Below are 288,358 nucleotides of genomic sequence, written 5' to 3'. Positions count from 1 at the left end.
GCCCATTGATCCAGCCTGTCCAGGTCCCTCTGTAGAACTTTCCTGCCCTGCAGCAGATCAGTGCTCCCACCCAACTTGATGTTGTCTGGGAACAGACTGAGGATGCACTCAATCCGCTTGTCAAGATCATTGTTAAAGATATTAAACAGGACTGACTGGTCCCAGTACTGAGACCTGAGGAACCCCACTTGTGACTAGTTGCTAACTGGATGTGGCACCATCCATGTGGGTCTCTGAGTTTTACCATCCATTTAGTTTTTTACCCTGCAAACACTACATCCATCCGAGCCATGAGCATCCAGTTCCTCCAGGATAATGTTGTGGGAAACTGTGTCAAAGACTAAATTCCAGGTAAACAAACTCCACAGCTTTTCACTCATTCACTAAGGTTAATTTTTGTTCTCCAGCAAAAGCCATGACAAGCTGCAACCACCTGTTTGCAGATACTAGCCTTCTGCCTTGCCTTCAGGAAAAATTTAGGGAGAGGAACTCTTCATCAAAAGCTACATCTATTCAACTTTTTGGGTTCTGAATGCCTGAATGGGAGCCCTCTCCTCTGCCCCTTGCTGTGATGATGGGCTTTCATTCCTAGTATTGGCATGCAGCCCCATCCAGTGAGGCTGATGGGGGACACATGCACTCTCCTCTGAAGGATTTCTTTTATTGTTCTCCTTTTTTTTTCTTGTTTTGTTATTCTCACCACATAAATGAGAAGTCCTTCAGAAAGAGCCTGCCGGAAAAGCCAAGACACATTCAAATGTTCTCTTTTCATTGTTCCCAGAAGATTAATGACACCTAGGCCAATGGGCCCACAGCCCTGTTCCTGTAACCTGCATGCCAAGGGGGAACAAATGAAAGCATGTAACTGGAATTTCCACTCAGCTTGTCTCAACAGAACACGAAAAGCTAGGACAAATCAAATTACAGCTACAGACTACAACAAAGAAGTTGCCCTCTCAAAATAAACAAACAATCAAACGAATAGGAGAATGGCCCCAGTTTAATTGGTGAAGTCAGGCAATGATAGCTGTTTCACATCTGGGCTGTGCTTGCATTTGGCTGGAGGTTACCTTTTCATGCCTAGGCTAAGCTCCAGCCACTGGTGAGGATCTGATGGACTTTGCATGTTTTTCAAGCTAGGTAGCCTGCTGCTGGCTTCCCGTGGCTGGCTCCCAGGGCTGATCACTGCTTTCATAACCCAGCCACACGAGACCCCCACCGTTCCATCCCTGCTAAGAGCAGGTGTCCATGTGCTTGTCCCAAATTCCAGTGCAGCTGTCGAAGCTGGCTGGCAGATAAATTGCTATGTGGAGGCCTGTCAGTCAGAGCCATGGGTGTTCCCCCAGGCAAGGCGGCTTCTTCATTCCCAGCTTCCAGCGTGGGGGATAGGCAGTCACTCACTTTGAAGGGTGTCAGCAGGTTGCGTCCCTCAAAAGCAAGTGTTAAATAAATATGCTGGTCTGGGGTCAATGTTTTGTTGCCTAACTCCTTCTCCCAAAACTCTCACTGCGGTTGTCAAGTTACTGGTTTGAGGAGTTGGAAAAAGAAGGACTGACAGAGCCTCGGGTAACGACAGACATCAGGTAAAACCAGCAGAGTAAAATGAAACACCAAATTCCAAAACCTGGAAAATGAAGGGAGGCAGGGTGCAGTCCATAGGAGAACCATGGAGACTAACTACTTTTTCAGTACAACTGTGCTGATGCTAAAGCAGATCACCTCTCCACTGGCTGCTGGGACCCCACTCAGCCCCTGCTCCCTGCTCCCTCCACTTCCACAACTGAACTGGAGCCAGAAATGAAAAAGCTGATTCCTAGCTGGAGCTGGCAGAAGCTGACCACTTTTCTTCTAAAAGGATAAAATTTTGAATACTGTTTCTTTGTGCTTTCTGACTAGCCCATCTCATCTTTTTCCCTGCAAAGATAGCTTTGGGCATGCAATTCAACCTGCAGTTGGGGAACAAAAAAAAAAAAAACCACAACAAAAACCCAACCCAACCCAAACCAAAAAGAAAAAAAAAAAAAAACAACAAAAAACAAACCACTAAAACAAACTCCACCACAGCTGAGCTCTGCTTCTGCCAAAGTGACTCAGGTAGTCCCTGATATGAAAAGCAGTTGCTGGCACTTAAGGTGTACCCCAGAAATCCCTCCTACGTACTGTTCCCAGACTTTGTAACCTGACTTGATGCTCTGAGAGCAATGTTTTTGGTTCATTTCTACATTATGCAGCAGTTTCCAGATATGGTGAGTGAAGCACACCGGTGTTGGGCATAGCTAATAATTCCCCCCTACCCCACTCCCCACACAAAACCAACCAACCAGCCAGAGGTTCAACATGCAGGAGGATGTGCCAATCCTTGATTTCATAAACTGTCACTCCTTACTCAGCACAACAGCTTACAGCAGCACAACAGCTATAAGTAAACCTAACAAGTCATCAGCTTTGCCTGTATTCCAGTCTATTTTTTCAATGATTTTTTTCTTTCTTTAAACATAATTTTTCGGACTTGCCATTTAACAACAACCTTTGCTCTACTTCATTTGTGGTTTGTTTGGTTTTTTTTTTAAATACAGTGTACACAAAGAATCCTTAAAATCATTCCCGTGTTAGCTTGCTTTGGGTCACATAAAGAACTAGTAGTTAAGACCTACACTGGAAAATGGCTTTACTCACACTGCATTTGCTGAGATCTGACAAACAGACCCAGAGTTAAAGGAAATCAGTTTGCTTACTTCCACTGCATTTGCTTCTGGGGAAACTGGAGTAAAAGAAGTAGAGCAATATCTGTTTGTAGTGGCTGAAAGACATCTGTCAAAAGTCAAATATTTTCAGACATGAGCGCCCACAGGCAAATGTTATCTCCCAGAAAACAACAGCGAGATGATCGCACTGATTTTTCCAGTGCTGCAGCATCAGCAGTCACTGCAGTCAGGAAGTGTCCAATGCCTGAAAATATCGAACTCACTATTTGCATCCATGACCAAGCAGTGACGTGAGGCCCAACAGGCAACGCATCTTAAAATAACGATTAGCGTCATTGCCTAACCCCTACACCAACAGATTTGTTCTGGTTACCTATGTTTCCCTCCTTGTTATTGCCTGTGATAAGACCCCACCAATCAAACCAGATGGTGTTTCCCTTGCCACAGCTGCAATTGGCAGTCCTGGCTGTCAGAGGACACTGCCTGTACCCAGCAGCTGTGCCAGGTGGAACACAGCACTGGTTCATGCATTGCAGATGCCAAAGGGTGGATTAGTGCAGTGGTCCCTCTGCAAGGGCTGCCTGACACTGAATTATTTGTTGGTTTTTTTCATGACGAAGGCCCATGTTTTAATAAAACATCCAGTCTGGATGTAAAAATTGCTGGTGTGGAGAAGGTGTTATGCAAGAAGCTACTGCAGGAGCTGTTTGTTCCAAAACACAGTGTGGGGAATACATGTGTACCTCTACGTGTGTGGGATGTGTGCACGCCACACACAACAAGAAAACAAGCCACAGCACTTAATTGCTTTGGTACGTGTGAAGGCTGAGTGAGAGGGTTAGCAGAACAGAGAGAGAGAGAGCAGTAAGAATATAGCTATTTTGAGACATTATTCAGCTTCAGCCACTGCTGATTTCTCAGTCTCTCCACCACATGCTCCCTAAATGCAGTGTTTCCAGCCCTCCATTTTCTCACAGCACAGGGATGCCCCACCAAAGGACAGATCAGAGGGGGGGCTCTCACAGCTCACCTGAGGACTATTTGCCCTTGGGAGGCACCTGAGCCACCACGATCTCTGTGCTTAAGCATCAGCTGTCTGATGCAACAAATGTCCAGAGCAGGTGAGCAAATATTGCACGCATGTGTCCCTATTCCCACATGTCATTGTTCTCCAGAAATAGCACTGAACGTTGGCACATGAAAGTCTGTGCTGAAATTTATTTAATTTTTCCACCTCTTTCCTTTTTTTCCTCCTCAAAGGAGGTCTCTGAGCATGTTCCGGTGGTTATTGTTCTCGGGCCATGCAAGGGCAGCACCCCAGAGGGGCCGGGCTGGAGCCTGACACGATTCACACCCACATTCCTCACTGGTGGGAGACAGATGTCTCCTCGTGGCCTATATTTGCACAACTTACTGTATATTTCCATAGAAGGACAATGAGCTTTTACCTAAGCGTAAGAAGCGTCCCGGATGGAAAACGTTGTTACATACGCACCCAAAATGAGACATTTGCGAAACACAGGAATTCCCTGCGTGCTTCTCCTCTGAGCTTTTGTGGGGATTTTTTTTTCTTGCTTTAAGCGACAGAGTCATTGTATGAGCCAGGTGGGCGTCGGTCTCTTCTCCCAGGCAACCAGCAGTAGGACAAGAGGGCACAGTCTTAAGCTCTGCCAGGAGAGGTTTAGGTTGGATATTAGGAAGAAATTTTTTACAGAGAGAGGAATCAGACACTGGAATGGGCTTCTCAGGGAGGTAGTGGATTCTCCGTCCCTGGAGGTTTTTAGGATGAGACAGGATGTGGCACTTAGTGCCATGGTCTAGTAACCACGGCAGTGTTGGATCAAGGATTGGACTTGATGATCTCAGAGGTCTTTTCCAACCCAGTTGATTCTATGATTCTATGAACATTTTCCTGGGATTTTTTTGTTGTCACTCATTTCTGCTTCCTATGATTTTCTTATCAGAGAAACTTCCAGAGTTCTGGAAAATAATTTGGGCACAAATTGCTTCTTTCATGGATGCATAACCTCTTGAGCTCTTAAATGAAAAAGCCACACAAGCTGTCATTTCAGATGAAATTGAGATTTGCTATGAGATGCTTAAGCATGTTCCAATTTTACAAGATGGGAGCGGGCCTACTGGCTTGAGGGTCCAGTAGACAAGTGCCTGTGTTAAAACCACAAGTTTATCTCATTACAGGCTTAGCATGCATTCTTCCCCCGAGATCAAGGTAACAGTGCCTTTGTAGCTGCCTCAATGGTGCGGGGATAAGAGGCAGGGAAAGTTTATAGGCAGATTCAATCTCTTTCATTGGGCTAACAGATAAAGCAGGAAAAAAAGCAAGCAAACTTTGGGGCATGCTCTGTCTGCTGCTACTTGCTTCTCTAAAGAGAGAAGTAGACAAGGTCTTCACAGGTACAGATTAAAGTCTAAGAGCTGAAATGGAGAGGAATACAGCTATAGGACATTGCTGACTTCAGCTATGTACCTCTGAAGGCAGCCTCCTCCCTCTGGTACACATGCCATTTATTTTGTTGATAAAATATAGGTTTTGTGCTTTTGTTGTTGCTGATATGAGCACAGTTACCCCAGGAGGGAGATTTATCTCACTTCACATGAGCTGTCTCAGGGTTAGGCAACTGGTATGGTCTGGTGTGTCTGGGCTCCCATTGCAGTCAGTGGAAAAGGATGAGCTCTTTTGGGGATGATTCAACTCATTTTATGACAGCTATCAGAGACAAGAGGGATGAATTGCCCCATAGTCAAGCTTCGGTCTCTCTGTTGAGGATATAGGGACTCTGTATGACTAGGCCTAGTCTTAAGCAGCTAAAATTAGATTAAATTAATCATGCCCAAAGGTGATTTTTTTATGCTAGAAGTGCAGACATTACCCATCCAGCAAAACAGTGAGGCAGCAATGTCTGTCAGCATAAACCCAGACCATGTCTTTGCAGTTCAGGAATTTGAAGAGTCATCTCCCAAACATCCAACTCCTCCTACACACTCCTCTCCCTTCCTGGGACCTATTTTATCCACAATTTCCCTGTGCAGACTTGACATTGCAGAAACCTTTGCTGACCATTCCCTGTCTCCTTTGTCTCAACAAAATGGGCCCAAACCACTAAGAAGAGCACAATTCTTGTTTTCTATGCATTCACAACCCTTGTTTTCTATGCATTTCCAGTGGGAGCTAAAGCTACTCAGAACATCAAACCAATAGACTCCAGGATTTAACACCTTCAATGCATCAAAGCTGAGGGTTAACATTTAATATGGAAGTTTAATATTTAAGGCTCTCCCATCAAATCAGGATGAGATTCCAGTAAGACAGTATAGTTGTAATGACCACCACTAAAACCTTTTGGGTGATTATATGGGAAACCCACAAGAAACTGCCTTTGCACTATATACCTTTATGTTACACAATCACACTTCTTTCCATTAGAACAGAAGTTATCAATAAAGGTCTCATCCTAAACAGCCCTCTCCAAACCTACGTTTGTAGGATTACATGATAGAATTACAAATATGCTCATCAGCAGTGTGCATTCCCAGCCCTTTCTGACTCTTGATAAACTCCTGACCTCAGTGACAGCCCACAGGAAAGCGTCTCATACTTGAGTTGTATCACACAGGGGAAAGTAGTTCCTTTTTCAGCTTTGAACTTGCTACCTTTTAGTTTCCTCCAGTGTCTTTGGATAGCAGCTTGGGCACGTTAGGAATTTTACGGTGAAACAGATTGGAAAAGGCAATTCAAAGTGAAAATGTCTTTGGGAAATGGGTCTGTTTTAAAAATTTCTGATAAAGCCTACACAGGACTGGGTCCCAGAGGTGTTTCCTGCTGGATGTCCGACATAACACTGGAAAGCTGAAGGCTGCAGAGATCCCTGCTCCAGGCCAAGTCATCGCTGGGCTGGCCACAGCTAGAAGACCAGAGGCCTTGTGAACTGTGGCTCCTCTGGATATCTTAGAGTTTAGATCTCACTCTTCAAGGGAGGTTTAAAATTTTCCTGGACAATGCGTTTCAGTTCTGAAATTTTTGTGGAATTCCCATTTTCCAGGAATTTGCAAACCACATATTTCCCTACCCCTGGCCCCTGACCAAAGACTGCTGCATTTCCTCCCTCATCACCCAAACCCAGCAGCTTTTGACCCAGTGTCATGCCATTCAGTTCTTTTAATTTCTGATTTTAAGAATGTGTTTGCCACCTTTTCAACTTCCCTCCTCAGGGTTTGCAGACAGCCCTCTTTTTCTTTTCTTTTTTTTGCTGTCTTAAAAAATTTCTCCAATTCCAATGTCTTTTTGAGCAGCAATCAGAAACAAAACTCTCAGTGCCTTTACAGGGGGACAGGACCAGTACTTCCCATGCATGTGAATGCAAGGTAATCACCACCCTAATACTTGCAACCTGATAGTCACCACCCAAGGGGTGTGCAGGGAGCACCTTGGTGTGTAACAATGAGCAGCATTTGGCAGTACCTGAAAATCTTCCTTTCTCCCTTTTGGTATGTCTCTGGCATGTAACTGCAACTCTCCAAAGTGCTTACTGAATGCCAAGTATGGGAAAAGTGACTCGCTAGGTTAAAAATGCAGACCCCTTTCTTTGCAAGAAGGAGAATTTCAAGATCCGCTTCTGTCTGGGCTGAGAGAACAGACCTGAAGGCACATTTAGAGATACTTCCTTTAAAGGTTGATTTCAGCCAAGTATGGACCTATCACTACAAAATTAGACAAAAAAATTCCCACACAGAAAAAACAGAAAGGGCCAAAAGATCTTCTAATGGACATTTTCCTTTGGTGTCCTTCTTCTGAAGCAGACTGAGATTACATTAAGGCATACCTCAGTGAAAAAGAAAAAATAAAAGATTCCCAAACCCTGACATCATGAGCAAACCAAAAAAGAAGCATGGTAAATTCATACTTCTCATAACCTTCATTTTCTCGTATTATTCTTTCTCATTCCACCGTAGGGAGTGTAAAACAGAACAGAAATAGGTGTAGATGTAAAATTATTCTAGTGAGCCTGAAGTCACTGTATTAATAACATATGCTGAGGTGCACAGTCCATGTCACCATGCTGGAGATGGAGAGAGGTGAAAGGATTTGTTCATATGCAACAGACGTAAAAATAAGGAAGTTGGTGTAAGGATGATGAATCTGTGAATAACAGACCTGGGCAGTTCAAGGCAACTTAGGCATCCAAGACAACTGTTCCAGTTGCAGTTTGAAATTCCCAAACCCTGGAAGATTTGAGAGCCACAGCTATGGCTGATGGCTCACCTCTTTTCTGTTTCATGATGCCTTGTGCAGCCTGACCTCTGGCAAGTGTTGGGCTGGCGATCCTCCTTCACATCCACATCTCCATGAAACTAGGCAGAGGCACAGGAAACTTATCATGGTATGCTATCATAGCCAACAACCACTGATGAGTGCACGAGCTTTATTTACTGCCTCTCTTCAACTATACATAGAAAGCCAGACCTGGAAAAACACAGGTTGGGTCATCCACTCCAGTTGCCCACACAAAAAAGTTTATTTCCTTACTTTATTCTTGCTATTGTCTTATCCTATCTAGTCTCACCCACCCATGTCACTGCCTCTGCTACAGTTTGACAGTCTATTCTAAGCATGCCCAAGGTTATGAATTTTTTTCCTTATGCCTAGCCTGATTCTTTTTCCATTTTTAATTTTCAGCTAAAATCTGTTCAGCCACTTTCTAGATAATCCAGATAACCCCCTTCCTTTCTTTCATGCAATTTCCTTTCACTTCTTTATACTGCTATCATCATGTCATTACTCCCTAGCCTAACTTTTTCCAAGAGTTTCTGGCTGATGCACTCTCTGTTCAAGTGTACGCATGTACTCTTCTCAGCTACTCTTCCAAGGATTTCCAATCTGCTTTTCTACCATTACAACAGTTTCAGCTGTCATGCACCATTTAGGAAGGATAGCTTTCTGCTCTCATTTAGCATGTCAGTACTAAAGGCTAGTAAATTTACACACTCTATTGACATTGTGTTAGTCCTTTAGGCCTTTAAAGGTATTCTTTGCTCTCAGCATCATTTACCATCTTCATGTGAGATCACAAAATGTACAGGTCAAGTTTATACCCGATACTTGCACAAATCTATGAGCTTGAAGGGGAATCAGGGCCTTGCTCTGTTTAAGGGGTCCCTTAAAGGCTGCAGTCACAATAGCGTTAAAGATCCTGACACAGACTGCGTAACAAGAGAAATATCAGATGCTGGGAATAGTAGCAGTGAGAAGATTTTTCATTTGGAGAAGAAAGATTTCTTTTTCCCCCAGTGGCATAACAGAAAAATCAGAATCCAATATTTTTGCCAGTGTCAGTAGGATTTAGACTATTTCACGTGTAGCCAAAAAACTGCTTACATGGGGACAGTTGAAAATTCACTGTTGCAAGAAGGACCATCACCTTTCCAGCATATCCTATTGTGGCTTAACTTTGCTTTTCACTAGATGATTTACAACTGACCTACTACCTGCCCGTTCCTTGCCAGCCAATTTCATGCATTTGTGCCTTAATCTGTTGAGATAACACATTATATTTTTTTAAAGGGAAAAATATTACGTGATTCTTACCTAAAGATCTGTTTATAAAATTGTTACTTCCATATTATTTTCTTCTTCTAATCTTCAAATATATAAATAATGTCTTACCAATTAACTCTCTCCCTTCCTTGCCCCTGTCATTTCTATGTTGCCTCTCAGTGATCGGAATTTGAGCCTTGTTTTGAAGACACTGCATGCTGTAGTTATTGAAACACTAAGCTTGCTGTCACCACTGAGAGCCCCTCCTATAGGTTTTAAAAATCATAAATGTTACTTAGACCACGACTTTTATCACAGAAAGGCAAGGTATGTAATTGATATTTTATTTTTGAAAGCCTATCCTCTCACCTGTCCTTGTATCAAGCTACTGGAACCTGATGGGCAGGTTGTATATGTCTCCACGATTTTCAGCATCCAGTATGACAAGTGGGGAAAAATCTCTTTTCTGTCAAAGAGGAGGATTTTCTGGTGACATAGCTGATGGTATCACTGTGCTCCTGAAAAAGCTAATTTATCCCAGATACAAAACAAAGGAGTTATGATGGGAGTTTCCGAACATCAACATTTCTGATTCAGGACTGTATGGGATCATCAGGAGAGATGCTTTAGATGATCCTGACTGTAATCAGGTGGTTTACCCACTCAAACCTAGGGGGGTTTTTTTATTCTATGGCTGGGTCATCCCAGCTCGTTCAACACTTTGGAGCAGACTGAAAACTACACTTCTTTTGGTATTTTCAATTGGCTTCACATTCGCTCGAGTTAGTGAAAGGAATGGAGCATAAACACAAATGCAGAGAGGCACTGGAGGGAGTGAGCAAAGCAGGAGCGTGCTGGCCCCAGACTGGACCACAGTGACTGTGAAACTGCACCGCATGTTACGGGCCTCAGGACAGGACTCTCCATGGCTCACGTTGTCAATCACAGGTTCAAATGGGTGTATTCTCTGATCTCCAAAGTACACAAAGCTTATTAATTGTAGTGTAGTTCTCCAGCTAGCAATGAGTATAGCTGTTGCAATTATAACACTCACATGAACCACTGCATTTATTACATAGTAAAGGTCCCTGCTCCTGCACGACCTGTTCTCTCCACTACTCTGTGCCCCTAAGGCTAGTTTCTCTTCTACATCAGGTTGACTCACAAATACTTCTTACTCCCTATGATCTTGGCAACATTTTAAGGCAACTCAATTCCTAACATCCCTTAAATGAGAGACTTGTCATCAGTTAGCATTCTGCCATGGCTCTTTGGGGGATGGGGAAAGGAAATTCTTGTTTACCTACCAACCTCTTGTTCTGATATTTTGTTATATTCTGTCTTAGTGCCGTATGGAAGCACTAGGGAAAACCCCAGGTGAACTTACAGAACCGAAAAGCAAGATTACCCTAGTTGTCAAAATAGAATTAAAGGAGTCAGATGCAGACCTAATTTCTCTCTCTACCACATATGCAGTTTAATCAGGCATCCACCAAATGCAATCTCTCTATCAGCTTATACAATGCTAAAGTGAGGCTACTAATTACCTTATTAAAAAGAGTGGCTATTGTAGCACCAAGTTAGAAGAAGCAAAATTAAAGAGACCAGGCTGCTGAGAATATAATTAAAGAGTATTCGCAAAACACTGTGATTATTAAATAAATGGCAGGCTTAGGAACACTAATTACTACAGTCAAACTGCTTTTGGTGATGTTTTACGCAGACAATTAGTGTGATGACCCCAGAGACTAGGGATTTCATGCAATGTCCCCCCTATAGTCCCTAAGATTTCAGCAAAATCAAATAATTCCTCCAGAATTACATTTTAGTTCTTCTAGCAGCTGTGATGAGTAATGAATAAAAGCCAGTCAAAAAGAAAGATTAGGACATGGTTTCCAAACTGTTAGGAAGGAAAGGTCTTGTTTAGTTACAGTCAGAAGCATCTTTGAAGGGTTAACCAGCAAGCAGAATTAAAAATATTCAACCTGGGGATAAGAAATATTAGGTTTTCCATAGAACTATTATTGTAGGAAAGTGGGTCAAAGAGTCCAGAAATGGATTAATGAATAGGGAATAGTATGCAAGGCAAAAAACAAATATCAGCATTTTTGTGCCTTGAAGCTGTTGATAACTTGAAGCTGTTTCAATAATGATATCCCAGACTGATGACAAAGTTTCCTCCCACCATCCGACACTATCCTGTTGCTTTGTGTTTTTAGGGGCTGTCAGTCACATGGAAAACACGGAAGAAAGGTCAAGACGAGAGGACAGGATATGAAGGAATGTCGCGCAACAAAGTCATGGGGTTTGACTGTACAGAAGCCCTGCACAGGCCCTCACAGCTTGATCCTGCAAGCCTTCCCCCAACAGCAGCTTGCCAGTGTTTGTGCAAGCACCTGAGGGAAGCCAGCAGGCTCACGTGAGGTGCTTCTGTAGACAAAAGCACGGCAATGGCCATACGCAATTCCAGTGCAGTGCATGACAAGTAGTTTACACCTTGGTCCACACTTTGGGACCCTAGATACAGTGGGGAAACTATATTTACAACGTGATACACTCCCTCTTCCGCCCCCTTTTTTTTTCCTTCTTATTATTTTCCTTTGTTTGTTGATTGTTGTTTGTTTGTTTGTTATTTAAAATTTTTGAAAGTTTTTATAACCTGACATCTTAGCTACTTATCCAGAGAGTGAATAGAGTGAACATTCTTGTGCTTACCCCACACTTGGTGGCAGTTGCCCTCTTCAGTAGAAGTGAGAAAAAGCAACAAAACCTCCAAAGGAAGCCCAAAGGAAGTTTACATTTTAAGCCCAGGGAGAAAAATATTCTCTGTGGTACTGAGCTTTTACAGCAGGCATGAAGGTCTCTGTATGCCACAGAGATACTCACGTGCATCTTAGAACCATAGGAAAGGGTCAAATTCACTATCCTTAAATATCAATATTGTGCATGTTCTTTGAAACAGTCCAGATTCATGACCATGCCCAGAGTTCTCAGTGCTTACAGCCCAAAGAACAGCAATCCAAAGAAGTCAAGGAGAGTAAGAAATGGGAAACAGTACCCGTGTGAAACTGTGGCAGAGCAGTACTATCCCTGGGAAAAAAAGACCACCAGCCCAACAGCCTTGTCTTGCTGAAAATTACTGTTTTGGCTACATAACGAACTTCCTTTGGGTCCAGTCTTGACATCTGTGCAGATTACAGAAACACAGTCCCTGAAACCACATGTTGAGACACAGTTTCCTCACATCACTTTGTGTGACACCTTTCCTCAGGTCAGAATAAGGATACAAGAGACATACTTTTGAGTCAGAGCACTCCTGGGCCAGCGTATTTTATCTGGGCTGTGCGTCTAAGGATCTTGAGCATTTTGTCTCTTTGATAGCAGTCTGTTATTAACACACTATTTGAGAGAGCTCATACCAGGAGGAGAGCAAAGCATCAAGGACCAATGAAAGCCCTTGGACAAGTCTATGCAATTTATGTTAATTTTACTGTTGTCAGCATCTAGATGAAAGAATGGAAGTGACCAGCTGACAAAGGTGGGTTTCTAAAATTCAGGGAAAGCTACAATCAAAAGGCCACATTCTGCAGCAGCTCTGACTCCTTTGAAGACAGAAGATTAAGACTGAGCCTCTCAAAGCTCACAGCTACTAAACTGTTAAGGGTCAGTGAGGAGTGTAGCTGTGTAAGTAATGTGGACTATTTAACAGACTAAAGCTGTCCAGCTGCCTTTTTAGGTTTTTTTTTGGCTAAAGGAGTCAGAACAAAAGGGCAACCTCAGAAAGGGAAGAGACCACACACACCTGGTAGATCAGAGTAACTGCCAGGAAGACGCAAATTCCTTCTTAACAGCTACTAGAAGTATTGCTTAGAATTTCAGAAGTGTAAAGACTTAATGAAGCTCACAAATCTGCCTGGCCTGTATTTTCTACAAACACTCAGAACTGGCCTGATAGTCAGTATGTTTAATCTTCTACTTTGTCTCATATTTATATATATGGCCCAGATACATTGCTCATATGGCTTTGGACAAAGGGTTAGATTATTTTGGGCAACAAAAAAATCCCCCAACATTTTAAGTGGTGTTTTTTTGGGTGGGTTTTTCTGGTTTTTAAATTTTTTTTTTATGGTTTGCATAACTCTCAGTGATAACAAGTCCAACCCTTAACAATAGCAACAGTAAGTCACGTAAAATATGAGATCATCAATATATTTTCAACATGTTGTAACTAGAACGATGATCTCGACATTAACTTTAGATCAAACCTAAATTATTGCAAAGTTCTGGTATATTTAAATTCAAGAACTTACTTCCTTCTGCTACAACAATATTTCACTATGGTAAAAATTACTTTGTTAAGACAACAAATAAATTTTTTTCTGCTTGGAAACTGAGTATCAAACTCTGACTTCAGGATGAGATCTGACCACACTGATACCACTTTCTGTGGACTGAGACTTTGTGAGCCACAGTGTTGTCCTGCAGGTAAAATCAGCCTTTTAAAGCTGGCAGTACTTTCACTTACTTGCAAGAGCAATCAGAGCTGGATATACATTTTTCATTGCATTGAAATAGTACTCAAGGTATCCTTCCTCTGTGCCTCTAATAAGCATTTTAACCCAGCCCCTCTTTCTTTTCACAGGAACCATGCAAACATTGAGGAATTACATTGTAAGGTACAACCAAAGAGTATCTTAGGACTGCCACAGAATGCAGAAGTCACTCTGGGTGATAATAACAATCCCAAGGATGACAAGAAAAAAGTAAAGCTACAGCCATAGAGAAAAGTCCAAGGTGAACTTTTAGGTCCAGAAGACAGTTTGGTCCTTACCAAACTCAAGCACCGTTAGACCCTTAGCTCACAAAAACCTGTGAGATCACCCTCACCCTGATCCCTTCCAAAAATTTCTCAAATAACAATTGCCTGTCCTTAAATTGTGTAGTAATTAACTACTTTTACTGCTAATTGAAGTGCCATCTCACTTCTTCATTCTTTTGTATACTCATGAAATTCAATGATATTAACATGTGCAAAAGTAAATTAGAAGAAAAACTATTTAAGTGCAGCAATACTCTTTCCCATTACTCCTAAACAGAGAGTCTTTGATACAAGGCCATTATATAATTGTGGTGCTGCATGTCAGCATGTTGATGAGGCCTTTCTGCCTCCCTTATTCCTGAAAAACAATAAAATAATTTTTGAATTTCTGAATTGTTTCATACTAAACCCCCAAAGAAACCATTTTAGCTGCAAGTTGATAGAGAAATAGTACTGTGCAGCTCTTTTTGCCAACTAAATACTAAGTGGAAGCAAAAGAACGGGAGGAAGGGGAGCAAACCATAAAAAATATGTTCAAAGACAGCAAATGGGCCTGGCCACTTTTCGTGGTCTCTTCTGCTTGTTCTCCTCCAAGACCCACAATGATGATAGGGGGCAGTTTCCTTTGGCCTTCACTTGTGGATTTACTGTCACTGAGTTTGTCTGGTCTCTCTCTGAACCTTCACTGTGTACCTGGAACTTTCTGTTCAGCAAATCCCAAACTTCGTTGCCACTCACGTGAGAGAATTATGCTCTTTTATCTGCGTTAAACTGATTTCTTGCTAGTTCCAGTGAGTACCTCCCAGTCACAGCATTAAGGAAATTGGTAAATAACCCTTCCACCTTTGCCCAATCACCATGTTTGTGATTCTGTAAGGTTTTATCATCTCCTCTCTAATCCCGTTTTTTTTCTCTCCAGATTGAAGAAATTCCATCTTTTTAATCTCTCTTCACAAGCTACCATTCAGCATTTGAATTATAGATCTGCTATATCAGAGGTATCTGAACTTATTTTCCTTGCCCTTCTCTGGATCTTATCTAGCTCTGCTATATCCTCCTTGAGATGCAAAATTCCACAACATTCTCCAGGTATCAGTTTTCTGTAGCTGGAAAATAACACTATTTCCCTCATTATCCATACCCCTCCTTGTGATGGCCAGTGCTTTGCTGGCTTTTCTGGATGCCACTACACACTGAGCAGATGATGTCTAAGAGCTGTCACTGATGATGCCGAGGTCTCTTTCCTGCACTGGAACTACAGGAGTTTAGCATCATGAATGCATGGTTTAGACTATTCCTCCAAAGGTGCATTACATTTTATATATCTACCCAGATCTCATCTGCTCCCTTTTTGTACACTCACATGGTCTTTCTGAACCTGGCATGCATTTGCATTTGGAGAAATGCTTACTATTATCTACAAACTTGCACATTTTACCATTCATTCCCTTCTCTCCTCTTCATTACTGACCCAGCACCCACCCCTGGGAACTCTCCACTGCTGACTGTAATCCTCTGGCCAGTTAGTTTCTTCAGTAGCCTTTAGTGTGGTGTCTTGTAAAAGACAGATGTTTTGAAAATTCTTTTTTTTTGAAAATTACACAGATAAGATTCCTTTCACCCTTGTGCTACCAACACCCTCCTAGAGACCCAGAGACAGGTGCTCCCTTTCCCACAGGTGCCTCCTTCCCAAGCGGTACATGGTGCCATCTGCCACCTTTCCAGGGATGGAAGTCAGACCTGCCTGGCTTCCTAATCCTAGTCTGTAGTTTCCAATTCTGAAGGCAAATAAAACAAAAGGAAACATTTTAAGTCAAGAGAATTTCCTTCCCCACTTAAAAATAAGTCATGTCTGTCCTATGTCCAATTCATATAATGCTGCCATTAAGGCCTAGCTCAGTATATTAAAGACCACAAACACTATTTTGTCTGTTTGTTCAGTAGGTTTTTGGTTGTCATAGACTGTAGAAAAAAGTGCAATGAAATCATTTTGGAGACTTGAAAAAACAAGTCAGACAATCCCATGGGTCCTTGGTCTTGCACTCCAAATTCTTGAGTTGTAAGGCCATTTTCTAATTCAGAACAACTTCCTAACAGGCCATTCTTTCACTCCTTTCTGCAAGAGGGCACAAGCATCCTGCATGTTTAACTGCAAGCATACAATGTTATCTGCTCCTTCTCTCTTATGTAAGTTTACAGGAATGCTGAAAGACTTTCCGGGCTCTGAGAGGTTAGGGGTAGGAATCAGGTCCCTTGTATATCACTGCATTGACTTTTTGGGATGTGAAGTTATTGCAATTAAGATACTGGCCGGATGTGTGGGCTAAAGAACCAGACTGATATCACAGGCATTTATTGATAATGCAACTTCTGAGGAAGAAATCTGGGTAATTGTTGTTCTTCATGTTTTCCCCTGTAAGCAAGCAAACCATATGGATTTATCAGAAGCACACAATGCTTTATCTAGCTCAAGAGAAAAAAGAATAGTGTTTATTTTACTGTGGAGGAATGTTCTCTTTCAGTTTTGAGAGCCAGTTGCCTGAGCTGGCACTGTGTACCTTTTGGCCTCCAATAGACATATTGCTCTGGTTTAATTCAGTGTTATCTTTAACTTGATTACTATTTACTATTTGTGTTGTGATAATGACTCCAAGCTGCAGTCAAGGAGAAGGGCTTCGTTGTGTTAGGTGCTGTACAAACACACAACCGAAAGATAACTCTTGCCTTGAACCACGCAACTAAGCAGCTCCTAAGATGAGTGCTGGCACACAAGGAGGAAAACACTAGCTGCAGGCTGGGCTCAGGGCTTCGGTTTTGCTTCCCTTCCTCAGCTGTGCAATCTCAAGCAACTGGCTCTCCCCAACTCATTTAACTGGTGCACTGCCATACAGAAAGCCCAGCTGAAAGGGAGTGAAGGGTAGTGGGAAAAGCTTCCTACCTCCTAGTTCTTTCTTTCCTCTTGTGGCACCTGGTATTTAAGCAGATCATCTCCAGCTGCCTTCTCCCTATGCTGGTAGGTGCACAGGAAGAAAATGCTGAAAAACCTGAAAATCAAAGCAGTGCCCTGCCTGACAGTCATTCTGCAAAGTGTTAAGAAAATCGTTCTGTGAAGAGTATAATCCTTTCCAGAAATCTTAACAGATTCCTAAGAACATTTGGTTTGGCAACAGACACAGAGTAGCCTCCTGCTCTGATAGTGTTTTGGGCCCTTTGTTAATGCTTGAGGACAGCATCCAAAAGGCCATTAGGAAGGGTAGTGTTTGATTTTGTCTCTCCATTTACCGCACCAAGGCTGAGGTCTTAGTGGTCTTGCAGGATGGAGCTTTTTACCAGAAGAGGTTGGTTGGGTCAGTGTCCACCTGTCTGGGTCTGGCAGCAGGGATCCAAGTCTTTCCTCCAAGCCGCTGATTGCAAGACCACCCTTGAGAAATGGACTTAGACCGAGACCAGAGTCCTGGTAAAACTGTTTTCTTCTGTGCCTTGGAGTGAGTCATGGTTCCGTAAACCCACTCTGACTTTCCAATGCATGAACTTAAATTCCAGGAGTCTGAAACAAGTGAGCAACTATGCTCGACATGGGTTTCAGGTGACCCAGGGGAAGGCAAGGGAGAAGCAAGAGGACTGGCATACTCTATTCTAGAATTGAACTAATTTTCCTGATTTTATATTACATGTGTCTCACTCTCTCTCTGAGTCACCAATATTTCAGCTCTGTCTAGGTTTTGATATTCCCCAGGTGGAGATTTATCAAGTCATTCCCATCTGTGCTGCAAGGACAAGTATGAGAAAATGGAGCAAAATAACAAATGGAGGGGAGTGCATTTCTGTGGCCTCTCCATGTGGAGTTTGGACTCTTTCATTAAAGTGCAGCAGCACCTTGCTTTTCTTGAAGTATTGACCTATCTTATGCTAAAACCTACTACTGCAAATATCCTTGCAAATAACCCTGTGGAAAAAAGAGACTTATGTGAGATGGTACCTTTGGTAATAAACTAATAAAAAAATCTGTAATGTGGCACACAAAGTCCATCTTTACAGGGTCTAGTGTATATACTGTGCAGAGTATACACCACTACTACACACAAAATTCAAGAAAGAAGTTATAAAAAGCTTCTTTCTATAGAAAGGAATAGAAATAGCTATAAAGCTATTTCTTTTTTTAGAGAACTATGTCAAAATGACATCATTTCTGGAAGAGATGATAGCAAGTCAGCAACTGATGTTTGCCTTTTCACTTACGTTACTCTAATTTAAGAACAAAATATTTATAGTAGACACGATAATTATATAATTTCTTTGTATAGATCCTAATAAATTATATTCAAGACTGTGACATTTCTCAAAGCCACACTGATCTCCCAACTCCTGCATCCTTCTTCAGTTGTTCCCTGCTGGCTTCGTCTCTGTGGATTGCAAGCCATCTTGGGAGAATTGGAGTAGGATAGAGAGATCTCTTCTCGTACTTCTGAAGTGGATAGCATGTTTTTAGCAGTATTCTAATCTCAATATATATATAAAATTATGAACATAATCGTGTCCTGATAGGACTTTCATAAGTAGCTTATGGTACACTGCCCTTATTGTAGAAAAGTACGTCCTTGTAGACAAGAAATGTCAATTAAAATTTCCTCCTTTGTGGAGGACAGATAACATAGTTTTATAGATAAATAAAAAAAAATTAGTACGCTTCTGTGTTTTGTTGATTTTTTTTTTTAAACACAGATATAAGTGGTTAAGGAAAAGTAATGTTCAGAAGCTGAATCAGCATATTGTACAAGCACAGTAAATAGCATCATAATACTGTGTTATCTTATCTTAGTGGTGCATAGTTTTGTATGCAAATGTTACCTCAAATATGGTCACCTATCAGCAATAAAGAGCATTTATAGTAGAAAATGTAAGAATAATTCTATGTTTCATTATTACAACTGACTTTCAAAATAACATCATAAATCTCCACAAATCTGTGCCCACATTAGCAGACGCTTTCACTAGCTTATGGTTTGCTGATTGTGTATTGGATGTCATGCAAGACTTTAAAATACAACAGAGGACGTGAGCTGAATGAGGTGGAAGCACAGTTACACACTTCCTTGTGCCAATGTCATGGACCAGCAACAGAGGGCAAGGGGGGAGCTCATGCAGCTGCCCCGGTGCCATATTTAACAGCTATTTTACAATAATTTGATTTCTGGGCCAGCCAAGAAAACACCTTCCTAAGATGGCTACTGTCTTGGGCACTTTGAGAAATTAAATTCTGAATCTCTAAAGACACAGGAGAACAGAACTGAAAATTATTTTCACAGCCTTTACACTCTAAAGGAAGTAGTATTTGCTTTTAATGTAATTTCAGAAAAGCCACAGTTGAGCAGTTTGTGTGGTAATAGCATAATGCTGGGGCTGAAAATGAACCCTATGTTTGTATTGGCCATATAAAATTTAAATGCTTATAGAGAAGAAAATTTTGCTCTTCCCATCAGACTTCCATTCAAAAAAATTACTTATCTAAAATCCTTCATTTAGCAGAATTTCTGCCTGAGATGGGCTGCTTTTCCCCTTTCTGAGTTCCAGACACAATATAAATCAAGCTAATTCAAGATAGCAAAGCCAGGAAAATCATTATAATCTCAAAACCAGCAAAAAGGTCAACAAGAAGGAGAACAACAATAGGATTCTGGTAACTGTTTGGGAAGAAACTATTCTTGCTTCAGTCAAACTCACTGTTTTCATAACAACAAATCAAATACCAAGGTAATTCCCTAGAGCCTTCAGCAGCTTGGTTGTGTGGCAGCAGTAGAAGCCACTCCAGCACAATGCACATTGTCATTAGGAAAACCTGGCTGCTGAGCCACTGCGCAGCTCAGAGGTGTTTGAAGCTAAGCTGGAGCCCAGCCTATCTTTTCAAAGCACTGCATTGTTACTCTCCTTTTCCTCCTATTCCTGTCCGTTTGCCCGTTTTCCTCTCTTACTGTCCCCTGTCAAGCAGACATATTTTAGAATCCATTCATAATAGGAGAAGCTAAGTTTTGCCTCACCAGTGCAGATGGCTGGAATGCTGGCTTCACTAGTGGGGTAAGAGGGACTTACAGTTGCACCTCCTTTTTCAATAGTTTATTTGCTTATTGGTGCTTGATATGTACACTAAAAAAGTGTAATTGATCGGGTGTAAGCTGTTCTCTTACACTCAAACGGCACAGGAGACAGGTCAGCAAAGTGCCTGCTCCGCAAACAACCATTCTGAAAAAGATTAGCATTTGTATTCACTTTGGCTATTCAACTTTGGAGAATGAGAAATCAAGGCTGGCCTTTCTGAGACTCCTTTTACTCATCTATAAAATGTAATTTGATATATATTAAAGTGTTTCAATGATACCAAGGAACTGCAGGTATCAAAGCAACTTTGTTAATGTTTTGCACTGGGAAGCTTAGATTTTCCTGACTAGTGTGCAAAAATGAGTATATTTTACCACTTACTGGGTGAGTAGATGTGTCTACATAACTATGTCAGTCTTCCTCTGAGCAACAGGCAGTAACATAACTGATAAATAGCCAGAGTGTAACAGAAAGAGAATCATGTTTACAAAAAAATCCTCCCAGTTAAATGTCAGATAAAAAACATGCTGCAGCAATGCAATAGTTCGGGTTATTGGTCTCTACCAATCACTAGATCTAAAATAAGCATTCTTATGCAATAAACAGCTATAGAAGTTCCACCATGTAACAACATAATAAATACCCATCTAAAAACAATAGGCAACTTTATCAGCCAAAACCTGTTCATCGTGCAGCCTGAAACTTGGTTTGTAAGGTCTAAAATATGTATGTTCAGTGTGTTGTTTCATGGTCTTTTCAGGTAAATTCCTGTTACCTTACCTTGCAGACCAAGCCCAGTATCTCCAGTCCTTTCACTGAGGTACCCAGCTGATGTAACCTCATGATTTCATGACAGTCACAGCACAGAAAAACGAAGACTCAGAGAGGTGGTAAAAGGGAAGTTGTTCCTACTCCTTTTCTGGGCTCACCAGTTTCTTTCTTCCTCACTTTTCCATACTGTAATCACAGGCTTACTGTCTTTGTCCTGGAGTCAGGCACTCCTGGGGTCTTCTGACACACACAGAGCTCTTCTGCAAATGGAAATAAATGGAATTGAAGGGAATTTTATAAAGATTTTTTTTCTTCAAAATAAATTGTCACACCAACATCAAAGTTTGAAATCAAGAAGCCATTTAAGAGAAACTATCCTGAAAAACTGAACTTAATCTGCATTAAATTTTAAACCCAGATATCTGGTCTGTCTCCAAAGTAGTCAATCTCTTCCCTCAAATCAGGTAGCTTCTGCATCTGGTTCAGAACTTCTGAGTTAAAGAAACTTTTAAATTATTCTCTGGATCTCTCTAGAGATTTCAAGTGATTTGTCAAATGCATAAATTAATTGTTCAGTAAATTTACTGCTAATAAGACTTTCTACTCTGAACTGGTTTTGAAAAGAGTTGGAAAAAACTCGTAGTATTTAATTTCCTACCAATGCTTTGCCATTGGAAATCACTATCCTGGTCCAACCATAGTTTTCTACAGTTGAAAACTAAGACTACACATTTTATTCCTTTCAATAGGGGAAGAAAATGTTCCAGATTAAATATCTGTCAGTTTCAAGAAAGCCTGTTCAGATTCTTTGTGTGTCATATTTTGTAGTGTGGATTCTAAAATCCACTTTAGTAAATCACCGTTTTTTTTCTGATGATCCTTTGAGCTAAAATTACAAACACAAATAAGCATGAGACAAGACTTTGCTCAACTTAATTTCAAAAAAGAGATCTGTGAATGGCTGTATATCAAGTCCTCTGGACATTTGTATGCTTCAAATGGTACACATGGGATTTTACTTCACTTGACATGAAATTCCAGGGTGGAACAGGTCGGTGAGAATATCGTAGAGGTGTGGAAGGCATCCACTGAAGAAAGAGAAAGAGCTGCTTGGAACCCCTAGTTTCCTTCTGGTTGCCTAGTACACAAAATAATAAAAATAGTGTTGCCTGTTCATGAAGTAACTTCTCCTTTTAGTTTTGCTGACTTCCTACTGGGAGTAAATTTTCTTGGAACGGTGGGGAAATAAACAATGAACTATTGAAGCAAAGAGTAGGTATTCTATGATGACAACAATAATGTGGATGAAAACACTCCCTAGACCATGATCTTTACATAAGTTAGATGCTAACCTTTTGGTGCAACATATCTTAACTTTTCCCAAACTCCTAACACACATATTTGCACAGGTCTGCTTGCCAGTGGCCAGATCAACATAGTTACTAAAGACAGTTTTATTTAAAAGGAAAAACAAGTTTGTTGTCTCTAGGAAAACATCCTCCTCCACTTCCAGGGATTTACAACACATTAAGGAGACCATAATCACCAGAACTCTGTTAAAAACATTTGTTACCTAAGAGTAGTATGCACAACATGAGAGAGAAAAGCTTCTATTTCAGGCTGATCCAGATAGCGATGGCAAAGTGAAGCAAATTTGTACTTGTTTTCTTTTTCCTTATTTATATTCTCTGAAACTCACCTCACCATGATTGTCAAAAGAAATCTATAGAGAGGAACCAGAGTGAAAATGAAGGGTTGAATATCTAGCCCTATTGAATGCAACCTCAAGATCTTAACAGTCTTTTATTTTGTCCTTTGTCTTTGCATATTATGCAGGTCACTGCTAACTAACTTCTTTCAAATGTCCTCTGACTTTACGGAAAACATTTTAACCTAAATACTAGTTTTGCTTTCTGGAAGTGAAATACTAAACTTAGAATCACCATTTAATCATATGTTTCCTGTGCATTCCACCTGAGCACAGTTGAGGCAAGCATTCCTTGTAATTACAGAGGTGAGGTAAGAACTGCTGATTAAAATAAGATCAGATTTTCCTCAAATACCATTGTATATACTTCAGGAGAGTGATCAAAGCTGCTTTCAGAGATATGCTAATTTACAGAAGACAAACTTCTTAAATGAAAAATAGTGAACCCTCTTTTTCTTGCTTAAATTTAGGAAAAAAATCCCCAAACCCAACAGCTCATTCTACTGGGCAATCCTTCTATTAAAAAACCTCTGCCTTTCTTTCAGGCAAACAGGAGACTCAGCCCAAATAAGGTTAAAGGATTTGCCAAAAGGCCTCAGGGAAGACTGTGTTCTATCTATAATTTTGTTGTCAGAATAACACCCATTGATTTTATTTTTTTTTTAATAAGGAAAAGGAGATTTTTGTGGCATAATTAATTAGCACTTGCAAAATATTTTAGATCCATGGTGAAATAATGTGTGTGATATACGTGCATATGCAGTACAGGTGCACATGCATAGGTGCATACACAGCGTTACCCATAATTTCTTTTATTTTCACTCATTTCCTGTTTGCTTGTGAATCATTATTACAGCATCTAAAACCGAAACTAAACCCAGATTAATTTGTCAGATATGCAAAGAATTCTGGTAACCCTGATAAGAGTTATGCTTCTTTTAGGAGAAGCCTAAATGAAGCCCAAAGTCCCATCGCTCCTCAGGGCACCTGGACAAGCTGATGCCTGGGAAGGAAAGGAGTGCACAGCCTATCCTGCCGTGAGCTCTGCGCTGTGTGAATGCTGAAACAGGACTAAAACCAGTCCCCTCTAAGGCTAACATATTTGCAGTAGCAGAGGCCACTCATGAGATATCTTGCTCTTTCTCTGGGGCTGGTATATCTCTTTATCCCTGTGTAGGGATATCCCTGTATCTTTAGGATCAGTCACACTTAACTACAGTGGAACTTTGCTGTGTGCCAACATGAACACATTTTCATGATAACTACAAGAGAGGGCAGTAAAGTCTTCTTCCAAAGAGAAAAGCTGACAGAAAAGCAACTCATTAAAATATCTGTAAAATGGCGAGGTATTTAGAGCTTCTGATTCACCATGAAAACGTTCGGGCATGTCTGCTCTATAGGCCACAGACATATAGTGTCACAGGTTGTTTTTCTTTGGCAATAAGTGATCCTATTGATGACTATTTGGAGTTATCCTGTGATGAAGTCATTTAAAATCAGAGTGCCTGGCTAATCATGTTCGGATCAGACAGACTGTTTTAACCATCCAAAACAAATGATAGGATGAGCTTGAACCATTTCTTGTGGCCAGGAGACTCTGAACTCACTTTGACTCAGTACAGGTGTTGAAATCACTACAGGATTATCCCTGGAGGTTGGTAATCCTTTAAAAGTTCAGAGCTTTGGGTTAGATAAAAATCTAAACATTTGGATGTTTATCTGAAACCTTATCTGGGTCATCTAAACTCCTGGAGGCTGAATGCCCATCAGTTGCACATCTACAGTGAAAAAGTAACAGGGTCTCTCATTTCTACAGACTTATAGCCTGATCCTGACATCTCTGAATAAACAAAACCTCACATGTATATAAACTTGCCTTTGAGTTGGGGTATTTATTGGGAATGGGAAGTTCCCTTTCAGCTAAAGGTGACCACAAGCATTATCTGATGCAGCTGGAGGAGGAAGTTTTGGTTACAAAATATAAGATGTTTTTTTCTCATAGAAGTCACCGATAGCAATTTTTTCTTCTAGGTACATACTGGATATCGAGTGTGTCCAGATTCATTTTACAGAGTTAGAACCATTGTTTTCTCCCCAAGGCTTGCTGAACCAGAATCATTGCTAGCTCCCACTTTGCATGCCTACATGCCCCAAAGGAAGAAATGGGGAAAGGAGAGAGGCAATTCATCAGATGAGACAGTAGCTGGAAACATAGTAGGTATAAGTTGAATTTTCTGCTCCACCACAGTTTCTCTTCCTCACCTTAGAGGACTCCTTTATAGTCTTTGTGTATTTCCTGTGGACTGTAGAGGCCAGCACTTCCTTATCTTAAGGGGTATTTCAAGGATAAACACTAAAAATCCCCACAGAATTACTCAATTTAATACAGCAATGGGTGCTACAGATGTACAGGGAAGACAAGATGCTGTACTGCATTACTACTTGGTAAACACATACAGGCACTTTATCAAGCTCTGGTCCACCTGTCTATACTGCTGTTCGCAAGCTGAGCTTTTTCCATGCTCCTATCACTTAGTATAGTAGAGAACTAACATTGTTTTGCAGAATTTTAGAGGCTGGAAAGAGAATTCAAACATTTTCCCTTTCCTTTTCCTACTGATATGCCAGTTACAGCCCCAAGTTTAAAGGGTAATTCTGTTCATTCCTGCTCTTTTGGGACTGTGTGCATAGCTACTACACCACTATTGTAACCACACTCTGGCTTTGGGAAAAGAAAAATGCCCTTATTTGTTTCTTTGGGGACTATAAGTAGGGTCACAAAATTAATGACCATTAATTAGAAGGATGTTAGTGTGACTCTTCTTTGATATGGCAATTTGAAGTTGATACCTGGAGACAAAGTGCTATTCAGAGTTTCACAGAGTAATTATTTCCTCCTGTCTGTGGCACAGTTTTTGGAAGTGAAAAGTGCTTGTATGAAAAGGGAGGGAATGATTTACATTGGATTATTACATTCTGTGGCCCAGGAGGATCATAATTTCACTTACGTGGCAGAAAATTGCCATCATTCTCACAGCATTTTTCAAGCATCATTGTGCTTTTGATAACTTATTCTCTGTCAAGCTTCCCTATTTAAGCAATACACTTGTTTTCTCTGTTTAACTACCTTTTATATCTACAGATGTTGTTTCTCATCAATGTTTTATGCATCAAATAAAAATGCTAGTTTAGTTAATGCAGAAAGACATGACTTCCTTTTTTTTTTTTCCTGGGTAGCCATGCTGTCACCAAGATGATTTCAAGTAGGTCAGGAAAATATTATTATTAAGACATTTATTACTCAGTTATGTTGCTTCGAGCATTGCTCTGAAAATCCTACTCCTTAGAGAGGCTACCCAAAAATCAGAGCCTTTCTTCCAGAGTTGCAGAGGCCAGTTTTATTGCAGGGGGTGGAGAAGGGAAAATGCATCTCAGTGACTCATGAATTCAAGGCAATCTGCCCACCTGCTCCTCAGTGAGCCCTGGGTTCTCCCAGCAGCGCTGGTGGGCGACACAGCAAGCGGGAGTAGAAGGGTGCACCACCCCTAAGAGGAACGCATTCCTCAACGGCAAAAACATTTGGGCTCCCTCTCTCACTTCATTCCCTCGCCCACAGTGCTCTGGGGGAAATTCTTGCAGGATGCTTCCTGTTTTGCACTTAATCCTCTCTCGTCTTTAATTCTATTAAACTGGGCACTATGAAAGCTTCCAACAATTTATTAATCGAGAATTGTTTTCAGGGAACTGCTGATTACTTGCAGTGAGCATTTTCCAGCCTTGTCAATACCTGAATTTTTAGCGTGAGGTTCCTCAGCACTCTGGTAAGTGGCAATGGGTCTTGCCCACCTCGTGCATCACCACAGAAGTGCTGACTCAGTTCTAGGCAGGTTTTGGCCTCCCATATCTATAAAAGACAATTGCACTTGTCTCAGTGAAGATGTCATTCAGAGCCTGCAGGTACCCACCAGACAGCAAGGAGCATGTACTGGTTACTGTGTCCAGCTCTGAGGCTCCCAAAACAAGAAGGACATGGACCTACTGGAAAGAGCCCAGAGGAGGCTACAAAGATGATCAGAGAACTGGAGCACCTCTCCTATGAAAATGGGCTGAGATCTGGGGTTGTTCCGTCTGGAGACGAGAAGGCTCCTGGAAGACCTTAGAACAGCCTTCCAGTACCCGCAGGAGAGCTGGAGAGGGACTTTTTACAAGGGTAATAGGGCAGGGAGGGATGGCTTAAAATTGAAGAGGTTCAGTTTAGATGAGATATTAGGAAGAAATTCTTTACTTGGAGGGTGATGACGTTCTAGAACTGGTTGTCCAGAAAACCTGTGGATGCCCCATCCATGGAAGTGTTCAAGGGCAGGTTGAATGGGGCCCTGAGCAACCATTCTACTGGAGGGTGTTCCTGCTCATGGCAGGGGGGTTAGAACTAGATGATCTTTAAGGTCCCTTCCAACCCAAACCATTGTATGATTCTACAAGCAGAAACTGGTTACTCTAGAACAATTCACTAGTAGAGAGGTGTTGCTCTGAAATTGTGTGCTGAGCCCCATGGCAAGGATTTGGGATTATTTCTTATTTTTCTTATTTTCTATATAAACCCATATGCTTTCAGAAGCCATAAGGGTACATATCACTGTGCTTTCAATTTAAGCTTACACCTTGCGCGTTCCATATACAAGCAATGAAAATGACTGGAGATGTCAAACACTTGCAGTGGCCTTCCACAAACAATGCTGCCAACTCAGTTACTTCCTACAGATTATTTAAAAATGATACGTTTCCCAGTTAAGTCAAAAAAAGTAACAGCAATTAAATGGCTGGGCTGTAGGTATTTCCCTGATAAGAAGTGGTGAGAATTGCTCAGCCATGTGTCACAGCAACAAGCAACTTTCTGAGTTAAAACCCACCTGATAGAAATTCAAATGTCCCAGGTATCAAACAGAACATTGGCCATCATTTCACAAGGGGTCAAAGATTTACTGCACTGGTAACATTAGTAATAAGGCTATCTGTGATATCATTGTTACATTTAAATGGAGCTTGTTTTTATAGTTCATGAGAGAGAAAAAAAACCATTTTATCCCATGGTGGTAAATAAAGGGTAGGTAAAAGATGCATTCACTCCCAGATAGGGAATACACCAAATAGAGGATGCTGTGGAAGAAACTGGAAGCACAGGGGGCAAGTGGACAGAATAGAACGTCAGGGCCAGTAACAGGCTGCTGTCAGACCATATATACATAGATATATATACACACACAGAGCTCATTCTAAATACAGACGAGTATTCTATCTCGTGCAATTCATATGGACAGGAATCCCAGTTTGGTGGATGCTATTCAAAGTATTCCACCACCCCCTAAAAAACCCAGCAGGTTTTTTCTGCTGTGTCAAGACAGGCAAACTGGTTCAAAGTACTTAAGCCAGCAAACACGTCTGAAATGCAGCCCAGCCTAAAGGCAACAACAGACAAATGGTTTAATAAGGCTGCTCCATCAGGCTTAATTTCAGCCCTTAAAACATCTTGCGTAATTGGACCTTTCAGTTAGACACATACATTATAGAAGTACATTATTTCTCAAATAGTAAATTCTTTGAGGCAGGAATCCCGAGTTCCTACAGGTCCTTATTTGCAGAGGCCTTGTTCAAGGCTCCCTCCACTTTTACAGCCCCAGACGACACAATGGTCAGAGTGCATTCCAGTTGTTTAAAATGCTTTGGATTTTACTGCTAAAGATGTAATCTTGTATTTCTTTCACTGACATGGTATCATACACGAGCACCAAGTGGTACCAGCCATCAAGCAAGCCCTGATTCAGACAGCGTATGTTTCACTGGTGCCAGCATCAGCTGACAATAATATGCTATCACAAAGCTGGATTAGCCCTCAGACTAGGTGAAAAGAAAGGATTAAATGAAATCCACTGATAGTATTCCAGGCTCTGTACATGTGAATGTGGAACAAAATGTTACATACTAACGTAAGTAACAAGATGGAAAACGTAAGGAAGCGACAAGACACAGGAGCCTGAAGGAAAACTGTCAAGCATTGTAGAGCTCCTGACAGGGAGAGGTATGGAAAAAAATTCTTGGTGTTCTGTAGAAATGGGGCTCTAACATCTTAAACTCTCATTGTGCTCACCCAGGCAGCTGCTCACAGCCACTCTTGCCTTCCCTCTGTGAGTGCCCTGGTTGACTTACACGGGTGGTGCTACCAGCTGCCAACCATGATCATGTACTGCTCAGCTTGGAGCTGTTCTGACAGTTCAAAAGAGAGGTCTCCTGCAGCTCTCATCCCTAGGTAGCTCCATCCTGCTGCCTGCACGAGTCTCACCCAGGGGGTTCAGGGCTCAGTTCACTGTGAATTAGAAGGACAAGTGATTCTATTTTCTTTTGGATCCCTCACCATCAGCTGTAAAAAAACAACCTGCCATTCAGCTCTTATCTGCCAAGCTCTGTATATGTGAATTTTGCTTCCTGTTATTGCAGCAACAGTAGGGATGGAGAAACACTCTTGATTTCCTTTTTCAGAAGAATTTTCTTTTCTAAACAATTGGTATTAAACAGAACAAAACAACCAAGAAACAGTATGCTCGTTTCACAGATTTCCAGTAATGTTAGAGCTCTGTACATTGTTTCAGTTCTTGCTGAGATGAAGCTTGATTATGTTAATGTTAGCCAGCCATTTGATTTGTTTAACTTAGGGACACTTTCACTAAAGGCTTCCTGAATATTGAGAAAGTGGCTCTGCTCGCAATAGCAAGGGTGGGCAAGGAGTGACCGTAGGGTTTTTGCCTGACTTCTAGGAAAATAACTGTGTACGTTCATCTATATTTTCATATGGGTGTGTGACTGTATTTGGCAGCAAACATACAGGTGTGTCCTCCCCTAGCAGTTTCTGAACCCACTGATCAATCTCAGCCAGCCTGATGGAGGGGCATAGGCTACAAGAATAACTAAGGTCCTGCAAACACGACAGTCAAACATAAGATACCCCTTAGAAAAGGGCCAGACAAGGGAAAGGCTACTGGATGACCTTCCCAGAGAAGACACCCGATAGAACAAGAAAAGTTTCATTCGGAGCCTGCTGCAAGTGATCAGAAACCCAGGAGCTCACAGGCAGATCCTAACAATCCCAGCGGGCTTTCCAGCATACGCATGGTCTGCTGCAGCTTGGTGGTGCTGGACAAACCAGTGGTATAACCTACAGTAACACAATCACTTGTCCTGATGGTCAGGACCTGAGTTACCCAGGAGACCCCACAACCATACGCACCATATAATATCTGATATATGTACATACGTAATATTGGTCAAATAACATAGGACTGACTGAGGGAGTCACGCTAATCCAAGGGTCCTCAAAACCAGTATTTGTGAAGAAAGTCCCAGTCCTGTCTTAGATGAATACCTCTGTGCGGTGCACTGGGTGACCATGGGGTCCTGGGTGAGCATGATGTGCTTGTTTATACACAAAAGCTTGAGGGCTTTTCCTTACCTGGTGAGATTGTTTGTAACAGATAAGATAAGCAGAGCCAGTAAACAACACCTCCTTGCACAGCAAACACTCTTTGGGCAGGCCCAGTCTTACGTGTCTCTGAAGACCTTGGGAGAGAGGATTACAACCTCCATGTCTTTCCTATGATATCCTAATCGCAGCTCAGCTTCCTGGTGCACATACTGTTACAGGAGTGGAGGATGAGAAGTGGAGATTAGACATAGACATGACCATTGACATTACGCACAAAGTGCCTGATCCAGCCCTCTTGTTCCATAAAGAAAACTGGATCAGGTCACATGAGCCACTTTCTGCAACTACAGGTCAATGAGGGACACAGGCTCTATAGCCAGGCTGCCCAGCAACAGCTCAATCTTTAAGGCAGAATTATTGGATAGCTAAGTGACATTGTGATGAAGTGACATAACCATTATCTATTCTCCAATAAAACAGCTTGCACTTCTCATGGAGAGCTCAGCAGAACTGTAACTTTTCAGTTTAAATCTTATCATACTGTATGAGCAGCTGGTTTACGTTTTGCATTGTCCATTTCAAGGAACTATTCTCCTCCGTTTATTTCTTAAAAATTAATATCTTTCATCTTGCCTTACTTTGATGGTTTGTTTTACATTTCAGGAATGCAAAACAATTGCACTATAAATCACTGGAGGAATGTACATGGGGGTTATTTGTCATGGTTATAAATAAATGAACTTTAGCAATAGTTGATAAACAGAAGATTATGGACAATTCAGGCAGGCTCTCAAAAAGAAGAGAGCATGACTTTAGCCCTTCAGTTACAAGCAATATTTTATTGTCCCATAACCCACTAGAACCTCTGCATGGGTGGTGGCCAGTTGCCTCTCCAAGCTGGCAGTTGATTGCCAGGAATAGGCTATAAAGCTCTACTTGTTCTTCTGCAGGGTGCCTCTGCCACACAGCTCTACCAGTAGCAGAGACACTCAGCACCTGTGAAAACTTGACTATCTGTGAAAATTGTGAAGGAAGTTCATCCTAAAGATGCTTAAGTTTTAGGAGCTTAGCTTTAACTGTTAAGATTAAATGAGAAAAAAATTTGGACTTATGCCCATAGGAATCAAGCATGAATGCAATTCATCACAAAAGAGATTTCAAACTGCAAATCATAATGTCCTCCAGTTCTCAGATACATCTCAGAGCCTCCATAGGGTAAAGCATTTTTTCATTTGCCGCTACTGAAATTAAATGCCCTGTTGAATGGAAATAGGATTACCCATTTATTTAAATGTTCTCTGAACCAAGAATTGAGAGAGAAAATACATTCAGCTTTCAATTTGCCAGTGCAAGTATTGAAGGCTCCAGTTTTTATGGACTCTTGTGGAGGCTGCAGTTCACGTATCTTCACAGGAACTGGCCACTTCTATGGCAATCTTAGTGTCTCTAAAAACCTAGGCAGACTTAGGTTCACTGTTAACTATAATCACATTTACTGCTACATTCACTTACAGAAGTTTAGTTGAATCTTGCTTAAATCTGCAGCTTTGAAAGTCTAGATTTCATCCAGCTCGGTGATGAAGGAAGAGACCAAAAGGATTATCTGAATTTTTACTAGGAAAGCTTATTAAAAATACCTCTCTGGGAACATGTGCATCTTTCTGAATAGAGGACCAAGGCTCAAGAATACAGCAATTAATCTAATTTCAAAACCCAGTTTGAATATATACACACTTATTTTTGAAATGCAATGATGGAAGGAATAGTAATTGTAACAGATGTGCCAATCATTCAGAAGCATATTTCAAAAGGGTAATTACCAGCAGTTACAAAGTAACTGCCTTTATGATAATAGGATGCAATTAATTCAGACAGTTCCCTATCCATCAAGGTAAAGTGCAACAGAGAGCAAAGGGGGGGAACAGAGAGGCACATGCCTCTGTGTCAGTGGGTTTGCAGTTACAGCCAGACTTGGCATTGCTCTTCAGACACCGATATCCGAATTGCTGTTATCTGCCAAGAATGCTTGTGTGCAGTACACAGCTCGTATTGTCTATTGTTATTATCTATCTAGACATCTATCTTGGGAATAGCTGAAGTGTCCTTTTCTTTTCTGTCTGAGGGTGTGGTGAGATGGCAGGACTGGGCCGATACCGAGGCTTGCAGACGCCACAGGAGGGGGGATCCACCCCAGACCACCTCCCCTCCTTGCTACCTCCTGTTGGCACTGGTGCACTGCTGACGGGCCAATAAACCAATTCAAACCAGTAATCCAGCAGGAAACTAACCTTGAGAGTAGGGGGAACAAGCCCCGTCCAGTCTAGTGGGCTGAATAAGTCTGTGCAGACAGACACGTGCCAAAGCTGGAGCAGGGAAGGAGCGAAATGGAGTTACTGAGAGGGATAGGAATGGGAACACAGCCCCTGCACTGATGTTGGATGATGTTGACCTTGCTCTGCTGTCTGACCTCACCCTCACATTCTAGGAACAGTGACCTACAGTGTATTAGGAATGGAACACAGTGGTATACTGTGCATGGGGAAAGCATCAGGCTTTAAGCAGGAGATTAGGCATGGAGAAAGACAAGACATGGGATGAAATTTGCCAGAAGACAGGGCTACTATAGCTATACAAACCAAATCCAGATTCAGCATCAGCTTCTTTCCTCATTCTTTCTTATCCATGTCCCAGCACTGACCAGCACCTTGGAGCAAAGAGAGCTGATGGAAGGTTTAACAGAAACAGGGACAGAGGGGGGAAAAAAATCTGTGAAAAGTATGTCAAAAGTATTATAGGTTCTAGTAGACAGAATTCAGTGCCAGAAAGAAAGGACATTTGAATTAATGATTAATTTTATGAATATGAAGGACATTCGGAGACAAATATGCTCCTGAACTGGAGCCATGGTCACTCCTAAAGCTCAGGTGGTAGCACCAGCAGCAAGGCACTACACCTGCCACAACTCCTCTGTGTTTGAGGAGACCCCCAAGCCAAAGCCTGTGGGCCCATTCCCCTCACAAGCTCATCACACACACACACACTGGCCTTGGAGCATGGAGCTTTCTGCAGGACAGATTAGACCAGGGCAAGGTACCAGAGGCACACACAGGTCTTTGGGGAGCTGGCCCAGCTCCAGATTTGCAGAGCCTAGAGGTACCAGGGAGTGCAGGGTGGGCAGGGGGAGCCCTGGCAAAAGCTGACGAGGAGCACTCCTGCATTAGTACAAACAGGGAAATATGACAACTATCTGCCCAAAGGGGTTTCTGGTTCCATGACAACATAGCAAACATGAAGCGCTCCCACCTTTCTCAGGGGGAATTTGCAAGGCAAGAGGCAGGTCAATGGGGAGGAGAGCACTTCACTGCTACTGGAGCAACACAAGCAGGTGCAGATCATGCTACTGCAAAACACCTGGTGACTGTCAAAACAACAGAAACTAGTCAACTGGTGTTGATACTTCATTACAAAGCATTTTTTCATTTATGATTATTAAATCTTTAATCTTTTACTAGTACATTTTTTCTCCCCTCGCATAAACAGCCTTTGGTTTCCTGGAATGGAGTGAGGCTCTTTGACACAGTCAGCCACAGCCCAGAAAAGCCACGGAAAGGAGAGTAAGCACTGAGGCATCCTCTTCGCTTTGTTGTTCTCATTTCAACTTTATAGACCTTGACTTTTCATTACTAGGAGGCTCCCAAAGCCTCCATGGACAGAAAGGGAAGAGCCCAGGAGGCAGGGGGAATTCTCAGGGTGGGGTATGGGCTACAGGAACTTTCACCCTCTAGCCATCATTAGAGACACGTCATGGTGGGTAACCAGAGCCTTCCCTGGAGAAGTGTTGCTCAGCGCAAACCCAGCTTCTTCCTCACACTACCCTTCAGCTGGACTGCACAGGGTTGTTGAGCTGTTCTGTGCAAGGAGCTGGTAATCCCAAGGTCAGTTTGTCCCCACTTGGTCAAGTCTTAGCTACTTTGGTGGGCTGCTTGGCACACAGAATGGGCTGAGTCCTATCAGCAGTGCATTCCCACAGCAAATCTTAGCAGCCAACATGGATGGACATAACAGTCACAAACATATGTAGATTTAGGGTTGCGCCCTGTGCATTTTCACACACTTCTTCACACGTTCATCAACCTCGGAATATGCTCTCTCAAGTCGGGGCCTGACTTGGAGCCATGAGACAATGTGCAGTGAAGAGAAGGTAACCCTGTACCTGCAGCACCACTGAGGTGATTCTTCTGCTGAGATTTGATCATTCTCCCAATCACTTCACATGCAGCTTCCTTAACCTGCAGTGCCTTCCCAGAGAGTGCAGTAGTATAGAGCACCTGGAATGTTCAGGCACTATAATTATAGTATATGTGTTTTGTTACTGTGTATATTGTTGTAGTGCATAGATAGTAGTCAGTTGTACATACCTTAAGAATATCATTAAAAGGAGAGCTGAAGGTTCACCCACTCCTGGATCCAACCATGAAGGGGTGCCTGCATGCAACCAATGCAGTGTCCTCTGTTTCCCCACAGTATCATTACCCATTAAGAGCTGTTCAGGTCAGAATAATAAAAATTACAAGAGGAAAGCAGACAGTTTGTACAAGAGGGCACAGTGAGAGTCTTCTGTGGCAGACTTGTATCACTGGACGAGAACAGAGCAACCATTTCTATTGAAAACTTTAAGTCAGACCCTCTGGGTGCACATGAGGTACCTGCTTTGTATCATGCTGGAAACACAGTGGAGCTTCAAAATGGGACTAAATTATGTTGGTATCCTACTGCTATGGGTTTCAAAAACACCACTAAAAACCCATACATAACATTCTTACTCGTGTGTTCTGCCTTTAAGTGGCTGGTCTGGTCCTCCGCAGCTCTCTGTGGCTGAAGATGCCAGAAACCAACCAGCTCATCAGTGCAGGTTTCTAGCCTCCTACGTCTGTGTAAACAGCTATTTGGCTCTGACCAAGCCCTTGTGGTTTCTCCACACAGACTTTGTTGCCTAAAGAGCAAAAGACTTGAAATATGTGACTAATTATGATGTTTTACCCTGTTTACATGTGCAGGACTTGAAATGCTTTGCTGAATAGACAGGGATCCTCTTTCCCAGTCATGCAAAGCACAAAGCACAATGAGGACCTGAGGCAACTCATGAGAGCTCTGCTCCAGGAAGGACAACAGGCACAACCAATTGCTGGGGCCTTCTAACAAATACTGGCAAGCAGAGCTTATGAACCCTTAATCTAGGAGAGATGCTTGGGTTTGCTTCTGACTGGAAAGCTCAGCACATAAACTTATTCACCTGTTTGTTAGTTACTTCATCACTGTATAAAGACTGATTTTCCTCTGCTCTGTCACATTTTTGTGACGTTGTTATTGTTTTCTCATTGTGCAACAGTCACCTATACTATTGGACTCATGAAACAAATGCTTGCAGATTCAGACTTAAAATGTATACCCTGTAAACTTACCAGCCAGCAAACTTTTTGAAAGCAAGCTTGAAAGAAATACAAGTTGGCTGGAACAATCTGTTTGAAGTCCAAATTCTAATGAGTACTCATAGAAAATATGTTGTAGTATACGCCCAGATTTTATGACACAACAATAATAATAGTAATACCACCTAACTTTCATCAGTAGATCTCGAAAGCACTCCACGAGATATTAAGCATCCTTAGAGCAGCTACTTTGCAACAGGCACTTTTCCAGTTGCTGACAATATTTAAATTACTGGAACAGATTAAATGATATTATTAACTAATAACCTGCCAAGCCTTTTTACGTCAAGTTGCTACCTGGAGCAAAGTATTATGCTTAATTTTGGAACAACTGACACCTATGGTTTATCAGGGCAGCTGTAAGCATAAACAATAAACTTAACAGCACAAAGGTTAGTTTACATGGCCTAATTTTGTTTTTGCCAGTTGTATACTGCATCGTTTCAGCCATGCAGATGCTATTCTGCTGAAATCAGTTGACGTCAAGTGACTTGAGGAAAACAAAGCCTTAGCTTTCCAGAGATGATGCAAAGCATATCAGAATGGGTCAGTCCAGGAATCACAAGTGTAAATCAACCAGAAGTGAACAGCTCAGACCTGGCAGGGCAAGCAGAACTTAAGTGGATCTGTCTGACAGAGAGGGGAGAGACTTAGGCCTACTCATGAGATGAGAAATCATTTTTCTTCTTCCAAACGGCTGTTAGATTTTGTTATTGTGCAATATCAGGCTCTACCAGGTGGTGGATAGTGCATTAGATAGGCACAGTGGGTGGTAGATGTGTATTAAGATATTGCATGAAGCAATAACATTTCCTAAACTTTCTCTTTCTTCTACCCAGCACACAATGCAAAAATCATGAAAACTACCCACAGGTTAGTGGTGGGTAGATTTGGAGGGCCCATATTGCACTTGAAGATATTTTGACTGTGTTACAACTAGCCAGTCTCACGGGCTAGTGATCCTATGAAGTCACACAATTCTTGTGGAGTTATTTTTCATAAAAACTTGGGCTAAGGTGTTGTTTAGACAAAGCTCTCAGACACGTGATGTGGTTCCTGGAGTTGTCTTGTGCAGGGCCAGGAGTGGGACTTGATGACCCCTGTGAATCCCTTCCACCTCAGGATATTCTATGATACTATTTTCAAAGTGCTAACTGCACCTCAAAGCATGTATTTTGCCCTCATAATGAGGCACAAATCTTGAAAATGCAACCAAGGGCTGAAATACTAAGAGACAAATGACACTTCAAGCTGTATTAAGGAAACAAAGTACCACCTGGAGAGGTGTTTTCAGTGCAGCACACCTACTTTTTATTTATCACAATTTGGAATGTGAGAAAAAAGAGATTTTTAGATTTTCTGAGAACTAGGGGAATCCTCTACTGAGGCTCCAAGAGACAACCTTGTAGGAGGATGGGTTACTCTAAGATTAACTCTCTTTGTGGGTAGCAGGTAACACCTCAAGTATTGAATCTGAAGAAGGGAAAACAGGAATTCACTAGAAATAAAGGAAAAGACCCTGAAAAATGGATCCTCTAGATTGTGTCTCTTTCACAAAATACACTTGCAGTCAAGATGCTATGTGAAGTCAAGGTAGTATTCATTTTGAAATTACTTTAGGTACCCAAAAATGAAAATACATGTTTGTGAGTGATAAACAGACCTTGCAATATAGTATAATGCTCTCCCTATCTCTCTCTCATGCCTTTCCCTACATTGTTCAAAAAAAAAAAAAAAAAGGAAAATACAAGATTTTTCTATTCATAAAGCTCATGTTTTGCCAAAGTTTGCAAAATGGCAGTGGTACCATTTTCACATGAGCCCATTCCAGTGGAATTAGGTTATACTTTATTTTGTCTCATACCTCAGCCCTAGGTGGGGCTTTTGTGTTGGTGCCAGGACAAGTCAAGCAACAATTGTCAGCTAACCTCAGACTGCAACTAAAATGAACTCTGAAACAGAAATCAAGCATTTCTGAACAGAAAGTTGTAAAAGAGAAATGGGCAGGGAAGAAATGCCTGAATTTCAACAAAAGTGAATGCAGGGTCTTACACCCAGAGAAGAATAACTTCATGCACCAGCATAGGCTGGGGTCTGACCTGCTGGAAAGCAGCTCTGTGGAGAATGACCTGGGGATCCTGGTGGACAACAAGCAATCCATGAACCAACAGTGTGTCCCTGTGGTCAAGAAGGCCAGTGGTATCCTGGGATGCATTAGGGTGCACATTGCCAGCAGGTCAAGGGAGGCGATCCTGCCCGTCTATTCAGCCCAAGTGACGCCACATTTGGAGTGCTGTGTCCACTTCTGGGCTCCTCAATACAAGAGAGACATGGAGCTCCTGGAGAGGATCCAGCAGAAGGCAACAAAGATTATTAAAGAACTGGAGAGCATCTCTCTTTTGAGGAAAGGCTGAGGGACCTGGGCCTGTTCAGCCTTGGCAAGAGATGACTGAGAGGGGACCTCATCAATGTCTATGAGTATCTGAAGGGAATGTGTCAAGAGGATGGACCCAGGCTCTTCTTGTGGTGCCAAGTGATAGGACAAGAGGAAATGGGCAGAAACTGATGCACAGGAAGTTTCACCTAATTATGAAGAAGAAATTCTTTACTGTGCAAATGGCTATGCACTGGAACGGGTTACTCAGAGAGGTTGTGAAGTCTCCCTCACTGGAGATAATCAAGAACCATCTGGACACAGTCCTGTGCCATGTGCTCTGGGATGACTTGCTTGAGCAGGTAGGTGGGACCAGACAACCCCTCTGAGGTTCTTTCCAACCTGACACTAGGATTCTGTGAACAGTTAAGCAGATGGTAGTTACCAGCAACTATATTTTAACATGGGAATCAAAATCTCACCATGATATACAGTAAGATAATGAGATTCTAGAAGACAACTTGGAGATTAGCTGTGTGATGGAATATTAGGAGGATTTATTATTTTGAAGTTATAGTTGAATGAAACAGCTTTACCTGACAATATACTTCAGTCAAACACATAAGTGATGGGAATGGGAAAGAAAAAAGTCCCAATGTTAATTTAAATATGAGTGAACCAGAGGAAATGGCTAAAGAAACTAGGAAAGGGTATGGGTTTAAGCTAATGGTCCCTGTGTCATAGGGGTCTCTCACAGTCCTCACAACACACAGAAATTACAGTTTTGCACAGTCAAAATCTGCATTTTCAGCTTAGCAGGAGCCAAGTAACTGTATCAGTTCTCTATAAATCAGAACTGACTGTGGTCATCAGCTCCAATGTGCAGATGCAGGTGAAACCACAAATTGAGCCATGCCACGCATGAGGCTTCCAGTAATCACTTCCATTAGTATGACTCCCACCTTTATACCTCCCATCCACAGCACAAGAACAGTAACGCGGCCACCACCACCACCTCCTCCGTCACAGCCTATGTCCACCAACAACCTCTGGTCAATAGAAATGCACTATGAACCTTTCTGATTCTTTAGAGACCATGGCAAGGCTTTCATATACCTGAAAGCTTCAGTACACATCCCATCAGAGAGCTGAGGGGGCAGGAATTGCTTCTATAATGTTCCACTTTTTGGAAAGCTGCTCTGACAAACTTGACTAGTTGATCTCCTAGTAGCAGCCACACTGATCTGAAGACTTGTGGCATGACATGATGTGACTCACCTGATCTGGGTGCTGTTTAAGGCCCACACATGGGCTATATTTGCTGCTCTGTCACCATTATTTTGCATCTGGAGTTATGCATTTGCCTAGCAATTAACAGCCTACTTAATTGATTTTTACCTTGTTCTCTCCAGAATAGTTTGACCAGATTGCTGGATTCTGTAATGTATTTTTTCTCTGAATTTTACTGGACTTGTTTGCTTTGTAACTTCTCAGACTGTAGCTCATTTGACAGTACTGGTGGGCACTTGAAGTATTTGATAATTACCCATCAAAACATTTTTATCTGAAGCACCGGACCAATAGCATGTTTTGCATTTCCCAGGACATTGGCCCAAGTTCTGCCCTCATATTACTGTATGTGGATAATATCCTTTAGCCTATAGATACTTTCCTCCCCCTCAGCAGATTTCCATGCCCTTTCTAGAAGGAGACAGTTTTGTTATATGCATTTTTGGTACAAGACTCCTGTTTGATGCACAGAAGTAGAATGACTCGCCTTTGTATCAGGCCGAGAGCAGAGAAAAAACCCTCTGATTTCCTCTTGCCAAGCCAGTATCCCAGTTACATGTACCATCAGTTTCTTCTAACTTAAAATGTTGTACATAATTATAAAATCTACTTTATTGGTTCCACTTTTCCAACAAAATCAAGATGAACAATTGATAGATAGTGCATTGTACTCACTAAGGATCTACTGCCTGTGGACTCAGAATAATTACACACACAGTCCAGATGCAGGGAAACAACTAACTTTAGTGAAAAGTGCTTCTTTTCTGGATTGATCTGCTTTACTAAGCAGCACGCTGAGCTGGGAAATGATCTGTCCTTAGAACTGTGAATCATTTGTATTGCCACATGGTATCTGTAAGAAGAAAAAGAAGAACCTTCAGCAAAGCTTTCCTTTTCAGTGCGCTTCACAGATGCCTCACATGCTTTACCTTCAGAGCTACTTCTGCCACATTGGCTCCACAGCTGGAGTTCCTGTATGCAAAACAAGCTAAGTGGAACAACTGATGTTGATTGTGGCAGAAATTTTGTCCTCAGATCTAGTCCTACGTTAACTCCTTTTTGGGGATTGCTTTAACGCTTCTATAAATATTTTGGTGTAATTCTTCTCCAAAAAATAGCTAAGGGTGGCCTCCAAGAGCAGAAATATCTCAGAAAATATGAGAACGAAATAAGGAAACTCTCTGTGAAAGAAAAATCATCAGATTTCACTTTGATCTTACTCTATTGTTTTGGTTTTGCTTCTTTTCACAAAGTTCAAGTATTTTCTGCCCTGTAGCAATGCTAACAAATGTAATATGTTAACACACCCTCCTGCTTGTTGCTGATTACCATATTAAGATAGCTGTCAGATCAAAAAGCAGATGGAACAATAGAGGTCTAGTTTACAAACTTTATTTAAGCAGCCAAGGTCTTACACTAACTTAGAAATACCTTGCAGACCTTTATCACTGCTGTTAATTATTAAAACATACAGACTAATTTGCATCTGCTACTGGAAGGACAATAGGGCCAGCTCTGAAAAGCTTCAAAGACTGTGCCTGTGTGCAGGTTTTGAGCACATCTGCCCTGGATAACTTGGTTTGTCTGTGCAGTAAAGATGCCCGGTGTGTGGCAGCAAGCCAGGCTGAGTCTGCCTTTGCATGCAAGTGCAACCCAGACAGAAGCGATTTTCACTGAGAATGTTTCTTGCCCCCAAAATGCTAATTTGCTGGCATAAGCTTTAAATTGGAGCTGTACAAAATCCAAAGAGAATTGCTGCAAGGCAAATGACATAAGGAGGTGTAGGAGTAAATACCATGGCTGAACGTACTTAAACACAGCCCACAGTATTTCCCTCTCTTGGCCTCCTCCTTCCAGGAGACAGTTGGAGAGTTTGCACTCCTCTATGACAAATCACATTCCAAAAAAGTTAATGACTACAAGCATTAATTGAATTATTAAAAATCATTATAAGACAGCTATAATTTCTTTGAACGAAACCGAACATACCCTGTCTGTGGTGCCTTCAGTAAGACGGCCAACCTGGCACTGCCTCTGGTCAACCCATTCTACCTTTATTCCACGGGCCTCTGGGATCACGAAGGGTTCCCGAGGATGGACTCCTGCAGCGGGAAGGACCACTAGAGGGCATTCAAAACACAAGTTTTCCAAATGGTTCAGTGCCCATAGCACCCAATAAAATCAATTGACTGGTGTTATGCGAATATGGTAAGCTGGAGAACACCTACACTTCTCGATTCATGTTTGTTCAAGACCTAATGGAGCTAATATTTGTCCTGACGCTACCACAAATGCTGTTGCCATGTAATTACAGCCAGAATTACACCACAGGAGGCTCAAATCCTATAGTAACAGGTTACTTCGGAGTGTGGAAATTCAGATTTGCATCTTTGTTTGTTTTGCTTTTTGTTAAGGGTTCCAGTAGACATCAAAGTAAATGGACCTCATCACCGTTCACATTACTCCTCCATGTATGTGTGCAAACATGTACATCCAATTCTCCTAGCTCAAATATAGGCATTCACAGGTCTCTTTCTTTGGTTGACAAGGTATTATTTAGCAGGCACCTTTCCTTATGCTACCTTTACCCTGTTATCACTTCATTCTGCAGTTTGCCTTCTCAGTTAAAGAGAAACAGGTTTATTTGGTTTGCCTATTTCTTTGGATAAAGGCTTGCGTAGTATATAATTTTCTTGCTCTTGAGCTGCAGCTGGATTTTTGAGCCTAATTCTCATAAAACACAGGTTTTATATAAAATATAAGAGTATCTCACTAACTTAACAGATGTGAGGTTTAATACACTGCCATCTTCAGATGAAAAATTAGACTAAAAAGCGGCTGGTAACACAGTTCTCTTGTTAGAGGACACAGTACAGAATTTATTGATGGCCGCAATAAATACAGTCCCTTTCTTTAGTAAGGTCAGTTGTGGCAATCCAGTCATCACCAGGACAGCATTTAAAGGAGGAACTCCGCAGGGAGTTCCCTCAGCCCCTGTTGCATTTGCTCAAAGAAGAGTTGTAAATGTGCAGTGGCTGTGCATTGTGCCTGTGCCTCGTGCCTGTGCCTCCTGCTCACAGCAAGCAGTTATTGCCCAAGTCTTTTAATCGTGAAACAATAATGTCCTGATGCAGATTTTTAAGCCAAAATCTGAAGGGAGGAACAAAACCATTGTTTGGACAAATATAGTCTATGATCATATTCATAAATCTTAAAGCCACAACATTATAATCACACTTTTGTTGTGGTAGGATTTCAGCCACTCATTTCCACGAGTTACTTTCTTTGTCTGAGATTAATTATTTTTCCTGGGTAGGACTGCTCTTCTCCTTATGGTTAAAGAATCTTCTAGGCACTGAGTGTGATGGCTCAATGGCTTAGTGGAAGTTGTTAGGGTTATCCAGCCAGCCCTCAGATTTAAGTTTTCCAGGAATAGCAATATATTTTGTTTTCCCTTGTCCTTCAGGATTGTGACTCACTTGCATTATAAGTTTTCCACTTATTTGGCATATTCAAATTTAATATGTGGGAAGGAAAACTAAGGGAAGAATTTTTATTCCACTACTTGTTCTTACTTTTCCTGTGCATTTCAAATTGTGAACTCTAATGTCCAAAAGGCAACTCACTAAATTCTGCAGCCTTATTCTGACAAATAAAAATTTTCCTGTTTCTTCTGTTTAAGCCCCCCTATCAGCATTAGTTGGGAGGAGGTAGGGCAAAAAGGAGAAGAAGGAGGAGAGGATAGAGGGACCCGTCACTGTAAAGCGGTGAGGTACCTGGTGGCACAGGCAATAAAACACTATTAGACAATCCTCCAATAAACTTGCAGGTTGCCTACTCTATAGGCCTGCTGAAGCCCTGAGAATATTTTACTTGCTGGTGTTCATGCTTTTGTGATGGGATATTTCAAGAGGTATCATCCTGAGGGAAGACCTGTGACTGAGGAATAAATTTGCTCTCTGTACCAGATTCTCGCCAAGACCAGGGATGCTCCTTGAGCTACTCCTGGTGCAAGGCACAAGACAGAGCTCCAGAGGTTGGAATTTCATTACACAAGCCCATTTAATTGTATGCTTTTTCCAATCCATCACAAATTGCCCCTCAAGATATTAACCTCCCTTTTTGCCTCATGTCCCCATCTGTAAATGCCAATAATGGTTCCTTTCTCCTGTTCATTATTTCTCTTGTGGTTACACTATGAACTGCTTGGAGGGTGGACTGTGCCCACAGTCCCCATCTGTGCCCACAGATGAATCCATTGGCCTTAATCATAACCAGTAGTAACATGGTACCAGTAAAAAGTGTGGTTAATCCAATAAGTAAAGCTTGAGGAATTCCAAGAACATTTTGTTGGGGTCATTTCCACTGACTGATGCAAATGGACACTGATGGAATCTGCATTCCTTTCAGAGCAGTCTGAAAAGCTCATCCTAATTTTTTTTTCTTTCCTCAAGCGTTGGAAAATGTAATTGCGAAGGTCAAGGATTGCTCACGGTGATATGGCTGGAGTTTTTTATAGTTTCTGACTTGATTCAACACAGCAAGATTATACTACAGTGAAAAATTTGGGGGGTGTGCTTAGTCATGTCAGGGACAGCAGGTCTGTATAGCAAAATCTCTACTCTAGGCTTCCCATAATATACCCAGTAAAAAATTAACAACTGACAAGGTTTTCCTATTTTATTTTTGGTTGCGAAGACTAATTTGAAGATAATTGCATAGCTTTTGTGTCAGCTGTTAACTTTTACTTTTAAGAGGAAACTGTCAGTATAGGGATTAGAATGAAGTAATGTCCTTTAATCATTCACCATAATTAGGATAAGTGAACTTTAGATGAAGCACATCTTACCACTTACATCTCTGCCCAACCCTGCTGCTTTTAGTTTGCTCACCTAATTCCACACACCCCCCCCCCAACCACTCACTTGGAAGAGCAAACCAAACATGTTGTCAGCTTCAGCATCAAAAAAGTGTGGAATTTTTTTACCCCATCAAAATATAAAGGGGATGGATGACTGGGACAAATTAATTTCAACTACGTTAAAAAAAAAGAATCACTGTTTTTACAGTAGCTATTTTACTTCAGTTTCTCTTTTAATTTCTGTACCATTTAAGCCTTCAGATAGCATTATTGACTCTAGGATTAATCTGCTTATTCGCATAACAACTTCAGCAGCTTGTCTGAGATAAAATGTATGTAATCTCAGGGACAAAAATTCTCTGGTCACTGCTGAGTCAAAACTTCACTGAAGATAATGTTCTTTCTGAGAGAGTAAGAATACCAGCAAGATTTGCCAGAGGGGGTAATATTTTTATCAGCCTAGCTGATATAGCTGAAAAAGCAAACAAGTGTCTGGGTACAAAAGTCCTTCTTCAAGTCAAAAATAGAAGCTGAAAAGATAGATACAAATTTGGAACAGTTGCTCTAATTTTAACCTGATTATGCTGTCTACTAAAGTCTGTGAGAAAGAAAAGATATTCCCAGCTGGTACCTACAAAGCAGAGAGATGAAGGTGCATGAGTTGTTCTCAGACAGTATTAATACTGAAAATGTTAACTTTCAAACTGGGCCTGCTTTGAGCAAGGGACATGGCAGATGTCTCTTCCAATCTCAATTATTCTTGGGGATCTGTGGTTTTATGCTGCCTCTTCCCCTAAATCTTGCCTTTTAAATGACAAAGCTCTGTTGCCTAAGTAAGAACAGCACCCAGGGAGCAGGTCACCGGCCAACTCCTTTGTCCTCTTGTAGCACAGGCCTGGGGTGATATGGACCATTTTGCAAATTTCCATTCAGGCTGTTACAGATGAATTCCTGTTGCAGGAAACACTGGACCCAAACTGGAAGAGAGAAAAAACAAAATACAGGGCAGATGGAAGCCACAGGGTCAGGGAGCCACAGCAAGAGGGGTGCAGGAGAGTGTTTTACACATACTCACAAGAATGGTCATGCACACACATTCACTGAGACATTTGACATTGAGGTCAATCACGTCTTTCAGCTATTTGGAGAACGACATTGCTGCAGGTTTCGAAAGGATGATCTGCAAGTGCAGCCAAAGCCATCTCATTAGAGCACCTGCCAGTCTTTATCTGTTGTCAAATAAAGCAGATGGATTTGGTCAGCAAACCTGTAGATAAAACATTAAAGGTTTTGTTATGCTTTTTTCTTACTTTGGGCCCCACTTCAAAGACAGTTTCTGCTTTAAAGTTCTGACTCAGTCTGATAAGTAAAAGAAGTCTAAGTTTCCAGTTAACCATGTTTATTAACAAAAAACCAACACAACTGTCCCTTACAATTTTTAGGTTAGGCAGACTCCACCTCCATTTTTTTTCATAAATGGAGGGGAAATTTACCAGAAGTTACAGTGAAATAATTCTATAAATAAAATAGTGAGTCTTAATGATAATCATCCAGTAGCAAGCATCCATTACCTCTTATCTTAGCAGTTTAAAACAATTATACCTTACAGAACCTAAGATAAGATGTCACAAGTTAAGGGAGATAATTCCCATGTGACCATAAAATTAGGCTGCTGTCCTTAGCATAAAGTTCACAAGAATGGACACAGGAGTTGATACAGGAGGGCTGCATCTCACCATGAGCCTCACAAACTACTAGATTTTACATAACTCAATGGTATACCTTTTCTGGAGCTGGCACTTGCCACCACTATGGCTGAAAGCCCACTCCCCTTCAGTGGGGTAGATCACCAAGGGGCAGATAATTTTCCTGCCCCCCTTTCAGTCCATTTGGAAGGAGGAGCAATCCTAAGTCTGGTTCACCAAGCCTTGGCTTGTGTGGGTACAAAAATCCTTATCACTCAGGTGTTGGTGCAACACAAACATTAGAAAGAAGCATAGATGCCATCAGAGAGAATTCATTAGGAAAACACAAATTCTTCTCCTTATATTTTCCTTTCAGCTTTGATTATCATTACAGAAAGCACCTCTCCCTATTCATCACTTTCCAGCAGCTACTTCCTAATCTATTTCACTGCTGTTTGGATTGGGTGTTGCTTTAGATATATTTCTGATGCTGGGATTAAGAAATGGGCATCGTTCTGGGATTATTGCCAAGATGAGATGGATGGAGAGGTGCGAGAGAGGGACTTGAGGAACAGACCTTGTCTCACACCAAAGACTTCAGGCAGGTAGGGGTCTTTTGGGGAAGTAAAGAAGTTACAAGCACTTGTCAAATATCATAGTAAGAGATTTGACATAATTCAGCAAATGTTTTCTGGTGAAGTAAGTAAGAGTAAGAAATACTCTTTCTTTCCTGGCAAAGCCCTCATTTATCACCTGGGAGCAAAACTAATTGAGTGATTCAAATGAGAATTATGAAGTGATGCTTTTAATTATCTCTTCTGTGTAATAATTCTTTTTCATGCAGACATGCAAATGATTTGCAGTTCCCAAAAGACTGTGTTTTTGACTAAAGAGAAGAAAACAGGCCTGATTTTACCTTCAGAAGCACAAGCCTACATCCACTGTAGAGTCATCAAAGGTGTTGGAATAACACATGATTTAATACATAATTGAGAGCTATTCCAGCTTCAAATCATACTATTTTATCACCGTGTGCTTTTCCTGATGCCTCAGGAGCAATATATGTTAAATCTTACAAAGAGAGGTTCCTGTTCAGTGAGGACTACCTGCAGCTGATACGGTGGCAGATTGGCATCATTTTAATATTCCAAGCAAATCTGTATGGGTCAAAACAAACCATGAAGCCTGCAATCTCTGCATCTGGAATTTCAGCTGACATTTACCTGGTGGGGAGCAGGAGGAATGGTGGGAGGGAAAGAAGAGAGGGAGGAGCAGCACTGGCTTTCGGGTGGGATTGTAATAATTCCTTTGTGGTATAGAGCCTGTGCCAGTGAAATTAGCCCACCATTGCACGGGATAAACAGCGCCTTGGTTGAGACAACAAACTTGTTGAGCTTATCTGTCGACACCGAGATCATCATCTGGGCTCTGACTTATCATCTGCTCTGTCAACAGTTCCCCCATAGAGAAAAGAAATGGCAATAGCAAGAGTAAAAGCAGCCTCCAGTATAAGATAAACTTTTTGCTTTAGCAAACTGCCAGGCCACAAAACCGTACCATTTTAAAGAAGAAAGCACATTTTTACTGGATAAGATAGCCTCTGGGCAACGATCAACAATGAGGTTATAGTGAATTCCATCTTGGACAACAGCTTGTTGATGCAGATGGCGTAGAGTTCAGTGTTTGTAATTGAACTTTCTCATCAGAAACCTCAGACTTTTAGTGATACATTGTCTTTAATTTTGCTTGGTTTTCCTTTGTGCATTTGTCTCTGTATCTAAATTTAATGGAGAAATATAACAAAACAAACAAACAAAACCCAAAGCATGATGCTTCCATTAATGAAATATTTTGGCAGAAAGCTTAATCAGCAGAACCAGGGGACTCATCACTGTGTTTCCCTCCCTTGCAGCTCATTTTTCATCTTCTGTTTCTCTTTCCTTTTTTGTCAAGCTGCCATGAGAAGATGGCCTTTTCTTATGTGAGCAACGGGAATTAGCCCTGGATGAGTTACAGTTCCTTAGCCAACATAACCTGCAGCTGCATAATATTAACTTGGAGAAGTTCACAAAGGAAAGATTTGTCTGAGTGCCCGGGTACTGATAAAAGTTCCTTACCCTATTTGAATTCCATTTACTGCTGAGCCACCACGGTGCATAGAAAGAGGCAAAGCAACGCCAGGAGTGTGAGGGAAGCCATATTTTGGGGAAGGAAGATCCACGGAGAGCTAACTGCCTAGCCACACTCTGCTCTCTGAAACATATTGTGAGAGTTCAAACTCTTATTAAAAGGATCAGCCTGTCCCTTTTAAAAACAATTTGCGCAACTGTGAAGTCTGTAACATCCTCGTGTCTTTAACAAGGAAAAGAAAAAACTACTTAAATTAAATGGCTTTGGTATAAAGAGGATCTGGCAGTGGGCAGCTTTATATTATTAACATTTCCCAGGAGTGATGTTCCACAGTGGCAGGCTGATGTAATTACCAGAAATGAAGTTGTAAGTACTATTGAAAAGACCAAGAGATTTACTAGCAACTTCAAAGAGGTAAAGATTTACGTGGATTTGCACAGGGATAGAAAATGCAATGGGTTAGAAAATCAGGTCCTCCAGTGTCTTTAATCTTTTGTGGGCTTTATCCAGACATTTTGGTCTACAGGGGATTTAAATTAAGTTGCAAAAGAGACTTCCTAAACTTTCTATCTGAATGTTATATTATGTGGGTTTTATACTATTAGCTTAAAAAATTGACCTTTTCTAAGCTTTTTGGATTAATGGCTTGTGGACAACTAATACTGGCTTAACACTGGCAAGGAATTTACTTTCATGATGTAGAGACAGATGATGATCTAATAGTGATTTGCTTTTATCCAGGAAATTCACATATATATTAAAAGATGAGAGAAATATCTTGGGATGAACTATTAAATTATCAAAAATGACAGGTCATGATAAAGTACTCTGGAGAATGCATTTGAGAGAACTTATAGTACAAAATATGCTACAGAGAGTCACTCTGAAAGTATATGATCAGATGTTTAGACCTTTTTTGGTCCTGTTTTTGTTTGAAGAGTAATGGTTCTAAAGTAATTGTGCAGGTTTGTTCTGAATTATTCAAAACTGATCATGCACCAAGTTTTGCATTGACTTGGTGGTGTTTTGCTGCCTTTTTTTTTTTTTTTTTAATGGAGGTCAGTCTAAAATGTGAAAGAGGTAAAAAAATTCATACTTGTGATTTAACATAATCTGGTGTCCATATCCCTTTGCTCCACATCCAAACCTTTTTTCAGACCATGCATTCTGATAAGATGTCCCACAAGATCCAGTGTTCTGAGGATCCTGCCTGTTGTTTTACAGCACAGGTGAGAACATCACTTCTATAAGGTAGCGAGACACATTTTCAAAAACTCTCAGCAGTGTGAAAGAGCTGTAAGTTGTCTGGAAAAAAGATCACTGCAAAGATTCCTTCACAGATAAAAAAGCATATTTTAAAAGTTTTCCAGCTTCCATTCAGGCCTTGCCATTGGTCAGCTTTTCCTTCTGGTCAGCTTCTTTCCTTCTAGATTCCAGCATACTTTGAAAATCTATCATTGTAAGAATTTTATGCAGGTCGAAGAGGGAAAAGGTTAAGGCATGCTTCACTAGACAAACAGCCTTCCATTAAAAGAAATGTATGATAGTTTCGACTCTGCCTTTGTTTCCCCCTGTATTCAATTGGAACAAAAATATTTATTTCACAGCAACATTGCATGGTTAAAACTGGCTTGCTTTTTAAAACCTCTGGAGAGGAGCTGACATGGTGGTCTGGGGATGATTGTCAACTTACCCTTGAGAAGAAGTGCAGTAATTTTGGACCCCAGTATCCTCAAAAAGGCAGGCAGAGAGAACTCAGTAGGAGCTGAAAGAAGCATGTGTTAAACACCAGCTGTGGGAGGTGGTGTCCATCCCACGCCTTCTGTCTTCGAGCCCTTTGCTGGCCCAGAACTGTGTTCTGGGAGTGCTGTAGCCAAGGCTGAAGCTAAAAGACAAGGATTACTATAGGATAATCTAGACAGACTGTGAATGCAACACAAAAACTTGTTCTCTCTGTTCACACCCAAAACCGAAAAGTACTACTTGTGACCTTCTCCCAGCTCAGACATTTTGGAGATAACTCTGTAAAATTTCTATTCTATTTGATTATTCTTACAAAAACATGAATCAACTCCGTGACTGTCTCAGTTCCTCACAGATGTTGTATCAGTCAAAGGTGTTGATGCACAAAAGGACTGTGGTTGGACAGAGAGTACATACAATTCTCTGGGTTAACTTACTCATTAGACCTGGCTGGCTGAGAAGGAGACAGAGCAGAGAAATATGGCAAACAGCACAGTAGTTATGGGAAGACCATCACCATTATTTACCTGTTCCAACACAAGATTGCCCCTGCAGATGAGGGGAGCCTTGTAGGAATGCTGTTTTAGCCAACATGGAAGAGGTTCCTTATAAACTGGAATTAGTCTGATGGAGAAATGCCTCCTGCTGCACAGTGTGCAGGTGCCCAGCGTGCAGGTGCCCAGCTGCTGTTCTGCAGTCAAGATAAAAAGTATATAGAGAGACATACCAAACCACGTCCCAAGAAGGGTCTTTGGGCAGTGCTTTGGTGCATATAACACCAGTTACTAGACATTCTTTTGAAGGAAATAATATGCTTTGCCAACACCAGCTTGCAGAGACATTTGATGCCTTTAATATTTAGGAGGATGAAATCAAATCTGCAGTTGACTCACAGAAACATTATTTCATGGTACTTGGCTTCTCCCTTGCCTTGGTCCATTTTATTGTACTTGCTGCCCTTCAAAATAATGCCAGTTGTTAAAAGGACACGCTGGTTCCACTCAAAGTAAATGACTAAGGAATTCTGATTCTGCCATATTTTCCCTCTGTTTTGTTTTCACTACCCTGAGTGTGGATTATTCTGTCTGTCCTTTGCTCAGTTCAGGACACAGACAGAATTTCACTATGGTTAACCTCGTGCTCTGCAGCAGTTGCAGCAATGAATGCCTTTAAGGAAAGTTAAAGCAGCCTCTGAACTGTTCCTCTAACACTGACAACTCTGTGTAGATACACTGCATCCATGATTCTTCTCTGTCATAAGCAACAGCTTATAAATTACGTAGTTGTCCATTTTGCCTGTTGAAATGTCCAGATGTAAGTCTGGAGCTAACTATCCATAAGAAGTAAAGTGCGGTATCTCACACTGGGCTATTCTTATCATGTGTACTAGAAATGGCTTGTGATGAAGCAGAGGTGAACTTTTCTCAGAGGCAAGAGACTGCACAAGACTGAGGTGATTTAGTGTTGTTTATTCAACCTCTATCTGAAGTGAGAAATTTAGTCAGGAGAGACCTCAGCTGGAGGAACCACATGTCTTTCTGAGGACTGCATCTGTAATTAACTTGTATTCGCCACATGCTGCACAGGTTTGCACAATGGTTATACATACTAGACAAACCCAGTGGCCAATAACCTCACCAGTATCAGGTAGCAAACTTTCACACAGTGATTGTACCCTAGAATTACAGAGCAAAATCTGTGACTGGGGAAAAAAACCAAACCAACAAACAAAAAACCCCACACCATAGGGAAAATGTGAGAAAATATGCTTTTTTGCAATATTTTTGCTCCTATTGAGGGATGTATGAAGGTTTTCTTCAAATTAAAATCTAAATTTTAATTCTACATTTAAGAAATAAGGAGTTTCTCAAATGGATGCATGCATGATTAGCAAGGAAAATCTGTCTCAAAAGGTAAATGCCTGAAATTGCCTAAGAAAATCTATAAAATAATTTTGAATGAATAATGGACACCAGATTTAATTGCAACTACAGTGAAGTCAGCCACATGCCAGCTTGTAAGCTGTCACTGTGTTAAACTGATATACAGCAGGCATGAGCTAGCAGAGCTACCCTGATTTCAGCTTCAGGGAAACACTGGGCTCAGTGAACCAATCCCAGGAGAAGATGAAGATTCAACACTGCAGTCAAACTTGTCAAACTCCTCCCAGAAGTCAGCTTCTACATATACTACTGATATGGCAGCATGTATTGCAAATCCTAGTAGCATCAAATCTTGTAGAGCATGTTGTACATGATGTCTGGATTAAGCCAAATACTTGACTGGGGGCCGAGGGAGACCACTCCAGGAGAGCAATATTGCTTTCTTCTGCAGTGTGTGAGATACAATCTGATTCCTAGAGCTATTTCAGACTTTTAAGTAACATTTTCCTACTGCATTATTGTTTCTGGACATGGGCTTCCCATGGATCTCTTCTTCTCCCTTTACATACTACATTATCTGTATGGGCTCTCAGTCTTTACCATAGGTTTTAGTTTGTCAGAGGGTATTAGGAAGCTATTTTGAAGCCTCTAATAGTCAGTGGCATGTGGAGAGGATGCTCCAGGGCTCTGTTGGGATTAAACATTTACTGCTTGGCTTGTTTGTGATGACACAGACCTGGCTGGTCTTCTCTTCCTATGTAAACTGGCAAAGCTCTGCATTTCAGCAGCTGGGAAACCCTGTCGGCACCAATTCTTTGTAGTGAGGAGCAGCTTAGCCTGAAAGCACAGAGTCTCAAAGCAGCCCTATCTGTCCTCCTGCACAAAACTCTTTGATGAGTTCTTCTACAGAAGATCCTGATAATACTAGCGAGAGGATTGCTGAGTGCATGTCTTTTCTTCACAGACCATGGAAATGGCATCCAGTGAAGTCTGGGCACTCCTTCCCTCTCACTGGAAAGGTAGGTGGTGCATAGACAGCGCAAATAAAAATATAAAAATCTGGGCACTCAGAATATCTGACAAGATAGGAACATGCAAATCAGCTGTCACCCACCACTGTTTCCCTAGCCTTGGTACATGAGGCACTGACTGCTAGCAAAGTGAGAACAGACACCATGCAAGTCATTAGTGCCACCACATCGGTTTTAATGACAATTATTGTCTCTCCGCCTGTGTGCTCAGATCTCCTCTAGCCTGCTGTGAATATTTTTGCTGTGCTGTGCTTTCCCTGGACTCACTAATCTAGCTATTTTAAGTTGCTAGCGTGTAACAGTGGAGCTATCTTATGCTCGCTTTCGTATTTTGTAATTTTTGTTGCCAACTATGATTAGATGGGTGCATCTATCTTGTATTTGGCAAGCTATCAACCAATGTGCTTAATGGCTACTGATGTCTATGGACAAGGAATAATACTTTTTCAGAGCAGAGCACTCACCTCAGTAAACTTGCCTTTACTCACCTTTCCAAAACCTCCCAAGTGAGGACTCTATCCCATTCCTACCAAGCAGAAGAGTTAAGACAAACAAAAAGTAACAAAAGAAAGTATTTCTTCTGCACAAGCACAGAAGCTCTAGAGCTCCTTGCCACTCCAGAATTTTTGACAGACAAAGGTAGAAAGTAGTTCACAAAAAAAAAAAGAAAAAAAGACAAAAATGCTTGGAACATGCATCCTGCTATGTAACCATAAACTGAAATGATTGAAGGTATAAGTATCCCAATGTGGGAGGCAGACAGCTGTGTACTTGCCTAGTTCTACGCTCTTTCCCTGAACATTTGTTGCTGGCCATGAGTGATTTGATTAACTGCATGAGACAAATTTATGTCCTTATTTTATAGCCATCTTTTAGATAAAATACAACCCAGAATAGATCCTGACTGCTTCTTCTTGTTGCAGATGTCTCATTACTTGCCTTGAGGATAATCTGTGTATGAAGCCAGCTGAAATGCAGTGGTATTCAGGGATGCCCTATGGTTTTGTTGGGCTTTAAGCTAAGTATCAAATCAACTCAAATAATCATGTTTTACCCATATATACCAAGTTTCCTCCAGTAAGTTCAACTGAAAAAAATTCCTTCACATTGCTCTGTTAAGCAGACCTTACTGCAGCAGGTTAGCTACCATGTCCTGCTCAGAATAAGTCACCAGTTGCGATGATAGGCAGTCGATCCTGTACCCACATGTAATCTGTGTTATTTTGGAAGCAGCACAGAAAAAGCCAGAAAAACAGAGATTTTTTTTTTCTGATGGATATATTCAAAAAAGTTCACACTCAATTTCAGGTTGTCCCAGGTAATAACATTTGTTCTCCATTGCTCTGAGGGTACCTATGTGCCTTTCTGGATTCAGCTTTCCAAGTGGAACTTGATCCGGGTGAGAGCAGGGAGGTGCAGGCATGCAGGATGCTTTCTGCTCCTCCCCAAGGCTATTGCATCACAGCCTTTGAGTCAAACATTTCAGACCTCCCACAGAGAGAAGTGCTGGCTCTTCACCTGTGCAAGTTTCAGCAAAATAACTTTGGGTAGCTTTCTCCAAGGCGTTTTGCTGAGGTCATACATGACTGTCACAAATATCTCCCACATTACCAAATCGTGTGTGTTGGACAAAGAATTTAAATTTTATTTTTTATTTAAATTACTGTAAGGTAAAAGTTAACTAAAAAACTAAAAATCATACAAATAAATATAATACAAAGTGATACAAATAAAAATTACAAATAAAAATCATACAAAGTGATGCCTGAGTCACTTGATTGTGAATTATTGCATTAAAAACCAGAAACACAGAAGAATCCCAATTCTGCTTCTTCCTTTTTTGTATCATAAGGCTCTTCTTGCAACATCAGCTAAGAAAGCAATTTTCTGGAAACTTCCTGAAATAAGGGAATCTCTGGAGGAGATGGTAGAAATTTGTATATTGTGAACCTTATGCGCCATGAAAAAGAAAGGAGGTTTTGTTGGAAGCATCAAACTACCTGGAAAAGTACTAACAGAGGGCTTGGCTAACTGGTGTAGTTTAGAATAGGACTGAGGATATTGGGGGGTGAAACAGAGAGCTAGAAAGCTTTTACTAGTTCCCTGATTTTATGTATAAGCTGCCCACAAGGAAATTGAGGCTGACATTTCTTGGGAGGGACTGTTAGCTGGTGAAAAGTCTCAGTTTCTGGTGAAGTAGCAAAAAAACTCCAATACATATGTTGCTTTCTTGCAGAAGACCACATACAGCAGCTATTTCAACCATGCAGGTGAGACTAACAAGGTAGCTGAGGTACCGACTGACAGCTAACAGATTTCTCAGAAGCAGCACAGCAGATCAGAACGACAGCAAAGCTCTGACGGTGTGCAAGGCTCTTGTATCTGCTGTTCACACGGGATAACACTCCTGCCAACATTTGTTGAAACTTGTATCCTTGATCAGGAATGACATTTTGTCATTTCTGCAAAAGAGTAAAATTCCTCTGGTGAAGAATTTGAAGTTTAAGCAGAGTCAAAATTGCTCAATGTCACTAGTAGGGCCCAGGCTGAGCTTTCATGCTGAAATAACAACAATTAGAGGGAGAAAAAATAGAAGGTTCAGAAAGCAGCCAGGAGGCCCCAGAAGGGTGTAAACGGTGCAAATCTCTGTTCTCTCAGTTGGCACATTGTTTCAATACTTTCCAATTTATTTTCTGCCTCCTTTTTTTATGCACTTATTTTCTGATAGGACAAACCCATTTTGGACACAGGAAAGTCAAAGTATTCTTACCTTGTTTGTGGTGCAGAATACAAATGACCCCTTTTAAAGTGTGGGACAGGTATGTGGTTAGCTGATGCTGAAATTATGTCAGGTTTTCCACAGAGCAGAAATAACTGGATAAACTAAGCATAGGTCCCTTCCTTTTGTTACTGCATTGTTGTTCCAGGAAAGCACCCATTGATTTCACCACAACTTTTACTAAAGACTAAATCTATACAGACTGCAGAACAGGGCCTTCAAGAGGGGGAACAACTGTATTTGTGCTGGTGTTCCTAAGAAATATGTGTAGCTATGATATCATCTGCTTGCAGAAGTTAACAGGTCTGAAGTCAGATTATTTAAGTGTCCTCATGTGAATGTCCACTGTTACTGTGTACAAATCAGGAGGACATGTTGAATCCTTGGTAAACAGGAGACCTCCAAAACACGTTTGTTAATTTTGGGTTGATGGACAGGAATGGCAAAATATGTTTCTAATGAAGAAGCCTTAATTTTCCTTCTATAAATGAACCTAGTACTATGGATTCCAGGTTTCTGCACTTCAACTACTCTGTCTTAGCTATTTCATAAACCCTTTGGTCACTAGTAAGTTCATGCTACAACTGGGTAAGTGCTGAATCCTGGTCCAAATGGAGTCTAAAGAATAACTGCAAGAAAACATTCTAAGACACAGAACCTTTTTCCTTCAGTGAACTGATGGTCAGGCCCAATGCATACAGTTTTTATACACACACACACACATATGTATACGTAAGTATGTATAAATGCATGCAAATGTATTTATGCATGTGCCTGTGGTTAGGTACATGCTCTGCACGTCTTCTTGACAGTGTTGACTTCCACTTAAGGGCAGCATTTGAAAAAAATATGATTATTTTTTTAATGGAGAATCAGGTCGCAACTGAGTAACAAGGGAAATAAAACCAAAAGCTACTCCTCCTCACTTCCTGAGCAAGAAGATTTCGGGTTTGAGGCTTCTGACAGGAGGAAGTTGTTAGGAGTTTTCTTCCTAGCAGATCTCAGATCTGTGCTCAGCTGTCCCGGCAGTAAGCAGGCTTGCTGCTCAACAGATTGGCACAGACAAGTGAATTTGTCAGCCTCACTTCAGACAGCAAAAGGCAAGGAAACATCTGGGCCTTCAACTAGCACTAGTGTTTCACTAGAAACACATCTGGGACATGCCCAACAAATACATCCTGGAGAAACAGTGAAGAGAAACAGGTCTGAGTCTCTCTTACATTTTTGTGGTATCATACATCTGAGCCAGCTGTAGGAACTTGAGGCTGTATAAGAAAAGCCTTATTTTTTCACCCTGCTAGTGCCAGTTAGTACTGCAGCACTATGTCAGTATATGATGTGTAAAACTGGAGTGTCATGGGGATCACAGTTCCAGCATATGCCCCTGTTTATGGGTTTTATCAACATAAAAGCACTCACTGCTAGAAACAAAATCATTTTAATTAACATCTTGGTTTGTTTTGCTCAGTAACTACATGGGTGCTATTTTGCCTTGGTGATTCTTTGGTTTCTGGTGTATAAAAATAGTATATTTCATTCTAGAAGAAGAGCTTCCTTCCTATTTTTAGAGGGTTTTGGTTTTTTCTTGGTCAATGCATGCCTTTCAGAAATGTAATTAGTAGCATGAATGAATCCTCCTGCCTGTGAACCTAGAAACTTTGCTCAGCTGTAGACTTGCACTGTAATAAAGTGATTTTGGTCTTTTGTTTCCTTCAGTTTTACATGTAGGCTCCCTGGATTTAGTGATTTACCTGAAGAGTCTCTAGGCAAGCTCGTAGATCACAGAGTCACAGAACAGCGAAGGTTAGAAGGGAAGACTGGAGGTCATCTTGTCCAACCTCCCTGCTCAAGCAGAGTCCCCTATATCATGTTACTCAGGACTATGTCCAAACAGCTTATGAGTGTCTCCGGGGAAGAAGACTATAATTTTTTGCCAGTGAACAGTGGTGTGCTATTTTCCCAAAAAACTGTTGATTTTTATACAATAGTCCATGCCTGTGTGTCCAGAAGAGTCCTCTTTTGGCAAGAAAGAGTACAATGGAAACCCAACAGTGGCATTAGAAATAATTTGGTTGAATAATACTATGTCAGGTCCAAGCTGAACTGAGAAAGAGTTAAACTGTTAACTCAAGAGCTCTTCCTCTGCCTACATAGACTGGGTTGATGATGTCAGGCACGGATTGACACTTTGTTTCCTGCAGATTGCAGAGTATGTCTTAACAGTGAGTCAATTCTTGTCCAAAAATTATGGGTAGCCCAAAGATAATGCTCTGCAGTAGCAGGCAATCTGCCACAGGGCTGCCAAAGGCTGGCCAGATTTTGAACAGCAACCGGCAGGGCCAGCAATCATCTGTGAGTCACAGTATTTTGTGGCTGGTGTCTATAAGAGATAGCAACTTTTGCTTCCCAGTTTCTGGTCAGCTTTGGGTTTGGTGGGAGCCAGGAGCTGCTGCACAGAGGCAGATGGTGCAGTACTGCTGCTATACCTCAACCTGTGCTGTAGTTGACGGCATTTTTCCTCCAGGTAAGACAGCATCTCCCACTGCACACACAGTGTCTCTTGGTATGCCTGACTTCCAAGTGTCTCTTGGTATGACTGGGAAGGAACTCTAGAGCTCTGAGTATCACTTTGCAGAAGCTGCTGATGTGTGTTATTATCTGTTATCTCTCTTCATCATTTTGAGACTAAGTCATGAACAGACATCGCGATTTATATAACTTAGTGGAATGAGTTATAGAAATTAAATGCCCTGTTATCCTTATTTCTAAATCATGTGTCATCCTGGTCATTCTTTAAAAGAAGAAATCTTCTAGTATATCTTCAATGATAAGAAGAGGTTCCTCGATCTCTTTTTGTTGCTCACATAGACACATTCATTTGTCTGTTGTGCATTCACACGCTCATCTCCTCTTCTTTCTCTCTCAAACATGTTCTTGCACCCTCCTGGAGGTCCTACTTTCTTACATGTATGTTGGTACACAAAACACAACCAGGACAAAAGACTTGCACATCCTAATTAGCCTGGATGATTTTTACTTGGTGGTGAGAGCCTTAAAACCTGAAAAGGCATTGAATATCAACAGCGTGGCAGTTTATCTAACAAGGGAATATTTGTTTTCATAAGTGAGCTACCCAGCACCAGCAGTCCTGACCTGCCTGGCCATGGGATGAACTGAGATAGATGTAAGAAAACACTCTACTTTCCCAAGAATAAGCTTAGGTTATCTTTTCTTTAACCTTCTAGTTTGTTTCCTCTACTTGTTTGTTTGGGTTGTTTTACCCTCTACCCATTTGAGGTGTGTTTCTGGTTCAATGCCCCTGTAAAGGCCAGAGGAATTAGCATTGTTGAAAGAAATCCAGTACTGAATTGCCCTTGTGTTGTCTGGACTTTGTTATGGCTTCAGTTCATTAAAACCAAGAGATGGACAGCTGGAAGATAGAGAGAGACCAGCTAGAGGGGGACACTTGGGGCTGGATTGTGGTAAATCTTCTTTAGGGGACAGACCTGTTTTCTTTTGAAAAGAACACTATGAAAAAGTCACAACTGTGAAATGGCAGGCTGTATTCCAGGCAAGCTGGAGAAAGATAGATGCTCTATGCCCTAATTTTCCCAAGTGTCTCATATCTGGTTCCCATCAGAGCTGCAACTCAATCTGTAGAGGAGTATGCTCCATCTCTGCCTCACTTCTTCAGTTCTCTGAGCTATCCATTGATTTATTCCTCCATACACCTCCCAGTCCTCTGATGTCCCTGAAGAATGATCTGAGCAAGTCCCTTTGCTGGTGTGGTGGGCTGCCTGCCACTCCTGCCAATTGTGAGCATTCCTGAGGACCTGTGGGCAGGAGCATTTCTCAATGTGGAATTCAGCCGCCATGTATTTGTTGACTCTATCCCAAACAGATGAACAAAGCACAGGATGAAGACTGCAGTAGGGGAGAGATGGTACCTTCCCAGAGACTGAGAGATGCAGCCAGCTGAGAAAAAGGGGGAGGCAAGACTGAACCCTTAGTTTGTCTCATTTTCTCCAAAAATTGACATCTTCAGAAAGCTGCATTTTGCATAACTATTCCAAATCGAACTTCCCAGGTCTCCCCTGCCTACTTAGGTAAAATCATCAAGACAACCTAAAATAGGAGTGGAGTCCTTGAGGCATGGTGGCAATAGAGTGACTTTTTCCTATCAGTTCTCTGAAAACTTGCTGTTGCTACACCAGTAATTGCAACAAGGGAGATGGTCATTGTAACAAGCTGGCCTATTTTTAACAACAAACCGGGACTGAAACTTTTCTCCCTTCTCTGTTCTCAACTTTTATTCGTGTTTCCTTCCCCTCTTCCCCCCATTTAACGATTTAATTGCTGGGGGAAAGGAAAATAGCAGGAAAATAATATAGAGGACACTAATGACATAGAAGAGAGTCCTGGAAGAAAAAGGTCTGTTTCTTCCATTTCATGCAAAAAAATTAAAAAAATGTTTCAAAAACCAAACGTTGAGGCTTTTATTTTTCCCAGAGAGTTAAATACTTAATGAAGAGTATTTTATTTAAAATCAAGCACCAGCTCTGTGAAATAAACCACTGAAAACCATTTCTCTACCTTGTAAGTGTGTCAGTGTCTGCTAAACAACATACATTATAAATAAATCAATGTGACTGAATACTCCTGTATTTGGAGGGAAACATTTTTCAAAACTCTTTTGAAGTTATTTCTGTCTGATGTGTCAGAGTTTACTAAGCTACTTCCTAGACTCTCTGTCAAAGAACAGCAGAAACCCTATAAAATATGATTTAAAAATAGCTACTTATTAGGAAGAACAGATGGTGCATTCATATACCACAAAATTGCAAATTTTTAGGAACCTTGAATATCAAGTTCTTGAGTTGTAACTCAATTGCACTGGAAACTTAGTTAGCAAGTCAGAGAAAACACAGAGAATACTGCAGAGCTGTAAAAGAAGAGAGTGCTGACACATTAAATAAAACGCGTCTATTTTTATGTCAAGTCCTGATAACAGTACATTTTTTTGTTTTCAAACATAAAGAGAAAAAGAATTCAGTTATTTCCAGAACTTGGCCAAGGCACCTGATTCACAACGGAAAATATTTTTATGTCTTATGTCAGCATTACTTTGTTCCAAATTAAGGACTCTGGTACTGAAATCTTTCTTTTATGACAGCATTCATTTCTCACCAGTTCTCTCCCGTAATAGCATTGCACATTGGAGATGCAACACAGAAGCATTTCGGCTCACTCAGCTTTGCACATCAGTTTTCATTTATATCTGAATGCAAAATTACATAATGAAATCTATCTTTGTGATGCAAACCAGCAAAACCGTGCAGGAAGAAAGAGTGAGCTTGAAACAAAATTTCCCAAACAAATTAGTCTGAATCGGACTTTAACTGAAATATTACCAGAAAAAATTGGTTACATACATCTAAGATGTCACTGCAAGCATTTAAGGGCCAAGGCTGAAGACTCAAATCTCCCTTTCAACTTAACTTATCCTTGTCACTTGTTGCTATCTGGAACAGAACGGCAAACTGTTATGAGTGTGTTAGCAATATTAAGTTCTTGAAAGATAAATCAATAAACTGAGAAAGAGAGATGTATCAACACTGCCAAAATGCTAGCATTACTCAGACAATTTTGGAAGGCTTAATATCAGCAGCTGGAAAAAAGCTACGTTAATTCTTGGTAACTGTGCATTTCACTGGGGGGCTAAGTCTGTCTAGCTCTCCCCACGATTTTGCACCCCAGTTCAATGAATTTTTGAAGCCCACATGAAAAGCCATCTCTGATATTATTTTGCAGAAGCCAAAGTCCCACTGAAGTCAATGGGGCTTGAAGAATACAACAGGGACAGGGCTTGCTTAAGGGGCTTTAGTCCCGTCATGTACAGCCAGCATATATCTCTAGTACTTTGGACTTCTCATGACACATCTGGAATCTTAGTGTGTAACTTCCATGCCATCCCTGTCTACCTTTCTCTTCTGCCCTTTCCCACAGTTGTAAACATTTCAGAAATTGGATTGGTTGGACCATGTTTTTTATCCCTCTAACCACCTTCTTTTGCTTTTTGTACCAGTGCAACCATTTACCCAGGATGTGTTAGAAGACAGTGCCTGACTGGAAAACTCACTTCTAGCAAGTGCTGTCCTTACTGTTATTCTTCATTCAATACACTGCCTCAGTGTCTACAGGCACTGCCTCAGCCTTTTCTACACAACAACCACCAATGAGTAACAGAGCTCCCTGTACCTCAGCAGAGCTCTTTGTGTCATTGCAATGCTGCAAAACACAAACACGAGTGAACTCGAGAGCAGCATCTCTGCCAGGTAAACTGCTCATTAAACAGACAGGAGATAAGCTAAACTTGCTCCACCATTGCAGCTGAATACAGGTCTCTGAATTAAGACACAAGCCAACAAAACTTTATGTGCAGTTGTTCATAAGAGTCCGAGAGATAGACTATTGTCCTCTTCCTTGTTTTCATCTTCAGTGAAAGGTCAAAATCAATTTAGAAGTTACCTGTATTTTTATCATCTCATCCAGTGAAGAGAAAAAAGTATTTAAGCTTATCCAAAGGAACAAGAGACACACATTCTCACATGGGATTGGCTGAGAATATTAGAGATCTGAGGAGAATATTTTTGCCATTACAATAGTTTTTTGCAGCAGCAGGCAGTACCCTCTGCTGTCAAACATTAATGAGAAATCGATGCAAGTCAAGGTGGCCCTATCTCGCAACTTTGTTCTCTCTCTTCAGCACTGAAGTCACTTAACTAGGTTTCACTGAGTACCCACATGGCTCAAAGCTAGCATAATTCTTCATCTACATGTTTCAGGGTAGAGCATAGTGGGCTTGGACCTGTTCTGTCCTATGTGTTTGATACTACTCTGGAAACTTCAGCTGACCCATCCTGACTTTCTCACCAGCCAAACTTACATTGAGAAATAGGCCAGTGCTGTCTAAATAATTTGACTTTCTGATGGTAGTACACATGGAATGCCTTCACAAGGTTTCTTCAAACTGAGAGTGAGTACAGTGAGAACTGATTTACAGTGAGATCCTCGTGTATACTCTGATGCTATCGAGATCGACAGTCCAGTGCTGTTTCTACATCCTTTCTAATCACACTGAAATTACTATTTTCCACTAATTTTATTATTGAAACTTGTCCTTGAATTACCTCACTCTTCTCCTTTTTTTTTCAGAGAAGATTTCCCAATGAAAAATTGTCCTGGAAGTGTGTGATATAAATAACTTCTGGGTGTTCTAAGCTCTTCAAATAGCTGACTAAGTCAGAAAAAAGCATGAAGAAATTTTCTTTTTTTTTTTTTTTTTTCTTTTCTCAGTATGATATTTGAAACTGGTAATCTCTTCCTCTTGAGTCAGCACAGCAATGTGAGGGTGATAGGTCAGACTGCTTCATTCAACATTTCATGGAAATAAAATTCTCTTCAGCCTACCTTCTCTCTCCTTTCTTCCCTCTGTCTTGTTGCCTCCTCAGGATGTCCTAGTCTTAGTTCATGGCAATGACACCCGTCCCAGAAACTCAGCTTGAGATGACAAGTTTCTTCTGCCAAGAGTTTCCTTTATGTTATTTCCTTCACCACACCTTCAATTTATTGCATAGCTGTTATACAGTGAATCTTGCTCCTGCTTACCTCTAAAACATACCAGAAGGTTGTTATTTACCTATGGGAAAACAACTGATAAATGGCTGTCCTGCTATTCTTCTGTGAGAATTTTGTGTTTCCCGTAAGAAAATTGGATACTGAATACATTTCCATCTATTTAATGTGGTTTCATCCCTTGAATGCTACTCCATGAGGATAAAGTGGATATTCCTCCATAGGTTCCTTCACAAGGTCAAAGAAGAAAGTCAGATGTCTCCAGAGAAAAATTCCTCTCAGTTCTGCTGCATCAGTGATCTATGTAAATCAAGTAGGACTAAATTAGGCATTTTTTTCCCACTGTGTCTCCACATTGCCAGTAGATCCTTCCTGTATATTTTGCTGCCATCCTATTTCTGGCCTCTCCATATCAACCTGTCCTCCTGGCTCATACCCACCTCTTTTATCGTTTACCTATAGCATAATGTCTTGGCAACAATCTCATTTTCTTGGAGAATATCCCCTAGACTTTTGCACTTAACCATTTCTCATAAAATTAGTCTGGCTGTAACTCTCCTTTCCTCCACCCTCACTGCTTGTTTAGTGGATCCTAATCTGCAAATGTGTCTGCTTCTAAACCCGTTACTCAGCTGGGAAGCATACTGGCTTCGGGTGAATAGCATACCGAGAATAAATTGCACAGTATTGAATTGCTACTAAATTAATACCTTGTTGGGAACTTTGAACTGATCACCCAGCTCTGCTCATCTTGGTGCATTCTTGTTGCCTTTTCTGTTTTGGAAGGCAGTTCTTTGTTGGTAGCTTCATGAGACCCTTAGGGTCAGAAAGTAACTTGGCGCAAGAGGCTGTGCAGACTGAGTCTCTTCAGTCTCATTTGACTCTTGCATCATTCCCACCTCTGTCTTGTTGCCTCTTTAAGGTGTAGCTCCCTAGAGTGTATGGTGGTTAGGGTTGTCCTCCAGATCAGGTTTCCCAGCCCTGAGGTCTTGTGGTCTGGAGAAGAAACTCCCTATGGATCACCTGCATATTACTACAGGCTGAAGGTCTGGAGAACTTCTAAGGCTAGTAAGACAGCAAAGGATTCGTGTGGGCAAGGGCAGGATTTCACTGTATAAGCCACGTGCATGTGCCATTTCCTTCACTCTGGTAGTAACAGCTAGTTAAAGTTGATAAGGTCTCCTTTCTTCCTTTCTGTAACAGATGCTGTGACTCTGTCCAAGTGTTCCTCAGTCTGGAGGACACCAGAGGGGAATTTCACTCTTAGGGAGCACCTCTTCTGCCTGTGGTGAGGACAAGCCTCGGTGGCCAAACCCCAGATGGCCTTGCAATAACCACCAAACCTCATTACAAAACCTCACATTTGTGAACAAGCTTTTTAGAGGAGAATGGAAAGTGAAGCATCAGTCAACACTTCCTGTAGCTCCAGCCTCATGCACACACTGGAGTTGTGGTGTTTCATTTTTCTAACAAATGCTCTCTCATCAGAGATAAAAAAGAAGCCGTCAAATGACTATGTAAGAGAAACATGACCTCTGGACTATCCTGAACGCTCTGTAAAGGGTTCTGCTGTAAAAGCACCAGCAACCTGTTTAAAAAGCCCAAGGATGAGGTTCCATTAGGTTCTTCATCATGTGGTGGTCATGACACACTCTTGCAGGATGGGTCTGGGACCAAATTCTGTGCATGAGTTCTCCCCTATAGGGACCCTATTTAAATGTTAAATATTGGCTCATTCCTCCAGATGAGAAAAGCCAGCTTTGCACTGAGCAAAGTACAGTCATTGCTGAGTAGGGTGGACTCTGGCCACATGCGGGTGAGGCCATGGCAGAGTTTTGTACCCCATGCCTCTGCCGTGCTGTAACCAGATGGCAACAGGTGAAGGAGATGTATGCTGGCAGACAGGAGCTCTGCCTCTGGGAGATGCAGCATGTCCTCTCAAACAGACCAGCCGGGCTCCCTGTAGGGGCTGGATACTGGGAGCCATAAGTAGGATTTCTATTCCACTACCACCTTGAAGGTGTTGCTATTCCCCATGATGCTGCTTATCATCCAAAATTTTCCCACCTTACCTTGCTGCAGTAGTTTCTAACAGTTTTCTCTTCCTAGAGAGACCATCCCAAGGAGCTGAGAGTAAGATTTGAGGACTGTCCTGCCTCCTATTCAATGCCATCTAGACTGACCTGCTTCTCAGATGCTTTCTCTCTCTGCCCTTACCAAGCCTCACTCCTGCAGCAATGCCTGATATTCTCTGGGCAAGGTGCTGGGAAGAGGCGGAAATGAGCATTTGCAGATACTTTGAACTGTCTCCTGAATAAATGGAAGAAAACTAAAGGATCCCCAGACCTCAAGGATTATTGATTTTATAGTTATTTCAACAGCTCCATCAGCAGTGGCATGAAAAAGGAGCTCATCATTTATAAATTAACTCTTCCAGGGATCAAAGGCCTGTCAGGGCAACAATTAGTTCTGGTAATTTATCAGTTGTTTGAGCTTGTCAGGTGGAGATAGAAGGGTAGTTCTGCTTCAGCTCCCCTGCAAAGTTGTGACTGTAGACAGGGTAGGTAGGATCTGCAGGTCACTCATTTGCTAAATATTTCATGTTCTCCAATGTTTCATTAGTCCTTCTGATACCTGATCCAATTTGATTAGGCTGTCAGGTGAAAAGGAGGCATCAATTAGCACACTCATGTCACTCCAGCTACAGGTTCTTTGTCTCCTTAACAATGTCCCTGTCAAATCCCTGCCGAGCAGATAAACAAATTGGAATGCAACAAAAAGAAGGAAAAAAAAAAAAAAAAGCAACCAAAACCTGTGGTCTGTTTTTAATTAGCCTATACACCATTCAGAGCTTCCCAACTGTGCTGTCCAGAGAGGGAAAACTGAGGACAAATATACTCTCTCCTAATAGACCTCATAGTAAAAAAAAAAACAAACAAACATGTAAGAAACATGAACTGATTGAACAGAGGAGAAGCCTGGGCAAAAGCAACCATTCTGTGTAGCAGTGCCTGGGAAGGGTGCTAAGAACAGTTGCACCCTTTGCGACATCCTTTGCAAGGGCACCCACAGAATTTTGCTATACTGACCAGAACTCTGCTAGGTTAAATAGAGATTAAAAAAAACCCCAGATATCGAGACAGAGAGCCCCTTGATTCTGGAGTTTTCTGACAGTGGGATGTAGATCCAAAATGTGTTGTACAACATTGAAAAGACCTTCACTGCAATACATTATGTTGCATGTGTACACATTTCTGTGCTTACAACTACACATGTAGGGTTGCTAAATGCTTCAAATTTTCCCTGATGTACCTGATTGCACACACACTTTGCAGTACCTGATAATGTATTAATATACAATCATATTTTTATAATAAAAGTATCTTTGTTATTTCCTATGTGGCTGGACTCAATTCTGCACTTTCCTTTGCTGACAGCTTCATTTTGCAACTTGTTTCCAAACCTACTATGCATGGCTAACCACAAGGTTAATTAATTTGTAATGTGGGCCACCAAAAAATTTCCAGTGGAAGTGCAAACTCTTCCAGGAATTTCACATATGCAGGTTGTCATAAAGCACATATGAACTTGCATCCCTTAATTACATCTCATGGTTCTTCAGGTGTTCACGGATCGCAGGCTGAAGAAACAGCTACTATCAGAGCTTCATATAGAAGCAGCTCACAAAAGTTATGTTTGGCCACAAAACCAGCACAGCAATACTTGCGTGAAAATAAAAATACAGGAAAGACTGGAGTTTGCTTAGAAAGTTGACCCCTGTGCATGTACAGACATTTATAGAAATGTCTGTGGAGGAAAATGATTACTCAGCAGAAAGTGGTTAGTTCAAAGAATAAATTTTTGCCATATAGTAATACCCAGCCAACTTTCTGACTTTCCTAAAGGGTCAACACTGGAACCAGTAATCCATAATCTATTGACAATTCAGGGCAAAGGATGGCACTCATGAGCACTTTGCTTTTCAGCCAGGTGAAAGACGTCCTTGTGCTTATGACAAACCAGACTCAGGGTGAAGTAAAATTAAATTAACAGCCTTAATGCACGTTTGGAAGCCACTGGAAAGCACATAACTGTAAAGTGTCCAGCTGAATGTGTACCGAGAATGACATAATAGTTAGCAGAGACCCAGAAGGAAAAACAGCAGGCCAAGTTCTCAGGAAAAGCCATAAGATTTTAGAAAGGTAGGGGAGTAAAATTTCTGGGAAAATTAAGAAAATGTTCTTCTTATGATTACATGAAAGAAACATAGACCATTGCTGAGGCGGATTTCACAGTTGTAGGCTATTGCTGCATGACTGATACACTGTAAAACTATCAGGCTGGTGAAATAAGGGGTGTTCCTCCGAACTCACCTGAATAATGCCAGTTTAGTCCATTCACAGGGAAGATGGGATGACTGGAGAGGCCTCCCAACTGAGATGTTTTCTCAGAAAAATCTGCTATAAGGTACTGATAAAACCTGTGGGGTCATTTTGGGACAATATGTATGGAAAGAGCATCTGCCATCACAAAGCCACCCACACAGCATTACCCAGAGTGAACCCACAGCCACGTGGGAAGGGCGGTTTGCATTTCCAGGGGAATGATCAGGGCTGCTGGTGTGGCTTGTAACTTGCAGGCACCCTATCTCCTGTCTCCCAGGGGGTATGCTGGCATCTGCATCGAGCATGGCAGGCTCTGTGCAACCCAGCAATGATCACTCTTTTCAGCAGCATGGGTTCTTTGATCCCTGCTTGCCTTGTCTCATAATTTAACCAATTGCCTGATGGATGTGCTGGGTAGTCCTTGTGTGTGGAAACACAGTCTCCTTTGAGGTCAGCTGAGAGGTACAGTCATGAGGAAAAAACCCACAGGGTACTCTCAAGACACCTCTTCAGTATATAATATCGTGGTTCTTGTTCCGTGCTTGTTTATGCTACTCAAGGGAAATCCTCCCGCAGGCAAATACATACCTTAAGGGCCTGCACATTTCTGATAAGAGTACAACATGTACCATTTGTCCAGTTTTTCTGTCCACTTTAGTTTGCTGTCTAGTTTGTGAATATCACTATTGCACACCTCTGTTAGATATAAGAGAAGATTAAAATATGAAGCAGAAGAAAAACAGGCTTCTTGCAACAATAGGAGTGAAAGAAAGATGAGAAAGAAGTTCTGGTCCATCAAAACATTCAATGCATCAATGCATGTGGCTACCTTTGCACAAGAACATTGGCCTTTTTTTCATGATGGACACTTCACCAAGTCCTCAGTTGAATTGTGTTTGTGAAAAGAGGTGAAGAAAGCAGAGGAAAATGTAAATCCAATATATATGACCAAAATACAGTGCTGCTTTCTTCTTGCCAGACTAGAAGTTGGATTTGTTTCTAGTGACTGGCACATAACATATATTTTTCCTTTAGCTAGGAAAAAAGTTAGTTTTAGGGTTGGGGGTTTTTTTTTATTTTATTTTATTTCCTTGGAGGGAAAAACACAACAACAACAACAGTGTGGGCTTGAATTACAGTTGATGAACTCAAATCATTTCTGCAGCCCCCAAAATAGCTGGAAAGGTCAACGAAACCGCAAACTCCACGGGGCTCATCCATGAATGCAGCTTTTTGAGCCAGAGGCAAACTGCCCCATTGCTTACCAAAGTGAAATTTATCTAATTTATTACTAGGAAATGCTTGCAGGGAGTAAAAAGCCAAACAACCAACAAAAACGCCCCAAACCCAGACCAAGAGCAGCAAGAGCCACTGAAGGCCTGTACTAGCACCAGCAAATCAGTGTCTATTTGTCCCCAGCACAGTGATACCAGAAAGAAGGAAGCCTTTCTAGGTCAAATCTGCTCTCATTTGCACTGGCATAAATGATGCCTCTAAAGCTGAGGGAATTGTTGGCCGGCTGACTGCATCAGTGGACTTCAGGCAGAATTCAGGTCTCCTTGACCTGATCAGAGCAGAGGAGCTTGTCTCAGGCATACTGCTAAGACATACCAACTGATTGTTTAACCATATTGAGCAAAATATCATTTTTCACCTAGCTCAGATTTGATTAGAGATATAAAATAAAGAAAGACATGAACACCCATTCTGGCTAAGTTTTGAAATGTCATTCTCACGATGTTTACCACAGGAAAAACGATCCTGCCACTATCTTTGTACTTTATCTGCAGCTTTCAGTCTCTTTGCATACTTACACTTAGCATCACAGCTTCCAAGCATTCTCGTCTAATTAATCAAAAAGTCCGTCCTTCTGTTTCCTAGGTCACGAAGGAAGAATAGTACATTAAATAAAGGCATTGGCTGAGGATGGAAGCTGGATTTCTCCCCAAGGAACCTAATAATAGTGCCTTAATGCAGGCCAAGTCAAAATTGATACAGTTTTATATACACAGAGGCAAACAGTTGAGTGTGAAGAAAGTAAACATCAGATAGCATTCAAACAGTGGTTTATCCAGCTCATTCTGTGTTTGTAAATACAGAAGTGTGTTGCAGTGGCTAAATTTATCCTAATGTAAGGAAACATGAACAAAGAGGTTGGTATTTGGTAACTTCTATAGGCAACATTAGGACATCCTGCGTGAATTATTTAGGGGTGGTTTATGAGAACATGGTGCAGATTAGAGTTGCCATTTCTGGAAAAATTAGGTCAGAATTATGTAGATAAGATGGAAAGAATTTCAGCAGCATTGTAGTATTTTCCTGACTTGAAGCCTGACTCACATGTCAAAGCTTTGTTTTATTGTATACCTTGTTTTGATCTATAGTCAAAACAGCCTTTATCCAGTGAAAATGAAAATAAACCAGTTGAGAAAGCTGGTTCAGCATTGAATAAAAATAAGTACCCCAAGCTTAATTTTGGAGAATAGTTGTCTTTTCCTGTGAAACTTTTTGTAACTTCAAAAATTACCATGCTGAACCCAGGAAAAATCAGAGGAGGGTGATACATATTGGTAACAGCTAAGGAATGGAGCTTTTCCTTGCTCTTGATCTGAGTTGGAATTTCAGCCATAACGTCAGGTGCATTTTTGGCCACACTGGAAAGTGGTGGCCCTCTTCTCTACATGCTTCCCTTTATCCTTCTCAAATTTCCTCATGGATTATAAGAACCTCTCATTTAAAAATAAGATCGATCACAGTCATGAAAGGTTCACTTTTTCAGACAAGTGAGATTAGTTCTAGTTAGAAGAACGAGAGCTCTTACTCTGCAGCCTTGCCTTTGCAGTCAGCACAATGTTTCCATTGGCTTCAGGTAGAATATTTTTTCACTCAGGTCGTTTATTATAAGAATGTACTTTTACACTGCTCTGTGTTCACTGCCATAAAACCCAGCACATACCATGCTTCTCTTTTTTCACCAGGGGCTCTAGCCTAAGTTACTGAATCTCTCTCTGCCATGGAGCTCACTTTGAGAGGGAGCAAACCTCTGGGGCAGACCCTGGTACTTGTATATGAACCAGCCATAAGATAAAATGCTTCACATTCCCTTTTGCTTATTCAGCGAGACAAACAGACTATTAAATTCTGGCTTTTGGTCCAGCTCATTAATGCAAACCAGGGTAAGCTGCACTTTATGCTTCTATGCCAGAAGGCAAACTGTAAAGGTGGGGGCAGAAGCAGAGGTGTGCCCCCTTTCACCCTTGCTGCACACCAGCAGGCCACTGAAGCCAGTTGGACAGCACAAAATGGCTTCTGCCACTCTTCCCAAAGCCTGCAAACCCCTGCCTCCTGTGCTCTTTGCATTGCCACTCAGGCTCAGTGCTGTGTGGGACTCTACTTTGCACGATGCTGGGAACTGTGCCTAACCCAAAAAGCCAGTGGGTGCCCATCACTTCACAAAGCTGCAGCATGAGCCAGCAGTGGACGCAGTTTCCTGGGAAGGAGAGGAGAATGGAAGCCAGCTTTTGAGTCCAAGTACAAGCAGAGTAAACCCTAGGAGGAACAGGTTTATTTTTAGGATGGTCTCTCAAGAATCTTTTAAGCAGCTAGCCAGGAATATGGGCTACTAAAGCCCACCCATGACATCATTTAGCTCAGCCACCTACAAAATCAAAATAGCCAGCCTTAATAACAGCACAGACACTGCTGCAGTGCTCCTCCACTCCCAGAACAGATCCTTTCCTCATGCTCTTTTCTGGAAGATAAAACAGGAGCAACTGGGATGGGATGCTGTCCCTTCCCTAGCAGGGGCATCCCACACCACCTGCTTGCCTGTCACTTTGGCTGAGTGAGAGGTAGCGCCTTAACTACTTGCTTGTTTATTTTCCCTGCCAAAGGCAACCACTGGTAGGAGAAGAAATGGAAAATCAGGGAGCATTAGTGAGATCTCTTCACGCCTGACAGAGGTCACTGATCCAGGCACATCCCGAGCAGTTAAGTGTGGGCGATGCAAAGATCAAAGAGCAGCTCCAGGGGCTGCATCCTGCCCTGCAGAAGCACAGCAGCATCCAATTGCTTCCCACTGCCTGGGCTAGGTGCTCCTGTCAGATCAGGGCTGCCAGCAATGTCATATCCCCACTGAACTACTGCTCCAATACATAGCAGAATAGTGCAAAGAAAACATGATAAGGGGTTTATTCAGCCTTAGAGTGTTTGGGTGTGAAAATGCTGCAAAGAAATTAATATTGACAAGAAATCCAGAAATTCAGAAATTTTCAGTGGTGACTGCCATTACTTGTGTCACAATCCTTGTATTGTATTTCTTTGTAAAGATTTGTTTTTAAAAAGTCCCAGACTCAGTTTTTTTCGTGGATTAAGTCTTGTACTTTTCTTTTCCTATAGGATCAGAGATGATTAAATCCATTTATTTGCTTTAAGCATCTTTCTAGGTATAACCACTTTACAACGTTTGGAGATATGTAAAAATTTAACTATTTCTCTAGCTCTTTCCTGAGTTTGGGCCCCATTGAAGCTCCATTGAGGTCTCCATCTTTAAACTTGCATGGGCTGGGCTGACACTCTTAGGATAGCATGGTAATAAGTAATATAACCTCGCCTAGTCCAAGAGAGCCCACAAGAGCATCCAGAGTGTGTATTTTATCCTCTAGTTCATCTATACCCAGACCCCTATTGCCCATATTTTAATGGTAGAGTAAATCCAACATTAGAATTCATCCTACTGAGTGAAAAAGACATCAGCCATGTGAGCAAGATAAATTACTTTGGCCAGTTCAAAGTTTGCCATAAAGTTTTGATAAGCAAGCTTGAAGAGAGAACAAGTTTTATCACCTGTCTCACATCTGGCACAAACTTTATGTGCCATGGTCTGGCTAACCTGACAGAAGGGCAATCATGTGCACACACTTCACCTAGGTCAGCATTGTACGTGGGGCAATCTGTCTTCATGATCATGGAGCCACAGCCCAAGGAAAAACAAGTCAATACAGTAATTAAAAATATTTATTTCCAAAGATATTTACCTTGATAGGCATAAAGCATTTTCCAATTTCATACAGAAATACATAAAACATGCATAGACCAATATGGCCTACTTCAATGTGTATTCAACATGGTAAATATAATGAAGAACTTGTGTGAATATAAATACAAAACACAAAAAATAAGCACATAAGAATTCAACCTGTCAGCAAATTCAACAATGTGAACAAATTCACTGCTATAAACATTCACCCAATATTAGCCTTTTGATTTAATTCAAAACAACCCTTTGTTTAAATTTATTTCCAGCAAAAAAGGCCCTGAATAAATCTCACAATAGCCTCTGGTACATCCCCACTTCAATGCATTTTTGGTGGCATGTGAGACACAACAACCTCTATTATTAGAACTTCAGTTAGCCAAATATCCTTGTTATGGGAAACTTAGTAGTATCCTCTAACTTTTATTTTATGTTGAAGAGTCCTTTGGTATCCAAAACCAAAGGACTTTGACTATGCAAACAACCAGAGTGTCTAACCCACATTCAGATAACTCTGGTTGTACAAGTAAACTAGACTTCTGAAAAAGACAAAGGGTTGCAGCTGATTAGTAAAGGCAATAACAAGGTGTAAAAATACTCTAGAAGGAGTGCAACAAACAGTACGCGAGGTAGACATGTATATAAGCAGTAAGTCCTGATTAAAGTAGCACTGTGGCTTTCATTTTTGCATTTTAATGAAAAGGTAGAGTTCTTCGCTTTGAAGTTTGTACACTTAGATCTTGCTTTCTGTCCTTTCTAAGCACATCTGTGAGGTCTTCCTTGCAAGATGCTTTTGATGTAGACTCTGAAAGCTGCTCAACCGATGCGTAAGTTTCCAGAAGCAATATTCAAATATTTCCTCAAACAGATGTCTTTTCATGTATGTGACTGTGGATTTCCCTTCAACCCATCCATCTGAATTCCAAAAATGATAAAATCCTTTGGTTTTATACCTCCAAATACAGGGTCTCCTTATCATTTTGCTCCGCTGGGCAAACACTTGGACAGAGAGGCCCTTCACCATCTTGGAATGTTGGAATCAAGAGAGAGTTTTGGTGATGCTTTGTCAGCAAACGTTTTGGAGAAAGATTCAGGTGATCTTCCCACTAGGATGCTTTCAGGCTTTCCCAGATGCTTTGCCTCTTGTTCGCCCTGTTATGTTTGAGCTTCTGTCCTTTCTGGAGCTCAGCCTTCAGCTTTGCAATACTGAAGGAAGTTTTGATACTGTTACCAATGGCTTCCAGCCTGCAAAACCAAGAAATTATACATTTATCGTTGTGACAATGAAGATGCTTCTCCAGTGTGCAAACATTCGGTTTTTGATCAAATAAACCTCAGTCTAGATTTCTGCCGTGGGATCCTCATAAACTGTCAATTGCTATACCTCTGTCAGAATCAGGCTAACCTAATCCACTTGAAATATTGTATTCATAATTTCAATGCAAACATTAATATAAGTTAAAATATTCACTCAAATAAAGATACTCTGGACTTCCTTAAATAGCATGTATCCAGTCAAGAGGTCTCCAGTGTTACTCTTTTTGGCTATTTTGTTTCTTTTAGGTAAACCTGATCCTGCTTCCAATGAATGGGTACATTTTTCACGTAATTAAGCAAGCAAGCCTCATTTTCAAAAAATTATTTAAGACTTCCAGGGCCTAAGTTTCACTCAAAATCATCAGGCTGCTTGTTCCCATAAATCCTGTTCTGCTTGTGAAAGCAAAACTAAAGAGCCTTCTTTAGTATGGGCAAACTTTTGTATGACACATTTTTACATGGGCATGTGGTCGACCAGTGAATGCAAAGTGGAGGATGCTAGGCAGAGCTCAGCACCTTTTTCCTCACAAGCTAAAAGCCCAGTGCATGAAGAAGCTGTCAAGATATCCCCACTAATTCTTCTGTAACTCTCAAGCTGAAATCACCAGCTAAGCCCATGATGACCTGAAGGCAGGTGAACTGTGCTCTCTATTGCTGCCTCGGGGAACTACAATGGGATGAGAAGAAACTCACCGCTTTGTTTTCTTGCTGTCAACAAGCTGTCGGTTCATGCATTTGGGTGCAATGCACTTGCCGGCTTTGATGCGGTGATGTGAGGTTTTCTCCACAGTGGACTGAGCCCTGTTAAAAGTGAAAAGGTGCTGCTATTAAAAAAACCAACCAAGTCTGCAGTCCACAAGGTGAGACATCTCACCAACCACTTCTCAAGGCATGTAATAAGCGATCTTTCTGGGCAAAACCATAGTATGTATCATAGCAGTGTGAGCACTATGAGGTAGGAGGCAGGGCTTTGGGGAGATAATTCGCTCAGCAAGTGCCAAAATGAGTAAGTGTACCACAATCCATCCTTTTTACATGCACTGCCTTTTAAAGAGTAGCAACAAGAGACACACCAGAGATCTTTTCCTGTCTGGCAGAAGTTCAGACATTTCTTGTCCTTCTGGTTTGCACATCGGCATCTGCTGCTGGGTTCAGTGAGTGTCTCCGGCACCATGTCCTCCAGTGATCTTCTGGATCGAGAAGGGCCTCCGAGACCATATGGAACAGTCTTCCTACAATCAAAGGGACAACATGAAAGTCATTCAAATAATTCTGTGCCTCCAAAGCACTCTGGCATATTTTGGGCAGTCTTATCAATGGGACTGATTGCTGGAGTAAAAGTTGCGGGATTGGGAATGCCTGGTTAGTCACAATTTCAACGCAAATGCTTCTGATGATCCTGCAATGTATTAATTAGCATGCCTACTGACAAGGATAATGACCTTTTAATTGTGTTTTCACAAGGCTGCTGTGCCTCCCTGTGCAATAGAAAGCAATAAAACCTCATCTCTTTGAACTTTGGCTACTGCCAACACTGAAAGAAGCAATAGAAGTGAGGAACAAATCCTCTGCACTCATAAGAAACCCAGTAGCAGAACAAATCACCACAGCCAGTGTTTGCAGCCCTAGGTTAGGCTCCGGTTCACTACTTTTTGGTGAGGAAGGAGTAGAAATGGGTACTATGCATGATCCTGTTAATACGTGGGATGTGTTAATTTGCAGCAGAGAGCAGCAAAAGGGAGCTAGGAGCCCCCCAGTGTCAAAGTATACCTTCCAGCCTCCTAACTGGTTGGAAAGAAAGGCGGTCAAATTCAGGCTGGCAAAATCATGCCTTTGGCATTTTGTCTGCTTCTGATTCATACTGAAAAGTATCCTGCAGCCTTTGCTGAGCAGCACCCAAAGGAAATACTCCTGCCCAGATTTTAGGAAAGCAGGTGTGTTAGGGCTATTAGGAACTATCTGCTCAATCTAAGCGGTCAAATCCTGTTTGCTTTCTCCCGGTGAATAGTCTCGTTGCTGAACTCGGCAGAAAAGTAGGAGCGGCGAGGGGGCAAAGCAATAGGAGAAAGTGTGCAAAGAAATATTCCTTCCTCCCCTTCCCATTTTCTGCAGGGCATTTTTGGTTCTTAATTTTTCCCTTCACGCTCCCCTCCCTTCTCTCTTTCCTAACCAAAGGGGAACCCAGAGCTGGGGAACTGCCGAAGCGCCTTCGCTCCACTCACTCGGGAGTGTTGATCCAGATGATGTCGAGGTGGCAGAAGTAGACGCACTCCTCGTCCAGAAGCGAGGAGCAGGAGCAGCGCCGGGCGCGGCGGTGCGCGGCGGCGGCTGCGGGGGGCGGCGCGGCGTCCACCTCGGCTCCGGGGGCTGCGGGAGAGAGCGGCAGAGCTCAGCACCCACGGCAAGGCTAGGCAAACGCGCAACCCCTTCCGCAGCATCCCTCGGGCATCCCTCCCCGGAGCCGGGCACAGAGCCCGGCTGCGGCCTCGCAACCCCCCCACCCCTCCCGCGAGCGGCAGCGGACCGGCACCTACCTGCCGGCAGCAGCCCCGGGCAGAGCACGAAGAGCAGCGAGACGATCATCTGGGAATAATCCATAGCAGGCGGCGGAGGGCGGACGGAAAACCCGGGGTGTGGAAAAGGGGGAAAAAATTAATAAAAGTCGAGAAAAAAGCGCGGAAAGTGCCTCCCGGTGTGAGGACTGAGCGCCGTGGCGGGTGCCCTGCGTGGTGCGGCTCGGTGCGCCCCGGCGCGTCTGGCTGGCGCGGCGGTCCCCGGCGCCCTTTTATAGCGAACCCCCATGGAGCGGGTAAACAGCCCCGGCGCTATTTTATCCCGAGACAATGTTATTCTGCTATTAGTCACCGCGCGGCAACGTGCGGGCCGAGATAAGGCCGGGGCTGGAAAGGAAATCGCCTGCAAACTTCAAGAGCGGCGGCGGGCGGGGGGGAGACGCGGGCGCCCGGGGGGCGGGAGGCGCGGGCCGGGGACCGCCAGGGGGCGCCCCGCCCGCGCAGCGCACCTGAGGGCGGCTCTGGGATCTGGGATCCCGGGCGCGGGGATTCGGGGCTGCAGTACTTCAGGGATTTAGGGCTTCAGGGGTCCAGGGATTCGGGAGTTCGGGGCTTCAGTGATTCAGTGACACGGGGCTTTAGGGCTTCAGGGATTCAGGGCTCAGCGCTCTCGGCTTGGCCCGATGCTCACGCTGCTGCCTTGGGGGAGAACTCGGTCGTGCGACACGGGAGGTCACTTTGGCGGGGATGAAGGATGTCTGACTGCGTGGGACTCTGCCCTGCTGGGTGGGCTCTGGGGTCTCAAGTGGTTTGGGATTGGCAGCCGCGGTGGGACACTGGGGTATAATCCCCCTTTTCTGGTGTGGTAAGGCAAGGTACAGTGCCACAGAGCGTATTTTAGGTGTGAGGAGGTGTGTAAAAGGAACGAGGGAAGGCCGATGCCTATCTTTTGCCTTCGTATCTCACTGCAAGGTCTCTTCTGGTGTGTTTGTTTTTGCTGCCTTGTGTCAAGGTGCAGTAGCTGCCAGTGTGGAAGCTGGACACTTGAGGAATGGCAGTGCCATCACAGATATGTACATGCATGGAATCCACTGAGCTCCTAACGGAGTAAACCAGCCCCTGAATATAAACTTAAGTGAACTCAAATGCCTATGATCCGCTGTGGAGCCGTCGTGCCGCAAAACGTGCCAATTTCACCTATGATAAATAGATAAGGCTCTCTTGGTATTTGTGGAATTTCCGTGCACTGTGCTGTAATAATAGAAATGACCTTGAATATCACAAAGACTGAGGCTGTTAAGCTCAAGTTGCATTGTGATCTGTCAGGTGAATGGCCATTTTTTTTAAAGTATGAAATTATACTATGCCACTGTATCATAGCGGACAGACTGTCTGCAGCCGTGCTGAGTCAGAATAAAGGTCCATTTAGCTGGTATCCTTTCTCCCACAATGGCTGTTAGCTGGTGGTATGAGAAGGAGTACAAGAAAGGAATGCAAGTAGAGACTAATCCTTTCCTCGGTGTAACTTCCCTGCTTCTAACAGGATGAAGTGTAGGGGCTTTCCGAGCAGTAATGAACATTTAGACCATTATGCTGAATAAACACTAGTGGCCCCGTCCTGAGATGGTCGTATCTCTTTATCAAAGGTTCTCTAAAAACTGCCCTATAAAACCTCTGCGAGTGGAGAAAACTAGGTTATACAATATTTTTTTTCCACACCTTTCCAGCGTGGGAGTCTGTTTTTCAGAGCAGGGATTGTCTCATCTTGTGTATTTTGTCTCCTTGTGAATGTAGGGCAGGACTTACCGGAATGCCAATGTATCCGTACCTGTGTGTGTGAATTGCTGCAGTCATGATAAGAATCTGCCAGCAGAGGTCACACAGCTACATACAAAAAGTAATCACAGCCCTCTGAAGTAATAAACTCTATTAGTGTCCAAAAGTTGGGAAAGAAATTAAATGATTTGGGGGGGGTGGGGTTAAAATAACCAAAAAAACCAAAACCAACAACCAACAAAAAACCCAGAACTAAAATAAGCAAATGAACAAAAAGAAAAGAAAAAACACAAAGCATTTTTGAGGGTTGAAAGATAGTTATCATTCTGTATTGAGTACAAGTATGCATAGCCTTTCCAGGCCTGTCACTTGAAGGTTTGTCTTTCATGCCAGCACTTACTTACATTTTTTTTTCCTGAGATTCCTTTTTCCGAGATGTGCACTTGAAGCCAAAATGACTCAGTGTAAGATATTTTCAGCTTTGTCAAAATGCCTTGTTAGAAAGTATTTTGTCAGCTGACAAAAACGACATACATGTTTCCTGTAACTGACAGAGCACAAACACACATTGCAGGCACCTCTGAAGGTGCTATTCTTTTCTACATCTTTTTTTTAAGTAAAAACATCTACAGTAATTTTTCATAAGAATTCACAAATATTATTGTTGTCAGAGATCCATTTCCTCTGATTCAGCGATTTCTGATAGCTCCGCTTTCAGATCTTGAGACTAACCAGAATCAAGCTATTCCTGTTGCTTGTTTGTGTAATGCAAAAACAAATTTTTGTTCAGTTACCAGTGGCCCAGATGGGTCATTTCAGGCTGCCAGGATTTCAAGGCAAGGAGGTGGGTTTCCCTGGGAAGAGGTAACCCTGACCCTTTCTTTGACACTGGGAGGTACCAGGGGGCAGATTTGTGCCATGTAGAAATACCCTTTGAGAGTTTTGACAAAGAAGGAAGATTTGCTCACTTTAAAGCTGTTTAAAGGATGAGTCTGTAACAGAAGAGGTCCCAGTAGGGGTCTTATAAAATATGCATAACAAGACTAAATTTAGTCCAGCATTCAGGGTTTGCAAGATGGAAATATGAAGTCAGGTACCCAACCAATCATCCCAGTGCATGCCATGCCAGCTCGCTCCAAGGGCTGGGAAGTTTACACATATTTGCACTGCTACCCCTGTGGGTAAGGGTGGAAGTAGGAACTGAGGCTGACTACTCCCACAGCAGGCTTTGTCCCTTTCTAGCTGGAGCACCTTGGCCAGCCACAGCTGAGACATTGTGTTACGCGGTGAAAACTTAGCTGGCCAGGCAGGCTGTGGTTGTAACGTTCCAGCTGGAAAAGGCCATGGTACTGAGTTTTCTAAAGGACATTTTGTTTAGTGTCAGAAATGTGAAATGCCTGCTTATCAGCAAAACAATAAAAGGAGATTGTAAAACTGTGCCTTTCTGTCTAGGGAGCAAGGGGAGCAACGTGCTGTTTTCTGTAGATTTGAAACACAATTCTCAATTAAGTAAAAGTTGCATAACTTGTCCCTTTACTTCACTTGCTGCCCTTCTTGCACCTTATTTTCCTCTTAGGGGCTGTCCAGTCCCCCTGTGCCCCTTACTACACAAGAAACAAATTTTTTACGTAACATACAAGTTAAAGAGCTAACTAGGACATCCAGTGGGACCTGGGCAGACTTGAGAGGTGAGCCCATGTGAACCTCGTGAAGTTCAACAGGGCCAAGTACAAGATTCTGCACCTGGGTCAGGGCAATCTCAATCCCAAATACAAGCTGAAGGATGAAAGAATTGAGAGCAGACCTGAGGAGAAGGACTTGCAGGCACTGGTTGACAAGAAGCTTGACATGATCTCGCAATGTGTGCTTCCAGCCCAGAAAGCCAATTGTATCCTGGACTGCATCAAAAGCAGTGTGGCTGAGGGAGGTGATTCTTCCCCTCTACTCTGCTCTGGTGAGACTTCACCTGGAGTGCTGCATCCAGTTCTGGGAACCCCAACATAAGAAGGACATGGACCTGTTGGAGCAAGTACAGAGGAGGCCACAAAGATGCTCAGAGAGCTGGAGCAGCTCTCCTATGAAGACAGGCTGAGAGAGTTGAGGTTGTTCAGCCTAGAAAAGCAAAAGCTCCAAGGAGACCTTACAGCAGCCTTCCAGTACCTAAAGGGAGCCTGCAAGAGAGAGGGAGAAGGACTTTTTACAAGGGCATGTAGTGATAGTACAAGGGGGAATGTTTTTAATCTAAAAGAGGGTGGGTGTAGAACAGGAAGAAATTCTTTACTGTGGGGATAGCGAGGCACTGGAACAGGCAGTCCAGAGAAGCTGTGGATGTCCCAGCCACAAGGCCAGGTTGGATGGAGCTTTGAGCAACCTTCTAGTAGAAGTTGTCCCTGCCCATGGCAGGGGTGTTGGAACAGAATGATCTTAAAGGTCTCTTCCAACACAAAGCATTCTAGGATTCCATGATAACTTAGGCTTCTTGGAAATCACCTTATTCTGATCTGTCACTATCCAGCCTATAATAGATTTAATTATCCTTAAATATATGAGAGTCCTTGGGCAGAAGCCTAGTTTCTTGTATAGCAACTTTCTCCATAAGTGTTCAGCTCCATTCCTCAAGTCAAGTTCAAAATACAAACAGCATGAACTAAGTCTTCTAGAAGTGTGAAAAGATGGTAAAATATTACATGTGTCAATAATCAGCCTCTTAAGAATGGGTTATGCAATTAAGAGTTCAACTATATAAAGACTATCATCAACAAATACAAGAGACTGGTGAAAAGCCAGCAACAGAAGGCTTTAGCAAAGAAAAGCAAAATGCAAAATAAAAGGCATCACTTGTAGAAAGCCAGATCTGGTTCCGTATACAAGCTCTTCAATGAATACAGCAGCATATGACTGAACACTTATTTGCAAATAACAGTTAGTGGAAAATGTGCTTTATCAGGTTTGTTTACTTACTTCTTGGCAAGTCTGGCTTGCACGGAAGTCAAGCCCAGTGCTTCCAATCAGAAAATCTTCTAAAGCAAATTGCTAAGAGTAGTGCACAGTGCTCCGACTGATTTCTTGCTTCTATCAAAAATGCATTTCAGAGTTTCATGTTCTTTAACAAATGTCACTTTCCCATGGTGTTGGCAAAGAATCAGTGATGCCATCCCAATGTCCAGAGCTGTGAATTGAAGGGAGGAGGACAGTCCTCATCCTGTCTGACAGCAGATACTCTACTAAGCCTTCTAAATTAGAGGAATATCTTGACTCGCCTGGTGTCTGGATTGCCCTCTTGAGTATGGAAAGGGGCCTAAGGTGCTGACAGTCCTAAATTTTAGGGACCATCCTCTTCTTGACATCTGGAGTTAGCTGGTGATGAATCCAAGTTGGTGACTTGCCCATGGGACCATGAGAAATTGCTGTGTGGGTGCAGAAAGGAGCTGAGTTCCTCAAACCCACGGCCGGTATCCTTCCTCCTATATTATCAGCCCTCCAAGTACACAGAGGTTTGCTTATCAAACCTGACTTTTTTTGCTGTTTTGATTTGTCCATCTCTTGGAATTTATGTTGCTTTTCTCAGAAAAAGTACTTGGGAGATCTTCATGCAACTTGCTCAGAGACACTTCTTTGAGTTAATGAACTTAACTGATTTTTCGTCCGTAGTTTTTCCACCTGTCATGTGGCCTGCTCCACCTTTGTATGAGTCTCCAAAGACTCAAATCAGTAGATTTCTGAGAGCTAGTGGCTCTACCCTTTCCTGAGTGCATAGAAGCTTTGATGAAATGAAGGTAATTAGAAAAATGCATTGTTCCAAAAATGATGTTTGTCGAACTTTCTCTATAGCACAGCCCTTTGGCTACCAACACATAGCCCAGCTGTGACTGTTTTGCCACCTCCTTTTTGGGCCTGGAGTTAGATAAGTGGCCTTGCTGCCTCCAATCTTTTCTTTGTGAGAGAAACGGGTATGTGCTAGGAAACACCATGGGTTTAGATGCAGCCTGAGCCATAGGGGTATGGGTTTGTTATTCTTTGGTTACTTGTTCCAGGTACTTGCTTTGCTCCCAGATCCCCTAGCATTATGCTTCTGTGCATGACTGCCTGGAAAATGGACAGGAAAGTAGCCTCATTCCAAACCAATGCTTCTAGCATCAAAGGTATACTCGTTGTGCATTTAGGCATATGCTTGTGGGTTTTTTTTTTGTCCAGAACATACTTTAACTGTAAAAGAAGTGCTGATCATCTCTCTCCATCTGCAGTTCCTAGTCTTTATCTGCCCTTGTTTCTCCCAGGAGAAGGCAGCATTGTGAGGAAACACTGCATTAAACGTGATCCAGATGTTTTTGGCACACAGTCTGAGCTTGAACAAGTTACAGCAAAAGCTGACAGAGGAGAGAAGCTGTAGATTAATTGCAATTATCAAAAAAGAAGTTGAATTCAGAAATTCTCCTTCTTATTTATAAAGGAACAATAAGAGAGATACCCTTTTCTTTTTCAAGGGACATATATGCATTAAAATATCTGCACTGTGTCTGAGGCAAAATATGGACCACACAGATCCAGGGGTTGTTATGGCAATTGCTCACCAGTGACACTGACAAGAAGGAGATTTCATGACATGTCAAGGGTAAGAAAACAGGAACAGCAGCCTGAGGACAGCTGATGTCCCAGCACTGAGCTAAGATTACCTTACACCCCCTCTCCCCACACTCAGCTGCAAGAACTAGCCTGTTCTGAAGTGTACATGCCACCTGCAGCATCAGCACTGCCCCAGCACACCACAGACTGCCTGGGAAATGTGAGAGGGTGAGACACCACTGGAAGGGAAAGGTCTATATATGACTCCAGGTTCCCATGAGCAGCTAAAAATCGAGATGCCTGACAGGGCTGTACGTCAATATTTGCCATATGACATACATGACAAATAGCATACAGGAATAAGGCCAGCATTTCTGGCTGCTTTTACTAAGCATCCTTGAGGCATGTCTCTATAATGAATTTTTCACCATCATTTCCATTTTGACTGCTTGTCAGAGCCTGAATTAATGCCTCTGGGAACTCCTCTGCAGTCTTGGTGCCTGCAGCCAGACCTTTCTGTTCCTGCTTTTTTGACCAGGTTTACTTGCTACACTAAAAAAGGGCAATGCAATTTCCTCAGTTTCCTATAAGTGTTCAGCATTATAGTTGTATTCAGCTGAAGTGCTGGAAGCCTCAGTGGGAAAGGTATCCCAGAGCAAATGACAGGTTGTGCTTTGGCATGGATGATGAAGACTTTTCCACTCTTGCTACCTGTACCGTATATGCAGAAACCCATTCATCATCCTTTGACTAAATTAATGTTCAGATTAGTTAACTGAGTTGTAGTTATCCTGTTACCACTGGCATAACTATATGTGAACCTTAAGAATTTCTTCATAATGACAATTTTTTCCCAACATTTATAATTTCTTCACAGTTTTTAACAGTGTCTTCTTCTTATTTAAAGACAAACATATTCCACCTTTCCTAACAGGATTATGCTGTAAAACTGTAGCATTGATTTCAATTTCAACAGATACAAACAGGAATGACCAGATTTTTGCACTGGATCTAGGATGAGTCTTTTGAAAATAGGAACTGCATATATCACACAGGTTAGGTCAAACCATCAACTGACAGAATAGTCCAGCTTTCTTCAAATTCTTGCAGATATATTTCCTTTTTCAAGTGGAAAGACTCTTTCTGAAAAGCTAAGCTGGCTTCACACCATCTGAAACTTAGCAAAAGTGGTTTCATTTTAGTTTACGAAGGCAGAATAGTAAGGAGGATCCAAACTTGACCACATCCAGTTGGCAGCCGGTCACTAGCAGTGTCCCTCAGGCCTCAGAGTTGGGCCCAGTCCTGTTTAATATCTGGATATTAATCATCTGGATGAGGGGATTGAGTGTATCATTAGCAAATTTGCAGATGACATCAAGTTGGGGAGTAGTGTCAATCTTCTGGAGGGTGGGAGGTCTCTGCAGAGGGACCTGGACAGGCTGGATAGATGGGCTGAATCCAATGGTATGAGGCGTAACAAGACTAAGTGCCGGGTCCTGCACTTTGACCACAACAACTCCCTGCAGCGCTAAGGCTGGGCACAGAGTGGCTGGAGAGCAGCCAGGCAGAAAGGGACCTGGGAGTTTGGATTGACAGGAAGCTGAACATGAGCCAGCAGTGTGCCCAGGTGGCCAAGAAGGCCAATGGCATCTTGGCCTGGATCAGGAACAGTGTGGCCAGTAGGACCAGGGAAGTGATTCTTCCTTCCCCTGCACTCAGCACTGGTGAGGCCACACCTTGAGTGCTGTGTCCAGTTTTGGGCCCCTCACTTCAAGAAAGACATTGAGGTGCTGGAGCAGGTCCAGAGAAGGGCAACGGAGCTGGTGAAGGGACTGGAGCAGAAGTCCTATGAGAAGCAGCTGAGGAAGCTGGGGGTGTTTAGCCTGGAGAAGAGGAGGCTTGGAAGAGACCTCATCACTCTCTACAATTCCCTGAAAAGAGGCTGTAGCCAGGTGGGGGTCGGCCTCTTCTCCCAGACAACCAGCAGTAGGACAAGAGGGAACAATCTTAAACTGCACCAAGGGAAGTTTAGGTTGGACATTAGGAAGGAGTTCTTTACTGAAAGAGCACTAGAATGGGTTACCCAGGGAGGTGGTGGAGTAACCATCCCTGGAGATAGTTAAGAAGAGACTGGATATGATGCTTCCTGACATAGTCTAGTTGACAGGTGGTGTTAGGTCAAAGGTTGGACTCCATGATCTCAAAGGTCTTTTTCAACCTAGTTGATTCTGTGATTCTGATTGAAACAAGTTCAGTATTGGGTTTTCAGCACATTTCAGCAGTGAGTTATACATCTAGTTTTGTTCCTAGATTTTAAAATGGCTTTTAAATCACACTTTTCTCTAGGACAAATAAATATAGTTAAGAGAAATTCCAGGTCAGACTCAAGGAAGAGCAAAGGCCTCCTTTCTCGAGAATTTTGATCCTGTTGCCAAGTTTTTTAGCTTTTCTTCAGCCACTGCTTACCAGAACTGTATCTTTTCCCAGAAGAAGTGGAGCTGGCAGTAAATTTGAAAATGTTTTGTTTTGCATAACAGAAAACAGAAATAAAATGCTTTGCTTCCTTTGATGATTCAAAGAATTTCACTCATGGAATGGGACCATGACACAGCTCAAAGCTTTCTTTGTTTCTTTACAGCTTGCTTGCTTCTCTGGCAAAGTAGAAGTCAAAAGCAACAAGGCAAAGTGACCCTCTCAAAACCCACTTTTGTCACATGAAAATGATTTAGGACCAGGCAAACCGGAAGTCCTCACTTCCTTTTTCCAGAGAAATTACACTATGTCAATTACCAGATGTCTGTTTCATTTTCATCCACTTACCCTTGTTATAAGAATAGGAAGAAGCAGGGCACCTAAGGCCATCTGCCTTTTGCTGCCATTACTGCTCGCGGTTTTTCCACTCTTTCGTTTAATATAAATATCAGTTGTGACACTTGAATGAAATAGCATCCTGTTTTCCTTACAGTTTGCTTGGGATTGTGAAAGATATTCCTCACAATGAGAAGGTGGGATTTCCAATGCTGGTAGAAAAGAGAGACTTCTACTGGAAACAATCATCTTTGAGTCTCTGGAAATACCTCCTTTTAACATATAAGGGAGGCTTGTAAGAAAGATGGAGAGAGGTTTTTTAAGAAGGCCTGTAGTGACGGGACAAAGGGCAACAGTTAAAAACTGGAAGGGAAGATTTAGATTGGACATAAGGAAGAAATGTTTTATGATGAAAGTGGTGAGGTATTGGAACAGGTTGCCTGGAGAAATGGTGGATGCCCCACCCCTGGAAGTGTTCAAGGCCAGGTTGGCTGGGGCTTTGAACAGCCTGGTCTAGTGGAAGATGTCCCTGCCCATGACAGTTGGAGTAGAACTGGATGATCTTAAAGGTGCCTTCCAACCTGAACCACCTGTGTTTCTTTATCTTTCTGTCTTCAGCTAAGACCTTGCTTGCTGCACCCATATCACCATTGGCATGTGTGCTGTACAGAACATAAATGGGTAGAACTGCAGTTAGGGTAAATGGGCTGGCTTCTTGGACCTTCCAAATTGCACTGTGCTGTGGGAAGTTCTGGGAAATCACCAAGTGGGGTCCTCATTGTCCATCTCCAAAGCTGCTGCTGGGAGGGCAGAGAATGCGGTCCTGTGGCTGGCCACAACGTGAGACCTCCTCAAAAGAGACCAGTTTGCAGGGTTCATGGAACTGGAACTCTGTCTCCCCATGCTCCTCCTGCAGAACAGTTACAGTAGGTAAACTGCTGCTTTGAAATAGGGAACCTGCCGTACATTTCCTTGTAACAAAGTACATTGTAGCAAAAGAAGGTGCTGATTAGTGCGTGCAATATAAACTGCTGTGACAAAGCCTTTTTTATTTATTTTATTTTGCATTTCTTTGGTCTTATCAGCAAGGGCACGGTTTTCTCAAAGGTTATTTAACAGCCCAGAGTCTTAAAGCAGACACATTGACCCACTGCATGAGAAATATAGCTGAGCAATGAAGGAACTACAAAGTGCTGCATATGCAATGTAGCATTGATGTTTAACTTAATCCCAGAGCATCACAAACCATAAAAGAGGTATGAAGGATGAGAATCTCAGGAGATCAAGCCCTAAAATAGGCACTTATACACACTGATGAGGGGCCATTCAAGAGGCAGTTCCAACAGAGATCCATGTAGCTGCTGAAATAGCAAGGTCTGCGCTGCTGTGCTCCTTTGAACAGGTAACCTGCGCTCAGTGGTTTTAAGTGCATGACCAGCTCCACTGGCTTTGAGAATATCTTCAAGCACACGCTCAAGTGTTTGCAGAATGAGGGTCGGATGTGTGTCTTTTTTGGAGTGCCAGTACATGGCAGAGTCCATGTGACAGAAGGATTTAAAACTCCTCTGGAAGTATTGTGTTCTTGTGGATACCAAGAAAGGAAAGTTCATGGGCTGGCAGGTGCATACTGTCACCCTACTGTGGTCACTTACCTCTTGTGGACTGTGTCCCTGTCATATAAAATCCAAAGCTCAGAAGTTTCGTTGAGCAGAGGAAATTTCTCTTATTTCTTTAAGGAGGCTTGATCTTAGGCTAAGAGGCTTCAGGAAATTTTTTTTCTCCCCATTCAGGTCTGTCAGAGGTGTGCTTCTCTCACCACAAGGATTTAGTGATGTTTTGCACATGTCTGGGGATGTTAGAAATATTAGACAGGACACCATTCTGGATCTTAAAAGTGGCCACGGACATTTCTTCGAAAGCTTCTCTCTAGTCAGGGAGACCAACTGTAGAAAAATAGCAACTTGGAGGCACAAGTATATCCAGAGCTAGTCTTCAGTTGTGATACAGTTACTGCTATGGAGAGCTACTTCATTACAATAGCTAACTTCACTGATGCAATAAACTTCATGCCACAAACCCTGTGGCATAAAACAAACAAACCCAACTCTGCTTTCATAGACCTAGCAATTATTTTTTAAGTTCCTACTTGAGAGAAACCAGCAACAGATTTATAGTGGAAAAAAAAGTTGCAATAAGAAGGACAACCTGGAAGGAAGAAAATAAAAAGGGGGTGGAAAGTTAAGGCATATGGACCTGTTTTCTGAAGGCACTACTTCACCAGGTTCTGGAGAGTTGATCTGAATGCAAGGAGAGGAACCCAGGTGGTTTAGAGCACGGAATTGATAATTCAACTTAGCATCAAGGTCCCAAAGGAAGTGACTTCAGAAAAGAGGAATAGCTTTTTCCCTCAGTAGTGCTAGAATCCTGGTCTGTTCTGCCTGGAGAGGTCGCTGAGCTATTCAAGACTACAAAGCTGTGATGTTGTGAGTGACCACAACAACTAATTACTAAAATCTGCTTTTGTTTAATAGCTAAAAATTGAGGCTGGGACTTTCACCAAAAAAGTGCCCAAATCAAGTAACTGGTAAACTGAGCACATCTTGCCTGGATTATGGAGCTATCCCAATTAAAGTGTCCCACGGGACTCTTTTCTGTGGGCTGAATTTCCCCTCCCAAACCATCTGACTCACATCTTGCTCTCTCAGGGGGCTTTCAGATTTGCATTTATGATTCAAACTAATCAACTTGTTTTGATAAAAATAAGGAAAATGGGAACTCTGAGGCTTTTATTTTTAGTGACAGGCGTCGTACTACATTGTTATTGTGGTGGAAAAAAGCCGTAGCCTGGCCACGCTTTACCTCCGGGCTTACTACAGCTCCCGTGCCTCTAGGTGGTGCCTGGATCTACAGTTTGGTGCCAGGAGCCGGGGAGCAGCAGCCTCGGGCTGGTCGATGCCAGCAGTCACATCACACGCCCTTCCCGGCGTGGTAGAGGCAGCAAAGCAGGCCCCTTTCTCATAAGCATTAGGTAAAGGAGGCGCAGTTGGAACTAGAAGGATCCTCCTCCTGCAGAGACAGACATGTCTGCGTTTCGTCCCCACATGCAGACTTACCCAGCGCTGACTGAGACACCTTCACTTAAAGCCACATCCCAAAGAAAACCATCAGTTGTTTTGCTTTGAAGGAGCTGAAAAGCCCTGTTGTCTAGAGAATTGCTGTCTGTAAGGAGATGTAACCAAGTTCATAGTTTTCAGAGTGAGGTGTTAGAAGAGAAAAATGAAGTGGGTAAGCTAGTGGGTCATCAGCAGGAGCAGGTGCCTATTTCTTTTATGCTCTGCAGCCTATTTTGCTAAGCTGAACTGTGTGAAAAGTCTAGGGGGTGTGTGGCAGGAACAACTCTTGGAAACACCTGTGGAGCAAAGGATGCAATAGACGGTATGAAGCTGTCTCCTATCCTTGACTGTGAGGAAGGGATTGGAATTCAAAAGATACACTGAGTTTGTTAGGTATGGGATAAGTGGTTTTTGGTATTTCTCTTTACATCTGGAAGGTGACAGACATCCACCAGGGATGTTCACAGCCTTGGGATGATCACAGCACAACTCTTCATCATGTTTCCTCCTTTTCCACTGTACAGCTAGGAAGCAGAACACACACTTCGCTTTGAAGCAAACTATTTGGCACACATAGCCATGCCAAGTCCAATTCAGCCCTGACACTGCTGAGAGACCCCAGCTCCCACCTACTCGTGGTGTGTTCATTTATGTCCCCCTCATGCTAGAGTAACACCGCTCCCTGACTCCTACTTGGAAAGACGAGAGCTGTCTTGGAAGGCTAGCTATTTTCTTTCCTGGTATACCCTGTTTTGAGATGAGTGACAGCGCCTGTATTTACTATAGGGAGGAAGAATTCACCCTTGGGCTTCCTGCTTGCCCCTACAGGTTTCCATGTACCTGCATTTCAGCAGGGAGCAAACCCGGGACAAAGGATGAGGTGGTGTCACAGCTGGATGGACATCTGAGAAGGGTCATCACACAAGTTCATCTAGATGCAGGACATGCCTAGCAGGAGGAGGGTGAACATCTTTGACATGCTCTCCTGAGGAGGCTGAAGGATTAGCCCCTGGATTTGTTTTTCAGACGATCCCATGCTAACAGCTTTGGGTGGATTTGGGCTGACTTCTCCACACTGAGTCCTTTGACCTTTTAATCCTTCTGAAATAACCTATTCCTTCCCCCCCTGACAACTCCCAATGCCAGCGGATTGCCTTTTGTTGTTTTTCTCCTTAGATATGTTTTAGGAGCTTGTCACAGCTTTTCTAGTGGGCTGGGTAATTAGCTGACAGCTCTGGCTCCTTCCTTCCACTGGGCTGTACCTGGAAAAATTTTTCAGGGCTAAATTCATAAATTGGCTTTTATGATAAATTATAAGGAATATCTCTGACTTCTTTGCCCTTATTTGAACTTCTTCATCCCTCATTGCATCTGGCATGCCCAAAGGGTTACGCAGTTCTAAAAGGGGAAGAAAATAAGCCTGTAGAAAAAAAAGAAGATTACAGCTCGTAGCTGAGGCCAGATATAGCTGTGGTGTGGATGGGAAAGGGAGGAAGAGAAGAAAGCTGGGGGGATGGCAGCAGAGGTGGTCACATAACTGAGATGAAATAACTTAAGGTCCCCGAGTGTGGGGGAGATGCAGCCTCTCCCAAAACCACGGCATATACAGTCACTAAAAACTGTGTGAGGATGTCATTTTAGGCCCTGATTCAGCTTGCATAATTTTGAGGCTTTGAAGGAAGCAATCCAACTAATGGCACATCCATAGGGAGGTTCAGTCATCTTCAGCCAGAGGATGGGTGCATACTGTGTTTTTTCCCAAAGATGGATAACATGCTCTGTCTCCAGTCACATCCTGCTGGCTCCTTGGCTTCCTCTGCCATCGGTGGGTGAAATAAGAGGATCACAAGTGGCTCTTGCAAAGCATTTCACAGGGGTGCAGGAGAAGAATAATTAGCCTATAGTTATTCTTTTGGGCTTAGGTCTTTAAGTAGACAGATGGGATATGCTTACTTCTTCAGTTCATCTTCAAACTCGGGTGTAGAAGAAGTGCAGGGACTACTTAGAAAATTGTGTGGTGCCTTGCTTAAATTCATGCAAGGCTTGTAGTTATCTGAGGTCCTTGAGACCTTTAGATGTTGCCTTTAAAGTTATGTGTATAACTGAAGTTTTTCTCTCAAGAAAGATGATTTAAGTATATTGGAATTGGAAAAGTCCTTTTCCCTCATCATCCACAATTGCTGTATAAAAAACCCAAATGAGTTCATGGTTAGCTGAGTACTAGTGGCAAAATACACAGAGGTGTTTCCTTGTCTCTGAATAAGAAAAGGGTGGCACTGTGGCAGCATTCTAGGGACTCAGCTTTCTCCCATTGTCTTCTAGGGAAAGTTTGTTGGAGAAGGAATGCACAGAAAGGAAGCTGGGAAGCTGAGGACAACAGCTGCACAGCTCAGCGTGTGACAGCGCAAGAGTCGAATGCAGAGGAGGAGGACAACAATGCCTGATCCAACCCAAAACAGGGACATCCACCCAAGTGATCAGAGAGGAACATAGTTATCTTAGTAGCTCATCCCACACCCCTGCACAAGGTCACCCATGCTGGACTTGAAAAGTCCACTCCCTACACAGCCCAGCAAGTTTGTTCACTTTACTTCTACAAGTAAAACTCTGCCTGGGTCACAGTTTCTGAACAGTTTACACTCTCGCACAGTTGCTTGGAACTACCTAGGTCTCACACTCCTCTGCATACCTATGAAGGATGATGACATGGATCTATGGGTATTATACTGCAGACCTGCTGTAAGACCAAGGTTTTGGGCTTAATCACATGTGATACATAGGGAAATAAATTTCATCTGAATCTACAATGTAAAGGAAACAGCCTTTCCACATCAATCGTGCCATCCAATGACATGTTTAACTGAAAAACAAAACAAAGTACAACATGGAAAAATCTTCACAAAAAGGTCCTAAGACAGGAGGCTTTTTGCTTTTTTCAGGCAGTAGGGAAAATAGTCTGATTAATTCTTAAGGGATGTCTGTATTAAAAAAACCTTCCACTATCTCTGTTAAATTAAGCATGGTAAACATAATCCTGAACACTGTTTGTGTAAACAAACAAACAAACAAACAAACAAAGGAAATTTTGGCAGGTCTTTGAAGTCAAAACCCAAGAAGGGCTGAGCTGCCATGGAGGTCTTCAGTGGGTTCCTGAAGAGTTTGTGTCAACCAGCAGATGGAAAACCAAAAAGGTACACAAGATTTTGGGTTAATTTCTTCTCCAAAGAGTTGTCTCACCTTGCTCACCCTTTTCCAGGGCCTAGGTGCTACACTGCATCCCCTTCAAATCCCTTGTGCCTCTTGAATCATTTGTTATGGGAAGGATGTCATGCTGACACAATCCCTTTCCATGTGCAGGGACAGCTGTGCTGGGTCAGACCAAAAGCCTCCAACATCAGTCCAAAGTAGATTCCTAGGAAGGAGCAGGAGAACAGAGAATGTAGTAGTTTGAGACACCCTATGAATCACAGAAGGCTTCCTGAGCCAGAGATGGTGCTTTCAAATATAGCAGCCCTCCATAAATTCTTATTTCACTGAGTTACATAGATTTCTGAAAACAGATGAGCTCTGTTGTTCACAGCATCTCACAGCCAATTGCTATGGCTCACTTGTATTTGGTGTGAAGAAAATATACCCTCATTTCATTTCAAATTGGCTGCCTGGTTGTTGCTTTATAATCCTTAGTTCCTGTCTTGGAGGACCCTTTTGTCCCTCCTTCCTAACATGCAAGCAGGAGACCTGTAGACACACCAGTAGATGCCTGTCATCACCCCACAGTCATGTCTGCTGTACTGGGACTGGTTTCCCTTTCTCCTGTGCTGGTGTAAGTCAGAAGTAGCACGGTGAATTCTACAGGGGCTGTACAGGAAGCACAGAAGAGAATATGCCTGTGTAGTTTCTTAATGGAAATTCTGATGTAACCCTGCAATGTGGCCCTCATTCGAACACAAGAGATTTCCTTATGTTACATCTAAAGCTACTCTGTGCCACTAGTAACAGAGCAATAAACCAGTGCTCTTTTCTTTCCTGTCCAGAGGGAAAAGGAAACAGGGACTTGCATGCTAAATTCAGTTTTCAACTTCATCAAGATATTGTTTCTGGTTTGGATGTTTTCAGAGTTTTGGTTTTAGAAGTGATAAAATTTATAACCCAAATGTCCATGCTCACTCAGAAATTCAATGAATTCAGAGGAAACAACTGGTCTCTGAACAGCTGTTACTTTAGTTTTGAGTGTTTCAGAGGATCTTATTAAAATAATAAATTTCAACAGGAACTGCTACTGCAGAACGTTTATTTTTTTATTTTTTTCTTCAAGAGGAAAGTTTCACAAGGCCTGCTGGATGTAATGAGCACATCTGGACAGCTTAGAGACTGGAGACTTTTGCAGAAAGAAGAGAAAAATGGCAAAGAAACTCAGGGTTTTCTCAGCTCAGGGTAGGTAGTGGGATCCTGGAGAGAGAACTACAAATTCTGCCATCCCCAGGAGGGCTTTGCTTGGTTCTTTGCTATCCAAAAGGGCACTCCATTTGGCAGCCATCACAGACAGCAAATAGCTGCTGATTGCCACAGTGGGAAGTGCAGGGCCAAGTAAATTCATTCCCGATTCCAGCACTAAGTACTTACTCCATAGCTATGGCTTTTATTTTTGCTCTTGGGGAATCCGCAGAAGGAGGGTTTGTTCCCCCTCTTGCCTAACTAAGAAATATTGCACAATAGATGGGTACTGGATGTCTTGGAGCAAGTTCAACTCAGTCATGTTGATAGGAAAGCCATGGGATGCGCATGCAGGTGGAGGGGAGCCTGCTGCAGCTATTGCACCTCACAGCTACCACTATGCAACTGCATCCTTTCAGTGCCTCCAGATGCAAGCCAGGGCAACAGCTACTTGCATTTTAGTTTAGACTCCCCTAGCACACAACACCCCTATCAGGTTCACAAGCCTCTGGGACCTGACTGATGGTGCACTCATGAGCCCCCCTGGTCTGCTGGTAAAAGCAGATCTGCTCATTCAGGTGAAGGTTCTGAAAGGGTTGTAGAGTTAAAAAAAGAAATTGCTTTAGTTTAAGCTGCTTCATACATCTTCATGATATAACTGTTTTTCAACAGAGCCACCTCTTAAAAACATAATTAGAGGTCAAATATTAATGGACAATCCATGTCTTAAAATGTAATTAAAAGCACTGATACAAAACTACCTCTGTCCAGAAAGTTCCTGTGCTTGGCTAAACTTTCAGGGGCTGGTCATTACTCTTAGCAATAGAGCTGCTTAAATCATGTTGATTCATAATCCTTAGCAAGAGAAAAATCAATGCTGGAGTGCTTTGCTTGTGTAACAACGTACACTAGTGAACCTGGAGTGCCTCTTCAATGAGATAATACCAAGCCGTTAAAGTATGTAGAGAAAGCCTCCTGAATTCATTATGAATCGATTTTTATCCTTTTAATATTCTTGCTTACAAAGGAGTTTCTGTGTAACACACTGGACTATTTCTCTGGCAGTTCATCTCCTTCAGACTTGTTCCTTGGTGTTCTCCCAGTACAGGCTGGAGAAGGGAATTATAGCAGGAACAGCCTGTTGATGAGCTCCGCATAAACTGAGTCACATAAACTCAACACTAAGATAGCTACAGTTAGAGAGAAGAAGAAAGCACAAGGAAATGGCTAGTAGTCCTTGCAATGGTGAAAATAAGAACTTCTTGTCAGTCTACCCCTTCCTTCTCCATGGCTTCAGGTGACCTGGCCTGCGTGAACAGTAGTTGGCTTCTCCCCAGCCTGTGGACATGCTTATTACAGGTCCTCTGGGGTTTTCCAGATAGTTTTCTGGGGATAAAGTGATTTGACAGGCTTTGGTGAAACAAATAATTTCCCTTGCAACCTTGCAAGACATAAGGAGTTAAGGACTGAGTGTTGATGAGTCATAGTCTCTCTTCAAAGGGTTAACCACATAATTTGGGCCATAGAAGAATGTGTTAGGTCCCCTCAGTCTGTACTATCTTTAGAAAAGGCTTTTAGCAGGGCACAATTATTTTCTTTTGCCTTATCTCAGCAGATAAACCTGTACCTGTAGGCTGAGCTCAAGCTCTACAGCTATGTCCACTCCAGGTAATTTCTCTAGATGCATCGTTCACTAGCAATATCTCCTTGCAAACTCTGTCTTTCACAATTCCATCAGGAAAAATAAACAACATGGGCCTGATTTCCTGTTCTGCTTTTCATAGGCCACTGTAACTGTACTCTGCCTCAGCCCAATTTCCTACTAAACAGAATGTTTGAGCACTCTGCTCAGGTTTTTTTGACAAATTGAGCGTGTGCTGAAAATTAGTATCTGATGTACACATGGCTTGCATGTGTACTATCTGACTATGTGTTAGTTTGCTTATTTATAGATGATTAAATTCAAAAATAGATTAAAGCATTTGTGTGCAACAAAATATGTTTTGTATGGGGTGATAAGCATATTTTCATATGTTACTTTAATAGCAGTAAAATATCTAGAGATATGCAAAAACCAAGGTTTCCAGTGGAAAATGTTTCAACAACAGATGATGAATCCTGGTAAAGCAGGTTTATGCTTAAAATCGTAATTAAAATTATTTTAAGAAAAGCTGCGAATATACAGGCAAAGCCACTATCCTTCCCTGAGACTTCCAGATGTTTTAGTGCTGCTTGAACTGCAATAGTGTCTCTTATTTTGACAAATACTTTGTTGTATTTTCTCCTATTCTCCCACACCCCTCTTTACATGCAGCCATATCCTCGCTTTCCTTGACCTGGGCTATCAGCTTGAAGCTTTGCATTTGCATTTGCACAGAAACACCCCTCAGTCCGAGTGGAATTGCTGAGAGTCCTACCAAAGGCTCTGCTTCTTCTCAGATGGAAACTGCTGCAGAGACAGGCATCCATCAATGTGCTGTCATAAGCAATGGTGTTAGATAAAGTTTCCAGCTGGAGAGGGAGGAATGCTTCTTTTCCCATCAGAAAATGCCTACCCACTCCAGGGGCTAAATTGTGTCTAAGGTCCATTTCTGCTGATGTTTTCTACCATATCAGTGCTCTCTCAGGATGCAGGCGGAGGAAGCCTGTTGAGGTTTGGGCCTGCCCTACACTCACAGACGATTTTTGGAAAAGAATCCAATTTGAAATTATACATGTGCTCCTCAAAACATGAGGTTTGATCCAGCATCAGTTCTTTGCACAGGAACTCTCCTTTTCTTACTCAATTTAATGCAGCAGAAGTGATGACAACTTCTGCAAGCAATCTTCCTGGCACATGGGATTTTTTTCTAAATAAGATATAGAGATGCATCCTTTTGGGCCTCTGTTTTTTGGAAACTGTTCATGTACTCCATCCTTAATGAGCAAGCTAGGGAGGTTGTCCTCACCTGTATCTCAACATAAAGAAAATGTTTAAACAGCCTTTTTGTTCCCAGCAATCCATAAAGAAACATATTTGCAAATTCATGCCCTTGTCAGATTATTTTTATCATTACAATTGTTCTCCCCATGGAATTCGTTAACATGTTGTTGGCTATTTTCATCCTCCACATGAAAATGTAGCTATCAGGTATCACAGAGCTTAGTTATTATGAGTTTTTTTTGATGAAAGACTTAAATTGCTTCAGAGAAATATGAATTACATGGCCTAATGTCCCCCAGAGATTTTAATTTAATACACAGAAGAAGTCTATCACTCCGTATTGAGGTTATTACACAGAAATATTTTTTCTAGCGGACAGAGTAATAGGGACCACAGGAGCTTGTCTCCTCCTCCCCCCTCAAGAAAAGGGGTGGGTCAATTTTAGTTGCCTCTGAAGGTTCATAGATTTTGTGAGTGATCATGCCTAAGATGAATTTTTTTGTTGTTTCCATAATGACCAAGGAACTTGTGAGAGCCCATACTCGTGCACAGGCATTGTTTGAGGTAGTGGCCTGTCCTCTCACCATTACATGGCACTGCAGTACCCAAACCATGGTGCCCTCTCCCTTTACCATGAAACCCCTTTGGAATGCAAAATAACCCTCAGAAAATGTAGTTGTTAAGTGAGAAGGAGAGAGTATCCCAAGAGGTTGGCCATGTCCTAGGTGCCTGAAATGGTTTGTGGCCAAGGTAGCCTCTGGACAACATTACGGAGCCAATCCTGCCCATCTGCTTTTCCATTGGGACTGCTCTGTAGGAATCTGAACTTTAGGGCTGGGCAGTCTAAGGCAGATTCAGCAAAGTCCCCATATACTCATTTAATTCCAGGATAAACAAACGTGCTGAGGTCACCCCAAGTTATGGCAGCGTGGGAGTCAGAGGGATGTTGGCAGGTCAGGCTGCGGGGTCAGGGAAGATGATCCCACTGCAGTCCCTGGTACAGTCCCATTACAGTCCCATTAACCTCAGCAACTCATGGGTGGTTAAAATTTAAACCCTTGCATAAGTGGTTTGCTGAACTGGTGCCAGAGAGATCAGTGTCTTTCAGGACTGAGCCCATTAATTCTCACTCTCTGAGAAGTAGCAGGGGGAACAGATGAGCCAGAAAACTAAACAGCTTTGGACTGTTTGATCCAACAAGAAGGGCAAATTCCAAAGTCGAGGAAACCTCACATGCTTTGTAAGGAAAAAAAAAGACAAAGGGAGTTCAGGGTTTCCATGCCACAACCATGCTCGGGGCTGTGGTGACCATAACTTTGCAAGGATGCAGGGTATTTTTGCACAGCAAAAAAAGCCAAGACATTATTCATCATGCCTATTTGTAGGCACAAATTACATGTATTACTAGTGTGAAATTCAGCCTCTTATTTCTAACTTGAGAAAAACTTCCCTAACACTCATTTTTTTCTTAATCTCCTACTACAGAACAAAGCACTCAGGAGAACAGGCAGCCAGGAGACACACTCAATCCCTAAATGCCACTAAACTTCTTTAACACATACAGATGGTAACAAGTATACTAAAAACAAGAATAAAAATATGACTCAAACAAAAGCAATATACGTCCAAAACAAGGCTCTCAACTACACAGGTTTCTCCCAGTGGGGAGATGCTGAGAGAACAAACAGGCGACACTTTTTAGTCACGTCACTTAAACGCACGCCTGGAAAGCACTCAGATCTGCTGGTGGTGGGGATGACACTATAAGACCCTATGCAGAAAATAAACACTGTGCTTCAGTAGAGGCTTTCACAATGGTGTAGATGGAACCATTATTTTTCCCCAGGGTTTTAGGCACTGAATTCTTTGAGAAGCCATTTAATTATTTCATTTTATTCAATCTGTATAGGAAAGTATAGTAAAAGGACTGTTCATTTTGACATGGTTCCTCAGGGAAACCTCAAGACAAAATAGCAGTAATTTCTTCCCCATATAACTCACCAAGAAAAATAGCAGTGGAAATAAAGGGGTAATAACAGAAAATGGAGGATTATCTTTTAAAAGCAATTGTCTGATACCAATACACAGTGAATGTATTTAATATTATAAACATAGGTTTACTTAGGGAAGGTATGAGGACATGTCAGGAGCAAAGAGACTTACAGTTAAAACGAAATTAAGACTTGTAAGTGTAAAAGGAGAGTGGAGAGAGGGGGAAAGAGAATCCCATTAGTGAGGTTCCCATGGGCCTGATGAAGACTTGATAGCTGTATCCCAGCTGTGTGTTTCTTCCTGGCTGGGCTGTCAAAGCACCTGCTAAACTGGTAGCCTTACTAGCTTTCTTTTTCCTTGTAGGAGGACAGTTGAAGCAGAGATCTGTACAAATAAATACACATATGTCTCTGGTGTGAACTTGCTTACAGGACAAGTTATAAAGTCCTGCTTCCCTGAACATGTGAGGACTTTATTTCCTCTGCTCTAAAACTTGCAAAGTTGCTGACCCCCAAGCCCTTGACCCAATCAGCCCTACCTTTCTTCCCATCCTCTGGCTATGCTCTGATGACACCTGCTTTCTTCCAGGTACAAGGACACAGGCATTTCATGGTTCTGCCTGCCACCAGTGCTCCCCTTCTCACGAGACTGTCCCCATGCCCCAGTTGAGATCTTGGTGTTGCTGCCTGGGGGACCTCAGCTGGGGCTCCTGCCCAGCCTGGGAGATGCTACTTTCCGCTGGTGAACAGGAAACCCCATCCAGCAGTTATCAGTATCTTTTCTGACAGTAGATCTTTCCTTACACCTCCAGCACAAAGGTATAATCTGTGTTTTTAAACTGATTAAGAGACCACAGTTCCCATGACTGCAAAAAAAGGCTCAACAGTATTTTCTTGTCTGTACTTGTTCGGAGCCTTTTGGGCCCTGGAACTTCAAAGACTCACTCATGTTGCTGAATTTTAGTCTTAGAAGCAATGAGTTACCCCTTTGACTTGATATACACCTGATTTTACGGTTTGCGATTGATGTGGTGACCATTCCCCCAGTGTCTCTAAGGCACTGCTTACAATGTGTCAGTACATAAATCATGGCACGTTTCAGGCTTAGACTTTTCTCCCCTAGAAAATGTATTGAAAATACTCAGTCAGGTCCAGCTCTCAGCTGAGGATACTGGTGACATTGAGTGCCTTGAGAGCAGTCATGGCTCAGTGTCCAGCACATATCCCTGAAGGTGATATGTCCTTCCCCCACACCAGGCAACCAGCCAGGCAATGAGATCTTAAAAGCAAACTCCATCCCCATAAATTCTTATGCTCATAAATTTTACAGCCATGGGGAACACTAGGACTCTCTATGCTATCTTTTGTTTAATATGAGCCAAAGAGACTCATTCAACAAATTCTGTGTCAAGCTCAGATGTTCTGATTGAGCCATGCAGAAAGTTATCCAAATATTGACGTAAGGCTGAAAGGAACGGGGAACATCCCATATTAAACTGTACTCGTTTTGGATATATCCTCATTTGTCTTCTCTCTTTGTAACAACTCACGTCTTACTTAAGCTTCCAGCTTTAGGTCTTTGCTGCTTCTTTATTTGCCAGCTTGAACAGCCCTTTCCTTCTTCCCACCCTAAAAAAAAAAAATTATTAAATCACAGAGTTGGAATTACTTAGAGTAAATGCTGATCCCAGAGTTATACTGTACTGGACTACAGGAGCTGTGTTTGGGCATTCAGGCATTAGATCTTCCTTATTTGATATTAATTCTCTTCACAGGACTGTTCTTTCTAATATTTTTCAAGGCAGAACTCTTGGGGAAGGAGAAAGTAATTGTGAGAGAGCTATATACTATACAAAAAGGCAGAGAATAAAAGCCTGGAGCATGATTGCTTTTACAACAGGCAGATGCAGGATCCCATACATAGGCAACAGCAATATGAAGCTCCCTTCCTTGTGATGCAGCAGGTGTGGTTAGCAAAGACTTTTAGGAAGACTCAGAAACTTGGGGGTATCAAACAGACCTGGGGAGGTTTTTTACAGTTGTTATGGCCATCTCCCTCAGGCTCATACTGGTTCAAGTACACACAGATTTCTGCTGGATGGAAGAGAGACAAGCAGAAGAAAAGAGAGAAACCAGGAGGAGCTTGCCTTCCCCACCTCACTACAAACACTGCATGAGAGAGGCCCATTTTAGAAGTATAGGAAAAGGGATACTGATAGTAAATGGGAACAAGAAGGTAGGAGATAGTGCTCTCTTAGCAGGAGAGAGTCCTTGACAAAGTAAATTCAAATCAGGCAATTGTCACCTCCCAAAGCAGCCGTAATCCTGGACCTGCCTGTCATCACTTCGCTCAAGTGGTGTCCAGGTATGGACAGCTCTCTGTGAACCCAAACTGAATCAGATTGATAGTACCACTTGTAGTGCTCAAATCACTAGCACAAGAATTAGAGATCTGACTTGATAATTATCACAAATAGCTATTAAATGGAAAATTAGTGTAAATTAAGCAGCTAAAATCAGACCGAGCACAAGAAGAATTCTCACTATACATTGTGGAAAAAATCTGCTCACTTATGTGAGCCTCTGTTCTCCTCCTTCCTCTGAGAGAGCACTGTACTACTGAAAGGTTCCTCCATCCAGAGCAGGCTGCATTCTTGCTCCCCTCTCTCCCTTCCATACTCTGCCTCCCTGCTTAATAGCTCATCTCACAACCCACATAGTTCCTGGCCTGTAAGTCCAGTTTATATCTGATTTCCAGTCTATAAGCGTTTTCACACTGACAGGTATCTTCTCCAGGCTTCTTGCCCTTCCCAGGCCCTCAACCCATCAACATTAGGGCAATTCCTCACCATGCTGTTCACACCTCCCATACGAGTAACTGCAAGCTCTTCTCAGGGACCAGGTGACAACTGTGTCCTCCTTCCCTTACTCTTTATGCTCCCCTTGCCTCTTTCCTGACATAACTGGCTCCATGTGGTGCTTCTCAGACTGGAAAGCTGGTTTCTTCAGTGTCTGAGATTATCCCTAAAATGACTGGAGGCAAGGAGGTTGTACAGACTCTTTCTGGCTTCCATAAACCAAAAAGACAGCCTTCTCCTTTTCCTCCTGCTGATTTTTAAAATAGAGCTATCTGTTTTCCATATCGTTATCCTGCCTGACTTAATGAGACATTCTCCTCAAACATTTCACATTAGCATGTTTATGTATTTGCTTGCCTGGCTGGGTTCTTTAATAGTGTTCCTTTGGTTCAGGTGATCCCAGCAGACGGCTGCTCTGCTGGGCTGCAGGAAGCCCTCCATTTGCCACAGCTGTGTTCCCAAATGATGCTCTGTGACTGACTGCTTTTGGGGTAACTGCTCAATGGTAATAAGAAGGACTTGGACAAACTGGATGTTTTTCTACAGAATCCATTAGCACTGTGCCTTGGAGAGACTGGGAGGCTTTTCCATGGTATTAGCTGAAGATCCCAGTGGGAGGATTATTTAAGAGTAGAGTCTAGACTAATATCTCCTGCTAACCTAGAATGTGGCTAGTAAGGCTGATGTAGGGGGTACTGGGATACAGGTTTGGGGGATAACCCTAAAAGTAGTACCATTTTCATTTTAAACAAGGTTGGCAAGCCAACCTCACCCTTGCCAGAAAAGGCATGTCTGACTTGGCTTATTGACTCTTCCATGAAGCCTGTTTCAGGCGTCAGGCTCATTTCTCTGACTATTGCTACAAGATCTATACCTGCAGGGTTTTTTTCTCTCTTTTGCCCCTGTGCTGGGTAAACTTGAGTTATGACTGAGATAGCAGCCACAAGAAGGCAGGCAGTGAAAGCAAACCTTTCTACCATACCTACATTCTTGAAAGTTTCCTGTGAAATTGGATTAGCGCTTACATGTTCTGTGAAGGAGCTTTATGTACCAGGTTTTGTAAATGTTCCCAAGGAAGAAAAAAAATCATTCCTCAAACTCTGTATCATTTGGGGACAATTATAGTATTGGCAGATTAATTACAGTGTTTCTACATTGCTCTCCTCTGATTCTACTATTAGAACACAGCAGAAATCAGAGTCTGTTTTGACCTTTATTCAGAGCCTCCTGTTAAAGTGACTTTCACAACAGAACTCAATTTGTCACATTTTATTTGTACTTTAATTTTATTATTAACAGATTAATGAAGCTGGAAATGGGTTTCCCGATGCTCCCTTTGGAAACTTGAACTGTGTCCCTTCCTTACATCAATCTGCTGTCAGCAGATGAAGTGCCTTTGCAAAATGCTATTAACTGTTACCAGAAGCAATTAGTCAAAATAGCAAGTCAGCTTCAAAAGGAAAGGCTCCAGATTCCCTCAGTGCGTTAGGAAAAGCACATTAGTAGGATTTAGTCTTTCCAGCAGACACAAGCTTTAGGCGCTGCAGTAGGTGGCTGGCTTAATGACATGTAGAAATGCAAATGTATCGGATTTTAATTTGCTTGAAGGAGCAATGCTGGGTTAAAAAAAAAAAAATCACTTTCTGGTGTCATTAAAAGCAATCCCCATTGTGCCAGAAATACCCATGCTCTGTTGTAACATATTCTTTCTGCGCCAGCCTTAAGAATCCATGAGTGAAATCCTGGCTCTCCTGAAGGCAGCAGGAGACTGCTCATGACAATGACAATGCAGAGGCCAGGCTTTGTCTTCTTTGTCTTAATTTTCTGACCCAAACAAATATTTTGGAAGTATTTCCTATCACCCTCCAAAGCATCAAAATCCACCCCCTTCTCAGACAGCTCTCTCTTTTATGCCTGTGCCAGAAACTCACAAGACAATTGCTAGCGAGACACACGCAAACCTAGCCCAGCTCCACTTTTACCCTGGGCATTGATGGTTTGGCACCATCATTATTCAGATAGCTTTATTGTCCGGTCAGTACACCACATGGGGTGGTTGGAACTAGATGATCTTTAAGGTCCCTTCCAGCCCAAGTTACAAAATTGCATTATCATGCACATACAGAACAAAACTTGTGCTCAATAAATGGTCCCTAGTAGGATGAAGTGGAAGTCTGAACCATTTTGAGGCACCAGCTGGTACCTGGGTGAAAAGTCAGCAGTGTCCAGCTCCCTCATCACTGACCTGGATGAACAGACAGGGAGGAATTTGGGGGAGGTAAAGCATCCGGTATAATGTTCTACATGTCCAGTGAAGTTTCAAGCATATGCTGTGGTATTCCCACCTGGCATCTACAGATTGCTTTCTAGATTGGACAGAACAACAATTGCCCCCCTTTCTCTTTAAAAAGTTGGAAAATGATGTTATCATTATTTCCAGTGCATTGCTAAGCACATGTGTATTGTATACATGGGTCCAATTAAAGGGGGAAGGTCATGAAAACAACAGAAATTCCACTTATTATGAAAACAAAAAGGATTATCCCTTTGTTCTCAGGAGTGGGCAATGAGGTTTCTGTTTCTATGCAGAGGGTTATCTTTTTCATGTTATTTGGCCCTTATTCCTTCAAACCCACTCCCAACTCCTTTGGATGGTTGCAGTGGCTCTGATGGCTGCCCCAGACAGGGAAGCTACAGCAAGGGGCAAACTTTGGTCTCAGTTCACATGCCTCTCAAACCCTGCCATATCCTGCTACTCCCACACTGGGGTTTTTCTTGGAGGCAAAGAACAACTCAGCACCGGACCTTGAGGACATTTTTCCTCAAAGAAAACAGAAACAGCTGAACCCCACCCAGGGACTTGGACAAACTATCGTCTGGATAAAAAACACCCCCCTTTATTTTGCCAAAACCTCATTGATTAAGAATATGCAAATCTAAAGATTTTGATGAGTGTTTGCAGAGTGCATTCCTGCTGAGTGTTCTTCTCTCCACAGCCTTTAAGTGAGTGTTCACAGTGTGTAAGGTTAAAAGTGTTTCTTTTCCCCTCCAAGTGTAGAAGGTTAATAGAAGACTTAGAATTCTAGGACTAAAAGCCTGACACAGTGCACTCTAAGATGTAACAGCAGCACGTTTTATCTTCCTTTGATATGACCTTAATGACAGCAAAAGGACTGTCCTTTAGTCCTTCATTCAGCACTTTTCACTGACTGGAGGAACAGCTTCTTGAAAAAACACAATATATTGTTCAAACACTCCCATAAAAATGGTCTCTCTTACTATCCAAACACATTGTATGTCGTCTTAGATCAAACATGGCTCTTATTCTTAAACATAAGGATTAAAAGGCATCCATTAAAAGGAGAGTTTAAAATTCTATTTTAAAAGAAGTTCAGAATCTTAAAAGACTAATTATTTGTGCAATCTTCAAGATCAAACGTTGCTGAAATAAAGACTTTAACTCCCTTATCAGATAAAACCTGTGTTCAAAGATTGCAAGAGGAGAAGAGACTATTAAGATAATCTAGTTTGACCTCACGACCTTAGGTTTTGGCATTTCACTGCTACAGGATCTTTTCAGTTGTTCATATAGCTAAATGAAAAAATTGAATAAAACCATAGATGACACAACAGACTACATAAACTTGAAAAAACAGAAAACAGGTTTTCATGTTCCTTTAATTTGTGTGTTTGTAGGCAAGGCTCAATACTTAAATGGAAAGTACCAAGTCCTCTGCTGATGCAGTTAGTGCAGTTCTTGCTGAAGCTTACGGATGTCAGCTTCCATCAGCTGAGGATCTAGCCTGAGGAGTTTCCAACTGCAAGGGAGAACTAGATAAGTACAAAAGTGCAAATACCTAGAAAGGGCAATTTGTAGAAGTCTCTGGGTAAACTACATTTCCAAAGTCTCTCTCTTTTTTTCTTCCTTTTGTCTTTATCCTTTTGTATCAAGTGCATAGAATTGTGTTCACCGTACCAGTTTTCAGCAGGACAGGAGGGACAACTGGGATGCATTTCTTTGTGTGTGTCTTTTTTAATTTGTTTGAGCTGTCTGATGTCTTCATATCTAATACATTCTGGATCTTTGATCTGAGTTGGAGGATGTCTCAAGAAGGAATGATGATTCACAGGAAAACAGGATATCCACAGGGGAGCCAGTTATCCAGTCCAGCAGAATTAATCAGCATTAGCTGTGTGAGCTCTTGCTCTGAACCCTGTAAATAAGAAAGAGTCATGGATGATTATAGGTATGTGAATAAACAAAGAGAAACAAAATTTAAACCTCTAAGTGTCAAAAATGGTTTCTGAACCACCCACTTGATACTTTGGTGGAGCAAAACTGTCTGGTGTCCAGATGAAAACATGACTGTTGTGCAAAGAGGCACTGTTTCAACATTTGCCTCTGTTCTGGCACCTAAACTGTTTTTTGCAAACCAGGGACACACCTAACACACTGGGTAACAGGTCTGAAATACAAGAGCTGCCTTCCTGTGCCCAAACAACCTAACAGCCTGGTTACAACACAGTGCTCTCCCTGGCTTGCTCTGTCTTGCAGCTTCGGTTTTCTTTCTTCTCTCATGGCCTCGTTTCTGCCAGCAAGTGCCTGCAGCTGGTCTGGATAGAGCACAGGAGCTTGGAGCAGCCTCCTGGGAAAGAGGTGTAACCAACGAAGGTGCCCGCCTCCCTTGCTATATAGCCCCTGGTTGATGAGGAGAGAGCTGGTGCAGCACTGGTGTCCTTCAGCCTCCCATGAGAGGATGGTGACTCTACTTTTCCTCACATCTCACAGATGGAGTGGCAGAGGGTGCCACCACTGCAGTATCGGTGGCTGAGCGAGTAAGAAGTGGACATCACCAACTCCTTCTCCTCACACTCATGTGTTCAGAATGAAGACCTTGTGATTGCATTGTATAAAGGGTATGACCTCTCTGGACACAGTGTTCCTGAAGCAAACTGCCTTGTTGCTTAATCCTGTTGAGAAGAGCTGGGTGCCAGACAGGTAGCAGCTCAGGCTGGTGAATTTTTGAGCATCAGCAGGAACAGGAACCATAGTAATTTTGTGCTCAAATAGGGAATTTTGGCTTCATGTCAAAATTCCTCCTGATTTGTCAAAAATTTCTGTCAAAAGGTGCCTTTTAATACTTCATTTTGACTTGATATACCTCGATCATAAGGAATAGAAAGGGTTAAGTCTCAAGCCGATGGCTTTCCGCTTAGCTGCTTTGGATCTGGGTAGGTCCTGTTCATAGAAACTGTGTTCGAGTTAACCTTTTAAAGGTTATCTATTCCAATGCCCGTGCAACGATGCCTAACTCCTTTTTCAAAATCTGCACCTGCATGACGCCTGGCACTGAGTAAAATCCTTAGAGGTTCTCTGTGGCCCTCTGCTCCTGGGAGGTGAGCGGATGTTCACAGTGATGCTCCCTCCATGCTGGGTCCCTCCCTGCACATTCTCGTCCCAGGATGACTCCTGCCTTACACAGGCACCCCGGGGAAACCCCCTCATGAAGGTGGGGCTGCTGTTGCTGCGATGGGGACCAGTCCTGTGCAAGCGAGGGCTGTGAACTCGCTTGCATGTCTGCATCTGGAGCAGGGATCTGACGGGGTGGGGACCAACTCTCAGCAGCCAGTGATTTTTTTAGAGAGCTTTGTATAAGAGATGTAGCTGTCACCTATGCCAAATGCTTTGCTTCTCAGGAGGAATCCAACGGCAAGGTATTTAGGTACCAACACCGAAGCAGCTTAGACCTGAATGACCTGCAAATGGAACTTCTGAAGCCCAAAGGGATGTTGTAACTGCCTTAACTTAACAAAAAGAGGAAATGCTAGGGGCATTCTGCTTTACAAACAGCCTTAGGTTGGCCTGTTTCCAGCACAAATGCCTTACCCGTGGTAATGGATTTCAAATACACTAAGGAGTACAGCCACAAAACCAAACAAGCCTTAACATTTGACCTTATTGGGAAAAACAAGCCTACTATTACCAAAGAAAACTAAGCATGCCTAGCTAATTGACTCATCTTAGAACTCTAAGTTTTGTTTCCATGACTGAACTGTAGGAATGTAAAGCCTTGCCCTCTTTCAGCTAGCATGGTTTCCTTACATCTCATGGAATATCTGAAAATCAGCAGCCATCTCATAACATTTTGAGTAGTCAGGCCAGTATAGAGAGGAGAAGTGGATGGACAAACATGATGGCAATAGCACCTTTGCCATAAATATGTTTTTTTTGATTCAGCATTTCTGGAACAAAACATGAACATCCATTCAATTAATTGCATGCTGTTACATCCTTGCTGCTGTTTGGTCATCCACACGCACTCATTTCATATAAAATTACCTAATAATCAATTTGAAGTACTTCAAAGTAGTTTATTCTCATCCTAAGTCAGTAACAGAATTAGCAATCCAGAGTCTAGACCTAAGACAGTGGCCTCATCTTCAAAGATATAAGCCATAAATGGTTTCTATCAGGTGTAAATCTTTGGTATTTTATGTATCATTAAAAAAAAGGCCATCTGTGTGTGCTGAGCCTCCTTACAAGGAAAGGAAATTTCCCTAAGACATGGGAAGACAATTCTAAGTTATTTTTAGTAATTCATAATTTAACATCCACAACTAGACATTGACCACAAATCACCTAAGATGGTGACACCTATTATTCGTATTATTAACCATAAAAGCAAGGAAAGGATTCCCTGCTATGAGATGGTCATATTGGTCTCAGAGGATCTTTCAAAAGCAACAGAAGCAGTGGCCCATCAGCTAAATCAGTTGAAGAGTATCTTGAGGGAGTAATCTTACTTGTGGATTGTTTGGTTTCCACGGCTTTTGGCAAGTCACTCATGCTAAAACTGAGGGGTTTTTTCCTGTTTTGATGAAACTGTCCCCATGTTAAAAATTTGTCTGAAGGGCAGTTTACACGTTTAAACTAGAGTGTTTATAAAGCCTTAATGGGGATTATTTTGCAAAAAAATAAAGACTTCTGGAATAAAATGTCTAGTGACAAATTAATTTTATGTTCTGTTTAACATATATGTCAGTAAACTCAAGGCAAGATAAATTCTGTTTAAGAAACCACACAAAACATTCAGTGAAGTGTAAAGCATGGTATGTCTTTGTTTTATGGTATATCTTTGAGGTGGGCCACATTGTGTTCACCCTAAGTAGGTTGTCTGAGATGAAATGCATGTGATGGGCACTTGAATTTGTTTGTATGCAAAACACTGCTGTCAGACTTTCTGGCAGGGGACTGGTGATATGGACCAACTGTGGGCTGCTCTAGCCTCAGGGCATAATTTACAGCAACCTGAAGCTCAGCAAACTACTTGAGAAAGAAAAGGAGCAAAGGTGTGAACAGCAGCAGTAATCAATGCAGGGCAGGGCATCCCTGAACCTAGTAGAGTTTTCTTTATTCCAGCCACGGTCCAGGAGTTTGGAGTTGTGTCTGGGGATGTAATGCTACAGGTCAAAAGATCTGATGACACTTACATGAAAAGCGTCTGTCTCTGGTTTAGTTTTTGTCCTAAGAAGTGACAAGTAGGTCATGCTATAGCTTATTAAAGCCCAAATGGGAAGCACAGACACTTTTAATAGAGTTCATGTTCCAAACCTGTTGTTATTATTATATAGACATGCTGCCTTCAAAATCAGGTACCCACATCACCAGCAAGCAACATGTATTGCAACGAGAAATCAAGTGAGGTCTGAGTCAAAAGAGAAGAGCTACAGGCCACTGGTTGGTTCTTTTTCTAGTGAGAGCTTTTGGCAAATCACAGGGAAGCATCTGCATGGGTCTCACAGAAGCTGACTGTGCCATGTTTGTACTGTAGCTGTATTTGTACCCAGCCTTTAGCTAGCACCTGCTTGCACTCTCTTGATGGGAACAGGTTGTGTAAAGATGCCAGACTGCGCCTGGGTACGCTGAGGAGCAACACTTGTTTTGGCCTTCTAATGTTTAAACAGCTGTGCTGGATTTGCCAGAGGATATGTGATAGAGCTGTTAAAAATTGATGGCTGAGTAAACAGCCTCGGTGATATTTACTCCAATTCAGCTGTGATAATTCACACCATCTGAAGAGCAGCCTAATCCTGCACTGGCAGATATCTCAGATGTTTGCTACTGCTTTGAACAGAACAATCCTTGTGGCAAGGCGAATGCTCTATCGCTAATGACTCCGGACAAGAGAATAAAGATAGAACAAAATTTAAAATAAAAGGAATTAATTCAGAATGAAAACATAATTGCTGATGCAGAGGTCACAGGCTTGTGCTGATGTAGGACACCCACGTGTATAGTATATATACATACTATATGTGTGCTGACATATAGTATAGATGTTGGTTACATGCATGATTAAAATGAACTGCTAAACACTAACAGAGGAGAGGAACGGAGTTTAATCTCCCAGGTCTGGTCACACTCCTGCTTTGTTGTTTTGTTTTTTTTTTTCCTTTCGCACAAGTTGTAGAAGCATCTTAAGGAATATACATTTGGAAACATGCTAGAAGGTAGTGAAATAGTATAGCATTTGGGACCACAAACAAAATCTAGAAAAGTGATTTCCTTCAACTTCTATTTGAACAACATTACATACATCCGTAACTACCTCCTAATCTTTGATTGTTAGTGGAGTTACTGCTTCAAATATGGCTTGTCTGTTTTGCCTGGGTGTGATGATTCAGTATCTGTCCCCAGACCTCTCAATCTGCACCTTTACATCCTCAGATGCAACTCACAACTTCTGGGCCTTAGCTGAATCAGTACCCATTCTCTTGGTCCTTTTTCTCTATTGTCCTGCTATTAACTTACCAAATGACACGTCTTAACATTCCTCTTTATGACATATCTGTTGTCATGTCATTTTTACTCTTCAAGATACTGCTTTCATCGCTTGACCTTGATGTCTTCAAAACACCTAGAATAGAAAATACAGATGCAGATCACCTGGTTCACCAGGTTAAATTTTCTGTTAAATTAGTGACTTCCTGGAATTAATCCTGAGCAGAAAATGAGCACACCACAAATTGCTAGTCAAGTAAATATTTAAGATGTGTACACAGTAAATCTCTTGAGTTTAATAAAATCATACTTCAGGGCATGTGGAACAGCAATTTCTTACCTACTGCTGCCTTAAAAAACTCAGAGAAATGGTAATAACTTGTGATGGCATTCAAAATTTTGGAGATACTTTTACTTTGGTGTAAATCTGATTCAGTCATCTTTTTTTAGTCATGCTGTAGATAAATATGCTCAAATTAATCAGTATAGTTCTAGTTTACTGCTAAGTGTAAGTGTCCATTTCAAAGATGCTAAAACTAATGCAAAATTTCCTGATTTCATTAGCTACAAACCATCACTTGATTCTCCTAGAAAAAGCTTCAGGCTCTCAAAGCACATGTAAGACAGCAGTGTTTTGTTTTCAACTTTGGCTGGTTCAGGTAATTTCACATAGGTATAAATGATAATGATTTAAGACACGTTGACATCACTACTACATCTTTATAAAAAGAACATACAAATGCACAGTGACATTTTACACAGTGGCTGCACATAAGACACTCAAAAATTTGAAGTCCAACACTGCGGGGTGCTGAGTACTTTTAACTCTCATTAAGTTCAATGTGAGTTCAGAGTACTTTGTCGTTCAGGCGCTTGGGCCCTCGGCGAGGCTCTGAACGCTAAGGAATTTTACCAGCATTCATGTCAGAAACGAGAGTAATTTCTCCTTTCTAGTATGTGTGTTTCTAATTGCTAGATTAGTACAATTGGCTGATAATCACAAGTAATAAAAACGATTTCTTGGCACTGAAGCACTCTTCCTGAAAGTTAATAAAGCTCACTCAACATCGCCTACAGTTTTACAACACACTGTAACGGAATAATGTAATGAGTACAATGTGAGTACAGTACAAAAGCCGGTGTAAAGTTAAAAATGGATCTAGGATAGTGCTGTTCTTGAATAAGAGCAGTACGAGGTACGAATTACTTCTCTGAGCTGGGTATAGGAGTTAATCTGTGCACAATGAAGCCCAGTTCACTTTCAGGTTCACTCCCAATATTTTTTCCAGATTTGCTTCCTACCCTGTTCTTCCAGTTGTTTTATATGCACTCATCCTTGTTATTTCCGTAAAGGTGATCATGCTTTTAATTTACATCTTCCAGTTTTCTACTGGAATTTGTTGTTAAAGTTCTTATATAAACTTATGTAAGAATGTGATACAAGGACACAGCAGGAAACCAACTCCATTTAAAAATTACAGCACAAATCCAATGTCAATTTGAAACTTCTAGGAATGTTTAGCCTTGTAACTTGTGACAGTGTCTCCTGCAGTAGTTGAACGCCTCAAAAATGTAGTGGTATACATGGTATACTTTACATTGTTTCCACTATGTGCAAAAATAGTGAAGAATTTTGTTAAATTTCATGATTCTGGGATCCATCCATGGTTTTTTGTATGCCCATGACAGGTTTGTTGATGTAATGGCACATTATTTGTATGTGTAAGACCTCTCGTCCCTTTTTTTTGCCCTGCATGAATAAGACAAAGCCAAAATTAGGGAGAAAATGGCTTTGTCTACCTGTAAATGAATATCACCTGAAAAGCAGTCTTGTAACATGTTGATGGTAATGCCAAATCCTCATTACAGCAGTGGCATTTTCACCAACTGTATGGTGGATTTTGCAATTAACACACAAAGAATTATTCCTTTCTTGTGTAACAACATTTTAATATCAATAAAAAGTGGGTTTATAGTTCAAGGTTACATATAAAAAAATATTTCATCTTGTCCCTTTTGCTGTTTTCCTTCAGGGAAGTCTTCAAATTTTAATTAGGCAAAAACACGGGGTGGATGGATGCTCGCTCTACAAAAAGCTGAAGGACTCCCTCCCCATTCTGCCATCACCGGATGTTTTGAAACAGAAGGTTGCTCTCCAAGCAAGCCTGATGAGCATACTCTCTCTCTCTCTCTCTCTGCCATGGCGGGTGAAACCACAGGGGAATACACCACCACCAGATCCTTTCAAGCTGAATGCAGCTTGAAGGGTACTGAAAGGAACAAGTCAGGCACCTCTCCAACTACCGGGCTGCATCAAGAAGGCACAACATAAGCAATGGTAAAGTCAGTAAACAAAATTTTACTGTAATATTTTGTAACACAGATACTGTATTTCTCTTTGAAGTGTAAAGCTACCGTCTTACACAAGAAAGATGGACAGACCCTTTTCCAAGACTAATATGGATACAATAAATATGGAGTTTTACATACTAGATCTGTACACAGAAACTTTGTCCCACAGCCATAAAAATTTACATTTAACAGTGCAACATATAATTTAATTCTTTATTTATCTGACATAGGATGTTTACTTACTAAACACAAGCAACTACCTGGGTTTAATATACATATTTTATATATATATATATTATATATATATATTCAACAATCTGTACAGGTTTCTAAACATAAAACTCCAAAAAGGCACAATCGTCTATACAACATGTACAAAAATGGCTGGAGCTGACAAGGAACAACAATTATTGGTCAAGAGTTCATGATTGCACGAAGATTAGTAATGGGTTTGTGTCAGAAAAATGTGCTTTAAGGAAAAGAAGGTTTGCAAAGAAACCTGTAAGTGTTATTAAAAAAACCCAAAAAACCCCTAAAAATAAAAACACAATGCAAAACAAAAACTAGGTTGCTATTACAAGTCTATCCTCATCGTCACTGCTGCCATCGCTAAACTGCACCGTGTTTTGCTGCCGGGGCGGGGCAGCTGGTCTGTGTACCTGTCTGTCCGGGGTGACAGTTCGGTGGACCGGGGACTTGGTTAATGTGTTGGGAATCACCTTGGAGCGGGGCTCTGCTGGGGTAGCCCTCTTCACCTGGTGGGAAGGGAGGTCATGCTTTGGCTTGGTAGGGTTCGCGAGGTCAGTCTTTTCAGGATCCGCTTTCCCTGGACCAATGGGTTGCTTGAGGTTGGTCAGTGGGGTAGGCTCAGGATGGCTCTTCCCACTGTACTGCTGGCTGCCAGCCACCACCTGAGGAGAAGCATCCCGGTTGGGCTGGCCGACCTCGGCCGCAGGGAAGCCAACAGGAGCTGGCTCCAGCTGGACCTCGCAGGTTTTGCTGCCTGTAGTAGGTGCCTCAGAGGCTCCATGTCCCTCAGTACTGGCGGGGCTGACGGAGGGAATGAGGGTCGGCAGGGCGATGTTCAGTATCTGCAGGCCAGGAATGTGTGCCTGTGGGCTGGGGGTGCCCTGTGGGGCCGTGCCAGCGGTCAGCACCTGGAGGCCCACAGCGTTGAGGGTAATTCCTGAAGGGCGCATCTGTGGGGCGATGTTGGTGTTTGCCAGGCCCACTATGTTCACTGTCTCCATGCCCAGAGGTGGCAGAGGCTGTAGGTTGGGCGTGCTGAGACCCTGAATGCCCGGAACGCTCACCTGGCCAATGGGAATGCATGGCACCACGCTGTTCACCTCGGCAACCCCCATGGGATTTGTGGTGGTGCCAGTGGCCGCACCACCTGCCTCACCAAGGGCGCTGGTAGTTCTGTGAATCACACTAACGGCTGGGATAGTGAGCTGCACCGGCCCGGCCTGGATGGGAACGAAGGTGGAGTAGGTGGCCAGGCCGGCGGGGACCACCTGGATGCCTCCGACGGGTACCATGCCGTAGGGTGCCTTGGCTTGCCGCTGTGAGTGCAGAGGGAGGTGGCTGAAGAGGTGAGTCTGGGGAGCCCTCAGCTCGGCAGCCTGCTGCAGGGACCTGGTCAGGTTCTCCTCAGAGATTTCGGTGTAGAGTGACGGCGCTGTTGTCTGCATGCTGTGGTCTGCCAGCGAGGAGGGGGAACTGATGGAGGGCATGTTCTGGGAGAGAACAACACAGGTGTGTTAATGCAGCAGCCACCACTATCCCCCCAGTGCAATGAAAACACAAGGTAGCTGGAATGCTTCCCATACCCCTTTTAACTAAAACCAACAAACTGGTTCATAGTATATGCTGCTCAACTTGAACAATGAACTGATATCCTTCCTTTCGTTTTCTGACTTCTTCCTCACCCACTAATTGAATTTTCCTCTCCTAATTAGCCTGCTTAATTTCTCTCAAACACAAGTACTCGAAAACGTTGCTGAATATCTTTCCTATGAGTTTTTTTAAGAAGTGAGAAGGCTTTGGAGAACTGTTTTATGTGGAAATCACCTGATGCAAGAAAGTTAAATAAGCATAAGCTGGCATTTTTGATGCACTGGGTTCCTCTCCTGAAGGCATTACAGCCTCTGGCAGGCAGAGGCAGCATCATGACACATTTGTCTGTAGGTGCTTCTAAAGTGGCAAGACAGGAGATATGCAATTACAAGAGATGGATGACAACTATAGCTCCTGCACTGGTGGAGGTGATAGGTGGACGCTGGACTGAGATGTGGGACTCACATCCCATTGCTGCCTCTGCTTACCGTGATTTATTTGGTGCGCATACCTGGTCTGATAATCCCTTTTCTCCTCATACAGCCTTTTACTGACCAAGGCTGGCAATTCCTTTCCTAAAACTTCCTAAAACGAGTGGTCTTGAAGTGCAACTGCAATGTCACAGTTATCTTTTAGTTTTAGGTATATTCATAACACACAAAGAGTGGTGCAACCTTACTTAGTTTATATAGTCCTAAACAGTAATTCTGTAGTTTTGACCGAACTCTCAAGAGATCTCTAGAGCAGGCACAAAATGGACAAACAAATAGAAATGCTTCTGAAAACTGCTGGTAGGGAATGTTGTTTAAGGGAGAATATGATTAACTGACTATGCAGTGACAACCAGCCTAAATGGGAAGATGGGTGTCAGAATGTAGCCAGCATCTTTCTCAGAACTGACATCTCTCAATAAATCTTGATAAACTGGTAGAGATACTTTCAAAGGAACATACAATAGCCTTCTGGAGGTGTGTTGGCTCCTTGTCTTGATCACAAGAAGCGGGATCCACACCCATTCACAACAGGAACAGACTGTAGATGAACCATCAGAGACACAAGGCTGCCACTTCTTTTGGTCTGGGAAAGGAGCAGGTAGTCTGGAAAGGAACTGCTGCCTTGTATTACTTACACACCTTCTGGGTTTTTTTGTAAATTTTAATATATTAATGTAGACAATTATCAGAGCTATATAAATGAAGACCTTTTTTAATTGTATGAATATTTACTTGAGGTTTCTGTGGTTCTACTTAACGAGAGAGTAAACTCAGTCAAATGTCTTTCTGGTATCCATTGGCAACAACTGGAACTCATAATCCAAATTAAAGACCCTACCCCTTTTCTGGAAGGTATATACGATGATCAGAGACCACTTTGTTTTATTCTCTGTCACACCAGAAACTTGCTCCAATTTACATTTGCCACATGAACTCACAGTTCTTACAAGCAGAAATGAACCTCTGTCAAACAATGCAATGCAGCAATAATTTTTACTGTTTCTTCTTGCCAATAGTTAGCTATCTTAAACTTCATAAAAAGTAAATCCAGTAGTACAGATTTCCAAAGAAAAAACAAGTCAATAAGTACTTAAAGCAGAATTAAGTTTTTACTTACTGTTTATGTTTTTGAAAATTTCCTGATACTGGTTTTTGTATAACTGCATGCAAAATTAGGTTTATGGTTGGACTCAGTGATCTTAAGGGTCTTTCCCAACCTAGATGATATGATTCTATATAATGTTTCACTTATCATGGAGAAGGCAGTACTTTAATTATCCCTTTAATTAAACTACATTTTGCATCACATTTTTCTGAGCAGTATTCTGAAAAGCTCAAATGCCTTCATGGTTTGCAGTAAGAATTTAAATTTCAAGAGATAACCTTAGGGTCAGTCGGGTATGTGACTTGTACCATCCCCAACAGAGTGCATTAAAACTACTACTGAATAGTAAAAAGGCTTTACACCTGCCAGTTCCCTTCTGTGATTTCCTAGGTAGAGTTTTAAAGACAACACCGGCCAAAATTACTGAACAGTCCCGCAGCCTTCCACACAGACTGACCTCATCTTTCTGCACACTGTTTGAAAAGCTGTGTGTCTAGCACATGCATAGGCAAAACTTATCCTTTTCTGATTAAAATATTCAGTTTGGAGAAAAACTGAGAGCACTGAGAGATCTCAGTTCTGTGTTCATCTCTCCTTTTGCTATTGTGCAAAAGGCAATCTCCTAGTTTCCTTGAACATCTGGTGCTCTTTCTAATTCTACTGTTAAGCATATTTGGAGGAGATATAAGCAATTGCACAATTTTTTTTATAGTGATAAGGCAAAAACCTTTGGGATTAGATTAATTTCCCTTGGGAACCACCAATTATTATATCATCATATTTCATAGTGAAAAGACTTCGGAATTCTATCACTTTTCTCCGAAAACTTCATAACCACCAGCATATGTTTATTCCCCATATTGTGGACATATGTGGAATAAAAAACATATTGTTTATGCCATATCTGTTATGTCCTTTTTATTTGTAATACAATCTACCAGCTCCAAACATCAGCTGAAATGACCATATTACAATTAATCCTTTCAGGAAGAATACAATCAAATCAAAGCATTTGAAAAGCAGTGCTCCTACAACATCCTTGTTTCTAGAGTCCTACACATTTGTGCTTTGATTACTTTCAACTCTTCTGACTCATCATCCAACAACTTTAAGAATAAAAGGAAAGGTAAACATTTTGATCTTTCAAAAATCTCTAAGAAGATCTTCAGAAAGAGGGTTTAAAATCCTGTTCTTTCCCTGAAGTCAGGCACTCCTACCTTTGTAAGAGTTGCAGTTGATATTAAGGAGTGGCCCAAGGATGTTTCTGGATCGGGGTAATCCACAGACATATGTCGACCTGGGGATGTAGGAGCGATGTCCGTCAGTGCCACACCAGCACCGTGCGGATCTGCTCCTCTCTCTTGGGCTTTATCCTCATGTGCTTCCTGATGGGTGAATTCTGCTGGTGAACTGGAGGTCCTGCTAACTGACTGCACTGTGCTAAGGACGGTCATTTTCGTCAGCAGCGCTTTTGGCAGACCATCCATGGAGTCCGTGTGAACCCCAGCAAAACAGTCTGGAAGTCTGATGTCTTCATCGGTGCTGGCGGCATCCTGCAGGCTGTTTCGAGAGGGGTGATGCTGGGGGCTGGCCGTCACTGAGGGGGTTGTGGATAGCACTGACTCAGCCTGGCTGTCTTCATCATCATCTTCATTGTCATTTTCATCTTCATCTCCACCATCAGACTCCTCCACATCATATCCTGACCGGTCAAACCCAATTCTTTGCTTCTCACCTGCAAAAGTGGGAATTAGAAGGTAAGACAATGAAGGTCCTGGACTGACTGGGAAGGAAGAGGGAGAGAGTAACTAGAAACACCAAAAAAGCACACGGCACATGTATTTTTCAGTCACATCCCATTGCATCAAAGAAACAGGGAAGACTTCAATTTTTATTTTTATTTTCCACCATACATATTTAACTATACAGTACATAATCTTTCATCTTCTGCTTCTGTATTGTTTTCAAGCTTCTGGATTTGGCTGTTTTCTTTTAAGCCATTTATAACCATTTGATCAAAGTCACCCTTCACTCTTTCACTTGGAGAGAAGTGAGTAGATTCCTGGTTCATTAGGTTCCCAGTGACGATATATGAAGCTGGTCTATCAACCTTAGCTGGTTCTGACTCATAAGTGGGTGGTGGGTGTCCTTGTACCTAATATGAATCACTACTGCAAAGGTTTTTGAAGGATGCAAACAGAAAGACTGGAGGCTGTTAGTCAGGAATCTGTCTCGTTAACAGGCAAAAGAGAGCAAAATTAGACTTTACCAGATTTCTTCACTTTGCTAATGTTTTGAAAGGTTTATGAACAAATCACCCAAGATGTCCTAGGAAGCAAGAAAGCCCTAATCTGATCAAAATTTACCTATGCATGAATCTTTGTTCACATGAAGAAGCCCTCCTGACTTCAAGTCTTAAAGCTAAACTGCTGTCTAGTGGTAAATTTCTCTACTAAATACAGTTCTACTGCAGCTTTTCACCTTCTTTTGTATCATGACTTGGAAAGAAAAAATTGTCTTTAGTAAAGTGACAGAAAATTCCATCTGCTGTACTGATTCCAAGCCAGACTGTTTGGGATCATATTTTACAAAAGACAAAATGCTTTGAATGAACTAATATTTTGTATTTGATTAAAGGTCTGTCTGTTGAGCTGTCCAAAAAAAATATCAGCATAAAAATCATTTGGCTCTGTAAAAGCCATGAGGGCTGGTTAGTTAAAATCTCAGAGATCCTGTTCTGGGGAAATCTACACAGCAACTTAACATCAAAATGAACAATTCTGAAAAAAATCAGACCCTTAAAAGAAGTCAAACATACTACCTATACTTTAGGCTGCTGTTACCAAAACCAAAATAAGTACCTTGAACTCCAGGTAAAATAAATGGGTTTAATTGAGCTACCTTTAAGTAAGTTACACAGCATTACAAGCCTTTATGGTTTCAAATGAGCAATGCAATTAGGAATGAAACTAATAGCTTCTTTGAAAAAATCCCTCTATAATGACTTTGCCCCTCTTTGCCTACACAGTAATTTGTACATTAACTAAATATGGAAACTGTAGATTTTCTCCACTCACTATGGCAGATACGAACATGTCAGACGTTATTAAAAATACCCCAAATCCTCCAGGTCATTGGAATGATCCTAATAGAAATATTTTGTAGAATTTTAAATAGTCTTCATTTATAATTCTCATTCACAAAGCTGTTCGAAATAAAAAATACATTTTAGTAGAAACATTGATTCAGTGAGGTCCATTCCAAAAATATGGCAAGTAGGAGTGTTAAAAATACTATTAACAATAACACATGGACTTGGATGGGTTTTTTTCTCTATATACTTCTGTCATTTCTATTCTTCACACAAACAGTGTTTCTTCACCATTAATTTGCAAAAATGTTAGAACCTCTACATACGTTTGATTTCTGAAAGGAAACAATTACCTCTGTCTTCAACGCTGATGATGGGCTAGGTGGGGTTCCAGTGCCCTGAGCTGGAGGACCATGGCTGTGAGAATGAAAAACTCCCAGTTGACCCTGAAGTTGCGAGGGACCTGCTGCTCCAGCTGGATCCCTATAAGTCTATGGGGCCTGATGGGATTTATCTGAGAATACTTAAAGAGCTGGCTGACGTAATTGTGAGGCCTCTCTTGATGATTTTTAATGGTCTTGGGAATCTGGAGAAGTCTCAGTTGACCAGAAGCTGGCTAATGTTTTCCCAATTTTCAAGAAGGGCAAGAAGGATGACTCTGGAAACTACTGGCCTGTTAGTCTCACTTCAGTGCCTGGTAAGGTTATGGAGAAGATTATTCTGCCTTCATTAGGGGAAAGTCCTGCTCATCAAATCTGATTTCCTTTTATGACAAGGTAACCCACCTAGTTGATCAAGGGAAGCCAGCAGATGTAATCTTTTTGGATTTCAGTAAAGCTTTTGATATTGTCTCTCCCAGGATCCTTCTGGACAAAATGTCCAGCATAGCTGGATAAACACATCATGTGCTGGGTGAGCAATTGGCTCACAGGTTGAGCACAGAGGGTAACAGTGAATGGGGTGACATCAGACTGGTGACCTGTCACTAGTGGGGTTCCACAGGGCTTCACCTTAGGCCCTGTGCTCTTCAACATCTTCATAAACAACTTAGACACAGGACTGGAAAAGACACTAAGCAAGTTTGCAGATGACACAAGACTTGGAGGAGCTGTTGACTCCCTGGAAGGTAGGGAGGGCCTACAGAGACCTTGACAAATTAGAGGACTGGACAATCCCCAACCATATGAAGGTCAACAAGGACAAATGTTGGATTCTGCACCTGGCATGGGGCAACCCTGGATATACAGACAGACTGGGGAATGAGAAGCTGGAGAGCAGTGCCGTGGAAAGGATGTGGGAGTCCTGGTCAATGGCAAGTGTAATATGAGTTAGCAGTGCCCTGGGTAGCCAGGAGGGCCAACTGTGTCCTGGGGACATCAGGTACAGCATCAGGTATCAGGCACAACCTGTTGAGGGAGGGGATTGTCCCACTCTGCTCTGCACTGGTGCGGCCTCACCTTGAATATTGTGTGCAGTTTTGGGCACCACAGTATAAGAAAGACATTAAGCCATTAGAGAGTGTCCAAAGGAGGGTAATGAAGATGGTGAAGGGCCTTTTGAAGGGAAACCACATGAGGAGTGGTCTAACACTTGGTGTGTTCAGCCTGAAGAAGAGGAGACTGAGGAGAGACCTCATTGCAGCCTACAACTTTCTCATGAGGGGAAGAGGAGGAGCAGGCACTGATCTCTTCTCTATGGTGACCAGTGACAGAACCTGAGGGAATAGCATGAAACTGTGTCAGGGGAGGTTTAGGTTGGAAACTAGAAAAAGGTTCTTTACCAGAAGGTGGTTGGGCACTGAACAGTCTCCCCAGGGAAGCGGTCACAGCATCAAGCCTGCCAGACTTCAAGATGTATTTGGAAAACGTTCTCAGGCACATGGTGTGATTCACTGGGCTGTCCTGTGGGGAGTGAGGAGTTGGACTCAATGATCCTTATGGGTCCCTTCCAGCTCAGAATATTCTGTGATTTGTGATTCCCTCAATGCCTCCACAACAGATCCCGAAGACTTTTCTCTGTGTTACATCTAAAGGGTGATCCACACGATCCTACAACTCCTTAAATAATGCAGGGAGCATTGCAAAGTCTTATAATTCACTCTGGACTCTCTCTTATCGTCAATCTTTTTACCAACATCACATAACTATTCTCTGGGAAATCCTACTGATTCCATTCTTTTTTCTCCCTCTCTCCACATGAATCACATTTTCTATGAAAGCTCCTGTCAATCACAAATGACTGCTTTTACTGGCAAGCGGAACTACCTGAAATGATTAGACTGACTTGTCACATTTGCAAAGCAAGGAAAACATATGTGCAAACAATGCCCCGATTTACAAGAAGAAACAATCTTTTTTCAAATCAACACTTAAGAATGCTTTGGGATTTACTAGCAATTGCTGCTTATGTAGGAATTTTCTGCATACATCTTGGCTTTCTAGAATAAAACCATGGAAAGGAAAAGAGGAACTCTGTGTGCAACAGATTCCTTACATGCAGAACTCCATGGGATATCATTTCCCTCTATTGTTTCCCTGTTTACCTCCACCCTTTGTGCATTTGCCAGCTTCTATTTGAGTGTGGTTACCTGGAACCAGAGCCTGCAGTGTAGGCGAGGTGACAGCAATGAATGTGGTTCCCTTACTCCCACACCGCTTTGCAACATCAGATGAGAAAAAAAATTCCTGACTTGCTTGTTCTGGCAATGCACAAAGGAACACACTGCTCTGGCTTTTATACCTGCATGTATGGTTGCTGAAACAAGAGGTGCCCAAGCTTTTGCAATTAGTGATCCCGTTAAGCATCAGTGTGGAGTTGTGAGAGGACCTGATGATGCAGTTTCAGCAGGGTGGAAGACCCAGGCAGGTAATGGATCTTCTCTGAAGGAGGCATCGGGCTGAGGCTGTGACCACTCCTTGTCCTGAAAGACTCTTTTCCAAGCAGTGTCTTATTAAGCAAGTAGTACTGGCCTCAATCCATCCTGGTAATTGTAGACTGCCTACTAAAGTTCCCTTGCAGTTTTAATTGAGGAAAAATTAATTCTTTGCTTCCTATCTTGAACTATGCACAATTATTACCATATGCTTATGTAGCCTATATATATATATATATGTATATATATACACACATATATGTATATATATAAAACTAGAACTGACTCAATTTCCAAAGGGAACAAAATTACTTCTGTGTTTAACTTTGTATGAAGTTGTAAAACGGTGTGCGATATTTTAGAATGAAGGATGTGTCATAAATTTAAAGGCCACTAACATATGGAGAAATGGCTTTTGGCATGAAAGTTCACAGTTTCTTTTTTTAAAAAAGAAAACAGGAAAAATGTTTCACACTATTAAGCAAAGGCTTATGAAAGCTACTTCTCTTTTGAATTTGTAACTTAACTCTCACCATTTTAACAGAAAGACTGTTCAAGACAGCCTCAATTTTTTATGAATAGTCTTTTTGGAAGAGTAGGGAATGCCTCTCATTCTCTGTCAACTGCTGCAACCTTGTCTTTTAAACCCTTAGAAAGACTCTTTCTTCTTCCTGGACTTCACAGGAGAAAGTGCACTTTGTCTACAGACCTGAACTCTGTAAAAATTAGGAACAGATGGAAAGAAAGGCATAACAGAAACACGGACAAAACTTTTGACTGGGAATTTTGCCTGCACACGAGCTACAATTATTTTTAAGAAAACTGAGTTTTTAATCCTATGTATTGACGTATAGAAATCATCGTCAAGAAATCATCGTCAAAAAATCATCTTAGTCCTTCATTTGTTTTGCTTTCGGTCCTCAGTTAGTGAGCTCTGTACTGTGCTTGTGGTGATGATGAGTTTGTTGGCTAAGGCTGTTATTACCGGCATTTTACCCCGAAGTGGAACAGAAAAAGCTGGTAAGTTCTTTAGCACAATAGCATTAGCTGGAATTATCAGCATCCTAGTATGTCCATTAGTGAAGTGCCTGGAGCTGATAAGTCCACATACTGCTTTTTCCAGTTGGGATGCTATGAATTAGGAAACTGAAATAAGTCTCCCTATGTACTTTTAACTATCACCATACTGCAAAGCACTAAACCAAAGGTTTTTCAGAATCTCAGCTTTTAATTTTAATTGCAATATTATTGCCACACAACCTGACTTATTGAGGACCTGCTACAGACTTAGCAATTTCTTTACCAAATCCAGTGATAAAGTTCAACAGCTTATAACTTAGTCATTTGGTTATAACTTAATCATATTTAAGTAGATTTTCACATAAAGAGCAAAATATTCATTGTCATTCTTTCACTCGCAGAAAGACAAGAAAGACCTGAAAATACAAGTCCAGACTGTTCAGTTTTACACATTCCTACGAAAATGCACAGTTACGTAGAAAATGACAGGATTGCTATTAGCTCTACTTATGCAGATTAAAGACATATCTTACTAAGTATCTACTCACTATCTATTAACATCTAAATTTAAATTTACTACATTTATTGGTTTATAGCACCTGATTAATACAAAGCCTCAGAGTAATACAAATCACCTCAAATTCTGGGATTATCTTCAGTTAGGGATTAATAGCTATGTAAAAGCATTTTAAAATAATCTGATTTATATTATATATTCTCCATCAAACTCAAGAAAAAATGTAGACTACAGTAAGAAAGGCAGAAATATTTCTTAGTATGACATTATATGACCATAAATTGAAAGTAAGGTCTGTATGTCATCAATTCTCTCTACTCTTCTAAATAATTACAGCTTAGACTTGCCTTTCATCCATTTTGTTAGTCTTGTAATAGACTGATCCACAACCATTCAAACAAATTCTTATAAAGGTAGAAAAAAGTACAGCAAACAATGCTAGCATCTATACCTAACCTTGCTGTTTTTCTGTCATTCTAAATCTGTTCATAGGCTTTAATTAACTGATTTCAGTCTTGCTTCAGCTCCTGTCCACTGCTCACCACCTTCAAACAGGACTCATAGTGACATCTACTGGGTTAAATTCAGACTGGTAATTGCCAGGGCTCCTCAGAAATGAGGAAAAAAAAAAAAATCTGTGGGCGTTTGACTTTCATTCCTAAGAGCATGAGAAGTAATGAAGTAAAGCAAACCAAAAGAACAGCAGCCACTGCTTAAACAGATTATTTACACCAAAACCTTCCTAAGTGACCTGTATATTGTAAATCAAGCCTAGCACTAGGTAGTCTATTGTCAGGCTGTAGGTGTAGGGGTTCAACACATCTAACATACATCTAGTTGAAGACTAGACACTGATATTAACAAAAAAAAAAATAATTTTACTGTAATCTATACAGAACCAGACTTCCATTCTCTTCGTAAAAGGAGGATATTATTGCAAGGATTTTAATTTATTTTCACTCCTTAAATGTAGGTGCAATGAAAACACAGAGTCAAGATTAAGCTAATGAAGAGCCATTGAAACTTACTTAATATCTACTGTAAGTAACATATAGCTAATTAACTTAGAACTATTGTATTTTCAGAAGAGCCTTTTTAATACTGCAGAAAATGAAAGTATTTTTTTAATGTGTGCATATATATACACATATATAAAAATACGTATCTGAAACTTACAATTAGGTCTTTCTACTGGTAAAATAAAAGACATTTTGGTGTAAAATTTCTGCACAGAGACCACTCTAATAAGTTCTGCCCATCTACTGATTTCATTAGTAAATAACTATCTTGTGCAAGTTTACTCAGGCATACCATAGTACTCATATTTTAGCCTACATATGAAATATTACAAGTTTAAAGTTTGTAAGTATTTTAATTTGAACACAAATTATTGCTGTTTTTAAGACTGCATGGCAAAATGTTGGGTAAGCAGGGCCAAAGAGGACATCCCCAGTTGCGGTCTGTCACACTAAACAGTTCACCTCCTCTGACAGTTTAATTCAGATATTAACATTCCTCACATTGTAACCCCGTATTTTGGTGACAAGAACATTCCACAGAGCAGAAGATGAAAGATAAATGGATGAGGGAATGGTTTTGCATACAAAAACCCAGGCCAGAAAGTATTTACTAATATCCAAATGATGACAAGTCCAAATACAAAGAATGCTATGTTAAAAGCTCTGATCATGTACAGTCTCAGACAGCTAGAGAGCATTTTTCTTTTTTTCCTAAACTCTACAGCACAACAAAATTTCAGCTTCTCAGATTACTGAAAAAACCAGGCTCTGTGTGCGTGTGTGTGTGTGTGTGTGTGCATGTGTTCAGAATTGTGCACAATTTTGCACTCCTTCTTCAATCTGCATGCACTTCATCTCTACTGCTGTCAGTCAAAGCTGGCTTCTCCTATGAATCTAAAGAATTATGTATTTAAATAATTGTGATTGCCTACCCTTTAAAAAAGACTACATAAAAATAGAATCAGCAAATTTCCTTCACAAAAAAAGGATTGGTGCTTTTGTTAAATTTCTCTGTAAATTCTCTAACTCAAAGTCAAAAACATACAGTTTAGTTATTTTAAGCAAAGGTGCTTAAATAATCAGTATTCCAAATGTTAGGATAATGAATTAGGTGGAGACAGACAGACAGACATTCTACAGGTCAGGAAACAAGCCAATCTCACAGTTTACAGGAAGAATTTTTTTTTCTGAGGTCATAATTATTTCTTATCAGATTTTCTGCACCTTACTCTACTGCATCTCACATTGCCTTCCACATCTCACATTGTCTTCCAAGTGAGGAAAGGGATGGGATTAGGCAGAACACTTTGTAAGAGACAGAACTTCTTTATCAACCACACAACAAAAATGTATGCTTTTAAAGAGGTTTTTCAAAACACTGAAGGATATATGGCCCAAACCTGCCAGCAACACACATCAGAGGGAGAGGGTGAAAGGGCCAAAGAGGTAACACAACAAGTGCAGCTCAATACCCATGGCGCATCACGTTTTCCTTTGTGGGTTACATACTCCTGCACTGGTGTGGGGAAAGGGCAGCCAAAGAGCCGTTAACTGCGATGGCCTAGACACTTCAAAAAAATATTCAATCACATTCAAATATAGCCCAAATTAGCACATAAAGGATTTCAGGTAGGGCAACAGAACCACTTACACTTAAAAAAGTATGTATGCAAATATATCGCACTTTCTTCCCCTCCCGATTCTGCCTTAAAAATAGGTTGACAACCAAGACTCTGAATTATTGTGAAAAATACCTTCATGCGTGGGTAGGTGAGCTGACAAATTAAATAACATTTTTGAAGTGTACAGTTACTCACGGAATTTACATGGATAATTGTAAATGCCCTGTGCATTGCAGCAACTGGAGAAGCTGGACTGGTTTGGCTGCAGCAAATGAATGTTTATCATACGTTTAATTACCCTGCCTCTTGGATAGGGCTCTACTGCTGAGCTTTGTGCTGCACAGCTGGTTTTACTATGGGTACTTGAGCCAGATTCTTTGGAGAAGGTACGGATTTTATCACCAAGTTGTTTTTTGTTTGGGGTTCCAGTTAAAGAAAGGTTACCTTCTCTACTCTGGGGGGGGGGGGGGGGGGGGGGGAAGGCATTGCAGTCATAAAATTAAATTCCATGAATAATTTCAAGGATTATGAAGCAAATTCTGTTGAACGTCTGGCTTTTTTTTTTTTTTCCAAACTGGAATATTTAATTTATTAAGTAATTACTGTGCTGAAGCAAAGAACATATTCAGGAAATGTATAATATATTTATACTATGGTTAAACATGCCTGTACATGTTATGTAAAAAGAGAGAGCCTCTCTCTTTCTCAATTAAATAGTCATGAAGTCAAAGGAAAACATTCTTTCAACAAATGCTTGAAATGGCTTCCTTCTACCCAGAGTTACTGAAAATTCAGTCAAGATTTGAAACATTTCCCATTACATTATAAAGACAAATGCAATTTTTAATGTATGCAATTGGGAATATCAATTTATCAATCAATGAAATATTTTTAGTTCCTAGTAAACGAAAATATCTGTTCAGCTGTAGTTTCTAAAACTAACAAAAATGTCAGAAGCTACAGAACATCACTTAAAAAAGTGACACATTTTCTGTCATTCGAAGGCTGAAAATGTTAATAAAAACTTCCTCTGTAAGAAAAGGACAATAATTCGTCCTGACACTTATCTTTTGTGTTATTTATTTGGTACCTCAAATTGTGAAGAGAGACGTTTTTTGCTTACGAAAAAGGAGTGTATCAAAGAATGCCAAAAAAGGGAAAATGCAGGTTTCTCTCTACCTTGCACACTACTGAATCATACCAGCTGAGTCATATTGCCATCATTATTCAGAATTAGATTCAAGCTGATTCGCTTATTTTGCTAGTAGTTGTCATACAGGAGTAAGTGCATTCATCTTTCTTTCCCTTTACTATTTAAATAAAGACCCCCACTGCTTTCGTTTCTCAAAATCTCATCCGCAATCTAATAAACTATTCCACTGGAGGAAGAAAAATACACCAAGGCAAGGCAATACAACTCATCTCACCACCGAGAAATGTGAGGAAGGAAAAAAATGCCACCACTGCACTGAGACATGCCGAGATCCAAACCAGTCCTAATGCACAATCCTGTTTTCCGTCTCACTGCGTCTGGTGCAGGCACACCTTTCTTATCACTCCGAGCAAATCCCTCATGAACCTGGTTTGGCTCTCTTTGACTGTCCTTGATCTCATCTCCTCTCCAGTGGAAATCTCTTCAGATGCAGGAAGTGCAGAATTCCAATTATTAGCAAATGCATTCATTCTGATAACATTCTCATCAGTAATGAAGAAGTAGAACAGGTCAAGATGAATAATGTTTTTTAATTTCTAAGTGATCTCTATCTGCAGATTTATCCCTATTATTTGTGAAGGAGGACAGAATGCTACATTGGAAGATGACTAGCCTTCTTGCAAAGCACTCAGCAACATAGTTGTGATTTGTGTTGCATGTTAGTGACATCATTTTAATGAAATATGCATCTCAAAACTTGGACCATTTCATGCACAATTATTTTCAAAGAAGCACTACATTTGACTACATTTTTTTCTAGGCAAACAGCTGTTTTTCTGGTATTTTCAGTCTTGTCAAATTTATCTGTGAAAGTGATAAAGTTAAACTGCATAACACTTTGTGAAAAATTCAGCAGCAATTTATCCTTAGCATATGCTTGTCATTTCTTTTGCTGAAAGTTCTTCCAGTGTTTCTTGCTCCCTTGGACTAGCTCTTAAAATTTTTATCTCTGTATCTTTTCCCTGTACAAGAATTGAAAAGCTTTGGAAAAGAAAGGGTAAGAAATTGGGATGACAAAATAACCACAATAATTCAGTAAAGAAAGAAGACTTATTTCTTACCAAATTCTTCTTCCCCATCCTGGTCATCTATTAAGCCTACTGAGACTCCCAAATCCATGCATTTCTTGCTATGTGCCTTTGACTTCATATGTTTTGTTAAATTTCCTTAAGAAAAAAAAAAATAAACCAGTAACTACTCTGTTGCTATAAATGTCTACAAATATAAACTCAGTGTTTTTATCTCTTCTTCAGGTACATTTATAACAACCTGTATGATTTGATTTCACAATTGCTAGAACCTTGTCCCTCAGTGCAAGCTGTCCAGGGTGAGGTAGATTCACCACCCTGAATGCTACTAGCTCTCTGGCTACCTTTCCAGAAGTTTTTTACTGAGATACAATAGAATAGGATGGAAATCCTAGATGATGATGTATTTTGCACTGGTGTAAGAGATCCCTCCTTTGTTTATGGCAAAGTATAAAAAAGGCTGATTCAGTCTTCAAAGTCATGTTGACAAAACTGTTACATGAAACTAAAGTTCATATCTTGCCGTTCTTTTAGTATTTGATGAATCCTATTTTTAGTGTAAACATTTTCACTGCCGACTTAAGCAAACACATCAATTTTATTCAAAATCAGAACATGAACATATTTGATCTGAATCTCAAAAGTGAATGCGTAGCTGAGAGGCCTGACAGGCTGCTCCCCCTTGTCCTTTGAAAAGAAAATATGGCAAATATCATCAAGAAAAAGTTAAGAGTGGCTCAGATCTGTAAATGACAAGATTTATAAAATGCATGTTACTAGAAGTAACTGCTTACTTTATACTTAAACTTCCTATTGTCTCTCAAAAAAGTTTCTTTGAGGTGTTTAAATGGGAGAAATTACAGTGTAATGCTGACTTTTCTACGGTTATGGAGTACTTTATTTCTGCTTTGAAATGAAGGTAGTAACTCACCCCAAATGTTGAAATAATTGTTATGAACATATTGACTCACAAATAGTAAATTTTCCAGTTTTACATACTGCATGAAGTTGCTGACTACACTGCCTTGTTATGAAGGGTGGTTTACCAAACATTGAGCACCCAACTGTGTGACTGACTCTGCCAGCAGTAATGGCAACAGCTGGGCATACCAGCTGCAGAAGAGGACATGAATACAAGTATCTGCTACAGCTGAAACCAGGAGAACTTCACATGGGCAGAACTTAACTACTTGAACTTGGCCAGCACCCCTACTCTGCAAAAACCATAATGAGAATTTACTGGGTTTGCACTCCAGCATTTCATCGTATTGGCAACATGATGACCCAGTCTGTCAGGATGCAGTGATAAGTTTTGACACATCTAAAGCCTATTCATCCCACTTTGTGCAGCACTGGGTTATTTCTTGGAAGTTTTCCACCCAACCACTGAATAGCATTGAACCCACTAAAAATACAAATGTTTCTGAGGTTACAGCTGGGGGGATTATTGCTAAATTATGTTCAAGGCCAAGAAAAATTTTACGGCTTAGAATTCTTTTGCTGAAAGTATTTTGGCTGTAAATTTCTCTTGCCTGGATCTACCACTGTTTATTATACTGCCTGCTTAAACTAGGATGCATTTAAGTCTCTATTGTAAACAGGCTTTAGAAAGTAGGGGTCCAACTCTGGGTCTTAAAAGGTCAAGTGGAAAGTGAACCTTGTTCTTCAAGGGTAAAAAAAATAATTTCAATACAGTAATTTAATAAAGGCTAATTTCTTTCCTAGAGCAATTGGTTGAGTGCCAATATGAGTACAATATATGTCCACCTCATACCTCCAAGAGATCAGTGCTTCAGACATAAAACTCTGTGTCCCATCCCTACCTAGGATGAGCAGCTAACCATCTCACTTGTCTTCACCTAATTTTTATCATACTCCCAGGATTTCCCTCTCCCACTCCAATTTCTCACCCACTGTGGCATGCCACACAGTTAATTCACATGTAGATGTGATTATCTGAATAAACATACAGAAGATAAAGGAAAAGCAAGAAATGGGAAATTACAAATATTTTGAAGCACTAGACAATAAAACTCCACAGAGAGGCAACCTCTTTAGTTCATGAACAGCCAATTATGAGAAGAAAAGAATTCTACTTTAAAGCAGAAAGAAAAAAGGGGAAAAATGTACACAGTAAAGTGCACTTGCCTTTAGTTTTGAAGGAAAAGTTGCAGTAATTGCAGTGGTAAGGACGGACATCTGTATGTGTGCGAATATGCTTCTTCAGCATGCTGGGCTTCTTGCAACGTATTCCACATTCTTCACAGATGTACTTCCCTCTCCCTCTCCCTCGAACATACACATAGTCTTCGTTTGACTTGTACCTAGTAACAGCACCATAAGAGTAAGGCAATCAGTTGTAATGGGAAAATGATTCTAGTTAGAAACACCAATCTACTAGAATTTCTAAAATAACACATTAGATGAAAATGAATGACTGAGAAAACCAATCATGCTCTTTTTCTGCTCAGCTTCTGCATTTATTTGTTAAATTCATGTCAATATTTTTCTCTAGGTAATCAGATTTGTCTAGGAATAACAGCTTATCTTTTTTAATAAAGGTACCGTTGATAGTTAGCATTTAAAGATTTCAAATTTCCTCTTTGCAACACAGGAACTTTTTAAAGGTGTCAGTTCTTGGAAGCAGGTTTGGGCACCATGCGGAAGCTTTAAAAGAGCATCTTTGAGGCTCTGCGTTGGATGCAGAAAAGGAACAACATTAGTTATGACAATGGGAAAGTCTTTAAAATTCCCTATCAATGTCTTTTGGACTCAGACTATGGGGACTGTCTCTAGATGAAAAAAAGTCATTCAGATTCAATTACACCCTTCATATTTCCAGTCAAGGATGCCAAAGGTTGCACTTAGCTTTTGTGACCTGGTCCCTGCAACGTTTGGATCTGTGGAGAGACACAGCAATGCTGGTAATAGCTTAACTGCTTGCCTAGACTAGATTCCAACTGGGAACCAATAAATGGAAAGCCCTAGAGCGGACCACCAATTATGAGAACAATAAAATATGCACCACTTGTGCTCCAAAAATTGTAGAGGTGTCACTGGTATTTTTCTATTTAAAAAAATCTGTTTTCTACAACATTGTACATAGTGCAACACTGTGGTTAAAGTAACTGTTACTCGTATCAGGCAACAGATTTAAAGTATTATGGTGCAGGGACTAGGGCTCTCAGTAAATATTTCCATGGCACTTTTCAAATCAGGAGTTCTCCAGGCTATGTATGCCACAGCAAACTGCCAGACAGACTGTACCACAGGCTGCTGCTTAGCCCCTGGACTATATCCTCTCTAGTTAGAGTTATACAGCCCTACTGCAAAATAGCTGTTATTTATCATGTAAGAGAAATACAGGAAAAGAATTTACATCTCTGGCTGTATCTAGCTGCCTTTACTGCTGATTAATGCTTGTTCCTTGGAAAAAATTGAATTGCACTGCCTACTGTTTTTTATTTTATTACTCCTTCTTGTAACTCTCATGGCTCCATGATTCTGATGACTTTCCATTTTTCTTGGAAACATAACCAACATCCACAGACCACAATATGGGAACTGTTGCTTAAAATAAATCAATCAGGAAGCAATATCTCAGTAAAGTCTAGAATCAAGGAAAAATATCTTTCAGATGATACGTAGTATACAAAGTACAATACTTGCCCTCCATCAAATATTTTAACTCTTCTTGGTACAGTTTTAACAAAGGAGTTTTCTTTATCGTGCTCAGTGCTTGATTCAGAGTTTTCCTTATTGCTGAATTCAGTCGCAGTCAATTTTTTTCTATTTAATGCTCGCTGAAAGAAAATGAGATATGCTTATCATTAAAATTAGTGTCTTTCATATGCTATTCAAAAATTCAAGTTATGATGAATAAAAGCATCATAAAAGCCACAATTCTAATAACTGGTTTTGAAACTGTTAAGATACATGAAACAAAATACATCTTTTGCCAAACTTCTCTAATATGCATTGTCTATTTGTGGACAGCTAAATCTACATGGAGATTATGGCTCTGTAGGAAATTAGGGATGCTTTGAACCTGCAGTAGGAGATGCCTCTTTTTTCTTTTGGGAAGGTGAAGGTGATGCTTTTTAGCTACAGATAGCCTTCTACAGAGAAAGATGTGTACATTCAAATCCAGGTGCTTCCTGAACAGCTACAGCATTGCTCTCCTGCACTTGATGTGGCAGTGGGACCAACTTGCCTGCCAGTCAAGGAGCTGCCTTCCCATGGCAGAGCAAAGAGGAGAAGAGTGGGAAGGAGAGGTATACCAAGGGAAGATACTAATAGGTAACATTTCTGAGTGCTACTATTTTCTAAAAAATATACCTGTTTTGGTGTCGAAAATGACTTCACAATTTGGTGAGGTTTACCCTTCCAAAGCAAGGCTCCACAGTTCATTACTACTGACAGACCAAATTACAAGAAAAAGCATACCAGTTGCCTAGCAGAACAAAACTACATTTCTCCATTTTCCCAAATTACTAATAAAGGAAACTTTTTTTTTTTTAGAAGAGGATGAGTTCCCCGAACATTTCCTAATTGAAATCTACTCCTTCCAAGTCTAGGATATTTATAAAATGGGTAACAATGAAGGAACCGTCCAATTAGCCAGCAATTATTACTGCTATATTTATAAACTGTTCTACCCACGTAGCTGGCACATTTACCACATTTGCTCATATTGATAAGTGAATAAAATTATGAGAGGAAAAAAAAAATCTGGCCTTATGTTTTTCACTCATTATAAAATTTAATGCTGTAAGTTTGCGAATTCTTGGCAAGAGGAATGACTTCACTGGCTGACTTAAAATGACTGATCAATTATGCTGTTCATTACATATATTGAAAGGTGACATCATTCTGGCACCCGGTCCTTGCCCATTGTCCTTCACACAGCCTCACACACTGCTTTTACTTCTACTTCCCATCTGATAAGGAATTAACACAGATCAGAGGAAAATCATCTTCCTATTCAATTCAAAGCCCTAGAAATACGCACACACACAAGCACTACTCCAATCCATATGCCTTCATACAGACCTCTGGATTGATTTGGGCTGCATTTTCAAATATCCAAGCAGTTCTACCAAAGCACACATGACAACTCTGCCTGTGTGTAGGAAGAAAGAAATTTCACCCTGCATGTTTTAAGAGCACTCATACAAGGTGGATGAGAAATATCAGAAGTGAAGCTTATTCCTGGCAACTCAGCCATGCTGTAGTTCCTATACACTACCTGATACATGAATTGCTTTTGTTTTCACTGCAAACAAAAAATGACAAGGTGACATTTGTAGTTAAACAGGAAAAGCCATGGAAAATACAGAATACATACAATAAAACCAATACCACATAAATATTCACAGCAGCTGGAATAATGCAATCTCTAAGTTCCTGATCTTTCAATCCTAAATACTAAGTATTTTTTCCAGATTCAATTTTTAGGAATGAAAACACAAACAAAAAAGAAAGATTCCAAAACAAAGATTTCGTTTTTATCCAAGCTGTGATGAAACAGCGTTATAATAAATTGTATATTCACAAAAGCATCCCGACTGCAAAAACTAACACAAGGCCAAACACCTCTGATTCTCCTACCATCCCTTCTTTTGTTTAAACACATGTGTTTATGTACAGGCATAAGATAGCCTAACACAGGTATTCAAATTACTATTTACCTCCCCTGATATACTTTAGTTTACTGGTTATATGCTATTTTAGAAATTGCTTCAGTGTCTTAAACATGCAAAATGCTGCTATCAAAGATGTTCTACCAGAAACACTGAGTTTCTGTCATAGAAATCTACAGAAATGCTCACTGACAATGACAAAAACAGTCTGTTTAGTTTTTTATGAAAAATTCCAACTGGATGATAACAACGACTTGGGCCCTCTGTACCTTTTAAAGAGCAGCCATCTCTAAGGAGCACAGGTTTCTTGTGTGGAAATCCTTTAATGTACCTCACCTAAAATCCACCAAACCCCCACATGTACTGGTGGAAAGGGCAGAAAAACAGCAGCACTGTAAAATATTCCTCTCTACCATTGCTTATGCCTTCCGTTTCTAACACAGTCTTGTCTCTCTTCTCCCATAGAGACAAGGACCATGATTCATTTCTACTTCACTCATTTTGCTCCGATTTAACTCCATTGTCCTCAATTACTGGTATAAAACTGAAAAAAAAATTGCTCTTAGGGCTGCCCAGAGACCAGAGCTCAATAGATACTTCTGGTACTTTACAACATCCTTTGGAAAAAAAACATGCTCACAGCCTGAATCATCAACATCATAAATTTCAGATTAGAATATTCATTAAACATTTTTCCCATTGGCACACAGCCACTTGGGGAAAATGTTTTTAATGTCTTTAAACTTTTATTAGTTTACACATAAAAATCTTCTGCATTTAACTACTTTCTAGTAGTGAGCTGGACTGTTGTGGCACATCATCCAAGAAGGGAAAGCTTTCCACAGTTAAGAGAAACTTTCCATTCTTCAGCCTACTCTTGCTCAAAAATCATCACCCTGGAATATTGCACACATTACTGATTCACTTCAGGAAGTGGAGCCAAGATCAATATGGGGGCTTGAAGAAGACCTGATACAACACTAATGACTTCAGGTGAGGAAAACTGGTGAAAAATAATAATAAATGGAACAACAAAATAAAAAGAGCAGGGAGATTATATACGCCTCTGTGCAGGTGAAACCGCCTGTTACATTTTCATGTGCTGCACTCATTCCAGGAGCATCTTTTATAATAACATTTTGTGGTTTGTTTTCTGAATCACTGGAACGTGGCAACTTCACCCATTGCCTCTGAGCAGTGAACTGTGAAGAGCAAATAAAACCCAGGGTTCTTTATTGTTTGCATTTTGTTCACGTGTATCTTCGTTTTCCATGGTACCTATTTTTGAAAGAACTGCTTTTTTTGTGACACCGATGAGTAGTGGTTATGCAGTAGCATGAAATCTCTGTAAACATGACTTAGTTCTGGGGGTAAACTCAGGAACAGTTCAGCAAGTCGCTTTATCTCAATGAGAAGATCAGCAGTTAAAGCCCTATGAGCAGAATATGCCAAATCAGTCTATGAGAGAGGAGGCGCTGCATTTTTATTATTTGCAAATTGGATTATAGCAGCACTTAAAGCTCTTCATCAGGTCAGGGTTAAAATGTGCAAACCACTTGAAAAAACACAACTCCCAGAGACCTGCAATCTAAACTGTGGCTCCTGAAGGAACTCAGAACCCCATCAACCTTTTAAGCAGAAAATCAATCACATTTTTTTTTAGAATTACTTGATAATTTGTTTTTTGGCTTTGTGCTTTTTTTTTTAATGGAATGTTAATTTCCAAAAGGACCTCCAACATTTTCCATCCTCAGTCTCAAATAAAAAAAACAAAACAGTAGAGTTACTGGGCCTGAACTGAATGAGGAATTTCAGTTTGTGCTTTTTTCAAACATGGCTTCTGTGAGGAAGTTTCCAAGATGGCATGAGCTATTCCATTACCAGGTCTGACTGGAGACTGGTAACAGAGAAGTATATTCTAGCAACAGCAGCAACATCATTTCGGAAAGCAGCTGAAATCCCGCTGCCTGAGTCATTAGAAAGGAAAGCAGACAAGCTCTGGAGGTGTTAGGTCAAAGCACCTATCAGGTCTTAGAAATTTTTAATTTCTGCCTTCCTATACCTCGCTCACACCATCTGAAGTGCCAATTAAACTTTTATTGGTGCTTTCTCACTGCACTTTCTTCCTTCACAATGGCTCTGAGCAAACCCTGTAAATCAGCCACAAGCAGAGCTTAAGAACTCTTCATTTTCATAATGCTCATGCGCTTCATTCAAAACGTCAGCAAGCAAGACTGAAGAAAGATTAGTAACTGTGGTTCTTTGTGGTAGAAGCACTGTAAATGTACCTGACAGCTGCCTATTACAGCATTTAAGCACTCCTGCAGCGTTTAAAACGGTGCTGTCAAAATATTTTTTTTAAAAATTATTACCCATTATTTATAATCTAAACAGAGTTTGTTTGTAGACAAAATCTTTTCTTCAAGAGGCATGCTGCAGCTTCGCTATCAGTGAGTTTCTTCTGATAGACTGTTCTTTAAAAATAAAACAAACATGAGTCAATGACACAACTGATGTGAGACTTGCCTTAGAAGGACTTGTTCAACTACGTACAATGAAAAAGGCTAAACATTTGATTCCTTTTTTCCTTTTTTTTTTTTTAATTTGGCGCTATTAAGTACAACACCTCATAAAATGTATGAAGAAGTAGACTTAAAAAAAAGGTAGTAAGAGTTTAAACCAAGGCAGCACGCTAACATGGAACCAACAATTCAATTCAATTAAAGCCTGCAGCCTGTATGTATTTTCTGCATGAGACATTATGGATAAAGTTTTGAACTCCAATATAAATATTAGCAAAGTATCCCACTGATTTCAGAAGGACCAGGTTTAACTCTACGGTTCTTTTGGCCTTAAGGGTTTCAGTGCATCTTCTCGACTCGCCCTGTAATTCTGAAACTATTTCTCCCTCTCATACAATTGCTTCCTCTCATCCTATTGCTTTTTTTTTCCACTGACAATTCTGTATCTTAGCAAAACATTTAGCAAACACAGAAGCATTCCAGGGTGACCTCTGACAGCAAACCTAACCTCTGTCACTCAACACCCACAGGGATATAGGTCTTTTCCCAAGGCTGTGGCATGTCTCCTCTAGAGGGACCGCTGGCAGTACGGACCCTGAGTCCCATCTCAATGACCAGGGATTTTGCTGATGGCAGCCTGCAGGAGTAGGACAAGTTACAATTGCTTTTATGCCCCCATCAAAAAAATATTCCATGCCCTGAAGGATCCTGGAGAAAGGGAGGACTGTGACTGATGCTGCGCTTTTGCCAGTTCCAAAGAAGAGTTTGACACCAAAGACACGGTGTACACAGCAAAGAGGAAAGAAAAGTGTGAAATCAAGCACACTTCAGAAGGCTTTACGATTTCACTAGATGAGACAATAAAATATGGTACTGGGTCCATTAAAGAGACACAGACAGCTGCTGCCATACTATCGGGCAAGGAGCCACCTTTACCCATTCACAGAAGTGGTTCAATCACTAAGAAACACCAAAACCAGTCCAAACCAGCACAGTTTTCATCCTGTCTGTCCAGCAAGTAAAATCCTGATCACAACTGTGCAGCCCCGAGACAGCTAAAGAAATAAAAAGTGAGTACTTTGCTCTGACATTTCAGACTCTGGAATGATATAGTGTTTTATGTGGGTCACAACCTTTGCCTGGATTATATTCCTCAGCGCAAGATTTAACATCACCTTTTGAGCCATATTTATCCAAGAAGTTGTTGGTGGTTTTACGGCAGTGTAAATTTTGCTATTTCTGTCATTATTTCACACCACCGATTAACCTAGATGGGAGAAAGGGAAATGGTATACTCCTCCTCGCACAGTTAGATGATCAGCAATTGTGAAAACTGTTTTCACGATGTTTCCACAGACATGTTCACGCTGAGCACTGATTTGTAACGGAAAATACTAAATGACCTTTAAGGCAAAATATGCAATTATGATCTTAAATTAACCTGTTTTAAGTTAAAAGTGTTTAAAAATATTTCTATCAGAGTCATTTTTGTTCTACTGTTGCATGACAAAAAAATAGTCAAACATATTCCTGCCACAATAAACACTCTATATACGGATTTAAACCCAGGAACTAATTTCCATGAAAAGCGATAAATCCTTATGAACAGGCTTCTTAATCGAATTACTTAAGATCTTTTTAGCACTTTGATCCAGCATAACTAAAATAAATAAGCACATATAATGTATGTGTCAGGCATATTACATTCTCTAAAATATGAGGAAGCACAATTTCCAAAGCAAATCCTCTGTAAATGATCAGTATACATCAAGCATTGTTTAAGTACCTTGGTTAAGCTGTTCTTCCACTTGCTTGAATAGACCAGTACATCAGATCTGGGATGAGTAGTTCTTGCTAGAGTGTACAGTGGTTTTTCAACTTTTTGTTTGGAATTGAGGAGGGAGAGAGCTACCTTTGTCGACAAACCAAGTGGATTGGGATTGCTGGGATTAATGGTCCATGTAGAATAGGCAGAGATTTTCTGATCGTTTTGCAGCAGATGCAATGGTTTTCTCTTCATGAGATAACACCAGGTAAAATTTGTTGTGGTCTTGAGGCTTGGAAATGACAACCTCTGCATTTCTCCTGCATTCATGGCAGTCAGTGTTGTTACAGGCTTTGCTTGGCCCGGGCTGTTGATGTGCTTGCTCTCATTATTGTTACTTGGGGACCTTCTTTCTTGACTGCTACTTACAGCCTTGAGAAGAGAACTCTGGTTATTCACTGGAGACAATTCAGATGGTTTTCTAACTGCAAACACTGGTGATGTTGAAGACTTAAGGTCTTCAGATTCTGGGGACTTCTTTAGGGTTTCTGAAACCCCAGTGTCAGATGAATGATGGTCAGGCAAAGGCAGGTCTGAAGTACTGGCCTTGCTGCTTTTTTCATCCTGTGTAACACTGTCAGGATCCAAGAGGTGATTTTCAAGAGGCTCCGTGGTGCAAACTTGTCTTACCAAAACTGGTTTCTTTTGCTTACTAGTAGGGTCATTAGATCTAACATTCACTGAATGCAATGGTCTAGCATCTGTCATACAAGCAGCTCCACTCTCATCTTTAACACGTTTCTGCTGCTTTTCCATGGCAATATCTAAACTGTTGGCTGGGGAAAGCATTCGTTTACTTGAAGCTGTAGCTTCTGGTTGAGGGAAGAGTCCACTAACTGGCACTTTCTGAATGATATTCGAAGAGCTTGACAAAGGTGAGTTTCTGGTTCCATTTTCTGGTTGTGAATTTTCAAATTCAAATGAATTTGGCAAAGTCCTCTGATAATCTTTGTGAGATTTTGGCAGCTGAGTTTTACCTTCAAGCGTTGGCACTGTCACAACATTTGTATTGCAGATGGACTGATTTACCTGATCCTGGGTCACTAAAATGTGAGGAAGGGGTGTAACAGTTGCGAAGCCATAGGATGGCATACTGCTGTGAATACGGACAGGAACCACAAAAGGAGGAATCTGACTGCTGCAGTTATTAGGGACAATTTGCTTTAAAGGAGGCACAGAGTATGGATTAGACATGTCAGACAGTTTAGTCTGCATTTCAAAGGAGGATGAATTCTGATCCACCCCAACTTGACTTGGACCAGTCTGAGCTGATAAAGTACTTTTTAGCAATTTAGAAGAGCATGGCTGACCTATATGTAATGTTTTAACTTGAAGTTGATACTTTGGAGCAAAACAATCCTTTTTTTCATCAGGATGACAAGAAAGTGAGTCTGTGCCTGCTTGCTCCCCTTGGGCTGATGTTTTAGTAGATGGCTGAGAAGGCTGATGAGTCAAGGATGGCTGCCCTTGATTATTCAACACATGATCTAGAGGCTGCTGAACCGAAGACAGGCTAACAGAATTACAACTTTGAATTGCTGAGTGAGGCTTGGAGTTAGTCTGTGAATATTGTGTACTTGAAGGAAAGTCCACTGAAGATTTCCCAGAGGTCTGCAGCTTGTGTAATGGCATTGTGGGCACATCTGTAGCATTAGCTGTCTGCAATGAAGAGGTTGATTTCACTTGAGGCTGTTGATTTTCTGGAGCAATATTTAAAGATATTTGTCTTACGAATGGCCCCCTCCTCCTTTCTAGAAGAGGCACATGTCCAGCAGCTCCATTTGCAGATGACACTTTTGGAGTGGCTATCTCTACAAGCGGGACAGGTTTTGACGGAGACATACTTCCACAGTCAAAAGACTTACTTCTGTAGTCCACCACCTCCATGGAGGGCTGTGTGCAGCTGATTTGCTCTGAGGCAGCACGTCTCATTTCCCGGTAATGAGGTCCAGGCACAGACAGTGCGTGTGAACCAGCAGGAATCATGAGGAATTCTGACGACTTACTAGCAGGCTCTGCTTTGGAAGGGTTCTCAGCCTTCAAAGTTTCATCTTTATCAAGTGAAGTTGAGAAACTGGAGGCATGAGACAAGCTACTCTCCCGACTTAGGCTTCTAGAAAGTGTGGAGTCAACACTTGATTCAGCAGATGAATGCTCCATTTCAGCCAAGCGAATTCTTTTCTTCTTCGGTGGAAGCTTTTCTGTTGGTAATTTTGACAGTGTTTCGCTGCGCTGTGGCCAGTTAAACCTTTCTGTCTTTTCCTGGTCACTGCACTGGTTTTCTTGGTCTCTGTCTGGTTCTTCTGTGACCAGTATTTCAGGAACCTGGATGTTATGCTGTCGAACAAGTCTTGACGGCTGAAGTGGCGTGCTTCTCTCATTAGAAACCAACTGGCTTCCCTGAACTTCCCCTCTAGGTGATTCTGACGACAAGGGTTGATGATGCTGGGGATTGTTCAGATAAGACTGTCTGTCTTCTTGGATTACGATTGTATTCAAAGAGCGGTGCTTTGCAACCTTGTTGGGCTCTTGAGAAGAAACTGGTGATAGTCTTTCAAACGACTCTGATTTCTCAAATGAGCTATTTCTGCTCAGTGAATTGGTGTGCTGTATTACTGAAATGCCAGTCCCTTGTCTTTTCAACTCCATCTTTTCTTGCACAGCTGAACTTGCCTGCTTTTCAATGAGCGGAGCCACCTTTGGCTCAATAGTCTGATCTGTGCCTCGAGCCACAAGGTGAACTTGGGAACTCTGAAGCAGAAGTTTGCTTGGTTGTTGTGATCCTACCACTGTTGTCGCATTGTATTTTGACAGACTGGAAGAATTTGCTGTCTTGCTTTGGCCTTCTGTGTTCTTTGATGGTAGGCTTGTATCATTTTGCTGTGGGTCATCATCATCACCAACACTTTTCATTTTCCTTCTTTTCCTTATCTGGGGTGTCTGCTCCCAGACGCCAGTTGAAGTAGTGACCCTGTAGTGTAGAATTTGAGGCTGTGTACTGTTTGTAACAGCTTTATGCTCAGGTTCCCGGATTGCTGCTTTAGTTTTAGGTCCATGCAACTCTGAACAATAAAATTTCTTGTGGTTTTCAAAATTTTCCAGTTTTCTATATCTGTTTCTGCAGGTTTCACATTCAAACATTGTTCCTCGCACCTGAGGGGACTTTTTTGTTTTTTCTAAATTTGATCCCTGTGCTGAGGATTTGCTCCTTTGTAATAAGGATTCATTTGATAAATTACACCCCAGATAACTTTCTTCTACAGATCGCACCAGTCCAAGACCTTGGCTTTCACCAGTAGAAGAATCTTCTATTGCTGCCTGTCTAACAAGGGTCCGAGGGTGTCCGCCTTGGTTCAGTGGAGTAGCAGGTCCTGATACAAAAACATCATCATATAAAGAGCCAATCTTATCATCAAATGACTGGCTTCCTCGAAGGGGATGAGAGGGAGGTATTACATTCGGAGGTACTGCTGAGTAACTGGTGGTAGGCATGGAATTACTTCGTGTTATAGGTAAACAGTCAAGGGATGGTACAGAAAGAAGAAAAACTTGCTTTGATTTCTCAGTGGGCGTAAAAGGAGACTTTGGTATATCAGAGCTTGAGCTAGTTCTTCTTCCCATGGGCTTTAAATCAAACTGGAAAGAATCTTTAAATATGTAGGATTTTGGTGAATCTATGCTTCCTCTTCTCGAAAGAGATGTTCTTCTTGGTTTCACGCTATCTAACTGTTTGTCATCTACAACAGCTTCATTATCAGAAATTAACTTTGAGATACGCTCCTCAAGAGTTTTTGTTGCCAAGGGAGGTCGCATTTGGCCAGAGAGAATCAGATTTTTTTCAGCACAAACAGTTTGTACCACTGATGCCACCACACCACTTGTTCGTGGCACACAGGGTAGGTTTTTATTTGGATCTTTCTCAGAGGTCAACAATCCCCTTACAAAAGGAGCTGGAGGGCTCATTGTTTGATCAGCACTTTCAGAACGAGAGAAATAACCAGAATCAGTACTACCTAAACTTCTGGGGCTCAAAAGACATTTTCCTTGCTGATCTTGAGAACCATCAGTTGCCTGTTGTCTCTGGAGCTGGGCATGCACTGATCCTACTGCAGATCCCAGCTGCTCCTCTAATAGGCCCACTTCTACTTTCTGATGCTGCTTTATGTCATTCTCCTTGAATGAGGCTGTATGTGTTACATTTGACTGAAGAGTTGTCACTTTAGAATCTCCTTTTCTCTGTGTTGCAGCAAGCTCGGGTGCGGGTTCTGTTACTTTTGGGCTATCAGCCCTTAATGGAGAAACATTTACAGGATGAACTACTACTTTAGGTAAAGCTGCCCTTACTTGAGGTTCTGCATCGTGCAATGAAGAGTCACCTGGTATACAATCTGGGTTGCTTACTGGAATAGGACTTCCTTTCTGCAATGTTTCTGCACTCGAAATGACTTTCATTAATTGTGCAGGTTCCAGTTCTTGATCATCTTGTCTTTCATCGGCAGTGCCTTCATCTTCACTTTCACCGCTTTCTTCCACATCTGAATGAATGCTAAGTGCTTTGTCCGAGTCATGCGATAAGAAGAGGCCACCTGAATCTGGTTGTAGAACAAGTCCAAGTTTGATAGCGTGTGCATGAGATTTTTTGTGCTTGTACAGATTGCTTTTGGTTTTAAATGAAAACCCACATGTCACACAAGGATATGGTCGCTCTCCAGTATGGGATCGGATGTGCTTTTGGAGAACACTGGGCTTGGCACAGGCCCGATTGCAATACTCACAGACGTATTTCCCTAGCTTTTTAGGCTTCTGGTCTTTTAAGAGGTTACATATTTGTTCTACACCATGGTTTACAACTGATGCTATCTGGGCTGAATTATACACCGGACCTATAGGCAAGTGTGTTGAACTCGACGTGCTAATTGACAAAGGTGAAGATGAACTAGCTACTAACTGGTTTTGAGAAAAAACCTGAGTTACAGTGGAAGATGAGGTGTGAACGACAGAAGAAGTTACTGCTATGCTGTATATCTGCTGGAGCTTGGGGTTTTCTTGACTCTGCTGTTGCACCAGCGACCTAGTTAAACTTGGACACATAACAACCTGGTGATTTTGTTGACTGGTTTTAGTAATAAGGTCTTGTGAATGAGAAACTGATTGGCCTTGTGCTTGTCCAGTCTTGGCTGTTGTTGCTACATGCACATTGTTCAACGTACACGGGTAATAGTGAGGTCCAGCTGCAAACTCATGCTGTGACAAAGCAGACTGATTTTGGACGCTTATTGTATTGGACGTGAGACTAGAAGAGGTGCTTACAGTTTTATTTGGTCTCAGTTTCTCTATTTGCATCCCATAAGGGGGGCACTCTTGTGCTAAGGTGTTCAGTTCAGGCTCCATAGCTTTTAATAAGACATCGAATGCAGTACGCGTACACGGGGATGATGTACTGCAATCAACAAAATTAATACATTCATTACTGTCAGTCTTTGTTTTACTTGATGAGGAGTTTGAGGGAGGCTTCCTCTCTGCCGAGTTCAGTTGGTTTGCATCAGCATCCCCCGCTGCCTGCTTACACAAATCTAAGGACGGATGCGTCAGTGAAAGCTTTGTCTGCATTGATGCCTCAGATTTGGTTGTTTCAACACTTATCTCACTACTAAGTGCTCCCCCATTTTGTTTGGTACATTGATTTCCATTTTGCACGGGCAGGTGATCCTGTGCCATGGCGTGTTCAGAGGCATCTGGAAGAGCTTTTAGTGGTGAAGGCTCTATATTTTGCTTAACCTTGGCTTCAGTGGGGCTTCTCAAAGGCGATTTTGGTATTTTTTTAAGATGGTTTTCAGACACAATCTTTTTTCTTTTCACACCCTTAATTGTATCTTGGGTTCCTCTAGTACCAGCATCGGTGATTTCTGTTAAAACACAAAGAGAATAAAAAAGAATATTCAAACTGGATAATGCAGTATTTTTTTTTATTTATACCACTTTAGCATCTCTAAGTTTCAATAGTAAGCCCTGGGGCAACAGGACTGACGTCCATCTCTCCAGTCTCCAATACTTTCTTTTAACAGTAAATGTATCTTAGTGAAGATCTATTTTGTTTTCATCAAAAATGAGCAATGCTTTCTAACTGATGCTCAAAGACATTACAAAAGTAATTCACTATAGGAAAGGCTTCAAAGAAAACGTAAGAAAAGAAAGGCTACTGAAGGAATATTTTAGCAACTCCTTTTCAGATAAGTAAAAGAAGCCTCTTTCTTGCACTAGTTTAAAAATCCAAATCATTATAGGAGGAAAATGAAGAACCAAGACACATATGTCATGTTTGTCACTTTTTCCATCTATATGTCCCTGTAGTCAAGGAATGAACACAACTTCCTCATGGTTATATTTGTAAGTAGATTTATCATGGAAATGGCACAACCACCCACACCATCTGTCAAACACTGTATTTCAGAGCTCTCATTACTGAACTTCAATAGCATTTCAGATGAGCAACTACTGCGGATGAATAAAATCAGTCACACTTAAATGACTTTCTATTTGTGCATCATGAAACAAAATAAACTAAATTTGAATTATTTTAAAACTAGCTACACTTGTTGCTGATTTTAAGCAGATATGCACACAGAGTTTCAGGGGGGCTGAAAAGAGTAAGCGAACTGGAGTATTATTCAGCAGAATAATTTTGCAGCAAGTACTTATATTTGTAGATAGTCCAATTTTCTCTATAATAAAAATACCTATAGACCGAATTTCAGTGTTGATACTTAGAAGCTTTTCTTTTTTATAGATACTTGAGTTACATACCTTTGTCTACCTCAAATAAGTGCTATTTAATCTATCAGCTAATTCTTATTTTTGTTTCACTTCTTTCCTAACATACACGCAGTCATAGCCATTGCCTCAGCTAGCATCACTGGTAGTGCAGAAGAATACTAAATGGATGTAAATTCATTTTCTTAAGCTTTAACACACTCCTTCATCAGGCTGTTAGCCAAAACCTTATTCGTCTTCTTGCCAATCTGATGTGACTAGAGGGCTGATGGCTCTGAGAATGTTCAGCCGCACACACATTTTGGGAAGCAGCACTGAGTAACCCCATGCAGTATGTTTTTTACCTGCACACTCAGTAACAGAAGTTTATGTGCACTTGTAGGTAAAGAACAGCCTTAAGACAACATGTAAAGGGACAAAATTCTCACAGTCAACTTCACAAGGAGGCAAGTGGAGAAAGCTCTGGCATCCTAGTACCCATCAACCCTATGGTGCCCTTGGAGCGGCACAATTATCCCCTTGCAGAAACACCACCTGGCTTCCGTGCTGCAGTGGGAGGAAAGCCAAAGCATCGTGTGCATCTAACAAGAGATACTGCAGTTGATGAATCCAGGGTGGAATTCCTGCTCCATGTAGAGGAAATCCAGGCAGTGCTTAAACCTTGTCTAGCAGAACAGAATGCAAAGTGACCAGCAGGAGAAAAAAAGGCAAAAAGATGTTATGTTTTCTCCATGCCAGAGCACAACCCAACTAGGATATGTGCTACTGCCAGACACTTGGAAATTCAAAATCCGATTTCCAACTCCATGCCAACTTAATTGTACGCATATATTCACTTAGGGTGAATGGATATTCAGGAGATTACCTTGCAAACTCAAAGATTAGAGACTACACATCACACAATGTGCTGGTTTTGGCTGGGGTAGAGTTAACTATCTTCACAGTGGCTGGGAATTATGGAGTCTTGGCTGCGTGGTGCTTGGTTGCCAGCTGGGGTGAAACCGTGACACACATAGTTTATAGCAAATGTGGAAGCTCTGCAGAACCCAATCTATTCCTCTCCCAGTCCCACTACGGAAAGCATAACTACGAAGAGTAAGAGCCTGTTTTGTCACATTCAGTAGTCCTATGCAAAAAATGCTTGAATCACTGGCTCCAAATCCTAGTTATGGGGACTGCATGCTCCTCTTGTGAATCCAAAAAGAAGTTTCTGCAGTAATTCTTCACTTACATGAACTTTAGATTTATTGCTTTATCACCAAAGCCTATTCCTATTAGATTGGATTTAATATATTCAAAGCCAAGCAGTCTTCCATCACAGTGTTTTTTACTTTTCATTGCTTCACAATTAAACAGTGGCTTACAGTAATGAGTTATCACTGATATTATTAATGGTGAATTCCTTAAAATTCATAGTCTACTGCAACAGTTTTTTCTTCAATAACAATAAAAAACAGTTTTACGCGAATCAAAGAGAAAATAACAAGGTAATTATATAAAAGGGTGCTTTTAGCCACGGTTTGGTGATCTCTCTGAAACATGGCCATGTTAATTGAGTGTAAGTAATTTGGTTCCTTTTATGCACACACTGTAGCTTTTATCCTGTCACAATCACGCCCCCACACCGATCATACTGCCAGTGTTTGTACCAGAGCACTACAGGAAGAGCTGGGCAGATTACACATAACTAGGAAGGTAAGAGTGTCAGGAATTGCAAACATTCAAGCAAATGTACGCAAAAAGGTCTAAGGTGTTTCATCCTGCAGCAATTGAACAATCAAATGATGTGCTGCTTCCTGATGCCTCAGAATATTCAATAACTACTGTTTCTGGGTTCCAACCATGTAGTGCAAAACAAAAAGCGTACTCAACCTGCACTGGTGAAATGGAAACCAAAACAGCTAAAAGATGTAATGTGGCTTACAGAAGCCTTAAAGAAAGTAAAAATGTATTTCTAATCTACCAATCAAACAATTAAAAAGATTAATTCATTATGACTACAAGATCAGAATTTTCCATAATCTCTTTTCCGCTTTACTTTTTAAAAATAGTGTTCAACATATGCCAGAGCATAAGAATGGTTTGGGAAATGGAAAAGGAAAGAAAAAAGAATAAACAAAGGCAATTTATGGACTGCATTATGTAGAGAAATAGTAATTTCTTTTCAGTCTTCATAACCACTAATTCGGTTGCTTCTATACCAATAAAATTCCAGTTTACAGAAATCATGATAACTAGTTTCTTGTTTGTATAGTTTTGACTCTACAACTTCCGTGATGCCAGAGGTGGAGTAACAGATTTGCTTCAGTGTACCTGTCTATAAAATCTTGTACTTTCTTGACAACGGCTTAACAAAGCTTAACAATAGTTTAAGTCCTGTGCCCTACTCCTGGATAATTTAGAAATCCTTATTATTATCAATGGAAATATTCACCTCATGTTTGTTAACAACCAAATTTCTATCATATTCTGGGGAAAAAAGGAACTCCTGACAACTTTGTTTCACTTATTTTTAGCTTGTCATTCTTCTTGTATAAATCTTTGCTTTGTATGTCTAGTTTATGTTGAAGATATTCCACCACACATTTCTTAATCTACAGCTACATGCTTGCACAAAGGTCAACTGCATCAGTATTTCCAGAGGCATCAACAAAACTGGTGGAAAGCGCCAGTCCCAAAATGCTACACACTCCTCTGCCTTCCAGAGCTACCAACTTTCAGGAGTGTGATGACTCGTCAGGGCCACGTACCCACATCAACAAACTGACACTGAACAAAGAGAATGTAAAAACATCCTCATATGGAAAAAAAACAGAAAAAAAGAAGTTGATCTGCCTTTCTTTCTCTCCCTGATGCTCTGTGTGCTCTGCTCACCTCCCTCTGCAATCACCAAGCCCTTCTCACCAGTGGTAATTCCCCTTTTTCCCTGGTGGTATAGTGGTGCTGTTGAGAAGTGCTGTTATCTCAATCAGATGTCTAAAAAGAATCTTTCTCATAAGTTGTATTACATCAAATAGGATTAAGTTACCTAGCCCAGGAGAAGAGGGGACAATGCCACTGCTCTCAGTACCTTGTCTTTCATATCCCAGGGACATCAGAGCATCTCTTTTGCGCTTTGCCTGCTTTTGCTTTGTTCTGTTTGCTCTCTTCTGCTTTGGTATGAATTCTGCACTCAAAACATGACAAGAAAAAACTGATATTTCCAAACATGATTTTTTTCACCTACAATTTCTCTGATGCACGTCACTCTATGCACAGGAGATAGAGCAAAAGAACACAGGTGTGATGGTGTAGATAGCAATTTGGCAAAGTAACTCATGCAGCAAATAAAGAGAGGTTATAAGCGATCTGATTTTTTTCTTCCAAAGCATTTACTAGTGAACTAGACAGTGTCTTGACAAAATTATCTCAATGGTTTTGTTTAAGTAACTTCCAGAACTGCCTGTCTAAAAGCCTACATGTTATTATAACACCCACTCTCTTTCTTTCCCTTCTAATAGAGCTACGTGCTTGCACTTAAAAAAAAGGAAGAGAGTAAGAGGGAACCGAAGCAGGGCACCAAGCTCCCTTCTCCCTCAGTGCCTCCCCGTGAGCACGAAGCAAGCAACCACTATCTGTCCCTGCAGCCCAATGAACAGCATAATTTTCATCTCATGCACTCACTTTATGCTGCAGAATTTAAAAGAATCATTGCAGGCTTCCATACAAGAGACCAGATTTTCAAATCCAAGTGTCTGATCTTTAGTTCCTAATGTGTACTTCAGCTGCCAGGGCACTGCAAGTAAGATCAAGTCTCTTCTGAAAGTGTTCAGCTACTAACTGATGCCTTAAACTTACGGCTAACAGGTTCCTCTGACACCTGACAATGCTAGCAATCAAAGATGGAAAGGTTTCCAAAAGAGAAAGACCATTACTAAGGATCTTATTCTGATTAAAGCTAAGCTTCCCAGTGTCTTTACATACTCCAAATATTCTTATTCTTGACATCTTATACTTATTTAATTCTGATTTCACTGAAACTATCAAAAGCAGTCATGAATCACCCCACTGAGTTTGTTTGAATAAAGAAAATCATTACGAGATAAAGAAGTCTTGTCAGCAAATATAAGGCCACCAGAACTTACACTAAATGCATCAAGGAATAACTAAACTTTCATTTTTTATTAAATGTCCTCTTTAGTTTCATACTGCCTTCTTGTGTTAAGTACAGCCATAAATATTTTTCCTGAAATTATAGTTTTTCTGAAGCATAAAACAAATCCCAAACAACAAAATCTTAATTATATAACCACATATACAACTATGAAAATGTTCACAGACAACAAGTCAACAGAAAGATTTGAACAAGATTAACACAAGCACCATGCTTAATTTTAAGTACAAATAGAACAGGATTTTAAAGTCAATCACCAACAATTTTAGAAGTCTTATTTCAGGCGCATAATTTCAGACTTACTGAGATTGCCAGAGAGTAGTCACTCCCTGTTTCAGAAGTCAGCAGGCAAATCAAAGAACCTGGGGAACTCCAAGTTAGCAGTGGTATTTAAGAACCTATGTCAGCAGGGTTAATGTATGCTTAAGTACTTTTATTACTGAGAACACCAGTCCTAACATATATAGACCAGACTCTTAAAAAAACTTGATCATCAAATGTAAAACACATTTGGACATGAATTAATTGCAAAGAAAAGTAGGGAGAAGTTCAAAGGCTAAAAGCCTTTGATAGGGATTGGATCAAGTGTTCATCTGTGCCAATGTTTGTCCCTTTGTTCATATCAGCAAATAGCAGACAATTCCATAAGGTAGGGATAAGGCGAATATGGCTTTCTTATTTCACAATGCCTGTAAACACATGATTCTTGGTGTTTTTAATAGACAGCACTAAGCTCTGGGTTGATATGTGACCCATCAAAGGTATTATATTGCCTGTCAGGCAGAGAGGGGTTCCCCAAGCCTCTTTAAAGGGTCATTTCACACCAGATTTTTGTACTGGAACGACTGTTTTATTAGCATAATTTCTCATTATTAACCAAACTAGCAAACATCCTACTAACACAAGCTCCAGGAAAGGTGCACCTCTGTTAATATGTGGTACCAGCACCCATCTGAGTAGCGCCATTAACCTCAATAACAGCACTCATTTTTGTAAAGTCAAATCAAATTTTATTGTTCCCTACTATCACATCCTGGCAAGCTCATAAAATCAGTGCATACCAAGCTTATATATTACAAGTAAATGTAGAGAAAATGTATACTGATATATACACCAAGAAATCATACACTGTACCTCTACGACTAAATAAATTTTCCAAATTTAAAAATCAGTATTTCGTACCATCACAAGACAATCCAGGTGAGAAGTGACCTCAGCAAATCTCTAGTCAACCTTCTGCTCATATCAGGGCCAGCTATGGGATCAGACTAGGGTCTTTAGGGTTTTGTCCTATAAGACCTTGGAAACCTCCATGGAGAGAGTCTAAACAGCCTCTGTGAGCAGCATCTTCAGCTGCTTGACTGTCCTTGTTGGGAACAAGCCAGTCCATGCCACTCTTGTTTGAACTTGTTACTACTGCCTTTCAACCTCTCAACACGCTACACTACGAAGAATATGACTCCATCTTCATGACAACCCCCTCCAAAACCACCTCTTCTCAATCCTGAATGAGCCCTGGTCCCTCAACACTAAACTCACTCCAGGTTTCTGATGTTCAGCCTGCACTGGGATTGATGAGCAGGGAAAGATAATTCCTTCCCTTGATCTTCTGGTTGTGCTTTCATTCACACAGCTCACAATGCTGTGGCCTCCCCTGCTGCCAGGCATGCTGCTGGCTGGTGTCCAGCTTGCTGCCCACCACACTCTCAAGGCCTTTCCATGAAGCTGCTTCTGGACTGCCAATCCCCAGCCTGGGGTTCCTCCTGCCTGGGTGCAGGGCTTTGCATATGTACCTGTTGAACTCCTCCCCTGGTTGTCCACCTATCCAGATCTTACCACCTTAACCTGGATACAATAATATTGTGGGAGACAGTGTCAAAAACATCCTTAAAGTCAAGGTAAAAAATTACATTCAGTATCCCCTTGTCCCCAAAATTTGTAACTTTATCATAGCAGTCTATTGACTATTTTATGATAATCATCACAGCTTTCATTGATTTCTATTGTTATGAGACTGGAATACATAAAGCTGAACGTCTAAAAGTACTTTTGCTCACGTTTATACTCAATACACTGCTGGTATGCTTCCATAGGTCTTCATCTTATTAAGTCATCAGGATCAGAATACACACCAATGACACATTCTCTGGCTGCATCAGGAACAGCATCCCCAGGAATCCTGCTTTTCTATTTTTCTTGTTGCTTAATTCCTTTTCCCACTTGCAACTTCCACCAAACAAATCACATCACTAAATTCTGCTCACATTTCATATTAGTAATGGCAAAAGTAACAGGCACCTCAACAAAACCAATGCAAAGTAAAAACACTCTGTTGATATGTAATTTGGGGGTTTTCAACTAAACACGTTGCAAGAAATACCCACATTGCTGGCTATCAAGAAGTAAGCAATAGTTAAGAACTGGCAAATATTTAACAATGTTTAGTACATATGGTAAAGTTTAAACTATACAATATATTGTTTCCACTAATTCTATATTAAGAGAAGTGAACTGACACTTTGAAGGTAACAATGAGAAAAGGAAGAAATGTTTCTTGCCTTAGAGTAATGTTTCCCTGAAATAGTAGGCCTGCCTGTATTTCGAACTAGTGTGGGGGAGACAGGAGTTGGTGGTGGAGTGAGTAAGGGGTTCCTCAGTCCTCAGGTCTCAGCATCTCTCTCACCAGTGTTTGAATTGCAAAGTTACACTACAGCTGAAAAGGGAGGATAATGTTCTGGACTGATTGAAGGTATGGTGAAGAGATAGAGATATGATCCAGTCACTAATTCAAAACATAAAAGGTTTGTCCCCAAGAAACAAGAACACATATAACCTTGTAAGTGCAGCCACAAAGGCATCCTCTGGGCTAATCCTCACACACTAGGTGAAATACTGTAGCACCATAGCAAGGACAGGGCAGATTAGCTTTATAAATTGCGCAATAACATTTTAGCATACAGAAAGGGAGACACCTTTGCCCAGAGGCACACAGCTTCAACTTATCAGGAAGCTCCCAGTGATACAGTTTCATCCCAGGTGTGAGAGCCTGCCAACTCTTGTTTGGCCTTGGGACAGGTAAAGAGTAAATGATAAGCTGCAGACTGGGGTTGTCTTCCTGGCAGCATCTTTTCAAGTCATGGATACTCACATCAAGACAACATTGACTTCTGATGGGGTGTAAGGACATAATTGCCCTATGCTAAGAAGACCAAGAAAGAACTTCTTTAGAAGAGTTTGGTCTCATTTTGTGCATTTAGCATTTTGACTTGAGTGAAGAAAGAAACAATCAGCAGATTTTTACCCATAAAATCAGCATGCTTGATGAGGAAGACCATGAAGATCAAACAGCAATAAACATCTGACAAGTGAGGTTAACGTGAGAGCCTCAGCTGAGAAATGCCAACATCCATATGTGAACAGGAATCAAATGCAACATTTCAGCACATTTGAAAATCTCTGAGCAAAGTGAAACAGGATTATTTTTTTTCCCCAAAAAGAATTAATTTCCTGCCCAGCATGAAACACATTAAATGAAACATGACATTTGATACTGATTGAGATTTCCCACCATCATGCGTGTAAAGAAACCAGCAGAGGCTGAACCACTGTAAAGTTTCACAGGACTTGACATTGAAAGACAGAGGAAAGGCAATGCAAGAACAGCAGACACTGACCACACAGCCTATGGTTAATGCCTAACTATGCACACAAAATGGCAATATATGAACATTCAGCAAGGGTGTATACTACAGTATTTTAAACATGCTGAAAAAATTAAAAATATTTACTATATTAAGTAGCCCTATGGCATTTACAGAATAACTGTGCATTACAGCCCTTTAACATCTCCATATTCCTAATCTATATAGAACCCTTCATACTAATCTAAGAAAAATAATCACATCTTAAATGCTGTTAAGATAAAGGACATTAACTAGGAACAGGTGGAGAAACGACATTATGATAGCTAACATCGGCAGCAATCCCAGTCTGAGAAGTTCTTCCTTGCTGGGCACTCCAAAGACAAGCAAAAAGACAGGATGTCTCCCTAAGGGCAAATTAATGAGCTCCCAGTCAAAGCCTAAGCAGAAACCAGTTCCACCTAGTTATCTATGTAAGAATAAAGCTGTTTAAATTCACTAAAATGCCTCAGGGACATCCAGAAATTTTCTTTGAATATCAGGGAATGTTGTCAACAGTTTCACAACTAAAGTACCTATTTGTAATTTAAGGATGTCCTGTTGTTACTGGAAAGTTAGGACTTGGCTAACAAATTATTAGAACAACTTCTACCTCTAACAAACTGAAGAAGAAAGGCCATAAAAACAGAATGACAGACAGGCTCATGAAACAGCAGTCAGTTTAAGAGTTATCAGCACAGAGCAACTGCTACATGGTCAGATGAGATACTGAATAGAAAATGCCCAAACATGGGCCTGAGGGGAAAAAACAGAAATGAAAGGAACAAGATGTTAACTAAATCATCCTTGTACATAATGATGTTCAAACAGAACTAGGTCCTTAGTCACATTCTCTGCATTTCTTTAACATAATCTTCCATTTGAAAAGTAGGGATCAAATGGAGCAATTTCCATACTGCCTGTTGCAACTGAGGAGGAAAGAAAAGGAGGAAAGAGATCACACCTAACAACCATACTACTTAAAAATAGAGAAAGGAACAGGAGGTTTGCCAAAGGCAGTAGGAAAACTCTTACACTGCAGGTCTTTCTTTTGGGACTAAATGGTGCTGTGAACGTGACAAAAGCAGGAGAAGTTTATTTGATGGAAATCTAGACACAAAGAATATCCTAACCATGGAAGCTGGGTTTCTAGAGGCATTCTAGAGTGTTTCTGGCATTATAGAGGTGGGAAGGATGATCTCCCCCAGGGTAGGACACATCCACACATGCACCATTTTAGGAGATACCTAAGAAAGACTCCACCCAGGTCAACTTATAAGCTACCAGAGGGCTGTACACAATATCCAACTCACCATCCATTTATATATTATATTTTCCCTTCAGAAGGAGACCAAAGAAGATCAGCAATTCCCTGAGCTAAAGGAGTATCAGGAAAGTATGAAAAAAACATTCATTACTCATATGCAAGGCAGACTACAAGGAAGCTAACAAGTAAAAAATCTTGCATTTCCACAACTGGCTTGCTCCCAGCTCGCATCAGCTAAAATTAGCACCCTATTGCATTTACTACACATGCGTAGGTATGTCTCTCTAATTAGCCAGTTTGTTAGCTCAGCATCCTCCCACCACAAAAATGAGCTTGTTCTGGCCTCAGATTCTATAAAGTTGCAAGAAAGCCTTCTATTCATTAAAGCAGGACCAGGCTCAAAATGTTACTGTGTCTGAAAACATAGCCACTGATTTAACAACATACTGTACTGCGGATTTGGAATTGACACTTTCCATTTACTATCAAGAAAATGCTTTTTCAACAATTGTTTTATAATGTTAATTTTCAAAATGTCCCTTAGAAAATGATACTTGCAGGTTGGAATCTCTTTTGCTGAACTGTCACTCAGGAAATTTGCTATACTTGTCAGGAAAAGTCAAAATACTATTACTTTAACATCCCATTAATGTTTTAACCAAGTTCTCATAATAGCTGCAAAGAATGAAATGTTCAATTTAAAACTGTAAATCTGTTTGTCTGCCTGTCAAAACACCACCAGCTCTTGCTACGTCTAGCACCAGCAGTGGATATACTGAGCAGATTTCAGCTGCTAGTAGTCTAAACTAAATGTACTAACCAAAAAAATTAAAATAGAAATAACAGATACAGACATTGACTCACAACCCAGGAGGTTTACAGGAGCTAGAAATCTTCCCTGGCTTAAACCCTTATTCTAAAGTTGTCTCTCAAAGCAAAAAACATGTAAACATCCCCATTTTTATCAGTTTGCCCTCACTGGTAAAGTGAGGACATTAAATGTACCTAACTATTGAAGACAGGTGCAAAAAAAATATGAGGTTAAATCATATCAGAGACTATTTCTGCATCTAGGGAAGTTGGGAGAGTTTTCTCACTGTCCATCATGGGCACAAAACCCTGCATTGAATGTGCCTGAAGACAGAAATGACCTTTCAAGTCGTCACTGTTGTTATTAGCAGCATGCAATGTTCCTTCAGTGAGAAAACACTTTAAGAATAGATGTGACTTTATGAAAATGTGAGATCTTGTACAACACAAATAGTTCCTGCATTAAGCCAGTCATGGTTGTCTGAGCTGATGTAAATATTTTAGGAAGATAGTTCAGTCTTGAATTAAAGCCTTATAGTTTCACACACACAGAACAATTTTAATAAACTCCCTTTCAGACAGATATATTGACATATTTAAATGCAGATACAAACACTTGTTTTCAATACTCAGGGATGCAAGGAGGGCCATCAATAAAACCTCTACGCTGGACTTCTAGGGGGCGTAGAAGATTTTGGCCTATCCAGAAGACTAGTTCAGAGTGTACCCTGGGAAACAACCCTTGAAAACAAAGGGGTCCAGGAGGGATGGACATGCTCCAAGAAGGAAGTCTTGAAAGCACAGGAGCAGACTGTCCCAGTGTGCTGAAAGGTAAGCTGGCAGGGAAGATGACCGGTCTGGCTGAACAGGGAGATTTTGAAAGAAATTAGGGTAAAGAAGAGAGCCTACCAACTATGGAAAAAAGGGCTGGCTACTCAGGAAGAATTTAGGAATATAGTTAGGTCATGTAGAAAGAAAATTAGAGGGATGAAGGCACAACTTGAACTTAATCTTGCCACTTCTGTGAAGGATAACAAAAAGTCCTTCTACAGATACAACAATAGCAAAAGGAGGGGCAAAGAAAACCTCCACTCTTTTTTGGACATGGGTAGGAACATAGTTATCAAAGATGAGGAAAAGGTTGAGGTATTTAACACCTTCTTTACCTCAGTTTTCAACAGGAAGACAGGTTGTCCTGAGGACAGCTGGCTTCTGGAGCTTGTAGACAGAGATAAGAATCTGAATGGGCTCCCTGTAATCCAGGAGGAAACAGCTGTCGACCTGCTGAGCCATTTGGATCCCCACAAGTCTAAGGGACCAGATGGGATCCACCCAAGGGTGATGAGGGAGTTGGCAGAAGAGCTCGCCAAGCCGCTCTCCATCATCTATCAACAGTCCTGGCTCACTGGGGAGGTCCCAGATGATTGGAAGTTGGCAAATGCCATGCCCATCCACAAAAAGGGCCAGAAGGAGGACCTGGGAAACTACAGGCCCATCAGCCTGACCTCAGTGCCTGGTAAGGTTATGGAGCAGATCGTCCTAAGTGCAATCACACAGCACCTACAGGATGGACAAGGGATCAGACCCAGCCAGCACGGGTTTAGGAAGGGTAGGTCCTGTCTGACCAACCTGATCTCCTTTTATGATCAGGTGACCCACCTGGTGGATGAGGGGAAGGCTGTGGATGTGGTCTATGTGGACTTCAGCAAAGCCTTTGACACCGTCTCCCACAGCACACTCCTGAAAAAGCTGGCAGCCCATGGCTTGGACAGGGGCACTCTGTGCTGGGTTAGGAACTACCTAGAGGGCTGGGCCCAGAGAGTGCTGGTGAACGGTGATGCATCCAGTTGGCGGCCGGTCACCAGTGGTGTCCCCAGGGATCAGTGTTGGGCCCAGTTCTGGTTAATATCTTTATCGATGATTTAGATGAGGGGATTGAGTCATCAGCAAATTTGAAGATGACACTAAGTTGGGGGGGAGTGTCAATCAGCTGGAAGGCAGGAGGGCTCTGCAGAGGAACCTGGACAGGCTGGAGAGTTGGGCTGATTCCAACAGGATGAGGTTCAACAAGGCCAAGTGCTGGGTCCTGGACTTTGACCACTACAACTCCCTGCAGCACTACAGACTGGGGATAGAGTGGCTGGAGAGCAGCCAGACAGAGAAGGACCTAGGAGTTTGGATTGACAGGAAGCTGAACATGAACCAGCAGTGTGCCCAGGTGGCCAAGAAGGCCAATGGCATCCTGGCCTGGATCAGGAACAGCGTGGCCAGCAGGTCCAAGGAAGTGAGTCCCTGTACTCAGCGCTGGTGAGGCCACAGCTGGAGTACTGTGTCCAGTTCTGGGCCCCTCAGTTCTGGAGCAGGTCCAGAGGAGGGCAACTAGGCTGGTGAAGGGACTCCAGCACAAGTCCTATGAGGAGAGGCTGAGGGAGCTGGAGCTGTTCAGCCTGGAGAAGAGGAGGCTCAGGGGAGACCTCATCACTCTCTACAGCTCCCTGAAAGGAGGTTGTAGCCAGGTGGGGGTTGGTCTCTTTTCCCAGGCAACCATCAGCAAGACAAGAGGGCATGGTCTCAAGTTGTGCCAGGGGAGGTTTAGGTTAGATATCAGAAAGAATTTCTTTACAGAGAGGGTGATCAGACATCGGAATGGGCTGCCCAGGGAAGTAGTGGATTCTCTGTCCCTGGAGATTTTTAAAAAGAGACTGGATGTGGCACTTAGTGCCATGGTCTAGTAACCACAGCAGTAGTGGATTAAGAGTTGGACTTGATGATCTCAGAGATCCCTTCCAACCCAGTTGATTCTATGATTTTGAACATTTGGAAAGTAAAAGCTCTGGTGTATGTCAACAAAAAAAAAAAGGCAAGCTAATCCTCTTGCCAGTGTTTAGCAACATAAAGGACACCAGTGTAACTTGCAGTTTCTGAAGATGATATACTTCCATTTACAAGACTGTATTTCCAGCCCATATAGTTGCTGAAGATAAGGATGGAAAGTAAGCTGGTTAATCAAAACTCATAAACTGTTTGGCATCATATTTCCAGATTTTTGTTTGATCTCTCCCCTTCTCATTCAATTTCCCTCAAATAATAGAATATGGTATTGACTGTAGATGACTGATAGTGTTCAAGGACAGGTTGGATGGGGCTCTGAGCAACCTGGTCTAGTGGAAGGTGTCACTGACCATGGTAGGAGGGTTGGAAGGGCTTGCATGATCTTTAAGATCCCTCCCAGCCCAAGCCATTCTATGATTCTATGATGACCTAGGGAGCAGGGCATGTCACCAGCATGCAGTGATCCCATGTGCTTTTTGGCAGGGACAGGTGCAGTAGCAGGAAGCAGGACTGGGAGTGCCTGTGATGAGCAGAGACGAAGGAAGTGACCTGGCTGCTCCTTTGGGGCCAAATGGTGGGCTGGTGAGAGTCATCTGTAAGATGGGACATGACAACATGAAAATAGCATCAATCTTTAAGGCAACACATATGCAACACTTTGTTTATCCAAGCAGAATGCTGGTATATTTATAATAATTTATTTCAAACTCCCTCTATAATTTTGTCAACAATATGCATCCATTTAACAAGATGGATGACAAAGCAGGGAGCGTTTGGAAGGACTCTGAAGACACAAAATATGTCTACCATGAATCTGCAGCAGAACCTACATTTCTGAACTAAAGTCTCATGCTTTCATTTATAGAGACAAACTTCCTCACTCAAATCTCACTGTTGTTCAATTTACTAGAAAAATAATATTCCAGTTAAAAAACAGCAGATGGGCAAACAAGGTAAAGAGCATTTAATTTTGGTTGCCTCTCCTCCATGCCAACACACTGCTTTGAAGGGACTGTGAGTGTGGGAGGGGAACATATGTGCATGTGGATTGTGCATCTCAAAGAATATTTGCTGCTGGAACGCAATCTCTCCCTCCTTTTCTCTTTCTATGCACAATAGCTCAAAAATCTGTTCACTCTATGGGTGGTTCCACACACCTGTATGGGGACCTAAGAAAGCAAATGGAGAGTCTTACCATTCTGTGTGCAAACTATGACTATAGAGCCACTCCACCAAATACTTTGTCAACCTTTAGGCTTCAGAGACAGATCAGCACCCACTGAGAGTGCTGATGGAGGCTTTAGGTAGCTTCGTAACAGAGGCTGGAAATTGAGGTATATTTCAACAGCACTCCAGAAGTTGCTTCAACCTTGCTGGAGTCCAAACCAGGGCTTTGAATGGTTCTGTCTAGTTGGTTTTTCAGTAAACACTGACAGAACCTGCTGCCATTTGAACAATCACTGATCAAGTCAGGCAAAACACTTGGACCTGCCAACAATGTTTCTGTATGTCAGGATGAAAGTGAAGAGGCAGTACTAATATCAAAGCATGAGACTCTAAAAAGAGAACTGACCTATGTGAAATTCTGATACTGTCTTAGGGACATATCCATGGTACCTGTAGAAGGGAACTCAATCATCACGACAGATCTGTCATAACCACTTGGACTTCTGAAATAAGTGAGAGCTACTTAGAAATCCATCCTCATACACTAATAAGTGAACAGCTATGCTGAGGATCTGAAAGTGATGACACAGGAGAATAAACAGCTTCATCCTCAAATTCCACATGCTGCATCTCCAGCTGCAGGCAAGAAACTGGAAAACCTCTTTAAGGAATGTGAAAGTGATGGAGTGAGAAAGTATAGTAACTTGGCAAATGACAGACTCAACTAGGCGCTAAACAGATTTTAACATAGATCTTTCAACTCAAGTGGCTACTCCAAATAGAGGACTCACTATCAGAATGGTAAACTGCAAGTCACTAACACAGTGCAGTGATCTGAAGCTTAACTAACTTAATATTCCTTTCTGCTATTTACATCACCTTTTCTGCTGGTGAGACTAGGAGTCCTGCAACAAAAAGAGCCACCAGAATACAGATCCTCCTAGTCCATGCTATGGAGCACAGATCTTGAAGGAAAGGTGGTGTTCAAGACATAAACGATTTTTCGAGTAAAGTCAGCTGCAATTATTGAGGTACCAGGTACAAAGCCTCGAATCCCTAATAAGAGAGGCTGAAAACAGGCTTCTCCTTGAAGTTGAGATAGAGAGAGAGATGATGCCATGTCTGGGAAGAGATCAGGAAAAGAGACTGGCAGATGCCTGCATGCCCTTAGAGGGACTGGAAGTCCAATTTCAGAACATATTTGTTACACTGTATATGGCTCGCAGAGACAATCGGTAACCTGTTTAAAATTTTACCTATTGAAAAAATAGATCCAGTCAGTCTACCCACCTTCCCTTCTCCTGCATGTGCTCCTCCATTTTGGCTGGCATATTTTATTTTCTTCACAGGGACTAGTATGGGACTGTGCTCTGTATTTGTGCTGAAAACAGAGTTGATAACACAGGGATGTTTTCATTACTGCTGAGCAGGGCTTATACAGCATCAAGGCCTTTTCTGCTCCTCACACTGCCCCAGCAGTGAGAGGGCTGGGGATTCACAAGGAGCTGGGAGGTGACACAGCCAGGACAGCTGACCCCAGCTGACTCTAGAGATATTCCAGATGATATCATGCTCAGCAATAAAATTGGGGGAAGAAGAAAGAAAGAGGGGGACATCTGGAGTGACGGCATTTGTCACTGTCACACATGATGGACTCCGGCTTTCCTGGAGATGGACAAACATCTGCCTGCTGATAGGAAGTGGTCAGTGAATTCCTTGTTTGTTTTGCTTGTGTGTGTGGCTTTTGCTTTACCTATTAAGCTGTCTTTATCTCAATCCATGAGTTTTCTCACTTTTATAGTCTTTCAATTCCCTTCCTTATCCCACCAGAAGGGAGTAAGCGAGCAGTTGCATGGTGCTTAGTTGCTAGTTGGGGTTAAACCGTGACGTGGCAGAAAGTCAAAAACTTGATCAAGCAAGTGCAGCAGCTTATTCAGGGGGATGAATTCACAGCTGACAAATAAAATAAAACAAAACAAAAAAACCAAGACAGCCTGCAAGTCTAAACTCCAACAACAGTGAGAAACACGTGCATGCCTCCAGTTCATCCCAGCCCACCATATACTCTGTGGATACAGCAACAGCCATGAATGAGAAGGAGAAGGAGGAAATCCATCTTCCATCTGATCTAGAAACTTATCACTGACCCTTTTGGTTGTGACAAGGCAAGAAGCAGTTAACTGAAATGATGTAGTTGAGTCCTACCAGCCTCAAAGACCCCAGGATTGGTGGGCAATATGGAGTATACATCAGGCCATGTGGCAGCCCTTTTGGGGTTCTGTCATACATTTTCCAGGAAATCTTGGTGCTGCTAGAGTTTGTCAACAATTTTAATTCCCCAAACAGCTCCAGAAGCAGAGAGAGAGATTTAGGTGACAGTTTTAGCATTGCTGACACCAGGTATGGGGATAACCAAGTTAGTTCTACTAGTCCTAGAGAATGCAATGACACGAGTGGTGGAGCTGATGTACCCAGGACCCACATTGCTGTGACAGGCAGAGAACTGCTGCAGTGGATAAAGAAGGAAACAAATGCTTACAGAACTTCAGTGGCTGGACTGTTTCTGGGGATGACCAAATCAGAAGCCTCTGTGGCAATTAATCACAAGGATCTAAGAGTACTCAACTTTACCATTCTGGAAGGGAGAGACAGAGAGACTTCCTTGGGATAACTTTCTTAGGAGAATGGTCAGCAGAAGATCAAAGATAAAGCAGGTGGACTGCTTTCCACCTCACAATACCCACTGGGTCCCACACCAGTGAAAACTTCCATTGCCTTCTCAAGCAGAAATTTTCTGTAGTTCAAGCTCACCATCCCTTCCAAGTTTTAAAGGACACCATGTGGAGCAAGACCTTCTCTATCACACTAATGAAACCCTGTAGCTCGGTCAGAAGACGAAATTCAGCCTCAAAGTAGGGGCACACCCAAGTGTAAAACAGCCTTGGGAGATAGCACCAAAGATAAGCAAAGCACAACTTCTACTGAAAACTCAGAGTAGCAATTGGGCAGCAGAGAGGAAATGAATGACCTGAGAATTAGCGACCTTGCACACACTGAGCAAGAAGCTGAACACAGTCCCTAAAGTAACATGTTTCTGGTTTCAAGTGGCCATTTGAATCAAGGCCATTTGAATATCCATAATCTGAATGTATTTGCGGACTACCACTCAAAAAAAAAAATAAAAAACCCAGGACTTTAAGCTGCAGCTTCATAATAAATAATAAAAATCTGCAAACTTGAAAACTATGCCTGCTCATTTACTGTGTCTTTTGCAACTATTTGAGTCTTATTCCAATTTGTACTTAATTTGATTACTATAGCTAACAGCAAAATGAGGTGTTACACATCTTTTTGTAGTCTATTAAATTTAACTTAAATCCCACACATGTATAAAGTTATGACTGATCACTGCACAATGCTACTCAGCAGAAACTCAGCATGATTAAACGTGTGAAAAATTTCTCCCTGCAAATATGTTGTGCCACTGACAACTCTGAGAGACCAGTAGTTAACTTATGATAAAGTCCACAAAATTACATTTCTTAATCATTTCAGACAGGGAATAAACAAATCCAAAGTTATCTAGATGCACTGAAAACCACAATAAATTAACAAAAAGGAAAAATATACAATCATACTTCACATGAATCTGTACACACTGGACTGTGATTTAAAATAATTTATGTGGATAAGTGCACATTTTTATTTACTTGTTTAGCTTAAAACATAGATTTTCTTTTTTCAGTGGCCTTCAGACTCTAGAGTTTCAAATAAAAAATTTGTTTACTTCATGTTACTAAGAAATTGATCTATAAAGACATTTAAGAAACTAAAAAAAACCAAAATAGCAGAGGACATTTTTAATTTGAAAAGAGTAACCTTATTATCTCAGTTATTTCTATATCAGTTTTCATCGTAAGCATTTATTTTTCTATTGCCAGTCATAAGAATTTAGGTTAGAAGCCAAAAATTAAGCCAAATATCTGATTCTGAGATGCTGAGTACTACCACCACATAAATCTTTGTAACCTCATCCCTTTCAGAGTATATAATTAAATTTACACTAGAGAATTTATCTTCCTTTATGCAAAGATGTTACTGGGCCACACATCAGAACAAATGCCTGAAAGCAGAGGTTAGCTCATCTTTAGCTTGAACCTGTCCTTTAAAAAAATTATCCAGAGCAATATTACTTTTGCAAGGCCAACAGCAACAACAACAGAGAGCTATAATTTACGTGCCAAGTTTTTTACATTTGGATGACAATGCCACTTATCCATGATCCACTAAACAGAAATATGTAAGAACTATTTAGCAGAATGTCTAGTTTGTAAAAAGTCTCTGTAAACACTCAAAGAACTGCTACTACTGCCTAGCCACTCATGTTTTTTCTCTTCCACCTTTTACAAATACATAGAGTAACATCACAGTCCTGGTGCCCAGACGAGACAGTTTGTATTAAACCTTCCCTTGAAAAATGAAACCAGTTATGAGCTTGGTGAAAAGAAAGCTGAGCTAGGTATGTACAAGATTTATAAAATCATGAAGGCAGTAGATAAGGTGAGTGTAGAACTGCTACTTAACAAATTGCACAGCACCAGGGGACATCTGCTGAAAACCGAAGAAAAATCTGAAATTGAGGAGAAAAGATAAAATCGTGCGCTTTTAACATGATTGCTAATGAACTACTGCAGTTTGCTGCCAGAAAATGGTGGATGCAAACAGCATTTAATCAAATGTATTCTGAGATAACAGCTCCATAAATGTCTATATACTAAAATGATGAGGTAGACATCCCTAAATCCTGCATCTCTGGACATTATAAGGGGAACAGACTAAAGAAGTGGCCAGGCTTATGCGCTGTCCGTAAACAGTATGTCCCATTGCCATTTAGAGGCCAAATGCTGGGTTGGGGAGACCCTGCTGAGACCCTCCTGGGTATTTCTTCTGCTCTCCAATCTTCAAAAAGTTTTGAAGTTCATTGTTGCAAAAGATAATAAACCTTCAATGATAAAGCACCAAGGATAAAGCACACTGTTCACAGATGTGCCACAGGCCAGACAGGCAGACTACCTACCCAGAACAAGCCAAAGCACTGACACAAGGTACTGCTAGAGGAAAACATGCCAAATCTGGCAGCCCAAGAGAAGTGAGGCTGCTGCTGCTCTATGCCCCCAGGTCCAATCAGTAGCAAGGCTGAAAATGGCTTCCCAACAGGGACACATACACAGAGTAAACATATACATATGGCTATATACATACGTACGCTACGTACATATATATGGCTGGACATACAGATCACAGACAGACACTCTCAGCACTCCTACCTCATGCTGCTCTCTGATCTGGCTAAGCAGGACTAAGGTCCATTAATGGGAATATATCTTTGTGTCCAAGGTGGATCTCAGCAGCAGCTAGGCTCAGAAACTCAGTCTGCCCAGTAGTCAGCCCTGGATCCCAGTCTCCCCAGTTGCTGAATCTGGACATATCAGCCCTCAAGGATGCAGCCCCATTTGCTTGTACAGACCACTGCACCCACAGCCAGACCTGTTCAGGACTCCCTGATCCCTACAGACCCTCTCTTGTGCTCTTGTCCCTATAGACCAGCATCCACTCTCAACCCAGAGATGGCCCTCAGAGACCTCCAAACCCACTCCATCCCCCAGCCCACTTTACCTACTCACTGACTCACTCATTATCTTTGCCAGCAATCACACCCATACTCACCCCAGTTGCTGCACGACAGATAACCCCCTCTACACCCATACACCCAGGGAGTAAAAGAGCCCCTTACTGGAGAAAGTTGAAGGTGGAGTTATTGAGGAGACAGAACAGACTGTGCAGGTCAGGAGCAGATTGTGGCCAGACAAGTGCCCTGGCCAGTCCCTGCTGGCATGCAAACCAACCTTTTATTCAGTTATCTACTCCCCACATTTGTTCCTTCCCACATCACCCAAATCCCTCACTCTTCTCCACCTTTGGTTCATCTCCTAGACATTCCATAGTATGTTCCGCGCAATTCCCTAAAGCTTTTCCCCTGCATCCCCCAATGTGTCCCACACCCCCAGCCAGTAATGCTCTTAGCCCAAAAAGTGAACTGGGGTGCCGCTCCCTTATTGCACATGGTGATAGGTTTCACTCCTGGATGCTGGGCTGAGGCTCTGCAGGGACAGGCCTGGGAGGAGACTAACAGGATGTCCTTTTCTCTGAGTCCTTAATCTGGGTTTCTGCCTGCCCCTGTGCTCCTCTGGGTTGTGGAGATGGACCTCTCATGGCTTGCCCATGATGGGCCCAGTACCAGCTTGGCAAAGTTCTGTTTGGGCTCCCCACTCTGTATCTGGGCATCTCTGTGGGTGTGCAGATGAGCTTTATCACACAATCAAACAGGCACCACTGCAGTCAGCCAGCCTTGAAATGCAACGACTTTCTGCCAGCTTTCAGAGTTCTAACACACAGATTAAATCTGCCACAGGTCACCTGTTTTTTAAAATGAGTTGTGATGATCAGTTCCCTTTCAGCATCTCTTAGAAATCATCAAATATTGCTCACCATGAACCAAATATGGTTATTAATGATCAGGTAAATCATATAATGAAGCAGGAGTTAGCACAGGTTGTAGTCAGTAAGCGCACGTCCCTAACGCTACAGCTTCAGCAATCTCATCAAGGTCAAGGCAGCTACTTGAGTGGTTAAAACAAAGCCTTTGTGCCTCAGCAGAATTGGGGCCTCACACACAGAGCTCCTGATCTGCAGACAGATATGCCTTAGGCCTCATCCAGTACCCAGCCCAGTGCAGTCTTTTCACTGACACAACAGGCATGCTTTGGATCAGCCTCTAGGATCACAATACATTCATTTTTTTCAATTTCATTTTTTTGGGTTTGTTTATTACCTCTCTGTTGCTCTTCTGTTCCATTAAGTTGCTTTTGTGCTTCTTCAATTTTGTCTGCAAGAAAGAGAAGTCATTATTAAAATACATATACAAAACGCACAAGATTTTAGTAAGTCATTTACTGCAATCCATCTTGAAATATCTGCTTATATTTAGGAGTGATACCATTCATGTGTAAATATGTGGTACATTATGAGTAATACAGCCATATAAAATTTTATCATGTTTTACCAGGGAGGCTATTGACATGTTAAATTACACGGAACTGCCGAAAGAGAAGCACTGGCATCGGATCTGCAGTCAACAGCTAATCCCACTGTGGCTTTGTACCATCTATAATAATATATGCAGTCAGGGGACTCTCTGGAATAGGTATTATGGTGCATTACAGAGCATTTTAATACATTTCTGAAAAATGCTGTTAGAACAAGACAATGTGGCATTAAACACACTGATAGAAACAGCAAACAGGATTTGCTAAGTGAAGCAATGAACCCAATACTGTCACACAGGGGTAGGAGGGGGCAAGCAGCAGCCCCAACCTTACTCCTCTGTGAAATTACAGGAAATTTCCATATACACAGTGGGAGCAACAAGAGGCCTTGAGTCTTTACTCTCTCCCTGTCTTCACAGTTCACTTGCTGCCCCCCAGACACATTGGTGTTGGAATGAGAATTGTGCTTCTCCCGCTGTTGCACAGAAGGCACAGAAGGTTCTGTGGGAAGAGGAGACCTCGTTCTGCACGTGCATGTGCTTGCATGTGCAGAACAAGAAGCAAGGGGCAACTGGAATAAATAAATATTTGACACCCATTTCTTTTTGGTAGCAAACAGTCCCCTGAGTGGCTTCAGGATTAGAAGTCGTGTTGATAAGAAGCAGCAGCAGTGGGAGAGGCTGAGCTCTACATCAAACTATGGCCTGACCAGTCTAGATCTGAGCTTGAAAGATGGTTTTCAGATACAACCGATCATTTTCCAAAATACCTGGGAAAACCTTTTTTTCTTCTATTATCTTTTTTCTTTTCCCTTGGTGGGGGCTGTTTTTATTAACAGAATGTATCTGGATTCATCCTAAACCTCTCAAACTCTACTGGTACAACTCAAGAAACACCAGACTTTATGGCTGCCATGCACAGAAGGAGGACGATAGCTCTGCAAAGCCCTCAACCTCTTTCTTCACGAACGTTGAGGCTTTACTCAGTCTGACTTTTACTCATCCTTCCTATACAACACAAGGTTTCTAGAAAATGGTCCTTTCTTCAACACACTGCTAAATTGATGGGTTTAAATGACTTCTCTATTATTTGTCAGCTGAACCACTCAAGCACGTTGGAACCATTTGTTCACAGCTGAAGTTTGAATTTGTTTCCCAATTATTTTCTCAGTAGAACCAAATAATTATAACTGAATCAAACCCTTCTTGCAGGCGTTGAGTTTTGTTGAGCAGTTCTGCATTTCTGTTTTTCAGAACAAGTACCAGGTTTCCTTCCTCACTAAAGCTCAGTAATTTCTCTGCTGTACATTGTCCCAGAGAATTAACCAAAACATCTCACAAGGAGGTTAACGTGGCAGACTCCCAGAGGTTCTAATGAGAAAGACTACCACTGCATTTTAAAAGCCAAACTTCTTCCTGCTTTTCAGGCTAGTGAGACATACATACATATTTAAAGGGAAGTTTTATCACAATTTCTTTTGTACTGACTTACTGGCTGCTGAAGACAAAAACAAACAACTCCAAAAGAGAACAACCCTTCACCAGCTCTTTCCCAAGCCAGTTATGCAGGCTTACTTTAAACACTGAAGACATGATATTTAACACCTTCCTGTATTTTAGTTACTGCTGAAATATTAGATGCATTAATGCATCTTTTTATAGAAAGGGCCAAATAAGTCGTAAATAACCATTTCTAACAAAATAAGAGGAAAAGTAAACAACGCATCCTTTATACACGTGCCACCAAAGCTATCAGAGAAAAATGTATCTAACAATGCTATCCTGTTTTCCCACAGATTATTCCTTTGCAGAAGGGTGATGGAAGAAGCAACTCACAAAGTTGCACAACAGTTGATGAAATACATGAATACACAGAAAAAGAAAAATCAACAAACTAACCTGTAAATGAAGCATTAATATTTACCAAAAAGCAACAAGAAATCAAACCCATAGTTTGGCTGTCATACTCACTTCCCCTCTGTTTAGAGATACATCTAACATGCAATATACAGTGTTTCTGCATTCACAGGATGTAAAAGATTAGTCATCAAAACTTAAGTACACAGGTAACTGGAGTTTCATTATTAAAATAATTATCTGCATATTTCACATAAATGCTAGAAGAAATATATGCATTTAAATTCACAATCATCCTATTTTATAGAGAAAAATTTGGAACCATGCTACATTAGACTGCCAGAAAGATTAAATGCTTTCATCTCCTTAGCTGAATTCTCTTTCTCTTAGTGGAAAAAAATCAGTTCCTATCAGTAATTCCCAGCCACTTCTTTGTCAGACTATAATTCCAAACAAAGAACCACAGATAGCAGAAATAATAGCTAGGTAAACGTGTTTGGTACACAGCCAGAAAGTCTCCTACACTTCCTGCATCTCCTGATACATTTTCCCCAATGAATTATATTTGCTGCATTTATGTCTCCATACCTATGGAGGTATCCCTGTGCAGAACAGTTTTGAGCACTGTGAACACTGAAAAAACTCAAATGGTGCCGGAAGCCGAGAGCAATGACTTGGACTGTAAATGAGGCATGGGTATTAACATCAGTCTAAGGCTAAATGTTTTACTGAAGGTCTACATCCTCATAATGGTTGATATCACACAGATACTTGCTCTGGTTATTACACCAAGGCATGTTTACAAAATCCACGGCAGCTGCTTCCCAGGCTGCTGCATTTCACAACTATGGATCCTATATAGGCAACTGCCTTACAAACCGCTGTGTTTCAGCCTGGAGGGAAGAACTGGGTTATCTCTAGGGGCCATGGAGCAGGTGGTGAGAGCAGGCTTGGAGCCAAGTACCCCATCAACACCAAAAGGCAGCCTCCCCAGGTCTTCTGCCAGCTCGCAGGTATGCCAGCAATAACTTGGTAACTACATCAAATTTATATTATCCAGTCATCTCCTTCTCTTGTGTCTCATTAAATTAGCTGTACGTCAAACATCTTAACGAAGATTATTACAGACAACATACCATATTCTTTCATAATTATATTATAGGTGCTCTAATGGTACATACCTTTGAAAACTCTTTATAAGCAAAAAATACATCATACAAAAATCATCTGCAAAGCCCCAGAGGACCTGAAAACTGACAGGTCCTCTATTATTTGGAACTAACATTATCCAATCCAATACTTGCTTGGTTTTGTATTATTTCAGAATTAAACCTGTGATACTGTCTAACCCGAAAATTTTACAAAGGTAGCATTTCTTTATCACCGGAACATTATTTACTTCTATTAGGATAAGAGAAAGCAATTTAACTAATGGAAATTTCTAATATATGGTAGGTATGGCACCCTCTTTATTTCCTATAAATGTCAGAATAGCACATATCTTGACTGCTTTACTCTAAGAGCTGTCCTAACGTCCCCACCTTCAGCAGACAGCCTTCTGGAGTAGTACACATCTAGAGGAAAATGACAGTGACAGACACACTCTCATTTAAGATGGGACACTTCTCACCAAGTGCTTAGTAGAGGGGAAAAATGAAGCCACAATGAAAGAGAAAATCATCATATGCATCACTGTATAGAAAGGAGATTCCACATGACAGTAGTGTAACAAGCCAGCTCTTGTGGTTATCCCAGGCAGGTGCATGCCACAAAAATGCAAATCACATGTAACATCATGTTTTATTTATATCTATGTAGTACATACACACACATACCTGCACGCATGTAAAAGAAAATGAACAACATGTGTGCAACGGTTTTTCTTACTCCAGCATTAAACCTTTTCATGTTGTTCTCTAACACAGCTCTCCCAGCAGGTATCTGCTGTGTGGAAACATCATCAAATTCCTTGAGGTTTTAAATATATAATGCAACTGTGCTTTTTAGAAATGCAAGGAAGGAGACTGGCACACAGTAAAATATGCGTCTTGTTTTACACACCTCCCACTGTGATAGATTGTTAAATGGATACCAGCAGTCTGAGTTAGATATGATGGTGCTGTGGTGGGTTTTTAAACGAAAAAATAAACCAGGCTTTTCAATAGCTTTACATTCTCTGTTTTTGATCTTCACTGAAAGATATAACCTCGCAGATTTTAATTAATTCACAAATCCAATACAGTTTATAGAGGGGTTTTTTTAAATATATCAATGTATACCAACTTGAACATGTCTACATGTATAAGAAATGCATAAGAATTTTTAGAAAGATTTTAAAGGCCTTATTTTTTTGGTGAGTTCAGGAAGGAAAATAAAGGTTAGGAATTTCAGCAAGGAAAGCAGAAATACTGAAAAGTGTGAGGTTTGCAAAATATGAAACCAGTAACTTCTGACAGTAATTTAAGCTGGAGTAAAATAAATTGTCCAGTTGTGGGTTTGTTTGTGGGTTTTCATCTCTTGGTTTTTTTTTTGTTCACAAGAGTCCCCATGTCAGCATAATGGGATGACTTAGTCCTGTTGAACAAGTCGCCCCATACAATGACAACACACAGAGGAATGAAGAAGTAGTCACTGAGGAAGACCTACTTATAAGCCACCAGGAAAGCTTACGTGGGAGTGGTGGGTGAGAAAAGTTCATTAAGCTTTTGCAAACTGCCCAAACATGAGTATTTTTCATTGTGCATATTTGCATGTGTCTGTATCACCGTAAAAAGGGGATTTTTTTGACTTCTTGTTGAAGACATACAATTACTGCTCTAAAACAATAAAGAGGGCTCTGGTTTTGGTTTGTTTGTTTGTTTGTTTTTTTATAAATCACACATACTCAGTTTATGCATAAGTGGAAAATTAGCAGATTTAAACCATATTGGATACTGAGAACAGGTTACTTCATCAAAACTTAAAAAGTACAAGCTTATATTTTGCCTGAAAGGCTAGGGTTATATGTTCAAATACTTAACCAAAACAGCTGGAAGGAAAATGTCAGCATATTTTTTACCTTCAGTTAGAGACAAGAACAACTCTCAGCCTTAGGCCTGAGTCATCACAAAAATACCTCCTTTGCAAAACAGTTTCAGATGGCAACAGTTTTTCTTCTTGCAAGAAGAGGGCAAGAGATAAGAGGCCAAGACCTTGTGTGGAAATCTCCATCTTCAGACTATTGAAACCTGCCAGGCTAAAGTGTCAGTAAAGTGCTTCACTTTTCATTGGATGAGAAGTGCCTGAAAGCACTTAATATTAAATAAATTAAACAAACAAACAATAAAAAAAATACCCTGAGCACCAGACAGGCAGTGCAGAGTGGCCCAGCTTATAAAACATAAAATCATAGAATGCCATGGGTTGGAAGGGACCCTAGAGACTATATAGTTCTAACCACCCCAGCCATGGGCAGGGACACCTTCCAGTAGACCAGGTTGCTCAAAGCCCCATCCAACCTGGCCTAGAACACCTCCAGGACTCAGATTTGACAGGGAGGGACCTGAGCCCACCACCACTTCCCATCTGAGCCATTACACACCTCCCCCAGAGGTGAGACCCGTGTTCTGAGCACCAGTGCCCATGCAGTGCAGGCAGAGGCAGGGCAGGAAGGAAGGGCAGCCCTGTGAAGCTGATGAATGACGTAGGAAGCTGATGCAAGCTTGGAGCATTTCCCAGATGGCAGGTTTCCATGGCAGTGTTTAATTCCAAGGCACCCTGCCTACAGCTGGGGGGTACCCACCTGGGACTAGAGGGGATGCAGAAGCGCCCACGCCCCACAGCAAGGGGGCTGTGATGCTTGTCTTTTCCCTTTTGCTAGGAGGAGGAAAGGCTCTTTGCAACCTGCTAAAACAAGAACACCGTAGTCCCAGTGTATTTTGGTTAACTGAGATGAATCCCAAAACTTCCTTTAACCAGCTAATTAAGAAAAACAATAAAGGAAAAAAAAACCCCAAACCAAACCCCAAGAGTCTTGTCTGTACAAGGCCCCCATTAGGTTAATTGAGGGGCGGTGCAGCCAGTGGGGCGGGAGGTGGGATGCTGCCTCTTGCCTGTTTCTCGGTAGGAGCAGAGGCTCGGCAGGCCCCTGCATGCAGGCGGCCCCGCACAGCGGGACAGCCTCCAAACTGGAAACCAAGGCAGCACAGCCGGGGTCCCAACTGCACTCTGGGGACGGCAGCACTGTCATTCGCTGCTGAAGGCGGGGACACTGCAGTCAGGAGGTGCAAGGGGAGGAGGATCCGAGCATCTGAGGATGCCTTTGATGGCCCCAAGTTCACATTGCTGCCTATAAACACCTACAAAGCTGGCACACAGCAGGAAGAAGGCATTTCACAAAACGCATTGAATGAAGCACTCTTCTCACTCAGATTTAAATCTACTTTTAATTAGAAACCACTTTTCTGTCCCCATACATTTCCTTTTTCCAATTTAATGAGGAACTCTCAAGATTAAAAGAGATCAGATGAGGAAACACAGTCCCTTCATCTTCTCTGTAATTTTATAGTGTGGAAATTTGACATTTTTTGACATATGGTTTATTTTGTTGTTTCTCCTTTCCTGTTTGGGGCTTAGAGAATCACAGCACCACAGCTTAATGGGTTGCCAAATGCTGAGCCTGATCACTGGCAGCATGGATGTCTGCAGCCTACCAAAAATGCAAGTGAAACAGATTAAACCTTATGTTTATTAGAAGCTACTGGGTTTGAAGACTGTACAGCTGAAAGAGAAAGGGGGAAAAAAGACCTCTTAAAAATTATATAAATTTTAAACTCTTAGCAACTAGCAGGGTGATGCAGGAGCAGTTGTCATATTAAAAATTATCAACTACCTTTTTAAACATCTAAAATGAGATTTTAAACATCTTAAAATGTTCAGCTAGTCATTATAACCTTGCCTAATGACCTGTTTGATGAGTTTTTCAGAAAAAAATGATGCATTTTCATTTTAATGTCAACTTTGAATGCTCATCATACTCCCTGCCATATATAATTATTTGCATTTAAAAATGAAGAACCCATGACAGATACTTTACATAATCCCGTTGAAAACAGAAGATAAAATCCCTCCTCTTATTATTATCCATTTTAAGAAAAAAAGAGGGTTGCGAAAATACAATCTAAAATCTCCAGCTTAAACTTGTTTCAACAATGATCTGCTATACAGTATATACAATGAAAACAGTCAATGGAGAGGTTGTATATAAATTAAATATATAACGGCTTTATTCTTGGCATCACATATACCACTCAAGAATGATAAGGGCTCCTAATGAGGTTGACAAGGTGTAGGTGCATAAGTTACACAAGCACCTTACTCTATCCCTGTGTCATTAATTTATGACTGGGGAGCTTTCAAGCTTTTTCTTGTTTGTTTGTTTACATAATTTGAATTTTTACTGCGAGGCTTTTAAATTCATTAAAAACTGAGCACGGGGGGGGGGGGGGGGGGGGGGGAAAAAAAATGTTTTGGTTGGCTGGCACCTCACAGAAAGATATAAAAACAAGCAAGGCACCTGTGGGGACAGGCACAGTAGCTGCCAAGCATAAAATTTCAGAAGTGTATCTTCAGAAATACCTCCTGCCTGGCACCTTCTCATGCTGCATAGTGCAAGGGTAGCACTTTCCACAGCTAGCTCCTTTTTCACCTGCCCCACAAAGCCAGGTGATCTGGCATCCTGTGTTGTGCTTCTGAGAGCACCAGCTGAGTAGCCAGAGATAATTCATTTACACGTTGTCTCCCTCCGGTACCGAATTACAAACACAGGTACTGATTGCATTCCATTTGCGTGCAATTATCCATCTAGCCATCTAGCACAATAATTACCCCATTGCTATGCTGATCCTGGAGCATTGTTTTGCCCCACTGCCACATTCCAGCTGCCTACTTAGGACAGGGTGATGATTATTATCACTAAAATCTGTGTAATAATTATTTAACAGCCTCTAGGGTATTCTCTGTTCGAGGCTTAATTTTGGCTTTCAGTTTTGTTTTTTTTTTTTCCTATACCTAACCCAGTATAGGTGCTAGAAGTTAAAATATTAAAGCTCTAGTTCACCACCTTCTCCAAGCTGCTGCTATGAGCACCTTCATACCTTCTGCACTGAGACAGGTTCCCTCCTCCAGTAGGTTTACTGGCCTATGATCTGTTGTCCCCAAACTGGAAAAAGGTGTGGTTTTCACTGATTTTTTTTTTTTTTTTTTTTTTTAAGTCTGACATAGAGATTAAATAAATGCCAGTGAAATACCTGCAACCATTTAAAAAAACCAAACAAACCAAACGACCAACAAACTAACAACGTTTCCACTCACTGGAAACATATGTCAAAATAGTACATGGAGCCCAAAAGATTTCTTTTAATTCTCTGTTTTCTCAAATACAGAACCTAAACCAAACAGTGGAGCCAGCCACTTCCCGGCCAAATTGGGAAAAATGTTTCCATCCATCTTTCTGGTACTCTAAAAGCATTTGTTCTCAACTGCAAGGCTGCTGAGGGAGGGTTTTCCCAAGACAAAAAGGCACAAAACTGGTTCAACTGGTAGAACAACACTGAGAGTGTTATATCACCTGAGAAAACAGCATAAAGGCTTTCTGCAAGTTCTTTGAGGGGTCAAACTTCTATGTAATTTCTTCTTCTATTTATGGATTTCCTCAAACAGCACCAAGTTTACAAGGCAGACATAAGGTAAGTAGATACATTCAGCACTAGGAACCTATAGCATCAACAACCCTGTTTAAACACAGATTAATTTTCTTAAGCTTAGCATATACCTCAAAAATCCTCTCTTTGCTGAGATCCCAAAATCTTGATAGAAATGGTTTAAATTATTAGATCTTTAATAGGACTTTGAATATTGAAGTTCTTAAGTATTAAGATGGACAATAAATAGTACTGCTGGCTAAGGAAAAAGAAAATTATTGATGACTAACAAAAAATGAAACAAATCAAAAGCCTACAAGTCAAGCCAAAAGTCCAGCCCAACATCTTGGCTCCAGCAGCAGCTGATAGCAGAAGTCAAGGGAAAAGCAAGTCCTGGATTCTGAAGCCATGCCAGTCTAAAGTGAGCCCCAGGAGCTGTACTTAAATGTCAGATTATTCCTACATTAGTTTCTCCAAGTGGGTTTTGAATTCATGGCAGCTTTTCACATCTCTCTTCTTCAAACTGCAGGGCCTCATCTACTTAAATCATTCTTCACACAAAAGCTGTTCAATAGACTTATGACCTCTGCGGCTTTTGCAGTGCCATTTTATCCTCTTTGGAGATGGAAGTGAAGAAGGGAAAGGCAATTAGGAGGAAGACATCAGAATCGATCCCACTGTTCGTGATGAAGGCACACCACAGATGCTACTGTAACAGATATGTTTTTCTGTACTACTGCCATCAACATTCCTAATGTTTAATTTGTTTTTTGACAGCTAGCGAGTACACAGTTGACTTCTCCCCACAAATACATGACCCCCAGTTCTCATGCCCAAGTGTTAACAACTCAAGTTAAATGAAAAGTCTGAATATTTTTCCTGTGGACACCACTTTGCATTTATCTGCACTGAATTTCACTTGTCATTTTGTAATACGGTTGCACAGCAACCTAATGTCATTTTGAAATCCTTTGCATTTTCATCTGCATCTTTATCTCCATCAAATCGGCAACACTGCCATTCACTATGCCTGCTCTTTTCCCAGATCACTCAAGCAAACGGGAATCAACAGAGGCACATTTCTATTAACTGTAAAACAGCAGGCAGTGTTTGTCTGTTAAGGAGTAGATATCGACTGCAAAATGTGTAAATATCAGCTTCTCAATAAATTTACACACAAGAGATTTTTCTCCTGGGGTATGTTGGGAGAGTTGACTTGATACTCTGTCTTTCTTCTTTTAAACCTTGTCCTTACTTCCAACCTGTCTTTAAAATCCAGCCCGTCCAAACAACATCATCCCTACACCACGCAGATCAAAGTACAAAGTGCCTCTGGGTCATCACCTCCAGCCACCCTGCCCACTCCTTCCTCACCAGCTCCTGCCAGTGCTGGAGCATCTTCATGTAGCATCTTTATAATTGGACTGACTCTAACACACAGCTTAGGGCTTCTTCCAGCCTGAAGGGCAGCTGCCATTTCATGCTACTTGGTAAATCCCCTTTGAACAGGGCTGCAAAATCACACCTTCAAATTCAAAATTCCTCTTTAGTATAACTAAACATTAAATATGAAGTCAAAAATTTTCATCAATTTAACTAAGGTATCTCATTTTTTGCTTGCTTGTCTTTCCAAGAACTTAATAAGTTTTAAGTGTTACATGCTGTGTGAATGAAGTCCAACTGTCATAATGGCATCACTGGGTCTTAGCACTAAAGAAACAAAAACCTAAAAGTCCACCACTAACTTGTTATGCTAAACCTTGCTCTATGGACTTTGCAAGCTTACTTTTCCATAGTAATTTTCTATTTTTGCCCTGACTTTTTTCCATGCTGAATGAAATGTTACTAGCTGCAGCTTTAAAGTGAAAAACATCAACAGAAACTGGATTAACAAAATGAAAAACGCCTTTGAAAAACTAGTCAAAACAAGCTGATGTAGAACTAGGTATATCTGAAACACAAAACTTAAGCAAGTCACTAAGATATATTTTTCTTGTTAATGGCATGCTGCAGCCATGAACAGGGGCTTAACCACTCCAAGAGGCTTACAAACAAAACAGCCCTAGGCAGTTCATGTTCCTTTCTCAGGGCAGACACAAACTGCGGATGGAAAATCTACATATTAAGTGAATACCTCACTTCAGTGACTTATTTTATTGTTTTCCTTTACCTGCTCCCATTCTCCTTCGAGACCTGAGTCAAAAACTAGGTCTAGAGTTTTTGCACCACTGAGCACTTGGGTGTTCTGCAGCCCATGTGCCATTGCTGTCAAAGACAGTGGAAGTGGGGATAAACCATCTCTCCAGAAACTGAACATGCCTTAGTTATAGGCAGACCCTAAGCAGAGCGAGGAAGTTGTGGGACAATTACCCTACATCATCCAAATTTTCCCAGACATTCCAGAAGGTATGACTTGGGGAAGGAGGGGGCCAATCAGCAGGCATGCTGGGAGGAAATCAGGCATGTCAGGGAAATGTTTGGTACCGAAAGGATTTAGTTCACATTATTATGAAGGGATAATTTCTGGTCACAACCACACACCAGCCTGCTAAGGCTGTGCTTGGCTTTAAGCACCCACCTAGCTACCCTGCAAACTGCATGAGCCATTTTCAAGCTCCCTTCTGCTTCTCTTCTCCAAGAAGATTTCTCCTTGGAGCAGGATTGTGCTGGTCCCAAGACACTTGTTAAAACCTGTGCCCACCACCATTGGTTCTCATCTCTCTCCTCCTCCGTGCCTGCTCCAGCTGGTCCTGGAAGCCAAGAAGGGAGGCTGGCCCTAGGACCACTGCTGCTGCAGGCTCCCTGCTCCTGGTCCCACCCGAAGGCATGCTGCCCACTGTGGTTCACCTGTAAGGACAGCAATGTCCTCATTCCTGACCACTGCAAAAAGTCAAAATTGCTCAGATCATACAAACCCACTAAAAGGAAGCAGAGACAAAGAACTGAATTTATAGAGAAAACTGTGAAAGTACAATAGTGAAATCTTTAATGACGACTCCAAAGTAAACTCCTGATCGAAATTTGCTTCTTTCTCTTTCTTGAGGGAGTAATGAGGGTTCTTAAAATATTTGCCCTGGATGTTAATCAGCATCAAACCTGAAGCAAAAAACCCTGAAATGCTCTCTCCCCTCCTCTCCAAGAAATACAATAAATTCCTCCCCAACAAATCAAAGAAAATAGGCTGTCATTCCTGTTTTTTATTACCTCCGAGATACCCTTGGATAACAAATCAGCTCTTAAAAAAATATATTCTAGAAAGTTGACACTGCAAATTTAGCTCATTGATTTTTATACAGAAAAAAGCTAGTTAGTACGAGAAGCTGAGAAGGTTTTGTTTAGTAAATAAAGAACAGGAAGCAAATATAGTAGTATGCAGATAGTTAAGTGTATTATTAATATGCTATAAAGCATTTTGAAAAATGAAGCAAAAATTGTATAGATTATCTCACATTCACTTCATCCCACAAGAAGTACAGTTCCTATTGCTATGGAACAGCAAACTCATATGAATTCTTGAAAAAAAAAAAACCCAGCAAGTAAAAACTAAGCCAGTCCAATACCTAGTCCCCTTCCTCTCTTTTTCTAGGCTCAGCGGTGAAATCTTCTTTTTGTACTTGCAAGCTTAGGAAGATAATTAACGAGCTGTTTCTTATACACCTACAAAATGATGGCACTCTGCAATCTGAACATCACCCAGGTGTTTTTTCCTTTTTTATTTAGAATTCGTGCTCAATTTTGTGCTGTCTGATGGAAGATGAGGGGGTGGTGAGAAACATGTATATGTATAATGTTCTGAAACCACTTTTTGGGTTTGTTTTTAATAGGTTTGTTTGGACATTTTCTTGGTAGCATTTAAATTAATGACTTAAGAAACAGCCAAAAATTTCCCAAACTATTCAGATTTTAAAGGACATTTCCACCCTCCATATATACTCTGTTTATTTCAGTTTTAAATGTCTTACCTATTTACTGAAGTATTTTTCTCTTTTTTTTTCAACAGCTCAGCTAAAATAAATTTCTGCTTGAACTTTCCAAATTTCCTGCCCAAGCAAGGGTAACTGAGGCAAAAATTGTGCATGGTTAATAAGAAGAAAAATAACATTGGAATCCTCACATGCACAAAGAAGGGAAGGAGGAGAGAGAACAAGGCCAACTAGATGACCTCTCTTGCTCTTTGATTTCTCTTCTTTGAGGAGGTTCATGGTGACTAGCAAACCACTGAGCCTCTCTGACCTAAGCACCTGGAGTTCTGTTGATGGAAAAGGTTTGGCCAACTTCTCACTAATGCTTGTAAGAGCCCCACTAAATGCCAGGAACATTTCAACCAAACCAGCAAATCAGTGATTGCCTGCCAAGGAACAAGTGTGGCTTCCCTAAGACTTACCCTTCTCCACTTTTATCTTCTATTCGCTTAGCTCATTTTTACAGACCATCACACAAAACTGCTGGAACGACTGGATTTTCCAGCACAGAAAAGCCAGGAGCAAGGCTGGGCTTGGTGGTCTTCAACTTCTCTCCAGTTTCCTTTCTCACTAACCCCTTCTACGCCAAGAATCACATCAGCAAGACTATCCTCATCCCATCTCCTGCCACCAGATTCACCTGGTGCTGGTATTTAAGGCTGTGAGTGTTGGGTATCCACCAAATGCACGTATCTGTTATTCCCCATGTGAACTGCAGTAGGTCAAAGTCTTCTGAAGGCTCCAACCTGGGGGAGACCTCAGGGTGTGCACAGAGCTCAGAGACCATTTTTCTCTCTTTCTTTGTGGTTCTTAAAAGTAGAGGCAAATATTTTGCTTTGTGTGGAAAAGGATGAAGGAAAAGGAAAGGAGACAGGAGAACAAAGGCAGAATAAAAGATAGTACACGGGAAAAAAAAAGAAGAAAATTATGAAGTACAATACAAGGCCAATAAACAGTGTCTACACTGTAGACATGACACACTTAAATGATTTGCTTCTTTTGATTCCTCTTTCCTCAGAAAGTGATAAATCAGTTCATACTTTGAGGAATCTACTTAGGAGAAATCACAGCAAGCAGGAAAACACTAAACACATGATTTTCTGTTTCTTTTCCCTTTTAACAAAACATTGGACAATATTTTATCAGTGACTAAATTTAATTAAAATAAATACTCTTACAGCAGATGACCTGATGTTTTCATATCTTTGACAGTCTTTCTGTATAGCTACTCATCTTCTATAGCTACAATTCATAATTACAAACTAAATAATCTCAGGTTAATTCTGATACAAGATTAACCAATGTCGTATAGATTGTCACATACTTGGCTTTTGGTTTCATGCTGTAGAATAAATTTTAAGCATATAATACTTTCAAAGAAAAAAACCTAAAGAATAAAAACAATCAGTCACATCCAAAAGTCAACAACACACCCTACACCTCCAGCATTCATGTGAAGTTTATGGTTTAGGTCTTTAAATATCTTAGTTTTCATTTAACCAATTTAGTAATTACTTCCAGCCACATTAAACTATGACAGTTTTATTTTTAAGAACTTCCAGAAATCAAGTTTTGTTCAAATTGAATACTTAATCAGTATTCATTAACTCAAGATAGGATTCAGTAACAGAATCTGACCTTAATTACCAATTATATACCGGATAAAATTTACGCTTTTGCACTCGTAGTACACGATCTTGAAAATTTTAGTGGCTGCAATTTTATTACCTCATGTGCTACAGTAAACAAAATATTTGGAAATTGTTGCTTCAAATTTAGCACAAAAGCAGGGACAAACCCAGAGGTGCTCATGAAAAAACCCTTGAAAAATTGAGATTGAAATCTGGAAAAACAGATACTGATTTAAAATTATTATCAGGATATAGTTCTGAGCATGCAAATAGTTTAATTTCCTAGCTTAATTCCCAGTTGAACTATAGTTTATCATATGGCACCTTAGGAGTTGCCTCCTCGTAAGACAGCTGGAGCAACAAAACCCAACCAGCACATTAGCAGCCTAAATTGTGGACTACGGAAAAGTGTTTGTACCTGGAATGCTATTACAAGAATGCTAAGGCAAAAAGCCATAATCAAAGCACTGAAATACAGAAAGAAGGAAATAGGTTGAATCCCCATATCTGTTTAAACTACTAATAACATTGAATTTATGACGTTTTGGTTTATGGTACTGAGGAGGTGACCTGCAGGTCTTGATGACTCTCTGAGAACTACCACATAGCACACAAGGTTTATTCCTGAGCACTTTGCTGATTTATTTTTTTAATTCTTGTGGGACACGACAGTATTTGCAGATAAAATATTGGGCTGCTTCAGGGAAAGTATAGACAATAATTATACAACTAGTTCAGATATAGAAAAAATTCAAAGAGCAATACAAATACCTAGGAGCCTGTAGATGATTCCCAATGAGGAGAGTCTAAAAGTTTACAGCAGTTTAATTTACAGAGAGTTGAGGAATATTTGACATAATCAGGGTATATCAAACAATAAAGGTAATAGGGAAGGTCAAACTGAGCATTATTGGGAAAAAAAGACCAAACTGGAACTTCATAACACATACTTCAAATATCATGTTGTAAGTTTTAGGAGCTGAATGTCTCACCAATTTTGTGTTACCAATTTACGTCAGCTCTCATTTCCTCCCCGCTTTCAGGCAGATATTTAAAATACATGTGTTTAAGATTTAGCTTTCCTACCGCAAATGAATTAATTGATCTATTCTGTTTTGAGAAACACTTTTAAACACAATGAGACAGGAGCTCTTGAGTTTTTGTCATGAAGCACTGAAGCTGCATACTGGGGAATCTCAGCACACACTTTATTAAGAAGAACATATCCTGATAAGGGCAAACAGATAACGTCCTGGAGGGAGATCAGATGTGATTTTCAGAATACCACCCAGCTGCTAATTGCACTGCTTTAAAGGTTAAAAAAAACCCACAAACCACCTTACTCCACAGATGGTTCTTGCAAAATTGCCCACTGAACCACTTGTTATTCTCCCTTGAAAACACTTTGGAGGGGTAACTTCAAGACAGGATCCTGATGAATCACTCTGAGTTTGTTTTAAAGAAATAAGGAAAGAGTTAAAAATAATTCTGGTTGCTTTAGAAACTGACATCCTTTGTTTTGCTTGAGATGAAATACCATTACATGCATGCAATACCCTTTAAACTTGCCTCTGTTCCAACAATAACTAAAGCTATTCTAAGAAACTTACCACCCAAAAGGAGATCACCACAGAATTACAGTAAGTTTGCCGCTGCGAAGCTGGAGTTTATTTGCAATATTACCAAAAATGCTCAGCCAAGCCTAGCTCAGAGTGACCTGACTGTAACTTTCAAAACATGATGGTGACTCGCTACTCACCAACTCCATCAAAACCACAGCAATCAAACAGCAAAAGGGCCTTTGCTATTTTCAACAGCAGGTTGCAGCTAACCGTATTTTCAGCAAATGTGATACTCAACCCAAACAACTAAGATGACATTTCTAACACAAGAAAATTAAAATACTGCTAAAATTTATTGATTAAGCTAACGCCATGTGGTTTTATCATGCATTTTAGCTTTCCTGTTGCATTTCACCCAAATCGCAACCTTTTAGACTGCCTAACTCACATTCTCTTGTTTGCTGATACAGGCACTTCAGTTCTAGTCAGAAGCACGCCTGACCCTGACCACTGACCCTTCAGTATTTCTTTTAAACAACACCAACTTTTAAACTTGTAAGCTGTTTGAAGTTGGCACCACTTTATTTAAAATCATCTCAATTTAATTCAAGCACAGAAAGGAATTTTTGTTTTGCAACTTTTTAGCTTCCACAAACCCATTCCCAAGCCTGTCCATGCTAAGTCATCTTCCGCACTCTCCCCTCCACCTGCCCTAACTCCCAACAGCTATGCTAATGGCCTACAAGAAAACAAACCTCCTGTTTTGACATCTGTCCCTGCCGAAATGAACCTCAAAGGACCACTTTGAACCAAGTCAGCAAAAAGTTTTCAAGTAATATATTGAAACATACTGATGTTACAGTAATAGGCACCTATATACAGTGTATGATGCTACATGTGACAATATATGTGACCTGACTCTTAACTCTTGTGATCTGAGTCTATCTTAACATTTTCGAGATTGTTTTGACTCAAACTAAAATTAAAAACATTGATAGGAAAAACTAAGCTCAATAGTTTGCAAACTAAGCTGCCATCTTTCCCTCTACATATGCGTATGAATGTACACATTCTTAAGGATGCATAATTAACTGTAAGAAAACAGTTCTCAGAAACCAGAAAGCTAAAGTATTTATATCAAAAGCTGAATCTTTCTCACTCTATCTGCACAAATAAACCCACTGAAGTTGCCAGCTTTGTCAAAGTGAGCAAGATTAGGTTTGAAACATAAATCAATTTAAGCAGTCAAAAACCTACAAGAAGTACTAAAGTGGCTTTCAAATTCCTTGCAGATTTTTACAAATTAAAAGTCATTGACTTAATCTGTGGAAACAAATCTCGTTTTTCCTAATGCAAATACCATTGCTATCACATTTCTATTAGGGACATTTAAAAGCTGAATAAAATTACGGTATTTCTAGATAGTATTGTAAGGGTGGTGTAGGGATGGGGAGTGGGTGGTGGTGAAAGGGGGTACTGATCTTACAATGCAATATTGTTTAAAATCCCAGGTATCCATCCCCACTGGTCAGTCAGATCTGCCTTGTTCTGATTTGGTTTAATTTTGCTGGGGTGTTTTGGGTTGGTTTTTTTAGTTGGTTTTCTTTTGCTTCCAAATTTTGCTATTTATTTATAGCTTTAAAAGTCAGTAAAGTGACTTGATTTGCGAGAAGCACTACAATCAGACAGATCTAAGATAAAAATAAAACTCATTATCTATAAGGTTGCTCTCAAAAGTCAACTATCACACTGGCATCACAAGAAATTAATTCATCAGTATATTTTTGACAAGCGCAGTTTTTTTCTCTGAAAGGTCATTTTTCTAAATTAAGCAAAGTATTAAATATCTTTGCTGTTCTGTCACACATCTCAAACTTAACTCATGAAATGTTTTCACAGTAAAATCCAATTACATTTGAAATAAACATATGAAATAAAGTTTCACATGCATTTAGATTTGACATTTGTACCGTAAGCAATGTAAGCAAACAGTAAGACCCGTTTGTACATTTTATAAACAATATTAATGGAAAATGTGCTTATTTAGTAAGTATAGTATAGCCTAGTTTTGCTCAGAAAGTGTCCTTCTTTTAGAACTCCCCTAAATGCACACTGTCAAGCATGAGAGGTAGATCTGGACATCACTGTCCACTGTTTAGGGTTTGGAATCATAGAATAGTTTGGGTTGGAAAGGACCTTCAAAGGTCATCTAGTCCAATCCCCTGCAAAGAGCAGGGACATCTTCAACTAGATCAGCTTGCTCACACCCCTGTCCAACCTGACCTTGGCTGTTCCCTGGGATGGGGCATCTACCACCTCTCTGGGCAACCTTTTCCAGTGTCTCACCACCCTCACAGTAAAGAATTTCTTCTTTATATCTAATCTACACCCACCCTCTTTCAGTTTAAAGGCATTATCCTCTGTCCTGTCACTACATGCCCTTGTAAAAAGTCCCTCACAATCTGCATGGGTCTTCTTTACTGAACTAGGAAACCCAGACCGATATCCTACACACCGTGCTCTGCTGCATGCTGCCTCTACCTCCCTCCACATTTGTTTCTGACTCCTATCCTGCCTCCAGAAGGTACTTTGCTGGGCTGTTTCAACCAGCGGTGGTGAAGCCTTGTGAAAAACTATGGAAAATACCCACCTCTCCCATGTTAGAAAAGGAAACTTACCCGCAACACCAACAAGAAAAAGCAGCTCCACAGGATAAAAACCAGGGATCCTCTGGTGCCAAGCAGCCATGCCAAAGATAACTTCTCTTTGTGAATAAATACAGTGCAAAGGATAAAGGTTCTTCCCCGCTTTTGCACCTACTGGAGTTCCTCTGAGATGAGGAAGATTTTCTGCAGCGCCTGCCTTCCTGGCAGGCGAGGGTTACAGGAGTGTCTTCACTTATGTAAGTGCGTTTCTTGAGTACACAATTACCCAACACACCCAAGGCACTCCAAGGCTTTTTTTTTTTTTTTTTTTTTAAAGAAAAATCAGTTCCTTTCCAGCTGGAACATATTTGTTTATTCAGACTTAAGTCTGGAAGTGAAGCCACAGAAGCACTCTGAATGTGGTGCACCAAGACCTTCAGTTTCCAAATAAAGGAGACACTAATTTCTTGTTAGTGCAACTCTCTCCCTATATACTGGAACGTAGGCAGATATCCAGACTTGCAAGAGACCTCGACATTCACAAGAACCTCCTCCATTGTCACCTGTGCACCTTTTTCCTCCTACAGAAGGTCATCAAGTATCTGCTGAACATTCCTCCCAAAGCCACAGAAGACAGCTACCTACGCCAGCAAGCCCAACCACCATTTTGCAGCAGCATGCAATATGTGACTGTGTTCTTCCTAAATTAAACACTTCAACTCATTTTGCAAGAGAAAGACGGCAGCAAAGCACAGGATATGAACAATCAAGAGAGTATTTGCCCATGAAAAGGCAAAGAGACTTTGTGTGGGGAGATAACTGGGATTGCTTACCTGCAGTGACATCTAGGAAATCTAACCCTGCATTTGAAAGGCCACCAGTGAAACCAAATACAGGTCTGTCAAGCAGCACATGCACAGACCACAGGAGCCTTATTATAAGGATTTGATATTATAAGGATTTGTATCTGCCAGTTTCCTTAAAATACTTTCTCCCTCCTGAACAAGTCTTCAGCTAAAGGACATTCAAAACTGTGGAAAGCTTCCCTTTGAGAACACATTCTGTGTAGGTACCAGTCACATCCATCATCAGTAGGTCTGTGCCAGGCAGAGTGCAACAGAGATCTCTGATCATGTGTAAGCAGGAATAAGTCTTTTTAACTGGCAACCTTGGTAGCTAAAAGCATGAAGGAATCCAAATCACTTTGATGCTGATGCAGGATTTCAGTCACATAGGTAGGTTTTTAATCATACAGGTCTGAAGGATACAGGGAGAAATCACTGCTATTCATACCACTGTCTGCCAGTGAAGGATTAGGACTCCATATAATGAGCAGTGTGCTAGACACATATAAAAGGGAGAAAAAAACCCAGTTAGTCCCCTTCTCCCGAGAAGTTTAACTTATATATACACTCTTAAAAAATACTGATTCTATTTCACAAGCATTACAGGTTCCCAAAATCCATACCTCTGCTCAAAGTCCTAAACATCCTGACAAAGTCACTGTGTCTGCAAAGGTATCATTCATTCTTTCACCCAAAACACCATTTTTAATCATTTAATACAAAGCAACTTCACAGGAAGAACTTCACAGCTATAGCGGGTTTGGAGGTACTGTAAAATTTCCTTGATTTGTCGCTACGTTACACCTGAACACAGCTAAGAGGTCTGGAATAATGCACTGTCATGCCAGGAGAAAGGAAGATAACTGACCTGCAGCCTGTTCTTCATGTCCTTCCCCAGCCACCCGGGGCTTTGGAAGGGTGGGTGGGTAAGCCAACCTCTCTAGGTGGCCCTTGGGGCTGGTGGTGATACCCTGGCAGCTGCACATCACCACTAGGACTGCTGCAGAGATGGAGGCAGAGAGGGGCATTCCCACCACTGGCCACCACCTCAGCTGCAGATACCTCCAAGATACCGACATCAAGCTGAAAGGATGTTGACAAATATTTGCCCTTGTCATTATTTCAAGTGGAAGGAAAAGGTCAAGCTGTCAAGGGAAATTAAACATTTTAAAAGGAACAAGGACAAATAAGAAGTTGCCAGGATATAAAAACGCAACTTCTGTAAAACCGTTTGCGTTTTGATCTATGCAACCAACAAAGATACAGTGAAAATAACCATGCTACACTCTGCTTGAATGCTGTTGACATAAGATCTATGGGAGAGAAAATAAAAAGTAAATAACCAATCAGCCCGTTGTTACACTGCTGATTGCTGAAGATACGCAGCGGGAAATGATACACCCCATCTCCCACAATTCAACAAGACTCAGCCAGAGCAACCCAAACTTTTATTTGTAATATTTCAATTCTAGCTCAGATTTGAGATGGCTGGCCATATTAATGTACAAATTTTTGCTCTGTACCACATCTAGTTTATATTTAAGAAGTAAAACTTGAAAACAAACAGTGCAACAGTAAAGTTTCCTCAAGGCACAATGCCAAGGAAAACCTGAAGGCTTCAGTAAACTGCACAAGCAAACACATTTTGGAAATATCTTGTACAGGCCAGTAAAAATCTCTGCAATGTATTATCAAAGGGGCTTTAAGTATTATATTGCAAATCCTGTGTAACAAGAAGCAGATCAAGCATATCAATCCATATGCTCTCCTGTAAAATTCCCCCTATAAAAACCAGGTTTTAAGAAAACAGGTTGACATTAAATGTCAACTGGAGATTAAAATGCATTATATGGCACATTATCCTCACATTTATCTCCAAAACAAGTAATACATATCCATGAAATCAGGGCAAAACAACCTGAAACACATCATGATTGGGAAACACACTGTCAAGGTACACAGAGACTTCCTAACACCAGTCAATAATGAGATTCTCATTAGGACATTCCAGTGTTTTGAAATTCTAAATGCAATGGCCATTTCTCCCATTCTAATACTACCTAAGGACACAGCTATCATTATTTGGCTGTAGTAGTTTGACTAATTTTCTACAGCTTGGAGTGGCCTACATTGAGCTGACACATATCTTCCCCAGAAAAACTGTAGGCTCCCTTGCAGATCACAAGAAGGTGATGTCAGAGGGAATGTGCCGAAAAAAACTTTTCTGCCAGAAATTCAGCAAATTTTACATTATAAAATATTTTCTAGAATGGCCAGTTTCATATTTTCTTAAAAAATAAAATAAAATAAAATAAACAAACAAAACAAACAAGCAAACAAACAAACCACACAAAAAAACGAAAAACAAAACCAACAAAAAAAATTTATCCAAATCTTTCTTTCAAGTTTATTACTAATTTAAATTAGAAGCCATGCAGAACTTGAAAAGCCAAATTCAAGACATTTGCAGATGACACTAAGTTGGGGGGTAGTGTCGATCAGCTGGAAGGCAGGAGGTCTCTGCAGAGGGACCTGGACAGGCTGGAGAGTTGGGCTGATTCCAACAGGATGAGGTTCAACAAGGCCAAGTCCCGGGTCCTGCACTTTGGCCACAACAACCCCATGCAGCACTACAGGCTGGGGACAGAGTGGCTGGAGAGCAGCCAGGCAGAAAGGGACCTGGGATCTTGGATTGACAGGAAGCTGAACATGAGCCAGCAGTGTGCCCAGGTGGCCAAGAAGACCAACGGCATCCTGGCCTGTATCAGGAACAGTGTGGCCAACAGGTCCAAGGAAGTGATTCTTCCCCTGTACTCAGCGCTGGTGAGGCCTCACCTGGAGTACTGTGTCCAGTTGTCCAGTTCTGGGCCCCTCAGTTCAGGAAGGATATTGAGGTCCCGGAGCAGGTCCAGAGAAGAGCAACAAGGCTGGTGAAGGGACTCAAGCACAAGTCCTATGAGGAGGGGCTGAGGGAGCTGGGGCTGTTCAGCCTGGAGAAGAGGAGGCTCAGGGGAGACCTCATCACTCTCTACAGCTCCCTGAAAGGAGACTGTAGCCAGGTGGGGGTTGGTCTCTTTTCCCAGGCAACCATCAGCAAGACAAGAGGGCATGGTCTCAAGTTGTGCCAGGGGAGGTTTAGGTTAGATATTGGAAAGAATTTCATTACAGAGAGGGTGATCAGATAATGGAATGGGCTGCTCAGGGAAGTAGTGGATTCTCCGTCCCTGGAGATTTTTAAAAAGAGACTGGATGTGGCACTCAGTGCCATGGTCTAGCAACCGCAGCGGTAGTAGATCAAGGGTTGGACTTGATGATCTCGGAGGTCCCTTCCAACCCAGCTGATTCTATGATTCTAATACAAAGTCTTTAAAATTTATAACAATGAAACTTGGATTTAATGCACATTTTAATTTCAGAAAAATTACAGGAATGTGACAAGTTCTGAGTTTTCTGACATTTTAGTTTTTGTTGTTTTTCCCATTAAATACAAGTTACAAAGGAAAATACTTATAAAAATAATGTTAACAATGACCTATGAATCTAATTTCAATGAGCTTTAGTTGCAGATGTTTGAGTAGAGTGCAAATCTGAAGGTCATCTGACATACCCACAAGGAGTGGTTTGGCACACCTTTTTGAAGTGTGGATTTAATATCTATTGCTTGTTCCAACCTATGAACAAAATTTACTACCACATTATAGGGATTCATTCTGAAAATACTCCTGTTTTAAGTAATTTCAATAGGGATATGTTTTGCTTTTTGCACTAACAACACTGTAGCCATTGTAAAGCTACAAACAATTATGGATCTCAAAATGCTTGTCTTTTTCTTTTCCATGTGTCCCCTACAATGGTAGGCAGGCACAGGTGAATATCTCACAGGGAATAAATTAGGTGCAGCTGATATGCCTTCCCCAACCCCATGTTTCAAACTCAGGTGAGTATTTGACTGCCCCACCAAAACACTTGCAACAGAGGACATCGGATAGAGACCAAGCTCTGAACTTAAACACCTTAAGAGCAGTGAAAAGCATTCAGACCATGCTCAGGCTGACTATAAAGCTCCAAAGGACTTTAAGAGAACCAGAATTTCATCTTTCAATTTTCTTAGGAAACCAAAACTTCCTGGCACAACCCCACAACATCCACCTATCCGTGGGAACTCCCTTGTTATGACTTCCAATCCCCTGTGGCAAGCACCTCTGCAAACCAGCCAAATCTCACACAAAGGTTCACTTCTCTGTCGCACCTGTGGAATCCCAGGGCGTAGATGAAAGTGAGGACTGACTGCCTTGGAAAGCATCCAGGCACAGAGCAATAAAAAAAAGCAGGCAGCAAGACGCCTACCAGCAGCATAAAATTCCCTCTCCTATGGCAAGTGGGAAAAGGGAAGGGGATTCTTGCTTTTGACCACATGGCTCATTGATGGGGAGGCAGACAACATGTGGGATGATGATGAAGAGCTGAGGGTGAAACACCATCGGGAATTACTTACCACGGGGAAGTCTGGTCTCAGGGTTAAGGAACTTGTCATGGGATATGTGAGTTTGGTACTGGCGCCCACTACAATCTTTCTTTGTGCCTTATAGCTCCAGACCACAAAACATTTCCATGCTCCAAGGATGGAACGTGACAAGAAGATGATGCCAGAGGGAAATATATCTTTGATTGGAAAGATAATTATATTTCTAAGGAACACAGTGGATGCATACATGAAGTCTTACAGTGATACACAGATATCTTATTGTCAACTACTTACACACAACATACTCTACAATTAGCCCCTTAGATGCCCCCCTGAGCATATCTTCTCATTTATTGGTGCCTGTTCCAATGACACACAAAAATTTAAAGGCAGCTTGATTTGCTGCTATTTCATAGAATCATAGGATGGTCTGGGTTGGAAGAGACTTTAAAGATCATTTAGTTCCAACCCCCCTGCCATGGGCTGGGACAACTTTCACTAGACCAGGGTATTCAAAGTCCCATCCAACCTGGTCTTGAACACTTCCAGGGATGGGGCATCCACAGCTTCTCTGGGCAACCTGTGTCAGTATCTCATTACATATGGCTATTGCAGCCACGGGTGGCCATAAACCTCTCTTGCCCTTACACATACTGACAGGTAGTACTAAATAGTGAGAAAACAGCCAGTGAGTCAAAGCACCCAAACACAGTTCTCTTAAACCAGCCCAATTTTCAGCAAGGGGCTTTCTGAAAATCAGACCCTAGAGGATTCTCTCAGAGTGGGCCCACACAAAGCTACGGCTAAAACCCTTCTCCAAAAACACAACTGACTTCTGTATGCATCTCTGAAATACAATGTAAACCAATTATTGTATGGCCAATGCAAAATTAGTTAGAAAGTAGCCTCTTCTTCCAACTTGTAGCAATTAATTTTAAAACCAAGAATCTTCATAATATAGTTTAAAATTTTCTAATTACATTGCTGATGAGTTTCAACTAATTAATTTTCCCACAGAAACTGAAGGTAGAACTCCTGCCAATTAAAACAGCATTCATCTAACTCAACTTCCAGCTGCTCCCAACAATCACACTCATAACTCCTAGGTGAGGTAATACCCGTTTCAATCTTTTAGAAAATGATCTTTAAAGATAAAACTTATTATTAAGTAATAAACCCACGATGATAAAGACATATAATAAAGCACGGATGTTCAACCAGAATAAAATCTTCCAGTGCTCAGCATGAACTGGTTTATGACCATATACTTTATAGCATACAAAACCCAAACAGAAAAGACTGAAACAGTATGGTACACCTGTACAGTGTCTCAAATGGACACTTAGACTACATCAAGAGAAACCCATGTGGGTCTTTCAAACCATCTCCACTTCCCACCTGACATTTCACCTCTGGCTGGGCCAGCAGAATGATCTTTGATAAGATCCAAAAGTCTTATCTCTGCTCCTTCATCTCCCTATACTACCCACTTTCTAGATGAAAGGCAACCTGGGGACAGTTTAGCATCACTTTTGGTAAAATACTCTACAAGAACTTGCACTGTCAGACTTATTATCACAAAAAGACTTCCAAATATATTAATGGAAAGTTTTGTGCTTGGGTGTTCTTCTGGAGTCTCCCTCTAAATAAACTTCATGGTTGAGTTATAGGCACCTTCTCAATGTCTTTTCACAATACAAACAGGACTGGATGAAGCAACATTAACAGCCGATACTCCAGTACATACTGTGTCCTGTCATCTATCACCTCCAGGGCCATCAGCACTGCTGGGGTTTATAATCAAATCATAGTACATAACAGACAAAGGAGCAAAAGTTCTTCTTAATTTAAAATGTCATTAATTCCATTATAATTGTATTGACTGTAGTAAAGGTCTGCCACTTTTAAATGGTGCCCAAACACGTAATTCCCTGTGACAAGCATACATATACCGAAATAAAGATACAGAAGTAAACTGACACTAGTTCCATGTCAGGGAAGTGAAAATATCTGAAAGGCATCTCTACACAACATCGATTAAGATGACTCAGAAATCCAGGGAACTTCAGGAAGGCTCCAGAAGTGAAGCAGATGACATGGCATGTTTCACTTCCTTCAAGGAGGAAATATTTACTGAAACCCTACACTGTCAAAGGTAGCTGCGAAAACGGCAATTAATGCTTTCAGCTGCATATGCCCAGCCAAAATAATTTTAAGGTCAAGCTTCATCCATCTTCATTTGTTTATAATTTTGCCAAGGTAACTGTGATTAATTTATCAAGTTTCAGGCTGAACTACTTTGGGGTCAGGGAAGATGGGAGGAAAAGAAAGGCTAATGCCAAGTCATGTGTCTCCCTTAGCAGCCTAAATAAATAACTGCTGGTGATGCAGAACAATACTGCATTTTAAAATAAACAAGAGACAAATCCCTGTAGCTGAAACAACCAAAATATAAGTTACTTCATCTCTTGGAAAGGAGCTGTCAATATGAACAATCACATGCAAAAACAGCTGAATTATACAAAAAAACCCCCTCACTGTACTCTTTACTTCTAGAAATACAGCAGAAGCACTATTTCCAGTTCCTGAAAAGAACAGATGTAAGTTAGTCCAGGAGCAACCAAGGATGTCTAAAAATAAGCAAAGTTCTCATATCCAAAGACTTCCAGTTCTCTGAGCAAACAACAATTGCTCATACCCAAAGACAACATCAACAGTTCTGCAGGCTGCTTCAACAGGTACCAGGCCTGCTTTGCTAAATAAACACTCCAACAACAAAAGTATCTAGCAAATTCCCCATGGGAAGTTTCAAAACCAGAAGCCACCAGAAATGGCTGCAAGCATATCTGCCGCCCTCCAGGCACCCCTGCTTCCCAGCCAAGGGACTCCGGCACTCAGAAACTGGTTCTCAGCTCCTTCCTGCACCACCTGGAGTGAGCTGAACTGCTGTATAACCTTGCTGCAATAAACCCCAGCTCCTGGCTCCCCGTGCTGCCCCTGCACTCCCACGGTTCAGTACAACCGTACTGTTCCCCTTCATGTGATGCCAGCTCTGACTTCTGCATTTTTAGAATATCAGCGTGCCTGCACATAAGGTAGCAGGTAAGCTTTGCTAACTAAAGCAACAATCCCCTTCTCAAATGTCTTCATACTTGGCTTCTGGGAAACTGGTTTGGTAATGAATTTGTTGGGTTCTAAGTACAACTGGGAAATAAAGATCTCGTCACAGCTGTAAAACCCACGGGTAAAGCTACACTACGGCTTTGCCTATGTATACAGCAGTGTCCTCAATTCAATGCTTTAAAGTTCTCATAGTCCATTTCTGTCTTTTTCATACAAATAATATTTGCAAAACATTATTATAGCCTTGAAGCTAATAACTATTTTAGAGCAATTCTAGTACAATCAAAAGCTGTTACTGGCTGTTTATGTAACAGTGAATTAACCCCCACCAATACCTTTCAGGAATTCATAACCATAGTGCACAAAATGTACTTTGCAAGAGCTCGTTAATATGGTAAGTGTAAAAGCTGTCTCGATTCAGAAGACTGGCTTTCAAAGCAAACATGCTTAACCTGCAGTTTCAGTCATGGAAGAAATTACTCAATTAATTGCAGGCAACAAAAACAACAGGGTTATAACTAATGTACAGTAAATGCTCTGTGGGTGTAATGCAAGCTCATTTCCCAGTAGTGTACTCTCTTACATCCTAACACATTTCTTATCCCACTGCTGTAAAACTGTTTAAGAATGTTAAATTCACTTAAGATTTTTTTTTTCCCCACACACATCTGTTTTCTGGCAATGGATATTATTATTAACCCAGGCAGAGTTTTTCTCTTAAGAAACATGTTTACAACACAGTAATTTGCAGCCCAGTATTTTTCATACTCTCTTCTAGACCAGACATCATCTTTTCCAAACTTAAAATCGAACATCAGAATTTATAAAGTTTTTGCCTGCACTAATGACATCCTTGCAGCGACAAGAGAACACAGTGACAGGGCTCAGTAAATTCTCATCTGCTTCCAGGAATTCCAGCAGGCAAAGAGTAGCAAGAAGATCAAAAGCACAAGAAGACCCAACCAGTGTTGACTGCTCCCGTTCTGAGACTAAGGAAGAGATAGTGTAAACCACTAATAATAATTAAAGATAATGGAAAGAAAACTTACCCAAGCAGACAGTGATGCCTTCTTCTGTCATTCCTTCCATTCATGTAAAAGACATCTGTCAATTATTTGATCTAGGCTCGATATCAGCATAGGGCTGATATTTGGACTCGCTGCTTAGAGATTCTCAGGATGTGTTTATTGTGCACAGCTTACAAATAAAACACGGACAACCAACCGTGATAATAAAATATGCAGATGAAGATAAAAAGAATCCCCTTCTAGCACCTGCCAGGCAGTTCTCGGCAGGCACTAGGAATGTTCATAAACACGGATGCCTCCCATTTCCATTGAGGCCAATTCCTCAAACCCACTTCCCTCAAGCCTTGCGATATTTTCCTCATCCTAGCCCCCATGCGAACGCATCTAATCCTCTTACCCCGAGAGCCACCCCCGACTCCCTCCCCAGCTTTATTTTATTTAAAACGATGCCTCCAACAGCGCGGGGCCGCCCGCCGGGTCACCCTCCCCCGGGACACCTGGGCGACCCTGACACATCACGTTAGGCGCAGCGGAGTGCCGGGTTAAGACGTAATCTCTCTCTCTCTCTCTCTCTCTCCCCCGGTTTACGGATCCCAGGAATCCTCCCCCGCTATCTCGCCATGGCAACGGCAGCCAGCGGGAAGACGGCGGGGCCGCCGCTTACGCAAGAGGAGCGCGCCCGGCCCTGCCGGCAGCCTGGGCCCCCGCGGGACAGCCCGGAGCAGCCTGCAGGCCCCGGGCCTCCCCGGTGCTCTTCAGTTTTGGGGTTTTGTTTGCCTTGGGGTGTGTAGTTTGGTTGGTTTGAGGTTTTTTTCCTTTTTTTTTTTTTTTTCGTTTTTCCTTCCCCTCTCCTTTTGTCCTTTCTTTTTTTTTTCCCTTTGCCTTTTTTCTCTCCTTTCCCCCTCCTCACCTATTTTACCTTTTTCTCTTTTCCTTTGATATTTTTTCTTTTCCCCTTTTTACTCCTTCCCCCCTTTTTAATTTTTGTCTTTTTTAAAAAAAAACTTTTTTCTTTTTCATTTTTTTCCCATTTTTGTTTCTTTCCTTTCCCCCCTTTTTTCATTTTGTTTTCCTTTATTCTTGTTTCCCCTTTTTTCTTTTTTCCTTTGCACTCCTATTTTCTCCTTTTTTCTTCCCCCTTTTTCTCCCCAATTTTCTAGTATTTTATTTCATTTTCTTTCCCCCTCTTTTTTCTTGTTTCTCCCATTTTTATTCTTCCCCCCCTTTTTTTCCCTTCCTTTTTCCCCCCTTCCCCCCGTTTTTAAGGGATTGGTTTGTTCTTTTTTTCTTCTTTTTTTTTTTTTTTTTGCATTTCCGACAGCTAACCAAGAACCAGCTGATGCAGATTTAACCCACTCCAATCCCATCTCCCACCATGGAAAACTGACCACAGCAAAGCCGTTGGAGAACACGCAATTCTCATTCCTACTTCTCCGGGAACGGGCGCAGCAGAAAAAGATTGCGTCTTTAAGTTCTTCAAATTAATAACCCTGGGAAGGGCAGAGAGCCGGCAGATGAAAGGCAAAGTGCAGACTTTGATCGGGCAATCGGAGCCATGGGGGCAGGCTCCCCAGCCCATGTGGAGCAACCCTGAAGGTCAGCCTGGGCTGATCAGGTTGCAGCAAGAAAGCCATAGAAAGCAGGCCAAACGGAGGTGGAAAAATCTATACACCCCAATATCTGCCAAGAGATGAAAGAAAAGTTTGCCTCTGATGCTGGGATTTATGATAAAGGTAAATGAAGCCGTAATGTAACACTTGCCAAGATGCTTAGGTCTTCCTTCAGGAAAACACTTAAGCATGTGCTTAGACCATTACTATTCAGGGCAGCCCATAAGCATTTGCTGAAGGTTAAGCACAATGTTCTTACAGGGAGCCCTTAAGTACTGTGCTGATTAAGGTGGGGGTTTTTTTCTTCTAAATCCAAGCCACTGTGAACCACAGAATGAATTGCCCTCATTATATTTTAATATCATCTCTGTCTTCTTTCAAATTAAACCAGAAAATGCAAACAGAAAGTAAGTCTTATTTTACATTAAGAGGATAAAACCCAACATTACATTCTATCGTGTTTTGTTTAATTTTTTTTCTTTAAGATAACAGGCTGCACAACACCATGCATCCCTATGAATGAGCACCTTTAATGAGGAAGAAAGAGAGTACATGGAAAAGTGATTGCTTTGCTACTCCTAAACTCTTGAATTCCTTGATGTGCTGTTACAAGCCAGAAAGGATCACACAGCAATGCATACATACATATATATACTTTATCCACTAATCTCTTTCGAAGCAAACTATAAAAAGGCTGTAAATGGTGAATGCATTTCAGCTATTAAAGGTCGTGGATAAGACAGCTATTTATCAGTTCAAGTAAGGTCACTGTAACATCCACAGGCAGAGAGCTTTGCCTATTGCACAAATGACGCTGCCTGCCCTTAATGCCCCGAGAAACTTTTGACAAGCTAAGCATATGTAACAAGGCACAAACCTTACATATAGCCGCTACAGTTCATTAATGTTAAACAGGGAGGTATCATAGCTGAAAGGGGCTCAGTTTGTGTTTCACAGCACATCGCCTCTCCTCCAAGCTCTCAGCTGGTGATTTCTGACAAAGAAATTGTATCGCCTGTTGAAGGGGGGGTGGGGCTCGCTAACCAGTGAATCGGATGTTGTGGCTCTTCCTGAAAACCTTTCTCCTTGCTGTCATTTAGGAATATTCTGCCCCGCATACTAAACTATTGGTTCCTTAAGTTTCTTTATACACATATAAAAAAGAACCTTGGAAAATGTTTTTGCCAGTTTTAGACTTCCACTGGAGCTAAAAGCAGGGTCTTGGTTGAATTCTATAACATACAGTTTTGAAAGAAAACACTGTTACATAACTCTTCTTTTTCCCTTTCTGGGAGACAACCTTGGTAGGAGAGTTTGTGAGAAGCAGGCAAATCTCCTATTGCACGTCTGGAGACAGATGGCAAAGTACCAGGGCAGAAGGTTACATTAAGGTCAAGGTGTTTCCCATTCTTATTAGCTATATCCAAATGCTATGGGGCAGGCAGGACAACCTTTACTGCATTCACCTCCAAGAAACTTTACCTCTTCTCACTTGCAGTAATTAGCCCTGCTAAATCCTGAGCTAAAGGCAGTACCTTCTTGCTGGAAACCTTGTTGTTATAAACAGGTAAGGACAAAGAAATAAAAAGTTATCTCAGATGTCTGTCCCTATGTGACCAATCTACCTTTCAGGAACTAAAGGTCTCACCATGCTTGTATACCTCGGCATGGGAGTTGGACAAAAGAGATGAAGTTTGAAACCTTGATGCCACAACTGTTCTTACGTGCCTCACTCAGCTCTTCAAACAGGAAAGCAAACCCAAGAAGTAGTAGATCTTAGAGTAATTTAATCATTTAGGTTAGAAAATACCTCTAGGATCATTGAGTCCAACCACTAAGACAGTGCTACCACTGAACCATGTCCTCAACTGCCACATATACACGTCTTTTTAATACCTCCAGGGATGGAGACTCAACCACTTCCCTAGACTGCCTGTTGAAATGCTCAAGAACTCTTTCACTCTTTCATTAAAAAAAAACCCCAAAATCATTATAGAAACAATTAAGAGAAGGCCAGAATCATGCTGCAAAAAACCCCCGAAAGTGCATTCAGCTGCCTATGGATAGTAAAATTACCCATAAAAAGTGCCTCCTTGGGAGAATGCTATAGGACTTCTGTTTAATCACATGAACAAACTGGAGAAAAATTAGGTGTTCAAAGTCTTTCCCACTGTTCTCACAGCTTAAATACCTGAGGACTAAATCAACAAAAGTACCATAAAGAAATTAGTAAGTAAACAGCTACAATCTTCACTGCTGCACAGAGAAGCTCTTGAAACCAAAGAAAAAGAAAGATCAATATGAATGATCCTAACTCCAAATCTGTAAAACAAACCTAGAAGAAAACATCTCCTTGCGTGAGATCATAGCAGGGCCCAAATGGCTTCAGGACAAAGCATATGTGAACCACTCTCTTCTGTGAAGGCTCAAAATTGGATGCTCAAGTGAACTACCAGTGAGTTTTCCCACAGAAGCAGGGCCTTGAAGAGAGCATTTCTGCTGCCACCAGATTCCTTGCAATGACCTAGCAGTGTGTGATTACCACGTGAGCTTATCTCTCCTCCCCCCAAAATAAGCACAAAATGAAGGTTTCTAACTGTTTTCAGTCATTATGGACTGGAGATCACTGCACTTATATCTCCCTCCTTTTACTTCCTTCTTGGAGGATTATTTTAACAGTCTATTAAGAAGTTAACTAGTAATGAAACAAAAATAGGTAACAAACTGAAGATCTCCATTTTCTAAAGCTGAAATGCCAATCTCTTCCACTGGAGTGAAAGTCCAAGTGACGAAATAAACCTTGAACTTTGTTGCTTTACTCTTAATTTTTGGAAACGAAAGAGCACCTTGTCCCAGACACCACAATTTAGCAACTTCATCTGTATACATGTCCTCATGCCAGATGTCAAAAAGAGGGAGCAGAAAGCTTTAGCTAGCCGGTATCCAAACAAGAGCGTTCGTTCCCCCCGATCAACGTCACTGACTGGAATCGCACTTGTAAGGGACGCACGCCAGTGCAGTTACTGTCACACCACCGTGACCCAATTCCAGGCAGGCAGCTGTGCTCCCAACCCAGTGGTCTCCAAAAGTGGGTCTTATGAGCAACAACCAGTCATCTAGATAAAAAACGAGGGGGAGAACAAAAAGGAGGAGCTATTTCACACCAACACATTCAGCAGAACTCAGCCTGCACTATACTGTTAGGTCTCCCAGTGGCCTCCAGAAGCAAGTCAGCAGGAGAGATGACAGAACAGCTTTGAACTGGAACTCCCTGGCAGAGGAAAGGAGGGTCATAAGGGCCATAGCCTTCTCAACTCCCAATTCTCCAAAGGAATAATGGGTACATTGTACATGTGTATTGGTTTTCCCTCTTAATCCAGCCATTTCAACTGTTCCTGAATGCTAAACTTCGTTTTATTGAAAAAAAAAGGATAATAAAATCTGAGTATTCCCAATATACAGCTGTTACAAGTCATCATGGCAGATACAGGAAAAGAGAATTATTTAAGTACTTTTTCCATTTTTAGTCAAGGTAATTCCAAATAATGAACAGGGGGAGGGGAGTTCACTATGCTATCTAGTGTTTATCCTAAATCAGATTGCAAGATATGTTAGAAAAACATAGCACTTTGGAACCACTTTAAATATGATTGAATAAAAAGTCCTACCTGAGTTTGAAACAATCTTAACTAGTCTTTCCAGTGGTTTTGTCCTGTTACACTATGATTTAAACTAGGTATAATGCAATTTTGAATCATATTCAAACAAGGTACCTCAACCAATTTAAACTATATTTAGACTGCAGTATTTTTTCTACTAAAGAAACCTAACTGAGGAACAACATGCTTGGAACATCTGTCGCAGTGATTGAAAGAAGTCTACAATAGGAATAGCAAACAGTTATTTTCTTTTCTGAGATGCTGTCAATCTGTTGAAGAAAAGTAGCAGTGAAGTAGATTGTTTCTAAGAGGTACCTCACTCTGGCCTGTCTTTTCCAAAACAAAGATGATTAAAATATCCCCTTGTTGCATAACCTTGTCTGCTTATTATTATCTGCTATCTCTGTATCAAGGGAAAAAACTCTTAGTCAAAGCTAGTAAGCATGTTACAGTGTTTTATGAAAAAAATAATTCATTTGCTTAAGTCTAAAAGCCTCCACCTAATGAAATTCAAATTTTAACGTCTCAATTATTATTTACATTTAGATAATCAACCATATGACTCAGTGCAATCTCTAAGATACAGACCTCTAAGCAAGGCTGTCTGTCACACAGCGTGTTCTGCAGTGACGATCAGAGACGCAAGTATTTATGACACAACTTTGCAGTTACTTCTTGGAAGATGACAACAGAATGGCTGTTCACTCTCTGCTAATGCTGGTTCTCCAGGATGGATTTCTGTGTGGTGTTCCAAATCAAGGTTCTTCTCTACAACAAGTGCCTTGCCTGCCCTGACCACACAGAGGTGTCTTCCTCATGAAAGTGAAGAAGGAAGGAGTCTCTGGGCTCCCTGTGAGCCCTAAGTTAAAGGAAACAGAGATGTCAAACAGCAATGGAATGACTCATAGGATTCATTACAAGTTCTTGGTGTATCATTGTCACGGCTCCAACTGTGGGCAACTTGCAAACAGCACTCTTCTCACTGTCCTCAGGGTGCGGTTTCAATCGCGTTGCCCAGTGGCAGCCACACACATCACTCTTCTGAACTAGGATCTATCGGGGCCCTTAAATCAGGTACACAGTATATGATCAAGAGTGGCCTGTTACTCCATGTCACCCCATCTGACTGACAGCATCCGCACACAGCTAAGGCAGGCACATCTCTCTTGAGCTCTGATGGAATAAGCCTTGAGGCTCAGCTGGAAGAAGATAGTCTGGTAGGCTGCCAACATGAGGGCATGGATGCCTTTAATAACCAACAATAGCACTGCATGACACGAGGCAATGCAGCCAGGGATGGGCCAGAGGTGGCTGCGTTTACAGGGCCTGGGTGGTTCCCTTGTGCTCGGTGATAAACCGAGTTCAGGAGAGGCAACCATCACCATTACTGATGTTCTCAGACCAGCCTGGGGAAGAGCTTCTCATCAGGTCACAGCCCTGCCATGGAGCTGCTGGATATCGCACTGGGGCTTTCAACCACAGCTGAGAACACCACTGGTTTTCTATCCAAAACAAGAAATTAATACATGAAATGGTTTAGGAAATATTGTCATAGAAATCAAGATGGGGACCTCAAAAAAGCAGAGAGGCAGTTTTTGAGCAATGAATATGGATGTGAAAGCTTTCCGAGAAACTTTAGTATCAAATAGCTATGACAGAACCAAGTATCAGCACTCAAGAAGAAATTACTGAAAACTAGTGTAAGATGGGAGTGAAATGCCAAAGGCTTAAAGTTCTCTGCTGATTATTTGAAGAAAAAAACATCAAACAAGGACAGGGATACTTACATATTCAATGGAATAGTTTAAAATCCTATTTCCTTTTCATATGTAAATATTCATGTTAGCATACATTGTGTAAAAAAGATGCATAAGACATATATATATAAAATACAGACTTGAAAGCAGAATTTATTTCTCTGCATACTGTTTTCTTGTAGATACAGGACTCTCTACTTCAAAAGGGACTGCTACACAAAGGAATCATTGTTAACATCCAACTTAAATTCCAGCATCAAAAGTATTTTGTGTACCAATCAAAAAAAAAATCACAATTCAGCCACAATCAGGAGCGCAATTTGGGTTCTTTTACAAAAAATTCAGGAAAAGCTGGTGGCTGTGTAACTCACCAGGGTGACCCCAAAATTTGTTTTATTGCACTTGGATCCACCCATGGCTCAAACCCTACTGTACCTTTACAAAAACCAAGAGATACAGATCCTGCCTTCCTGAAAGAAAAATTTGATTTCCCGTTGCATCCACTCTCCAGGGGCATATTGGCTCTTTGCTCTTGCTCTTTTTACCCTTCCTTAAATTTCAACCGAGGGACTTTAGCAAAAGCTATCTATTTTTAACTGTTGGTGCAGAGGCCTGGATCTACATTTCCAGAGCAATAAAAAGGTAGGACAGAATTTTGTCTGTACGTAGCAGACAGGCAGGGCTCCTTTTCAACTATTTATTTTGATGCTTTATATTAATGCTATTTATTTAAATGCCATGGTTTTATTGTAGTATTAATTATGCAGTAGGGCGCCCACAGCTTTGTATAAGCATCTTTTTGAGTTATTTAGAACAAAATAACATGGAAACAGCAGTTTCTCGTCATTTCTGTAAACTGTGCAACTAAAATTTTATCACAGATTACAGAACATCCTAAACAACAAATAAGGGACTCACCAACATGTGAGCCTTGAAAGATGAAACACAGGTCAATTCTACAGGTAGTTGTCCCTTTGTAGCAGTGCATATGCTCAAGGACAGAAGCATAGTAGTGTTACTAAGTGCACTCTTTTGTGGATTCAGCTGGTTAGCTTAAAAATAAATAAATAAAAAAAACCAAACAAAACCAAATAAGCAACCCCAAACCCCTAACAACAGACTGTACCATAGGTGAAAAAAATATGTTACATTAAACAATATATTTCAATTCAGTTTTTGCTGTTCTGGTTCAAAATAACCTAAGGTGAAAGACCTAAGGAGAAATAAAGCTCCTACATTCCCATATGATTGCAATCCAGTCCTTGGCCAAGTCGGTAATAGTTGGATCAGAAATTATAAAAGAATATAGCCAATATTTAACGACATGGTTTTGCAGCCACCATGGAGCACCCTTCTCTCCTGCTCCCAAATTCATCCCAGCCCATGGTCCATGCATAGCTCTGTGAGACCATCCCCTTTCACGCTGAGGATGGAAGCAGCATGGGGTAGCAGGTTTTAGAGAGCTCCCTTCAGGCTAACGAGGAAATGTTGAAATGAACCAGGGTGCAGTCATAGCTGTGTGACTCTCCGAAAGAACGCATTTAGAAACAGATCCATAAACAAGGGGATTGCGCCTGTCAGTAGGGGCTTAAGACCCATAATCGGGATCAGACAACATAACGCAAAGCACGGCATTCGCCACAGCAGTTACTACACTTCTGTCCTTTTTCCAGCAACTTCTGCTGACTCAGGAGTACAGTACAAACTGCTGACATCCCTCCTGAGAGGGCTCAAGCATACTCCTTTGCACGCACACAAAATCAACAATGTGAATGTGGAAAGGGGTTTGAAGCAACAAGTATATGTCAAAGAACTTAAGAAAAAGAAGGTTCCACGCTTTAACCGCCTCTCTTTTTTATAAATACTCATATTAAGTGCTACACTGAATAAAAGCAGCTGAATAAACAATCTTAGGATTACTGGAAAAAATACAGTGCTGAAATTCTGCAGGATTTTAGCCCACTACAAAGACCCATGGTTTTTTGTCCAATCTAGAAGACAAATTGTTTCAATGAGTGAGGATTTCCCCTCTTTTCAGAAATCAAAAACTTGCTGTGCATGTGTAGCACATTCTAAATAACCAAAAGCATCACAGAACTTGCTCTGCATAGGTGCTCACTCCCAACATCAGACAAGCAACTGTACCATTCGATATGTGGGATAAAAAGCCCCCACAAAAGTCTAATGTACCATTTCTTGAAATGTACAAAATTACTATTGTTAGGAGAACATGCATACACAAAAACCCAACTGAATTTATCTAACTGTTTATACAAAGATCACTTGAACTGAAGTTTTTTCCACATGGAATATGAAAAGGTAACACAGAAAAGCAACTTGGGCTGCAAAGTGACAGACTTCAGCACACACCAGGGCAAGCAGGCAAATGTTGGCATTAATACTATTAAGAATACTGTCTTGCATATACAAGCAAAACATTTCTTTGGCAATCTCCTAGCCTCAAACACTTTATAACCTTGATACCCAAACTGAACTTCAGCACATTTTATGCCAAAATCCTTTTGGCATCTGTTTTAGTGACTGTGAAAAAAATATTCCACGTTTTGTCTTTTTTTTCCAGCGAAATATTTTTACAGTTTCCTTAATCAAGTAGTTTTCCTCTAAGCCATCGTCATCCCTTTTTCTATTTCATTATCCCATGCTAGCCTTACAAACAGGTTTCTATCTTTCATCAGCCGCCCAACTTGAACTCTCCCAGTTAAGCAGAAGTTCCGTGGAAGAGAGCTAGAGGTTACAGTACACAATAAGCTAGATAAGGATCAACTATATCACACTCTTGCAAGAAAAAGCAAATGTGCTGGAACAGACAGCCAGCAAGGGAGGTCTGTGAGGAAAGCCTTCTGCTATACTCACCATTACTGGGATGTCAGTAGGAACATTTTGGTCAAGTTTCACTACTGCATGAGGTATGTAGACAAGTCAGAAGATATTCAGAGAAGAATAGAAAGATGATGAATTAAGTATCTAATATAAACAAAAGGAAACTGAAGGGAGACAAGGTAACAGTCTTCAATTGTTCAGAGGGAAGATGCAATGAGAAAATGAATGTATTTCCAAATTGCAATAAGAAAGACTTTACCAAGACAGTGAGAAAACCTTTCTGACAAAGAAAAGCACATGAACAGAATATATTTTTTATACATATACAATATATATGTACACATCATATATGATATATATTGTATCTTTTTATTAGAATGAGAACATGTATCTATATGTACTATGTAAAGAGATGCTAGCTGCTCTCAGAAATGACAAAGACTTGGTTGAGCCTGTCTTAGGGTAAGCAGGTTAGATCATTCCTTGGGGACACACAGCCTTGTGATTCTGCCTGCAGACAAACCATCTTGCCCTTTTCCCAGCACCAAGTGCCCAATGAGGCCTATGAGAGGACCACTCCCTTTATTTCAAAATACAGAAAGAGGAGAGACTTTAGTCTTGCTATCCCTGGTAATCCTGGGTGAGGGCCGGCATAGGCTGCCCATCAACAGCAAGGCAGAATGATAAAAGATGATGTAGCCACGTGGAGTACTGCAAGTCACCTAAACTTCAATAAAACCCCAAAGTCCATGTAATCAGCTTCAGAGAAAATAAAAGCAGGGGTTTGCAGTTAGCTGCTAAGAGGCCTACAAATAAGAGAGGGCAAAAATCTACTGGAACACTAACTTTCACTCCTTCATACTTTACCAATACATGATGCATATTATTTGAGGACATCAGCTTCCCTGCACCTTGCTTCTATATAAAGTACACAGCTTTTTCCTCTCCTATGTGTGTATTTTGTCTACACAGATTACTAGTACTTTGAGGTAAAAACTATTTTACTTATTTATACCATCCCTCAAAAACTAGGCATATCACTCATTTGATTTTAAGCACTGATCAGCCATCAGCTGTCCAAACAAGTTGCATCTGCCATCTCACTGTAATTTAGCTACAGCTACAAATTTGGGTTCAGACAAAGACGTTATTTTTTCCCTGTTCTCCCAAAAGTTTCTTTTAAGTTTCCAGGGTAGGTTTTTTAATCCGTTCTTTCCCCCTTTCTTCTTCTCCTCCCTCTTTCTTCCTTCCAAACTTTTCAGTTCTCCACTAGCTACTCTTCTCCACTGATGCTCTTAATTTCCTTTTGCCATGCCACAGGGTGGAAGGCAGTGGAAGCAAAGCAATGGGACAAGCATATTGAGCTCCAGTAAAATGGGAACACTCCTGGTGCCCCCCTCCTCCAAATACTTAAAAGCAAAGGTCTCCAACCATCACTGTTCCATCAGAAATAATTGTACAGACTAATACTGAAATACCAAGGGCAACATCAGATTCTGCTCTCATATCAAGGCTGACTAAATCAAGACACATTTCACATACAGAGGGTGGAAAAAAGGAGAGCCTGCAGGACGGACTGAGGATAGAGAGGTACATATTTTGGCATATTCTTGCAGGTAACACAGAAGCATGCATGGAAATGTGACAGTTATAGTCACTCTATAGAAAAAGTGAAAAATTACTGTGATTTTAATCCAAATCAATTTCAGTCCTTGGGCTGGGAAAAAAGGGTAAATGAAAACACTTAACAAAACTATTGAAGAACAATGTCTTAAAAATGAGAGGACAGAAACTACAACTACATTGCTTTTACAGGACAAAGCAGAAGTCAGAGAACAACACAGGTGACTTCAAAATGTTTTGTGTTCTCCTGTCTTGGGACTGCTGCTGGGGTTGAAGGGGCCTTGGCCTGATCTGGACAGCTGCAGCCTGTCTGGTTTATGTCAACCATTGGTACGAACTGTTGTGTCCTACAGGCTGGATCCCCAACACGCTCATCCTGACTTCCACTGCATGGCTTGGAGTCCAGGGCTGAAGCATGTTCTCCAAGCTAGGAGAAATGTCAGTCATACAATCATAGAATGGTCAGGGCTGTAAGGGACCTTAAAGAACACCTAGTTCCAACTCTCCTGCCATAGGCAGGGATGCCTTTCACTAGACCAGGTTGCTCAAAGCCCCATCCAGCCTGGCCTTGAACACTTCCAGGGATGGGGCATCCACAGCTTCTCTGGGAAGCCTCTTCCAGTGCCTCACCACCCTCACAGCAAAGAATTGCTTCCTAATATCTAACCTAAACCCACCCTCTGTCAGTTTAAAACCACTAGCCCTTGCCAATGATCCCATTAAAAGTGTTCTAGATTGCTTTTATGGGGAAAAATTGACAGGACTGCAGCCTTGGTGAAGATTTCGGCTACCAGCAACACCGCAAGTGGCAGTGTATTAAGAACTAAAGCTCTCTGAGAAACCAACCCAGGCAGAACAAAACACCTTAGTAACTACATTACTAACACACACTTTCCTTAGCAAAGTCTTGTCCACAGCACATGAATAACTAAGTTTCAGCAACTTGTTTTGGAGTCACGTCTCATGCAAAGCAACTGTTGAGTTTTTACAGCAGCTTTTAACAAACAGTCCATCAGAACCATTACCAGAACCAAGGGTGCTTATCTGAAAAGTGTATTTCTTTTTGTTGTCTCATGCAGATGCATTAGGATTGTTGGAATACTGGGCTTTGTTTCTATCAGTATATGTATCACACACACACACACACATGCACTCTGAACTCCAGAAAGTTTACTTTATACTTTTATTTATGCTCCTTTTTTTCTGAAGTAGCCGAAATCTCATGCAAGTGCATGGCAGATCTAGCCTCTGGCTGCATTCACAGGGTACCAACAGCTGGCCTGACTGAGGTTTGTGTGGGCCACAGGAGATGTCATGCTGCACTCATTTGGAAAGTAACTAGAAGCCACACCTCAATTCATTTTGAAATCAAAGAATGGTTGGGGTTGGAAGGGACTAGTCCAACCTCCCTGCTAAAGCAGGTTCAGCTAGAGCAAATGAGGAAGGCCACTTCTTCCTGGTTTGTATAAAGTTCATCAGAAAACCACTGTAAGTTCTCACAGTAGTTAACTAGCAAATATTCGCAGTGGAATAACAATAATAATAAGAAAAAACTTAGATAGGCATGCATGTATAAAGCTGTTTTCTTAAACACAAAACAAGAGAACTTTCTGGGCTAAACCCTGGCAGAAGGGCAGACATTCTGCAACAGCCACTTTACCAAAATAAGCTAACTAATATGTCCTGTTTCCTAAATACCAAGTGCACTAGTATCAGGAAACTATTTGGAAACTAATGACCAAAATTAACAAAACAAAGGTGTGGTTCAGATCAGAAAAAGTGCTGCCCATCTAACAACTTTCACTGATCTCACCAGAACTAAGTGTATTTACATATGTATCTGAAAGTAATTTGAAAAAATGGGCTTTAAATTCTGTTTTTGAAGACCAGTGTGCTTGGTTACACAACATGTTATAACTGAGTTTTTTCTTCTACTTGGAGTATTAGGCAGTTATAAAAGGTGTAGTAAGCCTCTAATTACATCATAAACCTTGCCAGTGTTTGATAGTTTCTTAAGGGATTTGAGAGAGGAAGCATAAAGTTACAGAAATCTCAGTTTTACTTCTTAGGTTCCTAACCTTCTCAGCAGTGTTTTCATGTGGAAGAAGCCAATGTGAGTTACTAGATGAAAGAAGGCAAGTAAATACATCTGAAGTTCCTTTTTAATTAAAAAAAAAACAAACTAATGGTATAAGCAAGCTTCAGGAAGCTCTGGCTCAAGACCGAGCACCCCAGGTTAAGAACACTACTAAGCTTTAGAGTTTTGTAATATAACCTCTAATCTCCTGATGTGTTCAAGCTACCAGTTACTACCTGAATTAGGTCCCAAATTCAGTGCTACTTGAGTAGCAAGGGCTGCACGCACCCGTGGCAATCAGCCCTTGAAAACTGCAGAAAAATTTGCTCTATCCCAATACACTCCTTCCCACCTGTGGTCTGTTCCCCACCTGTACGCAAGATGGATCATCCATCACCTGGGGGTGATGCACTGCTTGTGAGGCATCGGTTTTCCCCAAACACTGCAGTCCTTCACCAGCTTCCCTGCATGGCCTCTTTTAGGAACAACACAGACACTGCTAACTACAGAATGACTTCACAGTGCTGCTTTAGTGGGACGCTGCTAGCTTTACTTCCTTAGGATGTAAAGGATGATTCCTTTCTTAGGAACTATGAAGGATGAAACTGTTACTCAAGTAACATCAGTAACTGGCAGTTTCTGCCATATAGCATGTCCTACCTTACCACGAAAAACATAAATATGTACTAAAGAACCAAGTTCTGCCCCCAGAGTTACAGTAACTTGAATCCAGTAGGAAGAAGAGTGCCCAAGAAAAACTCAGAAGGCGATTTTTTCCTTCAACTTTTCTCATACATGAAATATATGCATGTACAGCAATATTCCTGGTTTAGTCGCTCTGGTATTTGTTTTCCATTAAGCAGTATGAAACTTGCTTTAGCAAATATGTTTTGTGGGTTGTCATCCATAGCTTGTTAACCACTATATTCATTTAGGGACTACACATATGCTTTTTCAAATATAGACATAAGGGGAAGTGAAAATCATGCCAGAGAGCATTGGTTAGTTCCCAGGAAAGACAGCATCTAGAATTTGGCAGCCTTTAGATATGAGAAGAGTACAAACAGTCAGATTCAAAATTTTAAGTCATTTGTGTGGGCCATTTCTTTTATCTTGGTGTTCCCAACTTCTACAGTTATTTGTAGCTTAAATTGCTGTTATTTTTTAATACAAAATACATAGCGTGGTTTCCTCTAGTTATTTGTACTACAAAATGATGTTTGCATAACACCTTCCCACAATTCTGAGTCCTTTCAGAAACTTATTTTGCTAGACATTTGATGAAAATACTGTTGTAATCCACTATATTGCTACCAAACCCCTTACAGAAGGACAGTAGGACTTGTAAACAGAAAATAATAAATGAATTATCACTGGCTTACCAATAAAGTAGAGAGGGAAAGTGATCACACCAAATCACTAGAACACACTGAGACCTGGTCACTATCACCCAATAGGAAAATGGGGCAGTGATCCCCAAGGGCATGCTGAAATTATTTAAATTACCTTCACACATCAGAGCAGGCAAAGGTATTGGATCCTCCCAAAAGCCACAGTTAGCAAAGCCTTCTGCACTTCATGAAGCCTTGCTCCATGCTTGGATAGGTATCAGCTTTCCAACAGGGCACCTGGCTTGTGTGCAAGCCCAGCTGTCCCCAGGGAAGCCCCCTGCTCCCCAGCACTGACGTCCTTGGACAGCAGCTGCCACCACTGAAGCAAGGAAACTGTGCCTCACATTCAAGTACAGCAAATGATAAGCTCTACACAACTATTATGCTAGTGATGAGGCTTCTTAATTGGGAAAAACACAAGCCCTCCAAGCTAGCTGACTGGCTTACTGTTTTTCCCAAAGCCAAGATGAAAGAATCTTATCTTAAGCTTACACTGTTCTTCTTTTAAACAAAAAGATACTGTTGGTTCTGTTAAAAAACCCAAAACAAAAGAAACAAAACAAACAAACAAAACCAAAAAAACCCCAACAATCAAAGAACATCTCTCAAAAATCCCCCAAATCCCCACCATCAGCAGAAGCATCTATCTAAATGTGGATAACAAGAGGAAGCTCTTATCGAACATCCCCTGCAAGCATTCCCTCCAGAGGACTGTTTTCCCCCAGTACTAAATTCCAGCCTGTCCTAGGAGCTGTCTGGTTTGCTTCCTCACCAGCACTTCACTCCCAAAGCACAGTGTTAGTCACAAGCAGACCCATGCTGAAGAACATCATGGGGTTGGGGAAACAAGCATCGGACCGAGGCCAGCAGCATAGCTTTCCCTGAACCACAATTGTTCCTGTGCTGCTGCTCCTCTCACAACTGCTGCACCTCTTGCTGTGAGAAAGGGATGGCCATCGCTTGTTGGTCATACATGCACTGTCTTCTCTCTGTTGTTCTGGGAATGGCCCTGTGCCCACTTTGGCTTGTTTTATAGTCGAGTTCCTAAGAGACGATGTCTAAAGATAAGTCTGGATGCTGGTACGTAACACTGTTGAGAGCACAGGTTTAGTAGCCACGACCAAAGATAAATTTATTTTCTGCTGATGCATTTACTTCTTAACACACAAGTTCTGGGACAGCTCTAAGCAGTGCACTCTAAATTTTAACAGGGCTTCTGCGTGCATGGTTGAGCCTAAAGTATTTTATATATTGCAATCGCAACAGATATCTGTGAAAAGAACATATTTTTATCATCACTTTAGGAGAAAAAGAAATTTATATTGACATTATAGGAGACCTTTCGGGGTTAAAAAAACCAAACAAAACAAAATCTTCAAATATGTTCAATGTTTCAAAATCAAAATTAAGAATTCATTCTGCAAACTGTGATTGCACTGTGAAAGGGGAATACAACCACTTGGTGTGCTTCCTTGAGGTTTAAGAGAGTAATTAAATACTGCACAGTTAATAATATTTTATTTGCCCCAGCTTCTGGAAAATAATTAGACACCTAGGGTTACATATTCAAAATTCTGATCTCGTTTACTTGAAAACTATTTAAAGAAAATACAATAACCGATATATACATTGCTGAATCCCTCTGCCAATACTTGCTGATTATCCCAGCAGTTTTCCCTGCTATTGCTGTATGAAAGAAACAGCCAACTAATTCATTAACCAGGAGGTGCTGATTACATACATATTGTTATCAAAAGCGCAAACTACACTCTTTCCCGTTCTCTCAGTTACAGTAATTTTAGGTGCTTGCAAAACAAGCAGACAGAAAACATTCAGCCTGAAACCTGATATTTAAATAATACTTGGGGAATGCCTCCTTAGGAACCCAAATAAGACACATAGAAGTTTTGTACACTCAAAGCCTAGCTATGCACAGCTAGTAGCTATTCTTGATTAAGTATTCTGTTTTAAAAATGGGTAAATTTGAACACAAAGCACTTGGTTTAGTTCCAGAACTGGAACATTCCCTAATTTTACATTTATACCTCTTTTAAATTTAATTTAGTTTCAAATGCAAAAAAAAAAAAAAAAAAAAGGCCCATCTTCTCTTTTTGCATGGCCTAGCTACAGAAGACTTGGTTATATATATAAGGAATGGATGCTGTCTTCTAATAAAATGATTCAACTGTGTATTTTCAATTTTACAATCAACTGAAATAAGGCCCCAAACCCATGAAAAATAACCTAAACTTTTTATCAGCACTTCCCACCCATGTATATTTATGAATTCATAGTTACAATAGACTCTCAAATTAGTTTCAATAATTCACCACTGTGATGGCCAGAACCCCAAAAAATGACCAACTCTAGAACAGACCAGTAGCTGAAGACAATTTAGAAATATCACCCCCCAAGGCCAAGTCTGTTTTTGATTTAATATGTCAGGTTTGATCCCTAAGTAAAACTAACAGTGCATGTTAATGTCATACATAATCACAATAAAGTGTTATTCCTCTAGAAGACAAAATGCTACATGATTCAATAAAACACTTCTAGTGCATGATGTAACTAAATTCAGAGCTAAAACACAGGAATTTTAAGGATGCTCCTCAGCAGAAAGAGCTGTTCCCAGATAAGATTAAAGGATATGATATGACCAGCATCTTGGTTGCCACATAACTGAAGAGAAGAAAACAAGAAAAGAGGAGCTTAAAAAAACCAAAATCAACAGAAACATGATCAGAAATTTTCTTTCTTTAGTCTTAGGAAAGACTTCCCCTTAGAAAGGGATCGTTATAAATGCAAAAAGCACCCATGCAGAGCTGGATCCTCAGACTTTTGTAGCTGTAAAACACCTTGGACAAAATCATAGAGAAAAAGGCTGAATAGAATATATAGCAACAGTCTCTGTGTCTGGAAATTGATTTATGCTTTACATTTTCTGTTTGTACTAACTTGGTAATCAAGGACTTAACCCACCACCTGAGCGAAACAAAACTAGTTTTTCTTGAACTTTCTCCAGCATTTCTAGTCGCTTTGCAAGGTCACACTGAGACTAGTGATATCAAATGCAAGGGAAAAGCAAGAAGTTTTGCCAAGCAGGCAATGTCCAGTGCCTCCTGGCACAGGGCAGACAAAACAAAGGCAAAGGCAATCCGTGACTCTGGGAAATACTTGCTTTCATTTACTTAGTCCTCCAACACAAACCACTGAGAACCATCACTTTAATTGATGAGAGTTTTACACAGCATTTTATTTCATCAGATAACATTTAGGATGGCAAGACAGTATTTTCAGTATCGCCAACTTCTGATGTATTTCAGCTGCTCTTTTTCCTTCTTTCCATGATAATCCAAAACATTCTACTTAATAATATTATTTTGCATACTCTTGTGTGGAATGTTAACTACAAAAGGCAGGTGGATTTACCTTCAGGAAGTCCAACATTTAATGGCAGTAACTTTTCAGAGCTCAATGAGAAAAATGTTACCTGTTTTATAGTTCCTATGGCCCTTCATCACCCTTGCACCATGAGGTTGGGAACTTATGCAATTTTCAGAAAAAGCTTTCTCTTACCACTCCAGTCACAAAACTCACATTGGCAAGCTGGCATTAGGTTCATAAAGGGTAAAACTGAATATTTTTGTGCAAGTAGGACATCTACTGCAGTTGCCCAATACTGCTTCTAGCCCTTGTCATAGGATGCTCACAAAGGGAATGGGTTGCAATACTTCAATTCAACGAGCTTTTGAAGGCCTGTTCCAGCAACCGCCTGCAATAAGGTATCTTTTTCCCTTCTCAATATCTAGCACAACAGCTGGATATCCATGCCCAATATTATTCTGTGCAATGTCCTGAGTTATACCACAAACGGCTTACGTAACACAGCTAAAACAAACTGCTCTGCAGCAATGAATGGGGACTCTGTTGCTGGAGCCCTTGCCAACTGCACGCATCATTCTTGGTTCCGCTAATGCCGAGTGGGGACAAAGGCTATATTCTGTCCTCTATGGCAGCACAGCACAGTGAGGATGCTGTAAATTAAAGAAAGCACAGCACGCCGACAACAGACTCATTACTACTTTCTTACTCTCAGTTCCATGATATACAAATATGGCAGAGTTCCTTCCATTGTGCTGAAAATAATGGGAAACAGGGATAAACATGGGAGAGCCTTTCTACAGCTCAAGAACATAGATCCCACTTCCTCCATCTGGATCTAATTTTGTTGGGTGTTTTTTGCATCAACCGTCTATCCTCATTCTTACCTTTTCTTCTACACATTTTTCAGAGCTGCTCTTCGAGTATATCAGTAATTTAAAAAACAATCTCCTCCACAACAGCAAAATCTATACTCCTGTGAGAATCTGCTCCACAGTCTCTTGTAATGTCATGTCTCTCTCCAAAATCTTTACTTCAGGCAAATAGGAAAAAATCAAGTTTGAGGAAAGATCTAAGAAAGTTTCTTTTATAACCAGATGCAGACATTTCCCATAGAGGTAAGTAAATTATACAGTTCTAATTCCTCCATAACCCCTTGTTCCACCCCTTTTCCCTTTCTGCCTCTCCTTTTCCTCACACACACACACACACACACACACACACACACACACATATATATACAGGTGACCTGGGCTGTCTGACTGCTAGGTGCGACCTCAATATCATGATATTGAAGATAACCTAAATGGAGACTTCAGAAAGCACACATCTAATAATAAAACTGTTTGCAGAAAACTATGGGAATTCCAGAGAATATTACAAGACTAGAAGGACAGACATGCATACAGAAATAACATAAACCAGACTCAATTCTCATGTCCCAAGAGAAATCACTTCTTTATCAATACTATGCTTGCCTTAGGAACAAAGAATTTCCCATCAGCATGCTTATTATCTCTAGAAAAAAAATACATGCACAAACATCTGACTATTTTCAGTAAGTTTTATCAGGATTAAACAGAATACTATTGACTACTAAAGTGATCAAAGGCTAAAGGGTACCTGACCATCCCCAACAGTGCCACAGTGCTCAACAGCCCCACTCATACTCAGCCTAAATGAGCCACTCGTTAAAAAAGCAACCCAAAAAAACCCTGGAAGTGTCTCTTATGAGTTGCAATCTGACATTTCATGGAGACAATTACATTACAATTCCCATAACTTTTAGAAATTAGATTCGAAATTGAAGAAACAGTGAACGTAATTCTACTGCCAGGAATAAAATTAAAAAAACCCCATAAATTCTCAGATTAACAGGACCCTGAAACAAGTCCCTCTCTGTAATATATTCTCATGCAAGCAGAAATACAAATTAAAACAGTCACTAACAGAAAATATGTTTTCCTTTTTCCGTGTTTCCAAAGGAAGCAGAGAATTTGGTGCAAACATCACCCTCTTCTCAGAAGTGGATTTCTACAGAAATTAAGGTAAATAAAAGGTCGCCGTGTGAAAGAAGAAACCATCCAGTCTATGACAATAATCTAAATAGTCCACCAAAAAATAAATGAAAATGAGTTAAGAAAGAGTTCAAGCATTATTAACAGCTACTCATGGGCACATGTTGGACTACAACAGCTGCCGGTGTAAGTAGTTCCTGATGCTAGTTTTAAACTGGATTGCTAGAGTGCAAATTACAGTCCTGAGTGGATTCAGAGACACAGTGACTGACCCGAGTGCCATGGGGCAGTGCTGACAGGTCTTTTGGGGGTCATTTGGTCACTTTCAGGTGGGGTCTCAACTGTGGTGAAAACCAACAACACAACTCCACAAGGGCTGCTGGGCTCTCCCACATTACTTCCAAATACATATTGTACTTGAAACTATTCTGAGAGAGATTGGTGATACCAATACAGTGGCAGCATCACTCGAATCAACTTCTTCGCCAAACAAATGAGTAAATGGTCCCCAGATGTAAAAAGACCTGATTCTACTACTCTGAGCAACAAAGAAAACTTGTATCTGCCGAATGTGGCCACAAGAACAGGTTCCCTGTGCCAGTCACCTTCTTCTGCAGGGATTTAATTTGGATAGAGCACACTCTGACATGAAACTCCACAATAACTGAACCAGGATGTTTCCCAAGGAAAGTACAGTACAGCAGCAGCAGGAAGAAGAAAAATCAAGGTTTTCAATGCTGCATAAACATGCCTATACATCTACTGGACACGAGCACTGAGAAATATCTGAATCCACAAGCTTACTGACTTTCATGCAGAACTTAACATTTCAAATTAGCAGCCACTCAAAAATGTGCTACATTTAAAACATACCAAAACCAAAGTACTTCAGGTTCCCTTACACAAAATTTTCTACTATTTCAGAAGGACTGTTGCCTGCCCTGTAAAGTTCCTCTACTCTCTTTGGCTTTTCCCGTTTGAATTTCCCTTCTATTTACTGAGAAATGTTTTGAGGTGAATTTTTGTTTTAGTTTTTTTTGGGGGGTTTTAAATATTTATTTATTGAAACACTCCATTGGAAAAGGGCAGATTTCTTTAAATCAAATCACACATTTCAATAGCGTGTAATCCAAATGGTTACCTTGATAAGAAGGTATTGTTTACATGCCTTAACTCGCTCTATTTGCATTCTATAAAGTATTTTAAAATCATTAGCTGAAAGTTATCCTCTCTGGCACACAAAAGAAGCCTTCATCCTGTAGCCACAGTCATTTTGTGTCATTAACCAGCTGCATGATTCAAGCACATCTGGATTTCTGGTAAGAGCTTATGACCAGTAATAAAAACTATATATAAACTAGCTCAGTTTGGACTCCTGCATCCATTTGGGAAACTGTCAGCAGAAGCTCTCCCCTTGGTTGTAGCTGTATTACTCAACATGCAGTGTGCAGGAATTGTTTGCAGAAACATTTGGTATTTTTAGGCCTGGCCTCTCAATGGGAATTCCACACTGAAAAGAAAAGGTATCACTTATACACTCAAACCCCTCACTGAGTCCTCTGTTAAAAAATTTACATACAGGGGGTAGAGGGTGAATTGCTCAGCTATAAGCTGGAATTTACAAATGTGTTTAAGCACCTGCTGAAAATAACTAGGAATTATGCTCTTGACATGAGTACATGCTTCTCTTTTTCTGCAAAGAAAAAGACTCGGTTCAATACAGGACAGGAGTACATGTAAAATGAATCAATATTGAATGAAAGCACACAAATCTGCTTTTCTAATTTCTAGTTCTTGTCTTAGTTGCACAAACATGTTCTCTTAATCTAACTTTTAAGTAAGATACTCTGTATATGATTTTTCTTGATTAAAATAAAAAGCAAATAAAATAATGTTTAAGGAAAAATATTTCCATGGGCATTAATCATTAATAGAAAGGGATAATCAGGAAGAAGCAAAGATGACTCAGCTGGAATACTGGAATATTTATTCCCATCTTTCTCTCATCTGCAAGTTCCAACATTAGTGTCAGATAAATACAGGTATGGACAAAGTTTTCCTTTGAAAATATATTTATCCACTTAAATTTAAACTACTTTTTTTGTGACTGTATGGAGGATTTTGTACACACTGAGTCTGGTAGCATTGCTGTACTTCCTCACCACCGTAGGAGTGCAGTTATTAGGAAGGGAAGAAGCAACCACCGTGACTTGGAAGAGCATTCCTGTAGCAATTCCTCAGCTCCGGTTTCTGAAGAAAGAAAACGGGTGGGGTGATTGGATTTGTTTCTGGAAAAAGCTCATCTTTTTTTCCAATGAGCTCTTTACTTAGAAGTCTGCATTGTTATAATGAATGTTAGTGTAGCTTGCAAGAGCACCAAAAGAAGCCAAGCAATGTGTGGATCCAGCAGAGCTTTACCAAGGGAGCAAAGAAACAACATTTCAGGAGAGAGACAGCCCCTTCTCCACATGTTGGCAGACTCCTGGATGGATTGTACACATCTGGCCATTGATACAACACAAAAAGCAGCAGCATGGCTTCACACACCCACGCTGCAGCATCATTAGCCCTCTACAACTTTTAAACACTAAGTAAGCATATTTGCAGTTCCCACGTTGGGATTTACATATGAAGAAGGAACAAACCAGGTATTTTAAAATTCATTTACCAAACACATTTTTCTCATATGGGCACACATAAAGGATAAATCCATGTCGACTTCCACCACGCAGCATCACACCAGGTTCCTCAGCATTACTGGGCATGCAGATGGCAACAGTGATGGAGAGTAACTTTTCCAACCTTTGGGCAGCCAGATTCCCTCTATCTTCCCGTGTGGCTCTCATCCCCATAATTCACATTTTACAGTTCCTAGGCTAGTGCAGTTCTACAGGCATGAAGTCAGCTGCTTCATGGAATTGCATACAAATCAGAATTCCACAGCCTGTACATAACTGGGGTCAGGCTCTGCTGAACCTTCTAAAGATTAAAAAATTAAGAGTTTGTGCTGTAGACCACTGCACAGGCTAGCCCTACACACAGATGTGCATGTTCAGCAACATATCTGCCATATTCACTGCAACAGCCCAGCTGAACTGAAGAAACACATTGTTGCAGGGACACAGAGAAGGACTTGGCCACAACTGAAATTAATTCTCAGTGGCAAGATATCCAGATGTTAATTACTTCTCAGGATGAATGAAAGACTAACTGTATCTTCAGGCATTTCATTTCAGTAATTCATTCACCACAGAGAGCTTCCCTCAGATGAAACTCATAAGAGGGAAGAGCAGACCAGGCAGCTGGTGATGCTGTTCAGAGTCATGTCCTGCTGGCACAGTATGTCATGGACCCCTGGACAAACACATCTACATCTCATTAATCAACACCCCACAGCGCTAGGCACCAATAAATAGTGAGGCGGTGGGTCTTGTAAAAAGAGTCACAGAGCTCAAAAATTTTAGGGAAGGGTCCTGTTGGAAAACACTGGGTCAGGGGTGATGACTGCTACCCTGGGCAATCAGGAAAGACCCTGCTTCATCTCCCAGTATGACCCTAACTGACCATTCCAAGGCCTGATCGAGCAAGGGCTTTGGGCACAATAGCTCCTCAGGCTTTAGTAGGCAGTGGGTGCCTACACACCTTGGTTAAGATGTCTCCTAATCCTCCTGTGCCTCTGTTTCTTAATTTTGTGATAGTTGTAACAGCAATATCTTATTTTCAAAGGTTTGTTGAAAGAAGCATAGCAAAAAATATGGAAGTCCAATGACAGCTGGTGAAAAATGTGCAAAGCAGGAGGGGAGGAAAAAAAAAGGCTAAAGAAAATAAGCCAGTAATATCAGTTATAGACTTGCTCACTATGAGAGAAGGGTGATTGTTCTATTTATTGCTTGCCTATGTTTACTTTCTATCCCTTCACAGTCCTCAAAACCTCTGCCAGCTCAACAAAACCAGAAGCCCTTCTATGTAAACTCAAGTCTTTGCTCTATAAGCCCAGGTAGAAGACTAATACAAAACCTAGCAGCAGACATCAAACCTAATGGAACAGAAGTATAGCAGGTGGAGGGGAGAAAAGGTTTGTGTTATCAGAAGGCATGTTTGTTCAGCAGAAGGACACTGAGTTTGCATTGGAAGAGAGTCAAGTTATCATGGGCAAGAATTCCCTGTCCAACTCATGAGCACAGTACGTTGTCTCTCCTTTCAGGCAGTCATGTTAAGGGGAAGAGGAGCCATGGCTTTTCTAAAGCGTCCCACCTTCCTGATGTTATCCCTGTGTGAATATTCCTCTTCGAAGTTAAATCACTCTGCTTAAAAATTCTTTGAGAAATGCTTAATCCTTGTGTAAGATATCAAGTTTTAAAGAGACATCATTTAAAAGGCAAACAACATAAAAACAGAGTCACGAGAAAGCAAAGGAGGGAGGAAGGGAGGGAAAGGATTCCATTTTGCCTCTCTAAAAAAATTGTTTTGATACAGTATCCCTGTTGCATGAATTTTCCATATGCCTCTGTCAGATTCACTATTTCAAGCCACAGAGCTATCAGATGCTCAGTTTTTTATGGTGTGCTTACGTGGCAGGTCAACCTTTCTGTTGAATCAGTCAGTTTTTCACAAAGCCAGGATCTGCAACCCTGAAAGATGTGCATGCTCTTTTGGCCAAAAAGTCTCAACTTTGCAGCAGAAGTGAGTCGTCAAAGCAAACCGCTATATCTGGTATCTAACAACTGCTACCAGAATTGGTGCTTTTGCATGAAAAAAATAAAACATTATGTGCAACTTAAGGAACAGTGACTATACTGCACACATACATGAAGCAAGTTTCACAATGGAAATGTAGATTTAAATGATCAGATGCTATCATAGATGGGCAATTCTTAAAATAATCAAGAAAAATCTCACAAACTTTAGTACCTGCTTAACTTTCTTTGCCTTTTAATAAAATGAGGAGACATTTAGTTCATGAACAAAAGCCTTAATACTTCAGTTAAAATTTAATTTTGTGACTAAAGCCTGTTGTAGACTAAGTAGAATTTGCAAAAAGCAAAACAAAATAAAACCAACCCCCACACTTTTTCCTTTAGCCCTATCTGATTAAGAAACTCCATAATCCCACAACTAAAGTGAAAATATCAGTCACATCAGTATCACTTTACAACGCTGAGGGAGGTGGGTGCACATTCTTTACCTCACATCCCCAGCATTTAGCATTTGAAAGATTATCTCCATTCTCCATGTCTCATTTTTTGCTAAAATAAAATTGCATATTTAAATGCAGCCTAAATGCTAATCAGGATGTAAACATTTAAATAACAGAATGCAGATCCGTTAATCAAAACTGATTACCAGCTTGCTTTCCATTTACTGGGGGTTCTTCTGTAAAATACCGCCTTAGCTACTGTTGCCAATATTTTGTTTTTAAAGCCTCTTGGAGAAAAAGCTGATTACTTACTCTTATTGGCTCAAGAGACACATTTTAGGACAATGTTTCCTAGAAATGTGAGACTGCAATTTACCTGCAGGTAACCAGTACATAACTGTACATCTATATGAACTCTTTCTATTATCTTAACACCAGGTTTTGTCTCCTCTGTCCCCTTCCCTCACATCAGTAGATTTTAGAGCATTTTAAATTTCTGAATGCCCTTGCAGAAATATGTGGTTAACCAGAAACTTTCAGCTCTGGAAAACACTGATCACTACATCCTTTTCAGGCCATTATTTTCCACCAGAAAGAAATTAATGTTCAGAATCCTCTCAAACATTTAATAATGTTTCCAAGCATTATTAAACAATTTTTATAAATTAACACATACAACTACAGAAGGACAACATTGGTGAGCTAGGACTGTCACTGGCCATGGTGTGCAAATCGTGATTTACCAGTCAAACTGAAAATCAGAAATTCACAAGCAGCATTTATAAGATTTAACCACTTGACTGCAGGCAACACAGTAAGGTCCACAAGAAAATACCTTTTAATGGCTTCAATCTGTCACCCTTGATGCTCAAAGAGATGCAAGAAAGGAGGCTGGGAGGCACATGGGGCACATCAGCCTGCTTATCACACGTAAGTTTCCTTTGACTACAGAGATATACTGTGAAAATCTGATCAGCATTTTACTAAAGCATGGAGGTCAAACATTCCAAAGAAAAACTGCTAGAATGTGAATCTCCTATGAATGGGAAAATCAAGAACGTCTATGCTCCCCACAAAAAGAAGGAAAAAAAAGGTGCAAAAATTATTGTAAAAGTTGGGGAAAATATTTCAATATTAACTTCTTTTGTACTTCCGAACAGTTTTAAATGTGTTTATACAGACCTATGAGAAATGCAACCACTTGCACACTTCCTCCTTCATCCTGGAAACCCCGTTTCTAGAAATATTGACTAAAACAATGGAGTCAGTTTTTGGATATATTGAAAATCCATTACTTGTCCTTGCTTCCCAAGCATGTTACACACATATCACATTCTTAAAACCTCTGAATCTTGATTTTTTTAATACACTATGGTTCTCTTGTTCTGCTTTCTCAAAGCACTGTACAGATTTAATTCCTGAAGAACATACTTTAATTGTATTTTTTAAGGTCTCATCATGTAAACTTCAGGTCGCTTTAGTACAAATGTCTTCATACTTACAACTTTGTTCAGGGAGCAAACTGAAGCATGTGAGATGTTTGCAGTATCAAAGGTTTGTGAGGCTTAAGAATAAGAGGAAAAATCAGGGAGAAATAAGATGACAGTATGAATTTGTTTTCTAGATGCTCACTAGACAGTTGGTGATACATGCACTAACAGGTAGAATGGTAGAAAAAAAAGCACAGAAGAAGAAGGAAAAAAAACCTGTGAAGAAAAATACAGTCTTAAAGAGAAGTGTGCAATTCATTTATTTTTGAAAAGGCATGATAGAAGTCAGCCATAAGATACTGGAAAAATATTAATAATTAAAACCTGGTTTGTGCTGAGACCATATCCCACCTGGGTACCTATGAAAACTTCCCACAAGCTCTGGGGTGTGCCCCCCTCTGCCCATGATGGCCACTCACTCTAGGATATGGGATCCTCTGGCAAAGGCCTCAACTGGGAGATTGCAGCCTGCTCCATCAGGGAATTTCAGAGTTAGCCCTGTGCTGATGACATACCAAGACAACTGAAAGCTTCAGGAAACCTGTTAAGAATGCAGGGTTTCTGAGTAAGCCTAACAACTAGCCTAATTAATTAGCCTAAGAGAGAGAAGACTGACCCTTTCAACAGGGAAGCAGATCCACATTTTAGCAGCCAAACAACAGAAACTGGCTTTCTTTCTACCACTGCAGCAATGGATTTCATGCATGTGAGCAGGCATGGCAGCCAGTTTCTGCATCAATCCTGGGACCAAACCCTGCTGAAGGGGTACTGAAAACATACTACATTTCACAAGTCTGACAAAAGTAAAACCATCTTGTACCAGAACAGCAATTCTTCTTGGTATCTCCAAAAGTTACATCACCATTTCAGAATTTTACAAAAAGAAAGGACAAACACGTAAAGAAAACTATTCTGAAGCATGCTACTGGACACATATGTCTGGATATAGCATACATAGAGTGTTCTAAAATAAATGTAACATTTTATTGTCACAGAAATATACTTTGTGTAAAAGAGAAGAAAAAAACACCAGAGGAAAACAAAATTAAATGTTCCATAAACTTATCACAAAATAGAGTACTCTCCCACTTCTAACAAATGCATGCAATACTTGAGACAAATGCAGCAAGTGCCCTGTGTAAACTAAATAAAGATTTGTTTGAAAATTACTAAATCATCCCTGTAACATAGTATTTTCACAGTTCTTAATCTGCCTCTCAGCCACAAAAGCACTGCCTCTAACACTGAAGCGGGCAATTCTCGTTTACGATTCAAGGTATTAGACTATGCAATATACACACTTAGTTCTGCCTCTTGACAAGAGAGAATTAAAGGAACATTTGGGCAGATTAGGTATTTTGCTAATAAAAATAACAGAATACAGTATTTTAAACACTATTAATACATACACCATAGTGTTTCCCTCATAGACTTGTGACAGAAATAGTTCTTTCCGTAAGAAATCCTCCAGCTGGGAAGAAAAGTAAAATCCATACATCTACTGAGTATGAGACATGCACTTCTCTTCAAAAAGCGCAGTGGCTAGAGATTCATTACAGGTAATGCAACAGCAAAACCACCACATATATTGCATATACTTTTTTCTGTCTCCTGGCTCTGTATTGTGTCTGCATTGCAACCTTTAGGATAAGAACAAGTGTGTGCAATCTCCCATCTGACTTAACAGAGTTCAGTACTTAAAAACAATGCCATTCAGTATTAACTTATCCTACTTCCCAGTCCTAAAAATTATGCCAAAAATCAGAGGAAATCATGCGGTGTGCTCTGGATATTCCATGACTACCATTGCTGGCCGGGAGTAGGCCACATATTTCATAGGTAACTAAGAACACACACACAGTTGTTTTGTAGCGACGCTACACCATGGGCTCCTGCTGAACTGCTGCTTTTCCTCCTGCAGCTCATTCCAAACCTTTCCCAATTTCAGCTCAGGAGCTCAGGAGGTTTACCTCAGGATTTACAAAGGGGACTTGCTGGGAACTTATCTTTTAAACACACGGGAATTCAAGGGGAAGAAAATTCACAGGGTATTTAACATATGAACAAGCATTCTCTACTCAGTGTTTCTGTTGGTAATCAAAGACGTTAAATCCAGTTTACTGCATTAGCCAGATACAATTGTATGAGTATCAGCAAAGTCCTAGACAAAGATTAAATTTTCAAGTACACAGACTATTTCAACTTTGACTTAACAAAAATCCTCCTTCTACTTTTCACAATCTGCGGATCCTTACAAAGATATTTCTTCCTCAGCCTGTCACCAAAGGTCATACAGGAATTGCTAAGTCAGCATATTCTCTGAGCAGCCTCATTCTGAGAGAAGCTTTAAAGGCATTTAAAAAGCTCTTGTATAAAAACAAATAGTACTGCCTCACTCACTGAACTAGAGATTCCCCATTTCCTCCCTAAATGCACTACCGAAGGCTCCAAACATCTGCTGTGGGGTTTTATTTTCCCCCTCCTTCTTCTTAATGTAAATATTCTAAGTTATGATACATTTAAACAAGTGGAGGGAAAGACTGCACTTTGCCCAACTCATATAATTTGGAAATTTAAAGTCCAGTTTGTTCATCTGTTTTAACACAGCAAGGAAAATCTTACTTTTCCAACTGAGTAAGAGCCTGAGTTTCTCTCTCCATAAGCTAATAAGCAATTTCTGAACTGAAATGCTTACCACAGAAGTCCAACACACCAGAGAATGAACCAGCCTAGGAAATTTCTACTGGTGTAACCAGCTCTTTGAAAATGTGTGACTCTAGGAAGTCTCCTCTATGTTTTACAGCATAAATATTTACAGCCATTTGCAATTTGAAATTAAACTATCTGATTGTAAGAAGAAACTCAGATAACATACCATGAAAAGGAACAATTTCTGGATTAAAAATCAAACCAAAACAACGTAACCCTCAAAACAGAGTCTTTTTCAAAGTTTACTGAATACATTAAGGTGGGCTACCAGTGGCTGTTTTGAAGGTAACAACTGACTGTGGTTAGAAAAAGATAGTTCTCATCTCTTCAGCGACTTTGCAAAGGGCTAGGTCAAACAGATGTTACCACCTAACATACAGACAACTGTAACAGTGTTGTTACTGAGCTCCTTGCCCAAGGTCCTGCATGTCTGTCCATCTTGCCAAGGGCTGTGAATTCTTCCCACAGCCCAAGAATCCTTACATGGAGCAGCAGGTAAGTATTTATCACACAAATCCTTTCAAGCATCATAACACAGGCGAAAGCAAGTTCGAAGGAAACAGTACTATGTTTGCAAATTCCTTTGGTACCTTTTTTATTAAAGCGAATTAATTGAAACAAGGTATTTTTAAATGGTAACAATGTTCTTGGAAAATTTATTGGGCTGGATATAAGACTGTGCAGTAACACTACCACAACTGCAAAGCCCAGTGGACCAATGCCTTCAGAGTTTGAAAATACCAACAGGAGTGTCAACAGAGAAACTTGCACAGTTTTGAAGCCATAAAAAAGCCAATTGAGAAAAACACGAGACCATAAGCCTTTGTTTTTTTTAAAGCAGACATTTAAGATGTAGCTGACCATAAATTTGCGAAAAGGCTCTCTTAACCAAGCTTCTCTGCCCTATCCAGGATTTTGCTATTTACATGTTAATTGCTAATGGTTACATATTAGTAGTGGCTGTTGGGTTTTTTGCTTGTTGCTTTGGTTTATTGCACACAAACACTTGCACATGGACACAACCCCATCTGAACAGTTACCTTACATTCAGGCTTAGCAACCTAAAATCTATTCTGAGATGCCAGGATTTAAAAAAACAACAACAACAACAACAACAACAACAACAACAACAACAACAAACCCCCACAAACAAACAACAAAAAACCAACCAACTAAACAGAAAGCCATATTCTTCTAAATGCTCATAAGAAAGCTTGATTCTTACAAAATGTAATTGTTCCTGGCCTCGAAAGACTGGTCTTAGTTTCATCCCAAAGCCAACTGCCTGCTGTAATAGAAATGTTTGAAAGAACAACTGCTGAAATCTTACTTTTGTTTCTCTTGTCAGAACTACCATTTTTTTCATGACCTTCCTAACACACTGGAGTTCATGCTTCAGCAAATGTCAAATTCTGTAGCATTTCTTACTCCATGCTCAATTAGCAATAAAGAAGATACAGGACATAAAGGTGAGGCAGAATTACAGACCTGCACTGTTTCCACTTCATTGTATTCTGAAAGAAATCTAACTGGCTTATATATAGCCTTCAAGCCCCAGTTCACAGCTGCTTTTTTGTTTCTGTAGGAATTCAATTTTTTGACATCACCCTTCACCATTTCTTTCCAGCTTGAGCCTGATCTAACTGCAATTATGACGATTTTATATTCCATAAAAAATATGGAAAAATATGGAAAATATGGAAAAATTTGTTGTTTCCTGCGATCAAAAGAACAGAACTAAGCTCCCTCCTCCATTCTTTTACTTTTATCAACATTCCTGCATGTATTTCTGTGCAATCCTGTTAGCTGGAATACCATTCTTATATCTCCTTCCTTCATGTTATTTTAGTTCCCTCTGAAAGCCCCCATTTTCACCACTGTCTGTATCCAGCAGATTCCCTTTGTATTATTTTTCTTTTCCTATTTGCAGAAATCTATAAATACATATTAAGAGCCGTCAGTGCCAGCTACAATCAACTTTAGTTTTCTGGACATCTTTTTTAATTGCTTTAATCTCAGCCAAGTTTTGCTCATTCTGCAGGGGCTTGCTCAGCAACAGCGTGAAACTCGGACACATGATGATGAACACACAGTGATCAGAGCGATTCCTTTCTCCACGGCCCCATGCCAGGTCCATGCAGGGTACACCAGCACACTGCATGGCTCACGTGGCAGAAGCTGCACTGCAGTTCGAGGTCCCAACACATCAATGACTCATATGAGAAGGTTTGTGGTTCAACACGGTGGAATTTCTTGGGTTTTTTAGTTTGGTATTTTAAAAGCTAGGAAGTAAGCTTTAAGATTGTGAGGTGAAGCAGCAAGAAGTCAGAGGATGCCAAAAGTAAGGGTGTTTACACAAACTAAGCCAGTGCGCAAAATGGGCTGTGCTCACTGCTTGGCTCTGTTTACTACCAGTTTCTTCATCATCTTTTCCGTTATTTAGACACCAAGCGCCTGCTTCACAACACTAACAACTTGGCCTTCTGAGTCATTAAAAGCTGACGTGGTACCGGTATCTCCAGTTTACAGCAGAAAACAGACACATAGAGGGATTAAGAGACAAAGAGAGATTTAAAAAGTGTACCAAAAGTGTTGGCTAATTTTGGATTACATCACCTAGACCTTGATTTTTTTTGTTTTAATGTACTTAGCACTTTTGGAGTATTTTGCACCATAGTGGACCAACTGCAGTTGCAAAACCTCAGAACTTGTGCCCGAGTATCTCAATTCAGGCAAAGTGCAGCACTCGCCATCAGTGGGTGGCTGCAAAAGTTTGGTATAACAGAACTGCTCAGTCTCACACAAGAAACTCGGTGCTAGAGGCAGAAATTATATACGGCTGCCTCAAAGTAACAGCGTCCAGTGTTATCCACCCTACTGTTCTTTCCCCTCTTGCAATCCACTCCCAACAGGCTTTTGTCCATCACCTATGGCTACTGACATAAGACCCCAACCATCCTGTGCAGTGAATAGAACTAGACCGTGATGAAAACACATGATCAGATTTTGGAACATGGCACAGTGAGACAGAAACAACACAGGTGATGGGAAAAGGTAGCAAATTGCAGCTTTAAATCCAGCCTTTCTTACGCTGCAGAGTACTTTAGACAGTTTTTCACATGTAAACATAGACATTATTCACATTACAATAAAATTTAAGGGCTGCAGCCAAGATAATATACAATGTGCAAGATGTTGGACCATACACACCATAAGATACAGTCTAAAGATCTTACACTATAAACAAGTAAAACAAAAAAAGGCAAAAAAAGAAACATTATCCTTCTGCATCTCAAATGAGAAATACAAGACACACAGAAAGAGAGTATTTCTGTGGTCTACAGGTTTATTCATTTCATTACAGGTGGATCTGCTTGTACTTCAGCTGGTGATACACCAACAGAGCCATGCATTCTCTCTCCCTTCATGAGGGAGGTTTGGGGTTCAAATTTTTAGAAGAAATTATATATGGAAGAAATTATACAACACAATCCGATATAAAGAAACAAGAACTGCTGCCAAATCAAGGGATATTTCTGTAGCAAACTCACCAAGTCAAATCTCTGACTTCTTATTCCATTTGTGCCTTGCACTTGCTCCAGAAACTTAAGCAAGACACATATGTAACATCTTTACAGATGTCCACAGGTAAGCCACAGAGCACAGACTGCCAGTACTTCTGATATACCAATATTGCATCAGCAGCCTCTCAGGAATACCCTAAATTAGAGCACTATTTTTGTCTCAGAAACAGTACCAAGACCCAAAAGTCAAATGTTGTGCTTGTACATTTCTTCTGAATCAACAAGTACAAGTTACAGAAACAAGCCTTGAGAAAGCTCAACATTTTTAAGTCACTTGATGCAAATCATGAATTAAAGCACAGCACACAAATCGATTCCCAACTTTCATAGACTACATGACCAAACACTAATAAGAAATATCAACCTGTCAGCTTTCAGCATAGACAGACCTATTTCAGCACTGAAAGCACATCACAACTTTAAAACAACTCAAAGAGCCTTTGCCAGCTCCCACTTGAGATGCAGTAGATTTCTAGCTCTTCAGACATCGTAAGGCCCAGAACATACCCAGCTTTCCAGCAAATTTAGGCATGCTTTCCAGATTACTGCAGACTTATCAACCTATTCAGCAAAGTTACTCATATTACAGTTGCATTTCCTTATCAAATGCAAAGTGTTAAAAGACTGGGAGATGGCTCTTGAACATTATGGGCCTGTCTGTTCATTTGTTTCAAATAGAAATATTTGACTGAGAGGGAAAAACAGCAGTAATACATCTTCCTAAAAATAACAGAAAGTTTACCTAGAAAGAGACAAAATTCAAAATATTTCTGTTACAGTTTTGTATTAGTGAATCACAGCACTGTGCTAAGCAATGTACACATAATAAAAGTTTTCATTTTAAACTCTGCAACTGGGTACTTCTAAGTAAACAAAAACATGAGTTGTTTTTCCTTCTATATCCTCACAACCAGCTGACAACAAACCAAGCCCACTCGGCCCTGCTAAAAGCATGATTCTCTAATGTAACTGTACTTCTGGGAATACATTACAGATTCTAAGAAATGTTTTGTTACACACGTGTATCAATTGGCCATGTAAATACAGGGTGCAACCGCATGCAAAGTAGTCTTTTTGTTAGTTTTAGTGAGCTAAAACAGATAAAGTAAAATAAGAAAATGCGACCTCTGGGTGTCTAAGTAAGACAGGTATTTTCCTCTTTTGCACATATTTTCCTCTTTGTTTTCTGAAGGAGGAATGATGATGCTTTTGATTAACAACATGATATGCACCCTTAATATTTAAGAGATTAAGACAACATCAGGAGCACCTGCTTATGAACTCAGTTCCAGTCACACCACTGAAGGCAACCCATGCCAGGATTTTCCTAGGTATACCTTTGGCTTCCACCTTAAAAAATACTAAGCATTTTCCAGAAGTTGCATGCATCTAATCCATGTCCTTTTGAGACCAGTAAAACTGTAATTTCTCAAATTTTAGCCACTAATCCCTACTGCTGGAGATGACTGCAAACATTAAGCAAGTCAGTCAAGCCTGACACTGTGCACAACTTCTCTCACCAAAGCAGTCCACTGGTGATAGTAACATTTTTCACATTAAGGACTGATTTGCAGCGAGAAGGAGGGAAGTCTGATGTGACAAAACAACATAATGAAACAAGTGTAGCACAGCACACACCTTATTGGTACCTTCAGATTCAACATGCTCATTCAGATGCAGACGGGCACCAAAACCATGTCACTAACACACTCATGAAAACAAATGGTCAACTAATTAATTTTTTGTATTTGCAAAATAATGCTTCCCATATACTGTCTTCTTGACAGATATTTTTTCCGGCTGTAAAATCAGGCTAGTATAGTGCTATATTGACTCATCTCTAAACAGACAGTCAAAGGCCACAAATAATAAATTTTATCTTCACTGATCCTAATACTTTAGGGCCACTGCTATTCTGCCAAAGGCTGTCAGCTCTCCCAGAAGCACACAGAACGAGCAAAAGCAAGCCATATCACAAAAAGAAGAGCCTTAAGGTTTCCTGCCAAAATCTTAAATTTAGCCTTCTATATTAAACAATGTTACTTTATTTTCCCCAGACAATAAGGTTGCTTATGGTAAACACGGGCAACATTAAAACCTTCAAAACTTTGCTACACTGTAGCAAACCTCAAATTAACTAATGGGAGTGTGGGGGGGATCTTTATGGTGGTTTTTTTCCTGTGTGTTTTCTTGGCAGGAAGGCAGAGAGGGATTGCACTGGGGTTTTTCAAGCGAAAATACTTTAGGTTCTTGGACTTGGTTGTTTATTTTCCAAGCTGATTTGGACTGTGAGTGTAACCCAAGTAACTCATCTGATGCACAACAGGACAGAGAGTGTCAAGGGTTGTTCAACAGTGATCTCTAGAAAAAAGTTAAATATTGATGGGCTCTGGGCAAGTCTAGTTAAAGCTGTTGGCAATTTGATTGCTATGGGGCAACGAGAGGAGTTAGGACCAGAGAGGGAGAAGCCAGGTAAGGCCATAGAGTGTTCTTTGTACATAGTACAAAAGGTGACAATCAGGTTTGGAGAACTTAAAAATAGCTTGTATCTAAACCTACAAGTTACTTAATCTTACACCTTTGTCTTTCAAAAGTTATAGAACATATTTTTTCTCTTTGCCAAGTTTTTTGAACTTCACCTTTGATCACACACATTTATGCTTGTTGCAGATTTACTTATCATCAATTCTAATTACCATGGATTAAATCATGGTGTGTTAAAACAGAGATTTTTTTAAAGTTTTAAAGGTTAATTAAGAGTATCAACTTAGGATATGTCTAACTTTGCAAACATCAAAATAAGCTGTCAGAAAACAGACCTGTGAAATCTTTCAGGCTCCCCAAGTTCCAGCAAAAACTGAGGGTTTAAGCAAATATTTTCTGCAATACTCTCAGGGATGGATAAATGACTAAAGAAAGTAAAATCCAGTTTTCCTAATTATCTAGACTAAAAATGGAAACTGTATAACTAATGAGAAGTAAACTGATTTTTCAAATCACTTCACCTCCAATAACCCATGATAGTAGCAATATATGCTCACAAGGTGTTGAAGTTTGCACCAACCTGTGTCGTTTAGCTGTTCCAAGATAATTTCAAACTATGGGCTTGCTTTATACCTCTATTTCCCTTCTCAGCGTTTAACCCATTTTAATTCATTCAAGAATTCCATTAGTTGTGGAAAAAACAGGAACTGATAAAAACTGCTATTACAGGGGTTGATAAAAGCTAAATGATTGGAGAAATTATGCAAGGAAAAAAAGGCAACTAAATTCTTACACAATTAAGAGTTTAATTAGATTATTTATTTTAAATGCATTTATTTAAGTGAAAAGAAAGCTTTACAATAGATTTAACTCCTATTAAGTTTCAAGCAATACAAGAGTAGATATCATTCAGAGTACTAAAATTAGATCACTCTCATATTTGATCAGAAAACATAAGCTCAGTTATGTCAGCAACTTGGTAACCACAATATTAAAAACTGAGCTCTAATTTATTGCTTCACATTCAGTAAGAGGGGGAAACATGGAATTCCTCATTTGTCATAGAGGTTTATCCATCATACCAAAATGCTACTCAGCACTTCCTGAGTAAAGACATTGCAAAAATGTCTTCTCCAGCAGAGATTGTTAGTGGTAGCAATGACAACAGTATGCAAACATAAGGTCTCAGATACAGCTGTAGGCACAAGCCCTTGAGAGACTCTCAGCTGTAAACTAACTGCAACACACATGAATGTTTGCTGGGTTTTGGCATAAAAAAGTTAAAACCGGAATCAAATGCTGTTCCTGCCCCTAAAGCTTTATATTGATGTTTGTGGTTTTGTAATGGCTTTTATTCTCTGAAGGGATGCTTCCATACTGCACTAGTAAAATTAATTTAGAAAAGCTGATGACAGCTACATGTGAGGGTGCAGGTGGAAGCATGTTCTCCTGAAAGCTGTGTGAAAGGGTGGGGATGGGAGAGTGTTCTCCCCCAAAATATGTCTGCTTGTTAATTGACCCGTATTTTTCTCCTCATTTAATTCCTCTAGCGCCACTTCTACCAACATAGTAACAACCATAGGATCAGATTCCTCACATTCATCTGCCAGTCCTGGGCTTGGTAAAAGTGCACTGGGATTTTGTTCAAGGAAAACACCAGGACATGTAAGCTTGCCAGTTTGTAGAGCAGATTGCTTGCCTGCTTGCCCCTTTCCATAGCCAACAAGGTACCATTTAGCTGTGCAAAGGCAAGAGAGGAAGGACACCAAGCTCAAATCTAGCAATGCCCCAGGTAGCGTGGGTGACAGGTAATATATAAATAGGAGAAGTCATGCATGGGAGAAGATTTTGATCCCCTCAAAAGCAAGCCAAACTGACTATTATTAAGAAAAACAACTACCGGCTGTCAGATGTCACATTGCTTCTATGTTACACCCATTTCCCACCTCCCCTATATTTCAACTGTAAATTCTCTGATAAGGAAACTGCTTCTTCCTTTGCATTTTCAAAGTTCTTGCTTGTTATTGCTGTAAGCTGGAGAATATCAAGAATACTGTCAAGCACACGGACTGCAGGAATAAGAATATATTCCAGTTATTTCTCTCAAAATTAGAACAGTCTCACAGACTTGCTTGCAAACTGTTTTTGGATCAAAACCAACTTCTTAAATACATATTCCTTTAACCTCGTAATTGAAACTGCAACCAAGAATCCCCAAAAGCTTTTCTTTCTCAACTGAGAGCTACATACCTCTCAGATTTCTGGGATGTATCTGCTTTGTCCGAGGCATTTTCCTCTAATCTCATGCACAACTTTCTCCTCTCAGAAACGAAAAGTACAGCAAGCAGAGAGATGGCAGCTCCATAAACTTGTCAAAGGGCTCAGTTAATCCGTATGCTAAAAAAACAGAGAAAGAAAGTTATGAGATGTAGGCATCAGTAAGGAAAATAAAGATACCTATCTGATCCTTTTCATCCTCAAAACAGCTGTGGAAATTAGCAACAAGTATTTCTGTACCTATCATTTGCTAAGGAAACTTTCCCGTCTGACCATCCAGGAGCCACCCTGTCAGTCAAACTCCCAGCACCAGACAATTACACTGCTGGGATCGAAGCCCCTTCGCAGCAGGCAACTCCACTGTGCAGATGTGAGCCCACTTGACTCCCTACACACCCCACGCTCACACAGTCAGACAAGATTTCCTTATGGGCTCAACCCCAGGTTTCCCATAGCAGAGTCTCAGACCTCTGGTTCCTTTAATTTTTTCCTGGTGCAAGAACAGAATAACAGCCTGAGCTGGTGCCTCTGAGGAAGGATCCCGAAAGACCCCCTGGGCTTTTATACCCTCACAGTCTTGCAAACATCATAGTCTGGGGTCTTCCAGCTGAGTCCTTGTCTCCTGCTGTGTCTCTGGTCATCTGGCCAGGGCCACAGATCCCTGCGCCCTTTGTTGTGCAAAGGGTCAGCACCAGTTCCCAGCCTCTTGCCCGAGGCTCCTGCCAGCCAGAGTTCAACCTGCAGCTTGCACTGCAGCTGCACACCCAGCTACCTGCACTGAATGTATTCCTCAACAGGTTTCATGGAGTGAAGTGTTCCAGTATCTTAAGAAAACTACGTGAATATGAAACTCCTCTTAGGATTACTCAGGAAGCATGAGAAAACTAAGACACTTTTCCACATTTGTCAGCTGTTTTCTAGCCAGAAAACATTTTCCAACAACCCTTGTCCCATGCAAATAAATCCAGAAAACGAAACAAAATTTGACATTAGGCTTTCAGATACAGATCTTCATCTTGGGGTGGGGGGAGTGCAGAGGGGAGGGCAAGCACACAAAGCATCACCTTATTTGTAATATTAGCTACCTACAGAATCCTTACATGGAGCATGCAAGTCTCGAATAACTCCCCACGGGATATTTCTGCTGAAATATCAGAGTACAGGAGAGGATCACAGTCACTTTTAACCCACCTGCACTTTCTTGTGAATTGCTTACTGTTTAAGGAGCATTTTGTTCAGTTTCTTAAATCATCTAGGATGTGAAATCTCCCACAGATCTATTGCAAACTACTTACACAAAAAAACTTTAAAAATTACTGGTGTAATTACACTCTTCTATCTAAACAAAATAAAAAATTAACCACTTTCCACTTCTTTTTATAGTAATACTACTTCATGTTAACAGATTATTTTTTTTTAGCAAACACTAGGAAGAATTTTTTTAAAAATTAAAGGAACTTCAGAACGGCCCCTAATATGGGTAAATTGATTAAGGACAGCTACTCAAAGGAGGAATTACGTAGAATTTTTACCATTTGTTACAAGTATTAATTTAGCGGTGATTTTTTTGTTTTGTTTCGGTTGCTTGTTTTTTTTAAGACAACCATGTTTTCGTAAAAATTGAATTTAAATCAAATTAAAATACACTACTTGCAACCACCCCTTCAGTCTACATACTGTTGAGAAATATAATAATTAATTTTTAATGTTTCTTTTGTCTGTTGCTGCATAAAAAGACCCAAACAGAAGAAAAAAAAATTACTGCAACTGACACAAAGGAAAGCTGGAAAATGTTATTCTGACTAAATGGTTCTTCACTATGATATTATCACACGTTGAAGGAAAAACATGGAAAAATACGAAACAGAGCACACTGCCTGTCAAGTTGTTCATGCTTACTAATTTATCTGCAGGCATAACAGAAATATCTGGAAACAAAATAAAACCTTATGCTAACAGGTCCATTTTCCAGGTCTCAGACACAAACTGGAAATGGAGATAAGTGGCTGTACGGCTTGAAGCGACCAGCACCCCCTTGAACCCCAGTCACCCTTTCCTCTAGGTGAACTGGGAAAGTCCCAGGGGCTGGGTTGAGGTTTTTAAAGATTCTAATAAAAACCGTCACTTCTTTACACAAGTTATTCGGACAGAGAGTTCGAAATCCCCCGGGGACTCCGTAAATCAGGAACCCTTCCCGACGCTTCCCTGCAGCACAAATGACATCTTCCTGACGCTTTAAGGCCACCACTGTCCACGTTCGCCAGTGGGACCCCCTCCTTCGGAAAAGAGATGGCCGTATGAGAGCCACGGCGGAAACACCGGGCAGGACCCACGCCAAAAGTCATTCCCTCTTTCGGTTGAACACAAAAAAAAAAAAAAAAAAAAAAAAGGGAGAAACGGGCCTCTGCGATCGCACTGGTCACATCCCATCCCCCCACACACAAAATGGGGGAGCGGGGCGGGAGGCAGCGCGCCCCCGGGGCCCGGGGAGCCGCCGGTATGTGCGAGCGGGACTGCGAAGGGAAGGGGAAGGGAGGGAGGCAAAAAATCCATGAATGAATAAAGAGGGAGGAGCCTGGGAAAACCCCTCTGCAACGCCGCACCGAACAAAGCGCTGCACACATGCTGCGGGGGGGGTGGGGGGGGGGGGGGGGGGGGGGGGGGGGGGGGGGGCGGCCGCGGCCCGGCACCCGGCGGGGACGGCGGCGGGGCCGGGAGGAGCCGGGCCGGGGCTCCGCGCCTCCCAGCGCCCCCGAAACCCCGGCTGATGAGCCGGGGGGGACAGCGCACGGACGAACCCGCCTGGGGCACCCCCGGGGCAGCGCGGGCGAGCGCAGGCGGAGCGCGGAGTCCCCGCGGGTCCCGGAGGGGACGCGGCGGAGCGGGGTGGGTTTGAGGGAGGGGGGGGGGCGATCGGGGCCTGCGGTCCTCCCCGTACCCGCCTGCCCGCCCGCCCGTCCCCCCCCCGCGCCGCCGGCGGAGGACACATTGTGTTGTGGCTGCCGCAGCTCCACGCCGAGGGGGGCGGCGGGGGGGCGGCCGTCCCGCCCCGCGCCCCAGTCCCCGCAGCGCCCCCCGAGCCCCCTCCCGCCCCCCGCGGGGCCCGCTGCAAACCTGGCGGAGGGGCCGGCGCGGCGGCTGATGGCGGCGGCGGCAGCGGCGGGGAGCGCGGCGACCCCTGCGCGGCGGCGGCGGCGGCGGGAGGGAGGGAGGGAGGAGGAAAGGAGAGAGGGAGGGGGAGCGGGGGGGGGGGCCGGGAGCCTCCTTCACTTGACAACCTCAAACACAAACATGACCCAGCGCCGCCGCCGCCGCTGCCGCCGCGCCCGCACACACGCACACACAGAGCCGGGCACCGGCACCCACCCCTCCTCCATGCACCGTCCCCCCTGGCCGGCCAAGGCACCGCCCCCCGGCACGGCCCCCCTCCGCAGCCCCCGGGCCCCCGGCCGCGCCCGCCCCCCGCGGCAGCAGACCCCTCCTCCGGGTGCCCCATCCCCCATGTCCCATCCGGGAGCCCCCACCGCAGCCCTGCCCCTCGGCCGTGGGGCGGTGGAAGGGGGAGGGGGGGACACACACAATGCGGGGGAACGCGGGGGGGGGTGAAGTGGGAGCCTCCCCTGGCAGGCGGGAGAGGCGGGGCGGGCCCGGCGGGGGAAGGAGGGAGGAGGGAGGACGAGCTCGGCGCATCCGCCGGGGTCCCCTCGGGGAGAGCCGCGCTCCCCGCCGGGCCCGCCCCGCCCCTCCCCCCGGCGCCCCGGTCACCGCCGGGGGGAGCGCGGGGGGGGGGGCGGGGGGTGTTTTACCTTCCCTCACTTTCTATTGCAGGAAGCGGGGCCGGAGCAGTGACGTCACCGGGTCTCCCGGTCCCGCCCCCTCCCCGGGTCGGGGGAGGGGTCACCGAGGGGGTTTCCTCGCGGCCCGGTGGGGGAGGCACGGCCGGCGCGCCGGGGGGGGCAGCTGCCCCGCCGCCTCCTCCTCCACCTCCTCCTCCTTTTTCTTCTCCTCCTTCTCACCAGTGGGACCCTCGGCCCGCCGCCGCCGCCGCCCCAAAGCCCTGCTGCTGCCCCGAGGGAGGAGGGGGGGCCCTTCTCCGCCGCGGCCCCCAGGGGTCTCCTCAAGGGGGGGTCCCGTCCCCGGCACGGCACGAGGCAGCCGCCGCTCGGGGCGCTGCGCCGGGTGCGCGTCGCGCTCCCCCCTGGCACGGCCCGGCCCCCGGGGCAGCGGCACGGCCGGGCGCACACACACACACACACACACACACAGACACACACAGACACACGGACGGACACGCAGCGAGCCGCCGCTGACGCGGAGATCCCGGAGGTTGCTCCCCGCCCGCCTGGACGGGCTTCCCCGCGCCCCCGCCCGCCCGGCCCGCCGCGCCCCGGCGCCGCCGCCGGGCACACTCACCGCCGCGCCGCGCATCCCGCCGCGGCTACAACTTTCCATCCCGGCCGGCAGCCGGCGGCGGCAGCAAGCCCCTCCGCCGCTGGAAGTGGGCGGGGGAGGAAATACGAGAAGGAGGCGCGTCGTGCTCTCCGCCGCGGCGCCCCTTTTTTGGCCCGGGACGCGGGTTTTGCCCGGTGGGGCTGTGCCGCCGGGGTTGGTTTCTTCCATCAGCTGTGGGGGTGTGTGTGCGTACAGCCCACATGTGAGTGCGCTCTGTGCGGAGTCACCCTGTCCGGCCAAGGGCTGCCCCCCCCTTCCTCCTCTGCCGCGGGGAAGGGAGCGCCCAGCCTTCTCCCAGAAGGCGAGGGGGCCCGGGCCGGGCTTTTGTTACTGAAAAGGGGGCTTTGGCTTATTAAATTTTTTGCCCAAACTCCCCGACAAAGCGGTGTTGGCAGCTTTTCATTGCTGCTCGGATTTTCCATCGGGTTTTGCATTTGGAGCCTGCACGTGATGTCTTTAGCAAATAAACCCAATTAAATATTTCTTGCATCACCTCCCTGTTCTCCCTCCTCCCGTGCCTGCTCTCCCCTGGCAGCTTGTATGCTCAGCTGTAAGCGCCTTGGCCTTCCTACAATCCTTCCGTTTGAAGTTCCGTGTCCAGACTAGACCCTGCCTTAAGAGAACAGAACCACCGTTCCCAGAGTTTTCAATGTTTTTGTAGGATCTTCTTTCAACCCACATTTAAACATTTTTGTAAGATGGATGAGTACTTTTGTCCCTATTTCACAGGGGAGAAGCCAAGGCAGGAAGATGCAGAGTAGCCCGCTGCAGAGCTATGGACTGACACACCACCACTTCTGCCTGAACTTTTGGCCACAGGCACTGTCTCTGGGCTATTTTTCCTTTTGAGTTCACTTAAATTATACCTTGAGAGAATTTACAGCTCTAAAGCACATTCTCTGCTGTAGGTAGCCTGTCCTATGTCCTGCCCAGAAGCAACACAGGAGGCATTAGTAAGTGAAATCCCTGGCTAGTCTGTAACCTGGTGGTTAGCGCAAGAAATGGTATTTACTGCTGAATTGGAGATTTATGGAAAAATCAGACCCTCAAAGAGTATCTTCGGGGGAAGTATTGTGTTCTACTACTCCACTTAGACAAGAAAATGATGATTTCTTATTGTTAGAGACTGTACTTGTCTTCTCCCTCTGGCTTTTAGACTTGGGGCTCTGATTTGCCAAAGATAGGAATTGCTATTAGCCTAAACACAGCAGTGTGAATAAGATCCTGCAGGTGCCTTAAACTTAAATTAATGTACCAGGTCTGACCAGTCACAAAACAGAGATCGAGTGACCCCTGAAGCTAGGTCTGAACTTCCACTTGTTCTGTTCAGCTGTCCCTGAAAGTCTGTCCTGCTGGCCTTTGTGACATGTAGCATCTGGCTCCTTCTTCTGCTACTCATTGTCTGAAAGCTTCAGGTTGCAGTCACTAGAATCATCAGGGAGGAAGCTTCCTCACAATAAGAGGAATTTTGAATTCCTTTGAATCCCTTTGAATAAAAGGGCCCATCATCACAGCTGGTGCTGAATGAAGTTCTAGGACATCCATCTCTTCTCAAAGACCTGTATAAGTTCAAAATAGATGCTCCAGCATGCAAGTTGAAACAAGACAGTAGCAGATCCCCGGGAGCCAGCGGGGAAAAGGCTCTTCTAAAAGTAGTTCAACTGCATCCCACCCATTAGTGTGAAAATCCAGCCCTCTCACCACATGTATTGCACAGGAATATAGTAGACGCCCTTCCTCTGCAAACAAGCACAAGTGTCTTTACAAGAATGACTCAATGAGGTGTCAAAGAGGAGACAGGTCCCCAGGGATGCATATCAGATGGTGGCAGCTGATCCGCCCTTGAACATAAAACCAGTCATCTCAAAGTCGATTTGGGTCAGAGGACAAAACCAAGAACTTGAAAGTCTGCCCCCTTGGAGTTATTCCCATGGCCATCTGAAAAAGCGGCCAAAGAGGGAGCTGTGACCTGGGGACACTCCTCAGCCTGCTCCCCTCGAGTGAACAGAACTAAGGGCGAAAGAGCTGCCTCCAGCCCAGCTCAATGTGATTCCAAAAAGCTTCTCCCTGGGCAGGTAAAAAGCACAGTCCCAAGGGCTTTGAAAAGGCAGCGTACCAGGCTGTTTATCCTGGGCAGACCATTTCATCTTTTTCAGTCTGTTTTTCCATCAGTAAAAAGGAAGTGTATACCCACTCAGTAAAGTACTTTGGGAAAAGTACTGTGGATGATTGCTAGTAGGAGGCACATAGTAATCTTCTCAAACCTGCAAATGATGGAAATTCTTTAAGAGTTTTCAGCAAGATCTAAAATGCCACATCAATATGCACATAATTAATAAAAAACACCTCCATGGCAGAATTTAGATACTTTTAAAATTTCACCTAAAAGGAGCCCTACAGGATACAGATCCCCTTTAAATGACTGGATGTATATCTGAACAGAGAAGATTATTGAGGTTTTCTTCTTTTGAAAACTCCATTGCATTTTCAGGACACCTATTTTAAACTTCTTCTAGTTTTACGCTAGAAACCTCCTCTCTCAGAAACTGTTCTTCTGTAGTGGCTCACAGGTATTGTATGTATAAATATATACACATACACATAGTAGGCTCTTAAGAAACCATGATACATTAAGTAGTTTTAAATGATTCATTGTTAAGCACCCCATGATAAATCTCTATGTGAACAGTGTGTGATTTTGCTGGAATTCTTGGTATATATTGAATGTGAAGCACTGTGGTAAATTTAACTGTGCTGAGCATCAAATGTGAAAACTTTACATTGTACATTACATCCTGACATGCAACTGAGAATCTTTATTATTAAGGCTTCAGGGAATTTTTGAGGGAACTTCTGAAGTTCTGAAAAGAAAATGAACAAGACTGAGCACTGTTTCTCTATAGAAGTCGAGATTTTCTCAGAGAAGGGAAATTCCATAAGTAGTCTGTACTGAATTAACATAAAGGTTTCACTAAAAGAACTGCTGTCTATTAGCTTGTGCTCTGAGGCTCCTCATTTGGTGCTACTCAGATGAAAGTCAAAGGATCTTGGCTTACTAGTACAAGCTGGTGCTCAGAGTGTTTCCAGGGCTTTTCACTCTTGCAGCGGGGCTGGAGAGATAGGACAGCAACCGCTGCTGCGAGGTGAGGCCATTTTTCTCCTTTCCTCTAGCAGTGGCTGTCACCCAAGATACTCACAGCTCTCTCTTTGTCAGCAACAGCCAGACGCTTTCCTGGGGGTAGGCAAAGGTGACAGCAGGGACCTGGCTGTGCACTGCTCCCCACAGCTTGCTGCTCCGAGCAAGGTGCTGGCCTTGGTTGGGATATTCTGCATGGCAGTCCTGCATCTCCAGCCTTCACAGGATGTCTTGAAGGCAGGTTGCTTTCTTGTTGTCCCATAAGTTGAGTCAGTTCTTTCTGATTTGGAGAAACTGGCATTAAATAATGCAAACTGTTCCATCGAATAATTTTGGCACAACTTTCCTTCTTACTTACATGTATACACTGCAGATCTGTGCGGTATGGATTCCTGTGGCCAAGAAAAAGTACAAATCTGCCAGCTTCACGTTAATCAAGTGATATAGGGCACAATTCACTGACAGAGCTTCACCTTTTTTCCAGGTTCCAATTATTAACCAGGCATTTCAATGAACTTCACCATCGCTGATACCATATCTAGTTGTTTACATCATGTTCATCTTAGTGACATCAGAGCATCTCAGACAAGAATACTTGTGTTTAAGGTGCTATGCTAAAATCTCTTTTGCTGACTATTTGTCCTTCTCCCTCCTTGGAAGAACCCCAACTGCTGAGGTGCTTCCCCAGGGTAATCACAAGACAGCTCCTCCAGGAAGGGGAAGAAATTCTCACCCTACTTTAATCACCACCACAGCCCAACATCAGCCTTCTTTCCTCCCAGCACATGAGGCCTCGTGTCTAGTCACAGGACAAGAAATCAGACAAGAGGCCAGCCACAAAGCAAAGCACCCTCTGAGGGGAAGACCTTCTAGCATTTGAGGTCTCCTTCAGTACTGCAAATTCTAGTGAGACTAGTGCTATCCTACACCTCGTGCAGCATCCTTCCTGCACTCATCCTCAGCACTTTGGAGGCTGGCCTCCCTGTCTGGCCAAACCCTCCATGATGGCACATCAAAGTCTAAGGAGACAAACAAAAAAAATTAAAATGAGACTGGTTAAACCACTTTTTAAACTGCCTTTTTCTCCAAAAGGCAGCCACGGTGGTGGGCATATGGTGTGTCCCTGCTGCTGCTGACCTGCACTTTGCAGGATAAGTAGCAGGCTGGACCACCACCAAGCAGTGAATTCCTCACACGTGTAGCAGGGCTTTCTGGGATGTGACATTAAGCCCTTCTGGGAGGGAGATAATTGCCACACAGAATTATGAGACTGGGGGTGGAGGGTTTGGAAGTAGGCAAAGGTTCATCTGCAGTGCATGATATGATACCATTGGGGTTATATTAAAGGACTGAGACAGTACAGACTCCCTTCCTCCTCCCTGAGATGGAGCTCACCCAAGGCCCTGAGCAGAGTCTTATGTCCAAACACGAGGCAAGTTTGAGCTTGGGCCGTCGCTCTGAAGTTAGCATAGAGGTAGCCGTGAAAAGCAAGTCCCAGAGCCTTTGGCTTTTCACTGAAAATTGCTTCTGTCTTTTCAGAAAGAACTGTTTCTCTGTAGGTCAGCAGGCTCTATATTTTCACAGCCCTTTTACTCCCTTCCACCCAGATATTTTTACTTCTGAGTTAGACAGGTTTCTGAACTTTTTCATGAAGTTGCTCATATTTTCCACTGCATCTCCTCTTTACCTCACCCCACCAGTTCACTCTGATCTTTCTTTCTCAGTAGCTCTAGGTTCTGAACTGTTCATTTAAATATGGTGTAGTTTGCCAGCATTTTTTTTGCTAAGCCTTTTATTTTATCTCTTACAGAAACATAAGACACATAAGGCACTTAACACAAGTGCACCTTGCCAAGATGCTTTCAGTGCTGTGCTTTTTCTTTAGGTTCAACCATAAACATTTTAACATATCTGAATGTTAACCCCCCCATGCCTTCTCTACAAGTATTTTTGCCATTCAATTGCTCTCTAGTATTATGTTTGCCACAGGCATGTATGGGAGAACTCTTTTAAATATCACATTTTGAGCACATTAAGTTAGCTTAGCAGTTCAAAGGTTGCAGGGTTAAAAGGAAGTAACCAAAACATCATTACTTTCTATGGAAATGTTTTTCCTTGCCTCCATCCCATTACAGATGTGAATAGAAGAAATCCACAAAGAGGAAAAATATCCCCATTGTATTGAAAATTCCCAAACAAGTTTAAATATATTTGATTACCAGGATGTTTACTTTGTAGGCACATTGCAGATCATTAGGCACAGATCAACAGCAAAGCTTCGATTTCCTCTAGCTTTGTTTCTCTGACTATGAAGTGGCATTCAAATAGTATACAGAATATTTGCAGTGGTGCATCACAAACCAGACAGCTTCCCTTCTGTTAGCTGTGCTCTTGCTATCATTTAAAGATGTTCAGTCCTCCTTAAATCCAAATGGCTACAACAATAATTGAGTGTATGGCTTTGATTTGAATTACCTTGGTGCCTTTCTGTTAATAATCCTGCTGTGTAATTTAACTATTTATGGGGTCTCCTGAAAAATCATTTTCTCTAGATGTAGTCAGTGATTTTATAAATCTTTTTGAACTGAAGCTAACAAGGTCATGTTCCAATGCTGAGGAGTGTAGAATATTTTCAAAACACACTTCAGGAAAGAAATGCAAGTTCAAAACACAGCACTTACAGTTTTGCAGCTGTCCCAAAATCTCACAAGGCCGACACTGTAAAAACCATGGATCTCCTTTTCCAAAAATCCATTTTCACACCTCAATAAACAATTACCCTTGTAGCGTACAAGACAGAGAAAAGCCAGGCAAAGGAGATTTGCAGTGATATAAATAAAATACATGGTTCAAGGCTGGCTTCTCACTGCAGTAAGGAGAGAAATATTTTGGATTTGTTTTTTCACAGATCAGCCAATGGCTGCTGCAACATCCAGCCCTGTTTCCCCCCCTTGGACGAGCTGTTGCTCCAGTCTGGGTTGGCAGTCTCCACACAGACTTCTTCAGGTCTAGCTTCACATTGCACCTCTTCCAGAAAGTTATGCCACAGCTTCATCACGTTCCAGTTGAAGCCCCTTTTCACCAAAAAGGAATAAGACATTTCACAACTGACTATATCTTCTGTTTAAACACTTGAAAGACAACGTCAAAACATGTTCTAAGGTGCAGCAGCAGGCCTCAGAGCTGTTTGTCTGTTGGCTTAAGAAGTGGTACAACAGAAATAGCACACTATTTCCTTCAGAGGTGAATCATTCCCCAGCCCTGTCGTTATAGCAAGCGTTAAGGCTTTTTTTAAGTCACAAAAATATAGCTTCTATCCTATTTTGACCAAACTGTGTAACAGCCATTCTGATGAATTAAATGTACGTACATTTGTGGAAAGGAGAATCTGACACTGGCGCACAGTTAAGCTTGCAGATAAACTCATGGCAACACAAGGAAAAGCAAAAGTTAAGACAATGGATTCTCCACTGTATTAAACTGGTATGGTTCCTTCAAGATCTATAGATTATATTATTGCCATAGAAATCCTATAGGAGGAGTGGCTGGTGAGCCCATAAAACCCACACACCGTGTGCACTCACTTCTTAGAAATACTGAATTTGTCACTACTTGACCAGAAGAAATCCAGCAAGAAGGCCAGGCCAGCTGAGATAAAGAAAACCAGCCACGTGAAGCAGATGCTGGGCACAGATAGGAGATGAGCTTGCAAAGAACAGCTCAGCTCCCTAAAGGCTTCAGGCACCTGAGTGCAGAGAGGGGGAAGAGTACATAGCACAGCTACAAATCCCTCTATAGAGAGGTATTTCCTTTGTGGAGTAATTTTTCCTGTGCCTATCTTCAGGAAAAAATTTGTTAAGTCTCACTAAGGCACTCTCAGAAAGCTGGAGCATGTTCTCAAGAGCTTCTTGTATCAAGTTTTACAGGCATCATTTGAGCAAGTGAGTTATCCCCTTGGCTTAGTGGGACCATGCATGCCTAGAATCCCTGATGATCTTGCTGTTGGCTTCACAGTAAACTTCAAACAGAAAAGGAAAGTGAATGTTGCTGAATCAAAAGAGTTCATAGAGAATTGAAACATAACTGAACCTCTCCTCCCATCTAAGGCTCCATTTTGGGTATCTGATCCTGTGAACAGCTTGCACAACGAGGCCTCAAGATCAACAGGGCTACCAAATCACAGGTTGTTTTGTTTTTTCTTTTGAGTCAGAGTCATTGTCAGCAAATATTCAGAGCCAATTCTGCAATGCTCCCCCATGCATGTTTTTATTATCAAGACTGTGGTGCCATTCTGCTGTAACATTTTAGAGATCCTTGTCTGGTAAAAAATCACAACTGTGCATTACTTTTTGTTGTCTCTTAAATAGAAATACACAAAGCTGTAAAAACACTTATAATTATGTTTAAAAACCAATCATATTAAAACCAAAGCTGATGCCAAGAACATTTTATTCACACAAACCAAGAGATGCAGAAACACTTCACTGTTTTGGACTATAGGATGAAGTAAGCATGATAATTCAGTCTGGTTTACGGAGGCCAAAGTCATGGTACCCACCCTTTTTGCCTCCCCTCTTTCTATCACAAGCTGCCTATAATTTTTTTTTTAATACCCTTTCCACTTACACATTCCTTTTACTTACTCCTTCATTTCCTACTCCTGTTCCCAGGACCTGTCTTCCTATTGTGTATTTTGTCTAGTTACTTTCCATACTACTTCTCTCCCAACTTCAAAGCACCTTTTCTGTACCCAGGTTGCATTAGGGACTATGCAACTATGTGTTCCACCTTATTTCTCCTGATCTGACACAATTTTTGAGAAGTTTCAGGTTAGGAGAGGAAGGACTTCTCTCGTTTCTCTATCATCCTCCCTCTTGGCTGACCATTTGGTGTATGCCTCTTAAGCAGCTCCTAGTGGGAGCACAGAGAGGACATGGAAGTGAAAATGGCCACTCCTTGTTTTCAAGTTTGGGACCTGCTGCCCAGTCCTGTTACTACTGAGACCAAAAACATTCCTTGATGTTGTGGAGTTGGTTGGATGCAGGGACAAAAAGTGATCAAAAGCTGATTCTGGAAGTCTAGTGCAGAAATACCATCAACTGCAGGGTCCAAGTCCTCTTGACCTATAAAACACAAGTGCATTGGTCTGACTGATAAGAAAAATTGAATACTACCTAAACACTGAGCTCTGGAAACACTCACATGAGCCTCGTCAGTGCACGTTTCTTACCTAGGCTAGGAAGGCTTTGCAGGCTTAATCCAGTGAAGTGAAACATTGAATAGAGGATTATCTATATTTGTGGACAAAGTCCTCTAGCCAAATCTGAACCACGGATCTTCACATCTGAAAATAAAAGCCTTATCTAGATTTTCCTCCCATGTTAGAGATAATATAGCAATGCTGCCAGAGACTTCTACTCCTTATCTCTATCTTCTGCAGCTACTTTCCTGCTTCCAGGGGAAGACTAGCCAGTGAGAAACAGCTCTTTCTTCCTTAGCCAAAAAGGTAACTTCAGTGGAGTAGGTAGGAGTCACCATCTTCTGTCATTTTGGGAACACTGACCACAGTAGCTCACCTCTATGCACTCACATACATACTTGAAGAAAGCATCAGAGAGCAGCAAAAGCAGATCTTTTCTCCAAGAGATGGCAAGCCAGGAACTGTGGTGGTCCCATAGCCTACCCCACAGTCCCAGCTGAGCCAAGCGGGACAGGCTCTAGGATGGTGACCAGGTCCAAGCAGGAGTCCAGCTCATAAGGCAAAAGCATGGTGACAGATCAAGTCAAAGATCCAAGATCAAAACCAGGAAGCCAGTTCATAGGTCAGGTCCAGCAATGCCCAAGTAGGGACATGTTGACAAGACAGTGCCAAGTTCAGGCTGGGAAACCAGTCCACACATCGAGCTCCAGAGAAAACGTCTCCATAGCCAGTCCCAGCCAGGCTGAGCTGGAAACCAAAACACCTCCAAATAGCTCAGACAGAGGCCGATGGTCTCCAACTGAGCTTAAAGGGTTTCTGGGCCCTTTCAAGGAGTTTGGGTCGAGGTCCCAGCTGGTGTTGGCCAGGTTCATTAAGAACTGTTAGTGTTCTCAAGACCCTGACAGAAAGAATGAGCAAAAAACCTGCAAAACATACTTATATATATATAACACATGTATGGCACTACATCATTTCTGTTTCTTAAGCCCCCATTTTAATTTCATCTGGCTTACAATTTTAGAACCTTTAAGGCTTGGAATAGACCTTAAATCTAAAAATGTATCTGATGTCACACAACAAGCAAAAGATTAGGAAGTTAAAGAAAGACACAGCTGCAATAAAGGGATCGCAAATACTTTTAAACAAAAGCTCCAAGCTGCAAATAATATAGCCTGTATTCAAATTTACATTATTCAAAATTACATTAGAGCTACTTTAAAATTTTAGTTTGCTTGTATATAAATCATTATAAATGTGGAAAGAATTTGTCTGCACTTCCTACACCTTTTTTTTTTAATTATTATTATTGTTGTTTATTTTTTTTGTTTGTTACTGCTTTCTACTGTCACTGGTACCTGTTATATTCACTTTTAGACTGTTTCCCCCAAATTGATTCTACCTTTGGTCTTTCCATTCCGCAAGAGTAACTTTTCTAAGCTTCTCTCTATTATTTGTGGTCTTTGGTGGCACCTGTAGTCCTTCTTAAGTTAGAAATCAACTGAAAAATTAGTTCACGTGCTGTTTGCCTCCTCTCTGCTCTAACTAGTGAGTATCTGACACATGGGTCAGGTTGTTCCAAGCAGTGTACAGACAGACTCCCATGCACACAAACACACAGAATTAGGCTTGCAAGTACTGGGTTTCCTAGAGCGAGGTTATATTCTAATTATCCTCCAGCAAGACATTTTACGGCTGCTGAGAAAAAGTATACGAAACACAAAACAGTGATTCTTATGAATAACTTACTTTACCTCATGTCCCAGCTTAATTTAGTTTTCTCTGTATTTACAGTCTGATTTTATATGATAATTATTCCTGGAAAAATAATCTGAAACAGTTTTTGAAACATTTAGTTTTGCAAATGTTCCCATACAAATGCAAATCCTTTAATAGTGTTCGGATATTATGTTTATTCTTCGCTCTTCAGTGCAAATTTGTGTAATTAGATTTTAATTTAGTTTATGTTGGAATCTTTTAATATTTAAAATCCTGTCCCTGTGCTAGCATTACCTCCAATGGACCAGGTTGAAGTCAGATGGATTTCAAGGCTGTAAATAAATGTCTTCTACTCACTTTACTTTTTCAGCTGTGACTGTGTGTGTAGAGTCCCACATGGAGTTCAGAGTTTCTGCTTCAGCAGAAGGGATTGCGTGGACACTCCTTGAGCTGCTCCACTGCATGTGGGCTAGTTCAGACTGGCCTTCTTCAGCAGTTTGAGATAACTGAGCTCATTCTGTAAAGAAGCAAGTTGTGTACGTAAACATATTTCCACCTGCTGGTAGATTGGTGGGAATGGAGACCTCTGGCACTTGGACAGTAACTAACACCTCAGGGCAGCATTATCTTCAACCAGTAGAGATAGTCGCATAGTAAATGTGTTTATGACCTGGCTTAACTAAGACCTGGAAAGCAAGAATGTAGCAAAAGCTGCATTAAGCTTTGAGAAGAGATGAGGGTAACCAAAAACAGTGGTGCATGGTATCGCATGTGAGCATGCAGGACACTGTGAGCAATTGCACAAGGCATTTCCCACTGAGTTATTCTGGAAAATGCAGGTGTGGAGCCAGCATACAGCAAACCCTCCCAGATTGCGCAGATGACTCAACAGAACTTCAAAACTATCTCTATGGAAGAGTTATTCAAGGATGATTCATGACCACTGGCAGAAGAGGGTTATCCAGGGTGAGGACAAGGACAGTTTCAGCTTCTGAAACAGCTTTAGAGAAAAAGCATCTGATTCACACTCAACTCCGGCCAGCACGAGTGGCCATCATGCTCTGATCTGTAGAGGCTGGCAGGTGCATAGCATGTCAATGGAGGAGGTCTGAAATATTTTAGAAACTACAGAACAGCCCATAACTTTTCCACCAACAGGGACTGCAGCTAACTGCATCCAGGAGCTCTCTCAGACGCCGGAGAGATGCAGCAAGTGCTTCTCTTCATATTGCCTGAGCATGGTCAGATCAGGGGAGAAGCCTCACATCTTAGAAGCCAAAGCTGAGGACGTGGAAAAAGAAATTCAAACATGATGGAAAGAGCACCATACATGAACATTTGTGTCCAGGCAGCTTCTTGCACCCTTTTCCACCTTTGTAATTATGAGGGGGCTGCCAAGATCCAGCGTTCAATAAAAGGCATCTGTTTCTGAAGTGAAAACCAGCACTTAGTTGCTAACAGCACACAGTAACTCTACACACCAGTGCAAAGCAGGAAATGAAAAACGCCTTTTCTAACTATGTTATAATGGCAATTTTAGGTAGATGGAACATTAGCAGCAGATGCCAAGCTGGAAGCTGGCCACACTGTTGGTTTTTCAGCAGCAGCTTTGGTCTTTGAAAGCTTTTCACAGGCTGACAGTGCTTCAGAAGAGTCTACTTTTATCTGGGATTACAAAAATCAATCACACCACTTGTACATAGCATGAATGGTTATCATGTGGACAGCCTCTTCAACCAACTGATATTTACTCCAAGTTATCTCATCCAGTGTGCCACAGGAAGGGTTCTCCACCTTTATGTGCAGTTTATCAGAAGACCATTTCCATTTTTAAACTCAGTTTTTCTCTTTCAAAGAAGAATAGATTATTTTTCTCCCAACAGGCAAAATTTGTTCCCTCAGGGAAGGTTTCTGTGCTGGTGAAGTGTCTTGTAAGCCATTTCAAGGCCTGCATATAACACTTATGTCACTGTAGTGGTGCACCTCCTATCTTTTAAACTTCCATAAAATGGATCTTGAGCTGTAGCTACCCTTCAATCTTTCTTTCAATGCAGAAAAGCCATACCAGGTGGTGGAAATTATGCCAATGTTAAGTCTCCTTTCTGTTGGTAAATCCTTCACAATCAAAACAGATGCATTTTATAGCTGAATATCACTCAAGGTACACCACAGCAGAAGGGCAGGTTTCTGGGCTCAGCCCACTGCAGCCTTTTAGAATAGCAGAGACAAACAAAACGTCCTCAAAGCCATCTTGCTTCACTCTGGGAGAGTTGCTTAACTTGCTAATATGAAGTTAGCAGACCACCTTATGTATTCTTGTATCTTCTCTGAGGATGGCATAAGAATTAAGAATAGGACATCCTCACCACTAGTTGACGCTTGGTTGCTGCACTCAGCCTATTTGCTTCTCCTTTCAAACTGCTCTTGGGACCACCAGCAGTTGGCAGAGTCAAAGAAGCTTTCAGACTCCAGTTTCAATTAGGAAACTAGTTTTGTTCGCTGGCCTAAGATTCAGAGTATGGGCGTGGTTTAAAAAAACATATTTCCCTTTTTCACTCCCTCCTCCCCCCAGTATGCCCCATTTTCCCCTATATCTGCTGCAGAGACTTGGGACACACTATTTAGCAACTCCATGGTGAATCAGACATGTTACACAATGATTTGATTAAAAGAAACATTCTTCTTCAGCTGAGGCACCGTTATGTCATGGATCTGCACAAAAAACTTTCCAAACTATCATTCATCCAACAGTCCAGAGCAGATGTTAATATTTAAGGAGCACCAGAAGTTACTAAGTGTCTCTAAAATACCTATGGGATTTAAATGTTCCCTGTGAGGTCCACTTGTCATTGTAATTTTGGCTGTGCCATTGGACTGATTCATCTTCCTCTTGAGTATTTCCTTTAGCAAAGAAAAGGTAGCAAAAATATATTTCCTGTGGAAAGTCATACATATGCATAGCACACATATACTTTATGTAACATGTATTTCCATGTGTGCTGACATACAAAAATGTGCTCAGAATACACTTCAGGCTGTAAGGTTCACCATTTAGTAGTTGAGAAACACTACTAGAAATGTTACCCATGCAGCATTAGTTTAGTCCTGTATAGTGAGTGCTGGACCAACATCATGTTGTACTCCTTTGCTCTGGGTGAAGGCCACTCCATGCACTACATGTTGCTGAGGGTGGGATCCCAGCAGAACAGGGTCAGATGTGTTTTGATCACAGCTCATCACAAGAAATAGTCTATGCCCTGGCCCTACCACCAGCTACTCATCACCCCTTCTCTACCCGGAATATGATCACACTTTCTTATCTGCCAGCACAGTTCCATCTGTAGTCATTTGCTAACTAAAATTCTGTCAAATGATTCAGGTTTTTTTGGGGGGTCAGGATGAGGGTGTATATGCTTTTAAATAGCAGTCAAAGCAGTGCCCACGCTAAGGCAGATAATTTTTACAAAACTGAGGAACAGTGAAATGTGCTCTTCTACCAGCAGATCTGAGAGGTCATCAACACATGAGACAGGATCTGCTGCAGCCAGAACATTATGTATGATTGCATCATTAATGAGCTCCTGTTCAATATTTCTTTTCACCATATTGCTCAAGGCATGGCACCAAAGCCTTGGTAATGGTGCCATTCAAACCCTGTGGTGGAGGCAGAATTACTGATATCTTTAACACCCGCCACTCTGGTATCACAAATACCCATTTGTTCATTAATTTTAAATGCCCAGTTTGATTTTTTTTCAGAAGCGTTAGCATCATACAGCACTTTACTTGACAAGGGAACAACTTACACTGACTTTTGCTGCAAACATAAGCATCAGCACGTCAAATCTGGAATACAGTATATATGAAACATACTTGCTTAAATACGCTGTCAAACTGTCAAAGCTTGATTAACATCATATAGGAATTAGAGCAGAACCAAGGATAGATTTTATTTTCCAGGGCAAGAAAAAGCTCTGGCAATCTTTACTCTCCATCCTCAGTTCTTTGCCTCACGCAATACACATTTAGAAATTCCTATACTGAACAAAGCAGGGGACTCTGTAAACCCTGGATCTGTCCCAGAGCAGATCCATCTTGCGCCTTCAGCAAAGAAATGTCCTGAGGAAAAAAGTATGTATGATGATGCAGCTAAAGCTATATTTTGCAACCTTAATTCTAACATTGCCCAAAGAGTAAGGACTTGATATTTTAAAATATTGATAAAGAAAAATAAGCAAAATTACATGACCATTATTTCCAAAGTTTATAAAATCACACTGAAAGCCAGAAATGTGTTTCTGTTGTCTCTCAGTATCCCAACATACAGAATGGATAATGTTCTTGAAGACATTACCCACTTGAGCTAAAGGACAACTTTCACTACTGTTTGACCATTGCCCAATATATCTGACAAGCTCTCTCCCACTATGCATGTTCGTGTATATGGGTGCGTATATATCACAGACACACACACACTTTGCAAGTGAGTTTCAGTGTTATTTGCTGCACTGTATGCACCAAAAAAAATACATGCTGCAAGAGGCACATAGAATCAAAAATCCTAGGATGGTTTGGTTTAGACAGGACCTTATAGACTATCTAGTTTCAACCCTCCTGCCATGAGCAGGGACACCTTTCACTAGACCAGGTTGCTCAGAGCTCCATCCAGCCTGGCCTTGAACACTTCCAGGAATGAGACTTCCACAGCTTCTCTGGGGAACCTGTTCCAGCGCCTCACAGTAAAGAATGTTTTCCTAGTATCTAATCTAAACCTACCCTCTTTCAGTTTGATTCCATTCTCCCTTGTCCTGTCACTATGGGCTCTTGTAGAAAGTTCCTTCTCTATCTTTCTTATAGACTCCTTTCAGGTACTGGAAAGCTACAATTAGGTCACCCCAAAGCCTTCTCTTTCCCAGGCTGAATAAACCTAATTCTCTCAACCTTTCTTTGTAGAAGAGGTGCTCCGTCCCTCTGATCGTCTTGGTGGCCCTTCCCTGGACTTACTCTGACAGGCCAATGTCCTTCCTGTGTTGAAGACTCCAGAGCTGGATGCAGTACTCTAGGTGGGGTCTCACCAGAGCACCTCCTTTGACCTGCTGGCCACACTGCTTCTGATGCAGCTAAGAATACAATTGGCTTTCTGGGCTGTGAGCTCACATTCCATTGGGCCTACTTTCTTGAGCCTGTCTAGATCCCTCTGGAAGGAATCCCATTCATGTGTGTCAACAGCAACACTCATCTTGGTGTCATCTGCAAATCGGATGAAGGTGCACTCGATCTCTTTGCCTATGTCATTAATGAAGATATTAAACAACAGCATGGACCCCTGGGGGACACCATTTGTCACTGATGTTGATTGGGATACATGCTCCTTCTGCTTTTCCTTCCCAAGCTTGATTGACTCTGTCTCACCCCACTGCAATGTTCTTACTTTGATTCTTCTCCATTGGTCCACTTTTCAGCCCTATCCATTTCTCCTTGTCAGCTGAATCCCTTCCTTCCTTCCTTCCTCCCTTGTTTGGGCTGTGAATTGACCCTCGAGGCTCTTTGCCAGCTACACTTCCCCCTTGCTGAGTCTCTTCCTCCCCCTTTGGCTTCACGAGCATTCCCTTACTGCACAGCCTCCCTACCTTGGATGAATTCTCTGCCTTCTCCCTCTTTGTCCAGACAGCTGCAGCTCTACCCCAAAGCTTTGTCCTGAAAAATCTCTCAGCCCACCAGGGTCTCTCTGTAGACCCTTCATCTAGCTCCAGTCTTCTACCTAGTCTTATCCTATCTGCTTTCCCCTGTCCCACTGTGCAACTGATTTTCCAAACAGTCTCACATTGTTGAACAAGTTCTGACTCCACTCTCCCGGTTTGCACACTTGTCCTCCTTCTCCATTGGGTTTCATTTCCTTATCAAGCTTGTCATCTTCCCTTTAGCTTCATCTGTCTCAGTCCTCCCTTAAAATCTGGTTCCCAGACTCCTCTTCGAAAACTTCTCCTCTCTCCAAACCACTTGACTGGTAGCAAGTGAATGGGTTACCAATCATGGAAAGAAGCATCTCTGAAGAGTTTTGTAATTGGTTCTGTCAAAAGAAAGCCTGTAGCAGGAACTACAGTTAGCAGTCTGGTTTTGTCCTAGACCTGAGTGGGAGCTGCTGCTGGCTCTGTCCATACAGACATCTTAACTTGATTTCAGACACCTTAAGTATTTTAGCATGTCAGCTGCACAAATAAAACCTCTTAATTGCTTACAACATGAAACACAGAGCTTGAGCTCCAGTCCGCAGGGAATGATAGGCCAGATCTTGGGGTCAGAGACCTGGGACTTACACCACTATAAAAATAGCCAGGACTATCTTTATCCTTCTAATACATTACTATAAAACCTGTGTTGAGTATCAGTATCAGTTATCTGCCTGTACTTATATTAGACACAGAAGAATCTGCTCCAAAGGATGTACGATCTAATTAGACCAAAAAAACCTGTCCAAACAAACTAACCAGAAAAAACCCCAAACCAAACACAAATGGAAATGCTATTGCATTAGCATAAGTTACTAGTTTTAGACATTCACAGTGAATGCTAATAGCTTGCTCTGCAAGAACATTTACACAATGCTCTGAAAATCCCCTGAGGTCCCCCCATGAGCAAATGCCAAGAACTTGGAAGAAAGCAATAATGAGTTCCTATGAAAGAGCTCTCACACACTTGTTTAATTTGGGTTGGAAAACATGCCACATGGATCTTCTCCATTCACATTCCCCTTCAGCACTGCTGTTGAGCTAGGAGAACAATTCAGGCAACTTAGAACTTCCCAACCTGCAAGGTATGTCTGTGTTGAAGGTGAGGTTCAGCAGAGTGCAAAGTTCTGCTGCAGTCTATGGTCTTGTTCTTGGTGCTGGCAGCAAGGAAAAACATCAGGACCGTGTAGAGCTGGGACACAGGAGAGCAGCAAAGGCTCTGGCTGGAAAGCTGAAATGGGAAATTTCAACTGATATGAGCAAAGATGGAAGTTATCTGCTGGGGACAAGGGCTGGGAGGAAAAGACCTAAGAGACTGGCTCCAAAAATGTTGGTAACCACTGGCCTAGAGACACTGGCAGCTTGCAGCAACTAATGTATTCCATTACCTCATGGTTTTATGCTTCAGATGCGGATTAATAGCATTCATTCAAAGAAAGAATGACATCATCTGCATAAAATCCTTTCCAGTGTCATACAGAATTCTTTGGCTTTCTGATTATTGCTGGTCTACTGGGTTAGTGATGGTGTTTCAAATATTGTTTTACAATTTAAAAAACATAAGTCCTTCAATCCTCCATTCAAACCTGTTTTGTAAGAATCCTCTTATTGAAGAAAGGGACTTTGCATCTAAATGCTTCTTTCTGTCACCTCCACCTTCTCATTCCTACTGCAAACTTTCTGCAGAGGTCCTGTGTGTCTTCACAATCTGAAAGGAGGTTGCAGTGAGGTGAGAGGAAGTCTCTTATCCCAAGTACCAGGCAACAGAACAATAGGAAATGGCTCAGGGGAGGTTTAGATTGGACATTAGGAGGATGCCCAGGGAAGTGGTTGAGTCACTATCCCTGGAGGCATTTAAAAGAAGTGTAGATGTGGCACTAGGAGACATGGTCTAATGCTGGGCTCAGTAGTGCTGGGTAAACAGTTGGACTCAATGGTCTTAAAGGTCTTTTTCGACTTATATGATTCTATGATTCAGCCTTCATCCTAGCAAGGGTCATCTAGGGGCAGTTTGCATATTTGTGGCACCTTTTTTTGAGGAAAAACAGTCATTAGACTCCTACACACCACTCTGCATAGGCAGCACAATCTAGCCCTGCCTTTTCTTTTATGTCATTGCCTTATTAAAAATAAATAGTGTCCAAAGATAATAGGCCAAAGGAAACAAGACAGAGAATAATCCTTTGGGTAGAAAGTCTCTCATGTGCTCATGTACAACCTCATATCAAAGTACTGCTTGAATTTCAGAGAGGTATGGTCTTTTCTCAGAATTTCCACAAATCTTCCATTAAACAACAGTTGAGTTCACATGCATGTGACAGAAGGAGAATATGCCCAAGACTACATATAAAAGTGAATGAGTGAAACAAATTCTAAATACTTCATTGCTTTATTTGTCTATTCATTTTTCAATCCATTTCTACTCTGAAACATGTAATTAAGAACATGTTGTACTATGTGAAACAATCGGCAGGGTTTACATATAGCTGTCAATTATCACAGAAGGTGCTGGGAAACATTCTGTAAAGCTGGATCTACACTATGCAAAAAGGAAATCACAGCTGCAGCTAAGCAAGCAACATAATAATAATTACCCTGAAATCATCTGCTTGAATTTGCAAATGAATTCACCATGAGCAGACTTAAGTTCAAATAGCATTCCTTTCCTGGCAGCTTTCTGCCAGTTCAATAGCCCAGGCTCTTGTAGAAAGGATACTTATAGGACCTTAGATGGGAAGATTTTCTGTGTGTCTGATTATTGTTCCCTGCTGTAGCTTGCTGACATACTGCATCTGAATTTGAATAAATGATTAAGGTCTGTCTTTCAAAAGAAGGAAGTAGGTAACTCTTTCTATTATTTTCCCTGAAAAGATAATGTCTGTTGAGAAACACCTCACTTCCAGCTTGAGCTTTTCTTATCTAATCTAGTCCTTTAGCCTCAATGATCTTTCCTCTGTTTACGCAGTATTTATACACCACTCCCATAATCTCTTGCAGCATTGGTTTTGACAAGGCAAACAAGCTAAACTCTTCTGGTATTCTCCCATAGAATGTTTCTAGATGGTCAAAACAACAAAAAAACCTACAACCCAAACCAAACCCCATCAAAACAAGCCCTAAACAAAAACAAACCTAACCAATCAACCAAAAAAATCACAAAAGCAGAAAATCAGACCTATATCCAGACCTATGGATGGAGGTTTCCATATAAAAAATCTATCACCATGAAAAAACATAAATTCTTAGTACTGTTCTGTGTTGTTGCAAGAAAACAGACTGGCCCAGTGCTCCAGAGGGAGGGAAAAGACTTTGTTATTTAAGTCCCTGGCTAAACATCAACACAACTCAGTGCATGTTAGGCCTGTTTTTCAGAAATGTTAAACACCATAACCTTCCTTGAAGTCAAGGAAGCTGAAGATGTTAAAACAAGGCCCTTAAAAGCACGATTTGGCTCTTGAGGTAGGGGTAGAGTGAGTCTATGTTCACATGTTAGTCTAATGCAGCACCTCATGCCTTCAGGCACATTTATAATTGAGAATGGTGGCAACAGTTCACATCCTTAGAAACCCTTTTCCCTCTTCCAGTCACTTTGACTTGGCACGCTCATTCTCAGAGTGAATCACAAGTACAGCACTTAATAGTTCTCTGTGGTCAGAAACTGTCTAAAGGAAGTATTTTCTGCCCATTGGAGAAAGTTGACTCATATGCACTGAATACTCTGAAGAGGCTGATTACAGAAAATGTCCAGTTGTTGATTCTACATGACCTCGTGTTTTCACAGACCTTTCCCAGCACTAGTGCTTGGGCAATAGATGGATGGATGGAGGAAGTCTGCATGCGTATATGTGAAAGAGATGTAAAGGCCAGTCTTTGGTAAGGGGCTAGATGAGTCAGTGATATTTTCAGTGCAATAGATATGATAAAGAAAGTAGTGCCAAATGGCATAATTTTGACTGTCTGATGTTAATGTTGGAAGAAAAAAGGGGTTAGGGCTTGGAAGAAGGAGAGAAAAACTGTTGTGGTCCATGTTGTAGGGTCAGGTCCAGAGATAAGAGGGTCTGCACTTCTGAGAGCAAGACCACGGGAAGCACTCAAAAATGTTCAGTATGATGAGAAAACTGAGGCATGATACAGCACGCAGATATGTTATTGCTTTGCCTAGATCTGTATTTCTCTTGAGCTGCCTAAAATAAATAGTGTCAAGGGGGCTGGAAAGGGGAGGACCAGGATGTGGCTGGAAACCTCATGCAAAGGCTGCAGCTATCATGTGTCCCCAAGGAGGTGACCTCCCAGAACACCCACAGAACTGGTGCTCTGGAAAAGAGTTTGATTAAACTATCAGGGAGTCTCTGAGACCTGAGACCAGTCTCAGGATCTGCATCAGTGACAGAAAATGATTACTTGGGGGTCAAAGTCAGCCCTGACAAAAGATTTGAGCTGGCACCAAAGACAAATCAACTACAAAGTTTTTGTAGATAAAATTGGCACTCAGCTTCAAAACCCCTGTGGTATCAGCTGGATATCAGGGCCCCAGTTTCCAGAAGGGGATGCTCAGAGAGGCTCTGCACTTTGGGAATGCATCTAGGAGTCGAAAGACATGAAGCAAACAGATGCAGCAGACTGGACCAACTCGCACAAGGAGGAGAGAGAGAAGAGCTGGGGCTACGACACCAATCTCTTCAGAGATCACCATGCAGCTTGCTGGTGAACAATGAATTGAATCACCAGCTTGAAGCTTTATGGCTCCCCAGGAAAGTGGGAGACCCTGTGGTTTTCAGGTTCACTGGTTCCAGTCCTGCCGGTCACATGGAAAGCCATGGGATGAGGGACTGAGGGTTTCCAGCACCCTCTCTTCTTCAGCAGCTTGCCAGAAATGCAGTGACCCTAAGGGTTTTCCCTTTCATGGAAAAATGTTGAAATTTAGGTTTCATTCCAAATTGAAATGAAACCAGATTTTGCAATATTGAAATCCTCTGTGAAATGAAATGACTTTTCATAGCGCAGCTTTACTGATTGATGCAGACTGCATGTAACTGCTAAGCAGGTGTTTCAATCAGAATTTCCTGGTCTGTCACTTCCAAGAAGACAATTAGCTGCAAAACTGATGGCTGTAGTTTTGCAGGAATGCAGTGAGAAAACGAAATCGGACAGAGCATCAGCAAAATGCCATATGATGTCTGGGTGCTGCTGCTGATCTGACAGTTTCTCTGGGGAGGTCCATTCGCGGGCTGCACCTTCCCTTTTTGGTGTATCTGACATGACTTTCTTTCCCGTGAACACAGGCACAGATATCTGGCTCTCTCGGCCCTGAGGTATTTGCAGTGCAGGTAGCAATGCTACAATGATTGGGGTTAGCATGTGGTGCCGCCGAGCTCGGGACAGCCGATTGCTTCGTACTCCATTTGCAGGAAGTTTGCAGCACATACCCTTGCATTGTCAGCAGGTGGGCAGGCAAGGTGGCTGCCAGGCGGTGAGCAGGCTTGCTTCTAGTCCACTTGTTTGTTTTAATCACCGTATTTTCACCAGTAAAAGTATCTGATTTAAGGTGGACAGGAGATATAGGCTGAGACTGGAGGAATTCTGTGGATGAAGGAACGTTGCATCAAATGTTTTTGCCCCCAAATTACTTCTGTTTATCACCATTAAACGTATGCACATGGCTTCAGTTTTTACAGCAACTGCCCAACTTACCTACTGCGTATGGATGATAAGATACTTGACTGTGAGGAAGATTCAATTAATTCTACTCTGCAGTTAGTTTGGTGAATTCGTTTGATAGTCTGGTCTGAGTGACATAGTGTTATTAATATCTGCAGGAGGCACAGGAGAATGCTACAGAGTAATATATCTGAAACAAAGGTTCTAAGACATGACTGAGACAATAGAACTTCTCCCTTGTTGTACAAGATGATTACTTTAAACTCACTTCCCTTTAAATATCAAAAGCTGTAGGCATAAGGAAAGGTTAAAAATACTTATTTTTATTTCTTATTTCACTGAAAGAAGATTAGAAGAGATTAAGCATAGACTTTGAATGATGCTTTTCAAAAAATATAGCTTACACAGAAAAGAAAGAGGCTTGTATGGCTTTTTTCATATTTTCAGCTCCGGAAAAAATTCTGAGTTTAACTGCATGTGTATGCTGTCCTTTCTGTTGTAGGTGGTGCCAGCTGGCTGTGATTTTCCTTATTTTTTTCATTTTATTAATTCGTTTACCTCCAGCAGTTACAACAAAGAGGACAACGTTCACCCAAAAGAAGAGCAGAAATAGGTCCCCCTTGAAGGAACACCCCATCTTAGGAAACTGAAGTACGACCTGTTCCTCTGAGCTACCCAAACACAGGGAGCACAGATTTCTCACAGGTTTTATTAAAACCATTAAAATTATTTAAATAATAAAATATTATATTAATAAAAAATAAGCCACTACAACTTAGATTCTTCTTGAGACACCAAATGACAAAATGTTCCAGATTGTTTAAAATCTGTCAACCTGTAGGCGTTTATTATTACGACAGCCCCCTTATTCTTTCCTCTCCAAATGCTCATTTTCTGGATGCAGTTTTACAATGAGAGCCCCAGTCTTGCAGCCCATCCTTAAACCAAGCACTTGCATTAGGCATGGAGCTCTCCTACTGTGGCACCCAGCTTGCATCAGTATGGCCAAGGCAAGTGAAATATGCTTCCAGAGAGGTTTTCTGCACTCAGAAAAGAAGAAATCTGCATTGAACAAGGTAAGCAAGAAAATACATTCACTACTTAAAAATCAATATTCTCTGGGAACTTCACCTTGTCTTTAAGGTATCTAATTACACGTGAACTTTCATTCACAATTACACGTAGTTTGAAGGGAGTTGAAGGGAGGAAAGCTAATGGGGACTGTTTGTCTTCCTTTATTCCCCCAGAAATGTCAGGTTTTAAGGGTCAACTTTGTTACAAGCATACTCCTTTCTTTGGGAAACATTATATATTTAATCCACAAGTACTGTTTGGAGTAATACATATCTCTTCAGTGCAATCTGGGATCTCAGTTAACCCCTAAATAACCTACAAAAAGTTCAGGAGAGGGTTTCTCTTTGACTGAGGTTTTAAGGCACACAAACCCTAAGTGCCTGGCTGTAGCATACTCTCTTCTACTCTACCAGCATACACAGCCATTAAAAAATAAAAAGAAAAATAAAAAGCACAGCAATTAACACAGTGAGCTCATTTTAAAAACATCTGAAAAGTTCTAGGACTATTTCCATTGACTTGCTCTTTCATACCAGACATCTTTTGTTCCCTTCCTCTTTAGGCTGCAAGCTGTCTGTGACTACTTACATGTGAGTAGGAGTTTACACTGGAACAAAAAGATTTCTCCAGAGACTTTTATGTGTCTGCAAAGGGATGTGGAGGGTGTGAAGGTCTTTGGTTTGTCCAAAGACAAATTCTTCCAGGACAGACCAATTAGTTGCTTCAATTAAGGAGCAGGAAGTGCACATACAAATTCTCTTTTCTTAATTTTTCCTTTTTATTACTTCATTTTAATTTAACTTTACACTAAGTGCTAAGCAAAATAAACGCCTCCCGTGGAGTTTTAATGAGTGAGTAAACTCCAGAACTTTAAAAAATAGGTAAATGAACCTATAATTCTCTCAGGTATGCTGGTGAAAACACTGGAGTAGCCCACATGAAATTATTGAAGTAATTCTACACAAAGGAGTAAATGTGAATTAGGTTCCACAGGGTTGGGAAGGATCAAAGACAAACGTTCAGGTAGGAGTAAGGATTATGGTGTACAGGCCTCATCACAGTTGCATAAGAATAACACAATGACAAAAGGAACCAGTCACCCTCACACACAGGGCTGTTACAATACCGGAGAGTGGGCCCTCTTTGTGTTATTTCTTGGATGAAATACTCAGCATTGCCTTATGGAGTGTGCATGCCTGCAAAGTTCAAATATTTTGTGTGAGACTTATCTGGCTTGGAGGGAAATTCCTGGTGCCCCTATATTTAACTCGTATCACAGCAAGCCAACAGAATTCCCTGTGGATTTAACTGTCTCAGTAAAGACTGCCCAAAATTAGCTGACAGCCTTTTTTTTTTTTTTCTAAGAGTCTAGAGCAATCTGAAGGAATTTTACTAGATTAAATAATATTTATCCTGTTCTAAAGTGAGATGCCTCTAGAGAGGAGCCTGGCCTGTGGCTGGGAAGGGAGTATGAAGGGCAGCTGGACTCTCACAACTGACCTCCCCCTCTGGAGCAACCAGCCTGACCAGGCAAGGGCAGCTGCCATACTGGCAGTGGTCTGGGAAACATTCCCAGCTGCACCCCTTTCTGCAAAGTAGGGAAACTGCTTCTGCCTATGTCTTATTTCTGTTGCAGCACCCCTGGACACCCTAACCCATCCAAGGCCAGGCTGAATGGGGCTCTGAGAAACCTGGTCTAGTGGAAGGTGTCCCTGCCCATGGGAGGGGGGTGGGAACCAGATGATCTTTAAGATCCCCTTCAACCCAAACTGTTTTGTGATTCTATGAAGAGGTTTCACACAAGGTGCATGCCAAGAGGCAGATGTGCCTTGCTGGGGCAGGGCGAGGGGCAGGGATGTGCAGCAGTGGGAAGCTGACCACCAGCAGCACTTGCAGGGGAGCATCAGCACTGGGAGCATAACTGAAGCTTCCCCACTGCCACTTTTGGGCTGGGGCAGGGGGGCAGTCTGTGGTTCTTCCTTATTATCTCTTCCACTCCTTCCTTCAGAAGCCAGCGATGTGCTCACTGATCCCTTCAGGAGTTGTAGAGCTGTTGGACGTGACAGTACAGGAGAGGATGTTTTGCATTCCCAGCTTGTGCTGCACTGCACTCCAGCTACACTGATAGCACCAAATTACAAAACTGTTTAAGTGGGCAGGGACTTCTGGAAATCATCCAGTCCAATCTCCCTGCTCAAAGTAGGGACAACTAAGGGCAGTTTTTTAGAGCCATGTTTAGATGGGTTTTGAAGGATGGAGACTTCAAAACCTCCCTGGGTACCCTTGACCAGGTTCAGCTCCAGATAGGCTTTGACTTTTCTTACCACATCCTTACACTCTCATTCTCACAGTGTTGCTATATTCCTCTTGGGTCACCTGCACTTCCTTTCACCTCTTGTGTACTTCCTTTTTACATTTTAATTTCGTAAATAGCTCCTTGTTAATCTCCTGCCATCTTTGCTTGATTTCTTGCTCATTGAGATGGACCATGCTGGCTCTGGGATCCTTGCAAATCAATCAGCTCTCCTGGACCCCTCTTCTCTCCAAGGGTATTTCCTATGGGATTCTTCCAAGCATATCCAAGTCCAGACTTCACTCTACCGAAGTTCAGGGTTGTAATCTTGCTTTGAGCCTTGTTCTCACCCCTCAGGATCCTCAATTCCAGCATATCAAATGCTGAAGAGCAGACAAGCATCTTGTTCCCAGCACGGATTCTGGCACAAGATGCATATGAAAAGTCAATTCCTCATGTGATTGAATGAGGAAAAAGACTGAGCCTAAAAATAATAATAATAAAAATGATAGATCTTCTTTTGGAAATGTTGGCCGAAACATTTGTTTTTGTCTCTTTTATGTTCCCAAATGGCTTTTATGAGAATATTTCTTAGTGCTTTTACATAAAATTTTATATTGTGTTAAATCGCTGATCAGATTTCTTTGAAGAGAATCCTTGCGGGGCTTTTCCAATGCTAGGAAGAGAAGAAAAAAGGGAAAGCATATTCTTTTCTTTCTTTCCAATCGGCAAAAAGTCAATCCAAGTCAACAGGGAAATGGTTTAATTTCAGACTCCTAGAGAGATATTAGAAACACTGGCAAGGAGGAGAAAAAACATTTTAAAAGGCACAACTGATACTTCACTTTCATTCTGAATGTTTTTTATTTTTAAAGATGCAGTTTTAAAATATCCAGCTCCGTCAGATCCATAGTCTTTGTTTGCAAAGAAGAAAAGGCCTATATTCCTGAGAGGTGACACAGCATGATGAATTCAGATTGCCGCCACTGCCCTGCTTTTTGATAGACATAGCTGAACCAGGGAATTTTTTATTTCTTTTGATGAGTGCTAAGAATAGGTCTTAATAATGTTCAGGTAACTCCATTCATTGCTTAGGGTTTTTAAACTAAATATATCTAATTGCAACTTAGTTAAACTGGACTTCAAATAAAATTCATGCAAAATAGTCTAATATTGGATGAAGAGTCTACCATAAATAATGCCACAAAAGCCTGTAAAAGTACGCAAAGCAGTGAGTGTGGCTGAAAGGCTTACAGAAGTTTCTGGAAAATGTGGCAAATTTTGTAATCTGTAAACACATAAACATTGATTGAAAGAAAAAATGGCAGAACTTGCAAGTTAAGTATCACCAGATGGATTTTCTTTCTGTCTTGTAGCCTTTGGGTAAAACAATGTAGAAACATGAAGGATACTATTGCCCTTTCCATGGGCATGGGCATGGTGGACATCACCTTAAATTGCCATTTGTGTGTGGTATTGATTTTGGTACCTCCTGTAATACCATCTCTGCCTACTCTGGCCCCTGACTGAATGTTGTCCATTTTTATTTCCTGCTTTCCAAGACTCCTGTGCAAACTATTTTCATTCTGGGGCCAGGTTGAAAATATTTTAAGAAACATTTAGTACCCAACATCTTTCCTGAAATAAATGGCTTTTTTTCTCAAGAAAGCTCAATAGCTTCTCTATGGGGGAATTACTGAGTGACAAACTTTTTTCCCATCATTGCCTTAGCTTGGTAGCTTCACTTATATATCTCACAAACTGAGTACTGATCCCTAACAAGCACTACTGACTGGATTACTAGTTAAAATTCTTAAAATTTTTTGAATTCTGCAATAAAAAATACATATAATCTAAATCAGGTTGCCTTTTTTTTTTTTTTTTTTAATATCTAAAAGTAATTCCAAACTTGAGAGAAAGAGTTGTTGTTATTCACAGTATAAGTCACTGGAGTTGTACATTTCAGCACAGATAAATGAAATCTCTGCTGCATTAAACAGAGATAGCAAAACACAAAGAAGTCTGCTTACAAATCCAGGGAGATTTTTATGCATAAAAGCAAAGATGCTGAAGCTTTAACAGGATTAAAAATTGCAAAAATATGCAATTATAACCAAGTATTTCATAAAATACAATTTTAAACTATTCCACCTTTTTAAAACACTGGTGCTTGTTAAAACACAGACACATTCTTGTGGCTTTCAAATGCATCCCAGTAGAGTGTAAACTGAAAAGTCATTGCATTTCATCACACGATAGTCAGAAGCAAAAAAAATGATATCGTATTCTAAGCATTCATTAAATGTAGAAATATGCACTAAGGATGTAAATGTTGTATAGACTCTCTGGGAAGTTTATAATTTATATTCAAAACTAAGATCCATTTTAAATACCCAGCTTCAAATCTCTTTGGACAGTGTCTCTCCATAGATTTCTAAAAGTGTACATTTATGGAGTAAACAGAATATTTAATGGCTGCTAGCAGTATATAAGATTTGTTTTTCTTATGGCAGCTGTGGTCATCAAATATTCATGCTGACGTTTCTTATGCAATGCTGACAGCTTTCTAACTTGTGAAATAAATAATGGGTGAGTGGGAATTGATGAGATAAGTAGACTACTTTATCTGAGAAGGGTGACCAAGCTTTTCTGTGGCAGCAAGAGGATTAAGAGTTCCCTTCTCAGAGCAAGAGGGAAAATCTGAAGGTGTATTTCTTCAGATTACAAACCAGACATATCTCTTAATCTTGCCATATGTTTTCTTATTCTTCTCACCCTAACTGTCCCTTTCAGCCCCTGGGATTTATTTGTTGGTGTCAGGGTCAAGTAGTGGAAAGATGACTCACAGGTTTCTGCTACAAAACAGGCTAGGCTGAGATACTGGGTCGTTTCAGTCAAGCTGGGGAAGGTTGATAATATACACATAAACCAGTCCCATATTTTGTACTTAGGCAATTTAACTTACACCAGTGAGGGCAAATAAAGGATTTTACCTCTTTAAGGAACACAGGGGATGGTACATGAGAAGTTTTGTTGGTTTTTTGTTTGTTTGTTTGTTTTAACAGATTATCTACCTCACACCTGGTACATCTTTGGTACAATGTCTCAATAGTACTGCTAAACAGTATACTTCAGTTTGATAATGTGACATAATGGCATTGGAAAAAAGCTGCAGGTTATGCTATACCATATCAGATCAGATCACAGATGTTCCTCACTCTCTTAATATGTCTTTATTTTATATGAAACCCATTATTGTGCAGTAGTTACACATCCTTCACATTATCTGATCTCAGCATCTGGCCTTCAGCCCTCCAATTCCTGGAATATCTCTATTACAAGTCAAGGTAAGAAGAAGTATCTCCGCAACAGTCTGGAGAAATACTGCATGTCCAGCACATTGTAAGATCAATGCCAGTGACTTAGTTGCCAGTTACATTTTTCTGGAATTAAACCACTCATATTACCTTTGATTCTTTCAGTATGAGCTTCCTTATCTATGAGACAACACTTAAAATAATTTTGGATCTCATGAATTTACCTTTTTAGTTGTTTCAAGTGGCAAATTACTGAATCACCATAAAAATATTTCAGAAAGTCCATTTACAGTGTGATATGAGTTTAAGCAAAACTATATATACAACTCCAAATTCCAATTTTCAACCACGAGAAAAAATGTTTCAGAACATAAGCTGATTCCAATGCTCTTTCCAATAAAAACAAGAAGTAAACTCATACCAAAATCAAGTGAAATTATATTCACACTCCCAACAACAACTTGCCTCAAACATAGATAGTGATGCAAGGGACCCTGGGTAAGTCTAACTTTTTATCACGGACTTTGAAAGATAAGAACATTAGTGAAAGGATAAAAGCCCTAAACCTCGGTGCTAGTCTCAGATTTATCATAAAATGTGAGTAATTCAGAGCCTAATCTTGCAAATTTGAGTTGGGCAGTGCTGTAGAACAGACTGAGCAATAAAAGTAAAGAATCTCTACTTTTTGTCTCATGAAACATTCTTTGCATCATAAACTATGGTTCAGTGAGAATGTGCAATATTTAAAGTTTCCATCAAAATTCCTTTGCTGAAAGTCATAGTGCCATGACACAAGTTACATCACAGGACACATAAGAATTTTTGTGGTGGACAACTAAGGGAGGCCTGTCTGAGAGAGGAATTTCTTTCTAATGCTCCAACAATCTGCTCAAGTCTTGAAGAAGGAGAATCTATGTTCTTGCCCAAACTAAGCTGTTTTCTTCTTCTCTCCTTGAAATTTATGTGATGTAACTTTTTATACAAGGGATAGTTCAAATTCAATGTTATGTTCCAGGTGAAGGCATATTCATCCACTCGCATTGTTCTAACATCAATTTAATATTTAAAATTGTTCGCTAATTACAGAAGCCTATTACAAACATGTAAGACATAGGGAAAATGAAAACTGCAGTCATCTACTATTCTGTGCTCTCTTCCAAGTACAGATTTGTTTAAAAAAGAGATATTTCATCTATCTTTTAATGCACTCTAGGTTCTCTTGACCTTCCTTTCACCAAATGCCAAACCCAGAGGAAGTTGACAGCACAATTTCACCACCTGTGAATGCCACTTCAACTCTGTTCTGATTTTCTGCAGCCTTTCTGCAAATACTCTTTTGCTATAGTTCCATATTCCTTTCTTGCCTTCTCTGCCCCAGACCAGTTGAGGCTGGCCAGTGTGGATCAGTAAAGGTTTAAACATGGTGAGACAAAGAAAAGCACTTTGAAATGCCTAGCTTCTAGACCCTAATATTGACAACTGTTTTGCAAAGGTCTTCTTGAAAGACAAATCCATTCATTTCGTCTACTTATTCACCACTGTTTTGCTTATCTACCTTTTACTCCCAGTTATGATTTGCCTGTTAAACATGTCTTACAATACCATCTCATTACCTGGTATCTGATTACCATGTGTCCCAATTGCTCTGTGATCTGTTGTGGTTTCACTTACCAAGTTCACAGAAAAGACTTTGTGTCTTGCAGTCATCTTACTCCCTAGAAGACACTTTCAAACTTTAGGGATACTTGACGCCTTTTAGTGTATAATTAGTATAATGCCTGTTTGGACAACAGATTAATGCTTTTACAATTAACCCCTTTCTCATTTTTGTGTTTCACTGGGCTTGAGAGTCCTAGAGATTTTCTACTCTTCAGTTTGTCCGGTTCTTTCAACAGCTTCTGTTCTCCATATTTTTGAATAGTACCTCTAGCCAACATCAATAAAAACAAAAAATAAATCAATCTTGATGATGCTTCTGAATGGTTCGGTGACATCCATGTTTCTTTTAACAATCTGTAATCTCACTGTTTTCCAAGTTCTATCCCTCTGATACACTTCGAGGATTTCTTGCTACTGTTTTTCAGTTTTGTGCTTCTTCCTTCTGCCCCCAAATATTTTGCCTCTTCATTTTAGCTCTTCTGATTTCCTCCTTATGTATCTCCCACTGTAATTCAATTTCTTTTTATTGAGTTCATACGGTAGAATTTTCACTTTCTGATGGTTTGATTGAAATAACCTGATGACCCTTGAAAACTAGATGTCCAGTGATAGTCCTAAGGTGGGAATTTTCTGTGTTTCCCCCTCTGCTATAGGATCTAAGAATTTTTTTAATTTCTTTGCTTTTCAACTGATTTTTTAAAATCGTCCTTTTAAACTACTGTATTACTGGACTAAGCCAGGACAAATTTCCTTGCCCAAAGATGAGAAACACAATTAGTTTGATGGCAGTTTCTGTGAAAAGCCATATAAAGTCCTGGCAATCAATGTTAAGGTGGATACTGAACATTTGCTGGCTCAAACCCTTAGCAAAAGTAGCAGGCAACCTTCAAGACCTGCAGGAAACAAGTACAACCAAACAAAAATAGCTTGACTACTCAGTGATACGCTGTAATGCTTCCCAATAAACAATCCCATTTGGCTAAAAGGAAAATGAATACAAATAAACCAGCTGAAGCATAACAGTATAAATTATTTCTAAGATGATGAGGAAAATCTAAAAGTGTTTTACTGGGGAGAGAGAGATAGAACATGTGGAAGGAAGGACTGTGTTACATGCAGTGCCTTTACTCTCCTGATGGTGAATTACATCTACCCCACCCTTTCCTTTTCTTCCTCTCTGTCTAAATGGATTAGGACAATGCTACTTCAACAGAAGGAAATAAACCTTTAATTAATAGTCTATGAAAGAATTAACTTATGTGCAGCACACTCAATCTCAATATGATTTCTCAGTGTGATCATTCCCTATTCATCTCCCTTCTACCTCTATATTCCTATCTTCACTATTCTTAATTTCTCACTTTTGTGACTCAACTAATTTTTAAATATGACATGAAATAAATACTATTTTAATATATCTGAGTGACAATTACACTACTTACTAGGTCAAGCGTATATAAGCTATGGTGGATGCTGAATGCCTTCTCTGTGTGAACACACCACACTTGTATTTCAGATGCATTGATGATATTTAACCTTTTTTCATTCCCTCCTCTCCCATGGTTTACTGTGTAATTATTTTTCCTCCTTTCTGCTGTTTTATATCCTGACTGAGTATAATTTCTAGAAAATTTCTCTAGACAATAATCATTGGAAAGCCAGTTCCATACATGTCTGTTTCTAGCCAAGGAATACAAGATGGATAACAACTGTTATATCACACATATAACCTGTGTTTTCAAATGAATTTTAACAGTTTAAGAAAATAAAATGCATACCTTAGATTTTCACTTATAACAGCTCTCTTTGGTAGAAATAGATCAAAATTGAGAGAATAAATGATTGCGATCTATAGAGGTAAAATGTGTAGCCACTTAAATTAAAAGAAATATTTCTTATTTCTACGGATTGGTTCTGCAAAGTGCTGGGCATAAGGCCTCTGAACTCAAAGCAAGTTATGCAGGGAATCAAACATGGACCTAGAGCTGCTCCCATGGAGATTAGAGACAGAAACAGCCGGGGAGAGGGACTGGGGATGCAACCCGGGTCTTCCAGTTCCTTCCCAGGATTGGGCAGAGGGAGAGACATCACGGGACACACATCACAGTGACCAGTTTCCTTCCTGCTCTTCAAATGGGGAACAAATCCTCTTCTTGATAACAGTAGGGAAGGTGGCCACTTCTCCAACCCTTCCCATCAAACTGTCTCCCTGAACCAAGTGACAACCTGCCATCTCAGGGAGACGAGTGAGACATATGCCTGTAGTAATATCATCTTGAGTTGTGAATTAATCAAACCTCAGAAGTTGAGCTTAGGTGTTACAGGCTTCTCTGGGGAGCTCAAATTTACCTGAAAGAATTCAGAGAGTTTTAAACAAAATTATAGCTACAATTTAGCTAAGGAAATGCGTATAGTTATGTTTCCTATCACTGGAGTGCTGTAAAATTGAAGGGAATTTTCAATGTAATTCATTCAGAATGATTCCTGTTGAGTAATTATCTTCAATAAAGGTCTGTCAATACAGTTTCAAGCTATTGTCATTTTATATCAAATATAAATTAGACAGTATAATGAATTCAGGTACACCTAAACTAAATGATAGATGAAATTCTTATGTGATAATCAAATGAAATAATCGCTCTAAGAAGACAAAATCAAAAGAATTGAATACAATAACAGTAAAACTTCTTCCTCTTTCTACATTAAGATCACATAGATGATTTTGCAAAATCATCTGGGTTGTACATCCCAGGCAAATTCAATCTAATAAAGCTTTTAGGATTGCCTCCTGGAAAGAGAGATCCATTATTTTGGCTGGTGTAAAATAGCATAGCTTTAAAATAGCTAAAACCATATCTATTTGCACTAGGTGGTTTGTCATAGAAACACTGATTTAAGCCCCTGCTTGCCAAAGTATTTAGATAAAGTCTGTGTAGCCAGAAACACTGACGTGATGTACTGCCCAAGGGGCTGATTTAAAAATATTAATATTTTCTGAGACACAGACAGAATTGTTTAAATACAATGTGGTCAGGGCATCACCATCTGATGCATGGCCTGATACATCTGAGCAAGAAAGAGCGTTAGTTCAGCAGCTATTATGTCTAGACCTGGAAAACGGCACTATGCTGAATCAGAGATTAGGTCACAGCTCTCATCAAGTATAAAGGCAACTGAGTATCTTTTTCTGAGAAGAACATTTTTCTGACCTAATCAATAGTTTATAGTGAATTGACACAAAGCAGCAAAAACTCACTGTCCTCCATACTGTCCTCTGAGGCCAGAGGTGGCACTGTCATCGGATTGTTATTTTAACACTCTTTAAAGTGCTAAAAGTAGAGAACATTTTTTAAGAAGATAGAGCCTGTGCTTTTAAGTCCATGCATTGTTATTCTGCTGTCTTTATTCTTTTTATATCTCTTTGTCTGAATGTTTCTCCAAGCCAGGCTGCCACAAACATTGTTTAAATTTACCTTAATCTGTAGTAGTCAGATTGCCCCCCATAACCACAATTCAACATCTTTTGTTTCTCAATAGAAAATTAAGCTAAAAACCATTACTTTTATACATCTACAGCTGATAAACAGAGAAAACCCAAAGATAGTTGGAGAAAAGGGGACACTTTTAAAGGCTCTTTCTTTACAAGCACAGCAGCAAATTGAAACATGCATGATCCAAAGAAGAAAAGCCAGCAGTCTCAAGCAGTGTAGTACCAGAGATCTGAAACGGGCATTCAGCTCTCATAAAACAGAATAAAAATTACCAAGAGAGTCCTCTCCTGACTCTAAGTAACAGGGAGTGGTGACAATGGGGTACTGAAAGACAAATGGCTGTTGAAACGGCTTTTATTATTTTCAAGTTACTAATAACTGTTCTAAAATCCTCCACCAAGTGTGATCTTCTCCACTGTCAGTACAGATTACATGCATAAAATAAGACAATGCATACGACAGGAAGAGAGCCTGTCTAGTAAATAAAGCTCTTCTATCCAAACGGATCTAGTAACAAAGCATTTTTAACAGAAGTTTGAGTAATCAAATCAATCCTAAATGGGAGGTTGGTGCTACAGGATGCTGAGAGCTTTCTACTTCCAAGTACATCCCTGGGGATGTCCAGGGCCCTGTTGGGTTAGGTCTCTGCTCAGTCTGCATTTGGAGATCATTGAGGTGGATGCCAACAAAACCCTTAAGAAACAGGTAAGCATTTTGTGTGTCTGCATGGGCACATGCTGTTAGGTTAGCTCCTTAACGCTTTGCACCTGACATTAAGACTAAATTATGCTGCAATTTGCAATTATTTCTCTTCCTGTCTGCTTTAAGTCCTTGATTTCTGGTTGTTGTAAATCCCTTCTGTACTTTCCAATGCTCTTTAGCTTTAGTTGCTCTATTATTAGTGATAAACTCACTTGTCTGGTAAATCAGCTCAGACAGGAGGACTGAAGTGTTATTTTTACACTTACCCTCTGCCTGACCAGGGACCAGCAGAAGTCACATATGTCTAGGCACCCAGAAAAGCTGGTTACCCACAGTTCAAACTAAGATATGACCTGTAGTGTACTATTTACTTGCACTTGCGCCGTGATAAACTATGTCCCGACAGAGAAAAAAGTAATTGTATTTTGAGGGACACTGAAGCAAATACTGATTAAACCATATTTTCTTGCCCACATTTGATATTTTACAGTAGGCTAGATAGGATTGCTATTTTGCTGGTTCTTTTACTTGCCTTACTCATTACATTTCTGCCTGTACCCAGACAGAGCAATTTGGAGAGATTCTCTCCTCTGAAGCAGTTATGTGACCATATCTGTATACAAAACCACAGATTTATTTATGATTTTGCAGACTGCAATATAAGGCAGTACTTTTATAATCATGGGAGAGTGAAACAATGAAATTTCATTAACTTTTACCTAGGAACAAAGTAGGTTACACCCTACCTTGCCTTTAATCTGTTTTTATGATACAGAAATCCGCAGTTGTGTTGGCATTCAGTAGTTCAAAGGTAAGGAGAAAAAAGCTTCAAATTATTTTCCCTGATGTAAATTTTGGAGCTGATTGAACAGCAGGAAAAAAAAAAAGCTAAAAAAAATATGTACCAAAACCAAGATTAATGTATAATCTGGTTAAGATGCTCTTACCTTTTGCGAAAGCAGAAGTGAACTAGTGAAAGAAATTACTTCAGTAAACAGAACTAGAACATTTTGACATAAACTGGGGATGGTAAGAAATTTGGTTGAAATCATTACCATGACTTGGGAGCAGTATGTATATTCATAAAAAGCGCATGTTGTAAAAGCTGGGCTCACAAGTGAGCATCAGGCACTCCTGATGCCCAGCCATAGTGCTGGGCTCTGAGATAAGCTTGGCCACACTGGCACTGTGGTCCCTTATGACATTTGTTCATCAGCAGACATCATCCCCTTTCAGCAGACACCATCTTCTCCCCCACTCCTTCCCATCCCTCAAACACAACAGAGAGGCAAGGAGCATTGTTACTCCCTGTTTCATGGGGTCTTAGAGCATTTGGCCACTGTCTAGGCCACCTATGCTGTCCTCGGAGACCTGAGTAAGCATCAGGAAACCACAGCCAGCAGCCTAGGGGTGACCATGTGACCACTGGGGTCTTTCTGCCTTCCCTTCTGAAGCTTGGATACTGGGACATTAACTGAAATATTGACTACAAGCCCATTTGACTCCAGGAAAATTGAATATACTTGCATAGCTGTTTCTAGGCCAGCAAATAACAATCCCATGCAGCTTGGTGACTGCTTTGGCAGCTTGATAGGCAGAATACATTCCCTTTCTGTTTATAGTTCACCTCTGTTTTTCCTGCCAAGAGGGAGAACAGGGAAGGCATGCAAGCAGCTCAGATTTGGGTTGGTTTTTGATTGCTGAGAGGTTACTTAAGGGTTACACAGCCCTCCTTGGGCAGAGCTGGTGTCAGTGGCAGGCAGTCCTCAAGTCAGAAATCACAGTCTAGCACTGCAGTGCTTGGCTGTCTGTGGGGTGCTACTCTGACCCAAGAATAACTTATCCGAAAAGTAGAGAGAAGAAGGCAAATTTTATTGCCATTTGCAACAGCTTCTCTGGAAAGAAACAGCTTTGGAGGTGACAACAAAGTTGTCTTCTGAAGTTTGAGCAAAACTATCACATTCAGAAGATGAGCACATGAGGCTTTTACAACACCATCCGGCAATCCCCAAGCAATGATTTCACCAATCTTGCATGAGGAGGGCAAATATCTTTTGCTTTCAGCCTCAGGGTCAGGCACGTGGGTTGAACTGGAGAGGCTGGAGGACTGTGATCAATAACTTGAAAAGACTCCCCATGTCCTTCAGGACCCTTCAGAACATTTAAGGACCCAAGGACTGCAGGAGCCACTGGGTACATAGCTGAAATCTCCCAGCACTGGGGTCTGCCCCAAAATTACTGTCACTATCTCATCTCCCTGCAGCTTGTGCTTGAAGCTGGCAGAGAAGCCAAGAGCTTTAAATGGCAGCTGTTTTTCTTCACTGAGCCTCCCCCTGTGGGACATCCTGCTGGCTCAGGAGTGGCCAGCTCAGGTGTACCTTGCTGGGAGCCTCCCATGTGATGGCAGAGAACCCCAGGACCGAACTGCAGTAAGGGCACAGTTAAGCATGCTGATTTTTCACCAGAGAGTAGCTTCCTTTGGTGAACTTCACTTTCCTGGCCCTACAACTTCATTTAATTTCTCTTCTCTGTAGCAAGCTCTATTCTGTCATGCTTTACAAGCCCTTGACTTGCATTTGTCTAGAGAGTGAGCACAGCCACTGGATCATGGTCTCTGCAGGAGGAAATAAAATATGCTACAGCTGGGCAAAGACTGCTTGCTGAGAAGATGTGCTGAGCAGGTAAGAGCTCACACACGTGCACAAACCTGCCAACACACTTTAAAATAAGACAAACACAACAAGAAGCCTCTGTGCCACATTCACCAGGCAGTCTCACACCTGCCAGTAGCTTCTGTTGGTTTCACTGGGGTAACCATAGAGCTTTCCTTTCCTCCCCCACCCCAGCGTGTCCGTGGAAAAACAGCTGCCACCTTACAAGGCATCCCCAGAGCTCAGCACCCTGCAAGGCTGTGGGCCATAGTGTAAGCTGGTGACAGACCCTCATGACAAAGGCACAGCTCTGGAGAGGGACATGACGTCTCAACAGCCAGGGCAGTTGTGTGTTTACACAGATGTTCCCGTGTGGGGCATGTTCCTCCACTGTTTGCTGCTGGAGGAGTGCAACAGGCTGGATTTGGCTGCTCTGACTTCTCACACTGATATAAGTGTTAAGTTCATTACCATATTTGCAGTACTTTTTCAGGATAAGTGAGATGTGAGTGTTTGAGCTGTGTCAACAGCACACGCTGTTAGACCTCCTGTGAGATTAAGGCCCCAAAACTCTTGCAAATGAAAAGCTTTTTTTTTGCCTTTTTAATTAGGAAGCCAACCAACCATTTAATAGAGAGCAAAATAATCACAGAGGGGTGAAGGCAAGGTATGTAAACTAGATTTCTGCTTGGCTGGACATGCTCTCTAGAGCTGCAATTGGTAACACTCATATGCATTAATAAAACTGTGAGGAAAGCTGGGGCAAAATCTTATTGTTGGCTTCTACAAAGATACGTCTAATACTCTTATTTGTTTTCAGTTGTTCCTCAAAGGCAAAATTTGATCCCACTAAGAATCTAGGATTTTTATGTTAGAAAGAAATTTGAAAGAATTAAGAATATGTTTTCTAATGGATATTTTCCCATTACTGAGGTTTGAGATCTTCCTTAAAAGACATTAAATCTTATGGAATCATTAGACTGTTTCTCATTAGATGAAGTCTGTGCCAGGAGGGCTTCTCAGTGCCATGTATTTAGAAAAAATAAATAAGCTTTTACAAAATGTCCAGTTCTGAAAGATAGTCTTACATCTGCATATCTTTTTGAGTTATATTCCATGTTATATTTTAGTCCATACATAGCACTCTAGAGCCCTCCTTACTTTAAGAAAGAGGCTTTTCAAATTCATGTATCCATATCTAAAAATCTGCACTCTTCCTGTACACTGAATTTTTGTTCTTTTTTCCTCCCAAGTTAACCCAGCAGGAGGTATTCTTACTGAATATTTTACCTGATGCTGAGGTCTAATCTGCATCAGCTCCTCTGCACTGGGTTTTGTGGGGTTTTTTCCAGTTTTGCTTGTCAAGAGAGCTCATTGTTAGAAGAGATATCTTGGGCATTAGCTGTATGTGGAGGGAGAGAGCTGGCACGTCTCTGGTGCTCTACCTCTTCGACATGAGCTATGTGCTGGTGTTACCTGCTGCCAGATCCCAGCCTCCCCTGACATACTAGGCTGTGCTGGAGAAATCCTGGATTTCACTTTGTTATCCTCTACTGCCTCTCATACAGCAGCCATACACACCGTTGCAGGGAGGTCTCCCACCTATGGGCAATGGCATCTGTGACTGCGCCCTGCCAGCTGTGGAAACACAAGGCAGTTTCACTACATCCTATGCTGAGTTCAGACCTTCCCATGCTCGAGTGTGACCTGCCACACGTAGCAGATCAGACACTGTATGCTTTAACTTTAGCCATTCCTACAGCCTCTGGCAGAGGCTTTCTTCCCTTTCTCTTCCCTCTTCCCCAGCCCTTAGGAAGGGGGAGGCTCTACACACTGTCAGAGATGACACGTAGGAGGGTGAGATTCAGAGGTAGTTGACAGGGAATTAGCACTCAGGCTAGTCTGGTGAAAGGCATATTTTAAAGCAACCAAGAAAAAAGGAAGAAGATAAAGTACACTGCTTCATAATGTGGGGGGCATTTGGACAGAGATCTGTAACAGGCCCAGTGAACCAGGATTGTTCCAGTTCACGAAATGGGAAAGCAAAACTTCTCCTTCCAAATTCATCATGAACTCCAGGAAGGGAAGACTATAAATTATAAATCCTGGACATATGCTGGAAATAAAAATGTAACTCTACCGCAGAGAGTGCACTATTCAAACGGAGTGTCAGTCACAGCCCTACACACTTTAATAGCCCCACCGCTGCTATTTATAACACCACAAGCACTCTTGGAGCTACAGAAAGTCCAAACACCACTGGGACAAGTATTTTCCCACCCGTGAGAACAGCAAACCTGTTTGTGCAATGGCAGTGACTCAGCAGTGGCTGGGGCTGTTCCATTGCCTGTTTGCAGAGTGACGGCGGGAGAGAGACCTTGTGTGCACCAACCTGCAGTTCCACAAAGTACAACATCTTGTTTATAGACTTACAGAGCAGTTTTATTCTAAGCACTAGAAAGTAATTAATTTTTTTTCAGGGGATTTTCACTTTAAAAAAATGATCATGGGAGAATTTCTGAATAGAAACCTGTCCAGAAAAGTATTTCTGCTGTTTGATGATCAGTCATCTACTGTCTGTATTTGTGACAGGAGCTTTTAGGGGTTTGTCCCTTTCTTTAAGAAAAATTCTGTCTCCTTGCACCCTGAGGTTGCGTGTCCTTGAATATTCCCAAACAAAATATTATCTTGTGGCTTTGCCAAGAATTTTGTTTGGCCACTTCGAATTTACCATTTCATGTGCTCCAGTCAAGGGGTTTATATGCAAATTCTCATAAGTTTCAACCTTTAGGAGTAACAGTAACACTCTTGGCACTGGAAGCATTTAATAAGCAAGCATACTTCTTTGGTGTGAAGGGTGCACAATCATGTATGAAGTTGAGCCCTTCTGAGAAAGTCTTCTAATTCTCTTCCTCTAAACTCTAGAATGTGTGGTTCATCTGAACATGTCTAGAAGATAAGTAACAATTGAGGACAAGAGGATTTATATGCCTGAGCTTTGTGCCTTCTGGAAAGTTTCAGCTGTTGCAGAAAACAGAGTGAATGGTGGTGTGCAACTATGACTTTTTTTTCCTGCTGAGACCGAAAGTCAAGATTTTGTTTGGTACACAGAGATTTTGTTTTAAACAGGGATTGCATCTAAGAGGAAATAAAATTCCTGCTCTAATCTTAATGTCAAATTAAAACATGTAATCTCTACTTCTTGAGAGCACCCTGACAAAGTAGAGCCACTACCACATTTCGGAGTAAGTGTGTAGGTACACCTACCTCCCAGGGACAGTGACGTAGGAAACTAATCATCAACTGCAGAAACCACAGCCTCCAGCTCTTGCCCCTTGGGTCAGACTGAGTAAAGAGAAAAAGGCAAATGTCACATTTCCCTGCCAGCAAAGTTCCCAACCACTCAGAAGGCTATTCAGCTCAGAGAGAGGCAAGCAGTTTTTTATGCAATTTCTGTAATATCTCCTCCCAACCCCATTTATACACCCACCAGGCCTCTACAGGCGACTAATGGACTTTGTGGGGGTCTCACAACATTGCCCATGGTGACAGGCCTTACAGAAACCCATAACAAGAGGTAATATTTCTCCTGAGGAGCACCAGAGCCTAAACAGAGAGAGGAAAAGAGAAGCCCATCTCTGTGTGCCCAGGATGACTCAGTCTAGCAGCTAAAGAGAGGACAGATCAGACATAGAATCATAGAATCATTTAGTTTGGAAAACACTTTTAAGATCATCAAGTCCAATAGTAAACCTAACACTGACAAGTCCATTGTTCAACTCTCTCTCATTTCAGTGATCCTCGTGTGTTTTTATATTTTTTCCTGGATCCATTTGTCTCTGACTATCTACAAACAACACTGAGGTGGACAGGATAGGGGCAAGGTAAAGTGAAGCTGTGTTTTCTGTGGCTTTTTTGGCATGGTTGCTTCCTCTATGCATTATGTGGGCATTTACCTGCTTTTCTGGTCTTGACCCAAGCCTGATCTGAAGCTTGTCATCCTCAACACAAAGGAAAGCAGCTCTCATTCTGGCAGAAAGGGACATTCCAGTAGACAGGCTCACTTCAACTTCCCTCTCCAAATCAGGCAGATTGGGGATTTCAACATGGGCCTTCCTAGTGATGCCTGAACCACAGGGCTGACGGTTGTTCTGCCTCAAGGTTCAGTGTTTCCAGTTTGAGCTGTTCCACTCTGTGCCAAATAATTTAGTGTGAACAAACCTGATTCAGTTGTTCTCATGAAGCTTAAGGAAGAATAGGACAAGAAAAGAGTTTTCATGAAGACGATCATGAACCACATCACGTCATGTCATAAGGAGAAGCTGCAAATTTCCTCCACATAGAAAGAAGGAACTGAAGTGGAAAGCACAAACCCTGAACAACCTGTCTTGGTCCAACCACAGAGAGAAACAGAAACAAACACAATTTAAGGAGGAAGTGATGTGGCCAGCATAATGTCGCGTCAGCACTTCTGGTCTGAAAACCTCCTAACCTAGGTCTGCCTGCCTGTGGAAGGAAGAAAACTGAATGAGCCAGTGGAGAAAGACAGAAAATTTCTACTTGCTCTGCTTGACCTCAGCTCAGAAAGGTTTCTGAAAAATTCCTGGTGTACTCTGGATGTGCACATCTATTGGCATCCATGGCCTTTCTCGGGCAAAACTCTCTCAGATGTTTAAGATCTGAGCAAATTTCTCAGGGATGCAGAGAAATCAAATGGTATGAGGATGGCCCTGGCAAGGGGAAAATGTAGTAGTTTGAAAACTACTCTCTCACACAACTCAGTTTAACATAATCTGTCTCCTTGAAGATCTGTGTCTTGTGGTTGATTTCAAGCTCCTAGGGAAGCTTTTCCTGTGGTTGGGAAATTTATAAAGTATCTCTTTCATGTGGGTATTCCAGCAGTTAACGGCATCTGTGATCATGTTTCAGACATTGCATGAACTGAGGTACAAATTTTGCCTTTTGTTTTTTTATCTTTATTTTATGGGGGCTCTAATTTTCACATGACTGATGGAATTTATTAATGCCTCAGACTTTTCCACCTCTGAAAAATGTGCTTAAAAATGACCAAGGGTTTCAAACACTGAGAGGTTCAAGCCAGGCAGCCAACATGATTGCATAAGACTTGCTTCCTTAGGAAAACCACTCTAGAAAATAATGAAATTCCAAGTAGCTGCTTTTCTGTTCTCTCAATTCTCTAATTCTAGCAAACTAGTCTGCCAATAGGATTGGAAAATTTTTCATTCACAGAAGTCATACAGTCTGTATTTGTAAGATCCTAGGGATTCAAGGCCTTTGCCTCAATTTATGGGTGCCCTGTGTTCCACAGAGATATGGAAATTAATCCTTTGTTTAGCAAAACCTTCCCTTGTTTGTCTCTTTCTTCTGATAAGAAATATTTATGTAAAGTCTGTTGACTATTTTCACACACCAGTTGAAAAACACATACAAATCTGTACAAAACTGAGCAGGCTTCTCTTCAAAATATTCTCTTCTCAAGAAAAAAAATATTAAAAAGCAAAAACAAATGTTGGTTGGTGGTATTCAACAGTCTATACAGCTCAGGTGAGAAAAACAGATTGCTTACAGACTGGCACTGTTTTGAAAAAGTGGAAGATGACAAGGCAAGGGAAAGGACCATGTTCCATACCTACCATATAATACTCAGAGAAGGTGGACCTGCTTCCTCTGAAGAATCTCAGATAAATGCCACAGAAGCACTTGGGGGAGTGGGACTGTGTTGATTTTTCAGGGGACCATCACTACAGTGTTGGACAGTTTAGCTGGTATTTCCCACACCACTTACAGCCTCATCACCACTCAGAGGTGTTCCTCTGAGTGAGGCATGATGCGCATGTGTTGCTGGCATAACAAGAGACATGGCTGCAGGTCCAGCACAGCCCAGGCTGGCAGATAATGCCAGCCTCCCTCCCTGGGGGCTGGGAGCACAGATATTTGGGAGGAGGAGGAGGAGGAAGAGGAAGGTGGTGTCAGTGACATCTCACACCAGGTGTGGCAGCAACCGCAGCAGCTGAGAAGGTTCTTATGCCAGGAAACTGGATTGAAGATAATTGTGAGAGGTTTCTCCTAGGTATTGTGGGTCTATAAAACTGCATGTGGGTGGGTTATCTGCCTGGGAACATACCCTGTCCCTTGACTGAACTGGGCCATTAGCCCATCATATCCACTCGTACCCATCTTTACATTAAGAAGCAACTTGTGGTTTGAAAAGTGACTCTGTCATCCTATATATAAATAACAGACACAGCACAAGCTGTATCATGTCTAACTGGCAGACAATAATAGCCTCTATAGATTTATTGTTGAATGTGTACCCACTAATATGAAAATACTTTTTTAGAAGTCTGAATGCAGTACATGTTTTCTCAATCTGTGTTCTTAAATTGATAAAATACATCTGCTCTGAAGAGCTATTACAGCTTATCACAGAAATTTGGATCTAATTTATTGCCAGCGAAAAGCTTTCTTAAAGCCCTCTTTCTTTTTCAGATGCTCTACCATAAAACATGATAATTCACATTAAGAATGCATTTAAACACTGCTGAAAAGACAACTTGTCCTGAATAAAAGGCAGCATTCAGGGTGATGGTTAGGATAAAACATAGCCAAGATTGGAAATGCAGGCTTTAGTGATTTGGAATACTTCAAGTCTTGCCTAATGACCCTTATATAGCCAAAGTGGTCTAGAACCTGCTGAAAAGCGTTGGTCCTTAGCTCAGCTCCCTTTCGAGTCCTCAGAATCACCCACCAAACTTTTAAGAAAACCAGACCCATTGCTTTCACCCAGAATACTCTCTTTATCCTCTTTAGTGGCTTTGGGAATGCACCCACCAGGGACAGGCAAAACTTGTTGCTCCTCAGAGGTTTTAAAATCAAATCAAATCAAATCAGAGGGGGCACAATACCAAGTATGTGCTAACTGACTGTGGCCATAAACTGAGGATAGGTGCACTGATGGATAATCTGAGCCCTCCTCTGCCCCAGGGTTGAGCAGATACCAGTGTGCTTCCAGGGAAGGTTAGGAGGAAGAGCTTACAGAAAGAGCCTGAAGGGTCAGTAGGGTATACATGAAGCAGTCCTGCTGGCCCCTAGACCAGTCTTACCTGGCACTGTGAGAGGTCCCTACCCACCAGGGGATGCTGCCATACCTCATAGGTGTTCCACGATGTTCACCCAAGTTCCTCTTCATTCTTCACAGATTTTTTTACCATTATCATGCATTCTCCACCCATCCCTTGTCTCTTTCAGTTTCCTTCCCTCTGTGGATAGTGGAGTGAGCACAGAGCAGTTGCTGTGGAAAGGTGATGTAAAAACACCCCTGGCATTCCTGAGCAGCACATAATTCCCTAAGCAAATTGTGTTACAGCAGCCATTCTCCTTTTGCTCCTGCATCAAGGATGTCCTCCAGCTCCAGCACCTTTCTGCAATGGCTTTGCTGAATTTGGACAGGGAGGGCTGAACTTGGCTGCTACAGCTGGTGCTTGTTCATCTGTCCAGGTCTTCTCCTCAGGTCCTTTCTCAGTGCTTGTGCCATGAGTGTTGAGGTGTACTGTGGTGCTGTGGGGTAGAAACTCTCTCTTTCCCAAAGAGAGAGGCTGAGAGTGAATGGTTAATGGCCAGTCTCTATCCTATGGTGTCAGGACAGATCCAACTTCCTTGATCTCAGGGATTTCCAGGCAGCTGACAGCTGTTTTGCATCCCTGTCTTAGGTAGCGGTACCTGCTTCATACAGAAATGAACTACTCACCCCAGGAAATACACAGTGCTGAGGTGTTGTCCTTGCACCATGTACGCTTTGATGATTGGATCCCTTTTCCTGTCCAGTGCTCCCCTATCGAAGGTGCTGGGGCAGGACAACCCAATGTGCATGAGACCACTGGGACTCACCTGATGGATGGCTAAGGAGATGCTGAGCAGTGTCATCCTCTTACTCCAAACCTACTTTCAGAGCATTCAACAATCTCCCTCCCTATCAACCATCTGCCGAGCAAAGCAACCACCCTGCTATGGCCTCTCAAAGACCTGGTAAGACCAGAGTATTGGGCTTGGCCACACTTGTAAGTTTGTTTCTGCTTCTGTGTTAGCCCTGTTACCGGGACAACTGCTGTTCAAACAGACATAGCTTTGCTTTTTTATCTCACTGACAGTATCAAATAGCTCCAACGCCTCTGCTCAGTGCCGCTGGCAGATGCACTTTTGTGCAAGACTATCCTGCTAACATCAGTGCTTCTCTGAGCACCACCAGCAAACCACAGCTGCACACAAGCAAGGAGGCTGCAGGAGACAAGAAGATGTTTCATGTTAGAGGTGCAACTCCATGAATCAGCAAAAAGAAGGGGAAAAAAACCCCAAAACATCACATAGGTAACTTTGTTCCCTCAAAAGGATCAAATTCACTGCAGATTCAGAAGTTTTAAAGCGACCAATGCCCTTGCATTATTGCTTGAACAACTTGGCCCCATCTTCCTCTCTCTGAGCACAACTCAGACTTTCCTGGAGACGTCTCTGCAGCCATAGGTGAATCCTAGTTTTTTGTCAATACTTAGCCATTACTGAGGATCTCTTTTCATGCATTCGGCTATCATGCAAGAACACCATCAAAGTCTCCAGTGCTAAGCACATAGCAAAAACTGTGGACATCTATGTTATATGTTTTGGAAATGCCACTGTGGAGCATGCTCCTCCAGACACTGACTGCCTGCCATTAGAAAAGGGTCTGCTCAGCCCAACACTCGCAAATCCAGAGTGTTGTGCAATAATGCAGCATTGTTCACTTTCTTTTTGCAATTAAAAAAAAAATCAGATGCCATTGCTTCTTTGTGTGTTGCAGTTGTTTAAATGAAAGACTTTGCTTCAAATTTTCCTGCAGTCATTTTCTGTCTTATTTCTGTTATGCTTCCAAATAACAGGCATTCACTTGGGAAACACAAGAAAAAGGAAAATGTTGAAAAGCTATTGATCTGCCAGGTGGAAAACTCTACATTTCATTTCCAGGGCTTTTTTTTTTTATTATTTTTTTCAGCTTGGGAAACAACACATTATCCCTTCAGTAAAATTCTGGAATCAAAAAATTGTTTTATAACAAGAACAATCACATAGACAGTTGTTCTTTGAATTTTGCTTTCAAAGATCCTGCACATCTATTGTATGCCATGCTTATGTGTATAAGTCAGTTGTGAATACGGTTTTTTGGGACTTGTTCACAGTGCTGATTACAACCAGAAAAGAAAAAACTGCTAGCAAAGCTGACATTCATTTGTATGGAAAAAGCATCTCCCTAAAATAACTGCTCATGTGCCATGAAGATGCCAAACTAGAGTACCACCCTTTCCATTAGTCATTCCACAACATTGTTCCCTGTTGCCACATCTCATACTTCCCCAGCAAGAAAGCAAAGACACCACCAGACCCTCCACTATCCTTAACTGATAGATTAAAAACATTTCCTTTTTTTTTTTGTCTTTTAGGAAGAGGAGGAAATGGGCCATTCATAGGGTTAGAAAAGAGTTTGAGGTGCTGCAGTTCTAGACTTCTACAAAATATTTCTTTACAGAACTGTGAGAACCAAGAATTCTTTGCTTTTAGTGGGGTTTCAACTTTTCACCCATGCTTCAGATATTTTCTCCAACTATATCTCAGCTTATTGTGTCACTTCTCTCCAAAAAAAAAGTGCCTGCCCTGCACTGTCTTTGGCAAAGCCTACTCTAATGTCTCCCAGGCCTTCAACAAACACAGAAGCAGCAGCAGGTTCCCAGTGATTACCTACCTAAGCCATTGTTCTTGTCAGACCTAAGGGGGCTGACATGACGTCTTTCTCTAACTTAATGAACCGTGTGTGCACTGCAAAGGTCAGAGAAACCCTAAACAGACAGCACCCGATGTTGTAAAAAAGCTTTAAAAAAAAAAAAAAGTCAAAATCTTGCTTTTCTCTATTTGCTCCAGAGTGGGTAAAGTTGCAGACAAAGAACTGCTTTTTAAGGAACGAAGTGGATTCTGGCATGTTTTCCCCTTTTGTGTTCCAAGCTTTGGGTTGGAAAAGACTGCACTGAGGATGGAATTGTTTGTTAGTTTAGTTGTGCTGCTAGACATATATTTAATCTTTTTCCCTGATATTCCTGTTATAAGAAGTCTCAGCCAGAGTTAGGGAGACATTTATCAATAGAGAAAGCACACACACAATTACTACAGCATGGTCTAAAACAAAGAGAATTCACTTTTCATTACTCTAAGGCACTGAAAAGGCTCTGCTGTTCTTTGCTTATTATTCTCTCTCTCTCTTTCCAATATTAAGTTTTTGGAAACTGGCACCCACCATTTTCCAACGAAGACATGGACTCCCCATGAGCTTTAAGTGAAAACTCTGGAGGTGGACCACATCAGCCTGGTTGAGGTGAGAAGGGACCTGTGGATATCATCTGGTCAAGCTCCCCTGACCAAGCAGGGTCACCCAGAGGTAGTTGCCCAGGACCATGTCCAGAAGGCTTCTGAGTATCTCTAAAAATGGATACCTGTGCACTTAGAAGCCTTTGTTTTCCTCATGTAAATGCACAAAGTGTTTTATTTTCCCCAAACCATCCTTCCACACAAAAAAAAAATCCCGTAGGTGATGGGTAGGTCCCCATGTAAGGGAAGATCAAGCAAGCCTGAAGATACTGCATGGTCACAGTGGGTATTAATTTCTCCCATGACACCAATCAATCCTTTCACTTCTTATGAGAGAAACAAATAATTCCACTTTCTCTTTCCTTGGCCCTTTATCTTTTTGTCTCTCCACACACCCACACTTTTCCTGTGGCACTGGGCCTTCGAAGGGGATTACCAAGATGGAGGGATCCCTTTTCTAGGATGCCCAATAACAGCACAGACAACTTTCTAAATATCCCATCATGAGGATTGTAAGGATGACAGACCTGGAGATTCTACATGGGTCAGATGGGTGGTTTTGTGGACAAAGGAGTGACTAAGCAGGTTTCACTTCAGCCAGCTTGCTGCTCTTCCCCTGGGGAAATACAATCCCATGTATGAACGAAGAACTGGTTAAGTATGGGATTACCTGACCAGATCTCTCACCAGTCTTCAACACATGGGAGTTCCTTCAGCTACTGTTACACACATTTCTGAAGTTTGATAACATACAATAGAGCATTTCTGCATATTCTTGTTAATCAAGTAACTACCCTGTGACTGGGTTTTTTTGCGGGGTGGTGGGCTTTTGGTGTGGGACTTTTCATAGTTGGGTTTTTTGGTTTGTTTGGGGTTTTGTTTGCTTGGGGTTTTGTGGTGTGGTTTTTTTTTTGTTTGGTTTGTTTTGTTTTGGTTTTAATTGAAGCTTACTAACTTTTGGACTTTACTGGCTTGTGGTGGTAACAAACTTTGCAAAAAATTGTCCCATATTTAGGAAACCTTTTTCAGGATATGTACAACAAAGTACTCTTTGGAAGCTAGTACAGATTCTCCAGAACTTTCCAATTTTCCTTTTAGATGTAATAACATCCCTGTTCCGGGATCAGTGGAAATAATTAAGAGTCATCTCTCTGGGCTTCAGCAGGCTGAGAATGAAGCCTCCAATTTTGTCTCTGAGACTTTTGGTAAAAGCATACCATAATGAGCTGACCTGAGGTGTGAGTGAGTCTTCCTTGAGAAAGTGGCTGAGGCAGCAGGGGAATGAAATTATGAGTTTCTCATGAAGGACTGGGGGCTCCTGATCTTATTACTAGCAGTGAGATCTACAGTGCTGCGTCACTCTGGTGATTGCACCTTTTAAACAATCTTGTCTTGTATTACAGGTTTGCTTTTCCTGATTGCTACCATACATAATTCGTCATCAGAAGGATGGTGTGACTTTAAGAGCCCAAATAAATGAGCTAATAATAATTGTACTTGCTCATGTTAATGATTGAAAATCCTATTAATGAAAAAAAAAAAACAAACCAGCATCATCCTTTTGGTTTGTGTCAGCTTATACTTTTCATTTGTTTTGTATCTCAGATTGGATAATCAAGTTTATTTCATTTTTATGCATAGTTAAGTTTCACTGGTGGAATCAATTGCAAAGGCTGAAGCAGGGAGGGGACAGAGCCCTGTATGAAAATCAGCTGCTGACACTGGAATTTAAAAAGAAAAAAAGAGAGATAAAACCTCTTTTTCATTTCTTTGCCTATCATTGCCTAATTTGTGGCAAATCACAGACACATTCCTACGGATGCAGATGATGACAGTGTAAGAAGACTCATTGTTCTGGAGGTCACAGGAAGTCAATAGCAATTGGAGGACCCCGGATTTCCCTACAAAGATATTTCTAGTGCTTTTAGGATTTTTCCGTAACAGAAAGCTAGGGTGAAATTTAATTTGACAAAACTACTCCAAAATTAATGCTTTGGCAAAGATATTGTGTATGCTTTCATTCCTACCATATACATTTGATTGCTATGTCAGGTTGTTTTCAGACTTCTTCCAAAAACACAAATTGCTCCAAAGCATGAAATTCTCAATTAACTGTGCAGTCAATGCTGTAAGCAATCCAAGTCCAAATCACAGCATTACTCTTGTCCTTAACCCTTTAAAATACATTAGAAAGCCTGAATTAAGGTTTTTCAAACTAGCTCATACCTTAGAGATGGGCTGCGATACATTAGTATCATACATAATATATCCCTGCTTCATGACACTAACCAGCCGAGGGGCACGAGTGAGCAACACAACAGCCATGCACACATGTGCAGTAAGCCAGAGGGGAATTGCAGTAAGGCATAGGCACAGAATTCGCCTTCCTCTACTGGGAACAAATACAACCTACAGCCAAATCTCAGAGGTGCTAAAATGCTCCACTGCAAGAAAAGGCCGTCCCAGGAGAGAAGTCAGGCAGACACTGGTAAAGCACCCCACTTACAACTCAGTGAGAGTACCTCAGCCATACTTTAAATAACACACCTTTTAGCCCAACTCACCCAGCTCTGAGTGTAACACCATAATGTTTGCATCTTTGTCCTGAGGTCAGCAAAGAGGCTGTGGATGCCCCATCCACACATGCATCCATTACTTGCCTCCAGGTATTCAAGGCCAAGTTGGATGGGGTTTTGAACAACCTGGTCTACTGGAAGGTGTCCCTGATTGTGACAGGGGGTTGAAACCAGGTTATCTTTACGGTCTCTGTCCAACACAAACCATTCTGTGATTTCGTGGCTTAGTGCTTTCATATTCACTCTTGGTCTATCATTGATTTAGTTTCACATGCTGATGAAGTCCTGCATTTTACTGGCTCTCACCTACCAACTCAGCTTTGTTTCTTTAATCAGGCCATTGCTTCTCTCTGATTCAGCAAGCTGGTTTCTAATTCCTAGTTCCACTTGATTAACCATCAGCTTTATGTACTTAAGGCTGTTTGTTTTACTCCTGTAATTTCAAGATGCCAGTGACATTTTCACTAGCTCTGCCTGCCTCTCTGGGCTGCATTTGGCAGCAACATGAGAAGGAGATACAAGACACAAGCAGACCAAATAGGCTGTAGCTACACAGCTACTGGGAGGCAGTTCCGCAGTGTAGCAGCAGATACCAGCTTCTGATACCTTAACTTTGAAGGGAGATGGCTCCCCCTTAAATGTTACCCAGCAAAAACTCAATAGCTATTGCTGAAAAATTAAGACCTGAACATCTTGGAATCAAATTCAGAAATGAATAAATTATTCACAGGAAATTATGTCACATATTCCTTCACACTCATCACTTTCTCTGTTTGCAGATTGTCCACCAACATGTCCCAACTTTTAGACATGTGTTGTCTGACATAAGTCATCAAATAACTTAATCTACGTGATAAAAATTATGCACATAATTTGTTAGCAGACTCCACAAACATTTAATATTCAAAATCCAAGCTGTGGTGATTAGTCATGATTGAACACACGAATCAGCCAGTGTCTTACTGCATTTGAATGAATAACTTGGTTTTTTTGGAAAAACACCCACACTTATGCTTATGATGAATTCAGAATGTGCTTTTTTGGGACTATTCTGATATTTGCTTGTGATTTTATGCTCCCTCCCTTTTTTTTTTTGTTTTAATTCTATAGTTCTCCCACCAGCCAACCCATTTGCAGACAGTAAACAGAAAATGGGGATGTATTCCTGGAGATTTTGGTAGAAATCTGGAAACTACTTTTACAAAAGCTTTCTGCAACACTTGCTCTGACCTCTGATTTTTCAGGCAACTAATGAGTTCATGCTGATGAACAGTGGACATTCTGCTGTCACCAGGTCAAAAGTGCTTTAGAATTATTTTTCTTCCTCCAGTCTGTCTTTCTAGGATCTTTTTTCCTAGGATCAGATCGGTACATGTGAAAGACCATAATCTGTGTCTCTTCATTTCACTATTTTCAGAGGAACATCTTGAAAGTTTCCTTTCTCCTTCTTAAGATGAAAAATTCTTTTGAACTCCTTGGCACTTCAGTGCTAGTAATGAAATCAAAATGAAAGGTTTCTTACTTCTCCCTCTCAGTGAACACCTGAGAGGTGTTCTGGAAGAACACCAGAGGTTATCTGATATTCCGAATACCTGCCACATTTCTTCTGGTGGCAGATGTTCTCTTCATCCTTAGACACTGCTGTCCTTTACTACACTTAGAAGCCCACAGACAAGGAAGAATGCTCTAGAATAAAAAAAATCAATTACTGGAATGCAAACATCAGTATAATTACCCTACTACCAGCCTTATTTTAATCGGCTTTATTGTATTGTTCCAGCAAAATACACAATTCACCTCCATGTGGGAGATGACTGAAGCAGTTAAGTATCCAGCAAAAGAAAACCGCCATGGGAAGAGCACAAGTTCCCCTGGAAAACAGCCTTCCAGTAAAATCAGAGAAGCACAAAATCATGCCAAGGCGTCAAGTTTTGATGACATTTTGTTTTGGAAATAACATCAAAAGGTAATTGTTTTCAATACCAAAAAGGAATCTGATAGCAGTATTTACAGTTTCAGTGTACTAAAATAAAGTCATTTAACTTCATTTCAAAGCCACCTTTGCTTCAGATTTCAATCAATCAGGTATCATGACTCAATAGATACAATCCCTACTTATACCATCAAGAAAGAGTGGGATGGAAATGTTTCAGTTACTCTGAAGCATGCTGGGAGAAGGATTTGGGATAAGTTTTATTATTGCAATTATTTTGGGCAAGAATACTGCAGTTTGGGGATCTTATTTCGAATTAACACGAAATCATACCCAGAAAAAGAATTCAGAAGTGATGGTGAAAGAGCACCTCAATCTGGCACTCAGCTCCTCCTGCGACAACAGGGGGAAAGTTGTTCAGATGCTGCACATATTCAACACCTTTCCTTTGCCTCGCATGGAAGATCTAAGGATCTTTTGGATTTTGCAGTTTTTACCCAAGGGGGAAGGAGATGCTCAACCTCCTACTGCCAGTGACAGAGCAACCACGGGGCAGGGACCTCTGCGACAGAAACCTCAAAAGGGCAGAAAGGGTAGCCATAAAGTTGGTGGGTGTGTGGGAAAGGGAAGGGCAAAGAGGGCAGTTGCTTCTGGGTATAGGGTAAAGATGTTTCACCAAGATTTCCGCAGGAAGGAGTTCCCCAGCAGCTATTTATTGACATTTCTGACTTAAGAAGACAGGACTTGGGGAAATACATCACATGGGTAAATGGCACTGAAAAATACATAACTCTCCATCTCCCATTTCTCCTTCAGATGAGGAAACTAACTGGAGCCTGCTTCTGTTCTTCCAAGCAGCTGCATCACATACATACACAGGCTTTATATACATCTTTTATGCATCTTTTCTCATGCCCAGGAGGAGGACAGGGAAAGGGGAATGATTTCATTTACAGAGATTTGCCTAGATTTGTTTCTTGGGAAGAGCAATGTGAGGTCAGACAAGGTACAAGTTGGCAGAACTATGCCTGTTTATGCTACAGAAAATTTTTTGCAGATCTGAA

At 41.4% G+C, this 288,358-nt stretch overlaps 2 protein-coding genes across 12 annotated transcripts; both read right to left on the bottom strand.

The window, feature by feature from the left end:
* Positions 1–72,406: 72,406 nt before the first annotated feature.
* Positions 72,407–76,504, bottom strand: EDN1 (endothelin 1). Its single transcript, XM_027654137.1, has 5 exons — positions 76,295–76,504; positions 75,983–76,127; positions 74,834–74,992; positions 74,454–74,561; positions 72,407–73,688 (listed from the first exon to the last, which is right to left on the bottom strand). The coding sequence occupies exons 1-5, from the start codon at positions 76,356–76,358 to the stop codon at positions 73,550–73,552; spliced, it is 615 nt and encodes a 204-aa protein (XP_027509938.1). The 5' UTR covers positions 76,359–76,504; the 3' UTR covers positions 72,407–73,549.
* A 27,924-nt stretch (positions 76,505–104,428) lies between these two features.
* HIVEP1 (human immunodeficiency virus type I enhancer binding protein 1) lies at positions 104,429–235,811 on the bottom strand. Of its 11 annotated transcripts, none has more exons than XM_027654077.1 (11): positions 193,287–193,707; positions 183,838–183,921; positions 165,255–165,308; positions 137,644–143,588; positions 131,363–131,496; positions 129,842–130,017; positions 127,727–127,831; positions 116,529–117,046; positions 112,533–113,612; positions 109,552–109,657; positions 104,429–104,953 (listed from the first exon to the last, which is right to left on the bottom strand). In XM_027654077.1, exons 1-10 carry the CDS (start codon positions 193,324–193,326, stop codon positions 109,649–109,651), a joined length of 8,145 nt encoding a protein of 2,714 aa, XP_027509878.1. In that variant the 5' UTR covers positions 193,327–193,707; the 3' UTR covers positions 104,429–104,953; positions 109,552–109,648. The 11 variants fall into 11 exon arrangements, with proteins under 11 accessions (XP_027509878.1, XP_027509880.1, XP_027509879.1 ...); XM_027654079.1 differs by having other exon boundaries at positions 112,593–113,612; XM_027654078.1 differs by lacking the exons at positions 104,429–104,953; positions 109,552–109,657 and adding an exon at positions 109,674–111,829 and having other exon boundaries at positions 112,593–113,612.
* Positions 235,812–288,358: the final 52,547 nt, after the last annotated feature.

The sequence above is a fragment of the Corapipo altera genome, unplaced genomic scaffold (genome assembly GCF_003945725.1).
Source record: "Corapipo altera isolate COAL_440 unplaced genomic scaffold, ASM394572v1 60, whole genome shotgun sequence".
NCBI lineage: Eukaryota > Metazoa > Chordata > Aves > Passeriformes > Pipridae > Corapipo > Corapipo altera.
Note: the sequence above shows the minus strand (reverse complement) of the source record. Positions and strands in the feature narration are given on the sequence as shown.

What these genes read in the sequence shown, in the direction of transcription:
- EDN1 (XM_027654137.1), bottom strand. Translation starts at nt 76,358, where the DNA reads ATGGATTATTCCCAGATGATCGTCTCGCTGCTCTTCGTGCTCTGCCCG. An exon ending in CCCGGGGCTGCTGCCGGCAG is followed by an intron (nt 76,128 to 76,294) that starts GTAGGTGCCGGT and finishes TCTCTCCCGCAG; the next exon opens with CCCCCGGAGCCGAGGTGGAC. An exon ending in GACAGCAAGAAAACAAAGCG is followed by an intron (nt 73,689 to 74,453) that starts GTGAGTTTCTTC and finishes TTGGTTTTGCAG; the next exon opens with GCTGGAAGCCATTGGTAACA.
- HIVEP1 (XM_027654069.1), bottom strand. Translation starts at nt 193,326, where the DNA reads ATGGAAGGAATGACAGAAGAAGGCATCACTGTCTGCTTGG. An exon ending in TTTTCTTGTTGGTGTTGCGG is followed by an intron (nt 165,309 to 183,837) that starts GTAAGTTTCCTT and finishes TCTTTCTTGCAG; the next exon opens with ACAAAATTGAAGAAGCACAA. An exon ending in GGAAGAACAGCTTAACCAAG is followed by an intron (nt 131,497 to 137,643) that starts GTACTTAAACAA and finishes ATTTTCTTTCAG; the next exon opens with CGAGCATTAAATAGAAAAAA.